Source organism: Notechis scutatus, chromosome Z (genome assembly GCF_049901735.1).
Source record: "Notechis scutatus isolate UNSWTSFEM ecotype Mainland chromosome Z, rNotScu1.2, whole genome shotgun sequence".
In the NCBI taxonomy this organism is placed as follows: Eukaryota; Metazoa; Chordata; class Lepidosauria; order Squamata; family Elapidae; genus Notechis; species Notechis scutatus.
This window is the reverse complement of record NC_142025.1, coordinates 30,783,144-31,066,014: the sequence shown is the minus strand read 5'-3', so window position 1 is coordinate 31,066,014 and position 282,871 is coordinate 30,783,144. Positions and strand designations below refer to the sequence as shown.

General features: G+C 37.2%; 7 protein-coding genes across 14 annotated transcripts; 3 read left to right on the top strand and 4 right to left on the bottom strand.

The window, feature by feature from the left end:
* Positions 1–66,463: 66,463 nt before the first annotated feature.
* WIPF3 (WAS/WASL interacting protein family member 3) lies at positions 66,464–78,922 on the top strand. 2 transcript variants are annotated; one of them, XM_026673591.2, is made up of 7 exons: positions 66,464–66,615; positions 71,251–71,383; positions 72,418–72,549; positions 73,838–74,599; positions 75,286–75,396; positions 76,379–76,480; positions 78,488–78,922. In XM_026673591.2, the coding sequence occupies exons 1-7, from the start codon at positions 66,595–66,597 to the stop codon at positions 78,526–78,528; spliced, it is 1,302 nt and encodes a 433-aa protein (XP_026529376.1). In that variant the 5' UTR covers positions 66,464–66,594; the 3' UTR covers positions 78,529–78,922. The 2 variants fall into 2 exon arrangements, with proteins under 2 accessions (XP_026529376.1, XP_087802164.1); XM_087946038.1 differs by having other exon boundaries at positions 66,470–66,615; positions 73,838–74,593.
* A 2,583-nt stretch (positions 78,923–81,505) lies between these two features.
* SCRN1 (secernin 1) lies at positions 81,506–108,452 on the bottom strand. 3 transcript variants are annotated; one of them, XM_026673592.2, is made up of 9 exons: positions 108,215–108,434; positions 99,677–99,836; positions 97,745–97,926; positions 95,774–95,976; positions 88,895–89,089; positions 88,202–88,367; positions 86,701–86,881; positions 83,918–84,077; positions 81,506–83,642 (listed from the first exon to the last, which is right to left on the bottom strand). In XM_026673592.2, the coding sequence occupies exons 2-8, from the start codon at positions 99,833–99,835 to the stop codon at positions 83,919–83,921; spliced, it is 1,245 nt and encodes a 414-aa protein (XP_026529377.1). In that variant the 5' UTR covers position 99,836; positions 108,215–108,434; the 3' UTR covers positions 81,506–83,642; position 83,918. The 3 variants fall into 3 exon arrangements, with proteins under 3 accessions (XP_026529377.1, XP_087802163.1, XP_087802161.1); XM_087946037.1 differs by lacking the exon at positions 88,895–89,089 and having other exon boundaries at positions 108,215–108,452; XM_087946035.1 differs by lacking the exon at positions 83,918–84,077 and having other exon boundaries at positions 108,215–108,435.
* Positions 108,453–110,700: 2,248 nt separating this feature from the next.
* FKBP14 (FKBP prolyl isomerase 14) lies at positions 110,701–117,525 on the bottom strand. Of its 2 annotated transcripts, XM_087947964.1 has the most exons (5): positions 117,317–117,525; positions 116,814–116,940; positions 114,113–114,264; positions 112,050–112,177; positions 110,701–111,318 (listed from the first exon to the last, which is right to left on the bottom strand). In XM_087947964.1, exons 1-5 carry the CDS (start codon positions 117,330–117,332, stop codon positions 111,160–111,162), a joined length of 582 nt encoding a protein of 193 aa, XP_087804090.1. In that variant the 5' UTR covers positions 117,333–117,525; the 3' UTR covers positions 110,701–111,159. The 2 variants fall into 2 exon arrangements, with proteins under 2 accessions (XP_087804090.1, XP_026529372.1); XM_026673587.2 differs by lacking the exon at positions 117,317–117,525 and having other exon boundaries at positions 116,814–117,133.
* A 343-nt stretch (positions 117,526–117,868) lies between these two features.
* Positions 117,869–181,237, top strand: PLEKHA8 (pleckstrin homology domain containing A8). 2 transcript variants are annotated; one of them, XM_087944903.1, is made up of 15 exons: positions 117,895–118,090; positions 129,505–129,621; positions 130,335–130,490; positions 131,209–131,327; positions 132,907–133,065; positions 134,934–134,974; positions 143,023–143,138; positions 144,116–144,257; positions 144,888–144,973; positions 147,995–148,053; positions 149,883–150,013; positions 151,240–151,310; positions 151,569–151,630; positions 175,053–175,113; positions 180,427–181,237. In XM_087944903.1, the coding sequence occupies exons 1-14, from the start codon at positions 118,051–118,053 to the stop codon at positions 175,077–175,079; spliced, it is 1,326 nt and encodes a 441-aa protein (XP_087801029.1). In that variant the 5' UTR covers positions 117,895–118,050; the 3' UTR covers positions 175,080–175,113; positions 180,427–181,237. The 2 variants fall into 2 exon arrangements, with proteins under 2 accessions (XP_026529371.1, XP_087801029.1); XM_026673586.2 differs by lacking the exons at positions 175,053–175,113; positions 180,427–181,237 and adding an exon at positions 152,424–153,712 and having other exon boundaries at positions 117,869–118,090.
* COLQ (collagen like tail subunit of asymmetric acetylcholinesterase) lies at positions 172,202–226,853 on the bottom strand. Of its 3 annotated transcripts, XM_087944904.1 has the most exons (17): positions 226,622–226,853; positions 219,418–219,560; positions 209,554–209,655; positions 208,271–208,315; positions 207,294–207,320; positions 206,448–206,519; positions 203,586–203,648; positions 200,847–200,873; positions 199,338–199,382; positions 197,911–197,946; positions 195,694–195,774; positions 190,068–190,128; positions 185,463–185,599; positions 184,362–184,481; positions 182,752–182,872; positions 177,825–177,927; positions 172,202–174,135 (listed from the first exon to the last, which is right to left on the bottom strand). In XM_087944904.1, exons 1-17 carry the CDS (start codon positions 226,725–226,727, stop codon positions 174,066–174,068), a joined length of 1,359 nt encoding a protein of 452 aa, XP_087801030.1. In that variant the 5' UTR covers positions 226,728–226,853; the 3' UTR covers positions 172,202–174,065. The 3 variants fall into 3 exon arrangements, with proteins under 3 accessions (XP_087801030.1, XP_087801032.1, XP_087801031.1); XM_087944906.1 differs by lacking the exon at positions 190,068–190,128 and having other exon boundaries at positions 199,346–199,382; XM_087944905.1 differs by lacking the exon at positions 199,338–199,382.
* Positions 226,854–235,917: 9,064 nt separating this feature from the next.
* HACL1 (2-hydroxyacyl-CoA lyase 1) lies at positions 235,918–264,210 on the bottom strand. The gene is made up of 17 exons (XM_026673580.2): positions 264,062–264,210; positions 262,603–262,707; positions 257,323–257,363; positions 256,732–256,812; positions 256,278–256,350; positions 254,775–254,852; positions 252,466–252,560; positions 245,177–245,289; positions 244,023–244,158; positions 243,586–243,691; positions 242,779–242,862; positions 242,424–242,525; positions 241,310–241,464; positions 238,013–238,171; positions 237,751–237,858; positions 236,709–236,895; positions 235,918–236,461 (listed from the first exon to the last, which is right to left on the bottom strand). Exons 1-17 carry the CDS (start codon positions 264,143–264,145, stop codon positions 236,429–236,431), a joined length of 1,740 nt encoding a protein of 579 aa, XP_026529365.1. The 5' UTR covers positions 264,146–264,210; the 3' UTR covers positions 235,918–236,428.
* Positions 264,055–280,692, top strand: BTD (biotinidase). The gene is made up of 4 exons (XM_026673584.2): positions 264,055–264,193; positions 278,305–278,515; positions 279,122–279,271; positions 279,456–280,692. The coding sequence occupies exons 1-4, from the start codon at positions 264,156–264,158 to the stop codon at positions 280,629–280,631; spliced, it is 1,575 nt and encodes a 524-aa protein (XP_026529369.1). The 5' UTR covers positions 264,055–264,155; the 3' UTR covers positions 280,632–280,692.
* The last annotated feature ends 2,179 nt before the right edge of the window (positions 280,693–282,871 follow it).

Genomic DNA, 282,871 nt, shown 5'->3' with positions numbered 1-282,871 from the left:
AACTAAATGTGGTGCTAATGGAGAGGATGGTGGACAATGAGTGAGGTGGAAACAGACCAATGATTAGAATGGGAGCCTGCTCGACATTCCTAGAGCACAACTGTGATCACACCCATTATTTGTCACATGACTTGATCTGCAAAGTTAAGAGTGGCAAAAAGTTACAAAAATTTACTGTCTTTGAATCACTGGTTTAAACCACCATTTAGAAATGACACTTTAAATCTATCTCATTCAAGCCTGACAATAATAAACAATAATAAAGGCAGGGGGTGAGGATATATAGATACAGATAGATAAACATCTGAATTAGAAAAAATCTCATGTTATCAGGGCACAAATAATGCTTATTTATTGGTCTCATGTTAGATCTCATATTTGCTCCAGAAGCTCAAGAGGCATGGCATAGCTGTCCTAGTCCATTTCCCACACAACATTTAATCTGATGAAGTAGATTAAACAGAAAAATACTAATTACATCAAAATGACTCTATAATTCTTTCATGCCAGAAGGTGATCAGGAACCTGAATTCTCAGCCCTTGTCCAATACTTTAACTATTACAAAATATCGGCTCACAATATGTGTTGCGATTAAGGACAATTGGGTAAAGCTAAACAGTTATTTATAAATTAGATTAGCACACTGTGTTTAGCTATGATTTTAAATATAAACATTTATTTATTCAATAATTCAGTAGCAATAGCAATAGCACTTAGACTTGTATATCACTTCACAGTGCTTTAGAATTATCCTGAAATACTGCATTGTAACCACTGCCCCACCATGGCTCAATAATCCATGATGCATGTTAATCCATATAACATATCATAATATTGCACAACAGCTAACTATATTGAGCCACTATATATTATCTGAGCAGTGCACAAACTAGGTACTGCAAATATTTGCAAAATACAATTGAATAAATAATTGCTATATTCTGCCCATTCAAGAGCACAAAATTAAGAATCCTTCCTATAAAAATGCTGTCATGTCCCCATGACATGCTGGAGCCATGACACCAAACGTTCCACTGCGTCTGAATAATCTACCACGTTAGTAAGTACCTGCTAGCCAACCAACACGGGGTTCGGAATTGCCGATGGAGATTGACAATGAGCCCTGATGATGTCAGACACTGAACTATCACAAGTTGTGGGCAGCTATCGGCAGAACGATGAACATGCTGACCGTTAAAATGATGACTTCGGGGGTGGATATTCACTGGGTGGGCACAGGGGGGTTGGTGGGCTATGGAGAGTATAACGTGGAAAGGGTATGGTAAAGGAGGGTGGATAATTTAACGGACGAATGCATGGTATCTGGGGGTTACATAATGACCGAAATTAAGCGGTAGCATTCGCCGGATGGTGGATAAACTCATTACATTATTATCTGGCATATAAATACATCTCTGGCTGTGAGGTGTGCCAGAGCTGACTTTACTATCATCTTGATGCTTGTTGTTACCCGAATCCAGAGCAGTATATGGACAAATAAAGACTCATTTTATAGTTGCCGTGAGAACTTTGTTTCCCTTTCTTTCTGGAATTCGGCTGAACAGCTGAGAGAAACTCAGCTCTCTCTCAAATTCTTTTATGCTCCTGTCATCTCTCCTTTCCTCCGTTGGCTGTTCGGTGTTGCTGCATTGAGGAGTGATGGCGGAAGGCACAAACGTGGATTCGGATTTGCCGTTCGCATCTGAGGTGGATGAGGAGGCTCTAGGGCAGGGGTGTCCAACCTTTCACCTTCCCTGGGCCACATTAGAAGATGAAAATTTGGTTTGGGCTGCACATATAATAAATTATTATAAAATAATTATATTATAAAATTATATAATAAATTATAAATTATTTTTATTATTTATTATTAATTATTTATTAAAAATTATTTATTTTTATTAATTTTCTGGCCAAATTTTGTGGGGTGGGGGGAGGGGGAGGAAAGCTCGCCCGCCTCATGCCTACCTCTCCTCCTGCAAATCGCCCGGCTGGATGCGGCAGGACTGGAAGGTGAGGACCAGGAGGCTCGCTGCAGCAGCAGCAGTGGCAGTGGCAGCAGCAGCGGGGGCAGAAGCGGCGGTGGCGGCAGAAGCGGCGGCGGTGGGGGCAGAAGCAGCAGCGGCGGCGGCAGAAGCAGCGGCGGCGGCAGCGGGGGCAGAAGCGGCGGCGGTGGGGGCAGAGCGGCGGCGGTGAGGGGGCAGAAGCAGCAGTGGTGGCGGGGGCAGAAGCAGCAGCGGCAGCAGCGGCAGCAGGGGCAGAAGCATCGGCGGTGGCGGGGGCAGAAGCAGCAGCGGCGGCAGGGGCAGAAGCAGCAGCGGCGGCGGGGGCAGAAGCGGCGGTGGCGGGGGCAGAAGCAGCGGCGGCGGTGGCGGTGGGGGCAGAAGCAGTAGCGGCAGCGGCGGCAGCGGCAGGGGCAGAAGCGGCGGTGGCAGGGGCAGAAGTGGGGGCGGGGGTGGGGGCAGAAGCAGCAGCGGCGGCGGCAGGGGCAGAAGCAGCAAAGGCGGCGCCCACCTTTCTGTTGCTACTTGCCGTAGCGCTCGCCTCGCCCCGCCTCGCACCTGCCTCTCCTCCTCCTCCTCGCTGGCTCTTGCCAGAAGGTTGGGGTGGGCACTGGGCTGCATTACGAGGCGACCTAGGCCGCATGCGGCCCGTGGGCCGCGGTTTGGACAAGCCTGCTCTAGGGGATGGTGGAGTGCGTGAGTCTACAGATGGGCTTATGAGCGAAGAACTGCCATCTGCTGGTGATACTGAGGATACTGAGGATATTCCCAAGGATGTACAGAGGGTTACTAGACCTAAACTATGCAGAGACATGGAGGGGGAAGCACGGAAGACTGTTCGGCCCAAGACAAGGGACGAAAGGAGGAGTGATGTGGAGGTTCAGGAGGAGTGTGGGGGACGAGGTGTTCGTGGAAAAACCCCTGCCTTTGCACCTCTCAATGCTGGAGTATTTGAGAAGTGGAGGGAAAGGAGGATAGTTGAAGAAGATGCCTGGAGTATCTCCACCTCCAGCTTGGGAGCCAGTACTATAGAACTATTGTGAATGAAGTATGGAGGATCCCAGCCCAAAGAGTAGATGGGAGGGGTCAGGAGCTCGTACTGATGATACAGCATATTTCAGTTCTATCCCTAGAGAAGGAAGACAACGTAATAGTAAAAGGACTGGAAGTGACTTTGCATCTGGGTTTTATGCATCATTAGCTGATGTAGTTGGGCCATCAGAAGCCAGGACGGGAGGTACCAAGCATATGTCATCAAGCTTTGCTTAAGGGGATTCACCACCTCGCCGTATACAGGATGAGGGTTCCTGGGGTCATCAGGGAATGTCTGGCCAGTGACCACAACGCATGGTGTGGGGACCACAACCATTGCAAACTACATTTGACGGTAACCCAGATCGTATTGTACTGTTCCTAAGCCAAGTGGTCAATCACCTAGAATTATATGCCTCTTGCTATCCATCACAATGGTCCATAGTGGTAGCTATCATGGGGGTTTTAACTGGGGATGCAGCAGACTGGGTCACAGAATTACACAGTGAACAGGCCAGAGAGTTGGTAGATTAAGTCTTTTTTTGGACTCACTCCTCAATCATTTTGAGGACAGGTCTCACATCTACCAAACTGAGGAAGCTATCATGGCATTGAAGCAAGATGGGAGACCGGCAACTGAATATGTACGGGAATTCCAATGTTTAGCTGGGAAGTTAAGGTCCTTGCCTGAGTATCTGCTGGTCCAGGAATTCCATGCTGGGTTGGATCGTAGTTTAAAACAGGCTTGTCTATATAGAGGAGTCCCTCAACAATTGACAGAATAGTACAGAACTGTGGTTGAACTGGATGTCGGACTGAAGGAGTTCAGAACCAAGCCCGAACCATTCCGAAAAGTACCTAAAGCAGATCTTGGTGTTATGGGAGGTCGGAGCAGGCAAGGAGATGGTCCGCCGGGTGATAGGGGTTGACCAGCTATTAGGTGTTTCAGATGTAACCTAATAGGACATATGGCGTTGGAATGCCCCGAGCTTGCCAATGAGTATATGAAACAAACAGCAAAGGCACCTGTTGGAACAGTGACAAAATTCGGCTTTAGGAAACAGGGAATTGGTGCCGAAATATCACAAGGACTGACTCAGAAAACGAAGAAGCATCACCATCAAGACTGGAGGAACGGAGTCAACCCAGGGTTGTTTCAGGGTTGTATGATAGTGGTGAGGAAAGCCACAACGATACTATGGTGAGTGCTCCAGTACGCCCTTTTGTGATACCAGTGGTATTGGAAGGTGTGAACACGGCACTGAGGGGTAGATATGGGGCACTGATAGATACGGGCTGTACCAGGTGTCTTATTAGCCAATGAGTGGTGGATGAATTGAAATTATGGGTGGAACAATTGCCTACACCAATAAATTTTGAGCAGGTGGATGGGCCTCTGTTTGGCAGGTCCCCAGCAATGACGATTACTACTCCTATTAAACTAGAAATTGGAGCTAATTTGGAACATCTACGATTTATTGTTGTCCCACATATGCACGAGGCACTGATATTAGGACTTGTATGGTTGGATAAGTGGGAGCCCACTATATGGTGGAAGGTGGTTGCTGTCATTTGCGACTTTTAGTAGGACCAGAACCCCCTCAATCAGGTCCAGGGGAATCCACACAGAATACATGGAAGGAGTTAGCACCACCATAGTTGAACATCCAAACCTCCCCTATCCGATTGAGTATCAGGATCTAACAAAGGTATTCAGTGGAGTGCGAGATCTTACCCCCGCACCGCAAAAAGGACTGTGCTATAGAATTAATCCCAGGAGTGAAATTACCTAAGCCCCATATGTATGCCATGACTCCCAAGGAGATGGAGAAGATGAGGGATTATTTAGATAAAAACCTAGCTCGTGGCTTTATACAACCTGGAAGATCACATATCACTGCCCCGGTGTTATTTAGGGAAAAGAAGGATGGAACTTTGCTCTTGTGTGTAGATTTTAGAGGGCTTAACGCTGTATGTGTGGAAAATGTATATCCTCTGCCATTAATTAGCGAATTATTGGCCACATTGGCCACTGGAAAACTCTTCATGAAGTTAGACCTGCATGAAGCATATTACAGGGTATGTATCAAACAAGGAGATGAATGGAAAACTACCTTCAACTGTCCCCTGGGTAGTTTCCCATTTCAAGGTTGGGTTGCAGGGTGCTCCCGCGATATTCATGCAGCTAATCAATAAGGTGCTGCATGAACATTTATATTGGGGAGTATTTAGACGACATCCTAATTTACATGCAGACTTTGGAAGAACATATACAGTTAGTACGAAGCGTCTTAAAGCCATTAGGGTTGTTACAAATAGTGTCCGAACCACAACATCCATGGCAGAATATTGCCATGGATTTTATTGTGGAGTTACCAAACAGTAATGATTATACAAACAGGCACATTTTGTACCTTGTAAGGGTTTACCATCAGCTAAAACCCTAGCCAATATGTTTATAAGACACGTTTACAGATTACATGGGACCCCTCGATGAGTAATTTCTGATAGAGGAGTACAATTCACTGCACAATTCTGGAGAGCATTCCTCCGCTTGTTAGAGTCATCTCAGGGATTAAGTTCAGCCTATCATCCAAGCATGAATGGCGCAGCAGAAAAAGTGAATGTGATGGTAGAAAGATACTTAAGATCATATGTGTCCTATCAGCAACAGGAATGGGCTGAGTTGTTACCGTTTGCAGAAGTCACGTATAATAACGCAGGACACAGCAGTATAGGATACAGTCCATTCTACGTGGTGAATGGCCTGGTATTTAGTCCATCACCGGATTTTACTTGCCACCCCAACGACCCAATCAGTGTCCAAGATTGGGCACAACAGGCTAGTTGGTTACATGTTAGAAAAGCTCTGGATAAAACAGTGATGGATTATAAAACATAAGCAGACAAGAAGCGGCAGGATCATAAACCTTTTCAGGTTGGGGATAGAGTATACCTTTCAACAAAATATATTAAGTTGAAATTGAACAGTAAGAAATTGGGGCCCAAATACTTGGGCCCATTCTCAATAACAAGAATAATTAACCCTGTCATGGTCAAGTTAAAGTTACCATCATTGTTGGGTCGTATACACCCGGTGTTTCATATCAGTTTATTGAAACCCTTGAATCCCAAAACAAAGTGCCTGAAGTAGAAAAAAGAAACCACCAACCAAATACGGATCAGGTTGAAATAGATAGAATTCTTGACTCCTGCAAAAGAAGGAATAATATCCAATATTTAGTATGCTGGAAAGGATATCCGGTGTCAGAGGCGTCCTGGGTGAAGGCATTGGATATATGTGCAGATCATCTAGTGCATCGTTTCCATAATACATACCCCGACAAACCTGGGCTCACATTGTAGTTAGGTTAACTATGATAGATGTCATTAATAATAATGTTCTTCCTGTGTTTCAGGATTATTCCTGGTAGAGGAGGCCACCTGTCACGTCCCCAGGGCATGCTAGAACCGTGACACTGAATGTTCCACTGCATCTGAATATTCTACCATGTTAGGAAGTACTTGCTAGCCAACTGACATGGGGTTCAGAATTGCCGATAGAGATTGACGATAAGCCCTGGTGACATCAGACACTGAACTATCACAAGTTGTGGGCAGCTATCAGTAGAACGATGAACATGCCGTTAAAATGATGACCTCGGGGGGTGGATATTCATTGGGTGGGCACAGGGAGGTTGGTGGGCTATGGAAAGTATAACATGGCGAGGGTATGGTAAAGGAGGGTGGATAATTAACGGACGAATGCATGGTATCTGGGGGTTACATGACCGGAAATTAAGCGGTAGCATTCGCCGGATGGTGGATAAACTCATTACATTATTATCTGGCATATAAATACAGCTCTGGCTGAGACATAACTATCATCTTGATGCTTGTTGTTACCCGAATCTGGAGCAGTATATGGATGAATAAAGACTCATTTTATAGTTGCTGTGAGAACTTTGTTTCCCTTTCTTTCTGGAATTCGGCTGAACAGCTGAGAATGCATTGCTCTCTTAAGCAATTGTGAATTTTCTACAAATTGTCCTCTAGAATGTCCTTTTTTCTAGATTGATTTCATTTATTTATCTGCTTCCTTTTCTTTTTCCCCTACCAATTTTCCTAAAGGAAGGAAAACTCAGTTCTTAACTCCAGAGCTTGTTAGAGTCATTTTTATTGCATTGGTTTTTACAACTTCTGTTTGCCAAGCAGGATGAGGCACTCCCTCAGCCAACACAATGGAGCACTATTTTTTTTTTAAATCAACAATTTAAATAGGCTCAAAACAGTGTATCTCAGTGATAGAAAGAGTAACATGATGCTTTTTTAAATGCTGCCAACTTAGATGATCAAATGGCAGAAAGATTCTGCTCATGTTTAGGGCAGAAAAAAAAACCAGGCATGTATTGCAAAATAAGCTAATTGAAGGAAGTTAACAGAAAGAAGTTTCCTCTTCATCTATCAAGGCACCAACTGTATTCTTCATAGGCAAAGCTATTTTAGAATCCCAATCATATTTTAAATTTTCTCCTCCCAAAAATCTCTAACTGTACATTTCAAATATAATCAAGTGGGGAAATTATTTCCCTTAATTATAGAATAAGCCAGGAACTTAAACTACCTTCAGAACTTACATGACCATTAAGGTTTAAGGACAATTTAATTGGTATGGAGTAAATATTTGCAGACTCTTGACTTACAGAGTCAAGATTATTGATCTATCTATTTTAGCTTTCTATTTATGGGGACTACTATGTAAATATAAAAAACTGTAGGACTTTGCTAAACATAAACTGTAGATAGCCAGTTTGATGTAGTGGATATTATTTTGCCTTAGAAACCCAAGATTGTGAAGTCTAGGCCTCCTAGACCGAAGCCAGCAGGGTTCTTCTCTCTCAGCCCATCTTTCTTTCTTTCTTTCTTTTTCTTTCTTTCTTTCTTTCTTTCTTTCTTTCTTTCTTTCTTTCTTTCTTTCTTTCTTTCTTTCTTTCTTTCTTTCTTTCTTTCTTTCTTTCTTTCTTTCTTTCTTTCTTTTTCTTTCTTTCTTTCTTTCTTGTTCTGTCTTTCCTTTCTTTCTCTTTTCTTTCTTTCGCTCTGTATGTATGCATGCATGCATGCACTTACATGACTTCAGATAACATTCCAAAGTCTACTTATTTATTTAATTAATTAGTCTTGCATAACAGCTACATCCCATGATTTTGGTATTACCAATCCAAATCTAGATTTTGGGCATGAATGCTGATATCATGTGAAATTTTGTTTTAGATGTTAAATAAATGATGTTGTGCTTTACCCAGTCAAAAAATTACTTTTATTTCTGTTTTCTATCTGCATCAGGATCTATCTGCAGTACTACCATGGGATATGGATGAATGCTAGACTATAAATTGGGAATCATCAATTTTTCTCATTATTGTTCACACAGATCATAACAAAACTTATCTAGGAATTCAGAGACTTTCCTGATGAGAATTTATCCTGGAACAGAATGAAGCAAAACAAACAAACCCGTTACCTAAATATTTATGTGTAAGTGTGTGTGTGTGCCCAATAATTTTATAAAGAATTATATTAAACATATAAATCAATTCAAAAAGTATGCATATGTGACAAGATGAGCAGTGAACAAATTCTATCATGGGGTCAATTTTGGCCTTTATCTTGTCAGATCCTCCTTTAAGCCCTGGTACCTGTCCGTTTCTCATTCTCTTTCCTGCTATTGCCGTCACTTGGTACCACTACATATACCACCATCACTGTATTTTGGTTCTTGTACACTATCAGGATGTCTAGTTGATTGGCTAGCACCTCTTGTCTATCTAGAACTGGCAATCCCTGGGGATCTTAGCTTACTTGATTTCCACAAGCTTTTGTGGTATCTCGCATCTGTGTTTAGGAAGGGCTAATTCACATTCTGTGCAGGTGTTCCTGTACACAGTGTCAGCTACTTATTTATTTATTTATTTATTTATTTAGTCAAGCAATTATAAGATAACAGGTATAAGTATAAACATAGTTATGGATACATATAAGAAAAATAAAAAAGAAACAATAGGACAGGGATGGTAGGCATGTTGGTGCTCTTATGCAACCCCCTACAGACATTTTAGGAAAGGGGTGAGGTCAATAGTTCTGCCATTCAGTATATGCTGTTCCTGTCTGCATCTTACCTTTGCTACTATGTGTTTGACTGTCTCCAAGGCCTCTCTGTATAGTCTGCACCTTGAATTCTGTTGTGTGGTAGACCCCTGTGTGCCTGTTCTTGTTCTACTATGATCAGTGCCTCAGTGCTGTCTTTTAGTCCAGTCCTTTCAGTCACTAACAGAATTTCCTGATGTCTGCCACCTCAGTTATCTGTTGATCATACTTCCCAGGCAGAGTCTTGTCTTGCCATGCATTTCCTCTGCTTGAACATTCTGCCATGTCTGCTGCCATCTCAGACATTGCTCAGCAGTTTTTCTTTGGATACAGTCTTACTGATGTATTCCTAGATTCTCTGGATTTTGTCCTGGACCCTGGCTTTGACATTCAGTGACCTTGGTATATGCCACACTTGATGGACATCCATTTGAACTATCTTCCAGTTGTATCTTCCATAGTCCCCCACTGAATTCTTGAGAAAGGGCCTTATTGTGCTGTTGACTTTGGGTTGCTTCAAGTATTTACAGATTCATGTGTGTGGTACTGAGTCATGGGCTTTCCTGTAATTGACCTAAGCAGTGTTCAGATTGGTTTGTATAATCCTTGAGTCTTGGGCAACTGCTGTATAAGCAACTTGTGTTTTGAGCCTTTGGTGTTGTTCCTAACACCCTTCTGAGCTGTGGTCATGTAGTGGCCCATATGGTTCTGGAACATGGTGGCTATGATGCCTGTTAGGACTTACCATTTTGTGAGAATTACATTATTATTATTAGCCAGTAATTGAAGTGTTCTATTTCCTTGTGGGCACCTTTCATGATCAGTGTTAGGGATAACATTGTTTTACCCTAACTGGTTTGGGTAAAAATAATAAATATGGTATCATGGTTTGTTAGATAAAGTGTATGTGACTTTAAGCTAAAGGGATGTAATTAAGGGTGCAGCTGTAAAAGTACTATATAAGCAGCAAGGCACTCTCTGGCTCTTACTGGCTGGCTTATTGAAGACTGCATTCTTGCTGGATCGGGGAGGAGAAGAAGTGTTGGATTACTTTGAAGATATTTCTCAATGGAGAGAAGATAAGTTTTGGACAGATTTATTATATGTGTACTGACACTGGCTATTCGACACGGACTTTGCAATTAGAGTATCCTCGACAAGACTTGACTGAATTTGATATATGACTAATGGACTGTTTATTTGACTATGCTATAATTCTTAAATAGAATAAACAATATTTTTGATAGCACAAGCGTATCTGTATTTTTACTGCGTGTTAACTAGAAAACTTATCTCACACATTTATCTGTCTTCCTATCTGACTTCGCTGCACATTCTGTTTAGTTTGTTTTCCTTAACACCTGTTGGGGAATCCAGGCTTAACAATCAGCACTGTCCTTTCTTGGTTTAGCCAATCTGAGTAGAACCTTAGTGATGACAGCTGGTTCATTTATGCTGCTAGATGTTCATGCACTACTGTTACTTTCTTTAGCCAATAGGTGTGGATCATATTTGGGTCAAGCGCTGTCCAGCTCTTGATGTTTATAACATACTATTGGATGCCTGCTACTTTGATGGTGACTGGTTCCTGTTTTGGAAGATTGCTGTGGTCTGCTCTCAGCTCTTGCATATAATTTGCTCTGATGTTTTGTCTTCTTCCAATACATTCAGTTTTTACTGTTGGTGGCTCTGCTGTTACTATGTTATTGCACTGCAGCTAGGAATATACCTTGGATGGTTCTTTGGAGAAAATGGCATTTACCTTCTTGGTCTCTCTTTGTCTAGTGTAATCTCCTTAGCCTGGTAGTCAATGCTTTGAGTTTTTCTTTAGCAATCTTGAGGGTTTCAGACAGAGTTGTGCCCTTGTATTTTTCCAGTAATAGAATCTTATCTAAAATCTTCACATCTTTCTGTAATTCCACCAGTTGACTGACCTCTCCCCAATTTTCCTTGATCTTAGCCTCTAATCTCATTTTCAGGGAGGGGAGGGTATATACTGATGTTCTTCTTGATTGTGTAGTCCAGCATATCTAGGATTACAGTGATTTTGGTGTAATGCACCAATGATGTTTAGCAGTTCATTGAATTATCATGTTGTAGGGATTGTTGTATGGGCTCTAATGGCATCTTCTAGCATGCTATCTAATGGTATTTCTCTACGGAACCTTGGTAACAGGTGTCAAGGATTGATTGTAGTTACTTCATCCATGATCCTTACATTAGCAACCATGCTCCTTAATGGAAAAGGAGATAGTGACATTCCAGCTTCTGGGGTTGGCTGCAGATCTAAGGTCTTTTTTTCTAGGTCTTCTTGAGTATGTGATGTAATATTACTTGGTCTATCTCAAGTTGTGAGAACACGTTGAATTCTTGGGATACTAGCTGTTTTTCAGTCAGTGTGGATGCAGGTCTTCAGGTCATTCATAGTTCTTTCGTGTGTTTAATATATCCTTTCCTATTAACCCATTGTTATAGTAGCATTCCATCAATTCCAAGTTTTCTTGTCTTGTCCATGGATGGTTTCTTTCAGCAGCCCACATATCATTAGAGTGTACTGGTTAATCCGGCTGATGTCCAAGATAGCATGACTCTCCTAATTTGTGTCATTCTCATATTCTGAGGTAGGCAAGTTAAGCTTTAGGGCTCTTTGTCAAGGACTCCTAGTAGTAAGGTAGTAGGATCTGAACCCACCTCCCGCATCAAAGGCAGAGTTCTAATCACTATGCTATCCAGCCTCAGAAGCAAGCAATTTCTCTTGGTTTCTGTAGTGTCAGTGTGATCCAGATGAAGGTATGAGCTATAAGTCTCCTCAGTGAAAAGTGTCCCCTCACTTTTCACTGAGGAGATTTATAGCTCATACCTTTTCACAGAGGAGACTCTACAGGGCCCCAAGAAGTGTACCTTCTCTATATTGGTACCTACCATCTGGAATTAAGTTCCTCCCTGAAATCCAGAAGTCTGTCATCTTGATAGACCTTCCCATGTTTCAGATTAATATGCAAATTTAGAAATAGTATTACTAGTGTGAGTGGGAATGCAGTCATGCACATAAAGAGTATAGAGTAAGGGACTCAACACACAACCTGTGGTGTACCAGTGTTAAGAATAAGGGCTGAAGAGGTATGATTATCTAATCTGACCCTCTGTGAGCGGCCAGACAGGAAATCAATAATCCAAAGGCAGATTGAATAAGAAAGTCCAAGGTCCAGAAGTTTAGACACTAGTCTATGTGGAAGAATTGTGTTAAATGCAGAACTAAAATCTACAAAAAGTATCTTCACATAGCCCTCTCCTCCACTGTTCTAGATGAGTCACAGCAGTGTGAAGAATGATGGCTATAGCGTCCTCTGTAGATCTATTTCTTCTGTATGCAAACTGGTGTTTATAAAATGTATGCAGAAGACCAGAAATGATGTGCCGGCAGACCAATTTCTCAAAGCACTTCATGATGATAGGAGTGAGTGCCACTGGTCTGTAATCGTTGAGGTTATTGACAGGGAACTTCTTTGGCAGCAGAACAATGGTGGAAGCCTTCAAACAAGATGGAATAGTGGACTGGGATAAAGACCAATTGAAGATCCTGATAAAAGACTCCAGCCAACTGATCAGCAGTCTTTAAGCACTCGGCCAGAGATACCATCAGGACCATCAGCCTTTCTGGGGTCCACAGCCCTCAGAATGCTCCTCACCTACAGTTCCTCCATAATGAGGTAGGGGCTACAATTGGCTGGTGGTTGTATTTTATCTGTCTCTGATGTCTCCACTTCAAAGCGAGCAAAGAAATGATTCAGTTCCTCTGCCAATGAAGCATCCCCTTCAGCAGGGATGATATTGGTTGGTTGATGGTTGGTAATTTGTTGAATTCCTTGTCACACCTGCCTTGCCACACCTGCCTCATGTTATTGCTATAAAAATTATCCTCCTCTTATAATCAGTCTTGGCCTTCCGAATACCTTTCTTCAGATTAGCTCTGGCAACACTGTATCTTGCCCATCACCAGACCTAAAGGCCTTAGTCCTGTCACTCAAGAGGCGCTGGATTTCCTTGGTCATCCAGGGTTTCTGATTCGGATAGATCCTAATATGTTTATTTACAGTGATAGTATCTGTGCAGTGCTTGATATTGCACAGAACAGTTGCAGTGTGCTCCTCTAGGTCAGGATGGTAAAAGATGTCCCAATTTGTGTTCTCAAAACAATCCTGAAGTTGTTGGGAAGCATCCTCTGGGCAAGATTTCACTGTCTTTATTATAGGCAGAGCCCGTCTCCTAAAAGAGATGTATGCTGGTGCTAAAAGCAGTGACATATGGTCTGATTGTCCCAAATGTGGTAATATATATACTATGAATGATATATAAGTTTAAGTGCTATTGCTATTGCTAATAGTGACGATCTACACACATATAGATATACCAGGATAAATCAATGTGTTTTATCCATGATGTTTCTTTGGATTCAGTGATTCATTCAAAGATGAAGCTGAACAATGTGTTTGGGAGGAAAACAGACTACTGCAATATTCATTCAGAGATAGATGCCTAATGACACCAATTATATTCAACTGTTATCCACCTGACATTTGACAGCAGAGGTCTGAGAGAAGCAAAAATTAATAACCAATAGTTGTTATAAAACTATCAAATGATAGTCTACATCAGGGGTATCCAAACTTGGCAACTTTAAGACTTGTGGGCTTCAACTCCCAGAGTTCCTCAGCCAGCTCTGCTAGCTAAGGAATTCTGGGAGTTGAAGTCCACAAGTCTTAAAGTTGCCAAGTTTGGATACCTCTGATGTAGACTATCATTTGATAGCAAGCATTCACAAATGGTTAAAACAACTGCCTAGGTTCCACACCCTAAGAAATTGATCTGATAATTTCATAGGTTTACACCCTTAGAAGAAACTCACACCCTTAATGTCTTTCCCAGTGTATATAGATTGTTAGCTTTTAGGGATTTTGTTGTTCTTTCTGATAAGATATTCTTAGTTTGCATACACTTTCTTCTGACTCCCAAATACAAGCACTTAAGTTTGAATCAGCATTTATGATCTATGTTATTTATTTGTTTGTTTGTAACATTTGTATGCCACCTTTCTTAAAGAGCAAATCTGCATGGTTCACAATAACAAAACCATAGAACAATTTAACAAATGAACAAAAAACCTACTGCTTAGTCATCCCTCTGGGTTGCCACAACAACTAGCCGCAGACATCCTCACCTTACCCAGGGTTGAATAAAAAGCAAGATTTGGGGAATAAACAATTTGCACACACAACACACATCTCATAATACAACAAACCCCTTATGTGCAGTACATCTTCATGATCTATATAAAATTTAAGAATATTAAGCATAATATAAATTATAATGTGGCATCAAGTCATTTTTAACTCCTGCCAAACACAGATCTTCTCTTTATCTATCCCTAAATTGTTCTTTCAAGCTTCCCAATTGTCTATAGCAGGGGTGTCAAACTCACAGCATCACATTGTCATCACATGACGTATCCCGACTTTTTCCCACTCTACTAAAACAGGGGTGGGCGTCACCCACACATGATGCATCCAGCCTGTGGGCCGCGAGTTTGACACCCCTGGTCTATGGAGATTCTAAATCATCCAGGTCACGGTTTTCCTAAAGGTACTTCTCAAAAGACACCTGGACTTTCTATGTTTTTTTCTCTTGAAAATATTTCACTTCTCATGCAGGATGAGAATTCCAGGTGCCCTTTGAAAAGCACCTACGAGTGTACTCGTTGCCACTGTAACTGAGTCCATTCACATTGCTTGGTAATCTTTTTCTTCTTCTCTGTCCTTTCACTTTTCTTAGAATTAGAGCCTTTTTTAGACTACTGGATCTTTGCACAATGTGTCTGAAGTACGATATTTTGAGCCTGGTCATGTATGCCTCAAATGAAAATTCTGGGTTTATTTGTTCAAGGATCCATCAGTTTGTTTTCTGGAGTGTTGAGAGTATTCTCAGAAATCTTTTTCAACACTAAAGTTCAAAGATATATATTTTTCAATATTGCTTTCTTCCCTTTCTTCATTTTTATTTATTTATTTATTTATTTATTTATTTGATTTGCCAATTGTTTACAAGATAATAAGTATAAATGTATACATAGTTGTGAATACATGAAATGGTTACATATAAGAAAAATAAAAGAATAAGAGAAACAATAGGACAGGGACGGTAGGCACGTTGGTGCGCTTATATGCCCCCTACAGACCTCTTAGGAAAGGGGTGAGGTCAATAGTAGACAGTCTAAGGTTAAAGTTTTTGGGGTTTGGGGAAGAAACTACAGAGTCGGGTAGAGTATTCCAGACATTGACCACTCTATTGCTGAAGTCGTATTTCCTGCAATCAAGTTTGGTGCGGTTTACTTTGAGTTTGTATCTATTGTGTGCTCTTGTGTTGTTATGGTTGAAGCTGAAGTATTCATTGACAGGTAGGACATTGCAATGTATGATTTTGTATACCATGCTTAAGTCAGACCGAAGACGGCGTAATTCAAGGTTTTCTAGTTCTAGAATTTCAAGTCTGGTGGCATAAGGTATTCTACAGCGAGTAGAGGAGTGGAGAACTCTTCTTGTGAAATATTTCTGGACTTTCTCAATTACAAAATTTCTCAATTTTGTAAGTCTCTTTTCACATTCGTTCTTTAACAACTTCTTGAAGTTCATTCCATAATTCCCCTGGATTCCTTTATCAATAACGTTCAGGATTTGAAAGCGATTTCTGACAGTTTATTTGAAAATATTCAGCAGCTCTCCAAAGACTTATGAAGAGTCTTTCTCAGTCCCCAACTGCTATTTTTTTTTCTTATTTTATTTAATTGGAAATGCCAAACACAAAACCTGGAAAACTCTGCACAAAGGACATATTATCTATCCAGGTCCCATAGTTAAATATGCTATAATAAACAGAAATAAACTATTTTCATTACATTGATAGTAAAATGTAATAATGATGATGCATCATCATTGGCTGATAAGGATAGGGATCTTGGAGTGAAAATGTTGCTGAAATACGACTCCCAGCAATCGTAGCCACCCTGATCAACGATAAGGCATAGAAATATGTGAAGGAATATGAATTTCCTGATTATTTTTATATATTTTCTGTGCAGCATCCAGAAAAATATCATAATCTCCATAACAACTATTCTGTTATTTTAAGGACTAGCCAATATCATAGACATAATTATTTCACAAAATATTTGTAAAGTAAAATCAAACTTTAAAAATGACAGAAACAGCCAAATACATCAAATTCTATTAATTTCAGAGAAATCAAATTTTATGACATGATGGTGGTCATTGACTTGCTCACAGCTATTTAGGGTTTTTTGTGGCTGAAAAGGAAAATAAACTTTCCTTTTCAATCATAAAAAATGTCACTGTAGCAGTCACACACTCTGTATATGCTGAAATATATACATGTGTGTGCATATGCACACATTTGTGTGAGATATTATAGGACATATTATCCCTTTCTCTCTCTCTCTCTCTCTCTCTCTCTCTCTCTCTCTCTCTCTCTCTCTCTCACACACACACACACACACACACATACACACACACACACACACGTGAGCCATATATTTGCAGAAACTGATATCAGTAGCATTAATCTTCAATTTTGGTTTTTCCAAGCCTGGAAGTAAAAAAAACAATATTAAATTAGCAACATTTAATGTACAAAAAGAGAAGCATTTTTCTACAGCTATTTTGTTATGTGTTCTGCTGTTTCAGAAAACAGCAAGAGATACAACAAGAATAGCAATGCTTCTGAGACTCAAGTGCTCCATGTTCCCAGTCACATTGACCCATGTTCCAATGTGCTTCGCAAGCCTAAATTGTTTGGCAGACTAGCAGAATGAAATTGAGGTTGATTCACAAGGTAATTTAGATCTCTAGGTAACCTTTATGACAGTTCTATAAAAGGTTTCCAGCCTAGCATATCAGTGTGATGCAAAAATATTGCAAAGCAGGTATCATAAAATAACATGCTTGACTCTTATCTACTTGCCAGTTACAATTAAGGTTCTGTATAGTACTAATGAAGGTCAAACCAAAGTCTAAATTTCTGGTTAACATTTGACCTATCATTTAAAATAAAATTGTATTTTCAGAAAAAGAGATTTCAAAATAATTCACTCTTTAATAAATTAATTCAGTAAGTTCTGTATATCAATCCAATAAGTTCTGTTATATATCTTACAACAATTTTCATGTGTAGCTTTACCAATTAATTTGCATTTCTGAATTCCAGAAGATTCTGAGAAAGTTCTAGAATACTCAGTTTGCTTCTAGGGAAGATTAAATAATTAGCAAATTACTCTATCTTATAAACAAAAAAAATCATGATCAGTTCTACAAGACAAGCAGAAAATTAAGAAAACAAAAATTTAAATATTGTGTGAAATTATCTTGTACATAAAAATATGTTCCAAGAAGTAATAGTTAGATTAAACATTTTACAACCTTGTGAGATAATCCAGAGAAGCATACTCAGGTGAAATAATTTTAATTTATTGTAAAGCTACATCAAATAGAGTGTTGAATAAATTGGATACTGCATTAGAATTACTCAGAAGGAAAAGAGCTGGATGCCAATAAATAGTACATAGTACATCTGCAACAAGTAAGTGGGATGCCTCCTATCAAGTGCCTAATCCAATTGGCATGTCCTTCGAATGTTTTCTAGATTTAAACTATTTGCTGGATGGTATTTAATAAACCCAGATGTATCCCGGGAAACTGTCATTTTAATTTCTCACAGTGATCTTTTGATTATTGGACATTAAAGATGACAATAGTGATGATGCAACATTAGAAGTATTAAGTGAATTTAAAATGCTGGTTCTAGATCAGGAATGCTGTTGTTGCTTCTAGTAAGTTCACTTTCATGCAGCTATGAAAGTTTTTACTCTCCAACCCCTCACAAATTCTCAGCAGGCTGAATTGTATTTGCTATCATTGTTCAGATGCTGATCAGGTCTTCTTCCACCTGGCCAATGGAAGATGTCAGAAAAAGGAGGATAGGGGAAAAAAAGAACTAGAAACACTTCTCTCTCTTCTAAACAGTCAAGTGAAAAAATGCCAGGGTATTTTGCCTTTAGTTAGGAGGAAAGATTAAGAAGCCAGTAGGAAGGACTCACTGGAGAAGAGCCTAATGCTGGGAATGATTGAGGGCAGAAGAAGAAGGGGACGGCAGAGAATGACATGGCTGGATGGAGTCACTGAAGCAGTAGGCATGAGCTTAAATGGATCCCAGGGGATGGAAAGCCTGGAAGAATGTTGCCCATGGGGTTACGAAGGGTCAGACATGATTTCACAATTAACAACAACAACAACAACAACAACAACAAGGTGAAGCAATAATTTGATTGATAGGGAATTGCTCATCTCCATGGTCTATGAAGTCCCAGTGTCTAAAACTGACTGATGGAATATTTGTGATCTTTTTGCATCATAGCTGATCTGAAACAAATTTGGCTGAACTGCTGGTACAAATGACAACATGGCTGCAGAGGCAATCCTGCATTTGGTGCTAAAGACTCCAGTAGTATTCAGGTTTGCTTAAAAAGGAGAAATGACCTATTATCACATCTCCCTTATATATTGAAATGCAGATGTTATCCATGCAATTCCCACTATTTATCATTTATTTTTATCATTATTATTATATACACACCAATGCGAAATCACAGCTATCAGTTCTTTAACTAGTATTCGCTTTCATGCATTGAGTTTTTCCCAAGTACCCAGAATGTCATACTACATCAATGCAATATATGTGCACATCCAAGGAATATATAACTGACAGATGAAAAATTTGTCAATGTGGCAGTTTTTCTAAGTGTCATCCAAGATTTTCTAGTATAGTATCCAGTGCGCCGATAATCATTGGTACCACCACAGCCAATTTATGCCATAATCTTTCAACTTTGATTTTCAGATGTTTAAATACTTTGTGATCTTTCCTAATTCTTTGTCTTTTGTTCTACTATACCTGGTATATTATCCCTGTTAACTCTTACATCAGTTATCCACACTTTCTTCTTTTCAATCACAACAGAATGTGGTATGCTATGAAAAATCAGTTTGAATTCGGATATCCACAATATTTTAATCTTCTGATTTTGGCTATTTTTTTCCAACTATATATTCTCACCAAAGTTTTAGTACTGACACAAGATAATTGTTAAAGATGTTTCACTGAATAATTCTGTTGATTGTATTATGTGGTTGTTTATAATCAGTTTGTGCAATCTTTAGTTTGTGTGATCTACAGTTATTTCTGATTCTTTGTACAAGTTGCACTTTCAATCATTTGATAAGTTTTATACTGGCCTGATTGCAGTACTTCAAATAGCTTGTTTTTGAGCAACCAAAATCAACTCTTCTTCTTTTTTCAATGTTCTGGTTGAAGGTCACTGCCGCCATCATCATCATCATCATCATCATATGATTATGCTGCTCAACATCCAGGGGTAGCTTAAAAGAAAGAAAAGAAATGATATATATTTCATTGCTATGGACCCACATTAGTGTGTCCACAGTATATGGTATAAAAGTCAAGATAGTGTCTGTGATGGTTTGCCCAAAGCAGTTTCCATTTTTATGTATATTGCATGGATTCAAGTTTCCTGATAGAGTTGCCATAAATGAGACATATAAATTATAACATAAATAGTAAGATCAACACAATTAAATCAGCTTAATTCACTACAGGTAATTCTCAACAATTGAAGCCAAAATTTCCATTGCTAAGCAAGACAAGACAATAAGTGTATTTTGCCCTATTATCTTTCTTGTCACAGTTGTTAAATGAATCACTACAGTCATTAAGTGAATTTTCCCCATTGACTTTCTTGCCTAAAAGTTGCAAAAAGGCACAACTTTGGACATTGCAACTGTCATAAATATGAATCAGTTGCCAAGTGTCTGAATTTTGGTCACTTGACTATGAGGATGCTGCAACTGTCATAAATGTGAAATCCAGCCATGTCACTTTTTTCAGTGCTATTTTAACTTTGAACAGTCACTAAACAAATAGTTTAGTGTACATACAAGGATACCTCTATCTCATTTTTGCATAACTTTTTGAAACTCAGTACTTGCACTGAGAACAACCAGCTACAAGTTTTTGCTGAGTCAAGAAACACCCTGGCTGACTTTGTCCTGACTGAACCTACTTCAAAGAGTGTTTTGTAACAATAAATAGATCAAGTGATTAACATGATGAATTTCCCACCTGCAAGGCCAAACTGAATATTTATTTCTTTTCTCAAATAATAAAAACTCAAGTAGCCAATTAAGTCATATTTTACTTAATATATCTGCTTGACTGAATGTATAAAGTGAGTGGTACAGTGATTAGAATGCAGTATTGCCAGCAGTTTGGCAGTTCGAATCTCAACCTTGAGCCATTCTAACCATTGCACCACCACAGCTCTTGAATTATTACTTCATTATCATTCTTTTCTTGACAGTCTAATGTATGCCTATCATTAAATTTAATCTCAAGATAATAAAAAATGAAACATTGAATTGAAGCATACAGGTAGTTCTGGGAAGAAAAGCTAGAACTAAATTAAAAGTTATCATTCAAAGGTTATTAAACATATTTAAACTTTTGTTCTTTCCATAGCAAAATACAAGTACCTGACATGTCTGAGTGGAGTATCTCTAAACATGTTGCTGTTTTTCCTTCATCTGTTATCATTTGGTATAAATTCATAATAAAGGTTTTACAATTGTTCTAAGCCATTTTTTGAGTGAATATGGTTTACTGAATAATCCATAATTGGCTTAGCATGCACACTATCCAAAGCCATACATTATGGCTTCCACACAGTAATGGTTGAGTTAATAAACATGTAAGCCCAGAAATAGACAAGATGCACTATATGACCCATATCCAATTTGGATGGCTGTATTGGCTATGTAAGGGGACGAGGCAGCTCAATAGCTAAGACGCTGAGCTTGTCAATTAGAAAGTTCGAATCCCCTACAGCCAGCACCTGGGAATTGAAGTTCTCACATCTTAAAGTTGTTAAGGTTGAAAGAAATACTGACCTAGTATTGTGCTCCAGGTTATCAAAATACTTTTAATAATCTATTTTAGTATGTCAGATGAAAGCAATCAGTACATGTAAAAAGTTTTAACAGTAGCTTTATTGCTAGTCAAGAATGTTACAAGAATCTCACCAGACTGACTGCATTCCCTTGGGAAGGACAAGATAAGGCTTCAAGGATTCTGGGGAAGGTGTGGCCTGTGTGCCTTTCTGCAACTCTAAACATGGGCCCCTCCTGACCTCTCTCCACAGTTTACCTGGACATTCTATCACATAATAACTATTAATGCAAGGAGGTCCAGTTGTTTCAATACTATTAATATAACATTGGTATTCAGATATAAAAATAGTCAGGGAAATGAAATCATCAAGTTGGAAAAGGTAATGTCTTAGTAATCTGACTAGTTCTGAAGCCAAGTAATGAATTTTGTCATATGGCTTTTATTTTTAAAGCAAGCATTATGAAGCGTTAAGCGGTAGCTGGAATCATTATTGTTACATTGTGCATTATAAATTATACAATTAGTTTTATTTAGGTCAATAAATGGGGTGTTAGAACTGAAACACCACCTAGAGGCTATCAAACATATGCTTTTTGGAAGCAAGGTATTCTGATGTAAAAGCAGTAAGCATGCCCAAATATTATAGTATTCCGTGTTAACTGTTAATTAGTTTAATGTTAATTATATACAAAATTGCACCAACAATTGATGTGCTTGAAGTGATTGGAATTGAAGTTTTCGTTTAGATCTAAAGCTAAGAAAGTATTTCAAATTGCCTTAAGTATCCATTTCATCTCTGATAGTATCAGGATTGCAATTCACAAAATTATCTGGGAATTTGGGAAACATGAGTCCTTAAATACCCACAGAAAAGCAACAGGTTGTAGAAAGCTGGCCTTTATTTCAGTCATTCAAAAGATGTTCTAGGGATGCAGCTATGGAAGCTAAACTGATTTTATAAATTTTCTTGGAGAAAAGAAAAGTGACTGATAAGTTAATATGCTGGGAATCAATACTTGAGATTGCTTCTTAAGATATTTAAGGAAATTTTTTTTTAAGTCTCCAGTGATCCACAACATATGATTACCACCTGTTAAGCTACCTGAATGAGTGGAACAGCTGATTTCTGCAGTGCTTCTTTCGCACTATAATATTTATATTTTTGTTTCTAATAATTATGTATTTTTTATTTTATTTATTTTATTTGTCAAGCAAGTATTAGATAACAGGTATAAGTATAAGCATGGTTATGAATACATGAAATGGATACGAATAAAAACAACAGGACAGGGATGGTAGGCACCCATTGGTGCACTTATGCACGCCCCCTACAGACCTCTTAGGAAAGGGGTGAGGTCAATAGTAGACAGTCTAAGGTTAAAGTTTTTGGGGTTTGGGAATTATATTGAGCATGGTAGCTTATACAGAGAATGTGGAGCATTGAGCAATGTTAAGAAAAAATGACATTTATTTTGTCTTCCAAGCAGGAGCAATTTTGTTTCATTTAGTTTCTTTATTCCCCCAAAAAAAAAAAAAAAAAACCTCTAGGAGAAAATTCTGTACATTTTCCAATTCTATTTTTCTCTTATGTATTTTCAAAAAAATATTAAAATATCTGATTTTTAACAAGTACTGGAGACCAAATACTGTATGCTGAAAAATAAACTAAATTGCCATATTTTGTGCAGCTATTTTCCCTGGATATATATCCATTCAGTTAGTTTGGGCTTATTATTTAGTTAATACAGCTTTCAATTGTTTCTCTGTCTCTTTTTCCTCCATCCAGTGGGATTATGCTGGAAGGGAGCCAACTAAGAGCTAGAAAGCAAAAAATCAGGATAAGCATTTCCGGATTAGAGTACTTTCAATCATATTGGAACTGCCCGAGGCCCATATTAAGGGGTTTCAATTTTAATCCAGTCCCCAAAGTGGTAGTTACCTTATTCTGTCTTTGTAAAATGGCAGTTGCATTGCACACATTCACAGAGATGATTTCAGGAACGTCCAAAAAGCCAAGATGGCACACATGGCCATACAAAGCTCCACTCTTTTTTACTTGCGCATATGATGCTCATACAAAAGGATAGATGGTTTCAACTCCAAATATGTGGTTGCTAATTTAATTTCATCTTATTCCGCTACAGATACTTTGCAATTGACAACCAGTTGCTTTCTTCTTCCCAACCTGTTCACTGTAAAATACAAAATAAGAATTCTACTGTGATCTAGATCAGGGGTCTGCAACCTTAGACACTCAAAAAGCCATTTGGACCCATTTCTCACAGAAAAGAAAACACTAGGAGCCACAAAACCTGGCATGGCCAATTTGATGTCGATCACTCCCACCAGTCACATGATTTCCCTAGCCACACCTACTCAGGTTTTGTGGCTCCTGGTGTTTTCTTTCCTGTGGGAAACCTCTCTCTCTCTCTCCCTCTCTCTCTCTCTCTCTCCCTCTCTCTCTCTCTCTCTCCCTCCCTCCCTCCCTCCCTCCCTCCCTCCCTCCCTCCTTCTTTCTCCCTCTTTTTATCCTGGTGAATCAGCATATAACATTCCTAATTCATTATATATATATATAAAACATTCCTAATTCTCTCTCTGTGTGTGTGTGTGTGTGTGTGTGTGTGTGTGTGTGTGTGTGTGTGTGTGACCCATCATTGCAAACCTGTTCATGGAAGAATTCAAATCCAGAGCCCTAGCCAATGCCACCCACAAACCCAAACTATGGCTAAGATACATCAATGACACATTTTTATTTGGCCCCATGAAAAAGAAAACGTAAACAATTTCCTAACATACCTAAACAGCACACACCCCAAAATCAAATTCACCTTGGAAACGGAAACAAACAAACAACTACCATTCCTAGATGTACTAATCTACAAAAAAACAGATGGCACACTAGGACACACCATATACCAGAAGAAAACACACACCAACCGCTACCTCAACGCCCAATCCCACCACCACCCAGCACAGATAAACTCCGTGGCCAAAACACTAATTGCCAGAACCAAACGTCTGGCAAACAAAACACACATAAAGACTGAACTATGCACCCTGACTAAAGTACTGACAGCCAACAGCTTCCACAAAAGCAAAATCACTGGCTTGATCCACAAAAACACACTGAGACATAATGGAGACCTAGAAGATGGAGACCTATGGAACAGCTGTCCTGCCCTACATAAGAGGTACTACAGACAAAATCAGTAAGATACTACACAGGCATCTCACTTAGCAGCACAAATTTTGGGCTCAATTGTGGTTGTAAATTGAGGACTACCTGTAAGGATGAGGGGTGTGAATAAAAATCTGATAAACTTTAAGAACAAAAATATAACTGACTTTCTAAACAAACGAAGTCTGCTGACAGTGCAAATTATTCTATCTTTGACTTGTCCATAGTTAAAATTAAAATCAAACTCCTTAAAAGATGTCTTTGTAGAACATATTGAGAACCAGTCAGTTCAAAATCCTGCTTAAGTACAGATCTCCTGTACAGAGTGTGTGACAAAAGCAGCCAGCAGGAAAGCCATGGGCAAACTTACTCTTACCCCAAAGAAAAGAAAAAGCAATGATTGGAAAGAGATGGCTATTCCTAGAGGGAGAGAGAAACAAGTCCCCACTGGGCATGCAGCTAAGACAGAGAGACATTTAAATCACAAATGTATCTATAGCCTAAACAAACCACCTTACAAACATGTTTTACTTAGAAGAACTCTGTCTCCTCTTAAACCAATCTGGCTTGACCACTCAACTTTCGATAACCTCAAAGACACTTTATCAGTTCTGCCCCAAGAGATGACTCCTCAGGCGAATAATTTGCTTTACTCACAGCAAGACTGTATAGTCCTCAGGGAGGAAAAATCTGATTAACTCTTTTAGCGCCCTATCAGCTGATATTATTAAAATATGTAAAATTTCAGAGAAACATAAAGTAGCCAGATATCTAAATGATTTGGTTTTACCAAGGCAATTACCATCACTTTGAGAAAAGACCTATTGGCACTTAGATTCCCTCCTCTGACCTATAGAATTTAGATATCAATACTAATACCAATACTGAGGCCCTGGAGCAAATCCAAATTCCTCCATCCTGCTTCTGTTCAAAGAGCACAATATCCAGAAACTTCAAAGAATGAGAAGTTGGGTGCTGCTGATTAACAAAAGGAATGTTTTGACTGCCTAAAACATTGGAAATCACAACCTGAATTAGGTGGTCAACTGCACCAATAACATGACATGGACATTTGCTTAACATATCCAATAATTTCATAAACTCCAGTTTTCAAAACTTTGCTGTAGGAATCACAGGAAATAATGAGAATGACAGCCTCTGAGGTATGGAGGAAATCACCACCAGGATGGAACAACCTCTCTAACCAATTATACTGACATGAAAAAATAATCTCCTTATATTAAGGGCAAACCACCACAAAAGTTACCTGATTTCATATAGCAATATAAGAATGCAAAAGCTGATCAAATTACAACCAGTGTGTCTTCCTAGATACTGAAGAACTTTGGACTTAATTTCATCTCTAGAATGACTGCATGAACCATATCATTCATTCACAGACCTCAGTACACTGCCAGTCACTCCCTCGGTCAACAAACAAGGAAATTCTACACCAGAATTGCTATTCTTGTTCTCTTTTGATATATCGCTTAATGGGAAGCCAGAAATAGACACTATATAAGCTCAGCATCCAAGCATCCAGCTTCCAAGAGACATGATCAACACATTATCACTTTACTGAAGGATATGAATCATTATTCCTCTCAAACATTCCTGGCATAGGACAAGGTAAACAATGTGCTGGTCTGAGCATCCATATTTCAACCATTCTAAACATTGAGATTATGTCAACAGGCCCATTTGAGAACCTCACATAAACAGCTATTCTCAACATTTTTAAAAAGAAATTGCTTCCTAATGATTACTATATCACTCAACCATGTATTGTTGAACTTTGGAGAAAAGCAGAAACTTGGAGAAAAGGAATGCTATTCAATTAACTTGCCTCACAGGGATGTTCTTAGGAAAATAAGAGGAAGAAGTTGTTTTAGATATTTTTATCTCTTTGAATTATTTGCAAAAGTAATAAAGGCAGGATACAAATAAACAAAGATACTCTTTATTATTGTCTGCATCATCATTGCAAGAAACTCCAGTGCCAGACTAGGTTTAAATGATAACCAGCTGTTTGCCAAATTTTTCAAAATTCCACTAATTTACATAGCATCCTTCTTCATTATTAGAGATTCCAAAGACTATACTTGCAATTTCAGGGGCTTGTAGATGCTGCAGACATTTTATAGACTGGATCTGCAAATTATGAATGGCATCACTACTATTGACTATCCAGCAGAGTTCTCAAATTGGACAAGCACAAGACCATCTCTGATTGATTACATTGCTGTATCAAGAAATATATATTAATGTTTCTTAATTCTCCAGTTCCATATTGATAACTCTCCTGAGTGATCACTGTCTCAAAGTGCTGCTTTTGAAGCTTTTTGCTATTCTTTTTGAATACTTTGAATTTCATATCCCTTTTTAAATACATTACAAAGATATCCCCAAGGAACAAATACAAAAAATTGTACAGTTCAGACAAAAGGACAATTCACCCAAATGCTCTCTACTAACGAGGCACTTCAATTACATTCTGGCTGCCAAGTCTCCTGATCAGACTTTGCCAACTTATATTGGAGTAGTTCAGCTTCTTCAGCCAATTCTCTCCACCCATCCAATTGGTGCTACAGGAATCAGAGTTCTTTTAACCAATGAAGAAACAACTGGTTTCCTGCTTTAATGAATATAAAAAGTTTCCTCTCCTGTTCAAAAGGAAATATAAACAGTTATTACAAGCAAAGAAGAGGCGGACTGTGTTTCATTCTTTGGAGCCAACTAATCTCTGCTTTTCATTTTAAGAATTTAGTTCTATTCTATAAATGTGTGACCCACCAATCTGCTTCTCCTAAACTATGAATTTCATCCTTTATGCAGTTTGGAAGACCATTTTAGGTTATTTTACATATGGGAAGATTTGCCTCACCTGAAGAGGAATCAGAACATGAAGCTCACCTGCTCCTTCCCTGACATACTATGCCAGGCTCTGAAAAAAATGATTCAATACCTGAAACAAACAAACAGCAACAAAACACCCTTGTGGAAATGACTTTATTTCTGGCTTCCCTATTCACTACACTGAGAAACATTCTAAGGTTCCTGGTGATTGGGGCCTGGTTTTGGTGATCCAAGTCTATAAGAAAAGGAGGCAGAGATTTACCCACCAATTGCTTCCTCATTAGCCTTCTCAATAGGGTCAGCAAACAATATGCTAGATGCTTGTAGAATGAGTTCCTGAATTGGGTTGTAACTGAAAATGTTTTAGTTAAGAAGTAAACAGGCATCAGAGAAGGCCGCTCAATCACTCAACTCCTTGAGAAATACTGCTCAATCTAACATCTAGTTCAGAATTAGCCCTCTGGAGTATGCTTCATTCATCTTAAATGTGCAGTTGACCTCATTTCCAGATCCAAGCTATGGGAGAAATTGAATTCTTCCTCAAATGATTAAAAAAACTACTTGTAATTATATCCAAATTATATGGATAACTCCTGGATGAAGATGCAATGCAATGTCCAAGAATACTGCATCAAAGAAATTCCTGCTAGGAGGGGAGTGACACAAGTGTTCTCACTCCACTTTTTCAAATAGATACTGTATTTAATTTTCTTATTGAAAAACTGAATATATCGTAGCTAATCCCTTCAATTGCAAAAATTGGGAAATAAACACATTTCTATTCTGAATGCAAATGATGCAGTGCTTCTTTCTGAAAGACAGATTGGCCTAAAATAGGTGCTTCATATACTAGCTGAACATTGCCAAGACAACCTAGAAATTATTTATTCTAAAACCAAGGTCATGATTTTTGTTAAGCATTCTAAGATGCATGTGACCTAATAACTATCTAATATCAAGGCCTTTAGATATCTGGAATTTTAAACTATCAGCTATTGTAAAATCTCATGTTGACTACATTATTTTAAATGCACAAAAACAGTGATAGCTTTTTAGACCTTTCATTTCTCAAAAATGAGCCCATTCTTTTTTGGAACTCAGCTGGAAACTCAGGTCATTTCTTCCTTTGGAAAGAGCTCAGTCCAACTTTTAAGAACCATCATCACAGTACCTTGCTCCATTTGGAACATGGCTCTTTACCATGAAATTGGCTTATTTAAAATTGAAATCTCTGCCTTGATTTTCATCTTTTATAGGCTTATGCACTCCTTTTTTCCAGTCGGCTTGGCCCTTTTAATTATTACTGATACCTTTCAGTGTTCTTGGAGCCATACAATACATGCCAAATTGCAACTTCACTGTATTTAATGGCCAGCCTTCACTTTCCCCCCCCCCCCCCCCCCCCCCCCCCCCCCCCCCCCCCCCCCCCCCCCCCCCCTTTTTTACACGTGCACAGCCCGCAAAATGTAATCACCGAACTGTAGTAATGCCGGTTGAATCCCACCCCTGCTTTTATGGCTATGAATGCACATTAGCTAATTTCAAACAGTGGGCCATTGATTTAAAGGTGCAACCAAACTTTACAGCTCTACCAAGAAACTCTTGAGTCACTCAGCTCATCTTCTCCAACTAGATAGATATCTCAATCCCACAACGATCTCAAAATTCAGAAGTCTTATCTTTAGCCAAATTCAATGCCCTCCTGACAGCCATTACCAAAGATGCCAAAATCTCCCCATCAGAGATTGTATCCTTGCTTTGGGGAAATAATTCATTCATTCAACTGGAACATGCTAGTTTTTTTCTTCATTTTTATTTTTTCGTATTGGAACATGCTATCTTTTGTTGCCCTCTCTATGTAGCTGCTTGCCAGGCATTATTATTTCCACTCTTTACTAAATACTCTTTTTGTTACAACTGTTTTATCTTGAGATGTTATTAATGGATCATCTCCAACTACATAGATATTTTGCTTTTTCTGCAGTAAAATAAAGCAGTGCAGAACACTGCGAAATGGTTCTGCAGCACTGTGCAGACCTTGTTAAAACAACAAAATGAAGCAGTTTGACCCCGGACCATGCAGTGGTGACCCAAATACAATTGTCATTTTGTCCTGCCTGTTTGTAGGCAGAGAGATAAATGGCAGCCTCCAGACAAACCTTTTCATTTTACTTCTACAAATGCTTTTCTACAACACTGTGCAGATCTTGTTAGGGCAGCAAAACAAAGCAGTTTGCTTTTAGGTTGCTTGATGGCAAACCACATGCAGCCACTATTTTGTGGGTGGAACAAATTGCAATTTTCAGAATTGAATCGTGCAGTCGCACAAAGAAGGAAGTCATTCTGGCATTCTGGAAGGCCTCAAAGAGTTCTTCAAAAGGTAAGTAAGGAGGAGGTGTTTGGCTTGATGGGGTGGAAAGCAGGCCTCAGGCCTGGAAGGAGCCAATGGAAGTGGGAAAAGGCCTGTGGGGAACCCAAGGCATGGGAAGTGGAGCATGGAGTGCTTCGGGGATGGGGGAAACCTTGAGAGGGCCAATGCAGGTGGCTCTGGGCCTTTGTTAGGCCTCCAATATCTCCCCCCCCTCCCTCAAGGCACCCCATGCTTCTCTGAATGTCCTGTACATTCATTTAACGTTTCACTGGGGGGATCATTAGGTGAGACATTTCACCTAAAGACTGCTGTGACATGAAGGTTGTGTCATTAAGGTTGTATCTCGAGGACTAACTATAAACACATCAAAAACATTCCTTGAGCATTTGATTTCTTCAGAAAATACGTTTTCTAAATATGGACACAATAAATAATACATATTCTGCTTTGTTTTGTTTTGTTGTTTCTTTTGAGAATTGCATTGCAAAAGTCAGACAAATTTTTAAAAAAATCTCGGGATACCTGTGTTCTCATCTACAAATTAAACTGGATTAGATAAACTTGTTACAAACTGATTAAGCTCCCTATGAATCCACAGTTGCCAGACAAGCTTTGTTTTTAAGGCTATTGTCTCAGTACAGGCTCGCTATGTCTGTATAGATTTCAACTCTCAGAATTCTCAAGGTTAGCAAGCTCAAGAGAACTGTCTCCCTTCAACAAGTTGTCTCGTTCAGAACTTCACAATGATAATGAGTCAGAAATAATCTTCTGCCTTTACATAATCCGTATAGGAGTTTATGCCAGTTCTTGGATGAAGAAACTGTTATGTTGTACTGCAAGTTCTCCCTCTAGTGGAATAAAATGAAATTAAAAATTGTGTTAAGTTTTAAAAATAGCATTTAACCATATAAAAACCAACAGGAATAAATTATTCTAAATAATCAAGCATAATCCTGTGGCCATCTATTAACACAGTCTTCCTGAAGAAGCTTTACCAAACTGACAATCTCAAATATTATGGACTATGAACCCCATCAACCCCTGCAGAAAACATTTGTACCAAGTTGGACAAGGATGGTCTTAATTTAAAGCTTTACTGGGAATATGAGAATACTCCCCCCATCTCCCCCCCACCCCCTTTTGATATAGTAGTATTGCTCAGTTTCTCTAATACTTTTACAATTGCTCGAGTTCAATATACTTTCCTATTATTGTAAAGAACAATCATTTATTTTGCGGCTTTCCTCACTGAACAGCAACACGCATGTCTGTTGGCAGAGAGTCAATCTGCAGATACAAAGCATGTATTCTTAAACTATACTATGTCCCCTGTCTAGTTTAGGGACTTTGTAAGCTGACCCACACTACTCTAATCTTCAATACTGGATCCAGTCAATGAGGTATTGTGCAACTCATGGCCACAATGTTTGGGCCCGGAAACAAAAGATGCTGCTTTCCTTTCAGTATAATATATTTCTTCATTCAAAAGTTCAGTGGGTCCTTTGAATCAAGGATCTCATGGAGATGTCGATGGAGTTTCCTTGGCAATACATGGGAAGTGACTTAACATTCATTTTTTTCTGCAATAATTTTCCAGTTTAGTCCATAGCTCTGAGGTTTTGTTATGGTCACCCAGTCAAACCCTATGACTCTGCTTAACCTTTTGGTATCAACCAAGGTTGTCCAAAGCTGTCCAAAAAACACCACTTTCTAGTAAGTTCTGAAGAAATGAAATGCAAATGAAGGGCAAAGTATTAACATCCATCTACAACCATTTAGATGGCATTTGCTATGATAAAACTCTGATTATCTTTAGATTTCATTCATTCTCCAATAGGTATGGTATTACAAAGTTTCACATAACTTCTGATTTGCCCTTTCACCTTTGCTGTGAAATGGGACACAGTAACTCTTGGTTCAAAAATCCTTAGAATCTTACCTACTGGTTTAAAATGGAAAATTTGTGAACCACAAAGAATCTTCAACAAAGGCTTGCTTAGATATATGCTGACTTATTGTTAACAGTGAACCTTAACTTGCAGAGATGGTATTTAGTCCTACTGCTAAATAATACGGTATGAATGCTTGATACTCCCATACTGTGAAGACTAGCCAAATAAGGTACAATTATACCTTCTTTGATGGGTAATTGTTAGCCTATGAAAGGAATTGAGGGGGAGGGGAAAAAATCCCTATTGCACTGTGACAAGAGGTTTCAAAAGTTTATTGTGGTTTTTCTTTGAAATTTATTCAGGTTACAGTGGAATCATAAAGTCCTGGAGAAGTAAACAGTAGTATGTATTGGGGGGGGGGAGAGTTTGGCTTGCATGTTGAGTCTGAATCAATCAAAAGGATGGCCTGTACTTGGATGGAGCACTTAATAGCATTAAAGAGGGGGCAGGATCTGTGGAAGAGAGCTCTGCAGAATTAAAGTTCATATATCTTCAAGGTTGAGAAACACTGTTCTAGATAATAACATAGCTGCAATTGCTTGTTAGAATGTTTTGCCAAATCTTAAGAATTGCATGCCGCTCATTCACTGTGTTTTAAATAACCACAGTTGCCCTTATTCAGTATAGGCACTTTTATTTTTTTCCCCATTTGCCTTGATTTAATTGTGCTCTCAGTTCCTACATTTAATAAAGAATCGTGATGTTCTCATGTATTTTTGTAAAACGAAGTTCTTTCTTTCTCTCTTCTCCAGGCAGGGCTTCTGCTCAGAATTCCCCAGGCAGCTGCAATAATCATGTTTTTCTGGGGAACTCAAGGGTTCCAATATTGTAACAGAGGGAGTTGCTTTGCTCTTTGATCATTCTGGGTGCTGCTGTTGGTATTTATTTTAGTTCAACAAGATCCTTTTAAGGTCTAGCAATGTCAACCCTTTAAACAGTGGTGGTATTCAGCCAGTTCGCACTGGTTCAGGCAAACCGGTAGGAAGAATTTGGCGTGGGTCGCCAAACTGGTAGTAACTTCTGGCTGGCCACCCCCAACCTGGTCGCCGCTTGCTCCCTTGCCCCGCCTGCTTGATACTCGCTCACCCTGCCCGCCTGACACTCGCCCCGCCTGCCTGATGCTCACCCCACCTAGTTACTCCTCCCCTATGCAGCACACTGGGTCCTTGTGGCTTGCCTTTAACCTGTCTTTCCACGTGGTGCCTGTGCCCCAACTCAGCAGCCCTGATCTGACTGCTCACAGATAAGCCTGCGAGTCATGCCAGGGCCACCCACCTGCCATTCCCAGGACCTTGCCTGGCCTCCCTTGCCCTTGCCTCAGCTCCTCGCTGTTCCCGGGACTTGCCGCCCCCCACCATTCCTAAGACCTTGCCTCGCCTCCTTTGCCATTCCCAGGACCTTGCCTCACCTCCCTCGCTGTTCCTGAGACCTTGCCTCACCCTTGCCTGGCCTCCCTCACTGTTCCCGGGACCTTGCCTTGCCTCCCTTGCCCTTGCTAGGCTTCCCTCGCCGTTCCTGAGATCTTGTCTGGCCTCCCTTGCCATTCCCAGGATGTTTCCTGGCCTCCTTTTCCATTCCTGGGACCTTGCCTGATCTCCCTCGCTGTTCCCGGGACTTTGCCTCACCTCCCTCACCCTTGCCAGGACTCCCTCGCCGTTCCCAGGACCTTGCTTTCCTTCCTCCCCATCCGGATGAGCAGGCTTCTTGCACCTCTGCGGCCGCTCATTGCGCCATGGGTGCCACATGGTAGGGAGACCTGGGAGAATTTACAGGACCGGTCAGTCAGGCGAGGCCATCCAGACAATCCTCCAGTGCCCAGAGGCACGAGGGTCCAGATGGAGAGGAAGTTGCTCCCCATCACTTGGAAGGCCAGGAACAGGACAGGGCTAGGAGACTTGTGGGACCCCGCCACCCTTTGAAGGTCCCTTTTCATCTCCCAAGTAAGAGGGGTGGGTGTCTTCTGGTCATCTCCTTCCAATACCATCATCTGGGGAGATCAAGCTGCCTCCCCTTTTCCAGAGCATCCCATTCCTAAAAGACATACCTCCGAAGGATTGAGCAGCCCCCCCAACCTCCCTCCAGGATTTGAAGACTGGCCTTTGCGGCTGAATGGCATTATGAAAAGAACATGGATTTCTCTGTACGTTAATTGTGGGGAATTGAGAAATTCAGGGGGGCAGATGATTGGCGGCAGAGCACGAGGTCGAAGGGGTGATGTGGACGGAGGCTTTGCCCGTGCTTTTTTTCATGTCTACTTTTTAAAAACTCGTACATTCTCAGCAGACAGACAGACAGTAAGCTGCCGGGCTCTGGACAAAATGCAGATTACTTTTTTTTTTAAACAGTTTGTACTCCAGTTCCTCCCCAATGAGTGGCGAAGGTGTGGGGCAATATGGGGCAAGGACTTCAAGGGAGGCAGAGGAGGCAGCGGTCTGTATCTGGTCATGGCTGGTGCAGCAAGGAGAGCAAGGAGACACAGCTGCAGAATGAGCATTGGGGGCCTGGGGAGCTGCAAGGGCTGCTTGGGGCAGTGCGGTGTTTGTTGCTAAGGGCAGAGTGCTTTGGGTGTGAATGTGGATGGCAGAGAAAGCGGCGACGGCACCTCAAAAGGGAAGGCGGGAACTCCCAGGGCTGCTGCTTCCTGTAGCCCCGCCATCCACCGAAGTACCTCCATGAGCTTTCTTCATTCTCCCGCTGCTCTGGAGCTTGCTGGATCAATTTGTTCCAGACCAGGTGTGTGTGTATCACAAGACAGAGTGGTGTGTGTGTGCGTGTGTGTATATATATGTGTGTGTGTGTGTGTGTGTGTGTGTATATATATATATATATATATATATATATATATATATATATATATATATATATATATATATATATATATATATATATATATATATTATTTATTTTATTTATTTGATTTGCCAATCGTTTACAAGATAATAAGTATAAATGTATACATAGTTGTGAATACATGAAATGGGTACACACAAGAAAAATAAAAGAATAAGAGAAACAATAGGACAGGGACGGTAGGCACGTTGGTGCGCTTATGCACGCCCCCTACAGACCTCTTAGGAAAGGGGTGAGGTCAATAGTAGACAGTCTAAGGTTAAAGTTTTTGGGGTTTGGGGAAGAAACTACAGAGTCGGGTAGAGTATTCCAGACATTGACCACTCTATTGCTGAAGTCGTATTTCCTGCAATCAAGTTTGGTGCGGTTTACTTTGAGTTTGTATCTATTGTGTGCTCTTGTGTTGTTATGGTTGAAGCTGAAGTATTCATTGACAGGTAGGACATTGCAATGTATGATTTTATATACCATGCTTAAGTCAGACCGAAGACGGCGTAATTCAAGGTTTTCAAGTTCTAGAATTTCAAGTCTGGTGGCATAAGGTATTCTACAACGAGTAGAGGAGTGGAGAACTCTTCTTGTGAAATATTTCTGGACTTTCTCAATTGTGCTAATATCAGATAAGTAATGTGGGTTCCACATGATGAGCTGTATTCAAGTATTGGTCTAGCAAATGTTTTGTATGCTCTGGTTAGTAGTGTGATATTACCAGAGAAAAAGCTACGTAGGATTAGGTTAACAACTCTTAATGCCTTTTTGGCTATGTAGTTGCAGTGGGCTCTAGCACTTAGATCATTAGAGGTGAGTATTCCAAGGTCCTTTACAGAGCTTGAGTCATCAACAAGATCTTGACTATTCAGCTTGTATTTTATTTTCTGATTTTTTTGCCAATATGTAAGACAGAGCATTTATTTGTTGAGATTTGAAGTTGCCATTTGTTTGACCACTCTGATACATAGTCAAGATCTTTTTGTAGGGTAGCAGTATTGTCTGTGGTATTGAACAGCTTTACATCATCAGCGAAGAGAACGCAATTGCTCTTAATATGATCACAGAGGTCGTTTATGTAGAGTATGAAGAGAGTTGGTCCTAGAACACTGCCTTGGGGAACACCACTATTGACAGGTACTGGATTTGATAGTACGCTCCCGATTTTGACCATTTGTTGTCTGTTTGACAGGAATGCTTCTATCCAGTTATTCAGTTGTCCAGAGATACCATAGGATTTTATTTTTAGGAGTAGTTTGTCGTGTACCATTGAATCAAAGGCTTTACAGAAGTCTATGTAGATTGCATCTATTGCTTTGCCCTGGTCGAGTTGTGTCGTCCATATGTTTTTGCAGTGTAAGAGTTGCAGATTACAGGATAGTTTTTTTCTGAAACCAAATTGTTTATTGGAGAGTAGGTTATTTGTCTCTAAGTGAAGGATGATGGATTGGTTAATAATTGATTCCATGACTTTACAGGTGACGCAGCATAAGGAGATTGGCCTGTAATTTTCAACTAGGCTTGGGTCTCCCTTTTTGAAGATGGGGATGACTGTGGCTTGTGACCATAGGTTAGGCAAGGAGCTGGTTCTGAAAGATTTTTCAAAGATTATGCTTAGAGGTTTGGCTATGGCAGTGGATAGCTTTCTTAAGAAGTAGGCACATATTCCATCCGGTCCAATAGATAGAGATGGTTTTAGGTTGCGTAGTGCTTTTTCAACATTGTCTTCTGTGAAATCGATATGTATTAGATCATTGTTGTTATCTGTGGTACGGCTAGGAAATACTGGGCATGATCCATTGCTGTTTACAAATACTGAGCCGAAGAATGTGTTAAAGATGTTGGCTTTAATGGTGTCGTCGTTGCAGTCTTTACCATCAGGTCCTATCAAGGGAGGGATGGACCTTGATATATATATGAGAGAGAGAGAGAGAGAAGAAAGAAAAAGAAACAAAGAAAAAGAAATAGGAAGAAAGACCAAGAAAGAAAGAAAGAAAGAGGAAGGGAGAGAAAGAAACAAAGAGAGAAAGAGAAAGAAAGAAAAAATAAAAAGAGAAATAGGGAGAGAGAAAAAAAACCCTCTGTGCTATTATTTTTAATTGCTCCATTAGTTATCATATATTAATATTTTACACTGTCCCTATACCTAGAGTGATTTTACTGTCTTTCTTTTGCCCAGGTATTTTTCAGGTTTTACAATACATGCATTCAATGTCTATAGTCCAGAGCTGGGGTCGCCAACTGGTGCAACACGGCCCACTGGTGGGCCATGGAAATTTTTATGGGCTGCAGAGAAATCTCACCCCCAGAGCATCCCCCCCAAAGCAATTAATCCAGGCTTTGCAGAAACACAAGGCTGCGCTGCCCACATGGCCCGTGAGAACCCTCCCCACCCACTCACTCCTTACCCAACAAACTTGCCTGCTAAATTGCTATTTTTCCTTTTTCCGACCATCAGCTGTTCTGCTGGGCCGGGAGATTTAGATTAGCTAGGAAGCAGGAAATGGTTGAATTTCTTGCTTTCTAGCTAGTCTTTAGATCTTCGGCAAGCCTCCTTTAAGACAAGGTTCTATTATTCAGTGCTGACTCACGGCAAGCAAATTTTATGTGACAGACTCAAATAGCCAATGGCAGATAGATAGATCACTGAATAAATCTGTGATTCTGTGAGCAACTCAATCTGCCTGCCTGGTTTGCCTGATTTTGGGTAAAAGTTGCTCTTTTTTTATAAAAAATGTAATATTTACATACATGGTATATTGTGAGTTAATTTTGTGAGTTTGCTTACTAGCAAATTTTATGTTACACTGAGCTAGCCGATGGGAGATAGATAGATCTCTGAATCTCTGAATGTGTGTGATTCTGTGAGCAACTCAATCTGCCTGCCTGCTTTGCCTGATTTTGAGTAAAAGTTGCTCTTAAATAAAAAAATTCAATATTTATATAAATATTTATAATATTTACATACAAGCCATGCCCAGCCAGTCACATAACCACCAAGCCTCACCTACAAATTAGGCCATGCCCACAGAAACGGTTAGTGGTCCCTGGGATTTAAAATTATGAGTTTGGTGGTCTCTGAGGTCCAAAAGGTTGGCAACCCCTGCTCCATAGCATAAATACATGTGTGTTTAACAGAGTTGAAAGGGACTTTGGTGATCTTCTAGTCCAACCTTCTGCTCAGGCAGGAAAACTGAGGATGCCAAACTCTGAGTAGAGGTCCTGGGAAAGGTGTCAGAATAACAGAATAACACTTAGAAGGGACCTTGGGGGGAACCATTTCAGAGAAATGGCTGTCCAGTCTATTTTTAAAAACATCCAGTGTTGGAGCACTCAGAACTTCTGGTGGAAAGCAGTTCCATGATTAATTGTTCTCACTGTCTGGAAGTTTCTCCTTAGTCTTAGTTAGCTCCTCTCTTTGTTCAGTTTCTGTTAGGAATATAAGTCACCTAACAGGTATTTGGGTTAGAAATATATAAACCAGGATAAACATTTTCGTACTATGTCTTTAAGAGATTGCAAAAACTGCAATTGGGTGTGGTTTTTCAAAGGGCCATAAGGGCACATTGATTTCAAAATGCTCAAACAAACTATTGAATTGTCAGAGGGAGTAAAAATGAAACCCTGTAGCAAGTATTTACACTGTAATGCTTGTAGCCAGAAGAGTAAGGTTACTCCAGCAAACAGACTGAATGGGTTTAAGACCAAAGAACCTTTAGAGATTGTTTTTGCTGACATAATTGGTCCTAAGAAACCAAGTTTAGGAGGTGCCTGTTATATTTTGAGTATTATGGACCATTACTCACGATATGGTTTCTGCTATCTTATGAAAAACAAAACAGAAACATTCCAACATTTCTTTAACTGGCTAAGGTTTGCTAAGAGAAAAATGAAAAGTAAAGTAATTACTTTAGTTACTGATAATGGGACTGAATTTGTTAACAAAAGATTCCAAACTATACTAAAAATTGGCTGGTGTTGAGCATAAACGTTCTGCACCTTACAGACTACAACATAACTCCTTTATAGCAGGGGTCCCCAACCACCGGTCCGCGGACCGGTACTGGTCCATGGAACAAGTCCTACCGGGCCGCTGGCTTGCTGGGCGCCGCCATCTTGTTTTGATGAAAAAGTGCTTCCGGTGAGCTTTTCCGGGTAGAAAGCTCACTGAAGCTAATTTTTCATCAAAACAAGATGGCTGCGCCCAGCTGATGTCGGTACCGGGCCGCGCCATAAAAAAGGTTGGGGATACCGGGCCGCGGCGTAAAAAAGGTTGGGGATCACTGCTTTATAGAACGAAGAGGGCAAACATTACAAGCCATGGCTCGCACTATGTTATCTGATTCAGGTTTACCTGAAGCCATAATGTGTAGCAACCATGTTTTGAACAATGTAGTTAATACAACAACTGGAGAATTGCCATTCACTCGTTGGCATGGCAGAAAACCAAATTTAAGTTACCTACACACATTCGGAGCTCCAGCATGGGTGCATATTCCTTCACAAGTAAGACTGAAAGGGCAATATAGAGCTAAGAAGTTATTTTTTGTGGGTTATGAGGCCAACCATAGATTGTTTAGATTTTGGGATCAAGGCACAGCTCATGTTTATTGTAGTGCTAGTGCAAAATTTCTCGAGCACGTTGGGTGGGATAAACTGGAACAGGAATCCAGCAATGACATTATTATTGACACCCAAATAGTCCCTAAAGATGATATCAGTAAACAACAAATAGCCAGGAAAGAGGAAGAACAGGAGGAAGTAGGAGGACAGGCACAGGAAGAAATAGAAGAACAGGAGCAGGTGGCACAGGAAAGTCCACCAGTAAGCCCTGTATTACCAAGACGCTCAACCCGAGTAACACGACCACCTGATAGATATCAGGCTAGTGTTGTATGCCAAGTGAATACAGTTCCAAGTAATTATAATGAATTAAAACTGTTTCCTGCTAAGGATCAGGCTTGGCAGAAAGCAATGGATAAGGAACTGGAATCATTAAAAAGACTGGAAGTATACGAAAATGTTAAGTTACCACCAGGTAAACATGCCATAGGATGTAAATGGATATATAAACTGAAGACAGGTGTAGATGGGACTGTTACCCATAAAGCCAGGTTAGTAGCACAAGGGTTCAATCAGACAGCAAATGACTATGTTGAGGTGCTTGCACCTAGTCTGAAGGCTACTACATTAAGGGCAGCATTAGTGTGGGCAGCTAAGGAGAAATATATTGTAAATCATTTGGATGTAGAGACAGCATATCATGCACCATTGCAACACACTATATATTTAAAGAAACCTTTAGGTATCAAAGATGATAATAATGATTGCTGGAAATTGAAAAAGAGTCTTTATGGTTTGAAGCAATCAGGATACGAGTGGAACCAATGTATAGTTAAAGATAGGTTTTATAGCTGGCATGGCTGATCTATGTTTGTTTAAAAAGGAAACTAATGGTGTAGTGTCATTATTGTTATTATTTACTGATGACATAACATTAATCACCAAAACTGAACAAGAAGCTACTGAAATAATTTCACTATTGGAAAAGAAATGTAAGATAAAACGATTAGGAGAAATCAAACAATATCTTGGTTTAAAGATAGATAGAACTAGGGGAGGATACAAGATCTCACAGGCAGATAAAATTAACCAATTACTAAAAAGTTTTAAAATGTCAGAAAACAATATAGCAGATCATTTTACAAAGGCCCAAGGCTCTATAAAGCATAAGGCGTGCTGTGAAGATTATGGACTTAAAATGTAAGGTTGTATATATTATATATTGTATATATTATCTTACCCAAAAGGGGAGAATGTTAGGAATATAAGTCACCTAACAGGTATTTGGGTTAGAAATATATAAACCAGGATAAACATTTTCGTACTGTCTTTAAGAGATTGCAAAAACTGCAATTGGGTGTGGTTTTTCAAAGGGCCATAAGATGGAGCCAGAAACCTGGATTGTTTTAGTCTTAGTCTCAGAAGAGAGTGTGTCTGGGTGAGTATCTCTGTTTCCTTCTGTTGGAAAATATTGCCGTTCCTCCATTTCTTCTAATTGACTGATATTACTGGATTTAATGTAAGTCTGTTAGTGAACTGTTTTTTGACACTGGACTTTGATATTTGGATTATCCCTGGATTGAAAAACTGACTAATTTACCTGTGAATGACTTTTGGACTGCTTATCTTGAACTTTGCTTAAACTGTCTGGAAGTAAAAACCTACATTTACTGTACAGTGTATCTGTGTAGTGTGTGTGTATTATTCAAACACTTCTCTCAAATACGTCTCCCTGTATGTGCTCATTCTCCTAATGGCAAATTACCTCAACAGTTTCCATCCATTGCTTCTTGTTTGCCTTCTGGCGCTTTGGAAAATACATTGCCTCTCCCTTCTTTCTGGCAGCCCCTTAAAAGCCTTTTGCCTATCACACTCTTGGATAAAGCATGTGAGCCATTTCCTCCTTTCAGTGATCAATGAAAGTACATCTGTAGTATGTAGATAATTAAAGTCAAAAAAAAGGTGAACAATATTTTTACAGAACTATAGATACCTTGAGGCTGGGTGTGACAAGGAATGTCTGGGAGGGAAGGGGCCAGGCGAGGCACTCCCTTGACATGAGTGACATTGAATTGGTCATGCCACAGTCACATGACCACCAAGCCATGCCCACCAATATAAGCCACACCCACAGAACCGGTAGCAAAAATATTTGAATCCCACCACTGCCTTTAAAGTATACTGGACTAAGAAACAGGCACCCAGAGATTCCAGGGATTATTGTGGCAAGGTAGAATAACAGAATCTTGTCTGTCCCAACTTATATTAAACATAATCAAGACAGTACTATTTTCAGTTTCTTTCTCTTGTTTTCCTTTCTCAAGACTGTGGATTACAAACCATAATTGTGGCAAATCATCACTGGTAAATTAGTATTACTGGAATGGCTGGACAACTTGATAAATCCCTAGGACAGAAATGCCCATTATGGAAGTTTTGTTTTCTGTTATTAAATTGGTGGTATAGATTTTCCCTATAATCACATACTTGATCAACATTTTCCTAGAGCAGTTCACTGCAAAATTTCTTTTGTGCTTAGCAATCAATTCTAACAGTTAAACCATGCTGGCAGTATACCAAGAGAGCAATGTCAATTTTATGATAGTTTATTTTTAATATTATTTGTTTTTGCTGCCTCAGAATTAGTCTTATTTTTTTGAATTTGGTAAACAAGCATAATAAAGTTAATTTGACTCACTGATTGATGGACCCTACCGTAATATGTATGAAGCTGTGAAGGTAGGGTTTCTTTAAAAAAGATCTTGATATCCTCTTTAGTCTCAACAGCTAGAAGGCTTTCCCCTTCACTGCATCAAAGCATATTTGCAATCAGAAACCTAGTTTTGTGTATTGATTAAGATCAAGCCCAGCCTCAGCCAATAAACTTACCAGGTGATTTTGGACCAGCATCTCAGCCTAATCAGCCTATACAAAGTTATTCTGGTGGGGGAAAATGGAAGATGTTGCCATGACTTCTGAGGAAAGGCAGGATGTACATCTAAGGGTAAAAAAAATAGACAATCAATTTAAACAGGTATCTTTGCAGTTTCTTTGTGAACTTTACACATGTAATGGTTTTCTGCTATTTTCTATAAATATTGCAGAGAATATACAATGTTCAGTTTTGTGTGTAGAAAATATTGAAAATTTCTAAACTCTCTGCATACTGGACTGAACTGGCCTCTCCAACACTGATACCAAAAAATCAGTTGAGTTTTATTAGCTCATCAATCTCTGCCTATCAGAGCTTTTTTTAAATGATAAAGCTTTGTACATTGTTTCAGCTCTCAATTATCTCTCAGATGTACAACCATTTCACTGAATCTTATGCTAGTGTAATATTACACTCGTATACTAGTTCTATCAACCCAAACTGGAGTGTGGCTCAGCTTTCAGCTCAAGATTAGACCCCTTTGGATCCAATCTTACTTTTAAATTCTGCATAATTGTGGCAGTGTTAAGCCTATGGACAATCTCTGAAGGGATGTCAGGATAAAAGTAGAATTGGCTCAAACATTTACTGTAGGGGTCCAAGGCACCAAACATTACTTTTTTCTTTACCAATCTCTGTCATGTAGAATTTCATCTCACTCATGCCAGCCTTCTTCTATTGCCTTTGCTATAACTGAAGTAGAATACTGCTAGCAATCTACAAGCTTGTTCGAGTCAAGATACTTGGCCTTTCCAGTAGAGGTCAAGCTGACCAATAAGCAATACCAACTCCTTTGGCACTCTTGAAAATTCTATCAGTACATGCAGCAAAGCTAAATCACCCCAGAAGAACAAGCCAAAGAACATTCTTCTGACTTCCCCCCCCCAAAAAAAAGATGTTTGATCAATGTGCCTTGCTCAGAACACCCTAATACTGGTGATAAATGGATCCACACGACATCCCAGAAGATAATAGCTGTAAAGCACAATACTACACAAAGCACCTGTTTAGTATCATGCCAAGTCTGGTGCTCAGAAAAACAAATGGAAAAGACGATTTTACTTTTTAAAGTACTTTGGAAAGTGTGTGCTGTTATTTTTGTAAAAATGCTGCTCTGGTTCAGTACAATTCAGATTTTTCACTGGAAAATTTAGCAATTATTGTGCTGTTTGTCTTGAAAGGGAGAATTGCAAAGAACACACACACACACACACACACGAATAAACACACACACACACACACACACACACACACACACACACACACACATATATATATATATATATATATATATATATATATATATATATATATATATATATATATATATATATATATATATATATATATACATACATAGAGCAAGGAAATTCTTAACAATATGCACCTTAGAAACATTGATAATCTATTGCAGGGGTGTTAAACTCAAGGTCCACAAGCCAGATCCGGCCCATGAGATGCTTAGATCTGGCCCGCAAGGCCAGCCTGGAAATAGCAAAGGATTGGTCTGTGGTACCTTTGCTAGCGAAAACCGGCAGCGGGGGATCACCCACAGCCCATTTTGGCTAGCAGGATGCTACAGAAGGTCACCCTGGCCAAAAATGGACTGTGGGAGGACCACTTGCGCCCCCCCCCAGCAGCCCATTTTTTCCAGCAGAGTGCTGCAGGAGGCCTCTGTCCCATCTCCTCCCCCCACCAGCCGGCCTGTGGAGGACAACTACAATGCTGATCTGGCCTTCCAAGAAATTCAGTTTGACACTTCCGGTTTATTGTCTCTGCTTTTTACCTATCACTCCACCAAAAAAAAGTTAAACAGCTAAAAAAAAGAAAAGCTTAGTGCTTCTCCATTAAGACCTATAGTATTTTTTCATATTCAAAGAGACTCCAATATTTTGAATCTCAAATGCAGGCTCAAAGATAATCCAAAACCATCACTTTAAGAAGGATCACATCTGATTCATATAGACATACTAGGAGATGCCCTGGACTGACAGTTATCTTTAAGAAATTCAGGAAAAACGAAAGAGTGCTAATTGATGAGAGAGGAAATTTTGTCTCGTCTTTCAAAAAGGAGGACATTCAAGGAATGATAGACTAGTTAAGTAACACTTGAATTCGCTGAAAGTTTCTAATTGGAATCCATTTGTAAGAATCTGCAAATGCTGAAGAATAACATGTACATAGTCAAATATTATCAAACTAATTTGATTTTGCTTCCCAAGAAAGTAAGTTCCTTAATAGATTGGGGAAATACTGTAAATATCCAGACAACAGGACACAGAATACAAGTATTTCAGCTTTAATCACAACAACCTAAGAGCACACAACAGACATAAACTTAATGTAAACCACTCCAAACTTGATTGCAGGAAGTACGATTTCAGCAACAGAGTGGTCAATGTCTGGAACTCACTACCTGATTCTGTTGTCACCTGCTCAAACCCCCACTCCTTTACCCTCAAACTAACCTCTATTGACTTCACCCCATTCCTAAGAGGTCTGTAAGGGGCGTGCATAAGCGCACAATTGTGCCTACCATCCCTGTCCTATTGTCCCCAATTATTAGTTCCTGTTTCTTACACAGGTGAAACTCGAAAAATGAGAATATCATGCAAAAGTTCATTTAATTCAGTAATGCAACTTAAAAGGTAAACCTAATATATGAGATAGACTCATTACATTCAAAGCAAGATTGTTCAAGCCGTGATTTGTCATAATTGAGATGATTATGGCTTATAGCTCATGAAAACCCCAGATCCACAATCTCAGAAAATTAGAATATTGTGAAAAGGTTCAATATTCTAGGCGCAAAGTGTCCCACTCTAATCAGCTAATGAAGCCGTAACACCTGCAAAGGGTTCCTGAGCCTTAATGGTCTCTCAGTCTGGTTCAGTAGAAAGCACAATCATGGGAAAGACTGCTGACCTGACAGTTGTGCAGAAAACCATAATTGATAGCTTCCATAAGGAGGGAAAGCCTCAAAAGGTAATTGCAAAAGAAGTTGGATGTTCCCAAAGTGCTGTATCAAAGCACATTAATAGAAAGTTATGTGGAAGGGAAAAGTGTGGAAGAAAGAGGTGCACAAGCAGCAGGGATGACCGCAGCCTGGAGAGCATTGTCAGGAAAAGGCCATTCAAAAGTGTTGGGGAATTTCACAAGGAGTGGACTGAGGCTGGAGTCAGTGCATCAAGAGCCACTACACACAAGACGGATCCTGGACATGGGCTTCAAATGTCATATTCCTCTTGTTAAGCTGCTCCTGAACAACAAACCATGTCAGAAGCGTCTTACCTGGGCTAAAGAAAAACAGAACTGGTCAGTTGCTCAGTGGTCCAAAATCCTCTTTTCTGATGAGAGCAACTTTTGCATCTCATTTGGAAACCAAGGACTCATAGTCTGGAGGAAGAATGGAGAGGCACACACTGCAAGATGCTTGAAGTCCAGTGTGAAGTTTCTACAGTCTGTGTTGATTTGGGGAGCCATGTCATCTGCTGGTGTTGGTCCACTGTGCTTCATTAAGTCCAGGATCAACGTAACCATCTACCAGGAGATTTTGGAGCACTTCATGCTTCCTTCCGCAGACAAGCTTTATGGGGATGCTGACTTCATTTTCCAGCAGGACTTGGCACCTGCCTGCACTGCCAAAAGCACTAAAACCTGGTTAAATGACATGGGATTACTGTGCCTGATTGGCCAGCAAACTCGCCTAACTTGAACCCCATAGAGAATCTATGGGGCATTGCCAAGAGAAAGATAAGAGACATGAGACTGAACAATGCAGAAGAGCTGAAGGCCGCTATTGAAGCATCCTGGTCTTCCATAACACCTCAGCAGTGCCACAGGCTGATAGCTTCCATGCCACGCTGCATTGAGGCAATAATTGCTGCAAAGGGGCCCAAACCAAGTACTGAGTACATATGCATGCTTATACTTTTCAGAGGTCCAATATTGTTCTATGTACAATCCTTGTTTTATTGATTGCATGTAATATTCTAATTTTCTGAGATTGTGGATTTGGGGTTTTCATGAGCTGTAAGCCATAATCATTATAATCATGAGAAATCACGGCTTGAACTATCTTGCTTTGCCTGTAATGAGTCTTTCTCATATATTAGGTTCACCTTTTAAGTTGCATTACTGAAATAAATGAACTTTTGCACGATATTCTGATTTTTCAAGTTTCACCTGTATTTAAACTTATTCTTATTTCTATTGTACTGTAAGTTTTTAACAAAATAAATAAAATAAATAAAAAAATAAAATAAGTAGTCCTAGACTTACAATCATTGGTTTAGTAACTGCTCAGAGTTACAATAGCATTGACTTAGGATCGTTTTCCTCACACTACTGTAGCATCCCTGTTGTTATCAAAATTTGGATGCTTAGTAGTGACTCACATTTATGACGGTTGCAAAATGAAGCCAGATTCACTTTCTGTATTACTAACCTAACTGCAGCAATTCACTTAACTGTGGGCAAGGTTATAAAATGTGGCAAAACTCACTTAACAACTGTTTTGCTTAGCAACATAAATTTTGGTCATAAGTTCAATTGTGGTCATAAGTTGAGGACTGCCTGTAGTGGATTTAATTTCAGGAAAGCAGCTTCTCTACCAATGTTAAAAGAAAAACACTGTTGGTCAGCTCCCCTGTAGAGAATGGACACTTAGGATTCCTGCTTGGCCTAAACCAGCATTTTTCAACTTTAGCAGTGTGTGCACACTTCAACTCCCAAATTCCCCAGAGGTACAAACAGTCCCTTGCAGCTGTAGGATTCTATGAACCTTAGCACACAGTACATTTGGAGGCCCTCAAGTAAGTTATCTCTCCTAGGCGCACTCACACCTCACGTTTTGAAGCTGGAATTCAAAACTACCTGCAGACCCCTCTCGTTTTATTCTGCTTGGCCCTCTGCCAGGCTCAGAAGCCGAATTTAAGCTCCACAATCGGAATTCTACAAATGCTGAACAAGAATCAAGATTCCAGCGTCTGAAACCGGTAAAATATTCTCCATTGGCAACGGAGAGAGCCCCTGCTGGCTCTAGCGCTGTTAAAGAAAACCAAAGTTAAAGGAAACCAAGTTAAAAATTTAACCGAACTTCAGGCAATAAAAGAAGGCAATAAAAGGCCTTCTTCTAATTCGGACCTCTCGCGGACTCCCCAAGCCCCTTGTCAGGGGTCGCCTCTTTCCTTAGCTTGGTCTTCCAAGTTCGCTCCCCATTCCGCCCCCCTCCACCGCCTCCCCCCCGCAACTTGGAAGCGGCTGCATCAGAACTCCTGGATAAATGAGAGCGTGCGGACGAAGCTGCATCTACGCCCCGCCTACCTTCCCACGCTGCTGCCGGAGTCGAGGGAAACCGGATTCGATAGCTTTGGAGTAGCTGCGCTGGTGCTGGCGGATAACGAAGAACGGTCAGTTGGGCTTTCTTCCTATCCTGTTCCAGGTCAGTGAAAATCAACCCATTCGCTCGCCAATTCCTTTATTTTTGTCTTGATACAGGGGCGGTGGGAGAGCGGTGTGGCCTTTTGCCTTTCCAGCCAAGGGGTTTTATCTCCCTTCTTCGTCCCCTTCCCCCCCACCCCATTTTTCTCAACCCCATCCTAAGTAGAATAAAGTCCGCCTTGTGCTGCCTGGATAGTAGCACAGTAGTAGTTGTTTTTCTCTCAGCTGGCGTTTACCCATCACCATATGTGGCTTAGCGTACCGTTTAAACCCCAATGTTGAGAATCCTACACCCGGAGCTATTCAACAAGCCATAGTTTAGAGCGCGACGGGGAAGCGTTTCAGATAAAAACGTTATCCGTCCAGGGATTTTTGCGGGTTTAAATTAGCACAATCCCGAACATATATCTACAAAGACCTAAGTTCCATTTAGTTGCTGGGATGGGACTAAGTAATGAGTTATATAATATCTGTTCTTCATACCCATCTCCCAAGAGCAGGATACATGGTAGCCAGAAACTATGGGTATTGTAGTCTGGGATTTTTGGAAGACATAGAGTAGGATTGCATTCATGACTTTCACAGAAGAAAGCAGGTATTGTACATTAAGTTTGTGCTCTCGGAGAAAAGGTTAGGTAGTAAAAGTGCTGGAGAATTATGTTAATAAGGCACATGATTGTGAAGTGAAGACCTTATCTGGGAACAGATATGAAGAAAGAAAAGGTGGAATAATTGTACAACTCCTTTTCATTGCTAATGTTGAGAATCTCCTGTCTCCAAGCATCTCCAGTTTTAATGCACCACACTTCAACAGTATCCAAACCCTCTTGATTTTTTAACTGGGTTAAAAAAAAAAAACGTGACCTTGAAAACATACCCTTGAAGATGATGGTGGCTGTAGGTGCCAAGGGAACAGCTGGAACTGTGGAGCTCTGAAAATACAGTGGCTACTTGGTAGGTTGTCAAACCTTACAGATGCTTGAAATAGATCATTGAATTGTATAATTTATAAAAGACTGCTTAAAAAGAGCAAGGTTGGTTTATAAACTGCCTAGATTTGGCTTTTGAAAATACCTTGAATGCTCTTGGCAAAAAATATATTTTGGAGCTTCTGTAGGTGGATCCATATATGGAAGTTGCTATATTGGCCAATGCATTTAATTATTATTTGCTTATTGTAGCCATAACAATGTGATTTCTATTTTTCAGTTGCACTTACTTAAAAATAAGCTTTGTGGAAATTCACCAGGTCTAGATCTAAATGACAGGATTTAGAAGAGTTAAAAAGGTTTATTGAGCCACAGTCAAATGATTTAAATTAGTGTATAGCACCTGGAAGTGCCCAAATAGATTGGATTCTGCTGAGACTTATTGGCTCAAAATTTTAAGAACTACCGAGAGGAAGCCTATCTTAAATCAAGATGTTTTTATTCCCAATTTATTCACAGAAAATAAAGTTGTAAAATTGAAAGGAAGATTTCCCTGCAGCTGGATTCACATCAGCTGCTGAACTCCCAGTTTTCATTCCCTTGTGTACTTAATAACATTTGATTGTACAATTTGTGCTTTCCAGTCTTAGACCAGAATTAGATCTCCTTTAACCCATCACCTCTCTAGGTAATTACTTCTAGTTTGAACTGCTCTTCACATAGGAAGTGTTTTTTCCCCCCTAACATTTAGTCAGAGTCTACTTTCTTAAAACTTAAAACCCTTATTCTATATTCTACAACTAAATATTGATCATCTTCAGTGAGAGATCCTTTTAAATACAGGTATTCCTCAATTTATAACCACAATTAAGCCCAAAATTTATGTTGCTAAATAAGACAGTTAAGCGAATCACTGCAGTTAGTAAGAGGGTTGTTAAGTGGATCTGGCTTCCACATTGGCTTTGCTTGTCAGGTAGCCGTAAAAGGTGATCACATGACCCTGGGACACTGCAACTGTACATGCCAGTTGCCAAGCATCTAAATTTTGATCACATAACCACAGAGATGCTGGAACAGTTATAAGTGAAAAACGGTCGTAAGTCACTTTTTTCAGTGCTGTTGCAACTTTGGATGGTCGCTACATAAATAGTTGTAAGTTGAGGACTACCTGTATTTGATAAACTATCAGATCTCTTCTCTGTCCTGTTTTTTCATGGTTAAGCATTATCAGGCCTTTCATCATGTTATAAATTTTAGCCTTTGCTGCTCTTTTGTTTCTCTGAATCCTCTTCAGTTTAATGTTCAGAATCAGGCAGGATACTTGGAGTAGGGTCTGATCCCACTGCAAAATGAAATGGAACTACGATTTGGAAGCTATACTTCACATGTCCTATTGCATTTGATATTTTTTTTGTAGCATTATCACCCAGCAGGGTCATTCTCACTTTGTAATCAATAATCCAAAATCTTTTATGAAAGTACTTGTCATCAAGCCAAGTATCCCCACCCTATATGCATTTGTTTTCTGTTTCCTAAGCAAAAGAGAAAAGTAAAAATTAACAATTTGTCCTCTATTAAATGTCATTCTGCTACTTTCAGCTTATTTTTCTTAACTTATGAAGACTGTTTTAACTGTTATTTCTGTCTACTGGCTATCCTACCTAAGATGGTATCATCTGCAAATTGGTAAGCATTCCTTCTTCCTCTTTCACCAGAATAAAGTATTGAAGAACAAGATAAACATATAGTACCTGACCCAGTATTTTTCTATAATATTTGAGATAACTATACTTAAGTGACATAGCATTTAATCATCACAACTAGCTTGCTAATCAGAATCTCACATTTTTTGTAATATATTTTGCTATAGTACATAGCACTCCCACTATCTGCTAAATAAACACTTAGATTAAAAATGGTTCTAATTTGAAAAGTCTGGTGCTTGAGAAATTTATGCTGGTATCTTGACTCTGGAGGTTTGAAACAATCTTTTTATGATATGCTTTTCAGGTCAATGATTAATGTCAGGTTGATTGGCTTACAAATTTCTGGATCCCCTTCCAGGTGTTCATTTGCTTGGATTTCTGAATAAAGGTGGATAGTTTTAATACTTCAAATATTCCAATTGTTTCTGCTTATTTTGAACCCTTTTATCTTGCTATACTCAAATCATAGTAGTCATCCCATCAGGTTTTGCTTGTCACACAACATGTGCACATCATGCACATTAAATATTGTCCTTTCTGGGCTGCATTCTAGTTTTTTATTTTTTCATTTTGCACACATGTGCATTGTTATATATAAATCCCATTATCTTCATTAGCTAATTTTCTGATTTTGTATTGAGTGAATTAATATATTCCATGAAAGCTGCTCTCTTCCTCTTTTTTATAGCATGTAAGTCTACTGTGTATCTGAGAAGCAGTCAACCTCATATTAGCAGTCCATCAATCTCAATAATTAAGATGATAGTCTCAGAATCCAAATATCTCCCATAAATATTGGCGTAAACAGTAATTAACTTCTTATATGCCTCTTTCCTTTCCTAGTCATGCCCCAAGACCATGTGAGCCCCTAGATTAGCATATGTCATCTTGGCAACTTTAAACTGTGTAGACTTCCAAACACTGCCCTAAATTTTGAACTTCTGCTCTGGACCTTTCAATTCCATATAAAGCGATTGTGGCTGGTTTTTTTCAGTATCATTTGATCCACATAGAATAGCAGGAAATGATAATTGGACTCCATTATTATATGACTTCAATATGCTTTTGAAAACATTTTTTTTCCTGTGCTCCGGGCAGAGAGCATACTTTGTAGCCCAGAACCCAATTATTCGTGCTGGCATGCTTTTGTTTGCTGCTCATGCTAAGGTGGTACCAAGTATCAGGACACTTTGTCTTAAATGCAATCACTTCTCCGCGCTCTAAGATCCCCTCATCTTGCTTCCTGTTCCCCTTTTTTTGCTTCCTTGGTAGCTCAAAGTTGGTATTCCTAATAAATCAACCATTACTGTGACACTATATCACTATCAAAGACACGCTTTATAATACTGGCTTGAGATCACCATAAATCACTAGTGAGGAAATGGCTTTAGCTCTCAGGTTAGCCAAGCACAAACTTGACGTAGAGGGAAAATTCGTTAAGAACTTCCATAAATTCTTCTGTTGAACTCTACTGCCAAGCTCCTATTTCCTCTTCCTGTTCAGTAGTTCTTGAGCAAATGTAAACATAATCAGGCCTGATGCAGAGCATTTAACATGATGTACCTGTAACTAATAGTTTTGGCATGCTTTAATAACTAAATTTAAATTGAGCGAAGAAAGAAATCTTTGCCAAAATTACATTGGTTTTTCCAATGTAATTTTGGAAGAGTGGGAATCTTGCAAGCATCCAGATCAGTGGTGGTATTCTACTGGTTCGGCCCGGTTCTGCTGAGCCGGTAGTGGCGATGAGCAGCAGAGACAGAACCAGTTCTCGCCGCTCTTCTGTTGGGCCCGCCCACCCGGGCTCCCATACTCCCTTTAGCCTCTGAATTAGAAGTGCAGCTGCTTTGAGCGGCACAGCAGCGTGCTGCGCGGCAGGTGCTTAAGCGACCAGGAGAGTGCAGGCTTGCAAGAGGTGAGTTAGTAGAACACCTCTGCGCCTACACAAATACTTCTGTGCCTGCGCAAAGTGCACGTTTGGCACGTGTGCACACACAAAGTGTGTACACATGTGCAAAGTGTGCCCACCAAGCTACACCCACCGAACCGGTGGTAAAAGTATTTGAATACCACCACTGCTTCAGATGCTGCTGAACTGTAGTTTCCAGAATTTTTAAACAGTGTTCATACTAATTGGGACTACTGAGACTTGATATTCGGAAACATCTGGGTGATCATGTGTTCCCTAATCCTGTAGTGTGTAGCCTTTGCCAATCTTATATGTTGTAGAGATAAGTCAAGCCCTGAAGTCCTTGGAGGAAAATGGATGGATACTAAATAATTTATTTAGAGTGAAATGAATAAACAAATAATTCAGTAGGTACTTCTATGCTATCTCTCTGTTTATTGCAAGTCTGATCTTTTAAAAATAATTAAATAACTTTTAAAAATGTATTCAGTTGAGTATACAGTAGCCTTTAGAAATGTGGTCTGGAGGAATGATTGCTATAGACGCGAACAAGCTTTTAAGAGTGGTATGTGTGGTGAAATACGATTTTCTGGTGGCCTTTGGCTGCAAACAACAATGTTATGGTACGTTCCCCTGAAAGAAGAACACATATTAGAAGCATCCATTTGGAGAAAACTCCTATAAGCATTTCTAGTGCTGGAGAATATTATTACAGTGTTTATTTGAGGTGTTGTTTTACCTGTTGCCTCTTTATTTCTCTTATTCCCTCATCCCTGACTTCTGAGAAATTCAGAGTTTAAAGGGTCATTTGGGGTATGGAATCCATATCTTGCTCAAATGCAAAAATCTAAATTAAAGCAACCCTCACCAAGAGTTTAGCCTCTGTCCATGACATGAATAATAAAGAAAAGCCATCTTCTTAAATTGTTGATTAAACTGTTCTTATTGTTAGGAAGTTATTTTGTAATGTTCAAATAGATTTTGACTTTTTGATAACTTTATTCTGTGTACCTGCGTTGTGGGATAATGCAGAGTAGTCTTGACCTCCTTCTAACAACCTTTCAAGCACTTGAAAACTTTTTTCTCCTTAGTTATCTTTGTTGTTAATCGTGGTCACTTCACACCATTTCTTCTCATGAAGCATAGATTCCAGTTCCCTGATTCTCTTTGTCTTCATTGAACTGATTGGTCTAAATTTGTAAAGTGTGGTACATATAACAGAATGTAGTACTCAATATACCAAATTGATTGGAACAGGTATTATCTGTGACTGTAATGAGAATAACAAAGACCATTGTCAGATAGGAGAAATCTGAGTCCAAAGCAGGAATGTAATTTGAGAAAATGTCTCAGACTTGACCCTCACTAGTTCTCTTAAACATAAAGGCAAGGAAGGAAGACTTGCAAGATTCTGCTACTGTAACGTTATAATAAAAATAGTATTAACATTCATAACTTTGATCTTCTGGTTGAACTATTCCGAAGGGCTGACAGTGATTTAGAAAATGTACTTTTTTTTTTATGCAACCTAAAACAGCAGTTCAAGTTCCTCAGTTTAGATCTGAAGAATAATATCAGAGATGATGATGATCAGATTAGGTTTTGGCTGTTGCTAAAAGAGATACAGTGAATATTCATGTGGAAAACTTTAGTGGAAGTTTGAAGAATTTAAATGAATTTCAAGGTGAATAAAGGAACAATTTATATTTATATATGCAAAGGTATCTATATTGTATAATATCAGTGTTGTAAGTATTAGTCAAAAACCATGGCAAAAAACAAATTGTGACTAATCATGGCTAGCCAATCTTTTGATGAACAACAGCTGCAGATAATATGGGGAGTTAAAGGTCACAAAATGGATACGTTTACTTCAGATAACTGGGCAGGTATGCCTGCTTTTGTGGAAGGGGGAAGATAACCTTTTATTTGGGACAATTGTTTTAATTTTGATTTGAGGCAGTTTTAATCATTCCCTCATTTCAAAATAGTAGGAACTTGTGCTTTTTATTTTCAAGAGTTGTAATGGCAGAGTATTCCAGGGGCTTTAGAAAAGGAGTTGAGGGAATACACGTTGCCAATCCAGGTATAGCATGGTCTGTGAATCAGCCCTTGCATTTGATGTATGTTTCCCAGCATTTTTTTTCCAAAGGAGCAAATGCTGTCTTTTAGGGTGGCCATATCAAAATTTAAGTGCTTCTGACAAATCCAAGTGAAGGCAATGTGTAGTCAAAGCTAAATTTCTTGGTAGTCCCATGTTCTAAGGAGTTCCAACACCTGGGAGAAAATTTCATTTTAATCTAGTGCTTGAAAATCTAATTGTTTTGAATATACAGTTGAACAGAAGCAAAAGAGCAATTTATTTAATTACAAAAGGTGCAGCTGTGCTGCACAGCTTTCATAATAATTCAAGGCTAATTCAAGGCTAATGTCAGAAGTATTTGGTTATTATCCTTTCCTTGGATTTCTTTTATTTGCTAATATAACCAATGGATTTAGGACTTCCTGGAAGTCTTTATTCCAGAATAACTTTGATCCAGCCTTTAGTAACTTTCAAGCCCAGAAAAAGTCATGCAGGTACCATATGGAAATAAGATGAATACATGTATGCAAAGTTATTTTTGTATTGTAGTTCAAAGTGAAATTCAAAATAAATATTAAACAGTTAAAATTTTGCTTCCTTAGTGTTAAAATCTTGTTTCCTAGTTTAAGCTCCCTTTGCTAACTTTATTGATCACTACCTTATCTTATTAAGGTTCCTCTAACAATGTTTATGAACCAGGTTGATATAGTGGTTAAAGCATCAGGTTAAAACTGTGAGACTGTGAATTCTACTTTAGGCACAAAACCAGCTGGATAATTTTGTGCCAGTGAATTTCTTTCAGCTCTAGGAAAAAGGCAATGACAAGCCACTTTTGAAAAACCTTGCCAAAAAAACTGCAAGAACAATTGGACATGACTGAATGGGGAGGTGGCGGGACATATGCTTTTCTGATAAAATAAGTGTCTCACTCCTCCTAAATATTGTTGGTTGACTCTTGTTCTGAGAAATAACATTTACATTTTCTACCATCTATATCCTATCTATTTCTGTTTAAAAGCAACCATCTAAAAAAGATGGAACCAGCCAGCAAGTAGTTGATTTAAATTAATTCATTTCAAAATGCAATATTGGATTTAGGACTATTTTTACCTTGCGAATGCATTTTCACGGTTTATAAAAATACCTTTTAATAAAACTAACAAAGTAAAATATTGGACAGTTCATTAAAATGTCTGGTGTGTTCTGTTATATCAATCTATGTTTGGTATGGTTAAATCAAAAAAGTACATGCCTGATAACATGGGGGGAGTTTAAGGTTACAAAATGGATTCCTTTATTTCAGAAAACTGGGCAGGTATTTTGTTTTTGTGGAAGAGGAAAGATCAATAACTTTTTATTTGGGATAATTTTCCTGATAAAATTTAGCCATTTAGCTAAACAGAAATAATATATTCTAGCTATTATTTACAGGAGCAAACTTGTCTTGACATAGGAACTCAAAGAATGAAATAACATGCCTTTATGTAAGACTATATACATGAGTGTCAATGCATGTATACTCTCTACCAACAGCTCAAAATTGGAGCCACTGCCATATTCTTTAATTGTCCCCTGCACTTACCTAGATTTCCTATTTCTAGTATCTTCAACCTTCCTGTCTAAATTTCTTGAAGTTTCAGTTAAAGTAAAAAGCTAATTTCATCCAGGAGTGGGTGCATGCCTCAAAAAATATTTTTCCTAGAAGATGTTGATTAGTAATAGCAATAGTTTTTCTTTGCAGAACAAGCCCCAGACACAGATGACTCAGTCTGGAGGCCATTAATAAGGTAAAGAAGAAGCTGCTTAAAATAGTTGTTGAGCATCATGGAAAAATATAAAGAGCCCTTCTGGATTATATCAAAAGGCTTTTTAAATGATGCTCCTGTTTCTCAAACTATCTAACCAGGTGTCCTCAAAAGGTTAATATTTATGATGTGTGAGCAATAAGCATTAGCAACCAGACTAGTTGCTTTGAGGTCCTTGAGACCCATAGTCCAGAGACACTTTCTCTGGCAAAAAGTTAGCTGATGCCTCACACTGTCTATATATCATTTGAAATTTTAAAGAAATGAACCTGTTGGATGTGACTGCAGGATCCTCTTGTTTCTAACAGAACCATTGGCAACTTCTTTGCTGCCAGTTGCATATAATGATGTTGTGCACCATGTCACTTACTGTTTCCTGGCCATAGACAGCATAACATTTGTGATTTTTCACATTAGGCAATCAGATCTTCAATTGGTTTGCATGGCATAGAGACCACTGTTTAAGAATGATGCAGAAATGCTCTTTTGTTAAATATATGCTTTCTCCAAGAGAAGAAGGTATTGTCCAGCTGTTATTCAAGAACAAATTCATAATAGTGATAGAAGCCAGGTGGGAAGAGTTTTACTCTGGAATATATATTTATTTATTACTTAAATTGATACTTTAAGGGTGTGCAAGCCTTAAATCCTGTAATCCCCTGAAAATGCAAAATGAACCTGCTGGAAAAGTTGAGCCTAGCAAATCTAAAGGCCTCAGATACTATGAAAGATTGCATGGCTTGCCCATTCTAATCTATACTAAATATCCCCTCCCCATAATACATCTCTAGGCCTTCTGAATAAATAAAGATAACTAACTAATCACTACTTTGTTTGAGAATATGTCTGCTTTCCCTGAAAAACACCAAGTTAAAAATTGGATGTTAACTGTTTCCGTTTGCCTTAATGGTTGTACTTTCCAAATCCCTGATTCTTTTTTTTTTTTTTTCACTTTTGTATTAGAGGATTCTGGAAGTTGAAATCCACATGTCTTAAAGATGCCCAGGCTGAAAGCATTGCTCTATATATGATAATGCATAGATGTGCTAGTATATATTAGTGCTAATAGAATAGGGTGGAATTTCTATGTTTTACAAAATACATCCAATTAATGTTACATTGGTAAGCTTGCTTATAGAGGTTGTTTTTAAGTATACTTTTTCCTCTGAATAATAGACTGTACAGCTATGTGTAGTTGCCATGGTACAAATATGACACAAATAGAAAGGGGGGAAGTTAAATATTTCAAGGTTTTAAGGTTAAGTATAACGGGATCCAATTGTTCAAGACTAAATATCATGGGAGTCTACAGCTTCTGCTGCCTATCCTACTTCCCTTGACTCACAGCAAGGGGGGGGGGAGTGAACATGTCCTCCATATGTCTTGAAGAAGAATAAGCTGCAGAGATGGGTGACATTAGCATGTGTGAAAGGAAGTGAGGGGGAGGAGGGTAGATGAAATAACAGAAGTACTCTGAAAATACAGTTCAGGCGACAGGTTTATGATGAACTGTAGAAATTCTATTCTAATAAATTCTAGACCAGATGAAAGTGGCAAAATAGTGAACTTCATTTTGTGTTTGAGGAATTCAGAAGATCAGAAATTGCATGCAGGTTTTGAAGAGGTCCAAGCACATGAGATGGTAATACAGTATATGAAGAATTTTAATCTTCAAAAGCTTTAGTGACAAACAGGAATAACATGGGATTGTTAGTATGGGTTAGTGGGCTTGGGACCACTGGTGGTCTGTGGGAAAATTTTGGTGGTCCACAGAGAAATGTTCCCCCCAAGCACTCCCCCCAAAGCAATTAATCCAGGCTGCACAGGAACAGAAGGCTGCACCACCCACATGCCCCGCCCACCTGCTGGCCCCTACCCTTCAGCCGAGCGCAAATCTTACCTTGAGTAGAGCCATGCAAGCTCGAACTGGAAAGTAAACCAATGGCGGGGAGGGATATCTGCCCTGGGGTGGCTTGCTGACATTGGTGGGAAAGTCCAGTACCATATTTCAGAGCTGCAATAGTCACAAGACTGGCCCTTTGGTCATCCCAGAGCAGCTACTCCAGTCCGTGGCAGGCCAGTGCACCCGGATGGAGGAGCAGCTGCTGCGGGATGACCAAAGGGCTAGTCCTGTGACTACTGCAGCTCTGGAATATGGGACCGACTTTCCCACCAATGTCAGCAAGGCATTGTCAGTCAAAATTCATATTAGTGGTCCACGAGGTTTAAAATTATGAGTTTGGTGGTCCCTGAGGTCCAAAAGGTTGGCGACCCCTGTCATATTTTATGGGACTAATATGAAACCTAGCCTCAAAATTAAGTACTTAACAGAATAATAGAGTTGGAAGAGACCTTGGAGGGCTTCTAGTCCAACCCACTGTTCAAGCAGGAAACCTATACCATTTCAGATAAATGGTTTTCCCATCTCTTCTTAAAAACCTTCTGTGTTGGAACACCCAGTTTTTGGAGGCAAGTCATTCCACTGATTAATTGTTATAACTATCAGGAAATTTCTTTTTAGTTCTAGGTTCAATCATTCCTTGACTAGTTTCCATCCCTTAGTTCTTATTCTGCATTCAGGTGCAGAGGTGACAATACCTAAGGAGTGGCAGCCCCTTAGCTATGAAACACTGTTATCATGTCACCTCTAATCCTTCTCTTCATTAAACTAGACATGCTCAATTCCTACAATCATTTTTCATATGTTTTAATCTCCAATTGCCTAATCATCATTGTTGCTCTTCTCTGCACTCTTTCTAGAGTGTCAGCAAAACTGGATACCATATCCCAAGTTTTGTCTTTCCAAGGCATTATGCTATGGCATTAACACTTCATGTAATCTTAATTCTATCCCTTTGTTAATGCAACTTAGAAATGGATTGACTTTTTGGCAACTGCACCAAAAAATGCCGGCTCATATTTAAGTGTCCACTAGGACTCCAAGATCCCTCTTGCAGTTTCCACTATTGAGACCTATTCTATACCTGTGCATTTGTTTTTCCTTGCCTAAATGTAGAATCTTACTTTTCTCACCATTGAATTTCCTTTTTTTAGAAAGGGTCCAGTATTCAATTCTGTCAGGATCCTTCTGTATCTTGATCCTGGAGTGTTGGCTATTCCTTGGTGTCATCTGATGTGTTCCCTTTTTATCCCCTTGTCTTGGAAATCAAATTACTTGTAATCAGCTCAGATGCTGAGAAGATGGGGTAATTTATAATAAAAAATTTCAAAGACTGCTTTTACCCATAAAAATTCATGGATACAGTCATCATGCGCAACTGGACCTGACCGCATATTTATGTCATTAATAGTGATACTTGGGCTTGGAACTAAATAAGGATTGACAAAAAACTGTAATGGAATATTAAAGATCATGGAGAGGTTGAGAAATTGAAAAATCATCCCAGAAAAAGGCAGTGGTAAATCTATATTGCTGTCAGGAAAACTGCATGTATACATCATCATCAGGAATCATTCCATTTAAATGGTTTTTTTTTTTTCTAATAGCAGATATGGAAGAACTTTAATCAAAACTATGATGGAGTACCATAATGGCCACAAATAAAGTTGCCTCGCTTTCTTTGAATTGTTTTATAAAATAATGGGTTTTTTAGTGGTGCATTACACACCACACCACATTTGGTTGTTGTTTCATAGTGATCATTTTTATTTTCATTTTGAGATGTGTGTTCAACAGATCGATGAGGAATGAATGACTTGATAGCAGAATCATGAAAGCTACTGAAGCTATGGGCTGAGATTGTTTTTTGCAGACTTTATTTGTGTCACTATATTATTTGTTTTGATCAGTATCTTCCATTTAAATAAATACTTGCTAATTTTCCCAAATTACTTGATTGAATGGAATAATTACATTTAGTAAAGGAAGTTGTTGGAAGTCTGAAAAAGGGGATCAGACAATGGGGAGAATATATTGAATCTTTATTCCCACATCTTGGGAGAAGTTTCTTTCCAAAACTTCTAATTAGAAATGTCATTACCTTAACATTACTCCACATGCCACTTTTTTTTGGGGGGACTTTTTGAATGTCTGGATAGAAATCTGTAATTCATTCTATTTTGTGTTAATTATTGGAAAAAGTATGTATAAAAGTAAAATTCTTTCTGGGAAGAAGATGGTTCACAGACTGCTTCATGAGGAATCTAGCATATATTGACTTGACTTTCAGAAAGAAATTTCTTATAATGTAAGAAAAATAGATTGATAAATATATGTTGAATGTGAACATGTTCTGGCAGCAAAATTGGCATTGAAGATCAGTAAATTCACTCTATAGAACAACCACAATGTTGATAAAGGATTGGTCAGTCAATGTAACAGAGTAGGTAATGCATCATTGCTATTCTGTTATACATGAACATATAGTATTCGGCCAATGATCCCTATCTGATGGCCTCTAAAGTATGAGATTATAATTCCTGCAATTTCCAAACAAGATAATCAAAACATCCTCTCTTAAAGCCTTCTTGAGTTAATCAGTGTTACAGCTACAATTGTTAAATGCATATTTTACTTAAAAACTAACTGGGATTTCTTTTGTGTATGCAATTTGTATGTGGAATGAAGTAAAGGATAGCTTATCTGCTTACTTATTTCGAGATCTAAGGTTTGTAAAAAGCAAGACAAAGCAACCACCTTATAACCTAAGTGAAAGATGGCCCTGGGCATGTAGTTATGTATACTGATTTTCCCCATAGAGCATTCGATCTCTGATTGTGGACAAGAGATGCCTGTGTCACCGCCACCACCACCACCACCACCACCACTTCCTCCTCCTCCTCCTCCTCTCCCACCCTCTTCCTCTGGAGGACCACCACCTCCCCCTCCTCCTCCACCACCTCTTCCATCCCCTTCTGGAGGTCCTCCATCGTTAACTTCCCCTACTTCTTTTTCATCGTCATCTGGAGATCATCCTCCACCACCACCACTACCTTCATTTCCTCTGGTAAGTTTTTTTCCTCCTCCTGGTTTGATTAGACTTTAAAGAGTGCTACTCCTATTTGCCCTCTATAGGTGGCAGCACCTAACTAGGTTTAGCTGATCTTGGGGGGGAGGCCAGTTAGTATCAGATCTGTTTTAGTATTTAGAACACTGTGAAATCAGAGGTTCTAAGATCCAAAGTTGAAAAAACTTCTTTGGACGTTAATAGGAGTTGAGCTTGATTTCTGGAAAATTTTAATGGTAATACTACTGTACATTTAAACATACTTTAAAGCTGCATAAAGGAAACTAATGCTAGTTACAAAATCTAAAATGCTGGAGCTTTCTCAATAGCTGCATTTTAAATGCATTTTTTTAAAAAAGAAAAATAGAAATAGTTTATTCTTGAAAATAGATATATGTATTCATTAAGTAAATGTTTATATTATTTTCTTTTTTTAGTTAAAGTACCATGCAATTCTTTTTATTTGCTTAGTTGATTTTAGTTGCTTGGATTTTACTTTTATAATATTTTGCTTATACAGTGTATGTATTATGATTGCTGCATTCTATAATATAGTTTATAGTTCACCTTCTGATCTTGAATGTGTTATATTCATCAGGTATACTATTAATCCAGTATACTTTCATCTCATTCCTTTTCTAAATACAAAAATTATTGTGATACTCCAAAGCCAGACAAACTCTGTCACTTAAGAAAACCTCCATATATTTACACTTGATGCATACAATCTGGTCTTTCTAATACAGATATAAGAATAAAAATGTTTTTTTGTTTTGTTTTTCACTTTTCACGAATTACAGAAATATTTTTTGTTAATCTATTTAGGTTCGCTAGCTTTAGAAATAGTTTATCTTTAAAAAAAACTTTTTCTCTTGGATGGATTTCAGGTCAATAAATGGATAGATATCAATTAAGCTCTGAGATTAAGCAATCAGGTGATGCTTACCAAGCCAGAGGCAGGAATCTGGTCTACAGTGGACAGAACTTAAATATTAAGGCAGAAATCAAAGGAAAGAAAGCCAATAAGAGCAAAGCAAGGATTCAAGTTAGCATTGTAAAGTCATGCGCAGATAATTTTAAATCATCTATTTGGACTGGAGCTGGACTTTAAATATACCTAAACATTTAAAAAAGTGATTAGAAAGGAGGTCAAGGTATGGAAAAATTGCCCTTGGACCAAAGACTGAATGGATATTTGGGTTATCTCATCTGATCAAAATCTTCCTCGGTTCCTTAGATTAATTGATTGACTTCTGTGGCTACCTACTTTTCTTTAGCTTATGCTTGGAGATCATCAAACATAATCTCTGGGGACCCACTTGGAAATATCCCAGACTTTTTACAATACATATTAATGCAAGAATTTTCTAGATAGGATTTTCTACACATCCGGAACTTAACAGGACTGAATTAAAAGGACTAACTCAGTATGTTAATTAACTAAAAAGCTATTCAGATCAAACAGTCAGCGTGAGCTTAAATGGACTCCAGGGGATGGTAGAGGACAGGAAGGCCTGGAGAAATGTCCATGGGGTCGTGATGGGTCGGACATGACTTCGCAGCTAACAACAACACTCAGATCAATGTTTGCACTCCATTAATCTGTGACAATGAGAGACATGTTTCCATGTCTTATTCATTTACAGTATCTATGTATTCACAAAGAATATCTTTCTCTTTCATGTTTTATTACCTTTCAAAAATAAGAATGTAAAAAGCCATGTGCAGCCAAATCTACAGTTTAATTTCTGAATAATTGTACAGATCATAAAGATTCAGATGAAAAATCCAGGGAGAAAAATTGTGTGTGTTTGTGTGTGTGCACATGTGTGCACATATGATTTAAAAAAATACCCCTCTGGAAATGAATTGTTTGGCATAGTCATATATTGCTCTGATTTTCAGAGATGTCTAGAGTTAACTTTGCATTTTGTCAGGTCAAATTAGACAGTAGGCAAAAATGCGAAAGTAGGAACTGCGTAGGTGAAGAACAGACACAAGTTCAACTATTGACATAGTTGGTCTGCCTACACTATTCAGTACAATACACGACCTTTAAAAAAACTAAAGTGAATTAGTTCACAGGGCTGCATCTACAAAGCCTCCAGTAGATCAACTATTATTATCCTTCTCTGACTTTCCATCAAAATGGATGATAAGCATAATTTCCTCATGATACTTAGTTTTTCATACACATTTTCATGATATCTTATTTCTGTATATTTACACAATGTAATCTTTTAAAAATTTAAAGAAATTTACTTCACTAATATAAATTATAAAAAAGGACCAAAAAATTCATTTCTGCTCCATCCAAAGGTGACGTTATATCACTAGGTGGCCTTCTCTAGCCATGCAGAAGTTTGCAAGGCCCAACTATTATTCAGTTCCATAAGTACTGCCTAATTTTCCCTAATATCTATACGGAATTTTTGGAGAGGGATAAATGTAGTGGCAATTATTTGATCTTGGTAAGTCTAGATATTAAGAACAGGACTTTGTAGAAGTGTATGGATTGAATCTGGCTGCATCTCATACCTCTAGAACATGCATGAATTGGCAACAAAAACATGCAAACCAAATCAAGCCAAGCTAACATCTGTTAACTCTGGTTTGGACACTTTATTTGCCATTTCAGTGAGATTTTATATTTCTCCACTTAGGCATATTGGGAAGATTTTTTGAGTTTGATAAAGAAAAAAGATTTACTGAGTCCTTTCTCCTGACAATCTAGCCTGTTAAATGCATGAGTCATTCCATCCTTTTTAAAAAGAAAAACTGTACTTGTTATTTAACGCGACATTCCTTATATAAGAAATAATAGAATATCCCCTAACGGCTGCCAAAGAAAATGACTACCAACTGTTTATGTTCTGATTTCATAAAGGAAGGTCATGGGGATTAATTTTATTCTTATTTGCAGAGGCATATGTGGGTTTTAATAAAAGAAGTAACCTTTTCTTTCTTGTTGCTTTTGATCTCTAGGGGAGAAATTGAGAAAGTGGGTTTTTTTTTATAGTTCTTTATTTGTAACTTTTTATATTCCACTTCTCTCCAAGAAGGACCTAAAAATGAAGAATGTACTCTGTCAACATATTTTAAAACATTAGCCTCTAATACTTTGTTCATAAAAGTCTGTTAAAGTGGGATCAATAAGTAACAATAATATACAGTAATCACAAGGGCTTAAAAAAGACCTCCAAGGATTCCAACAATGTATGTTAGGGAGTTAAAATTTTTACCCATTACCAAGCAAACAAACATCAGGACTTGGTAAGTCACTGTTATGCTTGGAGTATGTTGGAATAAGTAAAAGGTGATCTGTTAATGTGTCCATCTCCCAATCTTTTTTTAGATCATAACGCAGGGGTGGGCAAACTACGGCCCGCGGGCCACATCCGGCCCGTTGGTCTGTCCAATGCGGCCCGCCCCTGAAAAAAAATCGCTGCCATTGGTCTGTCCAATCCGGCCCGCCCCTGAAAAAAAATCACTGGGCGTGGCGTAATTGCCCTGTGCCGCGTGGCCCCAAAGCTGCAAAACAGTGCGGAGCGATCTAGGGGTAGGAAAGAAAAGAAATTTGCAAAGGCCTTGGCTGGGAGTTCGAAATCACCTTCGAGTGCGACCTCTCCGAAGGTGAGTCCCTGCCGATCCCCTTTTTTCCCGGGGCTTCCAGGTTTAAACTTTGCAAAGGCAAAGCTTGCAGGCTGGAGCGTCTTCCAGCTGAGGAGCGGGAAAGGTTCCACCCGGTGGGCGGGGCGGGCTGCTTGGAGCCACCTAAAGCTAGGCCGCTGCTGGTGGAGCTTTGCCCTGCCTTGGTGCCCCATTTCCCGGCTCGGCGGTCCTGCTCGGGCGGCACTTTAAAAGCCTGCTCCCAGCACCCGAGCAACTTCCCAGCAACTTTCGGCTTCCTTTTAACTCACGGGCACTCGTGCCTGGCCCCGAGCCACGTGGCGGAAGGGAAGCCCGGCGGGCGGGCGGGCAGGCTGCTTGGAGGAGGCTCCGGGCTTCCCTCCACCAGGCGCAAGCGCCTGCGAGTTAAAACAAGCCGAAAGTTGCTGGGAAGTTGCTCCGTTTTCCAGGGCTTTGCAAAGGCAAAGTTTGCAGGCTGGAGCGTCTTCCCGCCGAGGAGCAGGAAGGTTCCGCCCGGCGGGCGGGCGGGCTGCTTAAACTTTGCTCAGGTGGCACTTTAAAAGCCTGCTCCCAGCACCCGAGCAACTTCCCAGCAACTTTCGGCTTTCTTTTAACTCGTGGGCGCGCGCCTGGCCCCGAGCGCGCGGAGAGGGAAGCCCGGCGGGCGGGCGGGCTGCTTGGAGGAGGCGACCCGGCGGTGCTCCGGCAACAGCAACAGGCAGTTTCGCCCGGGCTCCGCTCAGGTGTCCAGCTGGGGCTGTCAGGAGTTGCTACCGCCGGCGCAGCTCCGTGTGGCTCCAGTCCCGCGTTGCCTTGGGAAGGAAAAGGCAAAACCAGGAGCCGCTGAGCCTGAGCCTCCGGTGCCGTGCTCCCATTGCAAAGCACCGCCGTGGCTCTTCCTTTTTGCCTTTCCCTTCCCGAGGCAACGCGGGACTGGAGCCGCGCGGAGCCGCGCCGGCGGTAGCAACTCCTGACTCAGGGGGCCTCCGAGGGAGGGGAAGGAGGAGAAGAGGGGGGGGAAGGGTGGGGGGGCGATTCCCAAAAAATCTTGTGCTGACCTGGCCCGTCTGTCAAATTTTAAAAGTCAATGCGGCCCCCGAGCCAAAAAGTTTGCCCACCCCTGTCATAACGGTTAACATCACAATTGTGTGTATCATCTACAGCAGTTTTGCTTTATTCCAGTCTGTTGATGTTATAATGGTTTTATTCTGTCTTATATTGTTGTAAGAGTCTATGAATCAATTATGATTTAGCAGGATATAGATATATAATCAAAGTTGGGGGAAAGCACAAGGTTCAAGGACACAAATGACTGACCAGATTTGGCCAAACATTGAACAAGCTAATCTACCCGGAGATGTGGCATTCACTCTTGTTACCTGAAACTAGCAATGGGTGAAAGCATGTTAGGATAATATCTAAGCAGGAAATTCTTGGCAGTGAGAATTATTAAGCAATGGAATATTTTTGCCTCCCAGTATTGTGAGTGTTCCATTGCTGGAATTTTCAGGAAAAAAATGGGCAGCCATTTGTCCAAGATGGTATGAGGACTCTTGCTTTGGACAAGGGGGTTGGACTAGAACAGGGGTTTCCAACCTTGGCAACTTTAAGCCTGGAGGACTTCAACTCCCAGAATTCCCCAGCCAGCCAGCTGGCTGGGGAATTCTGGGAGTTGAAGTCCTCCAGGCTTAAAGTTGCCAAGGTTGGAAACCCCTAGACTAGGAGACTGCCAAGGTCCCTTCTAGTCCTATGAACCTATGTTTGGTCATCAGAACTGTCTGGTATAAGAAAATCAGGAGGGAAATAATATAAATAGAAATACAGTAAATATATTTCAATGGGGTGTGTGTGTGTGTACTAATTCTGATTTAAAAATAAAATGATACATTAAGATACATCTACTCCTATTTTCCCCCTTGTTGCATTCCAACAAATGGTATTCTTATGAGGAGAAAAAATAACTACTGTGTAGTACGTCCATATGACACAACTTGTGGGCATATGAATGAAAAACAAACCCCACAGCTGTTGGTTCTAAATTTAAACCAAGAGTTTGCCCAGGAGTGGCCCTAGTCTAATAGCAGAGTTACAGCAGAACTACCAGGAAAGCTGCTGGAATCAGAATTTAAAGGGATGATTTAAAAATAAGGACCTTTTTAAGTTATGTTTCTTCAGTTCTTCACAGTAAGTATTGCTTGATGTTCTCCAAAAGAAAAGGCTATACATTTCACTGTAATGTGTGCTGTAACAGCATTTGAACATGGAACATTCAGCTTTTGAAAATAGTATATATCTATGTGTGTGAAACAGAAATGTATCAAGGAATTTGAAGGTGAGTTATGTAGGTTAATTTGTCAGACAGCATTTCAAAATGACCCTCTTTTTGGCAACAAATGTAGTCATAAGAATAGAAGCTATTAATAAGATTTTACATCATCCCCCAGGAAATCTTCTGGTGCCAATATTACCCCACCTGAATGTGCCATCTAGAAGAGCTAACACTAAATTTCTGGAAGAGAGAAGGAAAATTTGTGGCTAACCATTTAAAATACTTACAGTATTTATATACTAATAGGGTCTGTGTGTTTTATGCATGAACAGGCAAAAATAGTATGTGACCTTTTCATTATGTTTCAGATTTTTAGTCAACTATAATTTAAAGTTAGGTATATATAAAAATAGGGTGGCATTCAGAGATTATGTTAAAGAGGGAATGGCACAGATACAGTATGATAGTAACATGACAATCTGAATTTTGATTTAATTTTGCATATATTGTATTATGTTTGTGAGTTGCAGAAAAAAGGAACCTGACAATTAGCTACAGCCTGCGGACTCTAAGTTGTTCTCCCTATTATACTCTAACATTAAAGGCACTACTAACCTTATTACCCTTTAAATATGCTTTTGCCCTCTCTCTTGTGATTATCATAGCATGCAAAAGTTGAAAACCAAATTATTTCTTGAATCATGGTTCTCAAATATTTCTGCTTTTATTAGCTATGTTTTTAGGCAGAATAACTGCAAATTGGAAATGTCACAGAACAACCAAAATGAAAGTCCTAGCAAAAGCTAATTGACTGTTGATGAACAGACAATTAAAAATAATTACACTGAAAGGCAAATATGATGTATGACTGTTCAAAAATAAATTCAGTATTTAATGTGAAACTCTTCCAAAATCTTACTTGGCCATTTAGGACAGCATTCACCAGTAATTCTCTATTCTAGTAATATATGGTGCTGCTTAATTTCTAAAACAAGGGTTAAAACAGATAACAGGTAATCAAAGTTGGAAGGGACCTTATAGGTCATGTAGTCCAACCCCCTGCTCAAGCAGGAGACCCTACACAATTTCTGACAAATGGCAGTCCAATCTCTTCTTGAAGGTCTCAAGTAATGATGCTTCCACAACTTCCGAGGGCAAGCTGTTCCATTGGTTGATTGTTCTCTAGCAGATTTAATCTCTAGCAGATTTCCTTCCTTTCCATTGTGCAAGAAGTAAGTTATTGAACCATGAGAGATAACAGCTTTACATATGTTTACAGGAGCATGTCTTGCTTATTTCAGAACTGAAACAACTTGAAAACCTTTCCTCACTTGCATCTAATTATCATGTGAACATGGCCTGACAACCTCTTTATTCTTCCATATCCCCAGGATTTGCCTGTATCATGTTCTCAGCTTGCATCTTTGGTCATTCTAGTTTTAGAGAGTAGCATTTTCTTCTTAACTTTCAAATCAGGTATCTGACATGCTTTGCTGACTCAGTACAGTTAGACTATCTTAAGGGGTGGAGGTAGCCCAATGCTGATTGACTATTTCAGGTTTCTACAGACACATCCCATCCCGAGTTCCATTCCCCTCTGTTGCCATTTTATTTTCCTTTCATCTGGGTAAAAGGAATGGGGCACAGTTACTGACTGAGTACAAGTTTGGTGCTTTTTGAACCATCAAAATAAATCCATTGAACTTGTGTCTATTGGACCAGCAAAGTTACTTGTTAATGCAGGAGATTCACTTCCATTTACTTAATCAACCATATACTTTATTTTAGTCTATTGATTGGTGGGTTGTGGTGGGTGGGTGAATGGGTGGGCTTCCCATGTCTTTCAAGACCTTGTTCACCTGCTTCATCTGTCTGATGGGAGTACTTTCCTGATTTGGCAAAGAAAGTGTACAGTATGATAGGGGGAGAGTTATTTGTTACTACTTATCACTTCCTAAAGCCCATCCCTTCCATTCCCCTCCCCTTATTACTATCTTGACTGATAGATGGTATCCTATTACACAGTGATGTCCAAAAAGTAGAGTGTGTGTGTGTGGGGGGGGGAGCCAAACATTTTCACCAGGAATTTTGCTTAACACACATTGTTCACATGAAATCAGAAAATCCACCATTACATGCAGTCCTTTCTAACTGATTGCTTGTTGTAGAGAAAGAAAACTGTTTTGAGATGCAGATCAAAAGTGGGAAGTAGCACTTGAGCTTTTTTTTCTTTATTGGAAAAGTTGTAAGTTTAACTTTTCATTTTAAATGGGGAAAACCATATTTTATTTGTCTCTTACATATGTTTTAACTGTCACTAGATTTCTGTCTGGGTATAATAATTCTGCTAAGCTAAAACTAAAATAAAATTCCTTGTGTAAATGTTCCTTATATGAGTAGATGTGCCCATCACTTTAATATCAAAGCAAATACCCAATACATTTTTCATGTAATACAAAATGGTCATAGCAGAATTAAGGGAAAAACTTCATCTAGGTTAACTTTAAAATGGATCCTGGTGATGTATGAAGTTTCTATATAGGCAGATCTGCCAGTCTCACTCCAAGTCAAAGGTGCTTCCAGGTCAGATTATTATATTTTGTTATTTTTATATTTTATTATGAGACAACCTTATTTTGAATGGCATTACATTTCATTAAAAATTTAAAGTATAATCCAATTTTTCTCAACTTGGTGCTCTGCAGATTTAATTAGGACTGTAATTACATTACTCTAGAACCTGCAATCCCAACACATTTGCCCTACCATTGAATGCTTGATTCCTCCTTCCTTGTTTCTAATTTACAATCCAAAGATGTCTTTTGGAGATTGTCCATAAAATGCAAATTGACTTTGAGTTATACTATGATATCAAGTCCACCAATTATCTTGATTGCTTTGGAAACAACAGACTTTATTATTTGGGGATGAAGTCCAAACCCAAAAGTTTAACTGTTGTACCATTTTTGTGTAGTAATTAGAGCTTACAGCTAGAAACCAAAAGACCCTGAGTTGTATCAGCATGAAATCAGCTGGGTGACTTTCAGCCATTTCTTCTCTCAGTCTTCGAAAGAAGGCAATGGCAAATCCCTTTTTAAAAAAACTGCCATACCCAATCACAAGAAATAAAAAATGACTAGATGGTATAACAATTATTTTATTTGAAGGCTGCCAAAGGGAGATCTGTAAAATGTAAGTTTGATTATATCTGAATAGAATTCCCTAGTAAAGTGCTTCAGTGTGAGATAAAGGAAACAAATGCAAGTTATCCCTTTGCCTGATCCTAATCATGTTTTGTGGATGTATTTCAGTTGCTTTGACTCCAAACTGATATGATGATGTATTTTCAACTATCTTCTCCATTGATTAAAAAAATAAAAAAACAATTGAGATTCTCAAGAAAAAATAAATTGTTAATTTTGGCTTTACTAGTATGTTCATCAGTACAATTGTCTGTGATTATAAGCTGAAATGGAAAAAGTGCTTTTAAATGAAAATAATTCATACTGCATTTGCAATTTGTAATATCTTCAGTTAAAAGAACTTGTGATCAGCATGTTGTCAATCACTTACCAGAAAGCAATGTTTTTATTGAAAGAACCTGTAAAAATTCAAGTAGGCCAAGGACCCTGATAGTGATGGAGGCGCTATATTATCTTGAAGAAACGCCTAGTAAATTTGGCTAACAGAATTGTAATTCAAAATAGTAGATACCAACATCTCTTAAGTGTTAAAAGATTGGCACTGGTGACCAATTAGGGAAATCCAATATGGTGTAGGGCAGTGGCCCCCAACCTTTTGTGTCACGGCCCGGTACCAGCATCACAAAATGATCCGTGGCCCGGTACCGGCATCAGCACGCATGACAAGGCAAGGCGAGCCGAGCGACCGGCCAGCCAGCTGTCCCCTGCTTCTCCCCGCCACCTTCAACTCCTCCTTTGTACCTTTGTCAATGGGCTTTGCTTCGGGACGGCTTCGGGACGGTCACTCGGCTCGCCTTGCCTTGGGTGCTGAAAGAATCCTCGCGTCTTAGTTTCGTTCGAAGCCCCCCCCTCAATGAAACTAAGGGGCGAGGATTCCTTCAGGACCCAAACGCCACTTTCCAACCGGAAAAGCACACCCAGAAGCACTTTCTCGTCAAACAAGATGGCGGCGCCCAGCAAACCGGCGGCCCGGTAGGAAATGTTCCACGGACCGGTACCGGTCCGCGGCCCGGTGGTTGGGGACCCCTGGTGTAGGGTTTAAGGAGGTGAACTATAACCAGGAAACTTCAGCTTGCAATCTATCCTTAGTCAGAGGAGCTCTGTCTCTCTCAGCTTTGTTATGAAGAAAAGCTGGAGGAGAGAATAGTATACTCTGAATTCCTGGAGGCAAACATACATCTAACAAATACAATTTCTGGCCCATGTTTTAAGATGCTGGTGTTGACTATCAAGCTTCAAATGGAGAGTATGCAGTGTGGTGATCATCAAGCAACCAAATGTTGCTAGATACTTCTCCCTGTCATTGTCCCCGCTGATGTCTGGGATTTTAACCTGTTATTCTGACAGACAAACACAGAACCACCCAAAGTGAAAAGGGAAGAATCCAAAAGTCGAAGTGCTTTATTACATGAGATCCAAAGAGGGACTCGACTGAGAAGAATAACCCAAACCAATGATCGCAGTGCTCCACAGTTTGACAGTAAGTTTTCTGTTGATGGACATGCTCCAATGGCCACTCAGTCATTTTTGCATTAAAAGCCCTTTTTTTGGCAGAAACCTTTTTCTTTGATTGCGAAATTGTTTTAATGACTCACTTTCATTTTTCTGATGAAAGTTTCTTATATTGGCTGATTATTTGAAAACTGTTAATGAATCTTATCAAACTAATATTTTTCTTCAATATGCTGAACTTTTTACCATATTAATTAGAGGAATAATTTTCAAGTCTTCCAATTATCCCATATACAGTATTTTGTATTTTAGATTCATGCTGTATTTTGGATTCATTCTTAAATCCATTCTTAATTCCTCCTCCTCCTTTCTTTTTTCAGCTATTCTGAAGACTTGTCAGTTATTCATTCATACCTTTCACAAGGGAAATAAACTGACAGTTTTCTATGTTAAAAAAAAATCAAATATTTCCCAGTTAATTTAATACCTTCCAGACAAAATAAGTAAGGAAAATTGCAGCAAGGAATGCCCAAGATAAAAACTTTAAAATTAACAAGGTAAAGAGGAAGCAGTGGAATAAAGAAGCAAAAAAGTAATATTTTAATCCCAGCATGTAATGTATTGATTGACCTAAGTGGTAACATCTAAGTTCCTCTTTTAAATAATAATATATATGCACAGTTATATTATCTAGATTGCAGTGAATATTTCTGTCTTAATATATGCAGCAGAAAATACTGCTTTTTTGTTACATTAATAATTGTAAGACATAGAGATTTCACATCAGAACTAAGCCATAATACAGTTTGCTCAGTTATATATTTAGCATTTAGTTATATATTAAAAGCATTTTTTCTGGCTTAGTGTATTGTGTGAATACAGCCACAACATATGCTAATCATGCTTACTAGCTGAATCCTGCCAGTTATAATTTGTTTAACCATCACCGTATTGTATGTACACAGCAGTTAGCCTCTGCTCATTTTATGCCAAAAGAAAAAGAGCAGAAAAACCAAAAGCTGAAATAATACCCCTTCTCTTCCTCCTCCTCCTCCTTCACAGCTGATAGAAGAAGGCCCAGCAAAGATGGAGGAAGCTCTGGAAATTGTAGCAGTGAAATACCGCAGGCATTAGGGAACCTTTTTGCAGAAGGATTCCCTGTTCTGAGACCAGTAGGCCAAAGAGACTTAGCAGGTAAAGAATCCAGTTTGCAATGGAGTCTCAACGGGGGGAAAAAATCAGAATATTTCTTTGTGATGTAAGTTGGGACATGCTAATTTGTACTTTTGTATATAAAATTAATATTCAAAAAAGACTGGAAGATTTGGAGTGCAAATAAGAGCTGATCTTGTAGCATGTTAGCTATATTTATAGAAAGTTTTCTTGGAATCTGTCAATTGCATTAAAATGCAAAATCACTTTGTTATTTATTGTCTGAGTACAAATTGGTTATTGCATAGTATTTATGTTTGCATTAACAAAAAACATGCATATTCTTCCCATTATTTGCAATATTTTTTCTCTTATTTTGTTATATTGGGATTCTTTTGGCCATCATTTTTGCCTTGCACAATAAATTAACTCAAAAACCTCAAGGCCTTTAAACAATGTGCTGTTTCATAATCTAGTCAGTATAATCATGCTAGCTATCATTTTATTTATTTTATTTATTTATTTGATTTGCCAATTGTTTACAAGATAATAAGTATAAGTGTATACATAGTTGTGAATACATGAAATGGGTACATATAAGAAAAATAAAAGAATAAGAGAAACAATAGGACAGGGACGGTAGGCACGATGGTGCGCTTATGCACGCCCCCTACATAGCCAGCTGCTATGATTCATGCTAGCTATTATTTCTGAATGGTTTTCTAGTATAGCCAAGGATAATGCAACTTAAAGTAATAAAAGTGACCAAGACCTTCTCTTGGTCTTATAAACATTGTTTGTCAGCAAGACAGGGAAATCAGAGTTAAACTATCAAATAAAGCAAGTAAGAGAAAAAAACAGATTTCAGGCATAGTAGATTGTTAAGCTACAATGCTGTGTGGAAAGACAGCGGTTCCTGAATCCATCAGAGTGTAGCTGTTGCCTGGAGACATTAATCTCACCTCTGTAATTGAGATGTGCAGGAACAATTCCTTCTTTCTACAGAACTATTTTAGTTTGTTTTTTTGGCTGGCAACAGAATGTAGCAAAATTTAGATCCTTCTGATTCCTGGAATAATGGAACTGCAGGATCTGTAATCTCTGAAAATGAATTGGCAGGATTGCAATAGCTAATAGTAGGACAACCGATTAAGAAGTTGAGTTATTTTTTAAAAAAATCCTCTTGTTTTCTTCATTTGAATCTAATAATCTGGATGAATTATATAGATTTAGTTACAATGAGAATAATTTAGACTATTCAAAGGATGAATTGTTGAATGCAGTTTTCAAAATGAAGAGTGATTTATTTATTCTTGCTTCGTTTTCTCAGTGAATAGGACTGGAAAGCCACCTATTGCCAAAACAGCCCCAGTCCCACTGAACAATAATGGGAAGTCCGGTGGCAACTTTCAGATCTCCCCAAGTGGCCCTAATCAAGCAGATGAGTCAGAAGCATCTAAGATCCAGAGTGCTATCCCAGCACACCCCGGCATCCCTGCTCCTCCTCCTCCTATTTCAGTACCATCTCCTCCACCTCCTCCACCACCTCCACCACCATTACCATCTCCCTCTGGCAAGCCATCACTTTACTTTCCTCCTCCGCCCCCTGTACCACCTCCTCATTCTGAATATCCTAATAGGTTCTCTTCCCCAGACATGGCTGCTGCTGCTGCATCCTCTCAGATTAGAACTTCTAAAAGTCACACCTCCCCATTGTACATACCACCTGCACCACCATTACCCTTGTCTCCATCATCTCCCTCTGGGCTTCCAGGCAAAAGTAATGAATGTTCCAGCCCAAGTTCCTCCCAGCTGGACCTAAAACATAATTCTCCCCCCATATCGCCGCCACCACCACCACCTCCTCTCCCAGGACCTATGTCTACTTTTTCTTCACCCCGAACCTCAATGTTTTCACCACCATCACCAACCTATAACAGTGCCTCAAACAGCAGCAGCGATTCTGCTCCCCTAATGCCTCCCAAGAGCCAGTTGCAAAAGCTCCCCATTCAATCAGTGTCTCTTCCCCCTACTCCTCCAAGCACACAGCAAGCTCCTGCAATGCAGAAAAGGAGACAAGGAAGAGGTGGAGGTAACTACTTTCAGTGGCATCCCTATTGGATTACGTCCTGTGGAATATAACTTGCATTGGGTATGGATGTCCTTTCTATAAACACTTAAAGCTGAAGCTGATTGGAATCCTTAATGTTGTACATTGTGCAACCCAGAAATTGCTTTAGAATGTAACTACAATCTCTCTCTCGTCCTTGGAGGACTACATGCCTGCTTGGGTTGCAAGGCTGACTAAACATACAGCCTCTAACAGGGCTGTCAAACTCGTAGCCCGCAGCCCAGATGCATTATGCACTGGCCATTCCCACACCTGGTTTAGCGAAGGGGGGGGAAAGTCACGATATGTCATGTGATGTTGCAGTGATGATGCAAGTTTGACACCCTTGCTCCGACAAATTGCTCAAGGTTTTCTCTGCCCATAGGCCAAAATAAGTTTCACATAAGTAATTGTGTTTAAAAGTGCTGATACCTCACTGAATCTGATGATTTGAACAGAATAAATATGGGGAACTACAAAAAAAAAGCATGCTGGACAAGATGGGAGAACTGGCTGCAATCCCACATTGGTTAATTGTGACTAATTACACTGCTAATTCTGAGGATGAATAGAAAATATGCACATTTTGCTTCAACTTTTTGGAACAAGAATGAGGGATAAGAATGCAAATATCACTCTTTTCTTTTTTGCATGTTTATTCTTCTTAGCAAAGTTGATGCCACCACCTGTTCCTCCTGCAAGGTCTCCCACAACTGAGCTCACAAGCAAATGCCAAGTCACCCAAGTATCTCCATGGCCACCGGCTACTCAAGACCCAGGTATTAAAGATAGCACTGTGTCATTTATTGTTGACAAGTATTGTATATACAAAAACATAGAACTTTTCTTATCACAAGGTTACAGACTTATCAATCTATGAAAGCTTTTTAAAATTAGGACCTGTTTAGGAATGGTAATGCAAACTGCTCAAGAAAGTCAGAGTATGCACTCATCCTTTGTTTAGTGACTAAAGTCTGTTCCAACTACCAAGTTATTAAGCAAAATGGTCGCTAAGTGAACCCATAGTGAGACGAGGGAGGGAGACAGACAGGCAGACATTACAAATCATTGGTTGCTGCTCCCTGATTCAGTCAAGGTTCTTCTGTACAGTTACACTAGCATTATTCTTATTCTGATATGCGTTATCAGGCACACAACCTTTAGTTATAATGCAAACGTTGGTTAGAAAATGACGTTTTTAATTACCATCATATTTGTGAATGGTCATGAGCTGCTGGGGGGCATTTTGAACTTTTGAATATCAATTTGAACTTTTTTAGAGACAAATGGACATTTATATAGGAATTTTAAAGGCAGAGGCATTAGTAGTTAGCGACATACATAGGGAAAAACTCCAGGATCAACTATTATCATTATTTATAAGAAAATACTGCCAAATCATTTCAGTATTTTTGCTAAGAAATCTACTTGAATATTTTACTAAACTGATCTATCATAGGATTTAATCTTTTTAAGTGAAACAGTAAGATACAAAAGAGAAGTTGGTGAGTACTGCAGTTCTAATATCTTCAGAATTGGTGGAAGTGAATGAGGCTAAACAAGGAACTTTAAGCGAAGTGTATGGAATTTAAAAATATATGATAAAACAGTGCAACTGAATTGAGAATATACTGGATGGATTATTTTATTGTGCTTCTGTTTTATATTCCATAATGGGTATATATGTACCGGTAGTACATACTTGTTACTTTGCTTATTATAATTCAACATGATTTTTTTTAAAAATTAAACTCTTTCCAGATGATTTTGAATCGAAATTTACTTTCCATTCCATGGAAGACTTTCCTCCACCAGAGGAGTTCAAGCCTTTTAAGAAAATTTATCCTAGCCAAGAAGCGAGAAGTAAGTCAACATTTCTACCTCAATATGATCTGAAATGCTTTCCAAACAGGGACTATCATTCATCTCTATCCCTCTAGTTATGAGAGTTCTAGGCTTTCTCAGTGTTATGCATGCGACAGTGCTGCCACTGTAGAGAAATGTCTGCTGATTTTCAAAAACATCACAGGTACCCATAATTTGTGTTTTATACATAGTGCCCGTGTGCCCCTGTGGCATGACTTTTGTCAGCCTCATCTAAAACATTAAGATTATACCATGGACCCCTTTGTCCTCTCTCATCTTGAGAACAATCTCAAAGTCATTAAAACTTGTTTTTGCTGTTTTTGACAATTTAATTGCCTTTGAATGTAGCACATCTCTAAAAAGAATGATAGTTCTCCATGCCTATTATCTATAAACCTTGCCCAGTGCTATTTATGCTTCATTGTCTCATCTACACGAGACATCAGTTGGCTGGGGAATTCTGGGAGTTGAAGTCCATATAGCTTAAAGTTGCTCAGGCTGAGAAACATCATCATAAAGTGATTTGTTTACTTTGATTCAAAACTGGTTTCAGTATATGGCATGGAGTAACTAAAGGATAGAAATTTGATGACATATGATACATGCACTGAGATTATGACTTTCATAGTAAACACAGCCGATCACAAATAATCATTTACCAGAAGGAAATTATTATTAGAACAATTATATACATGTGGTTTTATTTTATTTTACATATGTATATGTACATAATTACTCAGCCAGTTTGATGCAATGGTTAAGTATAATTAAGTAAAAGCTAGCTGGGTGACCTTGGGCCAGTCATTTTCTCTCAACCCTAGGAACAAGGCAATAGCAAACTACTTCTGAAAAACCTTGCCAAAAAGACTTGGAGTTATCCAAGCAATCACCAGCAGACAACCTGACTAAAAAGAAAATATACATATATGTAATTGTTCTAATTAAAACTATAATTGTTTCACATATTCATTTAAAAGGAGAAAAGTTAAACAAATGTAAATGAACCTTTTGTGTACTGAACTAATCTCAATAGGATTCTGCCATGATCCAAAGGCAAGTAAATATCATGCTAGAAGCTGGTAGCTTTTGAAACATGCTAGCTTTCACTTCTTAAAAATAGACAAACATTTTTAAAATAGTTTTTTTAAAAATAAATCTTTTAAGAAATGACAGAGGAGGTAAAAAAAAACTTGGGGATTTTGAGGGAATCATCAGTGTAAGCACAGTAGAGTCCATGGTACACTGTTGACTACCAACTACTAAGTTAGATGTTCTGAATAAGCCATGTCCTTTGTGTAGATTGCTAATTTTGGTTGGATAAGAAACACATTACAGGTGATCCTTGACATACAACCATTGATTTAGCAACTTTGTTTAAAAGTTGCAATGGCTCTGAAAAAAGTTTATGACTTTTTTTAACATGACCATTGCAGCATCCACATTGTCATGTGATCAAAATTCAGGCTGTTAGCAACTGGCATGTATTTATGACAGCTGCACTGTCCCAGGGTCATGTGATCACTATTTGTAACTTCCCAGCCCTCTTTCAACAGGCAAAGTCAATGGGGAAAATTGGATGACCACTCTCACTATATAATTGGAGTGATTTGCTTAAAAAGGCAGAGGCAAAACCACTTGTAAAATGGGACAAAATTCACTTAACTGCCTTGCTTAGCAATGGAAAATTGCGCTCAGTTGTTATTGTAGGTCAAAGACTACCTGTATATATTGGGAAACTGCTATCTTAAGTCCTATGTATTTCTTAATCCTCTATATAGATTAAATTGCTGATTTGAGAATTGTGTGTGCAAACTACACATATATGCCTACACATGCATCTTAGTTGAATTCAGAGGTATTATGAAGGTTTTCAACTGACATGAGTAGTCTATACATTTGTCTTCATGGTTCTTTCAGATTTATGGCTCAAACTCTAGATTATTGGAGAAAGATATTGATAAGTGTCATAGATAGTGTCATGGAACATACCCTTTCCTTTTACAGATAAAGCAAGCAACCCCCCTTTACGAACGCAAGCAAGATGAGGTCAACAATTGAAGGGTATTCAAAAAAATATTCAACAGTATAAAATGTAGGGCATATTTTTGTTAGTCATGTGATATGTACAGGCAAATATGGCTCTTAAAAGACTGCTGGATGCAGATGGGCCAGAATGAGAGTGCATGTTCATTTATTTAAAAAAGTTGCAACATAATGTATTTTGATTTAAATTGCTTTAAACTGGCCTGAATTTTATTTTTAAATGCTATGGAGTATTGTAATTTACATAGCTGTTCATTCTTATATGGCATATTTTGGTAAAGTAAAATTGATTGCCTGTACTGTATGCAGTTCAATTTCCCATGGAGTTTCTGTTGTAATTAATTCATGATTTCCAAATTTGATTTACTGATTTACATTATATCATATATAAATTCCTGGCAAGTCTTCTCTTTTGTTTTCTTGGATATATCGTAGCTTTTCAGTGGTGCAGATGTATACATTTTCAAAAGAATGTCACATATAGACACAAATATACTCCGAGCAAGAAGAATGCAAACAAAACATTTTCGATTAACTTCTTCTAAAGCCCATCAGCCTAAGAACATAAAATATTGTTACATGTAACCCTGAACTTGCAGGCACAATAGGGATTGGAAAAGGTGTCATTTAGCAGTATGGTTGTTAAGTGAGCCATCACGTGACTGTACCCAATTTTATAACCTTTTCTGTCACATCATTAAGGAGGATATCATGTGACTATGACTTGCAACCTTCTGCTGGCTTCCCCATTGACTTTGGTGTCAAAAGCCTCTTGGGATTGTAGCAAACAACCATGACATGACCACAAGTACTTGCAACAGTTGTAAATGTGACACTATGGCCAACTGCCTGAATCACAATCACATGACCATAATCAGTGATCATAAGTGCAAGGACTAGTGGGTTTTTTTCAGTGCCATCATAACATTCAAAGGTCACTAAATGTTAAGTGAGGACTTGTATTAGCAAGCCCTCTGTGATCCTGTGAAAGCTGGCCCATTTGATGCCTCTATCTGTCAGAAGGATTAAAAATGCACAAAAACAGAAAAAGATCTAAAATACAAGATCTACTTTGAATATAAAAAGCAAGTTCCTATATCTCAGGCTATCTTATTTTTGAGTACAAGGCCAAAACATGCCTGCACCACCACTTGCCTCTACAGAGCAGAGTAGAAAGATATTTTCCCGTCTCTCACTCTCCAATAAGTGGATTCAATGACAAAATTCTTCTGAATTAGGTGTCAACACACAGCCTACCAGTAGAAAGAATACTTGAACTGGAGGATGGAGTAAAGGAATATATCTTATTTAGGAAGCATCTGAAGTCTTCAACTAGCTGCTATACAGTTGGGCTCTAAATAACATGCTGTATATACGAGGGCTATCCACAAAATAGATTACGTTTTCGTCTGTAGCAAGAAGGGGCGGAGCTAGCGTGGCCATCTTTGGTCTGTGCGCCGCCGCTCAGTCTGCATCTAGTCGTGCTAGTGGGAGGTTCATATCGTTGCCTGTTATTTCACAGCAAACGTTTGAAATGTGTGCTGCAATTGAAAATCCCGCGAGTTCTGAGGTGCGATCAGTGATAAGGTTTTTGTTGGCAAAAAACTATAAACCGATTGAAATTTTAATTGAAAACTTGAAAAACTAAGAAAAGCAATTCAGAACAAGCGTAGAGGAAAATTAAGCTCAAAAATTTTGTTTTTGCATGACAATGCCCGACCACACACAGCAAACCGCACTCGAGAAGTCCTGAATGCTTTCAAGTGGGAGATTTTTCCTCATCCGCCCTACAGCCCCGATCTTGCACCAAGCGACTACCATTTGTTTCTGAGGATGAAGACCTGGCTTGGAACAAAATTTTTGAGCTTAACTTTCCTCTACGCTTGTTCTGAATTGCTTTTCTTAGTTTTTCAATTTTTCAATTAAAATTTCAATCGGTTTATGGTTTTTTGCCAACAAAAACCTTATCACTGATCGCACCTCACAACTCGCGGGATTTTCAATTGCAGCACACATTTCAAACGTTTGCTGTGAAATAACGGGCAACGATAAGAACCTCCCACTAGCACGACTAGATGCAGACTGAGCGGCGGACACACAGACCAAAGATGGCCACGCTAGCTCCGCCCCTTCTTGCTACAGACGAAAACATAATCTATTTTGTGGATAGCCCTCGTACTTAAATGCAACTTGAAAAGGAATGAGAAGGAAAGTTTAAGAACCAAACTAATGGGAATAAGGAAAACATAGCTTCCTATCTCACACAATTTTGTTTTCCACAAAAAGCAACAGGAAGAACAACAGTGGGGGTAGGCGAGCATTTCTGAACAGAAGAGACAATGTTTGTTTGTTTTTTAACTGAATTATGGCTTAACATGCTTGCAAAGCTAGCTATCATAGACTGTTTCATTCTTGCAGTATCGGCAGCCTTTGGTCATGCATACGTTGCAGTGTAATACAGTGTACAGATTTGTTTGAGGATAACTTGCTTAGAGAAGTTGTTTGAGGAGGAAAGGGAAATCCAGACTGTATTTGCATTTCTACCTTACTCTTACTGGTGGAACCATAGGACTGCAGTAGCTGTTTCAGCTAGTTTTGTATGTCTATTTTCAGCAATGGCTCTTTGGCTGCTTAATGTGAAAGCAACTAGAAACTATATGCACAAAATGTTAGAGCTAAGCAAGTCTCTCCTGGATGAGAGCTGTTGCTTTTCCTTTTGCACAACTTTTTTTCTGGAATAAAGAAGGGGAAGAAATGAGACTTTCTTGCAGCAAAGAAAATGAAAAGACACTATTTACTCATTCAGACCTTATATCTAAAAATAAGACGCGGAATGGTGGTGTCTAATCAATATAACTATGATGTAATATAATATGATTTAGTAACTTCCAAAAAATAACTAATTTTACATTAATTTGTTTTCACAATTTTATTTCTTACTGGAAAAAAGAAAAAACACCTCTAATGCATTTCAGGAAATAATATTAAAATATTTAATACTCAGACATTATTTCGGTGCAGAAACAATTTATTAATTTGGTCAATCATAAATGTCTAATACATATATACCAAATGACACCAAACTCCTGATAGCAACTTCCTACAAGAAATACCTAAAATGTACTAATTCTGCTTCAATCAAGTATTATACATTCCAACATATCCTCAGGAAGAGAGCATGGTCAAATCTTGTAGGATAGCTGGAACATTTGGAATTTTACAGAAAATGTCCACAAATCGATGCATTTACATTATAGATTTTTTCCCTTTTTCAGCTGCCTTTTGATACCATTATTTTTTGAATTTTTAAGCCATAAAAGAATAGCTGTTTGCTGTGTAAACTGTCCAAATAAGAGAAATTGCTTGACTAAGGAAAGTCTGTAGATCTCCATAGTGACAAGATATATTGAAAGAACTAGAAAAAAGTCTGGCCCTTTGGAATCAATTCCTTGTACAGTGGAAAAATACTTTCCTTAGCTTCCTGCATGATTTTTAAAACTATTATTTACCTTATGAATCTGTGTGATTAATGACATTCTTGACATTTGTTTTATGAGTGTCCCAAGTTAAGAACAATATGAACAACATTTGTGATCTGATCACAATAGTTTAGCTGGAAGTTGATAGTTGGAAATTAGAATCCAGGTGTTTTGAATTATAGGATTAGCACCATAGTTTTGAGACTAGAATCACCTGTCACTGCCTGATGGCTTCACCTGCACAATCACTTTCTTCTATACCTTTCATTAAGAAATCAACAGTAGGAGAAATAACTTGCTTATGGCCAAGATGAACTTGGTAAGTATTTAATAATGCCCAATGTTATTTGGATGCATGGACAATAAGCAAGTTACATAAAGAGAATGGATTCAGGGTACAAAAACCTGGAGGACACTTTCACTTTCAATTGCTTTAAGAAAGTAGCTCTAATTTCATGGCATCAGTGAACATAGGCATTTGGGGATATGGAGGAAAATATGCATCTTAACACAAAAAGGCATGTATAAGCGCACAATTGTGCCTACCGTCCCTGTCCTATTGGCCCCAATTATTCGTATTCATTTCCTGTATTTATACTTATGTTTATTATCTTGTAAGCTATTGGCAAATAAAGATAAAAAACTGTTACTTATCTGTGTCAGACAATGAGATGCAAGCACATGAGTATGGAGTTATGTCATTACCACACATGCCATTTTAACTCAATCTTGGTTGCTGCAAATGCAAATATTTTGAGCTTATTAACTATCTGTCAATCAAAGTGTGCAAATTCAATCTTAGTCTATCTTTGTATTCATAATTATATAACAATGATAATTGTTTACTGGATTAGATCCTGTTCTATTTAAGTAGCTATAAATGACTGCTGCTATTTGGCAAAGTAGTAATAGACATTAGTTGCCTAAAGAAAAGATGATAGATGGTATCCTCAACATTCTACCTCACTTGAAACCTTCCCAACACATTTCCAATAATATTGGGAACATTCTAAAACAAACTTTTGGAAAAATGTTTTGAATGCAGCACAAAGAAATATGAAATAATGTGTAATAGAGAACTAGGTGGGCTATTTCTCTAAGGTTTGTGTAAATTGATTTCATTCTCATTCAAACTAGCATTAGTGAGAAGGCATTCCATTGCTGAAAGTTATCTCCTTTATTAATGGAATTTCCTTTTTTTAACATTTCCATGTTTTCTATTCAAAAATATCATTTAGGAGTTATAAAATGGACCATCTTTCCTTTGAAAGTGAATCAATATTTTCAAGGGAAGTTCTCAAAAGATCCTGTTTAATTTGAAAACAACATTGAGATCTCTATGGTCTTTTCTAAAATTATTCATTTCTAAAGTTTTGTCGCCCAAATAAAACAAAATTCCCAGCATTACACTGACCAGCATGCGTCTACTAACTTGAACCTATCAGTGAATCTTCTCTTTTAACAACATACACAGGACAACACATAATGAAAAAGGATGTTAACTGGATACAGCTACTGAGGAAAGTTTCTCTAGAAAGACAAATACTTCCTCCCAAATTCGGCAATATGGTGAGATTATCTTTCAAGGCTTGATGAGTTCTGTGTTCTTGTGCAAAGGCTAACAGTGTCTATGGGCACTGAAATGGAAAAAATAAAATAAAGCCTTAGTTTACAAATTACAAATGCCAATCTAAAATGCAGCAGAAATATATACACATAGCAAAATAACCACAATGTACTGAAGGCTGGCTTCTTATTCTTATATGTGCCAAAAATTGCTTTGAAGTAAACACAAATTCAGGAGATAGAAAAGAATGTGAACATCTACTGGTAAGTTGACTTTTTTACTTTTAGAAGAACATTTGCTGAAATACAAATATAAATGTATGGAAAAAACATGAAGAAGACTCACTTCATTTGAAGAATTTAATTTCTGTATCTACGCAGTCATAAAAAAGGTCTTCTATTTCTGAAGAATCAAGAATTTCAGACTTAGAGAGAATGCCTTCCATTGCTTCCAAGCCCTGTTTTTCAAGGTTTAACATTATTCTTCTTAATGCCTGACCTTTTTCCTAAGGAATGCAAAGGCCAATAGGAAATATTGATTAAAAGGATTTAAGCTGTCATCTTGTACAAATGCTTACGAATGCACCCATGTAAAAATTCTCAGAAAACGAAAAAGGACTGAACTGTGCCATACATATAATAAAACTTAATGACAAATTATAATCCAGACTTTCCTAACTTGGTTACTTCCAGATTCTGCAACATTCAGAATTATTGAAAAGTGTGTAACAACTTCAATTCCTAGAATTCCGCAGAGAAATGTCATCCCCAGAGCACACTGCAAAGCAATTAATCCAGGCTGTGTGGGAACACAAGGCTATGCCACCCACATGGCCTCTAGGAACCCTCCCCGCCCACTCACTTCTTACCTGGCAAACTTGCCTGCTAAGTTGCTATTTTTCTTTTTTCTGACCATCAGCTGTTCTGCTGTGCTGGGAGATTTAGATTAGCTAGGAAGCAGGAAATTGTTGGATTTCTTGCTTTCTAGCTAATCTTTAGATCTTTGGTTCTGCTTTTAACTTTCCTTAGGACTGAAGCAGTGCAGACTCAGCTAGCCGATGGCAGAAAGATAGATCTCTGAATGAATCTGTGATTCTGTGAGCAACTCAATCTGCTTGCCTGCTTTGCCTGATTTTGGGTAAAAGTTGCTCTTTTTTAAATAAAAAAATCAATATTTACATACATGGTGTGTTGTGAGTTAATTTTGTGAGTTTGCTTGCAAGCAAATTTTATGTGACAGACTCAGCTAGCTGATGGCAAAGATCTCTGAATGAATCTGTGATTCTGTGAGCAACTCAATCTGCCTGCCTGCTTTGCCTGATTTTGGGTAAAGTTGCTCTTTTTTTATAAAACAAAATCAATATTTATATAAATATGTATAATATTTACATACAAGCCATGCCAAGCCAGTCACATGACCACCAAGCCACACCCACAAATTAGGCCACACCCACAGAACTGGTTGTTAAGAAATTTGAATCCCACCCCTGCCTCTGTGTGTGTGTGTGTGTGTGTGTGCGTGAGAGAGAGAGAGAGAGAGAGAGGTTAGATCAGATCTATGTCTCTATCACCAACGCCAGCAAACCACCATCAATCAAAATTCATATTAGTGGTACCCGGGATTTAAAATTATGAGTTTGGTTGTCCCTGAGGTACAAAAGGTTGGTGACCCCTGCTCTAGACTATCCATACCCAATTCCTGCAACAGTTCTTCATATGTTTTAATGTTCAGGCCTTTAATCATCTTGGTTGCTGTTCTCCTCACTTTTTCCAAAATCTCAACATCTTTTTTTTGTTATGTGGTAACCAAACTGGATGCAGGTGTGCTCTCACTAAGGATTTATAAAGCAGTATAATATGTAACATGATTTTGATTCTATGCCTCTGTTTATACAACCAAGAATTGTATCAGCTTCTTTGGCTGCTGCTGCATACCGCTGACTCATATTTAAATGATTACAAAACACTTTTCCATGAAAGAGATTAGGACAAATGGGAGCTCCCCTAGAAAAGTTCTTTTTTTCCCACTTATTTCTCTATTTTTTCAGCTACAATTAAGGAGCAGGGGGGTGGGGGAGAGGGAGGAGGAAGCAAGCATCTTGCTTTGAAAAACTTCCAAATTCCTCCTACCATTGGAATGAATTATCCTTTAATTGACAATACTTAAAATTATAAAAGGAAAAAAATTCGTGGCATCTTAGGAAGAACAATTATAGTATTAATTTTTTTTTTACAATACTGCTATTCATTCATTCATCCAGTTTCTATGGCTGTCCATGTCCTATAGTGCATATGTTCACTTGAAAAAAAGTAGCTGAAGATACTATTGTAAGTATTTCAGATATAAATACAGATATAAATATTTGCTTACTGCTGGTAATTGGGACTGGGATATCTGTAAGAATATAATACTATATCACCTATGACAACTTGCAATAGCAGTTCCAGCAGCCTCAGTTGCCATAATTAAGTAATGTGCAAACTCAGCATCCTATGATCACAGGAATGCCATGTGAGATGTCCTGCCCACTTCCTCATTGGCTTTACTTGTCAGAAGTTGGCTGTGAAAGTTGCAAATATGATTTCACGTGATTGCAGGTCACTGCAACATTGTAATAGTGAGGCAGGTGCCCAGCATTTGAATTGTGATCATGTGATTGTGGAGAGGCTGCAACAGCCACAACTCCAAGGACCTATTGCAAGTATCCTTGTTCAGCACTATTGTACTGTCACTGAACAAGTAAATATAAATGAGTGCAGTGCTATATCGGACATGCACATTGGAAAAATGCAATTGAAGGTGATATTGTTAAGTATTTCACCTCTCAGTATAAAAAAACAGCAATTATAGCAGATAACATTCAGTTTCTAACTACGTGTGGAAAGTTACTTTTCTCCCATTACACTGTATGCCTCCTGATTACAAAAACATCAACATGTATAATATAGAATTAAGCTGTCCTATAATTATGCAAAGAAGCAATCAGCAATAAAGGGGACACAACCTTAATATATTTTATACAAGTATAAGAGAACTGTTTTTAAAATACAAACCTGGAGTACTGAACAATACAATAAATCAGTTTAATAATAATGATTAATATTCTAAAATCCAATTGAAAGCCTTACCTCATCACTGTCTAAGACTAATCGAGCCTGCTGTTGCACCTTGTATAGTTCATGTCTGCGATCAGGTTTCTCTTGAAACCGAGGAATTTTTTTCACGGGATCTTCACTACCAAAAATGGGTGATTGAACTTTAGGTACTATTTTCATACCATCCACAAAGATAAAAGGTTTAAATATGGACCTGAAAAAGGTTACATGAATGACCAATTAAGTAATTATAGCTACAGATTACATTGTCACCTAGCAGTTTATTTTCCTACAAACATAAACAACCTACCCAAAATAAATCTGAACATACCAATTGCATTAAAGAATAGGGTAAATATATGCAACACATTCAACAAACTGTATTTACTTATGCTAATAATTATATTAAAACGTAAATAATCATTAGGACATTTTTTATTGCCACTGATCACTCTTTTAATTGGTTTGTGTTATCACACCATTCTGCTCAAATTAACAGCCACTTTATGCCATATAAAATATCCCTTCAAGTTATATAGGCTTTCATATTGCAATTTTCTGTATGGTGTTGTTCATATCAACTGGAATAGACACTACTGCTTCTAGGAATTGTCTGCAGCACCCTTTTGTGGCATCTGAATCCTTCTTCCCTTGAAACATCCTGTGATTAGAACTAATATCTGGAATTCACAAAGCTTTTTGTTCGAATTTCTATTACATCTAAACATAAATTTTAATATCATGTCCAGTTAAAATAATTTTTAAAATGTCTTAAATACAAAAGGTTTTCAGGTAATGGACAAACTACAATGCTGGATATTCCTTGATTAATTATAAAGGTTAAAGGTTTTCCTTGTCCAATCATGACTGATTCAAGGAGGGGGTGAACCATCTCTGATTCTCAGCCAAAGGAACCTGCGTTATCTGAGAGATCTTTCCATTATCATGCGGCCAGCACGAAGTATGAAATGCAGTAACCTTCCCACTGAAACAGTTCCCATTTATCTACTTGCATGGAGCCTTGGTGGCGCAGTGGTTAGAGTGCAGTACTGCAAACTACTCCCCTGCAATTTGGCAAATCGAATCCCACCAGGCTCAAGGTTGACTCAGCCGTCCATCCTTCCGAGATGAATAAAATGAGGACCCAAATTGTTGGGGGCAATAGCTGACTCTGTAAACCATTTGAGAGGGCTGTAAAGCACTATAAAGTGGCATATAAGTCTAAGTGCTATTGCTCTTTGCCTGCTTTCCAACTGCTAGCTGGGCAGGAATTGGGGCAAGTTTATGGGAGTGCTTGGAACTCTTTTAAAAAGAAAGCAACATACATCTTAAAGTTGCCAGGACTGATTAACACTTAACTAATCTATCTTTTTTTTCATCTTTACAAAGCTGCCTTTACTCAACTAGATTTAAGGTAGCAGCTGCAAAAATAAGGCTAGTGATTTGGAAAAAAAAAATATTTTACTCATCCAAGATGTAAAATTAGTAATTAATTCTTGAGACTATTAAAACAATCCTGGTACATCTAACATACTTGGATGGATCTGGTGTGCCAGTGAAAAAATGAATGCATGGGGAAGTTGGATTCTGAGGTAAAATAGACACCATGCTTGCTGTTGTAAGAAAAAAGTCTGAATCCACAGAGATGCCCTCAGTCTTGTTACGTAATAGGCTAATCATTGTTTCCACAGTGATGTTGCCTGAAAGAAAAAAATGGAAATTGGGAAGTTAACAGGGCATGATCATTTCAGGAGGAAAAAACTACTTCCTTCTTTGCCAATGCATCTGGGAGGTAACAGGCTGTATGAGGCTTTTTGAGTAAAATAGGGGGAAAATGAATGTATGATGATTAAATAAGACAGATCAATGAAAGAATAATTGCAAACATAGAATAACAGGTAATATGACCACAGAATACTTGAATACAGAATCATTTTCTATTTAATCAACTGGTCAACACAATAATGATTATTTCTAAATTTTCGGAGGAATTGTTCAAGTTTCTCCTATGCAAAGGCAGTTTAGGGGTAAGTTCCTTGCATAAGATCATTACCTGGATAGGACCTTGAATTTTCTGTTCCAAGTTTCTCTTGTGCCCTTTTATGCATACATTATCTAATTTATTCTTTCTAAAAAAATTGCCACTAGTAGTAATAAATTGTCAAATTGCACTCCTGCTCTAAACTTGTACTGTTTGAATCAGACTTTGGGCAACAAAGTTACTTGCCTTCTTGCTTTTTTATGGTCTCCTTCCCCAAACAACAATTTGAACAATCATCAACTTGGGAAAATACTTCAGCAAAATTGAACTCCTTATCTGTGCTCCACCATCCTTTACTTTCTGCATAACTTCTAAGCTCAGGGTGCTCTGCATCAATTTTTGTAGTTAAGGTTAGACAGTTGCAAATGCACTTCACTCCGTCTATAGAAACAAGAATAAATAATCTAAATAAAATATGACATTAAAAAAACTAAAGTGAGATCCATTTTGCATTCAATAAAATCCTATTAGCTAAGTGCTAATGTTATAACAGATTTAGAAGGGCTGCTCCACTGAATTTTGCAAAGCAGTGACAAACTGATCCTTTCTCACCTTTGCTGCTTTTATAATAAATGGCAAAGTTCACTCAAGTGTCTGTCACATTTAAGGAAAGTCGCAAAAATATCAGATGCACAGAGTAGCTAGATTGATTTACAAGTATGTAGATATACCAAATATATACATCCCATTCAGAAAAATAATCAACACACTTGCTTCTATAATAAAACATGCTTGACAGCTTGTAAAGATAGGAAACTGGCCTCAAACCTCCCTTGTTTGGTTAGAAAGAACGAAAGTTTAATCCTAGCTTCAAGATGGAAGAAAAGAAGCTTGTCTAGTTAAGGCTAAATGAAGTTTATTTTGCCTCACCCTTTCTGGTTAAAAAGATTTAATCTTAAGACAGAAAACAGGGAAACTAATTTATGGATGAGGGAAAGAGATGCTGTCTAGCAAGATAAGAGAATAAAGGGAAAAGAAGATAGCCACTTAAGGGTCAGAGAAAGAACTTAGGAAGGGCCCACCCTAATTGATCAACTGGTTAAAATGGTGGTGGGAAGTTTATACTGTCAGATTCTGTTAATGCAACGTAGTCTTATAATAAAGTAGCTTTAGCTCATCTAGTTGTATTTTTTGTCTGGTTTACCTAAGAAGGAAACAAAAAGGGTGAATGAGAATAAGAGAGAGAGAAAATGAACAGAAGAAGCCAGAAGAAGAACTGGTAAGAACTTCAAGAACAGTTCCTACTGCAAATGGCAAAACTCTGAAAAATGGAAAGCAGTAACATTGGGGGATGAGAGAAGTAAACTGCCTAAGGCTGTGGTCAAAAAAATACATTAGGGTGAGGTAGGGGAAAACATTTGGGCTGGCAGGGAAACACCAGACAGTTAGGATGATAGGTGTGTGGTATATGGTGTGTGAAGAAAACAGTGATTTGCCTCATTATACGCTGCTCAAAAAAATAAAGGGAACACTTAAACAACACAATGTAACTCTAAGTCAATCACACTTTTGTGAAATCAAACTGTCCACTGATTGACAATCATTTTCACATACTGTTGTGCAAATGGAATAGACAACAGGTGGAAAGCATAGGCAGTTAGTAAGACATCCCCAATAAAGGAGTGGTTCTGCAGGTGGTGACCACAGACCACTTCTTAGTTCCTGTGCTTTCTGGCTGATGGTTTGGTCACTTTTGAATGCTGGTGGTGCTTTCACTCTAGTGGTAGCATGAGACGGAGTCTACAACCCACACAAGTGACTCAGGTAGTGCAGCTCATCCAGGATGACACATCAGTGCGAGCTGTGGCAAGAAGGTTTGCTGTGTCAGTGTAGTGTCCAGAGCATGGAGGCGCTACCAGGAGACAGTCCAGTATCAGGAGACGTAGAGGAGGCCATAAGAGGGCAACAAGCCAGCATCAGGACCGCTACCTCCACCTTTGTGCAAGGAGGGACAGGAGGAGCACTGCCAGAGCCCTGCAAAATGACCTGCAGCAGGCCACAAATGTGCATGTGGCTGCTCAAACGGTCAGAAACAGACTCCACGAGAGTGGTATGAGGGCCCGATGTCCACAGGTGGGGGTTGTGCTTACAGCCCAACACCGTGCAGGACGTTTGGCATTTGCCAGAGAACACCAAGATTGGCAAATTCGCCACTGGCGCCCTGTGCTCTTCACAGATGAAAGTAGGTTCACACTGAGAACATGTGACGTGCATGACAGGGTCTGGAGACGCCATGGAGAACGTTCTGCTGCCTGCAACTTCATTCAGCATGACCGGTTTGGCAGTGGGTCAGTAATGGTGTGGGGTGGCATTTCTTTAGGGGGCCGCACAGCCCTCCTTGCCAGAGGTAGCCTGACTGCCATTAGATACCTAGATGAGATCCTCAGACCCCTTGTGAGACCATGTGCTGGTGTGGTTGGTCCTGGGTTCCTCCTAATGCAAGACAATGCTAGACCTCATGTGGCTGGAGTGCGTCAGCAGTTCCTGCAAAATGAAGGCATTGATGCTATGGACTGGCCTGCCCGTTCCCCAGACCTGAATCCAATTGAGCACATCTGGGACATCATGCCTCGCTCCATCCACCAATGCCACGTTGCACCACAAACTGTCCAGGAGTTGGGGGATGCTTTAGCTCAGGTGTGGGAGGAGATCCCTCAAGAGACCATCCGCCACCTCATCAGGAGCATGCCCAGGCATTGTAGGGAAGTCATACAGGCACGTGGAGGCCACACACACTACTGAGCCTCATTTTGACTTGTTTTAAGGACATTACATCAAAGTTGGATCAGCCTGTAGTGTTTTTTTCCGCTTTAATTTTGAATGTAACGCCAAATCCAGACCTCCATGGGTTGCTAAATTTGATTTCCATGGATAATTTTTGTGTGATTTTGTTGTCAGCACATTCAACTATGTAATGAACAAAGTATTTAATAAGAATATTTCATTCATTCAGATCTATGGTGTCTTATTTTTGTGTTCCCTTTATTTTTTTTGAGCAGTGTATATTGGTTATCCATTATTTAAATCCAGGAGTGTCTTATGGGAAGAGGTGGTTTAAAATAATCAAGACGGAAGCAATGACTACATGATTGAAGTGCTCTCATTTTTAAACATGCACAATGATCTGATTAAAAAGGAAAATCTTTGATCATAGGATTTTGGCTTCTTAGCTTTTTCTGCATTTTGGCCATCCCTCCCCTTATTCCAGAATCCTCTGATTAAATCTCTTAATACCTATTCTGCTTAAAATACACTTTGGGGTACAATTGCCCTTGAAGTTCAGAATTCTCTATTCCAACTGGAAACAGTTCTCTATGGTCTTGAGCAGACATGACTTGCCCATTCAACAAGTTCAATTAATACCAGAAAAAGTTGGGAAGAGTCTGTTAATTAAAAGATATCCCAGGCTGGGTTATTCTAGGATACTTGTGTGATAGAGAGATTCCACTGATCACTAGAAGTAATCAGACTGGAGCCCCTGTTTGCATTCCTGGAGAGGTGAGCTAGTCATGCTGATTACTTTTTTCCTTGAGCATCAATTTGCCAGGAGCATTGGCCAGAAGATGACAGACAGAATGTGAGTGAGTCTCTTCCGAGCATGTTTATATCTGGATCTATGAAATTCTGAACAGCTCATTAAAATAAATATAAATTAAATTAGTTACTATAACAAAGCTCCTAGTGGTATCAATGTTCAAAGTGTGGCAGAATCTGGATACAGTCATTAACATTTTATTAAAGAAGCTCCTTTAGAATAAGGAGCTTTGGTTACTGGATATAAAGGAGGTGGAAGTGAGAGGTTTAACAGCTGGCCTGGGCTTTGGCCATTTCTGCCTGTTGTCTGGCCTGGGCTTTGGCTATTTCTGCCTGTTGTCTGGCCTGGGCTTTGGCCATTTCTGCCTGTTGTCTGGATGCTATTTCTGCCTGTTGAGCCGCTATTTCTGCCTGTTGAGCTGCTACTACCACCTTCCACTGTGTTACCTCCTGTGGCGCGTAGATCTGTGTCTGCTACAGCAGCTTCTACTTCAGCTTCTGCAGCTCGGTCAGCATAACTTGCTGCTTTGGAGGCCTTAGATGCGCCACTGCGATGGGAGAATGTTCTGGAGGGATGGTGAGGCCTAGCAGCAGAGAATTGGCATGAGACACTGGAACCTGCTTGCAATCTAGCCAGTTTGGAATGAAGGGAGGAGGCTTTCTTAGAATGGTGGGAGGAGGCTGCTTGTGATTGAAGACCTATTTTGGATGTGGCCCTCTCCCTTGCTCCTTGTTCCTTTTGAAGCGCATCGAGAAGCGCTGCCTGGAGGGCTTTTTTGCTTTCCTCAATGCAGTCTTTGCGTCCTTTGTGAAACTCCTCGAAGCGTTGGACGTGTGCTTGGAGTTTTGGGTCACCCAGTCTTGACTGGATGGACTTGAGTTTAGCTTCGCTGTTTCCACTGTGTGAGAAGGGCATCTAGGTCATCTAGCAATGTGCAGATTCTCTCGAGGGGGCAGCTTGTGTTTTGGGGCATCACAGATCTCCTCTAGCTCCAACCATGAGTCTCTGTAGCGGTGATATTGCCTCTCCCAATCGTCCCTCAAGTGTTCTTCCATGGGTTCGGTAAGCTTCTTATTCTTTCTGAGGTCGTAGGCTTCGTGAGGTCCAGCTGCCTCTGGGTTTAGGGAACCGGGCTCTACGTTTACATCTAGGGTGGGTGGAGGATTCAAGTCCTCTGGTACTTCAGGGACATCTATCATGGCTGAAGAAGTTGCCATGCTTCAAATTGGCAAAGATGAATTTTGGAAAATTTAGTAGTTTTCCTTTATTTTGCTAAGGGCGCTATGCGCAGGTAGCAGAAAGTAGGAGTGTCTGCTAGATTTAGTACTTGAGCACGTAGGTGGCGCTGCACAATATGGCTGCTTTTAGGGTGCGGTGCATGTTTGCAACACAAGTGGGCGCTATAGGAGGCGTTGTTGCTGAGTCTGAAGATGTGAGAGCAAAATGCAGCATTGCCTGTTAGTGTTGCTTGCTACACAAATGGGCACAATAGGAGGCATTGTTGCTGAGTCTGAAGGCGTGAGAGCAAAACGCAGGTTTGCCTGTTAGTGTTGCTTGCTAGGTCTGGAAGACACTATTGCTAAGCACAGAGTAGTCTGCAGGTAGTACTGGAACCTTGCATTAAGTTGCTTAATGTTGCCACAATAATTTTAAAAAAGGAATTTGCATTGGTTAAACACTGGTTAAATTTGGGAAACTCCCTATAGATTTTATAAAAATTTGTAAACAAGTTCTTATAAAAATGGGCAGACAAGTCTTTGAATTATCTGGGAAATTTCTCCTAGACCACCAGATGGTGCTGTGGACTGCTTTGCTTAAGTCTGGGTGTGGGGTGAGCCCCAAAGGAATTTATTCCTTACTCGCTGGAAGAGAAATTCATCAAACAAAAACAGCACTCCAAAGGTTTCATGCAGTGTTATACAGTTGAATTTTTTTTTAGTAAAGATGGAGAAACTCTAGGTTTTTTAAGCAAAAAAGAAATTTCTCCTTTGTTCATATAGCTGCTTGAATTAGCTTTGTGTCTTGGGAGGGGGGGAATGAGCTTCTTTGCTTTGAAGACGGTCCTTCAACTAATGAATTATGACCCCAGTAAAATGGCCAGAGTGGTTGTAAAAATAGCTGGAGAGGCTTCTCTTATTGCCTCTGAGCTGGAGCATAAAACTTAAGAAATGCTAAGCTTTTCAGTTAGAATGAGCAGAGCAGATTTAGCTTTCCTTGTAAAACACAAGAGATTACTTTTTGACTCTTTATCTGCATTTGAAAGGAGTAGGTAGTAACTGAGGGAAGTCATGGGTACATGGGTCATACCTGGCTCCTCCCTTTGTTTTGCAAATTGGTTCTTTCTGAGTTAGGAGCTGTAACTTGAGACACAGCACTTCTCTCGCTGAAGAGAAAAGGGGGGAGAATTTGCCCCTTCCTGGCCACAATGAGAGGTTTGAGGGAGAGAGAACCAAAGTACAAAGGGATAGCATGCACATTTACTCCTGGCTCCAATATTGCAGATCTCAGGGCTTCAGGATTCCAGATTTTTTAAATCCATCTTTTAACTTTTTCCAGGAATCAAGAATAACTATCTTTCTACTGTTCTGCTTATTAATGTCTGGATGGCATAAAGCAGACAGGGTAACTCCACAAACCATCCATACAAAGTCTTTTTTATTGGTTCATCAGGCATCCTATCAACTCACATTTATGATGAGGTTCTTCTTAATGTCCAATCCTTTGCATATCTGAATTGTGGTGTAGAAAGATAATAAAAGTCTCAACCCCATGATGATTGTCGCGACTGCATGGTATGGTGGATTCAGGCAAAAGTGAGGGAGCCTCCCCCAACCCAACAAGAGTCAATTTAGTGACCAATCCAGATTACAGATGTGACCACGTGACATGGACTACATTTCCCAGGATGCCTTAACTACATTTACCATGATTCATTCCCTTAAGGGGACAGCTCACAATTCCTAATTAACTATCCCAAATCCCATTAACTCTAAACTGTCTGGACAGCACAGGGATAATTCAATTACCCTAGAATGTTATCAAAGAATTTTGGTCAATAAGTACAAAGCAAACAGTCTTCTAGTCCATCCACCTCCTCTGTATCCATGCTTCAAGGCTTCCAACGCTGTGCATTGATACAGGATTGCCTACTGCAGGCAGCTAAAGTAATCTTTCTGAAGGCTTAGCCACTCTCTTATTTCAGTAAGTGCCACAGAATTGCCCACAGAGTGAGTATCAAAGTCACCACCCTGGAGTATGTTTTCATGAGATGAAGATCTTGAACTTCTGTCATTTTACTCTAAAGTTCTTCTGGAACTCAGGTCCATCTTGTTTTGTTTTTTGACTTTCAAATTTGAAGGTTTCTAACTTCTTTTTTGTAAACTGTCTGGAGAACTTCAGTTGGCTGGCGATACAAAAATATAAGTACATACAAGAAATAAAATCTGAATGTATACAGTGTCACATTGGAAAGGCACATTTTATAATATTTTCTTATAAATAATGGATAGGGATAAAAATTAAAAGCAGACCTGTAATTCTCTCTGCTGCCCAATATTTTCCAATAGTATCCAATACCCAAGCTTCTCTTCTGTCTACTATCAGATAAGCAGATAGGAAAGTATGGCACATATTTCCATCTTCATAGTAATTTCCACCTTGACCATATTCTTCCAGCAGCGAGACAATGACATCCAAGGCTTCTTTAGCAGTTGAACTTCTTTCAAGCCCAAGTCTGGGAAGGGAATAAAAAAAGCTATCTAGTTACAGAAGCACTTAGAATTTCTCTTTAATTTACATACAGAAAAGAAGAAAACGATGTAGCTATCTGGGGTGTGCATAAGCGCACCAACGTGCCTACCGTCCCTGTCCTATTGTTTCTTTTATATATATATATTTTCTTATATGTATCCATGTATTCATAACTATGTTTTTACTTATACCTATTATCTTGTAAGCAATTGACAAATAAAAAATAAAAAAATAAAGTCTAAGCTGTTTTTTTCAAATTTGGCAACTTGAAGATGTCTGGACTTTAATTTCCAGAATTCCTCAGCTACCATGCTAGTTGCCAGCTTTCAAAAAGCATTGGTTTAAATAAACAATGATTCCACATGTTTTCTGGGGAATTATTGGTACTGTATAACAGCACAAAGTCAACTGTATGACAACAATGCAACAGTTAACCTCACATCTTGAAAAGAGATGTCCTTAGCAAATAAGAATGGTGGAATAAAAAAAAACATTTTCTGTCTTTTTGCAAATATTCTTCAAGTACCAGACTCTCCATGCTGATGCTGTTCAGCTATATTGGTATTGTTTCTAAGCTCTCAGAAAGCACAACCAGTGTCTGGCTCAACAGACATGGAGGGTGCTAGGTTGGGGAAATTGGCTATTTCCTGGAGCCCTAAACTGTATCAGCCGTAGATCATCTGTATGAAAAAGAGAAAAGGGAAGAAGAGGAGGATAATAATTTGCAATGGAAAATTGGCAGTCAGAGGAAAAGAGTAAATTCCTAAAATTGTTTACTTTTTAAAAAATGCATCTGGACAATTTCAAATCTATTTCAGATAGCTTTACAAATTGTTGTCTACTAGATGGACTTGGTGTTGGATAAACATTAAGAACCTGTGTTTCATTGAAGTGCTTGAACAAATAAAATAATTTACTGAACAATTAACAGGAGAAGGAGGCAGAAATACAAGCCATTGACTTTTTAAAAATGTCGAGAACATTCTGGTTAGTAATATGGGATTATAATGAATTTGGACTCAAGACAATACGTTAAATATAATTACTTTTAATCTAGAACAAAATAATGGAGGGAACGAATTTCTGTGTGTGAGAGGGGGAGAGGAAGGAAAGAAGGATGGATGGAAGGAAGGAAGGAAGGAAGGAAGGAAGGAAGGAAGGAAGGAAAGAAAGAAAGAAGAAAGAAAGAAAGAAAGAAAGAAAGAAAGAAAGAAAGAAAGAAAGAAAGAAAGAAAGAAAGAAAGAAAGAAAGAAAGAAAGAAAGAAAGAAAGAAAGAAAGAAAGAAAGAAAGAAAGAATATTCAGGGTCCATAAGCAGACTGGAGAATATGTAGCTTCAGCTGCTAGATCTTCCCCATGAATTAAAATATACATGTACAATTAATATACTATAATGCACTGATAGAACAGAACATTGCTAGTTCGAGGTTGAATTGTGGGGTTCCACTTCGCAAAATCTGAAGAATTACATTTTGCATATAACCTGATATGTACACTTTATGTGAATGTATTTTGTTTTTGAAACAGAGTGACCAATGCAATATTACCAAAAGCCCTCCTTCCCTGCCTCTCTCCCTCTCTCTCTCTCTCTCTCTCTCTCTCTCACACACACACACACACACACACACTCTCCTGTCTGTCTGTCTGTCTGTCTGTCTGTCTGTCTGTCTGTTTCTGGTGTCTTAGGTGATTTTCAAAATCACCCCCCCCCCCAAATGATAAATTCCTTGTTCATAAGATGAGCTTCTCACCTTACAAGATCCATTCCTAGGAGAGCTTCAGTTTCAGAGGCTGCTTCTCTGGCTAGCACAGCCTCATTAGCAATGAAGACTCCATGTTCATTGGCTCCCATTTCAGCCCCCCAGAGCCAGGAAGGTCTGCTCAGTGCAACAGCATTTGTCTTAGGTACTTGGTCTATTTCAATGTATGTGCACTGTACAGAAAAAAGGAGATGATTTTTTTATCTGACCTGTATTACTTTATAAGTGATTCAAAGGCAGCAAATTCTCATTATGCTTCGTCTTCCTCCTCTTTTTCCCTGCAACAGCAAGCCTATGAAGTGTGTTTCCTTGAAAGGTGACTGGTCCAAAGTCAGCCAGATGGGTTTTCATGCCTAAACAGGACTAAATTTCCAAATTTCTCCAAATTTCCAGGCCAGTAGTTTACTAGATCAAATTGGCATTCAATTGAATCAGATTAGATTTAACTGCACAAAAACTATTATTATCCTCTAGGGATATACAGAGTTTTAGATTCTGAATTAAAAAATGAGACTTTTGAACATATATTGTGAGTTTTTAATTGTGGACTTCTAATGTAAAGTGTCACTGTGTATGAGTTGGGTGGTTGTATAAATGTAAAGTGCCTATTTTCAAATTCTTACATAAAACAGGCCTTGGCTTAAGACATCACAGTTTAAAGGGTATCTGTGTATACTCCAAAGCACCTTTTTGTCTTACAATCTGAAGCACAGTACAGATCTATTGAGTCACTGCACAACCTAAATATTTGAGATACTTTCTCAGGCAGGCTATTCAAAGTACTACCCACAGAGGTAAGAAGCAGTCACTTTATATATGGTTTATAAATATATAAATGGTTTAACATAATATTCAAACCCAAATTAAAAAGAATGTACAATGTTTTCATACAGACAGAAAAAGACAGTTTTTTAAATATTTTAAAAACAAATGTATTACAAAACGTATCACAAAATATTAGTATTAGCACCACTGATGGAAGAGTAATAAGTTGTCGAAAATGATTTGATGGAACATAATCAATCTAGATGAAGTAAATTGGTTTGTCATGGCATCCTTTTTATTACTTCTCAGTCTTCATTTTAAAATGTTTATGTTCATTTAAGATTTTGGACTAGACTATATATAATTTTTATCTTAATAACATTCCTAATAAATTATAAATTATACAATAATTTATAACCCTCAACCTACAATGTTCAAAATTGCCAGCTACAATGACTAAATTCTAGAAGTTGTTGTCTGAACATCATGTGTGAAACCAGATTAGAGAAGGCCATTGTACTGTAATTTATTATCTTATTACAATTCAACATGAACTATATAAGCAGCCTTAAAGAGTTATATATGAGAAGCTAGGTGACTTATGCCTACAATCTTTTTTAAAGATTTCAGATGCATTCATGGCCTCAACACATCCAGAATTATAAATGTAATAATTTCTGATGTGTGGATGTATTATAATAATGAATGCATTATTATAATATTTATAATAAAATCTGGATAGCTGAGTCTATAATCTCAATGCTAAAGAACCAAACATCTTTATGAATACCCTTTTTAAAAAGGTACTAAAATTGACCATCTGGGACAAATGAATTTGTCTAATCACATTACTCAGGATCCAACAGCCATATAAATTCATGCTACTGAAATACTTATGGCGTTTTTCTGCAGATTTAAATAGAAGATTTAAATATATCACAATCTGTCTTTGGAAAATAGGAATATCGCTGTTGTGATGAAAATATTGATCTTTGATAAAGAAGATCTGTTAACCTCTGTTAACTGTATAAGCAGAACCAATTGTGGACAGACAATTCGAAGGAAGGAAGCAAAAGAAAAAAATATTTTAAGATGTTCTATAAGTGTTTCAACAATTTTCAAAAATATTTTGCCAGAACCTCAAATATGTATATTTACCTCAACTTTACATCCTGGATCATAAGTAGCAGCAGCAAAATAAACTACCTCCTGAACTTCATCACGAGGACGTGCAGAATTTTTTCCAACTATTGCATGGCCATCTTTAGTAGTTGGTGGAAATGCAACAAAACAGTAGCTAGGAGGTGCCACATCCATCCTAAAACATAAAAGTTAGAAGTATATATTGAAAATATGAACTTGCCTTATTTCAGGATTAGAACCTATAGCTAGAACTAGTTGCACAAATTCAGGTACAGAATTTTTTTGTTATTTAAAATAATTTATTTTTAACAACTGCATATAACCTTACACTAACCGTAATTGCTTGGATGGATATGAGACTAATTACCATTTTCTAGCTTTAAAAAGAGTTAGCATTTGAAAACTGAAGGCACAATTCAGTTTTATTGATTATTGTTTTGAGTCATTATGCATGCCTTGGTAATTTATTCCAAGATAAAATACTGTATCACTTTTGATGCATGTCATATGAAACAAGACAATGGCCAAAAAACAAACTCTCGTTCCTTTAAAACTAATGAAGTGACAACACAAGAATTTTTTTCATTGTCCACAGCAAGATGCTCTTGTATGTATGATGTATATTAATTTCAAGGGCAATTGACTGTATACAGTAATGCTATTTTTTCCACTATGGAAACAAATTGTTCAGCAAATGCCTTTGTTATTACTATGACAAAATGCTTAATATATCCAGTATGCTGAAATATAATTTTGATTAATATGAAAGTGTATTACTCTTGATCAACTCACTCTCACAAGATAAACCCCCAATGGAGTTTGTATTTAAGGTTGTTTTCAAGAATGGAATGGATGGGGATTGGTGCTAAACTCAATCTGAATTAAGGACCTGCTACTGCAAGAAATGAACAAAATTTGTTTTCATTTTTCCTTCTCTAAATTCTACCTGTAAATCCAAGGCTGATTTTCACAGTCTTTCAAGAAATCCAGGGACATGTAAAAGGTATGTTACATGAAACTGGGATAGCTGGCAAATCTCCAACTCCTGGTTAATTCTTGGGGTACAGCTGTTATCATAGGTTTTAAATATCTTATTAAGACTGATTTTCAAGCAGAATTTCTTGGTAGTTGAGTTTTATTTTAAGATAAGGAAGTGCCAGACTTATAAACTTTTTGCATATATTTATAGCACTAGAAATAGGCCACCACACTGTGTAATGGTTCACACTGAAACAAACAAGTAAAAGAAGGGGGAGGAGTTGTCTGCCAATTAGCCTTTGTTTCAAATGGGTCAGCCATCAACTTTGGGTGCGAATACTGTCACTAGGAAACAGCCTCTAGAAAGCCTCAAGGAGTGTGGGAAAATCAGGGTGGCTTTGCAATTTCACTGAACTGAAAAAAATAGAGGTTGCTAGTTTTTTCTGACTTATTACCTTTGGTTCCATGAAAAATGCTCAGGATGCTTCCATTTGTCTGTCACAGGTTGGGGAATTCAGCTTAATTGAATTGGTGGCCTGCTTTCCTTCAGTGCTGATCACGAACCTTTTTTTAGCATTTCTTCAAAAGTTCAAATCTAACAGCCTATGTTTTTCAGGCAACCATTTCTAGGGGATCCCACTCCTCCCACTCCCCATTTTTTTCTTGCTTTTAAATCAACAAAAGCAGACAGGTAGGAGCATGTATTGAACAGTGTAAATAAGCTCAATGAAAAAAATAAATAGCATCCTCCTCCGTTATGTATTATCTTTCAGGAAAAATACCAATATAAAACTATGATAGGGACAGTGTTTCTTTGTTAAATATATTTTTAAAAGATGGCTATAGGTTTCTGGCTTCTTTACATAGTACTCCAAAACAGGTTTCCCAATTAATTTATAAGGTACGTGCAGTATGATTGTCAAATTGTCCAATCCTACTTCATCATAAGAATACCAGTCTTCTAGAATTTCTATACCCATAGCTGCAGTACTCTTAGTAGTTGCACAGAAGCAATTCTGACTGGCTGAAAAAAAAGACTACATTATCTAATACCCTCCCTCTCTCACCTATGCATCAATGTCACACCTTAGCTGTGAAACTCCTGATTAAAGGCCAACATCCTGCCCTCTGGTAGCTTTTTATCACCTACATATTTTCCTAAGTTATAAAGCATTAATTTACAAAGTGTAGATTTTATTAGAATATATTAACTGTCTGCTTTTATTTGATTGATTGATTGATTGATTGAAAGGTATTAAATGCATCTTCATGCCGATTGTGAGTAAATTGGGAAAAACTGAATAGGTTTAGCAGCATGAACAGTGACATGTAAAGACAACCTTTCATTTCTATAACTCTAGACTGTGAAAGCCACTAAGGATCTCAGGATGATATCTTTATCAATAAATGTACAGTATATTCTTAACTATCATACAAGAAAGTTACCAGCTACTAGCTATCTTAAATTATCTTAAATGGTATACTAGTTATCTCTAACTGTCATAAATATGGGTCAGTTGCCAAATGTCTGAATTTAGATCACATATCTATCAGGATGCTGCAACAGTTGTATGAACAAGAGTGATAAGTCACTTTTTTCAGTGGAATTGTAATTTTGAATGGTCACTAAATGAATTGTGGTAAGTCAAGGACTACCTGTATTGAAGCATTATGCATTTCAGTTGACAAATTGTTCCTTTTAGCAGATGTTCAAAACTGGTTTTCCTCCATTGGACTGCAGAAGGATAGATCCTGCTGGCAATATCATTGTCTCTCCCCAATACAGCTCCTCCCTTGCTTCCATCCATTCTTTTGTACCCTTGGGTGGGTAGAGATCCCAACCAGCCACATGCAAAACCATTTTGAAGGAATATTCCCTACATCTTTCCTGCAACACTTATTGATTTGGGATATTCCAGAGAAGTGGGGGATAGACAGGGAATTTTAACAGCTTCCCCTTGTATCCACGTGATTGGAAGGATTCAGAGGTGGTATTCGGCAGGTTCTGACCAGTTCTGGAGAACCGGTAGCAGAAATTTTGTGTAGTTTGGAGAACTGACAAATACACCTCTGACTGTCCCCACCCCCATCTATGTGCTGCCTCTCGAGTCCCAGCTGATTGGCTGGGTCTTGTTTTGTTGCCCTGCACAGGAGAACGGAGCTGGAAAGCAGGTTAGTGGGGTGGGAAGGGAATGGAGATTTTGCAATAACCTTCCCCCAGAGTGGAGAGGGAATGGGGATTCTGAAGTATCCTTCCCCTGCCACACCCACCAAGCCACACCATGCCCACCAAGTCCACAGAACCGATAATAAACAATTTTGAATCCCACCACTGGAAGGATTGTCTTATTAATGAAATGAAGAAATGATGGGTGGCTTATTTTAATCAATCCTCTGATGAAACTTTTCCTTTTTTGCCTACTTTACATAAATGAAATGATGTAGTTCCATGTTCCATACTCCAGTGCCCTTCTTTGTATTCATAGGTTATTTCCAGTGATGTCCCACTTGCTATCATCATTCCCTTAAAGCACCTATTGATTTGGAATATTTGGGACCAGGAGTGAAATTGTTAAGAGTTATGACAATTTCTCCTTCTAGCCAGGTGACAAGAGGAAAAGGGAAATAATAAAGTGCTTTCTCCCTGAATTTGACTATAGTATGCCAATTTTCTCTTCTAGTTTAAGTGACAGTAGAACATGAAATGGGTTTTCTCAACTGGTCCACCATTAAAATGTTCCTCTGAGCAAGCAGCTCCTGCACTGAACAGGGGATTTGTATCAAGGACCCCTAAAGTCCTTTAAGATTTTAGAAGTTTATATGTTGGACTTGTTTGATCATGCAAATTAAAACCATATTCCCTCAAAGACCTGCTCACAGAAAAGGAAGTGATTTGTTTCCAGGCATGGATGGGAAAACTAAAGAAGCAGGAAATTTCACCATTCAAAAGTTGAAGTAACTGCCATCCAGACAGACCACCTTGCCAACGCTGTTGGTATAGTTTTAAATTTAGAACAACAAATTCTTAACCTGGATTCATTCCAAGTATCAGCATAAGAAGTAACAGCTTGAGGCTGTCAGGCCTTTATACACATCAAATATAGTATTTCCTAAGACATAGTGTTATGTCACTCAGAAGCTGAACACGAAAGGAAATATCCCAATGTCATGATCCTGTCAGAATCTGATTCAGAGGGGGAGGCCGAGCAGCTGACAGGGAGTGGGAGTGTGGCTCCGTTGGCTGTGGAAGAAACTGGGGAAGGGCAAAGGCTGGCTGGGCAGAGCAGGAGAGAGGTAGACCAAGGGAGATGGAATTCAGAGGAAGATCCAGGCCCACCCTCTCTTCATCCTAGGGCACCCAGGGAGGAATGGAGAAGGGAGCAACATCTGTTGCGTGGCTTACAAGGGAGGAAAGGGCCCTGATTCCCTTCATTAGCTGCAGCTGGGAAGAAAGTGTTTAAAAAGGGAAGCTGGGCAAAACAAGGTTGTTGGGAACAAATTGTGACTTATCTGGTATCGTCAAGGCTTATCTGGGTTCCTGGCATCTTCCCAATTGTGTGTGTTTTGTTGGGCTTTCAAGTCTACAATTCCTTCTCCTGCCCTGTCAGGTTAATTACTGCAGCGTGGTTTATGTGGATTTTTATTTACAGTTTGTATGTACTTTGTTTTTGGACTGAATTTCCTCCACTTAAAGACTGTTCTTGGGAGAGTTTTTTCTCCAGCCGAAGGTAATCTGGATATTGGGGGCAAAGTTGGAGGTATTAAAGGGACATTCCTTGCTTATTTGACTGTATTGCCTTTGTGCCATGCCCCGGGTCAGCACACCCACATTGTCCAGAAATTTTGGAACTGTATATTTGATACATTTTCAAGAGAACACTTTGTATCCTTAAAAAGCTGCAGCTGGTTGTAAAAGAATTGTTGCTGAATATAACTGAATAGTTATATATTTTCCAATGGTTTGAAAAGCACTGGACATTTGCTTTAAAGGTCTTTATCTTACGGGTATCTATTACATTTCAGTGTTCCAAAAAACAGAAAATAATCAAGTGATATATGTAATCATTAGGGCAACAATTCCAAAGTTATTCGGAATTAATAATCTAATAATAATAATAATAATAATAATAATAATAATAATAATAATAATAATAATAATAATAATAATAATAATTTAAAATAAGAAATTTCAGCTTCCTGCAATAACACAAACAGAACTGCAAAAAACTGTGCTACTTTGAAAATTGTACATTTTAAGAAGATACTTGGTTGAGCTCTAGGATCAGGAGTGGGATTCTACCAGTTCGCACCTATTTGCTAGAACCAGTTGTTAACATTCTAAGCAGTTCGGAGAACCGGTTGTTAGAAGAATTTACTGGCCTAATCCTGTAAGGAAGGCAGGAAGAAAACATTCTGGTGTTGCTTACAGAAACTGTCTCTCCGTTAATCCTTATTACATTCTTGGCAGGACTAGAATTCCTGTCTCAGGAACCTCTCTGGAGTTTTTTCCCCCTCCTTTGCTGGTACTTTGCTTGTGTGGAGTGACCATTCAAAGTTACAATGGCACTGAAAAAAGTTTTTCACACTTACAACTTATGACCACCAAGCCATGTCCACCCAGTCACATGACTACCTAAGCCACGCCCACCACCTAAGCCACACCCACAGAACCGGTTGTTAAAAAAATTGAATCCTGCCCCTGCCTAGAATGTATCAACCATCAGCGTCAGTAAATAATATTTGTGATACATTTTTAATGTTCCATTGACTGAGTTGCATGTTTAATGAATAAAAGAGATAATAATATCAAAATATTATGTAAAAAATAAAGAGGTCCTTGTCTATAATGACATAGTTTGGGATTTGTACTTCTATATTTCAAAATTTCTATGTATTATTTATGCAGTAACCTCTTCCATCCTTTACCCCATCATTTTTATGACGTTTCAAAAAAAGGCATACCCATCTTCATTAACTATTATACACAAGGATCCAGATTAATAAGGGATAGAGAATGGGATGGGGAGGATGGGATGGGGTGGAGTGGGATGGAATGGAATAGAATAGCATAGAATCACATAGAATCGAAATCTGAAAGTTTTGTAGACGCTTGGCCAATCTTAGCTTTCTTAGCATCACTATCAAAATATCACATCCAAGTGACTTTTTACTGATTTCTTTTTTCAAAATAGGACAGAGATGAGCATCATGCAAAAATAATGCAACATATGGCACTCTTTTTCCTCTCAAAATATTTATTATTTTAATAAATATTTGGTTATTTATTATAATTTATTATCATCTGCAATCCAGCAGATTTAGAAGAGAATCGGGAACCAAGATTATTAATCTGTCACAATATGATTACACATTGTTATTGGACATCTGTGAATGCTATTATTCGACTATTTAGAAAAGCAATATTTCTCTTTCCATACTCCCAATGCTTCATTAAGAATTTTCCATATTGGATTAGATCAATGACTCAAGCAAAGGCCAGAAACTGTACCTGCAGATCAGGAATTGATCCAGGGATTATACTTGGGTTTATGTGTGCTTTGTTACTAACCTATGACCCCTCCCAAGAATGGCCAGAGATCTTGCATAAATAGAAGAAATAGGAAAACACAGTTAAAATCTTAGATCTCATGGTGATCTATGACTGTAACAATCATTTATTTGATCAAATGTTATCTATAATAAAAATAAAAAGCATGGCTACGAATATATTACAAAAGAAAAAAGCTTTGCAGATATTTGCCTACAAATATCATTGGGACATCCTTCAGTCAGGGATATACAAGACTTGCACAACAGAATAAATTATTTTAAATAAACATTGATATAGATAAGCAATATTCTGGACACATAACCCAATTCAAGTGCAAAAACCTTGAGGAAAAAATGCTTTTAGCAGGGCTAATCAGTTATTAAATAACATATTCAAGATTGAAATCTTTAATCTACATTTGCATTCATTATATATACCAGCAGCAAAAGCAAAGATTGCATCTTAAAATACAAAAGCTTGGCTTTGAAGAATTACTGAATTAATGTCATAATGGTAATTTAACAATTGTGTTTTCTGAGACTGTTTAACACATTGTTTTTCAGGTCATGAGCCAGCACTTTATTGCTCATAATTTTAGACTGCATCTAGCAGTTTGCAAATTGCAGCAAAGATTCTTGTTTCAATCTGTCTCTCACTATTATTACTATTATTTAAAGGCAGCCAACTGAAACAGTCCTGTAAAAATTGTCCAGATGATATACATATCCATATCCTTCAGATTAGACACACATACACACAAAGCAGTAGTCATATTACACAAATTTAGTCTCCTTAAAGCTACATCATACTTGTAAATGAAAAAGAGAGATAGAACTCATTTAACATTATGTATGATGAATGAACTGATTCTGGTTCCATCAGCTGTCAAAATCAGCTAGATATCTAACATCATAATTAAATGGGGATACTGTCATAAGCAGCTACAGTATCTCTTATTTCAATATATCCACTGTTCCTGTGAATTATACACAATATATAATTTATTCTAGTTACAAGTCATCCCTAAAGAACATGATGGATTGGTTTGTGGGTTTTTTTGGGGGGCTATTATTCTTTTTATCAAATTAGTGCATTCTAGATGTGTAAAAACTACAATAATTAGAAGCTCAGCCAAATGGAACCAAAACTGGAGGATAATAATGGGAGTTGTCATTCCAACATATCTAGGCTGGACCAGGCTGAAAAAGGCCTGTAAAGCTTCAGTGAATCAAATTTTATATTCCTCACACTATACTGTGGGACATAATGTGATCTGATATTTGGGTGACAGGAAAAGATTTCCATGCATAGTCATACAGATCACATTAAACCATGATTTGTTTGACCCTGGTTTCGTACCTTAAGAAAAACTGTGGGGGTTGGTCCATTAAAGTTTAATCTGATTAAACCATACAGCACAGTATTCAGACCCAAATCAGTGAGTTCTGACAACATGCCAAACCAAATTAAAACTGTTTAGCCCAATGCCTGAACCCAACCTAATACTTGCTCTGATCGGTGATGAACTACAACATCACCTCAAATGGGTCAATGCACTGAAATAGCCACTGTGGATCACAGACCATTGGCCAAAAGCTTTTAAAATCACTTTTTGCTGGTGACCATCCTCTTGCAAAAATAATCACCCCCTGTGGAGGCATCACTCTCCTAAAAGCTCTGAAGCTCTTTCTGATCCTCCTGATTTCTTTCTAGTAAAAACATCCACAAGGAAGAGAAGAGCGGAAAGGCAAATGTGGTATCACAGCCTTCTTGTTCTCCCCACGGATCCGGATGCAAAGGAGAGGAGAGGAGGAGAGAAGGCTTGCGAGACTCCCTGAGGCGATTTAGACTGGCGCTGACTGCACATCATCCTAAGGCGCTCCGCCGCTCAGAGCCTGAAGGGCTGAAAGACAGGCCGGGCTAAAAGCGTTCACAGGCGATGCGCAGCAGCGGACGTGCCCTTGATGCCCAGCTGGCATCGTAGAGCATCCTCCCCTTTCGGCAAGGAAGGAGGCGAGACTCACCTCTCGGGCCACCTTCGAGACGCTTCCCAGTGGATCTTCCTCCGCCGGCGGCTGCTTCTCTTTTTGCGGACGCCAGGGGGAAAGAGGCTGGCTCCAGGTAACAGCCGCACAGGAGAGAGAAGGAGGGACAGCGGACGTCAGCGACTGCTCCGCCACCTCATCGCTCGGCGGCGCCGCCTTTGTCGCAGCAGCTGACGCTCGTCTTCCCTGCGCTGGGCTCAGACGGCGGGGCTGCGGCGGCGAGACTAGGGCGGGCGACAGAGGGAGGAGGGGATTAAAGCTCTCTCTGCCACGCAGCGGTGGAGGGGGCACCTAGGAAACATCGGGCTCGCCCAGGGTGCAGAAGCACCGCCCTTCTGAGCATGAAAAAAGTGACATCTCAAATCAAGTTGCTAAGTAGGAGGGAAAGGTAGAGATGGAATAAACATCTTAGAAAAGAGTGTAACTAGCTGAAAAGAGAGCAGCACATGAAATTCACTGTAACAGAAAGATTTCATATTTCTAAATAATACAGCATTTGACCAACCAATCAAGTATTTTCCATCATATCCTGCTGATCATTCTAATGTCTGGCCTTTTTTTTCTCTAAGTAATCTTGCAACATAGCAATAAGGGTTTAAATTTTGTGATGGGGACAAAGATCTGTCTCAACCACATTTCCTTACTCAGCGTGGTGTAAGCCTAATATGGAACTATGAAATAGCCCACTCCAGAACCTCCAACTTAACATATTTGCTTCTTCCAATATATTTGTTTCACCTCTCCCATTAAAAAGAGGCATAGCACTATATGGGAACCCAGTCAGAATCCTATAGTTATCATAGTGCTTTAAGGCAGACTTTGTGAGGCTGAATTCCCCATCTAGTCAAAGATGTAGATTATAATTATTCTTATTAATTTGGGTGTAAGTTTCTTGAACGTAGACACAGGAATGTGATGTTTCTATGATTTAAGCTGTTGAAAATTTTATGCAATTACCAGTATTCCACACATACATCACAATTTTTAAGCCATGACTTATTTAAGCTATGCTGGTTGAAAACACACCACAACTCTTCTGGTAGGCATACCATATTGACCACAGGAAGGTTTATAATATTAAAGAATCAACTTACTCAAGAATAAAAATAGCTTTGTATTTCCAAAACTAAGCCACAGAGATATATTGTCTAGGTCAGGGATATCAAACTGGCAACCTACAGTGGATACGTCACATGCAGGCCACATCCACTCCAACTCCGCAAAAGGGGAAAAGGTCATGATATATCATATGGCAACATGAGGTGGCAAGTTTGACATCCATGGTCTAAGTCATTCTCATTTAGCAACAGTTGTGTTATGACAATGATGAAAGAGTAATTTTACAGCCAATTCTTGTATTCACAACCTTTACAGTTTTGTGAAGCAAAAGAAAGCCAAAGTAAGATCATAAGCAGTTAGGATTTCACTTAGCAACTACTTAACTATGTTGCTAGTAAAGAAGACCATCTGTAAAACCCAATCATCTTGCCAGAGCTGTTTAATTCCAATCTACAACAGAGCTACACTTACAGCCAAAGATCACAGAAGTAAAAGTCCCATTTGGGAAATCTAAACTCCTTATATAATGTAAGGAAAGAACTCAGTAATCAAAATCCATATCAACATGATGGACCTAGTTCCCATAAGGGAGGCCTGCTCTTTTGTTATACAAGCCTGATTGTTTGGATCTTAACTCACAGACAACAGACACTAAGCAGATTGCCTATTGTTAAAAGTAATACCCTAACCCTGTGATGTCGAACCTATGGCACGCATTGTACAGGTGGCACGCAGAGCCATTTGTGCAGGCATGCGAGTCCCAGCCAAACTTACCTGCACTGCACTGCACATGAGTGCATCTCCCAGCTGATTTTCGGCTTGCTTGAGGCCTTTTTTGGCCTCCCAGAGGCTCGAGGGCAGTTTCTGCAGGCTTTGGAGGCCGAAAACCAGTCCTGTTTCATCACTTCCTGTATTTCCGGAAATACCGGAAATGATGAAACAAGCCCATTTTTCGGCCTCCAAAGGTGCAGAGGCTTCCCTTGAGCCTCTGGGAGGCCGAAAAATGCCTCAAAGGGGCCGAAAATCAGTTGGGAGGCACGTGCGTGTGCAGTGCAGGTAAGGGGGCGGAAGAATTGTACGCGCATGCGCAGGGGGCTTGGGAGGCCGTGCACATTGCCTTCTAGGTGCTGGCAGCGCAATTTTTGGCACAGGACTCCAAAAAGGTTAGCCACCACTGCCCTAACCCTAACCCTATAATTCAAAAGAACTATATGTACTGTACTTGATTTATATAGAAGAGAAAAAAATCTTGCTAAGCTACAATTTTGAGATCTACTGGGTTTTAAGTAGATTTTGGGCAGAGCACTAGGACCCAAGAACCAACCTTAATCGCTTTCATTCTGTTGAATTGGGGAAAAGAAGGTGGTGGTTTCTTTAATAAAAACTACCATACAGTTTTAAGTTACTTTCAGCAAAAAGCAATGTTTTATTTTTTTTACAAAAAAAATTGCTGATAAAGCATCTTTGGTCCTGTATAAATTATATAATGAGATCTACTAGCAACATTGCGACAACTATCATTTAAAATATTAAGAGTTCTAAGAGCACAGAAATGAAATACTTGAACAACAGGTGTATTCTCAATAAATACTTCAAATCAAATAACTATTTTCTGTAATATTTATTTTTGGAAATGTTTTAATTCCATGTTCTTAAGCACATAATAATGCTTCTATCTAAATAAAAACCTTAAAATGTTTCAGTCCTATATTTAAACAACTGTATCATTTGGTATCAGAAGTATGTCTTGTAGAAAAATAGGTTAAAATTTATGCACACACTGATGAGTAACAGCTCCAAAACTTAAAAAAAACCATTCATTTTGCAAACTATTGTTTTGTTCAAGTCATCTTTTTCAGTATGTTTCATAGCTCATCATGCTTATAAACGAATTCTCTTGCAGATATAAAGCCATCGTTGTCCTCATCTTCTTTATTAAATATGTCTTTAACCAAAGTATCATGGTGGCTTGCATTAACTGGAGCACCGTGTCTTTCAAATTCCATCTTCAAATACATTTTTACCTTTGAGACAAAGAAAAAACATCAAAATTCAAAATCACAGATATGCATTTAAGAGCAGATAAGCACAGACTTCTAGAGAGAAGCAACTGTTATTGAGAGACTTTTTAAAGTACATTTTGTAGCTTCACATAAATATTATCCCCTTTGTTAGCTGGCCAAAAGAGTAGGATGAGCATAATATAAAAATAGATCCATATATATAAAATATAATCCAGGCCTATATATTTATTTATTTAAATTCTATGCTGCCCATCTTACCAGAAGGAACTCTGGGCAACTTACAATTAAAATGTACTATAAACATTAAAACAATAAATAATCAAAAATTTAAAATTCAATTAAAACAAAATAAACTGGGATGGAAAGGGAAAGGGCAACATGCATACAGAAACTTTGGGGGTGGGATATTATCTATTCCACTAACCACTTCCAAACTGCCACATCCCAAATGGGACCACAAACTAGTTGGCATAACATGTCTTCAAAGACTTTTGGAAAGCAGAAACGGTGACTGCATAGCCAGTTCTTGATTCATTTAAACTGTCCCTCAAATAATATGTTGAATAACTGTGCAACATAATTCTGAAGGCAGGAGTAATTGTTCAATTCTAATCTAGCTCATCTTGGAATGAAAAATTTATTTATAGACACCATATTTGCATAGAACTTCAAGAGAAATGATAGCTTAGTTATCTTTTTCTATACACTGCAGAATACATTAACATATTCACCTCTTCCTCAGATAGCTTCCAATCATCATTAAGATCCATCTCTTGAAAGGACTCATGAGATCTTGGTCCATTTCTAATTTCTAAAAGGTCAATGTGGAAGATCAGTGTGCTTTCAGGTGGAATTTTTCCTATTAAAGAAATATAAACAGATATATAAAATGGATATCACATTAAGCCTAATACTGAGAACATAACACCTATTTTGTTACCTAAAGTTAACCAAAGTATTGAAAATTTACATAATGTCTAATTTAGAATGCAAATCCATGCACGCTCAATTAGAAGTTAGTCTCATTGAACCTTTCAATGTATCAGAATTACAGCTCTTACTGTTTAGCACACCTGAAGGCACCAGAATGGTGGACAAATCTCCTAATTATATTATCTTATGGTAAGTACAGAAAGATATCTAGTGTTCTATAGTTTACAGTTCATCAAATGTACACATTTTCTGTTTGTAGCTCCACCCCATTTGGATTATATAAAGATAATTATTTTATGTGTTGTTTCTGCAATGTCAATTTTTTTAACATTGAGAATGGCCATACTCAGAAAAATGTACAGAAATACACCAAGGTTAATATGAGGAGAAAGACTTGTAGTATTTCTGTTTGTCCTATAAAAGGTAAGTGTAAGAAAAGTAAAAGTGGGGACACAGAACTGGCTTCAGTTCAAATTTATATTCTCTTGCCTACATTACTTCACACTTCTTATTTATAGCCTACGGGAATGAAGCCTAAATTAAGGAGAAAGCCACTTTGTTGCTCGTAACATTCTATAATAGCCTGATAGTAACATACTATATAGTCTGATTCTTCTTTAGAAGTTTTAAACTGATGGTGACAAATTAAGGGGCAGAATGATTAGTAGTAGCAAGGCATGCTAAGAGAACTTGTAGCAGTTAAGATATATGGGTGCACATGTTGTTGTAGTTGTTTCTGTAGTGGAGAAGCTGGAAAAATACCAGGACTGAAGGAGGAAGAGAGGAGGTGGAAAGTAAAGGCCAAAGTACAGGCCAATAATGGTAGAAGCACTTGAGGCTGTGACTCTTAAGTTGGGAGAGTGGCTCCAACAGATTCCAACATCAGAACAATCTGTCCTGAAGGGTAGTGTTTGGAAAAGCCAAGATACTGAGTAAAACCCACAAACTCCCAGGGGTTCTGTGGAGAACCAAAAATTGAGGAAGACACCTACTACCCAAAGGATGACAAGAGAGTGTCTGTGTGTCTGTGTAATGTTGTTTTATTATAATGCATTGCATATGAACTAACAGTGTAGTCATACATAAGAAAATAACTCTCTTAATATCAATGGAAATAATCAAGTTAAAAAGATATCAAACTAATTTAAATTAGCCAAGAGATATCTTTGAATATATCATAGCATATATGTATGCAAAAATTAGCCCATAACCCTGATTAACCCTGATCAAATGTTTCACTGAATCCATAAGTGAATAGAAATTGATACAACTTTTTTTATAATCCAAAGTTAAATACAGTATCTCTCTATAACTCTTAATGCATAGGTTTTTTATATGGAATTATTTACAGGCTCAAAATGTAAAAAAACATTAACTAGCAGAAGCAAAGGTTTGGAAGGTCTATTGGTCAGTACTTTATAGCATCTCCTTTGACAGAAATAACTGCTTCCAAAAGTCTCCTGTAGCCAATTAAGATTTTTTTTGGTCTTGCATTTGGATTCCCACACCACCACCACCACTTTCTTACAGAACACTTCTATCTCAAATGTCTAAGATTTCCCCAAGATATTCAGTATTACTCAAACTTTGGGCTATGTCAAAGTTTGTTGCTTTTTTTTAAAGCATCTCATGATTGATTTGGAGATATGTTTCAAATGGTTGTTTTCCCAAAATATTTTGAATCTATAAACATAGACTAAGTATGTATTAAAAGATACAGAAAGATGCTGTGCTTTCCATGCAATTGTATTATGTAACCTGGGTAAAGAAATAAATATTGGTAGCATATATATTATATTATAATAACAATAATAAAATTATATTATAAATTATATTATTTTAATGAACCTGAAAGTATTACCTTTGCCTTCTTTTCCATAAGCTAGGGATGGTGGAATTGTTAATTTGCGTTTCTCTCCTACACACATCTGTTTCAAACCTTTATCCCAGCCTTGGATAACTTCCTTTATACCAAGAGTAAACCATGTCGGTTGGCCATTATTATGCTTCTGACTGAAACAAATAAAACATTCACTTAGGACACCCAGTGGAAAAACAAATTGTCTTCTTGGATCAGACCAAATATTTAGTATTTCAGTATCCCATTCATAAAGGCTAATGACAGGCTAATCAAATAGTCATCCTATTCTACTTCTTTCTATAATTCACATGGCAAATAGAATTATAGGATCTCATGAGTTATTTCCTGGGACAAGTTTTGAAAACTGAAGCTGAGGAATGTGAAGCCTTCCAGATTTTACTATCTACACTCACAGCAGTTCTCATTCTTGGTTGTGCTAGGTGTGGCTGCAGGAGTTGTAATTCATCAATTTCTAGGCCCATTTTAAAGCATACACATAAGAGACACTGGAGGGGAAAGGGGACAGATTTTTAGATCTTTTCTCCTCGTTTAGCAACTGAAGTTATTAATAACACAATACAAACAAAAATAAGTAGATTATGTTTGCACTAATTAAAATCTAAGGTCTTCGTGATCATCATTAGCTTAAAAGTATCATCAGGAATTTTAGAACTTTGCAATATTGCAATGTCCTTGTGTGATAAATTGGGAGGAGAGAATGTCACAAAAATGCTTTTAATTTAATAATTAGCATTTGTTTTATATATCAAATGAAACAATGATAGAAAAATCTTTATAAAGAATTTCATTGAAGATTTAACAAAAATGCCATCCAAATCCCCAATAAGGAATGAATTTGGATATCCTCACTGAATAACTATAACTTCTGAAATCTGGCTTTTATTCTTGAAACTACCACTCTCATTTTTCATTTATTTTCTAATCCATAATTTTTCTTTATAGCAGCATTTAAAAAAAAAGACCTGACTCAATAGCATCCTTACAGCCTTCTTATTCATTCTGTGAATTCTTTTTGTACAGTAATATCCAAGGAAATATATTGCTGGGAATTCAGAGCATCAGAACTTCATACATTATTTCACTTAGTAACACGGAATACTTACCAGTTAGTGTTTCTGTTACCTATCTCTTACATTAATGCATTAAAAAACTGAATGTCACTAATATATATAGACATTCTAAAAACTATAAGCATGCTACCAGCAGAGATGGCAGAGACAAGCAATATATTTGACAGAAGCTGAACCCAATTACTGGAGTCAATGTCAATAAATTGCAAATAGATGCAACAGCTTGCCACATAATTAACAGATGTCAAAATGCAAATATGCTTTTTGTCAATTTCATTTGTAGTAAACACCAAATCTTCAAAATATACCATGTTCTAATAATAGAAAATTAAAAATGTAATTGATTTACAATTGATAGATTGTAAAGATGTTTAACATTTAATGTTTAAACATCTAATTCACATGCAAAAAGTAATTTCAGAATAAAGTTTTATAATGTAATTAGACAACCCATGAACCATTGGGTCATTGTTTCACAAAATATTTACATTAACAGCGAAACAGAATGACCAAGGGCAAAAAAAAGCGGTGGGAATGGGAGCCACATCCAACTTCCTGCAGCTAACTCTTTCAGCAACTGATGATGTAACCAATCTACCTAGCCTCCAGAGGACTAGCATGGGGTTAGTCTACTTGATTTCCAGAAATCAAAGGAGGGCCTGGTCTACCCCTGGAGGGCTAGGATAGGACTGGTTCACAGAAACTCTGGATGACAGCACAGAAGCGTGGAAGTAGTCACAAATCTCCCAAATTTTTGTCCCACAGGAGTCACTGATCTCAGTTTTTGGATAACTTTTATAATGCATCCAAGGTACTTTGAGATACTTGATTAAAAATTGTTGCCCTATGATGCACCCAATTGCTGCTTCACCCAGTTAAAAGTTACAGACAGAAGAATTTAGTAGTAGATAATTTAAACTTCTAAAGAATACAATATACCTGGTAGTCCATGGAATTCTAGTGCCTCTTCCAAGGAAAAGCAGCAGATAGAAACCTGATTTGTAAGCCAAATATTATTCAAGATGAGATCATTCCTGAAGTAAATTTTAAAACAAATGACTCTCTCTGTTTCTCATACACTTCCAGAGGTCATGATCCATAAACTAAGAATGCTTGTATTATACTCATTTATATTTATAAAAATATGATGGTACAAAAAGAAAGACGGTTCTTACTGAAGTTAACCAGAACTTTGCTGTAAGAATGGTTTGCTGTGCTTTGCTGTACTTCTGTATTTACAAATAAAAGTTAAAAGTGCTCTTATCCAAAGGAAAATCTCACCATTCAGAAGAAAAAGTGTATGTAATAATAATAGTTATGACCCAACTGAGAATAAATCCACAATATCCTAAAGGCCCAATACCCTTATAATAAGGCCACCAATATTTCCAATCAAGATTACATCATATATTTTGATTTTTGCATCATAAGATGTGCCACTTTTTCTGGTCCAGGACTACAGTTGACTTGGTGGTAAGTTAAGGGCCATATTTCAAAGTATAATGAGAAAAGCCGAAGTATTTTCTACTGTGGTAAATACTGTTCCCATTCATACATCGCAATGTGATTTGTTCAGTTAGTGTGTCTGAATTTGGAGAACAAATACTTACGTGGAATGAAAAAGTGACCCATCTTTCTCTAGATATGCATCATAGTGCACCAACATGAGGTCTCCAAACTTGGTCTTCCTTTTGCAGATGAAAGGTTTATGGAGAACTTCGATTTTGACTTCTGGTTCTGGAATGAGAGCACCAGTCACCAAAGCCACTGTCCCAAAAAGAATCCAAAAGGTACCTTCCATTCTGGTTACTTGAAGATGCGTTTTTCAGAGGCTGAAAAAGCAACTGACATGACCTTACATGCACCTGGCCATTAAAAAAAATCCAACAATGCTCAAATAGAACCTCACATTACTAAGGAATGATCTAAGGTCGCTTTATTTAAAAAAAACAAAAAAAAAACTCTAAAATATACTTTCTTTACTTTCTAGTGTACTTAAATTGTATCTTCTGGAAATTCAACTTCATGGGACTTTAAAACATCGGCCGTTGCAATAATGGTAGAGATGGAAAAGGCTAACCCCGGAGCCGAGCTTCCTCCTTTTGTATCTCACCGCTTTTCACTCTCATTCACTAGATCCGCAGACGTGGCAAACATGGTCTTAAAACCCGCAGAAAAAGCAGGCAAATCTCCTCCAAGCATTTGTATCTATTTAATAGCCACTTCTCCTCTTTCTTTTTTCTGGTTGGCTGAACGCGAGGGCTGGATTTTTCTCCAGCCACTCCATTGGGCAGCTGACCCGTTCATCTGCAAGGGTGGGGGGGAACCGTGAAGAAACCTCTCACATCGCTGAGTGGCGATTGGTCTCCCAAAAATTCTAGCGAGAGAACGCCGCGCATACATTTTGGAATCTCTCAACACAATACCGCCGGCTTCGGAATGCCATCATAGGCTGACGCCACGCATGGATCCGGGTTCTCATTGGTTCCCAAGAACTCATCTGGTCTCTTGGTGTTCTAGCCACGCCCTTTTTCTAATCACATGTAAACTTTGCATTCAGGAACGTATTTACGTAAATCTGCGGAGTGGATAAAGCCCGTAGCTGTAATTAAACCTGCATCTCTACTCTAGTAGCGTAAGGCTAACAAGTTGGCTGGTAGGGTGGGGAGGGGGGAAATAGGGCGGGGAAGGAGGCAGGAGGGCGGGCCGGACTTCTGCCAGCCTCAGGATGGCCTTGGCTGTCCGTGCTGCAGCTGTGAGGCTGAGAGCATAAAAGTTTCCCGGGGGAAGGCCAGGGGCAAGGTTTCCCCTGTCCCAAGCAGATCTGGATGGGGGGACCTTGTCATTATGGAGGGGGTACTATACAAATGGACCAACTATCTAAGCGGTGAGTATTCGGTCTTATCTTGTCTTTCTTTGTTAACCCGCTTAAATTGCGCCATCTCGCCAAATCCTGAACTGGAAGCTGGAAGCTGGTGAAGAGTGAGGTGATGACTTTGAAAACTAGGAAGAAAAGGAAACTGTTCTGGGTGCCTAATTTAGGTGCTGCTGGTTGTTGGAGGTCCTAAGTTTTACAAAGGCCTGGGGGAGTATGAGTCTGGGCTCTGCTGCTTTTCCTTGAAGGGATCCTGGGTTGGGAGGACAGTACTGTCCTGGAAAATAACTCGCTTGCTAAAGTTTTAAATTCAGGCACAGGATGATTTGTAGGAAACTATGCAGATGCTGCCCCTAAAGGAGAAAGAATTGGACAAAAAAGGGACACAGCACCTCATTCGATTTAAGCAAAATGGATTATGCACCATCTGAAAAAAGTTTTTCTGCCTAGTCCATCAACTGTCTAAAAGGTTGGAAGCCAATGATACATAGTGCTCGCAGTATAATGAACTATAAATGATTAACATTTACAGTTTTTTTTCTAACCTGCTTTTTAAAAAAAGACAAATTGGACATACTGGTAGTCATTATAATGTATGCACATGTCTTCTCTAGGTTATTTTTTTCAAGCTGTTTTCATAAGACAAATTATGTGAGGCTAGCTTTTAATCTCCTGATCATCCTCACTGCTCATTTCTGAATAGATTTCTTTGTGATTTTCTTATAAAGTAGTCCAGGACCTACATCAATTGAGTTCAAAATTTATGTTGCTAAACAAGGCTGTTAAGTGGGTTGTGCCTCATTTTTGCTACACTTATTAATCAGAGCACTGTAGTTAAGCACATCTGACTTCCTGCTTTGACTTGCTTCTTGGAAACTGACTGAAAAGATTACCAGTAGTGATCACATGACCCAGGACAGCATAATTGTCATAAATACATACCAGTTTCTATGTGCCTGCATTTTGATCATGTGACCATAGAGATGCTGCAACGATCATAAGTGTGAAAACTGGTCATAAGTCACTTTTTATGTGCCGCTGCAACTTTAGTCACTAAACAAATGGTTGTAAATCAGGGACTACCTGCATTACAATCAGCCAGAATCTGCTTAATCTCTCTAGTTTCATTAGAAACTTAATGCATAATGTAAATACTATTTTGAGTAGGCTATATATCCACTTGTTCTATTTAGCCCACATTTAATTTGCTTGCTAATCAGAATGCCTGTGGCAATTGCTTTCTGAAATCCAGACAGTTAAATCCATTTATTTTTATCAAAGATTAGATTAAGAAAAATTGAATTATAAGAATAGTAAATTTAAATAATCAAATACAGAAGAATACACCGTGCATTCAGAAAGTATTTAATTTTAGAAATATCTGTAAATTTATTAAAAAGAAAAAACTGAAATATTACATTGGCATAAATATTCAGACCCTTTGCAACAATACTTGAAATGTAGCTCAGGTGCTTTTCATTTCTCTTGATAGTTGCTGACATGTTTCTGCACTTTAATTGGAGTCCATCTGTGGTAAATTAAATTTATTGCACATGATTTGGAAAGATATACAACCCCTTTATAGAAGGCCTCACAGCTGACAATTCATACTGGAGCAGAGCAAAAGCCATGAAGTCAAAGAAACTGTCTGCAGAGCTCAGACACAAGAATAGGGCAAGGCACAGATCTAGGGAAGGCTACAATAAAATTTCTGCTGTGTTGTGAAGGTTCCTAAGAGCATGGTGGCCTCCATAATTCTCAAATGGAAACTGTTTGGCACAACCAGGACTCTGCTAAGAGCTGGTCTTCTGGTCAAACTGAGTAATCGAGGGATAAGGCCATAGTAAGAGAAGTGACCAAGACCAATGGTCACTCTGACGGAATTCCAGAGATCCTGTGTGGAGATGGGACAGAGTTCCAGAAGGACAACCATCACTGCTACCCTCCACTGATCTGAGGGTAGCAGATCAGATTATGGCTAAGTGGCTGGACAGAAACCTCTATTCAGTGCAAAATACATGAAAGCCCACTTGGAGTTTGCAAAAAAGCACCTGAAAGACTCTCAGACTATAAGGAACAAGAGACTCTTGTCTGATGAAATGTTTTGGGCTCAATTCTAAATGTTATGTCTGGAGGAAACCAGGTACCGCTCATCACCTGCCCAATATCATCCCAACAGTGAAGCATGGAGGCGGCAGCATCATGCTGTGGAGGTGTTTTTCGGCCACATGGGCTGGGAGACTGGTCAGTTGAAGGAAAACTGAAGGAGCAAAGTACAGGGAGATCCTCAATGAAAAGCTGTTCCACAGTGCTTGGGACCTCAGACTGGGCCGAAGGTTCACTTTCCAACATGACAGTAATTTCAAGGTTGTTGCAAAGAGTCTGAATACTCATGCCAATGTGCTATTTCAGTTTTTTTTCTTTTTAATAAATTTACAGACATTTCTAAAATTCTGTTTTCAGTTTGTCATTATGGGGTACGGAATATAGATTAATGAGAAAAAATAAATTTCAACAACTACAGAATCTTTTTTGCGGTATAACAAAATTGATAAAAGTGAAGGGGTCTGAATACTTTCTGAATGCACTGTAAGTAAACAGTGGCACATATAAGGCTTGATCTGTTTACACAATCACAGCTGATCTGGTGTTGTCAGGAAAGCTAACTATGTTGTATTTACAGTATCCATGCAATCTACTAAGGAAGTTGCCTAATCAAAAATGAGATAATTTGCCTGATATGATTGATTTTTTCCATATTATCTATGATAGAGCTTTCAGAGTGTTCATAAATTGGCCATTTTCTTTAGAATCTTCTTGCTGAGACTATTTTTAGTACCCAAGTGTTTTTTTGTTTTTGTTTTTTTGAAGATAGAAACACTTGCCTTCTTCCAAATATTTGTCTTTTCACCAGTTCTTCAGTTTCTTAGGATTAGATTAATACATGTAATTTCCTCCCCAACCTTCAGTGGTTTATGAGCAATGGGCCTTAGAGATTTAAACTCATTTAAAGACCTTGAGCTCAAGTCCCAACTTAAGAACTTTGTGCCAGCCAGGTAACTTTGGGCCAGTCGCTCTAAATAGGAAAAAGTTTGCCACTTTGAGATAGAAATAAAGTTTAAAAAACAAAGATGATAGATATTCCTTGAACATCACCTTAAAGTTTTAGCCCTGCCCCTTAATCCAGATTTGTACAATTGGTTCAGGGAAAAAATAGTGTCTTATTGGGGGATGTTTGAGCCAACCTATAAATTAAGAAATTTTGACTTTTCTTTGCTACTAGTTAGCATTTTGACTTTCTTTATGAGCAGGTAGTATATTGTTCCTTTGTTCTTAGCATCTTTTACTAATTTCGGTTCATTCCCAATTTTAACTTTCCCAGTACCATCCCTGGAGGGTAGGTCTACTGTTGAGCAGTCTTCTTTTACAGGTAATCCCTGGATTACAAGTGTTCCCTTAGTGAACGTTCGAAATTGCAGGATAAGTGCCCCGTAGCGTTTACGAACGAATCCCAAAATTATGAATTTTGCAGTAGCACAGCAGTTGTTCACTCTTATGAATGACTGTAGAGGCTCTGCAACATTTGCCCCACCTATTTCCACTCTCCTTCCAGATCTTCACAGGCACTTTGCCTGTGGATACTCCCTTACTTTGTGAAGATCTCTCTGTCACACTTTCCTTCCTTCATTGCTTTGGGATTTTGATGCATTACCACGAAGAACAGAGATTCTAACATGCTGTTGGAGAACAGAGGTCTAACATACTGTGAGATCAGTAGCACAAGATCTTGTGCTACTGATCTCATGTGATCTCATACTTTAGGCCTCTATTCTCTGTGAATGGAGGGAAGGTTTTGGTCCTCCAAGCGTTCCCTCCATTTGCCATTTCCTTGCCAAAGTCTGTAGGAAGATTGCCCTTCTCAAAAAGCTTTTGCTGGCACCAGCAGAGCTTGGGAGGAGCAGGCACATCCCTCAGAATCTCTGTTCCTACCATCAAAGGCTTTTTGAAAAGGGCTGTTGAAGCCTAAAGGGATGCAATTTGCCATTGAGAAAGGAGCAATGACAGGAAGCCTTTTTTCATCGCCGAAGGCCTCATCAAGTAGATTGCCGGTGAGAAAGGAGTCCTGGAAGACTGCACTCAGCACTCCTTTTTTGTCTCCAGAGGCCTCATTAAACAGATTGCCAGTGAGAAAGTTAGGCCCAGAAGGCCATGCATGGCCCTCCAGGCTTCCTTTTTTGTCACCAGAGGTCTGACCAAGTGGATCTCCATCGAGAAAGGAGGCCCCAGCCTCCAGCCCCCTTTTTTCATCACCTGAGACCTCATCAAGCCCTTCGCTGATGAGAAAGGAAGAAGCAGGCAAAGAAATAGGTTGGATAGGAAACAGATCTTCATAAGGTAAGTCACCTGGCACAGTAGGATGGGATAGAAGCAATTGTGGGGAGAAGAATGAGGTATCTGTGGGTTGGGGAAGCCCTTGGGTGTTCTGAAGTAGGTGGCCTGTTCCATCACTAGCCCCTTCCCATGGCCTTCCCTATCCCAAGATACCTCATGTGCATTTAACAAGCTGCACATTCGATTAGCAAATGTGTGGGTAAAAGCAGAGAGTGATCACAGTCAAGTTACGTGATTCACTCCTATGAACCTTCATGTTACAAATGGAATAGACGAGATCCATTACATTCGTAACTCAAGGACTACCTGTATTATTTTCAGAACTTTGTGAAATTTTTATATCTTCTGCTACCCTTTAGGTTTTCACTGAAAGGAATTCCCAGCTAGCTTTTTGCACAATGGAAGCCTCTTTGTTTTATTTGGCTAGATTTTTTTTTAGTCCAAGATACATACTTTGACTGCACTCAGCTTTTCACAGTGTGATCATTCTAGCTTGGCTTGTGGGCGAGGCAGGGTACACTGCCTATTTTTGTAACAGAATGATCTTACAATCTTGAACAAATACATTTTGCTTTAAAAAGATTTATTTATATTATAAGTACAGTCTAAAGTACAAGGAGGATGAATTAGGAAAGTGTGATATCTTCATACAGTATAAAAAAGGAGTGTGTTTTTTTTCCTCCTGAGTTATAAAAGAAGAATCAGGAGTGGTTTAAAAATAAACCCAAGGTAACATTAGAAGTTCATTAAATGAATAAAGTTAGGGTGATAAATATGTTTTTTTTAAGTTGTTATATATTTTAAGTTTATATATATATATATATATATATATATATATATATATATATATATATATATATATATATATATATATATATATATATATATATATATATGTATATATATATTATTATTATTATTATTATTATTATTATTAAGTTTTCTCGGTACTTACATGTATGGCATTCAGCTTTGTTGGGGTATTTTCCCACGTCATAGTAGTGGTGCTTTTAAAGTTGTAGCACGTTTCAGCAGAATCTCATCTGCCATCATCAGGCTTTTGTATAGTGTTCGGCCGAACACTATACGAAAGCCTGATGATGGCAGATGAGATTCTGCTGAAACGCGCTACAACTTTAAAAGCACCACTACTATGACGTGGGAAAATATCCGAACAAAGCTGAATGCCATATATATATATATATTTATTTATTTACTTACAAAAAACCCAATGGCTCCCTAGGACACATCATCCACTGGAAGAAAACACACACCAACTGCTACTTAAACACACAATCCTATCACTACCCTGCACAGATCAACTCCGTAGCCAAGACCCTCATCTCCAGAACCAAACGCCTAGCTGACAAAGACCACCTGAGAACAGAATTACACATCCTCACTAACATATTAATTTCCAATGGAAATCCTAAGGGAGACCAAAACCAAAAACCAAGACACAGAACAGGACAACGATATCGCCCTCCTCCCCTACATCAAAGGCACCACAGATAAAATCAGCAAAATTCTCCACAAACACAATATCAGGACAGTCTTCAGCACTGACCAAAAAATAGCCAACATCCTAAGAAACCCCAAGGACAAGATCCAGCTAGAAAACCAAGGAGTTTATGAAATATTATGCAACAATTGCCCAGTCACATATATTGGACAAACTAACAGGAGAATAAATGCATGCATCGCAGAACACAAGAACGCAGTCAGAAAAGAAGAAAATACTTCTTCCCTTTTCCAGCACCTTAAAGCCACAGGACATGAAATTTTGAGGGAACCAAATTAATCTCCAATACTGAACACTTCAACAAGAGAATAATCAGGGAAGCCATCGAAATAGAGAAACAACCCCATAACATGAATAAACGGGACGATACCTCCCACCTATCAGACATCTGGAAACTAGTCCTTATCAACAAACGTGTCCCAGCCACGAAAACCAACATGGACCCAAAACAACACACGATGCCACCAACAATCTCCCTCACCAGACTCAAACCCAAACCCATCCCATAGACGAAAGGCGACCACCATCCAAAAACCAGATCACGGCTGCATCACCAGCTGCCACACACCCCGATCCCCAAACTAAGCAAACTGACACATGCCATGAACACACAGCCAGACCTCAAACTTGGAGCCAAACCAAAACCCAGAATGTCACATCACAGCCATCCGCTCAGGATATCACATCACAGAACTCAGGAGGTTATACCACAAAACCTCAGGATGTTGCAACACAGCCAGTGACCCAGATTACAGTACAAGACCCAGGATGTCACAACAATAGAACTCAGAAGGTCATCACACAGCCCATGACCCTGGTCATTATGACCCAGGATATTACAGCACAAGACCCAGGATGTCAAAACAATAGAACTCAGAAGGTCATCACACAGCCCATGACCCAGGTCGTTACAACACAGGAGGCGGATAGACACCCAGCCATTACCTCAGCCACACATGTTCTTACGAAAAAGCCAGCCAATCTGCAAACATCAACTCCATCAACCAATCAAGAAATGACAACACAGCCAACCTCCCCACCAGTATATATAGGGAGATGGCAGCTCCGATCACACTTTGCTCGCATAAGCAAGAAGCCGAAAGCACCAGCCTGAAGATGGTGAGTGGGACCTCGTCAAAACGTTGCCAAGATAATCTCAATCTTACACGGGAAAAGACCCGAACACACTAAGACCTGTGTGTGTGTGTGTGTGTGTATGTGTGTATGTACTGTATATGTATAAACTTAACTTTTCAGTATGTCAACATAAATACTTAAGAACATAGTTATCAAGCTATCTAACAAAGATCCAAACCAATTCAATAGTTGAAGTTTGAAATATAGATAAGATACACATCTGAATCATGGTTTCATATTTGATTGTTTTTCTTTTCTGTGCTTGATTTTTCATTAAGTTCATTACAGTTCACTAGCTATCCTTTAAAATGGTTCTAAATTAGAAACAGAACTTAAACATTTATTAATATTTAAGTTATTATTTCTGCAAGAGATTTCTAAAAATGTATATGCATTATTATATAATCCCCAATTATTGATGAACTATAGTGACCATCAGCCTTGGCCATCCTAGCTTATGGGGATGACAGTTAAGGGTTATAATTTAGTAATATTTTGAGGAACAACAGTTTAAATAAATTTAAATAGCTTTAGTAGCAATTATATGATTGTAAGGTTCTTTTCTCCAAGAGAGATAAGAACAGAACCATTTCCAAGGCAGGTTAAAGGAGCCAAATGCCAAAAACAACTTGCATAATATAAATTCCTTTTCTACATGTGTCTTCACATTGTATGCATGGAGGAAAGAGTGACACTGACACTGGTCATGACTGCTTTCAATATTTTTTATTGAAGTACTGAATCTTGTGGGTGCCTCTACTATGTGTGCTTCCAGTGGTGGGATTCAAAATTTTTAACAACCGAGTCTGTGTGCGTGGCTTAGTTGGTGTGCATGGCTTGGTGGTCATGTTATTGGCTGGGTGTGGCCAACTAAATATCACTCACATTGAGGCACGCATCTCCTCGCCTGGCCTCTCATGACTGTAGGGATGCTGCAACAGTTTTAAGTGTGAAAAATGGTCATAAGTCACTTTTTTCAGTGCCATTGTAACTTTGAATGGTCACTCCACACAAGCAAAGTATCAGCAAAGGAGAGGAAAAAAAACTCCAGAGAGGTTCCTGAGACAGGAAGTCTAGTCCTGCCAAGAATGTAATAAGGGTTAAGGGAGAGGCAGTTTCTGTAAGCAACGCCAGAATGTTTCCTTCCTGCCTTCCTTACAGGATGAGGCCAGTAATTTCTTCTAACAACCAGTTCTCTGAACTGCTTAGAATGTTAACAACCGGTTCTAGAGAATAGGTGTGAACTGGTAGAATCCCACCCCTGTGTGTGCTTGTATGTTTGTGTATGTATATGTGTATGTATATTAGACATGCATGCATTCATTAGAAATAGTATAGTTGAGATTATTTTCTTTTGTATTCAGAATATAAACTGCATTCTTATTATGCTAGTTCTCTTCTTTTATGATTGCTTGTTATAAAGCTGTTCAATCCTGCAACATTAGCCCTTGATGGAACATTTTTTCTCATGTTTTGATTTATTATCTTAAGATTGTTCATAAAATGGTCTGAAATGGTCTCTTTCTCTTCTTATGTCAAGTGTGCGTGTATGTGTGTTTGTATTTCTAATTGATAGGATATTGAAGTAGTGTCTAGCTTCTGCTTATTAGGATATCCATCAATAGTAAAGGAACCAACAGTCCAGATATGCACTGTGGACTAGCATTTGATAGAACAACCATGAAGGCCTTGGAAAAGATATTCAAATGCCATGATACCTACAAAGATCAGAAAGATTCAGGAGCCAGTGTTCCCAGTGACACTCTATGGAAGTGAAATTTGGACTTTGAAGAAGAGGAATAAGACTTTTGAAATTTAATGCTGGAGAGGGCTCTTGAGAACACTATGTTTAAGCCAAGTAAACAAACAAATGGATCATCAAACAAATCAATCCAGAATTCCAGCACAAATGACCAAGCTCAAATTATTCAATTTGAATATGTTATGTGAAGTCCTAGCTCTCTGAAGAAGGCTCTAATGACGAGGGATGGAAGGAAAGAGAAGAATAGAACAACAAGCAAAAAGTGGATAGATTCAATTACAATGGCAATGAGCACACCATTGGAAGACAAAGACCAAGCTAGGGATGGATCATAATGGAGAAAATCTCTTTCATATGGAATAAGTCTTAGTTAAGTCTTTATTAAAATTCAGTTACCTTGGAAAAATCTAGAAAAGTTTTCTCTAAAAATATACTTTTTAGAATTTTCTAGCAAAAATAACAAAATAATTCAGGGGTTATTTTAAAAATGAATAAACTTCATTCTTTGCCATTAAAATTTTATATTTTATATAAAAATTAATATTAAATATTCGATATTTTATATTAAAATTAAATGCTTTAAAAAGTCACTGGTAAGTTTTAAATACTCTCTTTGTATGCTTGCATTTATAAATTATGCTTTCTGTTACATTAACATTTGTAACACTTAAACTTGTGATTTTGTTTTATTCAAGACCCCATAGCTGAAATATGAAGAAATGCTTCATTTCTTCTTCCTTCTGTCTTTATGCCATGGTGCAGGATATGATAATAGCATCACAGAATGATCACCCAGATGGTCTCACACATAAACATGCCACCTAAACTATAAATGCAGTTCATCTAGAAAGAACAGTTCTTGTGTTAGAATTAGAGCACGATTTGTGATCACATTAGCATAATTAGCATATAATCATAACAGCATTATTTATGATAATCAGCAACCCAATGATTACATATTATATCTACTGAATTCCATGCATTATTTACATGATAATTTCTGCTCTCTTGAGATCTAAAGTTGCCCTTTTGCATATAGGTTAAATATCAGCTGCCTTAATACAAAGAAGAAAAATTACAATATTGGTTAATTATTTCTGTCTGGGCTCTAGTATTATCTCATTTTGTTTTCTAATTATTTCTTATGATTCCTCTTTTTCTATGATTCCTCTTTTTCTTTTTCGCTCTCACATTCATAACATTCCCAGTAAACAACTTGTCTTGAGTAAGTAAATTCTTTCTCTTCCCACTCAACCCTCCATCAGAAGTTCATGATATCTATCTACTTCCATTGAGTAATAGAACACAGTTTATGTTTTTAGTATTAGATGGAACATCAAGTCATTAATCTGGGAGCGTGTGGGGGTGTATGTATCTATGGTTTTAATGGATGTATATTGGTACATTGCTCCAAGCAAGAGTAAGTTAGATTGCTAGACTCTAGGTTTATTTAATTCTGAGCTATCTAGTTGAGCAGGATTTCAATTCTTAGAATTCCCTTTACTGAGTAATACTGATTAATTTGAAAGACAGCTTCAATGAAACCAGTGCAAACTGAATTTTTGAGCAGATACGTACAAGGTATCTGTTTCTCACAGATGATTCTTGTATAATAGCTTTGCAGATCTGATGGTATGCAAATCCATGTGTAGAGTGGACTTGGCAGGAGTTGTTATAAAGGAGATGCATTTACCTGTGGGTGTCATAGAGCAGTGATCCCCAACCTTTTTGACGCTGCGGCCCGGTACCGGCATCAGCTGGGCGCCGCGGCCCGGTACCGGCATCAACTGGGCGCCGCCATCTTTTTGTGAAAAAGATGGCGCGTAGCGCTCGGTGAGCCTTTTCGGGTAGAAATGGCTTTCTACCGGAAAAGCTCACCGGAAGCGCTAGCGCCGCCATCTTTTTGATGAAAAGTGCTTCGGTGAGCTTTCTACCGGAAAAGCTCACCGGAAGCACTTTTACCAAAAAGATGGCGGCGCCAGCAACCAGCGGCCCGGTAAGACTTGTTCCATGGACCGGCGGTTGGGGACCCCTGTCATAGAGTACAACATAATTAACATAAAAGTAGGATAAAAGCTAATTTGGTATGGAATTTTAATAAGAGTAAAGTTCCCTTCAGTAGTTAAGTACACAGATTCCCCTTTCATGTTAATCTTTTCTCACCTACAAACCATTTCATTTAATTTTATATTTTAAATAAAAATTAATGACAGCTAAGAAAGGGACTGGTTGATTCACAAAAATCTTGAAAAGTTGCAATCTCTCTTAGCCTATAGATTGGATATCTAAGCTGCAAGAACATAAAAACAATATTGTTCTATTAATTCCTTTGTAGTCTTTTGAGCAAAATGGCCTTTGAACCAACTGCTTCTAAATCACTGTTTTTCAATCTTGGCAACTTCAAGATGCGAGGACTTCAACTCCTAGAATTCCTTAGTCAGCTTGCTTAAATGAAGTTAACTGCTGATTTGATGTATACATTGTGTAGAACGTACAGTATTTGCTAGGGCAAACTCATTAACCATGGAGCAAGTTTGGGATTATTCTTTGACCTGCAATAAAATATACATTTTTTCAGTTATGATTTTAAAACACTGCTTTATTTCTTTCCAGGCTGGCAACCCCGGTGGTTCCTTCTTGCAGGAGGTGTGTTATCCTATTATGACTCACGGGAAGATGCTTGGAAAGGCTGTAAGGGGAGCATTCAGATGGCAGTTTGTGAAATTCAAGGTAAAGAGACAAGATCCGCAAAGTATATCTTCTTGCTTATTATATTCAATGACTTTGTTTAGAAACTCATCTGTAGCTTCAAAAGCCAAGTATAGGAATCTGTGATTAAGTGCCATAGACCCATGCTTTTCCAGATATGTTCCGGGTTTTTTTCTCTTCCTCTTTGGCATGAAAAATCATAATATTTGCTTTATTTCCTGTTATATGTGAAAAAGAAGACCTTTACATTAATATCAGTTAACCAACAGCCCCAATAATTTATTAACTTAGTTTTTAAACTGAGATGAAACCCAAAATTAACTTCACTGAAGAAATTAAATTAAAAGAAAACTGTAATATCAGGTAAACGAGAATTTTTGTGACAAAGTAGAAATCATTAATATGATATACATATTTTGATTTATTAATGCAAAATATGTTTTACAAGTCTTAAGATAGTGTGCAACACCTCACTTATTCATTCCTGGTGCATTGTGATTCGGATCTATGATTCTGATTTTTTTTCTGTTTTTCCCATCCATAAATTTGGTTGTAAAAAAGAACTGCGATTAGTAATTCCAGGAGTTTTCATTTGGTTTATTTAGAAGAAAGGAAGAAAAAGGCTGCATATAATCAGACAGATTGTGTCTGAATCAAGTTAGTCAATTTACATGTTAGACTGTAGAAAATGTTGATTGAGAGTTTCATCTCCCACCTGACTCTGTTGATATTAGTTCATTCTACAGATAATACACGCATGGATTTGATGATTCCTGGAGAACAGTGTTTTTATCTCAAAGCTAAAGATACAGCTGAAAGACAAAAATGGTTGGTTGCCCTGGGAACTGCCAAGGCTTGTTTGACAGATATTCGGACATTAAAAGAAAAAGGCAAGCAATTCTCATATGGGGATCAACTTAATGTAGTATTTCTCAGCTTCCCTCAAGGGAACATTTTCTATTTATATACATTTCCAATCTTTGAATTACTTGCTGCACAAAAGCTTTCTTGAACAGGCTTTGTTTTGTTTCTTTCAAAATTGTCTCTCTGATTTTCTATTCCTGGGAATCTTTATGATGAATAGGGATTTAAGTATGGATGTCTCCTGAACACTTGACAATCTAACAACTGCACAACAATGAATTCCTTCTTTTATAAGTCCTATCAGCTAATTAAAAGTATTGTAGTAATATATAATGTAAGAAAAGGGTGTTTTAATAAAAAATTGCATTTACTCAAGTATTACTTCTAATTTCCACCAAGTGAAAATTATAACCTATTAAAATCTATCATTAAAACAAGATCTAAAAAACTATCCTTGTTTTGTTATACAAGAATATATTATACAGTATATTCTTAAAGACGTTTTCTAATTTGAAACTTTGCATATTATTTTAGTGTCAAAAATTAATATACTGCATTAGTTTATATCAAATTTTCATTTCATGGTTTTCTTTTATACTGCCTTCCACAATTTAAGGAATAATTATATGGTCACTTTTCTAAATACAATATTCTTTGGAATAATGTTTATTTGTTGAGAAGCCATTGGAGATGCCTTTGATTAAATAAAATGTTAACAAGACTGATTTTTCTAATTTAATTTAGAATTTACAGAAAACACTGAAATGTTGAAAACAAAAATGGCAGAACTTAGATTATATTGTGACCTCCTGGTTCAGCAAGTGGAAAAAATTAAAGCAACTACTACAACTTCACATGTTCAGGTAATATGTTTCAAAAAAGAACTCCCTTTTGTCAGAAGTATTAGAATTGAGATGTTTGTAAAGGACTTCAGTGACAAGTATCTTATAGAGACAGTTTGCAAGAAGAATTGTTTTATTCTGATTATGTCATTGTAAACTTTGCTCTAGTATCAGGCCTTTCTTCTGCTCTTACAAAGTTATTTGATAGAAATTTCATTGTGGCTTCCATACAGCAATCAATATTTGGCTTTGAAATAGAATTCAGGCCTTCTGAAAGTAGATTTGATCTGGCTCTTTTGATGATCTGAGTCACAGTGTTCAGATCACCATGAACTCTGTCTACAGGTGAATTAGTTGATTTTCACATGCACGTAATATGGAAGTAATAAGAAATTTAAACCTGGGTATATTTTAAACAATTTGGTATTTGGTAAGTGCTTGATACATATCTCTAAAACAGGGCTGTCAAACTCGTGGGCCAGATGCATCACGCGCTGGCCACGCCAAAGCCCAGTTTAGCGAAGGGGGAAAAAGTCATGATACGTCATGTGATGCCGTAGGTTTGACACCTCTGCTCTAAAGTGTATCGAAAACTTGCTCCTTTTGTTACATTGCAAAGAAGTAACAAGGACACTGAGAAATCTCATCTCGTGTTTGATTAGAAATAATGCTACAGAGAAAATACTCTTGGAAGAGAGAAGCTATGTATATTCTTCTTATTCACATAATTCATGCAAGATATCATTACACATAATTTTGATATGAGTTGTCTTGCCCTATCACTCCTTTTAAATGGAAAGGCAAATAGGCAAAAGACATGCCAACAACTCAGACTGGCTGCATTTTTAAAGATACAGAATCTTCTGAGTTTTCCAGGAAGCCTCACTTCTACCTGGATAATAAGGTCTTGGTAAATATATATATGTGTGTTTTAGCAGTCAGCAATGCAATATGAATAATTCTTCTTGCTTTTAATGAACCTTTAGTGCCAAGTTTAGTATCAGAAATAGCCTGGGTACTTTTGTGTCAGGAAAGCTGGCAAACATGAGAGTTAGAATCCTTTTGGTGGAACATGAAAATGTTTAAGATCTTCCTCTTTATAAACCCTCATGAGAGATATATGTTGAAAAAAATAACTTCTTGGCTATGACAAGTTCCAATATGGAATATATTCCCTAAGAATATCTGCTTGGCATTAATTGTTGGCTGGAAGAGAAAACTTTTTTCCTCAGACATCTTTAAAATTAAAATCAATAATGGATTTTATTATTGCTCTATTTTGAAATTTCATATCTTTCAGATCAGTTAAACTTATTTCAGTTGAACAGTTATTTCTAGATAGCATATACGTTCCCAGTTGTTAGAAACTAACACTAAAAAAAATCTACTCTAGCTTTTAAAAAATTGCAGCTTCCATTGCTGTACCTCTATTTAAGTGCAAACTATTCTGGAATTTACCAATGAAGAACAGTTAATTAATGTGCTATATAAATAAATATTTAATGCAGATATGTCATCTGAGCTGGAAAAAATGAAACCTGATATTGAACATTGGCAGTTGGGATAATGATGTAATCCTTGAAAATTTTGAATTTTGCAGCATGGAATTAATATGGGAGCACTATTGAACTCCAGTTGTGCCACATTCCTGAAGACTCTTGAAGAATGTATGCAGATTGCAAATGCTGCCTTTTCTTCTGAATTGCTTCAACATACTCCAGGAGAAACTTCATATTCAGTTATTCGCAAATTAAACAAGGTAAGTTTAATACAATCTCAGATACTACAAAATACTTTATGAACTGGCAATTTATGTTTGCATATGGCACAAATTAGTGACATTGCTCAGCATAACTGAACAATAAGGCAATACTTTTTGGCAATCTACAGTCAGAATCAAAGCAAAATGCTGAGCAGGTCATTGGATAGACCTAAAAGAGATAAGAGATTTCTTCCAAAACACAGTTAGATAACTTCCTCCAAATTTTTAATTTTGCACCATTATCTACTGATATGTTCTGAAACAGTAGCTTTCTGTCAAAGAAAATAATCATAGAAAACAAGCACGGTAGGTCTTACCTGCCAAAAGGGTGACTTTTTATTATAATAACCATTCATTAGATATTCGTAGAATGAGCAATTCCAAGTGCATATATAATTGAACAGGCAGTTTTTTGGCTTTAGATGTGAAAATTACTCTGGAAAAGAACAAAACAGCTTATGAACTGATTATCTTTTTGTCAAGAAAGCCTGTAAAATGTCTACTTTTTTGTAGAAAAAAATTAAATATGAGCGAGAAATTTATTAACAGACAATGCATTTTTAACATGTTACAAATATGGTTTGTTCATAAGTTCATTTAAAGGTCTGCATTTCAAGTCACGGTTAAAAAAACCAATTACCAAGCAGGTTTGTCAAGTGCTGCTTTGGGTGTGGTCTGCAATATTTCAGAAGTTTTAAATGTATTTCTTGCTCATTGTTGCTCATGGATTGTATATAGGTAGTCCACAACTTATAGCAATTCATTTAATGACCGTTTGAAGTTACCATGGCACTGAAAAAAGTGACATGACAATTTTTTACGATTATAATCATTGCAGCATCCCCATGGTCATGTGATTTACATTCAGATGTTTGACAACTGGTTCATATTTGTTACAGTTGCAATGTCCCAGAGTCATGTGATCACCTTTTGTCAACTTCTGACAAGCGAAGTCAATGGGAAAGCCAGGTTCACTAAACAGTAGTGTTACTAATTTAACCACCGTACTGATTCACTTAACAAATGTGGCAAAAAAGGTCATAAAATGGGGCAAAACTCACTTAACAAATTTCTCAGCAACAAATTTTGGGCTCAATTGTGGTCGTAAGTCAAGGACAACCTGTAACTGGGATGAAATGTGCAGTACAGGATTTGTTTCCTTCTGCAATATATCATGTGATTTTTGCTTTTATTTTACCAATATGCTAGTCTGCTATACTAAGATATGATGACTTCCACCTGCCCAACCGGCATGGCGAAAGGTGGCTGGGAAAAGATAGTGACAGACCTCAGAGTCAGCTGCCAAATTTGGATCTCAAATAGTTTGAACATTTTTTCATAGATCTTTCAGCCTTTAACGCTGAAATTAAATTGATTATATTTATAAAATGAATGTCATATCATTTTCAGATGCTAAAAATATAATCCAAACATAGGGAACAGTATTAATATTTCAAACTGAAAAACAAAATTATTGAGATAAAAATGATACAAATAAACTTGTCTGTACTCTCAACAAAAGTTTTGTGTTGTAAGATCAACCTGGATTGTTAAATGTTGATATTCCAGGACTAATATTTTATATGAGATCCCTTTTTTCTTTTCTTCTTTATTTTTCATAGCTGAAGATTGCTATTTATGTGTGGTATTAGCATGAATTTTAGGTTTGCTTAGCTGAGTTATTTCCCGTTTACTCATTAGACTAAATGAATTGGTGTACTCATTCATACATTATATATGTATTCACATATAATGTTTTAATTTTTTAATTTTTTCCATATTTTGATGAACTTAAGGTAGAGTATCGAACCCAGAAGAATGTTGCCAGTGCTTGAACTCATAGCAATCATTTTTTTCCCTTGCAGCTGAAACTTCCTGCCATACTTAGCCGCAGTGTAACAGAAAGGTACTTTTCTTATTTTTTCTTCATTCAGTTGAAGATTTTCTCAATGTCTAATATTTATGTAGTGATCCCAGCCCTCTATTAGTGTTAGCAATAACAGGGAGAAGCTATTGCAAATAATGGTGCTTTAATGAGGTGATTTTACTAAAAGTTCTCAAGGTGCCAGACAACATCTAGAAAGCCACAAGTATCTTCCAACTTCCTTTCTTTTTTTTAATGATCAGAGATCTCTATTCCTTTTGAACTCTGTCCATACAAAATTTCTGTATTTAAAGTCCATCCAAATAATTTGTCTTACATTTCTGTATATTCTTAAGTCACTGCCATTAGATAATTTTAAATGGATACCTTATTTATAAATAAATAAGTGCATATCAACAAACTGCAAAATCCATATAACACCCATAGAACCATCTGCTTCTTTTTTGTAAAAAAAATATTGGTTTTTAAGACAAACATTGACAAACAAAACATAAAAACATCAAGCCATCTTCCATCTTCCATACATACAGTGTGTCGGTTGGTTTACAAATTTTTTTCATTTCGTAGTCTTCAATTACAATTACATTGCATATATTCCCATATTTTCAATCAAATATTAAATACATTAATATCATTGTTAATCATTTGACTATACTTTTATTCATGTTTTACAAAATAATCCATATTTTACTTAATTTGTTTTATGACAATTCATATTATCATCTCAAATCTATCCTACAATCATTTTGTAGATATAATAAGAAAAAAATACATCTTTATATATTTATTATTTTCTAAGAATCTACATATTTCATTACCATGTCTAACCATTGATAGAATAGATCCCAAATTTTATAAAATTGTTTATCGTCTTGTTCTCTGATTTCAAATGTCAATCTACTCATTTCAGCACATTCCAATATTTTCTTAATGATTTCCTCCTGTAATGGTATTTTCTCATTTTTCCAGTTTTTGGCAAATACAATCCTAGCCGCTGTTAATACATTTACAATCAGGTATTTCAATTCTTTACTATATATTTCAGGTAAAATTCCCAATAAAAATATCTCTGGTTTCAAGTCTATATGCTTTTTTGTCATTTTTTCCAACCACGTGTGGATTTTAGTCCAATATTTTTTAGCATCCGCACAAGTCCACCACATATGGTAATATGAGCCAGGTATCTGATGACATTTCCAACATTTTTCAGATTTGTTCTTCGACATTCTTGCTATTCTTGTCGGGGGGAAATGCCACCTGTAAAACATCTTATACAAATTTTCTTTATATGCTGTTGACATTGTCATTTTATAATTTTGAGACCACAATTTTTGCCATTTCTCTAGATCAATCCCATATCCAAAATTCTTCCCCCAAGCAATCATTGTTTTTTTAACATGTTCTTCTTCTAATTTAATTTCTAATAAATATCCATACAATTTTTAAATCACCTTTTCATCAGTACCTGTCAAAATCTTATCTAAATCAGTCAGTTTATCATAAAAACCTTCTGTTTTAGAATCTTTATCATACCTTGAATGTATTTGCGCATATGAAAACCAATTCATCTTTATACCTTGTTCCTCTAATTTTTGCATAGATTTAAGTTCACCCTTTTCATTCAATATTTCACCATATCTGTTTGTTCCTTTTTGTATATTATCGGATAAGAAAATGCTTCAATAGTCGATAGCCAGACTGGAATTGTCAAATAACATTGTCTTTTAGTCTTCTCCCAGTTTAACCACAGAGACTCCCATATATAATGTCTTCTAAAATACCCCTGTGTTTTAGTTCCTTTATACCATAAAAAAGCATGCCACCCCAACAACAGATCATGTCCTTCTAATGTCAACAATCTAGTATTTCTTAATGTTATCCATTCCTTAACCCAGGGGTCCCCAACCACCGGTCCGTGGAACAAGTCCTACCGGGCCGCTGGTTTGGGCGCCGCCATCTTTGATGAAAAAGTGCTTCTGGTGAGCTTTTTCGGGTAGAAAGCTCACCGGAAGCACTTTTCATCAAAAAGATGGCGGCGCCCAGCTAATGCCGGTACCGGGCGCGCCATAAAAAGGTTGGGGATACCGGGCCGCGGCATAAGAAAGGTTGGGGATCACTGCCTTAACCCACATCAAATTTGTAGCTTGGTAATACAACTCTCAATTAGGCAAACCAAATCCTCCTCTTATTCTGGCATCTTGCAAAAGTTTTAACTTTATTCTCGCTTTCTTACCTTGCCATATATATTTCAACACGATTTTATTTAAATCCTCAAAATAATCTTTTCCAAGCCTAACTGGAATTGTTTGGAACAAATATAAAATTCTGGGTAATATATTCATCTTGATTGTTGATATTCTCCCTATTAATGACAGTTGTAAATTTTCCCATTTCGCCAAATATAGTGCTATCTGCTGCTTAAGTTTGATATAATTATTCTCTTTTAGTGTACTACATCTTGGTGTCAAATGTATCCCCAAGTACTTGATCTTATTCATGACCTGAATTTTCAATAGATCCGCCAATTCTTCCTTCTGTCTTGATAGCATATTCTTTGTCAAGATCTTTGTCTTATCTCTATTTATTTTCAAACCAGCCACCTTTCCATATGCCTCTATCTTTTCTATCAATTTTGATGCTGTTTCTTTTTTTTTATGAAAAACTTTATTAATTTTACCATTAAAAACAACACATCTACAAATTATATACAGAAGAGAAAGCTAACAGGCCTTGGCAGAGACCAAGAAGGAAAGAAAGAAGGGCAAATGGGGGAGGAGAGGGAGGGTAAGGGAAAGGGGGGGATAGAATGGGGAAAACAGTTAAAATAAAACCATATTTTTGTGACTGTCTGTAAGATCCTGTCTTCTTCAAGTATATCGTCAGCGGTACTTTTCATTAACTCTGCTTAGGTAGCCTTTGGCTACAATTTTTCTCAAAGTAGTCTATCTTTGATTTAGCCAATTGTACCACGGACAAACTAACCCAATCATTAAAAATAAAGAATCCTCAACCTATTATAACAATTTTGATGCTGTTTCTAGTGGGTCTTCTAAAATGAAAACCAGATCATCTGCGAATGCTTGCAACTTAAATATTTCCTTTTTAATTTTCATCCCTTTTATAGCCTTTTCTTCTCTAATATTTCTGTTTAGCACTTCCAAGGTTAACACAAACAACAGAGGTGATAGTGGGCACCCTTGTCTTGTTCCTTTTCTTATATCAGTAGATTCTGTCAATTCTCCCTCTATCATTACCTTTGCCATTTGCTTATGATATATAGCTTCTATTGCTTGAATAAATTTTTTAGCAAAGCCCATCTGTTCCAGCTGTAATAACATGAATCGCCAATTCACATTATCAAATGCCTTCTGTGCATCTAGAAATATCAAAGCCATTTGTTTTTCAGGATGTGCCTTGTAGTATTCCAAAGTGTCCAAGATTACTCTCATATTGTCTTTAATTTGTCTCTTTGGCAGAAATCCACTTTCATCAGAATGGATAAAATTGTTTAAGTATTTTTTAAGTCTTTCTGACAATATTGAAGCAAAAATTTTATAATCTGCGTTTAGTAAGGAAATAGGTCTATAGTTCTTGCTTTGTAATGGATCGGCCTCCTTTTTTGGGACAAGTGTAATATAAGCTTCTGACCATGATTTGGGAATCTTCTTCTTTAACATAACTTCATTCATAACTTCTAGCAATGGAAGGTTCAACGATTCTTGTAGTGTTTTATAAAATTCTGCCGGAAGTCCATCTGGGCCTGGTGCCTTTCCATTGTTTTGCTTCTTGAGTGCTTCAGTTAACTCCATCATCGTTATATTGCTTTCTAACATTGTTTAAAGAGATTTCTTTAGGTATCTGGGGTAGATTAGCATTCTTTAAGTACTGTTTAACTCTTTCCTCATCAATATTATCTTGTGTGTATAGTTTCCCATAATAGTCTCGTATAATTTCCTTCTTCTCTTTACTACCATAGCAAACTTGGCCTTGGTCATCTATTAATTGCAATATTTTCCTTGATTCTTTCTCCTTTCTCAATTTATATGCTAACCATCTACTTGGTTTATTTGCATCTTCAAAGTCGTTCTGTTTTGCACCTCTGATTTTCTGTGCTAGTTCTTTTTCTATTAGACCCAGTTTATGTTTAATTATATCCATTTTTAACTTAATGTCCTTTTTCTGTGGCATTTTCTGTAACTCTTTTTCAAGTCCTTTATACTCATCCTCTAATTCCTTAGAGGCCAGTCTTTTCATGGTATTTCTTTTCCTTGTATAGTCTATTATCAAGCCTCTGGCATATGCCTTCATTGTATCCTATATGTTCTGCATTGATGTATCTTCTTTTTTGTTTTCTCTAAAGAAGAAAGCCAGTTCTTTCTCCATCCACTGTGTGAAGTCTTTTTCCTTTAATATAGTATTATTTAACGTCCATCTAGATCTTCTTCTTTGTCCTTTCCATTTAATTGTCATTGGGTTGTGATCTGCCCAAGTACTTGTTTCAATATTTATTTCTTGAATAACAATTCTGTTGACATCCATATCATATCTATTCTGGACCATGATAAATGTCTATTTGAATAGAAGGTGTATTGTTTAGTCTTAGCATTTCTTATTCTCCATGTATCTTTTAAATTTATTTCATCTATCATTTTAAAAAAAGATTTAGGGAGAGTCTTTCTGTTTTGCTTTGTTGTTTTCTGTGCTGTGTAGTCCAGTTTATTATCTACAATTCCATTAAAATCTCCCATCATAACTATATTAGCATAGTCCAGTTCAATTATTTTCACATGTAATTTTTTATAAAATTCTTCTTGATTGTCATTCAGGGCATAGATTGCAATCAGGAGTGTTTTCATATTATTGTCCATTATTTCCACCATTAGTATTCTTCCATCATCATCGGTATAGATCAATTTCACTGGGATAATATCTTTAATGCATAAAACCACTCCTCTTTTCTTGCATTGTGTCAAAGAAGTAAATATTTTCCCTAGTTTTGGCTGTATCAACAATTGTTCATGTTGCTTTTTGATATGTACTTCTTGTAGGCAGATTATATCAAATTTTAATTTCTCTAATTTATGGAAAGTATTCCTTCTTTTAACAACTGAGTTAAGTCCATTTATGTTAATTGTAATAGTTTTTTCTCTTCCATGGTTATATTTTGTAGTTAGGTTTAGCAGCTTTCGTAGATCTCGGTTCACGTTGTTCTTTGACTTCCACCTTTCCACCTACTGCACCTTCTTTTTTTTTGGTCGCCATTTGGCAGTCCTCTTGGAATTCAATTAGTGAAATTTCTTTTTCTGCCGCCTCCTCTTTCCCTCCAAAAAATTATGTGTAAAACAATTCAGTTTTCTCAATTGAGTCAATTCTATGTCTCTGTTCTTGCAATGTGAACATTAAACCTTCTGGAATCAGCCATCTATAATTCACCTCTTTTTAAAGTAGCATTTTGGTCAAAAATCGGTATTCTCTTCTCATCTCTCTCACTCTTCTGGGTACTTGTTTCAGGACCTCAATCTCCTTGTCTTTATATTTCAATGTTTTCTCTCTTGCCACTTGCAGTATTTGCGTTTTAATGGCTTTCTTTGTAAATCTGATGTGAACTTCTCTTGGTAAGCTATTTCTCATTGCATATCTTGTGAAGACTCGATAAACCTCATCTATTCCATCCATCATCTTCTCTTGAGTTATTTCCAAAGCTTCAAGCCAAAATTTCTATCATTGTCTCAGCTAGGTTTTGTCCCTTTTCTTCCTCTATGTTTTGGAATCTGAGATAAAATTCTGATCTGTCCATCTCCCATCTCAACATCCCACTTTTATCTTGTTCAACCACAGTTAATCTGCTATCAATATCTCCAATCTTCTTATCTCTTTGTTTATCTTTTTCTTCAATTTTTTGGAATCTCTCATCATACTTCATCATCATTTGTTGAATGTTCAACACCTTTTCATCAGTTTTTCCTGTTCTTTGTTCAATGTTCTCTGTTCTCTTTTCAATATTCTCTGTTCTTATTTGAATATTTTGAATTCCTTGCTTAATCATCTGCAGGGTCACTTTTTCCTGTTCTTTTTCTTGCTGTAACATCGTCTGTATTGAACATTGTCCTCCAGATGGTGAAGAGGAAGAAGTAGAAGTTGAGGAACCAGGGACTGTTAGTTTCCTACTTATTTCGGACAATTCAAAATCTTCAGGTTCTTCTAGACCTTAATCCACTTGTGAAATAACCAATTGTAATTCCAAGTAAAAATAGTAGGAAAAAAGAAACCAAATAGTAGTAGTAGTAGTAGTAGTAATAATAATAATAATAATAATAATAATAATAATAATAATAATAATAATAATAATAATAATAATTTATTCAGGTTCTTGTATATCTTAATCCAATCGACTGGTTAGATATCAGTAAAACTCAAAAATGGAAGAAAAGACCATAAACACACACAAAAAAGGAAAAATTGTTAACTCCTGAAAAAGGCGGAAAAGTAAAAAAGAAAAAAGAAAAGAAAAGTTCTTCAGGTTCTTCAACACCTTAATCCAATTAAAAAGTCTCAGATATAAAAGGATGCATAAGAAAAAAAAAAGAAAGCCACAAAAATAAAAAAAAACCAATATGGAAGGTAAATAGAAAAAAAATACAAGGAAGGGAGAGAGAAAAAAGAAAAGAGACTACTCCCTTAAAAAGAGGGCGGGGAAAGGAAAGAAATCATTAATACTAAAGCTTTTCCTTTAAAATAAAATGCAAACATAAAAATTAGACTTCAAAAGACAAAAAGAAAGACAAAAACAAGTTCCAAAAGGCCAAGAATCCAAATAGCTATTATAAAAAGTAAGCTAGTAAGGAGGGGGTTTGTTAAAGTAAGAAATAGCCCAGCTTAAAAAAAATAAAAGGAGCACACTGCACCTTGTTTGGTTATCCAAGGCTTTTGTTAAAATTTATAACTCTCTTCTCCAGAGTCTTATCACCTTTTTTTTCTATAAACTTCAACACCAGACTCCAGTTATTGATAGAAAACCAGAAGAGCACCTGCAATAATACTCTCCCATGCTCTTCCCTCTATCTTATCAAACAGGCAATGTCCTTGAAAAGAAGGCTCAGTTCTTTCTTGGCTTTGTCTGGTCAGGAAGAAAAAGAGATAGAATATTTGCAAGCCTATAGTTGGCAGTGTTACAAAGTTTCTTCTGCTTTCACTTTCCCCCTCCTTTTCCAAACAAGATATAATAAAACTTAATTAAAAAGGGGAAAAGATATTTAAAAAGATGACTAAAAGGGAGTCTCTAGCCTAGAATATTATAAAGTCAAAAAGAAGAGAAAGAATAGGTGGAAGAAGAAAAAAAACCAGTCCAGTTTCAAAATATAAAATCATGTGTAGAAAATCCAGCAATGAGTTGGGAAAAATTACTTTGACTTCCTGTTTAAAATTGTCGCTTAGTCACTTCTGTGAAAACTTTTACAGATTCTTTCTTTTCCTTAGGGTGTCCTTTCAAATCTTAAAGTAAAGAAAAAATTCTCACCAAACCGGCACACTTTCTCTTTCCGTTCTCTTTCGTTTCGGAGCTGTCCCAACTTCAGCAGCTTTAATGGCTGCCTCTTTACCGCTGGCAAAAAGAGCTTCTTCTGGAACTACCAGGGACTTTGCGGTATCCCTTGGATCGAAAGGATGCACTCTTTACATTCACCATCTCTTCGGGACGGTTTAGATTCGATTGGACCGTCCAGGAGCAAAGATATCGGCAGCGATCTCAGACCTCCAAGATTGAATGCCTTATCATCTAGACACCAGCTCCGCCTCCCAGAACCACCTGCTTCTGATGCCAATGCTGCATTTATGTTTTAAAAATAAATATCATTCTTCATTTATTAGCATGAAAAAGTCCAACTGGACAGTCAATAGTGAGAGTTTTACTTTCTAAAGATGTAACTGCAGCTACTGGATCAGAAAAGTAAACTCTTAAAAAATGTAGTATAACACATAAAAATGGAAAGAGAGATGAGAACATTATGTAAGACAAGCATTAATATTTAGCATTAATTTGGCTTTCCCTTTTTTAATTTCTTTCTTCCCAGGAAGATGGAACTAAAGCAATATGAAAATGGGTCTATTTATAAAAATACTACCCTTCATGAAAAAACTTTTATTGAAAAATCATCCCCTGTACCCCTAAAGAGAAGCGAAAGGAAAGGTAAGAAAAGAGCCTTATTTGTTCTCCGGAGAATCTGTGGAGAAATTATTTCATATCTACCCATAACAAAATCCTGAGTTGGTACAGAATACACAATTGTGAGCTTGAAGAGGACCAATTAGAACACAATATCATTTGCAATGTGCTTTTCATTTTGTGTCTGTCCTGCTAGTTTCAGATCATGAAAGACCCATATCTGAAAGGGAAAAGGAGGGAAGAAAGACAGAAGAATGAAGACATAGAAAGAAAGATGAGTGAGCGGATATGTGTTTGTGAAGACATGTGTCCCCTTTCTCTATAATACCCAAACATTTGAATAAAGGGTTGTGAGGAATTTGACATTCTCCTGTTGTAATATTAAGGGTTTGTCTTCAAGACAGAGAGGTACTAGAGAATTGAATTAGAGCAGAGGTGTCAAACTCAATTTCATTGAGGGCCTCGTCAGGATTGTGTTTGATCTTGGGGGGGCGGGGCATGGCCAGCTGGATGTCATTCACCAAGGCTTTGTTTTGGGCTGTGACGTGTGCAGCCTCGAGTTCCATTTTTGCCGGCAGAGGGTTGCAGGGGGCCATCGCAGCCCAAAACAGAGCCCGGGAGGGAAGCACACAACCCTCCCAAGCTCCTTTTTCACTGCCAGAGACGCCACGGGCTGGTCCTTCACTGTTTCCAGGGCGGGCCCACGGGCCAAATCTAAGCACCCTATGGGCTGGACTGGATATGGCTCCAGGGTTTGACACCCCTGAATTAGAGTAATAAGGATTTAGAGTCTGCTGAAATTTGATTTGTTGTTTATTTTCCTATTGTTTGGAAAATATTTATGGATTTGCTAACTAAATTATAATGCATCTACAGCTTTGCCACCTGGATACTGCACATACACATCCATTCTGGTCTTTCTAATATTAATTATTAATTATATTAATTTTCCACAATTAGCCTCCACACCATTTAAAGATTTTTGTTTCTTTAAATCTAAGGTAGCCCCAGTAAAGATGGAGAAAACAAGCTGCTACCACAAGGGAACATTCAAGATGACAAACCTTTAGAGCCTTTAGAAGAACCTGTAAACAGATCAGCAGACACAGATCTTCCTACTTTCTTCAGTGCTATGAAATATAGGTAGTATGCCACCTGGATGGAGCATCCTCCCAAAATCTTAATGGAATTTGATCCAAAGCAGTATAACTCTCCACAGAATTTATCATCTGCATGCTTACCTAATATGGTTTATAACAGAAGAAAAACTAGTAAACATTTATAAATATTATAAACTACAGGTAGTCCTTGACTCTTATCCAGTTATTTTATCATCATTCAGAGTTATGACAGAAACAAAGCAGCCCCCCCCCCCCAATCATCACAAATGGTCACACCACCTCCCTTCTGTGGTCATGTGAACTGCATATTGGGCAGGGCAGCTCTTTGACCAATTGTGGCACACCACCTTTATAAGACCGTAATTTGTAGTATTTTTGTGTGGGATTTTTTGGGGGGTGGGGTGGGGTGGATGAGAAAATGCTGGTTCATTTAATGATTGCAGTATTTGTTTAATACTGGCTTGAAAAAGACCATAAAATTGCATAAATGCCTCAGCCTACAGCCATTGCACAACTGTAACCAATCATAGTTTACATTTGTAAATCAAAGACTACCTGTAGAAGATTTTGAAATAGGATTCAGGGTGGAGTTATTTTTTATTATTATCGCAGGATTGGGTTTTTAATGTTTTGTTTGCATTCTTTTCCAAAGATTTAATGATATCAAGCTTTTTGACGATGGGGGAATACCAACAGAAGAATTTCTGAATTCCTGTTATGAAATAGTTCCAGTCTTGGGTAGGTATGATTGCTGGTTTTCTCCATAACATTTATTGTATATGGATGCTGTTGGCTGCTTTGGGTATTCCATGCTGGGTCATAGAATAGATTCTGTAGATTGTAAATAGGTTATCCTTAGTTATCCTCAGTATTTGCCTTAGACTTTTCCAAAATAATTCAGTAAAGTAAGTCTTTCTTTTTTATGATAGTTAGGAAGATAGAGAATGATCTAAGAAGTTGTTATGGACTATTAGTGGCAATAACCCATAATAACCATAGTTGTTAACCGTTATTGGTGGCAGGAAGATAAAATAAACTTGATTACAGGTTTTAGGCAGATTTTTTTTGAGGCAGTTGCAACATATCTTTTTCCTTTTTAAAAATAATAACTTTATATAACTTTATAAAAAGCTTTAATTACAATAATATTTTTCCTGCAGAATTTTTTCTTGAAGGATCTCTTGGCATGTATTTTAATTTAATTTTAATTTATTTTTATTCTGTGTTTTTTTTAATAATTTAAGCCAGCGAACAGACCTAATATTCCTTCCTTCTCCTGACTTTCCCACAACAACCTTTTGAAGTGAGCTGCACTAAGAGAGAGTGACTGGTCCAAAGTCACCCATCTGGCTTTCATGCCAAAATGGGTTTAGAACTCACAACCTGTTATTTTCTAGCCCAGTGTCTAAATCAAATTAGCTTGCAATGTGTAAGTTGAGACATTCAATATGTCTGAAATAAGCCTCAAATAAAACTTCACTGTAGAGTGCGGATCTACTTGGATAAACTTCAGTAGGGAAAGCTTTTTATTTGTTTCCTTGGTACCAACCAATAATCAATGAAACTTACTTCTAAATAGACTTACAGACCTCTTTATAAATGTTTCATTGTTTATTTTTTTGTCTGGCTCTTGCTATATTTTCATGGAACTCCATTGATTTCCATAGTGTTGCCTTTGGATGTTGTCTTCTTTCTAAGCATGAAACAGATCAAGATCTATATAGCAGCATGATCTTGATTAGTCTGAAAGACTGATTTCAACAGTTCATTCATGCATTCATTCATTTAGTTTTTATTCATTAAATTTATATACCACACATCTCCCTAATCAAAATAACATTATTTCAGAGTGTAATTTAGAAGCTGCTAAATATTTAGCTCATTTTGTTCAGGTTCAATCTCTTATGCATCTCCATTGCATATGTAACCAATTTAGCTTGAGTTTTTCAGATAGTCCCCAACTTATGGCCTTAATGGAGACTGGGGTTTCTGTTGTAAGACATGGATTATAAATTGAAGAACCCAGGTGACTGGGCCTGGTTTTATTACCTTTTTTGTGGCAGTTGTTAAATGAACACGATGGGGGTTAAGTAATGTAGTGATAATAAGTAAATCAACATTCCTATAGGCATTTTCAGCTGGAAATGACCTGGAAAGGCCAGAAATGGGCAAAATGGCCATCATAAATTACAGTCACATGACCTCAAAACACTGTCCAGTCAAAAAGGTGAGCGGATTGTCCAGCATGTGAAATGAAGTCATGTGACTCTGGTGGTCAGAGAATGCAACCATTGGAACTACAGTACTAAGTCATGTAGTTTTAGGGGGTCCATCCTAACTTTGAACAGTTGCTAAGTAATCGGTCATCAAATGAGGACTACCTGTATATGTACCAATTTTACAAAGAGGTGTTCATCAGGCTTGAGCTGACCTCCCAAAATAGTTCTAAATGTGTGTTGTGGCCATGAAATTTCTAAAGCCATTGCTCTAGGAAGTCTGCAAAGCCTGAACATGTTAAATGCTCTTATGAGGATGTATCCCTTTAGGTGGGGAAGGAAGGCTAATGAGATGTTCCAGATGTTTATTACGAAAGATTTAAAAATATCTTGTAAAGATTATAAGCTAATTCAAGCTATCATTGCAGATGGCCCCCACTTAATGGCATCCTGTTCAGTAACTACTTAAACTTATGATGGTACTGAGTGAATGGAATTTACAACCATTTTTCACAGTTACAGTGGTTGCAGCATCTCAGCAGATTTACTGTATAATCTGTGGAGTGGACCCTTGGCACCCAGCTTGCAACTAAGACATCTTTCCATCCTAAGACTACCATTTGCAATCTTCTTTACCAGTTTCTGACAAACAAACTCAGTGGGGAAGCCAGGAGGAAGTCACAAATGGTGATCACATGACATCATGCTTAACAGCAACCAGAAGTACTAGAATACATCACTAAGGACGTGATCGTGTGATGTTGCATTTTATTATTTAAATTTCTGTTCCAATTATTGTCATTAAGTGAAGGCTAGCTATACTTTTCTCAAAAATTATGTCTCAACCTGGGACCAACACTTTGCATCCAACACAGATTGTTTGAAAATAGTTTGCAGCTTTAGCAACATTTGGGGTGAAAGGAATTTTTTTTTAATAATTATAATTTTGGACTGTTCTTTAAAAGAATGAGAGAAATGAATTAAGAACAATGATGTCATGTAGGCATTTGGAAGAAGAAGCATGCCAAATTTATGTTAACAGAAAATTGAGATATATTCCACAATCTCTTTCTGTTTGGGGAGAATTTTTTTTTTTTTTACAATCCTCTAATCTCTTTTATTGGGCTGGAGTTGGGGTGACTGAATGAAGTTGAGTGTTTACTGGCTGGATGCCTTCCTGACGCCTACACAGAGTTTGCAGCAGACATTTTCTCTTTGTACCCTGATAGAAAAACATCTGTTTCTGCTTAGGACTGAACTCTCAGCCTTCCAAGTGGGAGGCAAGTATCTTCACCTCTAGGCTGCTCATGAGGAGACAATAATCTGATAGCAAAAATAATTCTTCCTCCACTGTTTCCATAGAGTAAGAGAGAGAAGAGAAATTCTGATACACAGGCAGAATTCTCCCCGTATAATATCAGATATAGCCCAAGGGTGACATCCTTCCTGCTCTTTTGTGCTAAATCAGAATTTTGTAGATGCCAGTTAAAGAGGGCCTTGAGGGAACCAAACTTGAAAAAGACAATGTTTTCTTTTTTTCTAGACAAACTTGGACCCACAGTCTTTGCCCCTGTTAAAATGGATTTTGAAGGAAATATAAAGGTAATAGATTCAGTTTAACATTCAGTGGCCATTAATATATAACTTTCATAGCATTGTAGAACTGAAAGGAACCATTTAGACCAGTGGTAGTTAACCTGGTCCCTACCGCCCACCAGTGGGCATTCCAGCTTTCATGGTGGGCGGTAGGGGTTTTGTCCCCTGCTTTATAAAATCACCATTACTGTGGAACCGGTGGACGGTTAGAGAAAATTTTACTACTAACAGAGATACAAAAGTGGGCAGTAGGTATAAAAAGGTTGACTACCCCTGATTTAGACTATCATGTATTCAAGTTCAAAACAACGAAAGCCTGGCCAAGATACAGTATGTCAATATATATCTCTATATAAGAACCTACCACCTCCCAGGTGTTGTTCAGAGGTCAAACTATTCTTAGAATTAGGCAGGATTTTGTAATTTTCACCGGCATTTGCCTTTCTGTAACTTCAGCTTATTCTCCCATGTTTCATTTTTATTTTTTTTTCTCTTCTATTCAATTGTGTCTTCATGTACTTAAAGAGAGCTATATTAAAGAGAGCTGTTGTATCACCTCACAGGGCCCATCTATGTTTACTTTCTGGGCTGCTGTCTTTGCCACTCTGTGGCAAAATAGCTTTCTCACACTGTCATAGGAGGTCTGTAAAACTGTTTGTTTCAGCTGGCTAGTGGGGGAGAACCCAAATCAAGACAGCAGATGGTCTAGTCCAGGGGTGTCAAACTCAAGACCTATGGCCCAGATCCAGCCCGTGGGTTGCGTAGATATGGCCCATGGGGCCACTCTGGAAACAGTGAAGGACTGGCCTGTGGTGCCTCTGCCAGTGCCCTTCCGAGCTCCATTTTTGGCTGTGATGACCTCCTGCAACCCTCTGCCAGTGAAAACAGAGCTCAGGAGGGCCATGTGCGGCCTTCCCGAGCTCCGTTTTCACTGGCAGAGTACTTGGGCCACCAGGCGTCCCCAACATGAGTGACATCGAGAAGCCCACCCTGGTCACAATTATCCAGCCTCCGAGGTCAAACACAAACCTGATGCAGCCTGCAATGAAATCGAGTTTGACCCCCCCCCCCAGTCTAGTCCTACCCCAGTTCTTTTCCATGCACATTAACTTTTTGTGGCAACAAAAGTTAGAAAAGAAAAGAAATTCAGATGCTATAGGATAGGGAACAAGTGATGATACTAGCACCTTAGTTTCTAAAAAGCTATGGAAACCTTGATAAAAATGGTGTTCATGCCAATGAAAATCCATTTGCCGTTGTTCCAGAGAAAATGCTGCCTAAATGTTATATCTGAATGGAAAGCTGGATAGTTAATTCTAAAAGTTTTCAAAGTCCAAAAATGGAGAGTTGCAAAGAAAATTGTTACCTGCAGAAAGATGTTCTCTTACCTTTCCTTTAGGTTGAAATACAGTATATTCTGTTATCTCTTTCTCTCTTTTTAGGACTTAATTTCTAATCGTCTCATTGTTACTCAGCTTTTTTCAAAGAAAACTAGATGCAGAAATAGCCTAAGGCTTTTCAGAGAAGGAGAAAAACCACTCTTGGAAAAAACCACCAGCAGAATTATATATTTAGAGTTTTAAAGACTAGTTTCGTCATCATTGCTCTAGAGGCATGCAGTATTTGGACTGGAACTTGGCAAAATTTCTTCCTATTTTACATGGCACAACACCAGTGTCTGTTTTCACACTTAATTCAATGCACCTTTGCCTACTTTAGGTCCAAATACTATGACTCTCAATCCTACCATTATATTATTACCAGCAGGTTTATATCTTTAAGCGTTTTTCTTTGATTGCTAAAAAGTCTGAAATGTATGTTTGACATCCTTTTAGAAAATAAATCAGAAATATATAACCAACAAAGAGGATTTCTGTACCCTTCAAAAAATTGTCCTTCATGATTTGAGCACTGAAGTGGCGCAAATTCGACACTCTGCTACACAGGCCCTCCTCTGGCTAAAAAGGTCAGTGTTCTGTTCTGAGGGTAATTTGAGATGACTCAGTAGAAGGGACTTGCCTTTGCTCTAAAATCTGTAAATAATGTTTACTTTTTAAGAAAGCAATTGCATTTCTGTCACAATACATGCAAAACATGTAAACCCAAGTTATCATTTGTATTTAAAAACACTAAAAATATATGGACTTGTGCATCATGATCAGTCTTTGGGTGCAGATTACAGACTAGCCAGTTACTGGGAATGTTACAAGTTTAGAAAAACATTCTCCATATTACAGAGGAGAAATGGCGAGCAGCTATGAAATCTCAGCTTTCTGAGATAGTCATTTTCTAATTAAAAGCAGATTACAAATTTTCAGATCAAGTTATAAACGTAAGCCTTGATGTCCTCTCATATTTTATATCTTTATTTCTCACTGCTATATCAAAATATTCAAGAGGATGATTTGATTTGTAAAGTTTCAATGCAACTGCACTTGTGAGCAGAATTGTGAAGAAATTCTATAGGACAATGTGTTTAGCCTTACCTTATTAAATGTACGAGTTGTCAAATGGGTTTTTATTGCTATTTGATAACAACGTACATGAAACAATATATAGACAATGAATATGCATATTGGACTTGTTAGCAACTTTTCACCATAATAGTGGCCTTTATGCTTAACATTTTCAAAATCAATGCCTGCAATCTAGGAAGTGCTTTGCTCTGTTGTTGATATTCAAGATATTTTCAGAAACATAATAAAAATAAGAAAACATCTTCAGCCAACTTAATGTGATGAATTAAAACAAAAACAAAAATTGTCACTGCTCCCTAATAACTTGTCATGGTTTTCTTACATCCTGGAAATAGCTGGAAAAATGTCCTTGCTTTTACAAGAACTGATTCATGCAATTGGAATAAAAAAAAATTTCTTTAGGATTTGTTTCCAGAAAGGTGTGTTTTCATTTGTTTGAGATTATATTTGATTTTAAATATTTGTAATTTAAAAATCAGTTCTTATTTTCAGAAATAGCAGTAATAGATATATACAGAATTCGTAGATATGGATTCACAAAGCTGAGAGTTATGTTGGGCAGCTTCCCATTGTTATACAAAAAGCTTTCAAACAAAAAGCTTTCAAAACTAAATCACAGAGATGCAAAGGGCCTCGCTATTCCTGTCTTTGTCTTCCTTGGTAAAATGAATGGAATGTTTTCAGAGATGTAATATATCTTGTTTGTCATAAACAGAGGTTTAAAATTTTTGAAGGAGTTCTTGACAGAACTAAAGAACGGAGAGAAAAACATCCAAACAGCACTGAGTAAGTACAGAATATTTTGTGAAATTTTATAAATGCAAGAACTTTAGGAAAGAAAAACAAATAAATCTTTCCAGTCATTGCCTTTATTTGGATTACATATACTAAATAAAAATTAAAGCTTAAAGTGAAAAAGAAACCTATTTTTTGTGTAAGAAAAAATATGGTTAGAAAGATTTTGCATGAATAAGAAACCTGTTCCTTTTTGGCTACTTCTGATCTGAATTCAGCATCTTGCAATGATTTCCTTTCTCTTTGCAGACAAATCTTATAGCAAAACATTACGACAGTATCATGGCTGGGTTGTTCGAGGAGTTTTTGCGGTAAGTCCTCACTGCTTTCCCAAACAAAGCGTAAAGATGAAGATGATGACTGTTTTGAGATATTTGATTTTGCCCTACTGGACAAGCAGGAAATATTTCTGTTAACACATCAGTAGTCCTTTTTTCTCCTATATTGGTTCTAGTCAGGAAACTATTAACTACACCAAATATAGGTCAACCTAATTTGAGAGGTCTGATGTTGAACGCAAGATTTAATGGGAAGAACACCTAAGCCTGTGTCTTGTCCCATCCTCAGTTCTAGAGGATCCCATGGTGTTTTTTTCTTTGAGCCAGAGATGTTGCTTCTCAACCTTACCAACTTTAAGATGTGTGGACTTCAATTCCCACATACCTTAAAATTGACAAAATTGATGAATGCTGCTTTGGAGCTTGAAGCTTTGATCCAAATAATGATGTGTCAGAATAAACTGAATGGATCCATTAAAAAGAAAGAAAGCAATGTTGGAGGAAAGAGATAGCCTCAATCTTTTCTCCTTACAAAAGAATTGTTTAGCTTTGATGGGTAATAGATTGCTTTATACACACTCTTTCCTGTGTATTTAATAATTGCATCCACCTGTTACTTTAAATAGCATTTGGGTCTACTGTACATATGGCCCGGGGGCTTCAGATGGTTGATTTCTGTGTAGAGCTGATACCAGTCTTAAATACCTTAGTTATGTAGACCTAAAATAATTTATCCCTCTATTTATCATTATCATCCAATGCAAATGATGAAGTAGAAATTAGAACACACCGTGCTTGACTTTCTTTTTACCCCTTTTCCTTTCAGCTAGCTCTAAGAGCATCTCCCACCTATGCAGGCTTTGTGGCTGCATTGTCGCTTGCAGAATGTGAAAATCAAGAAGAAGCTTTTTATCATGGAATTCAGCGGGACCTTAATATTTACCTACCAGCCATGGAAAAGCAGCTCAACATCTTGGATGCATTGTATGAAGAACATGGACTAGAGTCAGATGAAGTGGTCTGACCTCAGCTCAACTTTGTTTTCAATATTCAGGGATTCTGTCCATCAGTGTACTATGTTGCTCTTTTCCTCAGAAAGCTGTATCTGTTTGTTTGTTTTTCCATACAGGGAAAGAATTCCATGCTGCTTCTTTTTTTTAATATACAGTTTTAAAAAAAAATACTTGTTTTGTGTTTAAATGCAAAGTTGCTGTATAATCTAGCTGGGTTCCGCCTATCTTTATGGCAAGATCCTTAGAATAGAGATATATTGTTTATTTAATGAATAACAGGCTAAATATGGCAGTGGTTCCAGTCTGAGGAGTTTAGTACCATTTGGTTGGACATTTAAAACTTGCTGAAGCATTTATTCCAACACAGTGATATATACCTGCAACTGTAAAACTCAGCCAATTCACATTAGAGTCTGTCTTGCAAAGGATTTATATCACAACTACATCTTTGCTCTCCCTTCTTTTGCCAAGTTCATCATTGAATTTTGAAACTATTCGCTGTATCTATTAAGGGAGCTATAGCAATGAACCAACTCTATTCTACTTAACAGGTATGATACACTCTTAATAGAATTTATTTCTTCTGACCTGGAGTTGTGGTTTCATGATAGCCCAGAAATACCAGGAAAAAAGAGGGTTAATTCTGCTCTGTGCCATAATTGGATTTAGTCCTTTCTAGTGCTAATAACCAAATGCCCTTGGATTCTAGGACTGGAAGTATATACCTAATATCATATAGTGCAAAAGTGTCTCAAACTGATATGCTCTGGATTGGGCAGAATTTTGAAAACCTTATCATTGCTATTCCTACACTATTCATATTAAAAGCCTACATTTTATGGTTGGTCTAGCACTATCAGATCTGGCTAAATTTAGAACAAAATGAGATAAATAGTCCATAATAATGGGAAACCTTTAACATTCTGTATAGTATTTTTAGAGTATTTTTTAGGTTTTAAATTATTAGGAACTATTAATTAGAAATTTCAAAGAAAACTTGAAGTTCTAGGATTAGAAAACTAAGTTGATATCTGGATATAGCTACCTGATGATCTACCTGGGTAATAAATTGCTAGTCTATAAAATTTGAAACATTCTATAATTAACTAAGCACAAATGCTGTCATTTATACATGCCTGCATTTATGTCAATAGAATGATTGTAGAAAATTGTATTTTGCCATCTTAATCAAATGCAATGATTGGATAACTCAGGAAATCCAGAAACTTTATGTATTGTTTCTCTTTTTTTAAGCATTTATATTTTGCTTTTATATTCAATATACAAACAATGAGTTTGGAATTCATTATAGAAACACTTAGCCAATGGTCTTATCATGTTATTTTGTGAGCAATTGGTACATGAAATATGTTTTTTCCATCACACATTTATATGCCCATGCTTTTTTTAGAAATAGTTTCTTTTTGAAGTCATAAGGCCATATTAAAAAAGAAAAAAGGAAGTAGATTTTTCTGTATTGAATATACATTACTGAATTTTGAGGCACTTTATAAATACTTTTGTTAATATTCTAACTTGGAGAAATTTCCTGCTCATAAATATTCCTTCAAAAATAATACTTTTGTTTCAGGAGAAAAACAAAACAAAAAATGAAATTATTTTCCAACTTTTGTAATATAGACGATTAGCAGTATTTCAAGCTGAGGCTTGGGAATATCTTTTAATTTTCTTTTCTTTTTCTCACCAAGTGAAATCCAAAGAGAAGAACTGACTGGTTACTTTGTTTACGTCACTACTTGCAACCAAACTAAGTAAGGAAATTAATAATATAACTTGGGTGGAGCTTCAAGATGGAGAAAAAGGACTAATGTCAAGTCCTTAACTTTCAGTGGCCAGAATAGGTATCTGAAAATAGGTTTCTTTATTCCCCTTCCAGCTTGTTTCCCCCAGCCCTCAGACTTTGGGGCATGAAAATAAATTAGTTTAGGGATTGTCTTACATAAGACTTTTGGGGTGGGGGGATTCATCGGATTTTCAACACACATCCAGAGTTGTCCCATATTTGCTTCTTCTGTAAGACCACCACTAATGGGAGATCTACAAATTTGGAGCAAAACTGGTTTGTAGAAATCCATCAGCATAAGTGCCATCATACCAGAGGGGGTTCTCTCTCTTCTATTAGAATGGCTTCTGGACACTTTTGAGGCTTTCTCATTTAGGACAACACCAGAGCATATTTGTGCAGAATTAATAATAATAATAATAATAATAATAATAATAATAATAATAATAATAATAATAATAATAATTAATAATAATAATAAACCTGATCAGGCAATATGTTGTCCTCTACATGCTTAATTCTTTTGTTAGCTTACCCATCATGGCAGCCTTGTTTGACAGGTTGGTAGTGATGACAGTGAATGTAATTTGAGTTGCAAGCTATGCACATGTTTACTTGTTGACTAAGGTCAGCCTGCAGTTGTAGTTTTGTATCGTGTTTTGCCGTTGTTTTGCATAATACATTTTTTCTTTTTTTTACCGTAGTCATTCTTTTACTGTCACATTCTCTTAATTAGATGATTTTCTTACTTGATGAAAGGTTGTGTAATTTATGATAGAAACCGTGTTTTTCCAGGGAATATGAAATGTTGGCATTTACTCCCACAATGATATGTATGATATGAAGTTATATTTTTTTATATTACGGTATGTTGCCATTTCTAAGACATCATGCTTTTGTCAAACCAAATTAAGCGACAGTAATGTCCAGTTGATATGTTACATAGTATATTATTTGGATTGCAATGAAAAATGCCTTTGTTACTGAAAAAAAAAACTATTCAGAATTGGAAAAAGTAAGACACAGTTTTCCACCAAATAGCAGAGGAGTTTTGTATAGAAAAATAAGTGAATTTGTAATACCTCTAAACATGGGTGTGATTTGCTTTACTTGGATGAAATGAATGTTAGCCCTGGTTGGTTTAAATCAGTTAATTCTTTGTTAATTGTGTATTCTCAGGGAAATGAGCAGCAAGGCAAAAATAGTCTGTATTTTACAGTGAAGCTTTTTTCATGTAAATACACTATACATAAGTTTCATATCTCTTATTATTATAAATTGTTTGGGACTTGGGTAACATATGAGAAAGCAATTGGGAAAGTACTTCATGAACTGCAGTTGACCTGTATGATTTGCATACTCTAAACCTCTATCAAGCAACATATAGGAAAACTGTTAGAATTTCTTCACCTCACACTCAGTAGTTGAATGTATCATACTTTGATAATTTGTAATATTCCTTTTAAAATATACTCTGAAAGCAAAATTGCCACATTCTGATCCTATTTCAGATTCAAGATAACAGTGTATCATAGATAATTTTCCTGTAAAAAAAAAAGCAAATAGAGGATCATCATAAAAAATATTACAAGTAATGCTTAGTATTCTACCATGCTACATATTTGTTTTATTTTTTTCCTTTCTTTTGTTTTATCATAATCCATGCCTTGAAAATGGACAATATTTCTTTTAGTTACTGGACTTTGAAGTGCAATCCAAAGATGATCTCTCCTCTTCATTAGAAATGACGGTACATAGAATGCAATCTCATTTACCTGAATAATAAACTTTGGATCTTATTGTCTCTAGTTTCCTGTAATCCAGTGGTGATTTTTAGCTGCTATAAAGCAGGTGGAGAACTTCTAGCTTCATTAAAGTGAAACCTGTTTTTAGGAGTATTCTGTGTGTTTAAAATTCTGGGTTATTTGTTGGAATCAATTTACATTATTTGCACATTGTTCCTGCAGTCTAACTTTTATTGCTGTAGTAGGCAATATAAAAGCTGAAAGTGGCCAGCCTCAGTCTTTACTTGGGACGTAATTGCTTTTAGAATTGAAGTCCTGTAAGTGCCACTCTACTGAACATAGATTTAATTCTGAATGAACACAAATAGGATTGTCTTGTAATATAGATTGAATTCATGTCTAAAACATAAGAATTTCCACAATTCATTCTTACTTTGATAGTACCCATTGTAGATTTGGCTCTCAAAGCATGGTATAATGGTACACGAGAAAGACCTAGGGAAATTGGACAAAGAGATACCATTAAGGGAACAATAAGGTAAGAGACACTATTGGATAGTGGACAAAGCAATGGGCGGGGGGGGAACTCTTGGTTTCTTAGGCTGTAAAGAGACACCGGGGAATATTGTACTTTAAGATCTGCAAGATAGATGTTGGCCTTGTGGGACAAACCAGATCAGGAGTTAATTCTACTTTTTGCAAGGCTACATTGAAAGAACCTTGAAAGCAATTCCTCCCTTCTCCCTCCTTTTCTTTGCAAGAAGCTTGGGAGGATCTTGAGCTTCTTGCCTCACCAAATGTGACCTTTGCCATCTTCTAATCTGACCATTCTCTTGGCCGTGTTTCTCTCCTCCATGTCCCAAAGTCTAACCATTAAACATAGATGGAAAGAGTTAGGGATTATTTTAGATTCTATTATACCAAGTTGGTGCTAACGAGCAGTTAATGGCGTAGATTGCTAGCAGCCTGGGCTCCTTTACAGTAGTTTTGCCAGTTGAGAGAAAAAGATGTTTTGAGTGGGGAAAAAAAAGATAAAGGTAGGCTGGATGAGTGAACAATATGGTCAACAATGAGCTTGTGAGATCTTGGAAAAATAGCTGTATACTGGACAGGTGCTGCTTCCAAACAACCAAACTAATCAGCAGGATAATAAAATGGACAGCCAGACTGCAAGTGTCGAGTGGCAGCAAAATCTGGCTTGACTCCAGTTTTATGGATTCTGGCTGAATTTCAACATCATAGAGTCTGGCTAGGCTCCAACTTCTCACAATCTCACAGGGATTCTTCCCTCCAAATTCGGTTGCAACCACCCAGGGGCTAATGACCCCAGTATAAGAACACCCGGGATAAGGATATAAGCTCAGAGATACTTGCAGTGTTAAAATGTGGGACTGAAAGAACTTTGGTTCACTAATACTGAATACTGTTAATAGGAATGAATATAGAAAGAATGAAGTGTTATTCCAAATAAAAAGAGTTGCACAATTATTATAGCAATTCTCCAAATTTCTAGTGGATGTACAATGAAGATGATGTGCAACAGAAAAAGAAAGCTTAAGCACGAAGTGGTCTCAATAATTGGTTCTAAATGTTCAATCAGATGAGAATGAGTTGACTTTTACCCACATTCTTAATATTTTTTATTCCATGTATTGTAATTAACTTAGATTTATATGAAAGAACTGCATTGGCTATAGCATAGGAGGAATGGATGCTTGGGTATCAGCATATTAATCATATGATGCCTCTCTGCACTGTATTCTACTAAATTGCTAGGAAAGAGATGTGCAAAATTAATTGATTAATTGATAAAATATTCCAAAGAACTGGAGAGCATTCCTTTTGTCTATAGACCAAGCTGTATTTCCTTCTGGACCATTTCATTTATGGAACCAAATGGGGGATTTCCATGCTGGAAGTAGCTGCTGGACTGAAGGGAAACTCCACTTCCCCCCACCATTTGTTCTCCACCCACCTACCCATATTCTCATCACTTTCTTTTGCATTGTTTTATTTTTCTAATATTTTACTTCTGTTTTGTTAACACTCTTTGTTTCTTCTTATTGTTTTAAGCCACCTGGGGTAGGCCCTCAGCATGATAGGTGCCAAATAAAATTATCAATAAATAAAAATAAAATTTAGGGGACAGTTTTTTCAAAAGTAAATCCTCCAGATGTGAACAAATTCAAGATTTTTTATGCATATTGTTCCAAATAATGTGGTCTGGAAGGATGTTTGCCATTGTTCAGAATAAAATATCAATTCCTTCTCCTCCTCTCTCCCCACTTTCAGATTACAGTCCATCTATTCAACTGAGAAAAAGGGAGTCTATTGTGTCATGCAGTTTAGGCTAATCACATAATGTTAAGCCTCCTAGGTAATCCAGGCCAGTAAATTAAAATCAAAGATACTAATACTGCTACCTTTATTGTAAGGTTACAGGTTTGAAAGTATGTTCCACTTCCAGTTTCATCAGCTCAGATAGGGAAGCTGCTTGGCAGGGATGCATAATTCAATAGCAGAATATTTGATTTATCCCAAGGGCCCAAAAAAGATTATAATTCATGGACTTTCTTCTGGCCACTACCTATGCAAGCATGTGCTTTTTGTGGCAACAAAATCGGAGTAAAATTGTGGTGCAATCTTCCTCCTACTGGTGATGCCTGAAGGGGCTTTTGTTTTGTTTTATTTTAATCAACATACTCATTTATTTATTTACTAAAGTTCTCGGCTGTTTAGAATTGCAATATGTCCTAATGCTATAGTTACACTAAATTGGTAAGTAGGTGTACATTTCTATGTAATTAAAATAGTCTAGATATTTTCCCACAAAGAATATTCATAAAAGTGCCACTGGGTGGCATGAATGAGCATTGCTTAGAAAATAGTTCAGTAGCAAAGAGATTTTGAGACAACAAATTATTTGTATATATATTTTCTATCCAAACTGTTTGAAAATAACATAAATTGTTTCTGTAAGGGCAGTCTTTATTGACTGAATATGCAGTCTGTCCACAAACAAAGCCAATCCATTTCCACCCCCTAAATACAGCTGATAGCAGGACAGTTATTCCTTATAATTTTCACTATGGGGCAGCCTTCACTGACCTCTAGAAACAGAAAGTGATTGATAAAAACAATCTCTGTCCTCAAATAATATTTTATCTGTATGTATCTTACTCATACATTGTTTTTTTTAAAAAAAACAAGTTTTATTAATTTTCAAAACACACAAATCATCATTATCCATTACATGTTTAAACCTTTTTCCATTATAAATTTAACAAGTCAGATAAACTATAATTCTGTTTTAAACCATTTCCATATAAACATACAAAAACCTCTTATCCAATTTCTCTTTATTTCTCTTTACTCTTATTCAATTTTATTATTATTATTTCATCTATTTCTTTCTGACTTAGTTACCATTATTCTCATTCTATATTTCTGCAAGGTTTTATTAATTCTCCACCCCCCCAAAAAAAAAAAAAACATATACACACAACACACAAAACATAAAAAAAATCTTTTTGGAAAGTAACTTGGATCCAGGTATCTCTCTCTTCATGGACTTCAATTATATTCATGCTCATCTTACATATCATTACTTATTTTATTTACCATTCTAAGTCTTCTATATTAACTTCTCCACATATTTCACTCTTCTTAATTCTATCTTAATTAATCATCTTAATTTGAGTCATTATATTTGTATCTTTTGTCCATTCTTTATTGTCCCTTTGTCTCGTTCCTTATAAAAAAAAAGAAATTTCTCCTGAAATCACTAATCAGAGTATGATGCCTTTCTATCTCCCCACTAAATTAATCAAATTAACCTTTAAAATAACGCCCAATACCCAATCCGATTTTGCTTGGTACATTACATCCAGAATAATTAAATACATAGTTAAACAATAGATCTAAATATTAAAAACAAATACTATAATAGAAATTTTATAATAACATCAATACCATAATCTTATTAAACTCTTTAATTAAAACTCAATATTCTAAACCTCCCCTCATATTATTAAATTTTAAAACCAATCATTATTAAACATTTCAACATTTTAATCTCTTATCAACTCTTAAACCATTTAAGTTTTCTATTTCTAATACAATACTACAATATCATCTTATGTACCTTGCAAAATCTCTTTGAAAAAATTATACTTTATCCTTTATCCCTAAAAAGATTCCTTTTTTCCCATTTAATTTCAAAACTTTGTAGCTTTTCTCCACCTTTTCCCTTTCTTTCTTCTCCCAACAAACCTTTCTACCCCCCCTTCTTCTAGCCTCTGCCTTACTGGCTTCCCTTCTCTGTCGTATTCCTTTTCCCTTTTGTTTACTATCATTATATTGATTTTGCACCTTATTTTTCCCTTTCTTAAGTGTTTTTTAAATCTTAAGTCCTTTATTTCTCTTCCTTTCCCTCTTCCTTCTTTCTTGGTCGAGTTCTGAAATTTATTAAAAATGGCTTCCTCTCCTTCTTCTCCTTCTGCTGTTTTCATCTGTTGTAATGTTTGTTGATAGTTAATAAGCGCCATTTCTTTAAAAAGGAAGGCTTCTTTCAAACCAGCTTTACCATTTTTTTTTGCTTGTTCATAATCTTTTCTCAGTTCCTCAATAGAAAGAGCCATTATAAATCTTTTCTTTTCTTTTCCCTTCTTTCTTCTTACAACAACCAGAATATTCCAAAGAAAAAATGAAACAGTCCCAAAGTTATCAATCAGTCCAAACCAAGGCAGAGTTCTCACTTTCTCCTCCTGGAGTAGTATCAATCAGCGAAAAAGAAAGTCCAAATCTGTTTCTTAAAATCTTATTGCAATATATTTTAGTCTTCAAATCCTTAAGGCATCTCCTCCAACAAAGTCTTAGCATACAAATATTTTTTTAGTCCTCTCTCTTCCCACTCATCGCTTAAAGCCAGTTTTCACCTAAAAAAAAAATAGGTTTCTTAATATTCACTTATTTATTCCGTAGGAAAAGAGGGTAAGCTTTCCTTTCAGCACCATCAAACTGCCGCTTTTTTCCTCTTCTAGAAGGTATCATTCAGAAAGTCATACTTTTCAGGAATTTTGTTAAATATGTCTTAGAGTCCTAGGAACCAAGAAAAACTTTCTCCTTTCAATAACTTTCTCCACTTCCTCCTGCGCATTCTTACCCGGCTGCCAGCTTCTTTGTGGCGGCCATTACGGACCGCCGCTGCACCGTCTTGGGAAAAGGGGTTCTGCCAGCCGGGAGGGGGTCTGCAACACCCCAAACCCCTCTCGGATCCCCTACCTTCAGCTGCCCCTGCAGGGCAGCCTAGCTCGCACCCATCCGGATCGGAGCCCCAAAAGCGCTAGCGCAGCAGGGATCGCGCAGCTTCGCGAATCCCTGCCGCTCGCGAAGCCGACAAACCGGAAGTCCTCCTTACTCATACATTGTTGAAGGCAGCTGAATGTCTGCAAACATATTACGGGTTTCAGTTCTGCATTTAACTATTAGTGCCTGAGATTATCTATTTTTATATTTCTCAATCTAACCAACTTGACTTCCCACTTCCAAAATTCTCCAGCAAGATTCCCATAATATATCTGTAAACGTAATAAAAATATCAGGTCTGCAGATGCGTCTCTTTTAATATTTCTGCTCTACAACTGAAGATAAGTATGCTACTTAGTGTTTAGCATTCTCAACTGTACTCTTGTTATAGAGTAGGGAATCTTTTTTATTTTCTACCAAGGCAGAATTGAAAAACAGGGCACCCAATTCACCCACTAAACACCTTCAGTTTTTAACACTCTGCCATATGTGTTTCCTAAAAGTCATAGGTATTGTTCCCAAAGACTGCTGCCTCCAAATTGCAATTTTAATGGGACAGTATAAGAAATAGATCGAATATATTGCTGATGGGTTATTTTAACTTTAGTAACTTTAGTGCTATTTGTTGCTTCTTTCTGTCCTTCACGCACTATTTTTTAAAGTATACTTCCCCTTCCCCTCATGTACTACTCAAAAGACTACACTGCTCAAAAAAATAAAGGGAACACAAAAATAAGACATCATAGATCTGAATGAATGAAATATTCTTATGAAATACTTTGTTCATTACATAGTTGAATGTGCTGACAACAAAATCACACAAAAATTATCAATGGAAAACAAATTTAGCAACCCATGGAGGTCTGGATTTGGAGTTACACTCAAAATTAAAGTGGAAAAAAACACTACAGGCTGATTCAACTTTGATGTAATGTCCTTAAAACAAGTCAAAATGAGGCTCAGAAGTGTGTGTGGCCTCCATGTGCCTATATGACCTCCCTACAATGCCTGGGCATGCTCCTGATGAGGTGGCAGATGGTCTCCTGAGGGATCTCCTCCCACACCTGGACTAAAGCATCCCCCAACTCCTGGATAGTCTGTGGTGCAAGGTGGCGTTGGTGGATGGAGCGAGGCATGATGTCCCAGATGTGCTCAATTGGATTCAGGTCTGGGGAACGGGCGGGCCAGTCCATAGAATCAATGCCTTCGTTTTGCAGGAACTGCTGACACACTCCAGCCACATGAGATCTAGAATTGTCCTGCATTAGGAGGAACCCAGGGCCAACTGCACCAGCATTTGGTCTCACCAGGGGTCTGAGAATCTCATCTTGGTACCTAATGGCAGTCAGGCTACCTCTGGCAAGCACATGGAGGGCTGTGTGGACCCCTAAAGAAATGCCACCCCACACCATTACTGACCCACTGCCAAACCGGTCATGCTGGAGGATGTTGCAGGCAGCAGAACATTCTCCAGACCCTGTCACGCATGTCACATGTGCTCAGTGTGAACCTGCTTTCATCTGTGAAGAGCACAGGGCACCAGTGGCAAATTTGCCAATCTTGGTGTTCTCTGGCAAATGCCAAACATCCTGCACGGTGTTGGGCTGTAAGCACAACCCCCACCTGTGGACGTCGGGCCCTCATACCACCCTCATGGAGTCTGTTTCTGACCATTGAGCAGCCACATGCACATTTGTGGCATTTTGCAGGGCACTGGCAGTGCTCCTCCTGTCCCTCCTTGCACAAAGGCAGAGGTAGCGGTCCTGATGCTGGGTTGTTGTCCTCCTACGGCCTCCTCCACATTTGATGTACTGGCCTGTCTCCTGATAGTGCCTCCATGCTCTGGACACTCCGCTGACAGACACCGCAAACCTTCTTGCCACAGCTCGCATTGATGTGCCATCCTGGATGAGCTGCACTACCTGAGCCACTTGCGTGGGTTGTAGACTCCGTCTCATGCTACCACTAGAGTGAAAGCACCGTCAACATTCTAAAGTGACCAAACCATCAGCCAGAAAGAATAGGAACTGAGAAGTGGTCTGTGGTCACCACCTGCAGAACCACTCCTTTATTGGGGATGTCTTGCTAACTGCCTATGTTTTCCACCTGTTGTCTATTGCATTTGCACAACAGCATATGAAATTGATTGTCAATCAATGTTGCTACCTAAGTGGACAGTTTGATTTCACATAAGTGTGATTGACATTGTGTTGTTTAAGTGTTCCCTTTATTTTTTTGTGCAGTGTATAATGACTCTGGTTCCAGTTTTGAGCCTCCCCAAAGATGGACTGTGGACCGTGATCATGCGTGGCTTTGGTCCGTGCTTCGGCATTGGAGAGCTACAATCTTTTAGATTTGGGGCAGAAGCTGCCTCGTAGGGGTGGCAGAGGAAGGGGAGACCATCAGCCAGGTAGAGGAGAGCCACAAATCCCCCCCCCAGTTTGGCAAAGCTCCCTCCTGAAGACGCCTGAAGCGGTGGTCTAAAATGGCCACCCTGAAGGGGAAGATTAGACTGGAATAAGTATTGGGCAGTAGAGAGTGGAAGAAGAGAACAGCAGGAGGAACGGGACAATATAATTAAATGGAAATTACCCTCTGGATTAACATTACAAAGTATCTTTAAGAAAGGACTCAGTGGCGAATTGAAAGAAGCTTTAAAAAGGTGTGAATTGCCTTTGACAGCAACGAGCTTCGCGCCGAGAGAGGTAGAAGCTGCAGAAGGAATTACACAACTAACTTGGATGAGTATATCTTGATTTTATATAAGCACTAATTCAAACTGAACTATAGATCACTAAAGAGGAAATTCATATTAATTGGATTTGATCTTTTTGGAAGATTGTGATTTGAAAAGCTCCGAATAATTGGGAAGGAAAAGAAAAGAGGAGGTGTGGATTTGTTAGAACAAAGAGTGCCATCTGAGTTAAATTCAATTTGACTATTTTTTAAAGACTCTGTTTCTTAAAAATATAAGGAAAATTGATACAATAAAATAAGAGTTTTGGAAAATTGAAATATTGAAGTAAAGAAAGAAACAGGGAAACAGGAAGATTCTGCCCTTGGATTAATTGTTGATTCTGTTATGGACTTGGTATTGGACTAGCTGAGGACTAAAAGTTTATTTATTTATTTATTTATTTATTTATTTATTTGATTTGTCAATTGTTTACAAGATAATAAGTACAAGTGTATACATAGTTGTGAATATATGAAATGGGTACATATAAGAAAAATAAAAGAATAAGAGAAACAATAGGACAGGGACGGTAGGCACGTTGGTGCGCTTATGCACGCCCCCTACAGACCTCTTAGGAAAGGGGTGAGGTCAATAGTAGACAGTTGAGAGGAAGGAAACAAAAGCGGACTGTTGGAAATTAACTTTAAAGACACTAACTGGATTAAATAGAAAATTGTAAAATGGCAATATCTCTTCAGGCACTAAAATGGAACTTGGAAACATTAAGGAAACTCTACTAGAAAGAGGTGAAACTTTGGGCTTCATTTTTAAATTTTTTGAAGAGGCGATTGCAGAGTATGAACAACAAAGACAAAGTACAGAAGAAGAGGTGGAGCAAATTTCAGAAGGGGCCATCTTTAATCATAGAGAACAAAGGAATGAAATGAAATTGGCATTAGGGTTTAGGATTAAATGAGTAGATAAATATGTCCTTTTCTTCTCTGAAATTGTAGATAAATTTTATGGAATTAAGAAGGGGAAACCATGCAGAATCTGATTTATATATGTTATGTAGTTTTAAAGGGGATTAGTAATTTTAAAGTTGTAGGAAATAAAATGCTAAATATTTGATTTAAAAGGGGAAATAATTAATGAATATGTAACTTTGAGGTGGCGCACTTAAATTGATATTAAAGGGGGGGGAACAATTTATAGAAGAAGTGTTACTAATTAGAACTTAAGAGGATTATACAAATGTGACAATTAAAAGTATTACAATACAATAACTATGAAGTTAATATTTGTGAATTAAATTATGAGATAAGCACTTGGAATAATATAACAAAATAGAAAATGCATAAAAATATTGTTAAGACTAGAAATTGAATATAAAAATTGAATATGTAACTATGGTCATATTTATATGTATATGTGGAACCTGTAATCATTCTGTTTACTAAAAAGAGATGCTAAAATGTAGAAAACTGAAAAAAACTTGTTTTAAAAAACAGATTATAATGACTCGCAGCTCAGGAAAAAAAATGTGTGTCCTGGTTTTCAATGCTCATGTAATTTTCTAGCCCATTCTTTTATCATATGTGCATGTATGTATGTATACATCAGTGATTATTTATTAGTTATCCAACTAGCAACATAATAGAATGTAAAACAAATATATAAATCAGACAAAGCATAGAAAAATATTGGACTAGAGTAGAAAAGTTTAACCCATATATTATACAAAGCAGCCATTAGCTATTAAAACACTTTTAATAGTATATATGAAGTTAGAATGCTATATGTGAACAGGTCAGAGCCCACTTCCCAAATAAGTTGACTTATGATTCCTATCCTCTTCCCAACTGCAGCTGTAGTTCTAACTTCATCGTCTATGTAGAATGCCAACTTACCACAAACTAACCATAAGGTTAAACAGCTGTTTACATAGTGCTGTTGGTGACATGTTACAGATTCAGTCACGTCTAGATCCATGAAGTCTGTTGTGAGCACAGGCCAGGATTTTATGGACAAAAAAGAGGCAATTGGATTGTGAGAATTCAGAGGCTGCAAACATGGGTCTTTGACTGGGTCCTTGAATCCAACTAAATCAGGAACGTTCTATACATACAAAGGCTAATTAGAAATGCAAATTGGGTAATTTATGGCACAGATTTTTATTGCTAGTCATTATCTGCAAAATCAACTAGATCTAATATGCATATAGTTCTAGATAGCTTTTCTCCTTCTCTCCCTAAGATTATGTTTTCTCTGTCACTCTGATTATGGCTTTTTTCCAAATCTATTCTAATTAATTTTGCATCTGTTTGCAGGGTTGATGTAGTCTGCCCATATCTCTTCTTCAGAGACAAGGCATGTCTCACATATTTTCCAATAGATCATATAGCTTCCCACTTGGTTTTTTTCTTAACAGCTGGCATACAATCTTCATGCAACTGAGAAGTAATTCATTACAGATGGATCCTGTGGGTTCCTCCCCAAGTCACAAGTCACAATTCAATATTCAATTCTTTCCTGTAATTTGAAACCAAGATAGTAAACTCAGGTATATAACACGGAACCTGATACTCTTTTTTTTTTTGCCCATGATATTAAGTAAATATCAAGGCACAAAGCTTAATGTAAAACTAGTAGGGATAAAATTAGAATCCATAATTTTTCTTTTACACAAGTGTAATTATTGTTATTGTTATTATTGTTGTTGTTGTTTTCCAAGGCTGCAAAGCAGATTTCCATTTTACTAAGTATCTGAATTGCCTACATTATCAAGCATGGAAAACTTTGGGACACTGCCACAATTTATGTCTCTCTAAATAAAGTGTGGAAACTTCTGATCATCTGCCTAAGTCAGGATTGTTAAATATGTGTCCTTCAAGCCCACATTTAGCATGTGATGGAGTGAGTGCTGGGAAGATATACACTTTCAGAGAAGAAATCCTTCCATTCAAGAGTGCTGACAATATGGAAAATTGTAGGCTATTCCACACTAGTTCTCTCAAGTTATCTGAAAGTAAAATGTGGCGAGAGACTTGAAATATGAGCCTTCTTTCAGTTTGAAGGAGGTGTTCTGGAGGATGTTTACAACCTATTCCCATTTCCTTAGCAGAAATCTTATTGCTCATTAAACAAAAGCATCTGTGTCTCTTATATTTTTGATCATGTACTATTTCTTACATATTCTTGTATCCTCTGATACCCAAATGGGTTATAAATAAAATAAAAAGAATCTGAAGACCACAAACAGCAATAAAATTTGGGCTTTGTATACAACAGATACACAAATAAATAAGTTTAACTTTTAAAGTTCCCGAACAAATGGTTTTTGATCAAATAATACAATGTGGCTCCAGATTCTGTTCCATAGCAATTTGGTTGGCATCTTTGAAAGGATAATATTTGTGTACACTTCCTTTTCTTTTAGAAATTGCTTATTAACTGTTTTTCAGTTATTCAGTTAAAATCTGGTAGAAAGGAAATTTTCTATGATTTTACATCATTGTGTGTTAACCTTCAATCCCTAGCAAAAGAAGTTTTAGTTACAAGTTTAAGACTTTAAAAAACTGTCTTTTATAATTGACAGATAGTGATTTTGTCAATGCCATAGTGTTCAAGTTTTGGGATTGCATGCAAGTTACCTATTTTTGGTACTATTTTTGCTTTTTTTTTGCAACAGCTGTTTTATTTCTATTTGCAGGTATTTGTATTTTGTTATCTTCTCCAGTTTTTTTTTCTATTCTATTCTGTACTGCAATATCTACTATCCAAACTTTCAAATCTTTCTTATCAACAATTGATAAGCCTAGAGTGTTAAATGGCAAGTGCCTGTTGGTTTGAATTCTAAATTCCCAGAGGACTTTAGCTTCTTTATTTTCTATTACTTTCTCTATTTTACGGTGCCATCAAGTTCTTGCTTGGTATTTTTTTGCAGATCTTCCAAGGCACCATTGCTGCTACTTTATTGTGTAGCTGTTTGTAGTCAGTCTGTGCAATATTTTTGCAGCTGCTGACCAAGTGGCCCACTGTTTCTTCAGCTTCTTTGCAGAGGCAGGTGTCAACCCTGAAGCAAACCTTCCTGAGGCCATCTTTGAGGCTTCATGGTTGCCACAAAACAAAGGGGAGAAAGGGAGGGGGGAATTTAGATAGCTCGCCTTTGCCATCAAAATAAAAAAGTTTTCTTGTGGGATTATTCCAAAACATGACTGAGAAGAGGAGGAGTGAAGTAACCAGGCAACCTGCTGGCACCACTACCTGAGGGGAAAGGGAGAACGTTTACTTTTTAATTAGATGAAAACATCGGTTTTCACCAGTTGTGCCAATATGGTGTATCCAATACCTTGTTCTTTGAGGAATCTACCTGCCTTGGAGTTCTGCTTCAATGGGTACATTGCTTGGAGCGCTGACAGCAGCACTTGCTGATTATTGCTGCCTTCTCAATTCTGGCTGTTTAATTATTATTTTTAATATTTCTTTATTTTTCTCTTATTGTTTTTCTTTTTCCTTTTAGTTTGTATTAGTTTTTACTGTTATAATTGTAATCATTAATAAAATTGCTATTAAAAGGGAAAGAGAATTATGCTTTCCAGATTGGAAACTCTTCCAAAAAAGACTCACTTCCATCCATCCTTCCTTCCTTCTTCCCTCCCCCCCCCTTCTATTTTTTTGTGGAGTGATAATAATACTTTCAAGTCCCTGCAGTTCCTTTGGCAATATTTGTTTGGAAGTGGTTTGCCATTGGCTACTTCTTAGGACTTCTTAGGAGAGAGAGAGAGAGAGTCCACAGTCAAACATCTGGCTGAATTGGCATGATGCATTTTGCTCTAGTTAACTGAACTGTATTTTATTCAACCCCATATTCTTATACAGAGTACTGAGCTTTATATAAACTAAAGGTAGTATTTGCTGGTTCTCCGAACTACTCAAAATTTCCGCTACCAGTTCTCCAGAACTGGATCACAGCCATTTTTCAGTTAATGGGGAAAATAAAGTAGTTATCCCATAAACATCCCCCAAGTAAGATCTGAGGAATTTCACATCTTTTTTCTGACTGATAGATACAGATATAGATTAACAGAGTTGGAAGGGACTTGTAGGTCATCTAGTACAACCCCTGCCCAAGCAGGAAACCCTACACCATTCTGACAAATGGCAGTCCAATCTCTTCTTGAAAGTCTCAAGTGATGAAGCTCCCATAATTGCCAAAGGCAAGCTGTTCCATTGATTCATTGTTCTGTCACAAAATGTCTTCTTACTTCCAGGTTAAATCTCTCCTTGTTCAGTATTTCGTCTTTGGTTTCATGCATTTCTGTAGCAATATTTACATACAGTGCAACTCCACTTCCTCTTTTATGGGATCTGTTTGTGTTTTTTTTTTAACAGTTTGTATCCTTCTATCAGTTCCAGTCATGGATTTCATCCCACCAGGGTTCTGTTATTCCAACTAATATCATATCTGCCTTCATGTATTAGTAGTTTTGAGTTCACACTATTTGTTTCCCAGACTTTATTTGTATATAGGCACTTGAGATCTTTATGTTTGATACTGGGTATGCTTCCTATGTCTCTTATTTGGTGTTTGAATTTGTCTTCCTTTCCATCCCTATTTACTTCATTATTTGACTTGCTTTCTAGAGGTTTTTGCTTGGAATTAGGTCCTGGAGATCCTAAAGATTGCTCATCCTCCCACCTCAATTTTAGTTTAAAGCCCTGCTGATAAGTTGAGCCAGTCGTTTTCCAAAAACACTGAGGTGCAACCCATCCCTTGCCAGAAGCCCATCACAGAAATAGTACAGACCATGGTCTGCTATGAACATTTTCCTTCATTGTAGTTCTAGCTTTTCTGGAATGTAGGATAAGCAAAACTGTTTCCCAGGGAGCTTTGGGGTGTTCAAGATAGGTTTTGAATTGTCCAGCTGTCCCCTCTTTCAACTCTATATGGTTTTATTTCATTTGTTTTCTCATAGTAAATTGGTGCTATAAAAACTGCAATTGCTGTTAACCTTTTTAGTAGACACAAAAAGCCATATTTCTTTAATAGAGCAAATAGCATGGGACAGATGCACAGATCAAATGTAGCTGATAGCTGCTTGAAGTAGCCATCTAAAAACATTCACTGCAAGTGGAATCTGAAGGGAAGGAAAGCATCTCACCATTTCTTCAAAAATGCAGCATTATACTAAAACATAGCATGAGAACAGTGTGGGTTGATAGGTGTTTGGATGTTAGTGCTTTTTTGTATGTTTTGTAATTTAGAAAAAGCATACACATACTGTCAAATATTTTACAGGACTTGGAAAGTTCACCATGGTTTATTGTTTGCATTTATTGTTCTTGATCTGCTTCTTTTCAAGGGCATTAGAGTTATAAATACATATTTCTTAAGTTTTTTTTTAATTAATAGAGAGCAAAATTAAATTGCATACTTTTGCTTCTGAAAAGTCTCAAACCAGCAAAGATGTCAAAAATTGCAGTCACGTGACCGCAAAATTCTGCAGTTGATTGTAAACAGATTTGGTTGTCAATGCCCAAAATACAGTTACATGTCTGGGAATAGAGTAGTAAGCATTAATGGTAATATACACTTCATTAGTTCCTATTCTACTTACACCTCTTAAAAATCAAGCCAAAATAAATACTTAAAATATTAAAATATAAGAAGAAGAGTAAGATGCTTGTGCATAAAATAATCCTTAAAAAAAAAATCTTGGTTCTTTAAAAAAAACAACCTAATTTTAAAAATCTATAATGTAATTTCCAGTAGGAGTGCATTCTCTTAATACAATCCCGGTTAGCTGACCCTATCAGAGATAGCATCTTGTTTGTTGAATAAATTGACATCAGTCTTAACTGGCTCAGAGATCATAAATGCAATCAAAACATACCACAAGACTTTTTGCTGCAGCCTCTTAGAACTTGAAGTTTTGCCAAACAGCAATAGAGAAATGAGAAATGGGGGAACAGAAGACTGCTGGAGTTCACTAATGATAATATGTAGATAAATGCAATAATAAATGAAACTTTGAAATGAAAAAAGGCTGGATGGTGAGGGGAAGAAACCCAATTTAAAAGTTTAAATCTGTAATCTTTTTTCCAGAGTGACTTTCTGTGCCAAATAAATAATGGGATTTCTTAGTAGATTTTAGGTACATATCCACAATTCACAACTAATGACTAAAGAGAGATTTTACACTGAACATTATTATTTCGTCTTCTGGCCAGTAGCAGCATAAAATGAGAGTTTCATAGACTTTTGTTCTAAATGAAATGTCTTCCTGGAATATTCTTACATTGCAGCAAGAGGTTTCAAGACAGCGTGAAATTCTTAACATATGATTAATTATGATTTCCCCCAAATTTACATCATCTTAACAAGAACACATGGTCTAGAATTGGAGCTGATCCTTGAGTGAAGATGAATCAATCCTACTCAAATGGAGATTGTTTGCAGTGATAATTTCCAAATCAGGAGAAGAAAGAGTTTCTTTGTATTCTGCACTAATCAGACCTCTTCTTGAATAGCCTGATTCTGGACACCACAATCTTAAAAAGGATTCAAATAAATTGGAACAGGTTCAGAGAATGCAGTCATAGACTTGAAATACAGTATGGACATGTGATTAAACCCTGAAGAAAGAGAAGTTATAGTACAAATATAGTCTTCTGAGCACCCCACCCTGAGCATATGATAGTCACTAGGAACAATCCACAACCATGGAGTATTGTAGCTGTTGGGCAAATTCATAGTAAATTTGACACCATGAATCCTGCTTGTTTGCAACTTGAGCACACAATTAAAAAGGATCTGAAAAGTTATACCACAGAACTTAAGTGACCTTGGCACAACTTTCATTCATGCGATTATGCCCAGAAATTTTATTATAATGTAAGCAAGACTTCTTCCATGTAAAATCCTCCAGAGGTGTTGCAGTATAGCCTGTATAGCCAGAAAGTGATTCTACGTGACTAAAGCTGTAATTGAGCACATCTGGTAAAATTTCAAATTGGGGGAAATCAATACAAGAAATTCAGATAAAGGAGCACCAATTTGAATAATGGAATGGTTTTTATTTAAAAAAATATTTTCACAATACTTTACACATGCAGACTTAACATCTACATATCTATGGTAAAAAGGATGAATAATTGTTAGCTTAATTTTATTATAATTGTGTGCTGTCCTCTGTATTTAATATCTACAGAAAAAGCAGGATATAACAGTAACCAATGTTTTACAAGTTTCATGCATTTCAACCATATATTTTGGATCAATAATAGCAGGAAAAGAGTGGCCTGTCTTAACTCTTTTAATTTGAACTGGTATTTCACTAAATGAAAATTAATCTACCTGCATTTAAAGTTTCGATTTGTATCTTAGCATATTTCCAATGTAAAATTTCCTTTTTAATGTCTGTTATAAAGTAAATAACATTCTGAATGATATTTTTTTTCTAGAAAATAGGAAAAGAAAAGCCATTTATATACATACAAAATCTATACAGCATTTAAACTAAGCTGTACAAATACAATATATACACAATCATATATAATGTTATACAAAGCTGAGACTGGAAAACAATTATCAGACCAGAAATCAATAAAAGTGAGCAACTAATTAATACTTCCTGGCAAATAAGCCAGAATTAAAGTTTGATTGAAAGTTTTTCAACAATTATCATTAATGCAACTCAGTGTTTCAAATGCAACCTTCCATGCAGTGGTAAATGTAACAGTGTATATTTTAGATGAATTCGCTTAGGATTATTTCCAAATATTTTCATGAATATAATGTATGGAAGAGTATATTCACTAGCTTGCTCCATATGAACTACTGTCCTGGAATTACAGGAAATCTGACTACAATCCTAACCACAGTTTCCTGAATGTTTAGACCCACTGGACATGAAACTGGCACCTGTATAAACTTGCATAGGAGTCCTTAGTTTTAAATACAATGTGCTGCAATCTTCCAGAAGTCGCTGAACTGTATCATTACTCATCTATTGGCCATGTTGGCTCTAGCTGCCTGGAATATGAATATGCTCAAGGCATTATTTCTTTCAACATTAGAAGCTGATCCTATTCCTAGGATTCTGAACTGTGTCTATTTCATTGGTGTTATTAGCCAGCAAATGTGGTTCCTTCCTAATTGTCCCATTTAAACTGTCAGCAAGTATGATTTAATCTCATTGCATCTTTCTTTTTTAATGTAGGTTTGTTGGTTTGTTTTAAAAAAAACTAAAACTAAATAGTCTTTATTTCCCTTTAGTTCTTGGGCAGGTCTGCACGGAAGTTAAGTTAGAATGAATTCAGTGATATTTAATACAACATTAGAGGGCATTGGACTGCAACTTAAATTGCCCAAATCAACAAACATAAAGTGTTTCCATGTAATTCATGCAGTTAAAGCATGTACAAATTTCACATTGTAATAATAATTAAAAAACAAAAACAAAAGACTCCTTATAAATACTTCCAACAGATTATGATTTGTTTTTATTCTTGAAAAGTCTTGTTAAGAAAACCTGAAGAGCTTAGGTGAAGAACTAACAGTGCTAAATTGAGGTATTATTGTATTTTAATAACCTAACAGTATGAAGTCAAATATTGTGTTCCTTTGGTTTGGTTTTGTTCTTGATACACAGGAAAATTCATTCAGCCAGTCATGGAAAAGGCAAATCTTGAATGTTACGGTCATTGGATGTTTTCTACTGAGACAGGAAAGAATGGTCTATTTTTCTTCCACTGTGATCAGGCAATTAACACTTATCTCCAATCATCATGGCAACATGACAATGGTTGTTTCAGCATTGATTATTTCTCCATCGTCCAGTCTTGGTTTGATGATACTAATGTAGCACCTGATGCATGCATGTCATATATAGGTTATTCTTTTCTTACCACTCACTTTTCATGTAAAATAGCGACAATCTGTAGAGTCAATATAACAGTAAGAAGTGCAGCGTAATTTTCCATAAGACCTAAGAGAAAAGATAAGGCAGACATGACATATAAATTATTTATTATAATTTAAATGCTATTATTTATTATAGTTCACTGCACTAACAGCCACATGTTTATGGTGTGCCCTTTTTATCCACTTATTGAGTCCTTCCCAAAGACCTGGAATAGGCAGAAGTTCTTGTCTGAAGGTGTTAACAATATTGTCACGAGATGTAAACTGCTCCAAGTAAAGCTGCCTTTTGTAATTGACATATTGCGTGTATTGGTTGTTTCCATTTGTACCTATTTTTTTTACTCATAGCACATTTAAGGAGGCTTAATTTTACTTAAAATGAACCCTTAAAAAGAAAAGAAACTGAAGGTTATATATAGCAAATTTTCAACCAAACTGGAAGAAAATGGTACTCAATTAAACAGATAGTCTTAATCCTTTAGACAAAATTGAATTTAAAGATATTAAGAATAGGTTTTGAATTCTGTTTTCTGTAGAAAGAAACATAAAATTGTCACATGAAGATAATGCAAAATATGTCCCCTTTCTAGAATAAAATAAGCTGCCATTGGCAATAGTTATAACCATCATTCCATTATTTTGGAGAAGTTCCTAATCAAGCTTTGTCAATACATACTACTAAACTGTCAATCTGGTACAGTGGTTAAGATCATGATTTAGAAATCAGGAGACTGAGAGTTCTAGTCCTATGTTAGCTATGAAAGTCAGTGGAGCTAAGTTGGGTCAATGATTCCTTCTTAGCCCAACCCATCTCAAAGGGTTGTTGCTATGAGGAAAATGAGGGGATGAATGTAGGTAAATCATGCTATTATGACTTACTTACAAAGTTATAAAAGTGTGATTAAAAAAAGGAAATAAAAGTACAAAGGAGTGAAGTTCTGTGTAGGTATTATGCCTTTTATACTTTCACTTCTCTTCCAGGTTTTTCTGACAAAGTGGATTCCATAGAAGGAAACAAGAAACAATCAAAGGCTGCTAAAATGTAAGTTGCTAAGGATTACAAAATATAGCTGAAGGATTACAAAATCATCTAGAAGTTCTGTGAGCTCTTGTAATAAACCAGAGCAGCCTGCCAATGAAAATCTCACCTGGAACCTGCCCAAGAGGTTCTCCTGGAATTGAAGCCCTGTTTTTAATTTTCACTATCGGTAGATAATCTTTTTCAGGGTTTGCATCAATTATGTCCATACAATCATTTGCCTTTCAAAACAGATCTACAGCAGGACACGGTTCTATGGCAAGTTACAATTAGATACAGGCCATCAACTCAGCCGAGTTTTGGCAGAGCTATCTTTCTTGTTCCTGCCAATTAAAATGTCCCAAGAGGGCTCTGCAGATAATTTCATTTACAAATTAAATGCTTCCCGTAAAATAGCAAGAGCATCTGACAGCATGCAGAACAACAGCCACTGCAGGTAAAAAGATTGCTAACCAAAGAAAACTGGTTGTTTCAATACATACAAGTCAGATTGCAAGCAAGCAAAGATCCAAGTTAAGTAACCTGCTGGGAACAACCACAGCAATATTTTTGGAGACAGTTCCAGTATGTGAATGAAGAACTAAAGAAATGAAAATAACCTTGTGAAAGAGGAGGAGGAGAATTTTATTCAGATTTTATCTTCCCTAATTTTTTGGAAGATAAAGGGCAAGAAGGAGGATACATTCAAACTCGCAGATTCTGGTACTGGAATCTATAATAGTAGTTTTAATCAAATTTTAGTAATTTGATACTCAATAGTTAACATGTTCTGTGAAGAGAAAAGGGGGGGCAAATTATGTTCTCCACTCAAATAGTTCTCACAATGTCAATAATTGGGACAAGAATTTCTCTTCCTAAGTGGTGCAGTCATAAAGCAGGATGTCATGTGATCCTGGCATTCCTTTCTGCCATCATTAAGAGAGGATCATAGGTGTTAAGTGAGGATGTCATGTGACCATGACCATGACTTAAGATTTCCTGTTGGCTTCCAAAAAGCAAAGTTAATGGAGAAACCAGCAGGAAGTTGCAAGTAACGATCATCTTAGGCAACTTGCAAGTAGGATGGTGGTGGATAGTGCTGTGGAGTGAAAATACGCAGGGGGTGGATGTTGTGGCCTGGGCAAACACAGCTGGAGGTTGGATGTGACTGTGCAATGCAGGCAGGGATCTCACACTCCTTAGTGGGTTCCTCAAGAGAAAAAGCAAGGGAAGCCAAAGCAACTCACCACCTTCCCTGCTGTTTCCCCATTTACTTTGCTTGTGGCAAGCTGGCAGGGAAGGCCCTAAATGGCAATCATGTGACCATAGGATGCTACAACCATTGTAAATGCTAGTCAGTTGCCAGGTGGTCAAAACACAACCATGTGATGGTGGAGGCACATCAGGCATAACAACAGGCATAACACTGAGGAACTGTTGTAAGTAAAACTTGTTCAGCACTATTGTAATATTAGCCAAGAACTACTTGTATGTGGTTTTTGTTTCTTAGAAATGTTCCAAGCAGCATGGAACATTCAAAAGTAGTTGGGGAATGAGAAGATGGTTTATAAAAATCCTCATTGCCTTGATAGCTATTCATATTTAGGAAGCCACACAAAAGTAAATATGTAACCACATGGCCTTTTCTACTCCAAAACTGTAGTCTATTTTCTGGAGCTCACTCAAATGCTACCAAACAATAAAGGAACTGAAATGCATTTACTGAAATCATTAATTGGATTTAATTAACTATACATTTAATGTTAGTTTAAACTAGATTTAATTAACTAAACAAATATAATCAAATGTCATTTTTAATTTTTAATTTGGACTCATCTATATTTTGAATATCACTCACTGTTTGGCCTTCAGTCTTTTACAATATTTATCTATTTGTTATTATAAAAAATTATGTAGCTACCCATCTTTCAATCAACTTTGGGCAGCAACCAAAAAAATTTAAAGAAGCACAAAATCACTTAAAAGTATAAAATTCAACTAATTTAAAATCTGGCACAATTTAGTTCTAATGTGCATCTAATCTTCCCCCAATGCTTGATGTAAAAGCATTTAAAGCCTTATGGGAAGCTAAAAGGTGGAGACCTGCTGAACGAGCCAATAAAATTTCAGTTCAAATTTAAACCTAATATCGCTTTTTTCAGATTAGTTCCCTCCAATCCCAGAGTGTGGTAAATTTGAAGAGACTGTCACCCTTCTCCACAATTATTTTGTCCTTCAGGTTCACCCCTTGATTTTACTTGCCTTCCACAGTTGTCTGAGAACTAAGTAAAGCAGAACTGATTTGTGCCTATGCACATATCTTTGTGTGTGTCTACAAAATACATAACGAAAATCAAATATTCCTGATAATGTGCAACTATCTCTAGAACACAATTGCTCATCCAATCTTTTCACTTCAGAATTTAATTCCTCTTTATTTTTCAAGTAATCAGAGGTGAATGAATAGTTTTGCAGATCACTTCACTATTGCTCTGCAACTATTGATTTGGAATAAAATTAATCTTTCTTATCACCTCTAAGCCAATACAGAAGATTTGTATCTTCAAATTTGTAGTCTTCAGGAAGCTTTTCTTTAAATCAACTATATCTCCCTTATTAATTATCCCTCCCTTCCCTGGAAATAATTATACTGCCTCCTTCTTCCTCCTTCCCTTGTGTTCACATTTGTTTAATCAAAACACGTCTTCTGTCATTCAGTTTTAAAATGATCATACCCAGGGAGATATGTTTTGCACGTTAAGTATCCAAAGTCATTCCCATCACATTCTTCTGCACCTTCAAGCCGATAGCCATCCCCACAATAAGCATGGTGGCATCCTATTGTTTAAAAATAGAAAACAAAAATATGTTATTTTGTAGATACATAGTTATATTTATATTAATATAGCTTAGATTATATCTATTATCTTTATATCAATTGATGATTAAGTTATCAATTCAAATTATCTTTACATCAATACAGTTTATTGATACGGGCTTAGAAGTATTTATAAGTGTTTTATATTATATACCACCTCTACCCACAAAAGAAAGGACCCAAACATATGTAAAACTTTGAAGTCTTTCTTTCAACTGATTGAATGTTGAGAGGCACATTGCTTCTCTCACCCAGGAGCAATATTCCTGCACACCCAAATTTGCTGTGTAGCAGCAAAGGTCAGCAGAGACTTAAGATAGTTTCCTGTTAGCGCAGCTCAGCCATCTTGAGACAAAAAAAGCCTGACGTTGATACTGTTACAGTGATATAAAAGTGACTGGCTCTCCTAGAAGAAGCTGTTTGGTCAGTAGTCAGAAAATGGTCTTATGAGGGTTGAATTGCCCTGCTTAGCTATTGGCAAGTTGAATTGCTTAGCTATTGGCATAGATTTTTTTCTCTTTGTTCTTTACTCACTATATTTAAACAAGATAGTTAGTTGAAGATCTTGGCCTTGCAAAAGAACTGCTTGGCTAATTTTAAATGTGGTGGTTTTTTTTTTTTTTTTTTGTAGCTTTCCATATTGTATGGACACAGCCCATACCTGGGATGAATAGTATATGAATTAGGATGTTGTATGAAGTCAGAAAATAAGTTAACGAATAACCAGATTAAACATTTTGCATGAAGGCATGCAGCAATCAGCAGATGATCACAAACTAACTAACCACGTTATCTTCTATAGCATATTTTTGAATTCAACAAGGACATTAGTCTGTGGTTCTGTGTGTTGTCTAGTTCCAGAAAATTGGCTTGAATTAGCTGTGGTGCAGAAGATAATTATTATAAACTCAAACAACAGATTGCAACAGACTTGAAAAAATGGGAAAATCTACAATTATCTCTAATAGGGAGAATATCGACAATTAAGATGAATATATTACCAAGGATTTTATATTTGTTCCAGACAATTCCAATTAAACTAGGGAAAGAATATTTTGAGGATTTAAGTAAAATAATACTGAAGTATATATGGCAGGGAAAGAAGGCAAGAATTAAATTACAATTGTTACAAGATGCCAGAAAAAGAGGAGGTTTTGATTTACCCAATTGTGAATTATATTACCAAGTGGCAACACTGATGTGGGTGAAAGAATGGATAGTCTTAAGGAATACTAGATTGTTAACATTAGAAGGTCATGACCTATTACTGGGATGGCACACTTTTTTATGGTATAAGGAAAGTGAAACACATGGGTATTTTAGGAGACACTATATTCGTGATGTTTTATTATTAATATGGGAGAAAATAAGGAAACAACATTACATGAAAATACCAGTCTGGTTGTCAACTATAGAGGCATTTTCATATCCAATTGTCCATAAAACGGAGCATACAGTAAAATATGGTGAAATATTAACTAAAGAGGGTGAACTCAAATCTAAGCAAGAACTAGAGGAACAAGAAATAGAGATGAATTGTTATTCATATATGCAAATACATTTTAGATATGATAAAGATCATAAGATAGAAAGATTTTATAATGAACTTACTGAATTAGATGGAATTTTGACAGGTACTGATGAGATACTTACATTATATTATATGAATACTTACTTAGAGTAAAATTAGAAGAAGAACAAGTAAAAGAAACAATGCAGTGGTGGTAGTCAGCCGGTTCGCACTGAATCGGGCGAACCGGTAGCAAGAATTTGGTATGGGTCGCCGAACCACTAGTAAGTTCTAGCTGGCCATGCCCCCCACCCGGTCGCCCTCCCGCCTGATGCTCACTCACCCCGCCTGCCTGCCGGACATTCACCTAAGGTATTTATTTCTTTTTTTCCCTCCCGACAAGTCAGCTGTAGATAAGATCAGCTGTGTTGGGATTCCCCTTGCTGAGGCCCAGGAAGACAAAAAATGGAGGGAGGAGCTCAGCCCCCCGCTCCATTTTTTGCCTTCCAGAGCCCCAGAGGAGCCTTAGGGGAGCAAAAACGCCTCTCCACAGGCTCTTCTGAGGCTAGGAAGCTCCCAAAATGGAGTTTGGAGGGGTGCTGCGTGCCCCTCCCATGCTCTGTTCCTTTTCTTCCAGAGCCCCAGAGAAGCCTTAGGGGAGCAACCCCCCCCCCCCCCGAGGCTCCTCTGTGCCTAGGAAGCTTCCAAAAATAGGTGGGGGCTGCAAAAAAAGCCATGCCCACCCAGTCACATGGCCACGCCCACTAAGCCACACCCACAGAACCGGTAGTAAAAGTTTTTGAATCCCATCACTGAAACAATGATTGCTTGGGGCGGGGAATTTTGGATATGGGATAGATTTAGAAAGATGGCAGAAATTATGGTCTTGAAACTATAAAATAACAATGTCAACAGCATATAAAGAGAATTTATATAAGATGTTTTACAGGTGGCATCTATCCCCGGCAAGAATAGCAAGGATGTTTAAGAACAAATCAGAGAAATGTTGGAAGTGTTATCAGATACCTTGATCATACTATCACATGTGGTGGACAGGTGTGGAAGCCAAAAGATACTGGACTAAAATTCATACAAGGCTGGAAAAAATGACAAAACAGCATATAGACTTGAAATCAGAGATATTTTTATTGGGTATCTTACCTGAAGGTTACAGTAGAGAATTGATATATCTGATTATAAATGTTTTAACAACAGCTAGAATTATATTTGCCAAAAATTGGAAAAGTGAAAAAATTCCGATAGAAGAGGAGGTGACTAAGAAAATAATGGAATGTGCAGAAATTAGTAAATTGACATTTGCCATTAGAGAGCAAATTTGGGATTTATTTTATCAATGACTAGATAAGAAAATAGGGAAATATACTATAATATAAATATAATATAATAGTAAAGATATGACAATGTAATGATATGTTATAACTGATTACAATTAAATGAATGATATGAACTAGGTTTTGTAAAAGTTGAGATTTGCTCGAAAAGGATGATGTGAATTTATAATTAAAGTCTAATAAGGAGTTAATAATATAATATAATGCAATATAATATAATATGCATAGTTGATCTATAAAATATGAATTTTAATTTAAATTTAGAAGGGAAAGACTGTTGATATTATGCACATAAGATATGTACCAACTGACACACTGTACAATGGAAAGATGGTTTTATTTGATGTTTTATATTTGTATTTGTTAATATTTGTTGTCAAAATAAATAAAAAACTTTTATTAAAAAAATTACCTGTGGTTCAATTAAAAATAAGAAGCATTTCTTTGTATCCCTGCCATAAATAATCCATCTGGCATTGGCTGGCTTTCATACAACTACATTTATCCTAAGTTCAATATCAATTTCTTAAAATTTGGTGAAAGAGACATAAAGATTAGTTCTATTTGTTGTTTTGGACCACACCAATACCAGCTAATTATTTCAAATGATCTGCTTTCAATCTTCTTCAAAACAATTAAAGCTGTGAAAAAAGAAGCATTTGATTGTTTGTTTTAAGATAACCTGCAAATCTATAAGATCTACTTCCAAATTTTTTATACTAAAATATAAATATTTATATAAAAACTATTTTTATTAGAATTACATATGATATATATATATATATATATATATATCCATATGTAATCCTAGGTATATATTTTTGTTTCAAAAAAGCTTTCCAGTTTGTTATTTCTTCAGAGATATTTCAAAATAAATTCAAAATAAAAATTTAGAAATCATACAAAAACAAGTATGTCATATTCACTGTTTTTTAAAAAAGCACATACAAAAACAGTGTAAAATTATATATTAAAATAATTTTAGGAGAAAACAGCTAATATTTGATAATATAAAATATATAAAAAAACAAACGAATGTACAATTAAATAAATAAATAAAAAACTAATGTACAATTAACTGAAAAGTTATTTTGCATAATCTTAGCAGAGACTTCTGAACCAAAAAAATATCTTAGATTATAATTCTCAACCCATGACCATCCTTTTGGGGTTTATTTTTAACAAAAGTTCAGTCCAATTGTAGAAATCATAGTCTAATAAATCTAGAAGATATCAGATTGTTCTTTCATACACTATTTACTAAAAAAAGAAAAAAGAATGAAAGGCAGGAATAAAAACTGGCCTAACATAATCCAAGGAATGTAATAGCTACATAAAGGATTGTTGATAATATATTCTGTTTTCAGTATTCAAATTACTATACAAATATGGATGCTGCTAACCAAAAATTAGAATTAGTCTGAAATGTATTCAAAGAAAACAGTTTCCCCAGATTTAATAGGAAGGTTTTAAATTAATAATTCCAATAATTGGCCTTGCCTAGTCCAGGGGTCCCCAACCACCGGGCCGCGGACCGTACCGGGAACGCTGAACAACTCCTACCGGGCGCGGCTTGCTGGGCGCCGCCATCTTTTTCATGAAAAAGTGCTTCCGGTGAGCTTTTCCGGGTAGAAAGCTCACCGGAAGCACGTTTCATCAAAAAGATGGCGGCGCCAAGCTGATGCGGTACCGGGCAGCGCGTCAAAAAGGTTGGGGATCACTGGCCTAGTCCACATAAACCTCTGTATTTCTACCAGCAATGCTGTAAGATAAATCCTGTCATTAGTTAGCAAGTATCATATTTTAAAAAGAACTGCATGCACTAGTGTCCAAATGCAACTGTATGTATGAATTATGATGTGTTTTACCAGTTTGTATATAAACTAGAATAAGAAACTGAGAAATGAATGGACTAAACATACTTATACAATCATCAGTCACAATGGTATTGCCATCATCACATTCTTCTCCATCCTGAATGATGCCATCTCCACAGACGTTACTATCTCCTAGCAGATGATCCAGTGGATAGGAAGGTCTTAGCTGCTGACACAGAAGAAGATTATATAAATGGAGCTCAATGTAGGAAGAGGACTTCTTTAGTCTATGGCAGCCAAAAATAAAGAAGAGTTTGGTAATTGTTTTCACAAGATTGTATCTCATAAAAACTGACACCTTTTAATAAATGTGTTGGTTTGAAAAGGTAGGTACTAAATTCTTTTTGGTAAAATGCAACCAATACCATCCTTACTGATTTGAAAAAATAGATATTGGTGACATATTGTGGCTACAAAGCAGATAGTCGTATTACCTTTTATTGAATTCTTTTTTAATCAGTATTCTGCAAGTATTTGACTAAATTTATTCTTGGAAATCCTGTATCAGTTATTTTGGGGGGAACTATGATAAAAATGTATATCCAAAGTAGAATGTAAGCCATACTCTACATATGAAGGGGTATATTGTCAAAACTTTTTTTTCATGAATCCAATTACTTAAAGCATAACATCTAAGAACAAAAATAGACATGACATTATTAATTATATGGTGGCCATTCAAATTTATAAAACTATCCATTTCACAAACAACTGACTCTAGACAACATACAGCAAGACTAAACAAACATTAATATATACAAAATACAGATGCTTGTCATGCAATATTACGTTGCTGGATCCAGGCTTAATCAATCAATTAATCAATAAGACCAACTGAATTCCATTCAATGTTTTAGTTAAGAATAAGTAAAGTCCATCAATTCCTTTTTAGGAACAAAAGGCAATGTGTGAAATTAGGCAACAAAATGATGAAAGCAAAGATGATTTTCAAGGATACACAACTATAGGGAGATATAGTGAATACAGTAGCAATAAATTAGATGCAGTTCTTATTTCTTTTCTTCCTCCCTCCTTTTTCATTGTTCCTCCAATGTCTTTTGCTTACTATTTCTTACTCTGTTCTGCATTTTGCATTTCACTGTTTTTACCTCAAGAGAACACATATGTACTTTTTTTGTAGACAGGAATAAAATCAGAACCAAATACAATGGCATTTATTCATAAGTAAGACTAAAGTCTAAATTCCAGTATGCCCTAGACATTGATATTATCTGTGTATATTTTATCACTGTGCTAATCTTCTCTTGGGATAGCCCCAAATAATTTATGAAAGAATAAAACAAAATAAATAGATAAGCAAACTAATAGGCAGTAATCCAAAGTAACAAATACAAATACAAGGATAATTTTAAAAAGAAATATTACAAATAATCTAAAAGATAATTTGATGCCCTCTTTAAAATGCCTGAATTGTGACCTTATAGAAGACAATATAGGGATCAGCCATATTTCCCCATGGAGAGAGCGCCATCCCAAAATTTACTGAAATGTATTTAACAAAAAATAATTTGTATCTATCACTTCTTAAAAAACAACCAAGAAGACATCAGATACAAAAACCACATAAAAATATGCCTTTTACTGATCAAGAAATCAAATTCTTTCAAAATTACACTGTTTTTTCCCCTTTTTACCTGGATTGGAAACCATCCAGAAGTATCTTTAAAATATAAAGATCGCTGATCTCTTCGAAATGCTAGGGCATTTTCTGTGTTTAATCTTTCCAGGTCTTCCTGATTATTCACTACAAAAATCTGAAAATTACAAATAGAAAAAGGAGGGAGATTAGATCACTATAATATTTATGTAAGACAATAAGTCATAGTACAAATATATGAGATGATTCCAAATCCGAATAGCTTGGGGTCAATATTTTGGATCTTGCCAACTGACTCTCCAATTCAGAAAAAATATTATGAATTTGAAAGTGTTCTGTGGTTGAATCATTAAACAATATCTCAAATGCTTGCTTCTATGTAATTAAAGGCAGAAAAAGTAAACTTATTATGGATATACTGTAATATTTTATAAGAAAAATGGATTGGAAAAAAATACGAAGAGTATATACATGCATACATTTATATTTGCTTATTCCTTATAAGGAAAATAGGATTATACTCCTTCAGTGCTATTCCGTCATAGACAAAGATATAAGGAATTTATTGGTACTTGAAATGTATCATTTAATTATATCATTAAATGTATTTTCATTCAGAAGCAAAGCATGACATTGTTAACCCAATAATTGCTAGCACTAAGTAGAGGTAGTCCTAGCTTAGCAATCACAATTGGTACCAGCAGCTCCATCACTAAGCACCATAGTTGCTAAGCAGAAAATCATAATGAAGTTACAACATCACTTTCCATTCAGTCAATAAGGAAGTCACCATAATTGTTAAATGAGGCATCATGGGACTGCAACTTATTATTTTTCATCTGTGTTCTTCATTACTCTGCTTATTGCAAGACAGCTGGGAAGTGCACAAATGTGAATACATGACTGCATAAAATTGTAGTAGTTGTACATTCAAAGATTGGTTGCAAAGCTTTTTTTTACACTGTCACAACTTGCTAAATGAGGCAGTCAGAAAGTGAAGATTATCTGCATGACTCAAGAGTGACACTTCAAAAGCATTTAGCTTAGTTATTATAATTATCTCAGTTCTTCAACAAAGCAATCGAGTCATGCTTCAATTACATAATATGCCATCTTAATTCCTGTCAAACTCACTTACTGCAGGTACTTTGGAATAGGCCTCTCCAAACAGTGGTTCCTCATATGGTGGGCCATTCACGTTTGGCTGAGAGTTGCAGAGACATTTCCCTGGAGGTCCTGGAAATCCTCTTTCCCCTTTTGGCCCCATTAGTTGTCCTAGAAAATATCAGATTGCCAAATTAGAAAGTTCTGAAATAGACACAGACATATGAGAAAAAAACAAACCGGGACTTAGCTGCCATCTAAACCATTAATATTTATAATGTACAAGTGTTATAAATAGTTTTTTTCCCTGTTAATACTAATAAACTGGAGAATACATATATTCCTTTCATATTTGGTTCTCGATGAGGATGGCACTGCTGGTGCCCAGTCAGGGGATCTTACTGAACTTGCAGCTCCTACCTGAAGAGTAGGTGGCACTCATAGCTAGGAGGGCCTTCATGCAACTTTGGTTATGTATTGTATGTACCCATTCCTGAACTAAAGAGCCTTTCTCATAGTCACTCATGCTCTTGTGATCTTCAGACTGGAATATTGCAATATGTTTTACCCTGGGCTATGTTTTAAAAGGATTTGAAAGCTCCAAATGGTGCAGAATGCAAGAGCATGGGAAGTTATTAGTGCAGTTACTCAACAGAGATGATACACCTACTCTATTAAATGCATTGTTTCAGTGTGCTTTCAGGTGCAAGTTAAGGTCCTGATTGTCATCTTTAAAGTTCTTCAAGATTGGGATACATATGGGATATCTCTTCCTTATCTGATTTTATCTGATTTTATCTGATTTTATCTTCCTTATCTGATTTAGCAGGAAGGTTCTGTCATCGAGGGAATGTCTGATGGGGCCCTTGGAGTTAGATTGGTCCCATCCCTGCCAGCATTTTGTAACTGAACCTGAGGTCCTGGATGTGAGACAGAGCCTGTCTCCTGACTGTGTGGATGATTGGTATTTAATGCCTGACTGTTATATGTTTTATTTTTTATGTTGTTATATTGTGAGTTTTATGTATTTTATTATAAGCCACCTAGAATCATTAAAACATGAGATAGTCAGCTATATAAATTGAATAAATAAACAAACAATGCTCTTTTATATATACTGCCCATCTTCCAGTTCTAAGCTGCAGTTGAATTGTTTTTAGCCATGGTTTCATTCATCCTACATTTTTCATGGGCTGCAGCTGCAAAGTGACTTTTTCACTTCCTGATACTAACACAAGTATTTCAGGCAAAGCAAAAAAAAATGTTTATTAAGATGGGTCAAGTTTTTACATAGGGTACAGTACATACTTTTATTATACAATAAGTATATCAGAAAGCAACATATGAAACAATAAAGGTAGTTTACGTGTTATAAAGCTCTGCTTTCTTTCTTTAGACATGACAAAAGACACATGTCTTTAGATAAGAATATGTTGCATCTCCTTGCCTACCCTGTATGTTTCTCTCTTAACACTTGTAGCTTGTTCTCATTAGTGTCCCTAAAAAGCCTAGTTTTGGCACATCAAAAGAAATGGTTTTAGCTCAAAGAAAAACATGGTTTCCCAAACTTCAAAAGGAGGCATGACACCATGTTAAAATGCTGGTATCATCTATATTTATATGTTAATAATAAGCCTTAGAATTCTACACAATGCTGCATTAATATTAATGTTAGCTACAAAAAAAATTGATGAATGAGGCTTCCGGTGATGTCATCCTCGTGGACAGACCGAAGACTGCGATAGTCCATGGCTCCGGTCTGTGCTCTCCTGTTGAAGGGCCCAATCATCCTGATTTGGGGCCAGATCCACCCTGTAGGAACGTGAAGAAAGGGGAGGCCACCAGCTAGGTCAAGGGGATCTGCATCTCCTCTCCTTGGCTTGGCAAACACTCCCTTCTGAAGATGGCTGAGTGGCCATCCTGAAGAGGAAGAGCTAGCTGGGATAAGATTGTGCAGGAGTGGTGAAGAAGAGCACTGCTTGAACATCTGGGCTAATCTGTTGCAATAACTGAATACAAGGTACCCCAAAATTAAACTCTAAATAATTTGTAAGAGAATTATTTAAAGTGCCAGATATAGACAGTGAGAGAAAAGGGGGAAAAAACTTTTGACAACTGAAAGTGGCTTTGGATTTTACAAGAGAAGCCTGAAGAAGATACTTGTTTAAATTGAAGAAAATAATATTTTGACACTAAATAGGCACATTTAAAGCTGAACTTGAATGTGTCAAAGGAAAAATAAAAACATAATAATTGATATTTGGATTTATTGGAATCTTGGATTTGGAAGCCCTAAATAAAGAAAACAGAGAAAAAAGGTGGAATTTGGACATAACAGAGAGTGCCATCTGTAAAAGGAATGATTTAACCTGGATTTCTTAAAGATTGGATTAGATATAAATAAGTGAAATTTTGCTACAATAAAACAGAGCCCCTGCATAGTAAAAGTGGAATATTGAACTTTGGGGGGGAAAAGAAAGAAGTAGGAAGAAATTGATTTGGGATTGTTTGGCAATCTTGGTGTAAATATAAACTTTTGGCTATTGGTTTATTTGATGGAACTGAAAATCTAAAGAAGAATCAATAAAAGCTAATTGTTAGAAATAAATCTTTTAGACATTGGCTGAATTAAATTACTGGATAGAAGTCATCAAAGATGGCAGAACTTTTTTTGGAATTAAAAATGGAACTGAGAAATATGAAAGAAAAGTTACAAGAAAGAGGCAAATTGGCTTTGCACTACAATTTTTAGAAATGGCGATTTTAAAGTATGAAGAACAACAAGGATTGTCAAAAAAAGAGGAGGAGTTCATTAAAGAATAGACCATTTTCAATCAGCATTTGGAGCAATGAGATTTAAAGCAGAAAGGGAAAAGAAAGGGGAAAAATTTGAGATTTGAGGAGGCAACTAAAAAGGGGAATATTTTGAGAACCAAACAAAGTAAAAGGAAACAGCAGAAAAGGGATTTGCAGAAGAAAGTTTTAAAAAGGGAGGGAGATAAGAATTGGAATAAGAAGAAAAGGGGGAAATGAAGGGGGAAAGAAGTCTTAAAAACAGAACCAAGAAAGAAAGAAATATGGGAATTGTACAAAAATGAAAAGAAATTATTTATTTAAAAGACATAGAGATAATGGTTAACTAAGAATTGAGAAAGAGGATACTGCAAGGTGTTAAGGTGTAGCATAAATATATTAGAAGTATTAAACTATTTAGCAAGTAGAGAAATATAGATTATTAAATGCAAGATTGGAACTGATATTTTCTTGTTATTGGAATATTGGTTTATTGGAAAACTAAACATAGAGATAAATGGAACTACTGTGATAAAAGAAAAAATATGATAACTTATTATTTAAGTCTGATAAAGTTATGGAATATAATTGAAATTAATTATAAAGATTGTCATAATGAGATTATAAGCGGGGAGAAAAAATGGAAGAATATGAATAAAGAGAAATTATAATAAGTTTGATAACTATGATTAATGATTTTACAGAATATAGTTAAAATGAAATATGAGAATTGTTGTAATGAAGTTAATATCAGTTATGATGATTTGAATAGATTAATTCTTTTTTTTTTTTTGTTATATTATAAATGTCTTTGATGTATTTGAAAGGGAAAACACCATGCAGAATCTGCTATAAAAGGTTTATTTGTTAGGTAGTTGTTAGAAGATTATTGTTATAAATGTTTAAAGGGATAATTAAGTTAAATGATTATTGGGATTTAAAAGGGAACTCATTAGATGATATATAAGATATAGGGGTGGCACACTTTAATTGGTGTTTGTAGGAGAAATTTTTGTATTAAAGTGTTTGAATTAAGATGGAATTACCTGAAATGATGAAATTAGAATATGCGATGAAATTGTAATTATGACAGATAAAAGTATAAGTATAATAAATATGATATGAGAATTAGTTAAAGCTAAAAGGAATAGGTTAAGGAATGATTGGAAAATTTATAAATAAGCTTGAAGAAAATATTTGTGAAAAATAATCAGAAATATATAAAGTAGAGGTTGATATGAACTAAATGTGAAAGATGAATATGTAAACCAAATTATGTCTGTATGGAGATGTGATAACCTGGAGTCATGCTGTTCACTAAAAAGAGATGTTTCTTTAAAAATGTCAAAAATTGAAATAAAACTTTTACCAAAAAAAAGAAAGAAAATTGATGAATGTATCAATAATTTTGAATTTAAGAAAGATTGCAGCGATTGAAATCTCTGTACATCTCTCTTACCTAGTTCAGACAGAAAGGGAAATAATCTGTTCCTTGCTTGATTTATCTCTCATATGATATTTCACATCAACTATAAATTTCACTCTTATCATAACTTCAAAGAGACAGAGGATAATACCATTCTCTTTTTCCTTGCCACTGAATGCCTCCAGCATATAGTATGATTATCAAGGGGATGATATGCCATGTGATTTTAGCCATGGCTGTTTGCTTACCGAATTCCACATATATCTTCCTCAAAGCCTAGTGACCCCTAAAATGTTATCTTAAAAATATGAAATTCCTTCAGCTAGTGGTTGAACAAGCATGAAATGTATATTCTGTTTAGCATAATTGTATTATTAAAATTAAAGCAGAAAAACAGCTATTAAGAAAGCCCAGTCTTACTTGCTATTAACTGTCCTGGTGGGCCTATACTTCCAGGGGGTCCTATGTCTCCTTTTTGTCCCTAAAAAAAGAACCATATAACTATTTCATTACATATATACTATAAGCTGTAACATAAAGGAACTTACAAAGTCTTATATCAATATTTTTCAAACCTGGCAACTTGAAGATTAATTCGAACTCCTAGAATTCCCCAGACAGCATGCCCCAAACATCTACATTTGTTAAATTTAAAAAACAATGTCTTAAGCCATAAATTTAACATGCCTGTTAATCCAAACAATAAAACTCTTCAGTTTGGTAATTCAAAGTAAAAATTTATTTGAAATAAAGTCAGTGAAATCAACCCACAGCTCCTCATGTCCCCTATATGTGTCCATGTACCTATGTGAACAAAATATGCATTTATTTAGTGTGAAAAAGATCTTATTTATTTTCCTATACTGTGTTTTCCCTAAATGGGCAATTTCTCCAGGACAAAAATAATGTTTGCTTGGGTATAGGGCAATTGTTTTGCCAAACCTGTTCATTCCCAGGAAAAATTAATTTACAAAGACATATTTTATTGGTGGCAAGCTGATTTTGGCTGATTTTGAGAAGCTACACGGGCTAGGCTGGACTATTACTTGGACAGGTTGGTATCCGAAACTCCCAGGAATATAAATAAGACAAACAGGTAGGTGACAATAAAAACCATGAAGTCATCAGAAGTCAGATTTGACTCGAAGTGTTTACCTTTTACTTGTAACAATGCATTACTGTCGATAGATACAATTATACAGTCACAAGATCTGCTATAACAAAAGACCTAGGCAGATTTTTGAAAGACCACCTGGAGATAAATGATGTTTCTGGCATGCAAACGGAAGAGGGAATATACACTGCTTAATGCCATTAGTTCCAGCCAGTGGCTAAGAGTTATAGTACTTGGCATTTCTTGCTTTATTTCATTGACTTCCATAGCATAGTACATCATTACGATAATCACTTGTTTTTGCTAATTGTGTTTTGATTTGTGTGTGTGTGCTTTTGACTCAGTTTTGACTCCTGTCAATAACCTAATCTAGTTCTTGCAATTTTCTCAGCAATGTTTTTCAGAAGTGGTTTTCATTGTCTCCTTCCTAAGGCTGAGAGAGAGCGACTATCCCAAGGTTACCCAGCTGATTGTGTTAAAGTGGAACTAGAACTCACAATCTCCTGGTGCCTTTAACCTGGTGCATTATGGACAACCATATTAAGTCCCATAAGCTATTAGTATACAAAGCTGATTTGTAGGTTAACAGCATAGAATGTACCATGAATATATAGAACATAAATTTGAGAGAGACCTTGGAGATCTTCTAATGATCTAATCCAATACTCTGTTTAAGCAGAATATTCTATACCACTTTAGACAAATAGCTGTCCAGTCTCTTCTTGAAAACCTCCAATGATGATGCATCCACAGCTTCCAGGAGTATGCTGTCCCATTTATTGTTCTCACTGCCAGGAAATTTCTCCTTAATTTCTTCCACCTGTCATTTCTTGTCTTGCCCTCAAGTGCTTTGAGAATAGGTTGACTCCATCTCTGTGGCAGCTGCTCAAGTAATAGAAGACTTCTATCATATCACCCCCAGTTCTCTTCATTAGATTAGACATACCTAGTTTCCTCAATTGTTCATTGTATAGTTTAGCCTCCAGTCTCCTAATCATCTTTGCTGCTCTTCTCTGCACTCATTCTGTAGGGCAGGAGTGTCAAACTCGCATTGTCATGTTGTAGTCTTTTTCCCCTTTTGCTAAAATGGGCATCATGCATGCAGCCCTCGGGCTGCAAGTTTAACACCCCTGTTTTAAGGTCTCAACATCTTTTTGTATTATGGTGACCAAAATTGGATGCAATATTCCAAGCATAGGCTGACCAGTGCAGTATAAAACAGTACTATCACTATGTGATCTTGAAACTATACCTCTGTTAATGCAACCTAGGACTGCATTAACTTTTTTGGCAGCTGGAGCCCACTGTTGGCTCATATTTAAGAGATGGTCTACCAGGACACCTCAATACCTTTCATACTTGCTACTGTTGAGCCAGGTATCACATTTTCTATACCTGTGCATTTGGCTTTACTTGCCAATATATTTGCTTTGATCTTTTTCAAGGAAAACAATCATGTAGGACAATGGTTCTTAACCTGGGCGATATCACCCCCAGGGGGTGATTTTGTTTTTCAGGGGGGTGATGGAACAAAAAGGGGTGATGCAGAGGTGAAGGAACGGAAGGGGGGCGATATGGGGGCAATGGAGCGAGAAGTTTTGGGGACACTTTTGAGACTTTTTTCATACAGTGAACTGCTGTATATCTGTCATACAAAAACATCAGATCGCTCGCTATTAGTGGATTGAACTGTGTTTAAAAATGATCCTCCAGCTAGCTTCAGTACAGACCGCTGTACATATGTGAATACACATTGCTTATCTTCATGCATGTTGCGCAGCAGCTTCTATCACTCTACCCATTAAATTTGTTGCTCTGATTTTTGTTGCTTTCCTTCTGTAAAAAAAAAAATTGTGTCTTTTTAACCCTTTTTACAGTGTGCATGAATATATATTTTCCTCGAATCTTAATTTAGTTTCAGAGTTTTCATTTTGAAATTCTTAGTTCCTGCATTGCGGTTTGTTCTTATGCCCTTTTTATATTTCTTTTTGCGTCTTAAAATTCACTTGTAATTAAATCATTAAATGTTACTGGTTTTTTTCAGGCATTTCATTTTCTTGCAATTGAATTTTGTTTTCAGTGGTCATTGCATTTAAGTGTCTTGAATAAATAATAATGAAATACATGTATCACGAAGTTTGGGAGTAAAGTGATGGGTGGCATCAGAATTTTTCACACAGTTGATATGGGAAAAAGACTGGAAATAAATTATTTGCATCAATATGTCCTAATGACAATTTTAAAGAAAACAAAAAACATATTTGCATAAATTGAAAAATTATTTCCCTGTGTTGTGATTGAGAGGTTATGTTGGGGGAGGGGGGCGATGATAACTTCCTCAATGGCTCAAGGGGGTGATTCTTTCAAAAAGGTTAAGAACCACTGATGTAGGAGTTTACAAAGGAACTAATTTGTTTAAAAACATTTATAGTGAATTGTCTTCTGTCTTTCATTAAGGAGGCTTAAAGCCTCTACCAACAGAGACTAGCAAGATTCAAAAGCAATTAATAAACAGAGAATGAGGGGGAGAAGAAATTGGAAAAGCCGGGAGACAAAAGCAGAAAAAAGTTGATGACTACAGATCTGAAAACAGGGGCATTTTTTCTGAAAATATTATACATTCTCAAGATATTTTCCACCAGAAATAATAGAATTCCTAAAACTGGCAACTGGAACAGTATATATATATATGACATTCGACTTTGTTCGGGTATTTTCCTACGTCATTATAGTTGTGTTTTTAAAGTTGTAGCAACATTTCGGCAGAATCTCATCTGCCATCATCAGGCTTCTGTTTTGTATTGTGTGGTATAGCATCGACTTCAATGGCACCAAAACCCTAGCCACTATAGAAAACCCCAGCTACAGAATTATCAGAGAAGCCATAGAGATTTTAAAAAGACTTGAAAGCATGAATAGAAGAGATGACTCCACCAGACTGTCAATTATCTGGAAGCCTGCACTCTCAAACAAAAAAATTTCCACACCACAAGCCAGGCAAACACCTGGGCACAAACAGACTCCCCCTGATACCTCCAGCTCAAACACACCCCAACCAGCACCCAGATGAAACCTAGCTTCCTAATAAATGATAGCCTTCCGTTTACTTGGAGCCAAGCCGCACTAAAAGCCTCCAGTACAGGAAACACAATGTTGCCAGCCAATCAAGACAAAAAAAAGCTACAAAACAGACAGAAGATATTAAATACACCAATCAAGCAGAACACAGCAAACTCCAAGACCAATGAACACAGACCAAGACTCCCAACCAATCAGGATGAAGAAAAAACCATTCTGGCACAGCGTAGGCTAGCACCAAATTTAAAACAGAAACGGCTGTGAAAGTCTGACTCACAGACGAACACTACACAGAAGCCTGATGATGGCAGATGAGATTCTGCCTGCGTTGCTATAACTTTAAAAACACAACTATAATGACATGGGAACATACCGAACAAAGCTGAATACTATATTCAGCTTTGTTGGTATGTTCCCATGTCATTTTAGTTGTGTTTTTAAAGTTAAGCAACGCTTTGGCAGAATCTCATCTGCCATCATCAGGCTTCTGTGTAGTGTTCGTTCGTATATATACACACACATACACACACACACACACACACACATACATACACACACACACACACACACACACACATATATATTCTGTCATAGTACATTTAACCTGAGAAGACTCCAAGCATGAACTTAAAGGAGTCAATGAGATGAGCAAGATGCATCTCAGAATGGAAGTGGAAGTAACACCTTCTTAATTTAGCTGCCACCACAGGCATTTAATATGGGGATGTTAGCTGGCTTCGGAGACAGGAAATGGCTCAGTATGTGAGAAGTGTCTTTCTTATTTAACAAATAGTTGTTAAAGTACACATCTCAGCTTCTTCCTAGTGATGTTTCAAAACAATATTTAACCTAAAGAAGGGTTAAATCTATGATGACTATGAACATGAGATAACATAAATAAGATCAGTAGCCATTGTAATAGACTTGAGTTATCTAAATTTTATTAGGCTTTGTCACCCATTATCTTGAAGAGATTGACAAGAGGTGTAGATCAGTTTTGGAAACAACAAATTTAATGCCAGCATAGCTTTTTGGGGACAACAGGGTATGGAGAACACATCAATTTAACAAAATCTTTAAGAAAAATATTTAAGTAATATGCTAGAAGCCATATTTCCCCCTCCCCCCCAAAAAGCCAGCATTGTGATCAGGGCTAGAAGTATGAGGGGACAAAATCAATCAATCAAATGAGATTTAGGTTACCATAAACAAGGCCTTTATCAGGGCAGGATTCTATAGGTTCACACCTATTCTCTAGAACCAGTTGTTACCATTCTAAGCAGTTTGGAGAACCGGTTGTTAGAAGAAATTACTGGCCTAATCCTGTAAGGAAGGCAGGAAGGAAACATTCTGGTGTTGCTTACAGAAACTGCCTCTCCGTTAACCCTTATTACATTCTTGGCAGGACTAGACTTCCTGTCTCAGGAACTTCTCTGGAGTTTTTTTTTCCTCCTTTGCTGGTACTTTCCTTGTGTGGAGTGACCATTCAAAGTTACAGTGGCACTGAAAAAAGTGACTTATGACCATTTTTCACGCTTACGACTGTTGTAGCATCCCCATAGTCATGAGAGGCCAGGCGAGGAGATGCATGCCTCGATGTAAGTGATATTGAGTTGGCCACACCCAGCCAATAACATGACCACCAAGCCATGTCCACCCAGTCACATGACCACCAAGCCATGCCCACCACCTAAGCCACACCCACAGAACTGGTTGTTAAAAATTTGAATCCCACCCCTGGCCTTTATAGAAACAAAAGTATTGTATCTAGATTTACATAAGAAAATTATACATATAGTAAGGAAGTTAGGATTAAACAAAATAAACAAAACAAATATAGTACAGGATTCCTACTTGTTTGCCTCGTTTCCCTGGCCGTCCAGTTGGTCCTCTGTGTCCTGATGCACCAGGTTCCCCCTTTGGACCCATTTCTCCCTTGTTGGGGATGGAAAGAATAAAATCCAAATCTTCAGCGCAAAGATACACACTTGGTGATAAAACCATCTTACCCAAAACTCAGCAGATACTCACACACATGCCAAAAAGATATCCTTCTAAATTGTTTGTGTAAATAATATCAACTAAAGTACATTTTCCTCAAAGAACATTTCCCTGAAAGACAAATTAGTAAGCTGCAACTTAAAATGATGGGGAGAGAATTAGAGAACCCAGAAGAAATACATAATGACCATCACATACGTTGAGACTGACTATTAAGTCTACATGCTTTGCAGGCTCCTCTTATGAATCAGTTCTGCTAATGAACTCTGTGAGTTTCATTTAATAAGTTTACGAATATACAGTAACTCCATTCACTTGAGGAAAAAAGATTAATAATGGTACCATAAGTACACTAAATAATAAAAAGCTTCATTCACTTTCATTTCTCCTCGGTCAATGAAGCCACAATCCAGCATCTTATTTGGAAACCATATATATTTGTCTCGCTGCACTCATTTTTAGAAATGGAAAAGTCACACTTGGGTGTTAACCATCAGCCCAAATAAATGTAAACTAAGGCTGTTCCCAAGAAAATTTCTACTCTATTTAGAAAGGGTTCTAAGCAGTGGTGGGTTTCATAAAATTTTCCTACTGGTTCGGTGTGAGTGCATGCTTTGCATGTGCATTTGTGCTTTGTGCGCGCGCAATGTTTGCAACTCACCTTCTATTGCAAGCCCTGTGTGTAAAACAGCTGATGCGCAGCAATCGGCTGTGCCGCGTGAAGCAGCTGAGGTTGAAAAGCAGGAAATAAAGGTCAGTATAGAGCCAGGGCAGGTGGGAGGGCCCAGCAGCTGATCATTGGAGTGAACGGTTTGCTCACAGATGATCCCTGAAGCTACCGGTTTGGCTGAACCGGGCTGAACCGGTAGAATACCACCACTGGTTCTAAGTTAACTAAGGAAAAAAGGGGAAGCTAAAACCTTTAAGTCACAGAAAACTTTAAGGACTTTTTAAGTCCTTTCCTTCTTTCAGATGGCTTTAAACCCAAGATCAAATGTATGAACATGGGAAAGGAGAGTGAGAAGACACATGAAATGCATGAAAGGTCCTAATGTCCCATTCCCCAATTGCTTCAGGCCTGCCTACTAGTAGCATATGGATTCTAAGTGGGGTTACAATTTTTCTCTTAGGACAGAGAATGCAGTTTTCCTTGAGCATTACTTGAATACCAAAATTAAAAATGAAACAGTGAGCAACGACATTCAGCAGCATCAAATACTTTCATTTTTCTACAACCATTCAAATGAAAATACTTTTTCTCCCTCAAATGATTAACTAGTGTGAAACCACCTTGAAGAATATTAATGGATTTTCTTGATAAAAGAAAATTTGGTCCTTACATTTATGATCAGATGGTTATTTTAACCAGACATGTAAACAATCTAAAAACTCAGATATGATAGTCATGGCAAAAATCCTCTTAGTCCAAATGAAATTAACAAAAGCTGCATTACAGTTCATGTTATTTAATTACACAAATTGTGAAATTTCCAATAGTTTATATTCTCAGCTTTTTAAATAATCATTCAAACTTCACTTTTTTACCTGGAACTGAAGCTGAGACCTGTACTAATCCCATTCTTTTGGATCATTAATACAGTGTTTCTCACTCTCAGTAATTTTAAGATGTATAGATACAACCTCCAAAATGGCTGGGGAATTTAAGAAGCCCAGACATCTTAAAATTACTGAGATTCAGTAAAAATGCATTGACCTACTCAGAAGCCGCCTAATGTATTCCATAGATTTTGCTTCTAAAACTTCCTTAAACTTTCAACATACCTAAAATAGGTACAAAGTAGAGGTCAACAGGTATCCTACACTGATTACACTTTACTTATCTTTTTGGGGGAGGGGGAAGTAAAGGGAATCTATACTCTTATCTGAGTTTCAATAGTGGCAAGACAGATTTGAGTTGGGAATGAACAAATATAATCCATATTTATCTAATGTTGTCCCACTAAAGACAATGAATCTTAGGAGAAAATTGTCTCCCAAAATCCCTTTGTAATATTAACTCTAACACATGTCCATCCTGTGCACAGATTGAGCATCCTGGATGTATCTTACCTTTTGCCCCAACATTCCAGGGAAACCCATGTATCCCTGCAAAGAAAAAGTTGAATAAAAAAAATGAACTATCCTTTCATTAAAAATTTTGGGGAGTTGATCTTGGGTTTGTCTCAAAGGTGCTTTTTCAAAAGGTGCTTCTCATTCAAGAAGCTTCTTCAAGTAGTGACTGCAGCTTCTTGGACGAAAAATGAAATGCCTTCAAGGAAATACAAAGAAAGTCCAGTTGGCTTTTGAAAAAACACTTTGGGAAATCATGACTTGAATGACTGAGAATCTCCATAGACAATTGTTTATTTCTTTATAAATCATTGTGCCCAACTCAGACCATGTGACTTTGGGCACAACACAAAAAGAAAAGAAAATATACCAATAATCAACTAAAACAAATGGCATACTGTATTATACTAAAACTTTCTAAAACAATAAAATGGCAATGAGATACAAGCAAATATGTCAACTTTTGATTTAGTGTAAAGCAGGTTGAAAAATCTGTTTTTCTAATATTTGTAGAACAGTTTTCTACTGTTAATATACAACATACCACATAATCTGTTTGACTGATATAAGGATAGAGATAATTATAGTTATACAATATTTAACCAGTCCTGGGTGAAGCAATTATAATTTGCATGAATTTAAATAAATCAATTGTTCTATTTTAACAATAAATAAGGATGAATGTGACTTTTAAACATAAGTATATCTTAATTCATTGCATTTTGGTTTTATAATTTTGCCATTTTTCACCTATTTTGCTAATCCTCTCCCTGATTTTGTTTTTATAACCATCCATCTTGAAAACATTCCTGAGATCATATAATTTTACATTGAATGTGCATTTCTTCAATTATCTATCACCCATTTATCTTCCCTATTCTTACCTCAGCCCCTGGCTTTGTCCTAGAATGACATCTTAGAATGACATCTTTAATACACTGGAGCAAAGATTGAAAAGGCTAGTGCAGTTTTAAATGCTAACATTATAAAATCTATAATAACTATAATAATGTATTTCTTCAGCTAGAAACCAATATTACAAATCTAGGACTATATAAAGTTCCTTGTACAGAAGTTTCCAGTATCCCAAGAAACACAGTTCTTCCATAAAAAGGCAATTCATCTGGCCCACTATTCTTTATGTTTTTTATATTATCTTTATTATTTTTTATAAATAAAGGCAGCAAAAATTTCTAATTCTCTCTCCTGTTTTCTTGACAATAGTCCTATTAGATGAATTGGGCTGAGAGAAAGTGACCAGACCAAAGTAATCCAGCTGGCTTTCATGATTAAAGAGGGGCTAGAACTTACACTCTCCTAGTTTTTAGCCTGATGCTAGATGCAAACCTGGCATGAACAACTCAACAAGAAAAAAAATATTCCTGGTCTGTATAAGATTGTTTGATACTATAGTAAGAAAATATTACCTTATCACCTTTGCTGCCTTTGATTCCTTTCTGTCCTTGAGCTCCCTGTGGAAAACCATATCAGAGGTATATAACACAGCAGTTAAAAGTATGATTCTGCTCCCTCCAATATCCAATGTTAAATTAAATACAGTCATGAAGATAGGTAAATTTTTGACCTTCCATACAATGGCAGTGGCTATTTATTAGGGTTGGGGTATTCTGGGAGTAGAAGTTCACACATCTTCAACTGGTGAGAAATGCTGTTTTTAAGTTTCTGTTCTTCCTGTTTTGGAAATGATTTGGACTAAGAGCTCTAGGTTTGAGCAAACCTAAGACCATAATCTGTCTGCTACTTGTTAACACACATCCATTTCTCAGGTTTTCACATCCGCTTGATGAAAAGTACAGCTTTTTTAAGAGTCTCATTAGCTTTAACAAGCTGAGCCCTTAAAGCAATTCTACTTTTCTGAAGGGTCACACAGAAATCTGAAAAATGAAATGTTTCTGGTTTAATGAATAGTAGAGATGTGGTAGGGTTGGGTCCACACAGGGGTTAGGATTCCATAAGCATGAACAGTCTGATGTAATCACTCCTTCCTTACTGATTTCCTCTGGACATCTGGTTGATCACTGGGCTGTGAAATTTCTCAGGAGAAGCAGGACTCAGCGATATGAAGAATCATTTTAAAATGAAATACTGAATCCAAGCTGTGCTTCCCTTTCAAGTGCCAGACTGAAGCAAACATCTCTACTCTTCAAATTCCCTGCACAGAAGTCCCCTTCTACTAGATCATAGCAGTGATGCACTGTCATTGAAATGATTCAAACTGAGAAAATGTTTTCTTCCTGAATTTAATTCTTTCATGGTAGATGTCATTCAATATTACTTCAATTAATGGCCTTGCTTGAACAGCACGTGCCACGTATTTTCACTTTATAAGAAAAGAAAAGTTATTAATAATAATAATAGTAATAATTGCTTTTATTTCAGCACTAAATATATAAAGATGTGGAATAGGAGTAGTTTCTGTCAGTCCAGGACAATGGACTCATTTATTCTCTGCTGTGTTATATTGTTACAATTTTTCCTATTTAGATAAAGGTAAAAGTATCAAATCTTTTATCTGGAGAAGTAGATCTTGGAACTACTTGCTAAGATCTATCTAAGAAACTATAGTCCAACTGTTATTTTTCCTTAGTTGCTTATGTAGTAAGAACAACCACCCAGAATATAAACTGTTCTGCTTAGACCCCATTCAGTGGGTGAATAAAAAGAAATAAACACTGCCACCATATGATCAAAGTCATGCCCCCTTTGCATAAGGAAGGCGTGTGAAAAGGGGCAGGTCAGTCATGCAGTTGCTGTCACCATCATGGGATGTATTTTTTTTTGACTCATCTCTTTAATCTCTTCAACCTACTTTACTCCTGAATCAAGTAAAAGTGGCAATTTTAATATCAATTGGATGCAACATACTTATTTATACAGACTAGTACAGAGTGCTTATTAGTAATTTTATCACTCACCTTTTCTCCGGAACCACCTGTATTACCCTAGAACAAAATTTTGAAATACAAAAGGAAAATATAAGAAGCAATAGCATCATACCTCAACCTAAAAGCCAACACAAGAAATCGTGTATAGGAGACACACTTGATATTGCTTTGAACATTTAATAAGAAGCAACAATCAATGCAAGAACTAGCATAATTATAATTACAGGAATCTCTAATCATTATCTTTACCTCTTTCCCCTATCTACATAGATACATCTCTGACGTTGTCTTTTACTGGGCTTTCAGTTAAATTCTAATCTTTGTCGCAACATCTACAAGCATTTTAGTGACACCTTTAATCTTAAATTTTAAAATTAATCTTTAATCTGTCACTGAATTCACATACTGTAAAACTGTGAGTGTTAAATATTAAAAAAATATAAAATCAATATGTACCTCTCTCATATAAATGCAGATGAATATTAAATATAATTTTTGAAAGATGGCATTTTGCCAGCTGGATCAAACAATCCTCATATAATAAATATGCTTGTTTTTCTGAAGTATTGTTTTTAAAATGTACATGTAATTTTTTGATCTATAGGCCATTAAAGATTATTTCTAAAAATTAAGGAACTATACAAGAGTTATCTCTCACATATGAATGTGGCACACTACTTTCTATTCTTGTTTCTCTATATATCATTAGAAAAGCAGATCATGATGTCTACACATTATGTATTTCCAGCATCTCTATATAAATGGACTTAAGGGCAGTCAAGTCAATTATGTATCGAGACATGTTAGTCTAACAGATGTTAAATAAATATATAAGTAAGCGAATAGCCCACTGGGTCAGGAAAAGGCAAACGGTAACCAAACAATGCAAAAAAAAAAAAATCAGTTTAGGAAAAACTTCCTAAAAACTGTAAAGGATATAATTCTGAAGATTTAAGTCCTAAGTAACATTTAGTCTAGCTATTTCAAAGTAAACAGGTAGCATGCAAGCCTCCTTTACATGCCCTATTTTTCTGGAGACAAAGTCCTTACATCACAGATGTAAGAGATCCAACTCCTTGCTTTGTAAAATTCTTTTCCATTCTACATGTAGGGTTTTTTTAAAAAAAATTTTAACTGTGGCCATAGAGGGACTTTTAAAATGTAATAAAAAAGTGCATCTTTGTTTTGAGTAAGGAAAAACTTTGTAAAGGAAATAATGAGAACAGGAAAATTTAAGACTTCTACCCACAGTGCCTAGTGAGCAAGTCCAAAGTCAAACTCAGACATTTATTTTAATGTAAACTCAAAAACAAAACAACAATTGTATGTTGAATACATTGAATGAATGAATGTGCAAATGAGTGAATAAATATGGTCATAGCCAGACTACTTCATTCATTTGCCCATTTTTGTACTTAAAACACATTTAATATATTGTGTAACTCAGCCTTAGGAATATTTATTTTATTTTATTTATTTATTTTTGTCAATTGCTTACAAGATAATAGGTATAAGTAAAAACATAGTTATGAATACATGGATACATATAAGAAAAATAAAAAAGAAATATAAAAGAAACAATAGGACAGGGACGGTAGGCACGTTGGTGCGCTTTGCACGCCCCCTATAGACCTCTTAGGAAAGGGGTGAGGTCAATAGTAGACAGTCTTAGGTTAAAGCTTTTGGGGGTTTGGGGAAGAAACCACAGAGTCAGGTAGAGTATTCCAGACATTGACCACTCTGTTGCTGAAGTTGTATTTCCTGCAATCAAGTTTGGTGTGATTAACCTTGAGTTTGTATCTATTGTTTGCTCTTGTGTTGTTATGCTTGAAGCTGAAGTATTCATTGACAGGTAGGACATTGCAATGTATGATTTTATATACTATACTTAGATTGGACCAAAGGCGGCGTAGTTCTAGGTCTAGAATTTCAAGTCTGGTGGCATAAGGTATTCTGCAACGAGTAGAGAAGTGGAGAACTCTTCTTGTGAAATATTTCTGGACTTTCTCAACTGTGTTAATATCAGATATGTAATGTGGGTTCCAGACTGATGAGCTGTATTCGAGTATTGGTCTAGCAAATGTTTTGTATGCTCTAGTTATTAGTGTAATATTACCAGAGAAAAAGCTACGTAAGATTAGCTTAACAACTCTTAACGCCTTTTTGGCTATGTAGTTACAGTGGGCTCTAGCACTTAGATCATTAGAGATGAGTACTCCAAGATCCTTGACAGAGTTTGGATCATCAACAAGGTCTTGACTATTCAGCCTGTATTTTATTTTCTGATGTTTTTTGCCAATATGTAGGACAGAGCATTTATTTGTTGAGATTTGAAGTTGCCATTTGTTTGACCAATCTGATATATAGTCAAGGTCTTTTTGGAGGGTAGCATATCTGCCCAAGTGGATGCAAAAAAGTCAAGATGACAGCCATCACATTTACTAAAGCCTCACACCTTTTCCATGTGCTTTAAACATGTGATTGCAACCATCATCTTTAATTTTTGAAGACCACCCCTTTTTCCCTTGCAAATGCTTCTGTTCAACTCACATACACTATTACATTGCCATAAGAATCTGGTAAAGAAGAGAAGAAAAACCAGTATTTCCACACTTTATTACAATACTCATTCTATCTATGGAAAAACATTATTCATCCTTCACTCCCAAACATCATAAATGCTATCTGTTTACAATGTACAAGTATTAGCTTCTAATCCAATAATTATTAGACCCCGAGAAAGAGAACATAGAGCTTAGAGTAACAAACCTTGAAGCCCATTGGTCCTCTTGTACCTGGCAATCCCATCAAACCTAAATCTCCCTTTTCACCCTAAAAGAAACAATAGAGAAAATTACTCATAATGGGCAGGTTTTATTGTAATGATTGCATTGGTTGACAGCTGAAGAAAAATTTGCACCATTTCTATATTTCTATATCATGGGAAATTACAATACATAAAATGAGTTCAACACGTTATTTGTATAGAACAATAAACAAATGAGCATAGACTTCTCAGATTGCTCCCTTGCTTTTTTTTAACCATTGGATATAATTAACCTGGATTACACTGAGCCAATCTGATGATTTGTATCACAGCATAAGGCAGGGCTGGGCAGATTCTGATGGCCATTTATTTTTGAAAGGGGAGGCAACAGGATTCAGTGGCCCTGAAACATTTAGGAAGATATTCTATCCCATTTTTTAAAGGGTGTTAAGCTAATTTTTGTTTATGCTCCAAAATTTCTTTATTTCTGACATTAGGAAACTATCCCATCAGTTGTCAGCAATTGCTGATAGATGGAAAAGATTGCAACAAAGAGGATCTCTTTTTATACTTTAAAGGAACAGTTTGCCAGTGATTGCTTCTAAGATGTTTTATAGTAAATTAGTTCAGTTTATAGTCCTAGTATTCGTTGGTAATCTCCCATTCAAGTATTAACCAGATACATCGATTATGTGATTAGCTTCCTACTGACCATCTGTAGCCAACACTCCCACTGTCTTCTCACAGATGCTCTGAGGAAGAAAACATGTTCTGATTGATATAATAATGTCAACCCATAATTTCACTACTTTTATAAAGACAACTATAGATAGAAATTTATACCTGTAAAGGATAATGTTTGTAGCTCAGTGTTGAAATGAGGGATCCTTGGTGTTCTCTGAGCTTGTTTGTTTTCTTGCAGATGTTTTGTGGTCCAAATTAAGTAAGGAGTTGTGTTTTCTCTCAATTTGTATTCTAGTGGCTTGCCCAGTTGGTGTTGGTGGGAGTGATTTTGGTGATTTGTTGATTTTGTTTTTGTTGGAGTGTTTACTGTGGTTTCTTTGGCAGTTCTTTGACCGGGGTATTGTTCACATCTTAGTTGTTGGTCTAACGTTAATCTTGATGTTAAATTCTGCTCATATGGGTGTTGAATGCTGGTGGGAAGATGTTTTGATCTTCCTTTTTGGCTTATTGATTGTCTCTTTGGAATACTTTATCTGTTTATCTCTATGTGCCTGTTGATCACCAATATGTCTGAGTGCCAATCTTCCAGAAATTCTCTAGCATTTTGGATTTTGCTTGGTCAAAGATGGTCAGAGTTTTTCAGTTGAAACTATAGTTAAATTTGTCCCTACATTGAGAAATTAAAGAGTTTTCATCATGTCTTCTGACTACTAGTTAGTGTTCATGGATGAATTCAGCTAGCCTTCTGTCTGTTTCTCCTATATAGTGGCCGTTAGATTCTTCAGACTGTACGCTGCAGATGACTCCTGTTTTTCTTCTGGGACTGCTGAGTATTTTGGTTTACTTAGGATATTTTGGAAAGGTTTGGTTGTTTGTGTGCTATGCTGATGTCATGTAGTTGCAATAGTCTGTTGGTGGTTTCTTACATGTTTTTGATGTATGACAGGATTATCCTTATTACAGCTTGGGTGGGTTGTGCTATATTGGGTTGAGCGGTCAGGCACTTTTTTGAAGAAGTTGCATAGACATCCATTTTGTTAAAAGATGACCTGTTTCTTTTTTCTGCTGTTCAGGATTGCTGCAGGGTGTTTGTTTTCATCTAAATAGAGTTCTTACATAGCTTCTCTTGCTGGATGTTGTATTATTACTGTGGTAGTGGAGCACTTGGTTGGTATGGATGGTTTTTCAGTACACCTGTGTTTCTGTCATGCCCCTGGTGGAGATTGACTCTGAGGGAGAGGAGGAACAGCCAAAAGGGAGTGGAAGTGTGGCTCCGGAGGTTGTGGAGGAGGCTGGGGAAGGGCAGAGGCCAGCTGGGCAGTCAGAGGAGGACCCAGGCCCATCCCCTCTCTATCCTAGGGCATGCAGGGAGGAGAGGATAAGGGAGAGATGTGTTCTACAGGGGAGGATTCTCTTCATGGGCTGCAGCTGTGACAACTGGATAAGAGGACGGATATGTGTATGGGCCAGTGCTGGAAACAAAGTGTGGAAATATCTCTAGTTTATTGTTCCTCTCTGAGTTTGGCGTCCTTCCCAGTATGTGTTCTGATATCTGTGGATGTCTTCAAGTCCTTATCTTGCTTGGTTTGTGTTGTTTTTTACTTGTTATAATTTATAGGCATTTCCTTCTTCTTGTAACTGCTCGTGTAGGAGTTTTTTGTCTCCAGTCAAGGATATTTGGAACTTGGAAGGGAAGGGAAGGAATAAAAGGGGCTTTACCTGTTTTTTGTGGCTGTGTTTATTTTGTATCCCACCCTAGGTCATCACGGTTTCTAATTTGCCATTGTACTCTCTACTGATAAGAATATCCATGAAAAGTAGCATGTTGTTATTTTCTTCTTCCCTTCTGAATTAGTTTCCTTTGAAGATGTTGCTGATGGTTTGCTAATTGGTCCTTTTTATTATGGTAAAAGTGTTGTTTAAACATCTGATCTATATTTTGGGTTGTATGTGTGGGAGTGCTATCAATTCCAGAGAATTCCAGAAATATATACCTATTAACTCTAGGTGAATAATTAATTTGGTTGGATATCATCTGCCCAAAGCACACAACAGATTTTTCAAACTCATCATTTATTAGCAAACTTCCCTTACAGGAAATATCTTGAGTTTCAATAAGATTATAATTTACATTATAAATAACCTGCTTGAGAAATCACTCATCAATCGTTTAATCTTACCTTTAGTCCCATTGGACCAGGCCATCCAATAGATCCTGGCATTCCAGGGACACCTGGAGGACCTCGGCTGCCCTTCAAAAAACAGAAGATGGAGTAAATGAAATTAAAAAAGAAAAGACAAAGAAAAATCAAGTATAATAGCATGGATGTTCACATAATTTCAAAATTCAAAATGACTGTAATAGAGTAACTTCAACTAGCAAAACCTACTTTACACAAACCATCGGAAATTCTTCATGACCATGGGGCACCCAGAAATCCAATACTCATCTGTCACTTCACTGAAGCCATTCCACCAGATTTCAGGAAAGGAAGAATTAGATCTGGCAAGCAAATGGCTGTTGGAATAGGAAGGTCTTGGCCAGGAAGTGAAAGAGAAGGGGAGTCTAACAGATTTTTTGGGACAGGAAGAACTTCTATTTTAACTATAGAGCATAGATATGTTATATCTATATATCTCAGATTGATGCATGTTTTTCAGAGTTTAATGTCATATAGAACTTTTATAACATTCCTATATGCCTTAGCACAAAAGCATATGCACAAAAGCAGCTTCCCCAACCTGAACCCACTTCAGATGTATGGACTTCAATTTTCAGTATTCTCAGCAATTGCCAATATTGGTTGGAGGACTCTGGCTACTGAAGTCCACACCTGGAATTAAATTAAGTTGGGAAAAACTTATAGAAATCAGCCTTCCCAAATGTGTTGTACCGCAACTTCCATCACCCACATCTAGCATGAGCCTGCCGAGTGGAAGTCAGGAGTTGCAGTCCAATACACCAGGTTGAAGATAGTTGCCGCAAGCCTTATAATGTAAGAGATCTTATGCATTTTTTATTATACCTTTCTTCCTGGTCTTCCAAACTCACCCTGTCAGAGAAAATAATACATCAGTAGGAGGCACAAACAATTTTAATGTAGCTGGACATTTTTAATTTGGTTAATTATCGAGAACAGAGGAAAAAAGCAGCATGTGACAGATCTCTATATTCTTTTTTTATAATCAGGACTTCTGTTAATCAGACAGATCACACTTCTTGGAACCAAGATAGAAACTGGTAAAATGAATACTGGGGGGGGGGGGGAGGGATGACCCCAAACACTGGGGCTTTTCCAGGTTTTGGGGGAGACAAGTTTTGGGGGAGACCAAATGACTTCCCTAACTTGGCTGAGAAAAATATTTAAATGTGTTTAAAAGACATAGTTAGATTGTTCTTTGTCTAAGCAGGAATCTTGCACAATCGAGATTCTGACCTTTCTGAAGACAGAAAGGATCTGTAGTAAGTCAAAACTGAAGTTTTTCTTCAGCTTTTCCAATTCAACCTATAATGGTCAAGAGAAAAAGTCAGAACCAGAAGGTGCATTCTAAACTTCCACCGTTGAGATATAAAGATAATCAAATCAGGACTACAAAAATTTAGATGGTAGCAAATATTTAATTTCTGAACCTCTTTGCTGCCATGTATATGGATTTTTGAAGCCAGATCTGCTAGCCTTAAGATATGACTTAGTACTCTTATATGTTTTGTTTAAAGTAACAATTTCTGCTGCAAAAATCCAGATTGCTTAAAGTAGTCATTTCTGCTGCAAAAGAAGGTACTTAGAAGGTAGCAAAGGATTTATTTTTAAAAAAACCCTCTTTGCTGCCATTTGAGTTTTAAAGGTCAGATATTGTAATCTTCCTTACAGGTGATCTGCATTTCTACAACAATCAGCGCAATCAGTTTGCATTCCATATTTACATATTTGTATGAACAAATTTCCCCAAGTTTTTTTTTTTTTTTTTTTTTTTACATTAACAAAACATCTTTGGAGCTTACTTTTACTCCCTTTGGTCCTTTCACACCAGGAATACCTTGTGGGCCCTAAAAATAGAAGTATGGTGTTTAAATATCTTCATCATGCACTTTGTTCACTGACTTGCCAGTGATAACGTGTGACTCAACAGAGCTTTTCTTGTTTCTTCTTGAAATAATCTGTACCAAGTTTAGTCACTTCAATTTGTCTTTAATTTGGACAGGAAACTTCACATGCAAATGGTTCGTGTCTGTTTAGAGCAGTCTCTACTATTTTGGTCTCATTAAATGTTCAGTTTTTAGGGCTTTTTATGCCTAATGACAGATGAAAGATGCTTCCAAAAAGGCTCCTGGTAAATTCTGGAATTTTGTTAGCGACTCAGAATGACATTTTCTTACCCTCGTAACTCTGTCCTTTGCCTTCACATCTGCCTGCATATTTGTTTCTAGAAATACTCCTTAAGAAACAGTTAGACCATGCTTTAATTTGGTAGAATTCGGAGCCTTTCATATGGAAAATATAGTGGAGAGATTGGATGGAAGCATGACATCTGGAATTTGGGGGAAAAGTGATTCTGTTTTAGCAAAGCCAATGAAAAAAAGTAGAAAAACCATCTTGGTTACATTTAGATTAGGCTCCCAGAATTGGCCCAGATGGAAATGAAGCTGGCAAGCACATCTGCCTGAACCTTATGCTATATACAGTGGGAAAAAGAAAGATTGTGGCAGCAATAGCCATGTTAGCTTTCCAGACCCCTGGATGTTCTGAGAGTCACCAGTTGAGCCCTAAGTGTGCCAGTGCCTCCACTAGGCCCTTTTCAAAATTAGGTATTTCAGTAGAAAATCAAAGCTTACCTAAGTCTCAAAATCAAAAAGAGGTGGTATGTTCAAAGAGTAGCAAATAATTATAAAGTAAATATCTCTGAAACTTTTAATGTTTCCCCTTAAGACAATCTGGACCCATCAAACAAGAGCTAAGATTTAAGAATCATAGAATTTTCATGGACCGATAGAAACATGGGATTCCTTACTTATTTATGTCATTTATTTAATGTTTAATTACTTGCACAAACAATTATTTCAGCAGTCTATTTAAAAAAATAGTTAAAGCAACTTTTGCCTTGATGGCCCAACAAGTATATTTAACCAAATAAATATAATAAAAATAAGGAGGCTGCTTTCTTTGCATCATTTCCTCTCTTCCTCTCATTGTGCCATTCTATCTTTCTATGCCATCTGACAAAGTAACTTATCAGAATACCTGTCCCCAGTGACCCCATTTTGTCCTTCCAAAATAAAGTACTAACCTGGGGGCCAGGAGGTCCTGGGGGGCACACAGATTCTGCACAGGGAGATTGTGTTATCTGAAGCTCTTGACACAAGTTTTTCAGATCCAGAGAAAACAACATCTAAGAAATTAAAAGGAGGAGAGGAGGCACAAAAGGACATAAAAGGTAAAATCTGCTTTGAGTTGAATTTGACCCTTGACAATTTTATGGATATATCCATGCAATTTTCTTGGTAAGAGCATGGAAGGGATTTGCCATTGTCTTTTTCTAGATGCTTAGCTAAAGCTTTGACAATTCTATTTTGGCTTCCCATTCAAGTATCAACAATGCCTGACTTTACTTAGCTTCTGAGTGCCAGTAGGATGAGGTACAGCTATCTGTTGAATAAATTCCCTTAGATTTGAGCTTGATGACTAGGAACTTCCTGATATATCCATGTATATTTTTTTTAGTAATATTACAAAAATGTTTTCATGGTCTGTTCCTGGAATGTCTTTTCAGCTTCCTGATTCTTCCCATAGTTTCCTGGAGATCTTACATCCAAGAACTAACTGGGTCCAGTCTTGTTTAACTTCCAGGCACAAATGCCCAATACACATGAGCAGTAGTCCAATGTCAGAGCAGGAGAATAAAGTTGTATATTCAGCACCCACATGCCTCTTTCACCCATTCATGGGTCATCTAGATATTTTCTGATTTCCCCAAGTTCTATCCAACATTTTTGGAAAAAGAGTTCTAGCTCAACAACTGGGTTCCCATTGCACTAAGCAATGATTTGATACATAATCTAGAAATAGCTGGATTCACCTATGACACTAAACTCTACATCATGGTTTACATGCCCTAAAGGTCATCATGCTAAGTCATAGCAAGGCTTATCCTTTGTGGGAAATAAGGCTACTAGTGGTTATAAGCCATTTCTGTTACTAATGGAATAGATTTTTCTGGAGCAAATGAGCTGCTACTGAGCTCACCTATGTGTATGTCTGTTTGGCCTCTGTGGAAATAGAATATTGGACTATACTAGATTTCAATCTCGCTCTTCTCACTTTCATTCTACAACACAACTTCCTCAACCAAAATAGACCTTCCTGCTTGTAGCCCAAATTTCAAGTAGCAGATGGTCCCAGAAATAGCATCTCCCAATAAAGCACCCACCATATGACCCGAACACAGGTAGTTCTCTATTTATGACTGTAATTGAGCCTGGGATTAGAGTCATAAATTGTGCTGAATACTAAGTGAGTCCTTGCATGATTTTACAAGCACTTTTGTGGCACTTGTTAAGTGAATCACCATTGTTGTTAACTGAATCTAATCTATTGTCCACTAGAGGTGTTTCCTGGAAAAAAGTCATAAATCACAGTCACATTACTATGGTATGCTGCAAACTGCTGTAAATGTGGACCAGTTTCTGAGCAGCCAAAATGTGACCATGTGACCATGGAGGGCTGTCAGAACTTTGCATCGAAGTCATAAGCAAGACATAAGCAGCCCTGGGGAGGTATCATACAGGGCACAAAGAAACTGGTTTTAAGTTGAGGACTCTCTGTATGGATTATGAAATTTCCACTGAGAGCAAGAAAAGAAGTTCCACTTTTTGCAAAGTATTCATAAAAAATGTGAAGTAACAGTGAGAGGCCGTACATCATTTTCTCTCACCTATTAAACAGAAATTATATAATACAGAAAGGATAGAACTGGCAAGAGACTAGGCTGTCCCTTGCGATATTATGCAATATATCACATTTATACAATTTATGCAATATGGGAATCAGTCCAGTAAATATGCACACAAATAAAGTAGCAAACAATGAAAAGTCTTGCCCTCCTGGCAGTTTTTCATATTAAGAAAGCATAAAATTATAGTAGTTACTGTAGCTTAATTGTATACATATTCTCTCACACATTCCAATAATGTTATTTAAGGTCATTACCCTCTGCTCTGAGTTTAGAAGGCTTTGCACCTTCTCTATGTCAAGTATTTTGATGATTTTTCGAGGCTGTGAAATGTTTTTTTAATTTTAGGTTCTGGCTGGAGATGAGCTCATCCTTTCCCTTCTGAAACAGTGAAAACTGCAGGGAAAGATTCAACACTTTAAAATAGATAATAGATGAACTTTCCAGAGAAGAATGGACGATAATAGGAACCCTGATGGTACAGTGCACAATATTGCAGGCAAACTCTGCCCAAGCCCAGTTCAATCTTGATTCAGCCTTCCATCCTTCTGAGGTCGGTAAAAGAAGGATCCAGATTGTTGGGGGAAATATGTAAATAATGCTTCTACATTGCAAACCTCCGAGAGAATGCTTTAAAGCACTACAGGGTGGTATATAAGTCTAAATGCTATTGCTATAGGGGGAACAACCAGTGGCCAATAGAGCCCACAGGCCAGAAATTACCTATACAGTTTATATTTTCCTGTTGTGTTTATTTTTATTTATTAAATTTATATGACACTCATCTTATTGCTGAGGGAGATATTGAAAGATCATGAGTCAATCCAGAACATGTACTGAAAAAAGGAAAAGGGTACATTATTACCATCTTCAGTGCAAACTCAGTTGCATGAAAATGAATCTTAGGGCATGTCAAATTTTTCACCTTTCAAATTCCAAACATTGTAACTCAAAAGTTGTGACATGCCTTGGGGATTGTAAAGATATTTTGGTTATTTTAATATAATTTAGATGTGCTTGGTAACTAACTACATAAATCTGATAACTTTTTAACATTTTTTGTTTCAGCATATATTCTTAGCACAAGGTTCTTCTGGTGCAGCCTCACCAGAATTATTGACCTCTTGATGCTGCTTTTTATGGCAATCCATTATTTATTTATTTATTTATTTATTTATTTATTTATTTGATTTGCCAATTGTTTACAAGATAATAAGTATAAGCGTATACATAGTTGTGAATACATGAAATGGGTACATATAAGAAAAATAAAAGAATAAGAGAAACAATAGGACAGGGACGGTAGGCACGTTGGTGCGCTTATGCACGCCCCCTACAGACCTCTTAGGAAGGGGGTGAGGTCAATAGTAGACAGTCTAAGGTTAAAGTTTTTGGGGTTTGGGGAAGAGACTACAGAGTCGGGTAGAGTATTCCAGACGTTGACCACTCTGTTGCTGAAGTCGTATTTCCTGCAATCAAGTTTGGTGCGGTTTACTTTGAGTTTGTATCTATTGTGTGCTCTTGTGTTGTTATGGTTGAAGCTGAAGTATTCATTGACAGGTAGGACATTGCAATGTATGATTTTATAAACCATGCTTAAGTCAGACCGAAGACGGCGTAATTCAAGGTTTTCTAGTTCTAGAATTTCAAGTCTGGTGGCATAAGGTATTCTACAACGAGTAGAAGAGTGGAGAACTCTCCTTGTGAAATATTTCTGGACTTTCTCAATTGTGCTAATATCAGATACGTAATGAGGGTTCCAGACTGATGAACTGTATTCGAGTATTGGTCTAGCAAATGTTTTGTATGCTCTGGTTAGTAGTGTGATATTACCAGAGAAAAAGCTACGTAGGATTAGGTTAACAACTCTTAATGCCTTTTTGGCTATGTAGTTGCAGTGGGCTCTAGCACTTAGATCATTAGAGATGAGTATTCCAAGGTCCTTTACAGAGCTTGGTTTTGTTATATTCTTGGTTTTGTTGCTAGAATTTTTCCTATACTTTTGCATGTTCTATACATCCACCCACAGTTCTAGGGTAGCTTGTGGGATGTTAGGAAGAATTCAAGGAAGACTTCCAGTTTGTTTCTCGTTGGTGTCAGTGCGGAATCCGCAATCATGTGCGGTTTCGCCCAAGCTCTCTTGCTGGAGGGTCCCGATCAGGACTGGAAACATGCTGGTGGGGTGGTGAAGAAGGGGGAAATCACCTGGAGGGTTGAGGGGAGCCGCAACTCCCCTCCCTGACAGGAAAATCCTTCCTGAAGGCAAGTTGCAGCAGTGGTCTTAAAATGGCCACCACAAGACAAAGAACATTCTGGGAAACTAAGTTTTGTGCTGGAGAGAGAAGTAGCGAGCAGAACCAAGCAAAGGACATCGCTTTTGAGGTACCCTGGTATCAAATTAAAGGGCTATTTTGGAGGAAAGTGTGTGGAAGCGGCGACCAGAGAAAGTGAGAAAGAAAATGTTTTTTTTTTAATTTGGATTTGATTATTTTACTGGATTAATCTGGAGGAGAAATTTAAAGGAAAATACATTAACACAACAAAGGTTTAAAAATTAAACTGGACAGATATTGAATTGTGGGCAATTAAAGGGCATAACAAAATGCTGGAATTGAGTCTGTTGAAAAGAATAGCTAATGATTGAGCTTAATGAACTTAATAAAAACATCATATTCAACAAAGAAAGTTAAAAAGAAAAAGACTCAAGAGTGCCACCTGATGGTACAGGAAAACTTTAATATGTTTTAAAACAAGCATCTGGTCTTTTTGAGACTTTGGATCTTGGAACTTGAAAGAAAATGAAAGGAGCTTTATTATTCTCATAGAACCCCCCAGTAATTTGGGAAACAGTTGGGAGGCCAATTAGAAGATTTGGAATAAAGATTCAAGATTATGAATTGTTGAAAATAAACTCAAAAGATATTGGCTGAAATAAGATACTGGACTCTGAGATTGAATATATCTATCAAAGAAGAGGATTTCAACTATTAAGGAAGAGGAAAGAAAAAAGAAAAAAGGAGAAGATATAATGGAGGAGCTACTTGTTGATATAAGACTGGACTTACAAATAAGATCGGGTATGCAAGATACAAGGGACATGATAAAAATTAAACTTGAAATGTGTAATTATGTATTACAGAAATTAGAAATGGTGACTCAGCATACACAAGAACACAATAAACCAGAGGTGGAGGAGTTTTATAAAGAAGAAGCCAACTTAGAACGACAAAATGAACAACAATTATTTAAGCAGGGACGAAAAGGAATTAGAATTAAAATATTGTGGTCTGATGGGATGATAAAAGAGAGAATGGTTCAGAAAATGGTTAAAGAGAGAAGGGAAAAGCAGAAAAAGGAACTGCAAAGGAAAAATCAAAAGGGGGAGAGAGAAAAGTTTAATAACTGGAATGAGAAAAGGAGGGGAATAAGAATGGGGGGAAAGGGAATTAAGCGAAAAGACCAGAAAATAAAGAGGTACAGGAAACAAACAAGGATGAAAAGAAGGTACATTGTTCAAAGAGTGAAAGATGGGTAAAAAAAAAGGGATAAGGAAGGGGATTCTGCAAGGTAATATGTTGGGAATATATTGAAAACAGCATTTTGTAATGTATAGATGATTCATAGAGAAAATATAATGAGGAATCTGAGAAAAATATATATATTTGTGTTTTATATTATATAGGGAGATTGATATTAAGGAAGAATGAAGGTGGTTGGCTCGAATTATTAATTAGAGGGGACAACTGTATTTACCTGATAAGGATTGATAAAATGACAAATGTGACAGGAATAATAATAATAATATGAGAAATGATAATAGAAAGTAGATGAGAATTTAAATAATATCGTAAAATAAGATATGAGAATATACCAAGAAAAATGGAAGGAGATATATTAGATTTGGAATTGAATAAATGAATATAGAATTGAGATAAGAATTTTAGATAATATCGTAAAATAAGATATGAGAACATAAGCTGGGATTGGATAAGATAAGCTTGATAACAAGAATGATGCAATATGAAATTAAACAAATAAAATGAATATGTAACTATGGTCATGTTTGTATTGAGAGGTGAAACCTGGAACCACACTGCTTGCCAAATGAGAATGTTTTATTTTAAAAAAAATGAAAACAGGGAGAAAATTAAATAATGGAATTATTAGGTATGTTTAATTGATATGGTGGTAGGCATTTGGAGAGAGTAAAGTTGAAAATAAATATTGAAGAAGTATGAATTAATATGAATATGATACAATGAGAGATGTATGATATACTGATGCCATACTGTTAATGTATTGTTGTTATATGTAGATTGAAATAAAAAAATATGGAAAAAAGGAAGAATTCAACGAAGAGAGTAGATTAAATCTGTTTAAGTCTCATTCATGTTTCTTCAGTGAAATAATGGTAGTCAATTAGAAAGGATGTTGTGGTGAAGAAACATTAAAACTAATATCATAAAAAGTTGGGAAATCCTCCAATAAATGTGACATGACATAATGGATTTATGCAACTATTAAGAAGCTAGATAGGACTGTATGACATTTTGTCCAAAAAGGAACATCTTGATATTCCAATAAAGATACATACTCCAATTCAATTTCATGGGATCCTTATTTGCTTCTGATTTGTTATTTATTTATTTATTTTTACATGTAGATCCCTGATGCCTATGTAGTGTTGAGGTACAGATATTAAATTACATTTTTATGAATGGCAAATTGAATCTAATCAACTTATTCTATCTGAAATGAAGATGACCCTGTCTTTAAGATGACATCACCTCTGACAAAGTAAGATGTAAGATGAGATATATAGATGGATGGATGGATGGATGGATGGATGGATGGATGGATAAATATAGATAGATAGATAGATAGATAGATAGATAGATAGATAGATAGATAGATAGATAGATAGATAGATAGAGATAGATAGACAGACAGACGCAGACAGACCAACCAATAGATGATAGATAGATAGATAGATAGATAGATAGATAGATAGATAGATATAGATAGAAACATATACATATATACATGTGCGAACCCTAGCTTCTCTACCTGTCAATTAAGCTTTGCCAACTCAACTAAATATAACCTTTCAAGTTTTTTCCATAATAAATGTTTCTGTATGACTCATTGATACTGTGTGTATGTATTCATATCTGTGTGTATGCAAATATATTTATCTTCCAGAAGTTATACTGTGGTACAAAACAACAGGATAAAAACACTACTATTGAAAATATATATATATATATATATATATATATATATATATATATATATGGATCTTTGGTTATTCGGGTTTCTCCAGCGTGGATTGGAAGTCATCTCAGCAGCGTTTCAGCCTGAAGCATTCTCATACATTCTGAGAAGCACAGAGCTGAAGACAGAAGCCTGAAGATGATGAATGAGACTTCATCGAAACGTTGCCCAGATACTTCCAATCTTACGCGGAGAAAACCCGAATAACCAAAGATCCACATACAAATACCAGCGAGAACCTCAGAATATATATATATATATATATATATATATATATATATATATATATATATATATATGTATGTATGTATGTATGTATGTATGTATGTATGTATGTATGTATATGTGTGTGTGTGTATATATATATATATATATATATATATATATATATATATATATATATATATATATATATATATATATATATATATATATATATATATCTTTGGCCAAAATACTTCCAATTTTACGCGGGAGAAAACCCGAATAACCAAAGATCCACATACAAATACCCACGAAAACCTCAGAAAACAAATATATATATATATGGCATTCAGCTTTGTTCGGGTATTTTCCCACGTCATAGTAGTTGTGCTTTTAAAGTTGTAGCAACGTTTCGGCAGAATCTCATCTGCCATCATCAGGCTTCTTTTAAGAAAACAAATATCAAACCTCTAAGGGGAGGAAATAAACAGCCAGATCAAAACCTACGAGAAACTGGAAATTAAAAGAGCAGGAATACTATGTGACCTCCAGAAGCCTGATGATGGCAGATGAGATTCTGCCGAAACGTTGCTACAACTTTAAAAGCACAACTACTATGATGTGGGAAAATACCGAACAAAGCTGAATGCCATACATGTAAGTACCTGAAAACTTAAGAATATATATATATATATATATATATATATATATATATATATATATATATATATATATATATATATATATATATATATATATATATATATATATATATATATGTTTTCTTAAGTTTTCAGTGGTACTTACATGTATGGCATTCAGCTTTGTTCGGGTATTTTATATATATATATTGTTTTCCAAAATAAGGTATCCTATTTAGAAATTCATTTCTATTTCTGTACTAACCACTATTTCTCATATGCAAGCCAGTTACAAAAATGTCCTCACACCCACCCACCCACTCATTTGTTTTCAACAGCTCTTCTCAAGGATTATAATGGAGCCCTCCTCCATTCACAATTACAAGAGGAAAAAACCTGTCTCAGCAGCCTTTCAGATTCTCCTTAAAGTTCTCTGTTAAATTACAAAGAGCAGAGGTACAAGGAACTAGGGAGAAACTTTGATAATTCAGGCATTATAGTAGCATAGTTAAACTATTTTCTTAAGTCTTCAACTTCAAGAAAAGTGTCCATAGGGAGAAAGTAAAAAATAAGATAGCAAAACACATTTAAAAGGTAGGGCTTTGATGACATGATTATGTCCACCAGCTTGACTGTTTTTATCTCCTCCACTCCATATACACACCTGGTGCAACATTAAAAGAAAAAGCCCATTGTCAAATAAATAATAAAACACAGCAACACTTATTTTAAATAATGAATAAAAACAGAGTGGAATGGAGCATGGTGGGAAAAGGGCAAAAAATATCTGAAATCCTATGGCCATTGACAAGTCAATCCTGCTAATCTCACTATTTTCACATGCAAAACAGGAGATGTGAGTTAAAACACTCTTCAAAATGATGTCCATTAGAAGAGATGGTACTTTCCATTTCCTCATCTCTTTCAATCCCATTGTTTTTAGTATACGGGCTGCTGAAATGAGTACTCAATCCAATCATTTTTGACATAGGATTGTGCGCCACTTAATTTGGCAGGCAATTATAGCACGCCTGCAGTATTATGTGAGACCTGTTTGGAAACATTTTAAGCATCAGATTGTATGACACAGAATCACATTCTTCAACTTGGGAGTTTATAGCAGCAATCCCCAATCTTTCCAGTTTGGTGGCCTGACACAGAGGTGGGGGAGGAGAGAGGATGGTTCTGTGTGAATGGCAGCCCACTTGCACAGTTCTGCAGCCGTGGTCCACAGGTCAGGGACCCATGGTTTATAGGACTTGAAGATAAGTGAACATTTGTTGTGTAAACAGTTTGGCTTACAATGAGATGGAAATGGTTGATTGATAACAATTGTCCAGATACTTTGCAAATTAAGGGAAACAGCAGGTTGTCTCTCATTATGAATGTTGTCTTCTCGTGTTCTTTAATTTGTGGAAGACATATATCGCTTTCCACTATTCCACAAGACATGCAGGTTATCCTAAATATGGTACAATGGATAAGTAGGCAGTTTGCAAAAATAAATAAATCCTTGGCTTGAAATCCCAAGATGCAGAGGCTGAAGCCATATTGATTGATCTCCAAATACAAATGAAATCAAGGGGAAACATGGGCCAGGATGGCATGAATTTCATATAGGATCAGAGCCAGAGCACATGGTACAAAATTAATGACAGGATCCATTGCAACGCTTGCAAATGCTTACACTGGACAGCTGACATAACTTTATCAATTACAACTTTATTAAAGAAACTTTTGCCAAATCATCACTTCATTTAAAGTGATGCATGTATTTATTCTACTAAATCTTCTAATATAAAAATTATTCATTTCAATTGTATTATATTATTGCTCTGAAATGTACTTAAAATATATAATGCTTTTTCAAAAAGAATCATAATGCAATCTTTTTGCATGCTTGCTCAGAAGTAAATCTGGTTAAATTCCATCAATCGTCTCTCAGATAAGTACAGTAGCTACTAGATTATGGTCTTAATCTACTTTAGTTATTAGAATTGCATAGTGCCCTATGCTATATGATCTGGTGATTTCTAACAAAAGGTAAGAATATATATATATATATGCTTAAATCTATACTTACAGAATCCCACACATGTGTGAAGTGTGGTGGAGGAAATAATGGTGGTGGTGGCGGTGGAGGAGGGGGAGGAGGAAGCGCAAGAGCAATAAAAGAGCATCCTCGGTTAGTATTGATCCGTTTCTTCTGGTCCAGACAAGGGAGGGCTGTTGGAAATATTAATTGTGGTCTTTGATGAGGTCCATTTATACTCTCAAAAAACTGCATCATGAAACACTAATGTAATATAATTCATTGTATTTGGAGAAAGATACACTTGCACACATTATTAAAATAATTAAAGCTGTGTCAAAATTATATAGAGATAAAGATGACAGAGATAATAGAGATATAGGAATGAGGCAATAATGGTCCCAATGTCTTTGTGTCTTTAAGTAGAGACCAGTTTGTCATTCTCCTCACCCAAGATCACCACCTAAAATATTTTTGCTGCACCATTCAAATCTCTCTCTCTTTTTTGTCTATGTCCAGACACTTCCACTCAGTTATCATTTTTGGTCTTCAAAGCCTTGGGGCCAATCGAAAACAGAACACAGCTGTTTTCCTCGGAGGTACCCACAAGATGCAAAGTTGTTCTGGATGATGCAATCAACAGCTGATTAATATGGGAGGGCAAAAATCACCACAAGTAACCAGGTTCTTGCTATTTTGCTCCACCTCCCCCAATTCTCTGTCTGATTCCTTTCTGTCACTGATTTCAAAACAGCAAGGCCAATTATTGTGAAAATGACTGACAAAGTCTACCTTTACTCTGTTTAACAAGATTAGTGTGCAAATAGCAGCTAGTCAGCTATGAAGAGAAGAACAAATAGCCAGAAGCAGAGTGAAAGAAACAACCATTAACTCTATTTTGTCATTTCAAAATGTTGGTGATCCAAATCTAACAGCAAGGATTCTTTAGCACCTCATGACTTACTGATCTAAGATGCAGAAGTATGTAGACAGACTGTTGAAGATTTACTCTTGAGTTTCTTTTGCTTGCTCTTTGTCTAAGAGATTTAGACTAATCTGAAGTCACTTTCTTCTGCCTGTCTTTAGAGGCACACATACATGGAATACATGCTGCTGGATTTAAGATGTAATTAGCTTTGCTTGTCCCAGTCATATATTTCCCGTAAACATATAATTTTTTCCACTGTAATTATAAAACTCATTTCATTAATCATTGCTCTGGCTAGACTCACATCCTTAGGAATGTTCACATTCCCAGAGACAACACTTTAATTTCAAAATTGGTTTTTAATGATTGTTCCTGAGGCACATCTGACTTCAAAATTAATCAGTTCCACTGCTTCACAAGGGTGTGGTGTGAAAGCACAGGGAACACAATCTGTCAACCTGGAAGTGAAGCCGTTTGGAAGAACCTTCCAATGATATTGTCAGAAAGAGATCAGTGTAACAGAGCCCATCCTGTGAGAAATGTCCTAACTCTTCTAGATATTGTATATTATTATAATTAGGAAAAACAGTAAAATAAGGCAATGTATCTATAGACATTTAGCAAAAGCCTACGATACTGGTTCTTCTGCTAATTTAAAACTAATGGTTATTTTTTTTGAAAAGTAAAGTACGGGTTAAGCTACACATACTTCTCTGATTTGGCTAATTCCTTCTGTTCTCTGCTCCACTTCCATTAATTTATTCTTTTGATTTAAGCCCAGCTGTAACCATTTGTAACCATTGCTTTTACATTAAGGTAGAGATTTATTATAATTCTGAAGATAGTCTGCCCTTCTAGAGTTATAATTTGTGGCCTTTGGAATGAATGTATTTAGTGCACCTCCATCACACTTCACATTCATCAATAAATGCAGATATGACGTGCTCATATAAGCATAGAGCTGTTTTCTGCAATCTGGATGTTTTCCAGGTGTGTGGATCTCATAATTCCCATGCTAGACTGACTTAGGATTTGGGATTAATGACCACCTGTTTGCAGGGCTTCCACATTGGGAAAAGTTGTACCGTTGCCATACAGTCTTGCAATCTGTCCATCCTTTTTTCAGTTTTCAGAAATTGTCCTGGTGTCTACTTGCCTATAAGGATTGTACTTCCTCTGAGCACTCTGAATAATATAGCCATGAAAAATCATACGCAGTCATTCCATCTGAAACACTCATGCAATAAGTGAGTCAGCTTAGGAGATTCTGGATTCTCACAGGAGAATGTGAGTGAGCACATTGTACTTCAGTAGGTCACAAGACAAACAAGAGGGTTTCTATTAAAAACCCATTGAATAATAGGTCCATGATTCATTCTGTGGGGCATACTCATTCTTTTGGCACTATCTCTGTGTTTCCTAGCTTCATTATGGCTCAGTATCAAACCCGAAGTTCCCTGACTCTAAGAAGTCTCTCCCTTGGAATGTCCCCAGCATTGTTTTACCAGCTATTATACTGCAGTCATAATCTCTGTTGCAGCTTTTATGTTTTCAATATTTTGTGTTCGTCAAATTGCCTTTGAATGAACAGTTTCTACTTCTGAAACTAAACAGACAAGCAAAGATTTCATTTGGCATCAGTTAGGAAGAAGGCTTATTCTGTTCTTCTGTTCATTTTCTACAATGACAATAAAGTATTATTATTATCATCATCATTGTTGTTGTTGTTGTTGTTGTTGTTGTTGTTATTTTGTATTGTCATCAGGAAAACCCCTCAGGAATTAAGTTTATGGGAAGAATTTGATTTTACAACTGTACAAGTCCTTTTTTCTTCCTCTTTTTTTACTGCTGTGGCTTACAATATGGATTGACATTTTGTACTTTTTATATGATCTTCAAAGTATTTAAGTCCTGCTTGCTGATTTAAAAGTTTGATAAAAATAATTAACGCCTATTGTGATGAAATGAAATCTGCAGTGGAACCCATGCAGAGCATAGCAGGATAATAGGATGCTTCCTAAATTTTGTTTTTTGTTTTAAAAAAAAGATAGAGCAAGAGAATGTGAACAAGAAATGAATGAATCCCTCTCTAATAATTGTAACAGGCCAACCAAATTTTCTATGGATCAGTGGATGAAATAAAGGGACCATGTGCCCTATTTTACAGAAGATTTTTCTTAGTTTTAAATAGTTTTGTAATTATGTCTGACTGAAAAATTAAATTGGCTGGTTGAGTGATCAATCAAAATATAAAAGATGGCAAGTATGATGAAGTGAGAGATCTGCCTCTCCCTCACAAAAGACCTAAGCCTTAGACTGAGGCCAGGGCTGTCAAACTCACAGCCTGCGGGCTGGATGCATCCTGTGTTGGCCATGCCCAAGCCCGGTTTAGTGAAGGCGAAAAAGTCTCGATACATACGTGACACCACCATGACGATGTGAGTTTGGCACCCCTGACTTAAGTGAACAGCCAGGTCTTCACTGCTTTCTGAACAACAGCAGAGGGAGGGGGCATCCAGAACTCAATGGTGCAAATAGATGGCATTGTTTAATCGAAGGAACCTGGAGCTTCAATCCTGGAATATCAAATCAGCTGAAGACACTATGGGAAACTGGTAGGTCCTATGCCATTCAGAGCATTATAGAAAACAACCAACATCTTGAATCACATCTGGAAGCAAACTGGCAACTGGCACAGCTCATGAAGTAGCACAGTTTAATGGGCATACTGAGGCATATCCATCGTTGCTCACATTGCTACAATGCAGGATTAGGTAGTCTTCAAGTACAGCCCCATGTAGCCTGTTTTCAAAAAATTTTATTTTCTTTGGGTTTTTTTCCTACTGGTTCAATAAGAGAAAAGCTCTTAATTTCAGTATGTGCTAAACAATCAGATTTGCTGTGGCTATTTACTTACAAGCAGCAAGTAAAAAAGCTGGCCTTAACTGCAGAATTAACTAAACTGATTATTTTGCTAAACTGTAAATGTAATGCACATTATACTGGAAACTTTGAAACATAAAATTGCTGCAGTGAAATGTTCCAGACTTTAAAGAGCAGAGGTGGGAGAAATATAATGACTATTGCAGTGTCTTGAACTCTGTTTAGTATTAATGCATCTACCTATATTGAAAGCGAAGCAAATTATTTTGAGATCAAAAATCTCACAAAAATCTTTCATGACATCTAATATCAAAACAACAAAATTAAATAAGTAACATTGTGTTGCCTTTCTATGGCACCCAGAATTTATTCCCAAATAATGTCTGTCTCATTCTGTCTTACTGTAGAAATGACTCGGCTGATTTCAAAAAACAAGCCAACAAATCATCCTGCTTACAAAGGATGCTAGGTCTTGATACACTGATGGAAAGAACATTGCATTATATGAATATTCCTCAGCAACAGAGAATTCATGGTGTTTTTGCAAGACCTGAACCCCTATAACTTACATAGCAGGCAGGTGTTGCAGCACAATATGGATATGTTATGAAAGACTAAAACAAAGTACAGGTTTCTTTCACTCACAATTGCCTCCTCCATTCTCCAGAAACACTTCTCAAGTTTCAAGGCAACCATCTATACCACCACCAATTTCAAAGGGCAGAGAAGATACTTCATGCAATCAAAGCCCTCTCCAGCTGACTAGGAGAACAGAACTGCCACATCCAGCCTCTGTTTTGTTTGACAGTTCACTTATCAAAACTTTTTCATTGGAAGAAGGGACTGCAGAGCTGACAAGCCTTTTTTTTTTTTTTTTAAAGCAATTTTATTTGGGTTTTCACAAAACAAAAGAAAAATAAAACATCTTTTTTAAGTGAACAGCATGGTTCCAGGTTTTCACAACAGTAGTGGGATTCAAAAAAATTTACTACTGGTTTTGTGGGTGTGACTTGGTGGGCATGGCAGGAGAAGGATACTGTAAAATCTCCAGTCAGAGGTGGGATTTTCTCCGAACTACTCAAAATTTCCACTACCGGTTCTCCAGAACTGGTCAGAACCTGCTGAATACCACCTCTGCTTCACAAATCCCCTCCTTCCTTAAAACAACAGAAACACTATGGGGATATAACCTTTGCAGAATGGGAAGATGAGGAGCTAAGAGCAAATTTATATAACAATTCCCACCAATGGGAAAATAGTTAGCCTCCAAGCTCTATGACAGGGATATCAAACTTGCATTGTCACGTCATCATGTGATGTATCATTTTTTCCCCTTCACTAAACGGGGCCTGGGTGTGGACAGCACGTGATGCATCCGGCCCACAGGCCACGAGTTTGACAGCCCTGCTCTATGAGAAAGCAGATTTCCTTTAAAACTGCAGCAAAGCCTGTAAAAAATCAGCTCAATTGCCAAAACTAAGAAATGCACTGAAGAAAATGCATTTTAAAAGATCCATCCATAAATATTTTCACCCCTGCAGATTTGTTGTTAGTAACTCAACTGCTATAGCAGTCAAACAGAAATGAAGAATCATGGCCACATTACCTTATGTAACCTAAAACCTTGAAGCAATTCCTTTAGAAGTGATGTTTCAGCATCAAGAAATCAGAGCCAAGAGGATCCACTACTATTTCTGGAAACAAGATGGCACCTAGTTTTGGAGATGTTGGGTTGGGGGAACGAACCCATGGTAAAACCACATGTCTCTTTATCACAACATGATATCATGGTGATAATCAATTATTTTGCTCCCAAGCTGCATTTGTTTGATACTCTGCTTAGTAACCCTGTTAAGCTGCTTCAGCTAGTTTGTTTGTTTGTTTGTTCATTTTAAATTAGCATCTCCTGAGAGAACACCTTTACTTGTACTAGATAGAAATAAGAGAGTGGGATTCCCCCTGCTGCTGTGCAACATCTTTATTAGATATTTGCTATGTGTATTCTACATAGATGCTTTGAAGCATCAAGTCCACAAAAAAGATGAAAGAACTTTTGCAAGAATTCAGCAGACGATGGTTATCCAAATTGTAGGTCATTTTTATGTTTGTTTTAATGTATTTTTTAAAAAAAGACTTTTAAAAGAGAGAAAAGAAAAAGCAGACATGCAAAAATAACAAGAATAAGATTTTATTGCCCTTCCAGTCCTTCCTTTGACCTCTGCAAATTGCCATTTGATCCCTACACAAAATTAATTTGTGAACTTTAAAAGAGAGTCTCAGTAAGCACAGTTCTAGACACTATATTAATTTGTGTTAGTTCAGTTTATGGGTATATTTTTAATAACTATTTCATAACTCTAATATGCCTAATATATATAATGATTCTTGGCACAAATGTGTAGTTGAGCCATGAAGTTAAAGTTTCATCAATTACAAAAAAAATAAATCTAATGTCAATATTTTAAAGAAATTTTACACAATAATTATATCCAGAGTAATTCTTAAAAGAATTTCTTCAGATTGCTTCCCTCTGATGTCTTTAATAATTTTAAGAAGTTAACATTCCTTTTTAGAAAGCTGCGAAGTTCACCTTTAAAATTACACATTGTAGTAACTAATGTCATTCAGACAAATGGTCATTCCAGGTAGAATGAATTCAAAATTAGATTTAAATGTTTAAATTGTTGCTTTCTGTCCAAGTGGTTGGGATCTCCATTATGCGTACTGATAAAGAAACCTTTTCACTCTGAGAATAAAGCTGAAATTGATTGGGGGAAAAAAAAAAGCATCGCCTATATTCCCTGTCTTCTTTCCACTGCATACAGCTGAAGGAAAGCCAAGGATTAGAGTGGTAAATAAGACTCCCGCCTCAGACAATTCACACTGGGTGATGGTCAGGTTTTTCCATGCAGTGTTTTTTTTTTACAGCAATTGGCTATCAAAGTTATCTGAGTTTTTGATAGTTTGAGTATTAATTTTCATAAGATGTTTATCCTGATTATGTCCAATAATGCAGGATAAAGTCAGGAATATATTAACAAAATGGATAATACAATATAATTAATTTCTCTTCCCTGATGTCCAAGTTAAATAACATGTTCAAGGCAACATCAACTGTCAAAATAAAGCACCAGACCTATATGACAGAACAGAGCATATTTCCTAGGAATGTGATCGGTTTACTGTTAAATAAGAGATGTTCATGCTTAGATGAGCTGTATATATATATATATATATATATATATATATATATATATATATATATATATATATATATATATATATATATATATATATGAGCTACAGCTTCATTTACATTTGCAATCAAGTTTCTCAAAGCTTTAATGATTAGAAGAGATTAGAAACAAAAAAAACATGTTTCAGAAAAATCACCTAAGAGAAGATATGTAACTCACCAAGAGGCAAAGCAAGGTTGTCATTTACCTGCTGAAATGGAGAAGACACTGTCGACAAAAGAGGTTTGAGACAAAGCCCAGCAGAAAAAGACCTGAAGATAAAATCCCAGAGCAATCCAGCTGAGGATAACCATTCTGGCTGCAAGCTGTATGATTTCTTGACCACTGTCTTTTCTGCTTGCCTTTCCTCCTTCAGCCTCTCACTGGTTCGAGATGTTTATGTGTGCATGTCTCTCTCGTCTCTCTCTCCCTCTCCCTCTGTTCTTTAGGGAGAAAGAATGCTAACCATTTCCCATTAAATCTTCTCCTTACACTAGACAGGGCTATATTTAACTCAAGCATTGGATCAGATGCCCCCATCACAAATACCAGCTATTAAAACATAGCCAGAGCACTAATGAAGAGAGGGAGGGTGTGGTATGAAGCTGAGTGGGAAAGCCATGCCTCTGATTGATAACTAGATGATCACTGAGCTAAATCCATTCATGAATGAAGATAACTCCATTAACTATTTCAACATCCGGGACATGCAGTTACTAACCTCGTGTTTTTTTCACAATGTTTCCATAATTCATTTCAAAACTTCATGTGATTTAACACATTTAATTGAGGTAGTAGAGGACTATTCAATATCAAGTGCCAAGGCCTTCAGCCTGGTGCCCACAAGCACCAATGTGGGAGCTTGGAAGGGCTAATTAACATTTTGGTAAATTGCTGCTTTGTACATGTAATGGGTTTTCTCTCCAGAACCTTTGTCAATGCATGCTTTAATTTATTTATTTTGTGTCCAGATCAAATCATAAACCAACAAAATGAAGCCACCTTTTTGGCTTTAACATTGGCCAGAAATTTATCTCTTAGCATATTCTTTTGATAGTAATTAGTAGACCAACAAATGAGCTGAACTCTGCATCTCTCCACATTTGCACATGGTGTTGTTATTCACCCACAATCCCCATTTGGTCTTACACTTCGGTACTCCTAAGAATGCTGAGACTATGTTTTTAAAATTTCAAATCTAATAGCACAAAAAGGTTGGAGATCACTTTTCTAGTAAATATCATTAAGTCTGAATTATACTTATTGTAATGATGCAGCAATAACCCTCTTCAACAAAGGTATTTTGAATTTTCAGTAACTAAAATAAAAAAGTTTCTCAATCTGTTTAAAACTTTCCATCTTATAACAAATTTTGTATGTTACAAATGCACTTCATGTTCTATATGAATTGTGAATCAGAATTTGCCCTGGCCCTCATCCAAATCTTTTTTCTGCAACCATTTAGTAAGAAAACAACTATATTATTACTGAAGGGCAAAATGTTTTTCAGGGAAACCAATCTGCAGTTATGGGGAAGACCTAGTAAGCTTCTAAGGAATGTCAGGGTCTCTAAATAGAACAGTTTGGAAAGTACTGCTCTAAGGGATTAATTCTTTGGCCAAGTTGCAATGATGCAGATATGCTGGGGTCTAGATTATTGCTGTTATACCTGAAATATGGATAAGAAAGGACATTTTATTTCTACTTACTAGTATGGCATTTTCTATATGGCTCTCAAGTTCAAACAGAAGCTATTAAATTTTAACTCCCATCTTCAAACTTATTTTTGTGCTATTGATTTCGAAAGATCTCATAACTAATCATTATTTGGTCCAAATCCTTATCTTAGATTTTTAGATTTTCCTTTTCAAAGAGCAGAAACAGTTCAAGCAAAAGATATTGAAGTTTCATTCTCCCTCATTCTATTATAAAAGAACTACTGGTATAACCAAGCCACCTCTTGGTTACCAGTGAATTCTGCTATGAAGGATCAGTAACTGCATGCCAATTATAGGTATAGTTGAAGGGCACCATTCTTTATGCCTAACTCACTGATAGACTGCAGCTTACAAGGATAAAAACCCAATATAAAAAAACAATAAAAAGCAATAAACCCCTAGTCCACCCCACCCCGGCAACAACGGTCAAAGGAGTCATTTGATGTGTTCCATCCTACTCTGAGGACCTCAAGTCCATTGAGAAAACTAGATCTTTAGGGCCTTGTGAAAATGTGTCAAACTGGGGGCAATCTTATCTCTGCAGGGAAGATGTTCCACAGGGACCAAGCAACCACAAAGGAGGCCTTTCTTGTTGGTTCCACTAGGTAAACCTCCTTAGAGAATGAACTAGTAGCATTTCCAGCCTCCCTATTCTTGTGGATCAAGTAAATGTGATCGAGAAAAGACGGTCCATCAAGAAACCCGATCTAAAGCCATATAAGACTTTGAAGGTAAATATCTTTCTTATCCTGACTTTTACTTCAAGGAATGAGACATAGGTGCAACAAACTTTTACAAAAAAATTTCAAAATAAAACCAGGCCAAATAGTAAATCAAGAAATACAAGTGATTCTAATATGTTGTTGTTCTTTCCATGCTATACTTTACAATACTTCTTTGTAAAAGAGTCCCCAGTTTTCCAAGAAAACTATCTGAATCCTTAAATTCTGTATCATTATCATTTCAATTTTTGGGATCACGTAGAAACCATAAAATGTCATAGATTAGAGTTCAATAAAATACTATCCGCTGATCATTTAAGGCAAGGGTCCTCAAACTTGGCGACTTTAAGACTTGTGGACTTCAAGACCCAGAATTCCCCAGCCAGCTGGTTGGGGAATTCTGGGAGTTGAAGTCCACAAGTCTTAAAGTCGCCAGGTTTGCAGATATCTGACTTAAGGAGTTCTTACTAAAATAAAATTGAAATCTCAAGTGAGATCATGAAATCCTGGAGTTTCATCATTTAAATAACTATTTATATAGCAGAAGTACTATCAATCACTTTTCAAAATATATTTAAATTTAATGTATTATTGTGACTTCTTTTTAAGTTGGCAGTGTTTCAATAAAGGATTATTTGCTGTCTCCTCAATTTTAACTTGACAGCTTTTTCATCTATGGTTAAGAATGGAAGATAATGCATGGGCAGCAACCTTAGTTTTTTCTGAAAGTAAACAACTTTCATTTATTAGTAAGCTCATCAAACAATTTTTCAAAGTGGGCTGCAAACACTGAGATGAAGCTGCTACTTCAATTTACTTAAATGTGCAACAGAGACAAAATAAGTTGGTGGTCCAGGCAATAGCCTATAAAATAAAACTTATATATTTTTATTCTATTTATAAAGTTTATAGATTTTAAATATCATCATCATCATCTTATTATTATTATTATTCCTGCAGGTGCAAAATCCACTTTTTAGATTGACAAATAATATGAATGAACAAATGCAGTTTCTGGATCCAACTTGGGTTTTTTTTTTATTATTGTATCTTGCCATCTTTGCTTTGGCCTTCTACCTGGACACTTGCCATCTGTGTTGGACAATGCAGGCAAAAGTGGAAGGTAATGCAGGCAACAGTGGGAGTGTTATTCATAGGACATGGTCATACTACTGTAGGCATTTCTCCTGCATTTTCTTAGGTAGTGGTGCAATGCTCATTTGATGCTGTACTGTCTCACGGCTGACATGGTCAAAAGAAACACCTAATGACCAACAAAACATGTACATGCTCTATAAAGAGTGCTCAATGAATTTGGTAGTGGCCAGCACTCAGTACCATATAAAGCTACTACGCATACCATTGTTTTATATGCCTTCAATTTTAAATAGATTGGAATGTGATAATATTACCCCTTAATCTTATTTCTTACTTCTGTTCTAGCTTTCAATAATACCAATCTTATATTAAACAACTTTCCTTTTCTAACCATCATCTTTTGTCCACATTAGTATTTCAGTTTTTATTTGTTTTTTTGGCTTGCCTCCCAACCTCCTCACTTGGGTCTTTGTCTCTGTCTACATCTTTCCTATTTAACCCGAATATTTCTTCCATTTCTACTATCTTTTGCTGCCATCTCCATCCCATATTTTGGTATCTTAATCTATATTGTCCCTGGTTTGGTTCATACGTCTTTATTGTCTTCTCTTTCTTTTCTTGTTCTTATTGCTTTATCTGGTCTGTTTTTTCTTCTGGTCATTCTGTTATTTCCTCTGTTTCCTGATCTTTATTCGTTGTCCCTTGATGAACATTTTCTGATTTCGGCAGAATGTCCTGCATTAAGTCTTTTATCTCCCTGTAATTCTTTGTCAACATATCATAAATACTTTAAAACATCCATTTTCCAAATGTCTCCTTAAATCCATTCCGTAAATTCAGTCATAGATCCTAGTATTTGGAAATCACTTGCTTTAAATGTCTTTCATGCTCTCACAGTTAACCTCCAGTAGCCATAAAGTAAAAATATAGCACAGTAAATAACACAACAGACCTCCATGTATTATGTAGATCCACTGCTGTATCCTTGTCTTATCAGTACTTCCCAAGGTTGTAGCTTAGTAAATATTAATAAATATTCCATTCACCAGTAGATGGTGCCATCAGCTTAGATTTCAACATTGTTACAAATGACCAATCTTTATTTCCGTTTCTAAAAAACAGTCAGTATTTCAAAGAAGTGGTTCCAGCATTTTAAAATGCCTTACCAAAATAATGCCAATAAAATTTAGAGATCCAGTCTTTCTGTATTTTAAGGATTTTGCATTCTTCTTTTTTATTTCCCCCCTCCCCCCGGTCTATAATTTTTGTCTCTGTAATTAATCACCACTTTGATAAGTATTTCAAAGAGTCTCTTTTCCAGAGTTTATTTTCTTTGGGGTTAAGTTCCAGGTTAAAAAAAAAAAGAATCGGCTCACCCAGTTCCAATCAGCGTTCTTCTACACTGTTCCAGTACTTTCTTTATTTCTTCGGCTGCCCCAGCTTAATGGCAGCCCTAATGGTTGCCTCTCCTCTTCGTCATTGGATGGGAGGAAATCCCTGGGTCCAGCTGGAGAGCTGCCACACTCCGTGACCTGCAGGGTACCCCTCCTTTGTCACCCCTACAGGGTGACTTATCTCCTAGGGGGGCTCTCCAACAAAAAGGGTTTGGCATGGGATCGCAGAGATCCACTCCTCGCATCAGATACCACTGCAACGTCAAACCGGAAGCCATCTTGAATGAACAAAATTGTATCTTGCCATCTTTGCTTTGGCCTTCTACCTGGACACTTGCCATCTGTGTTAAAGTGGAAGGCAATGCAAGCAACAGTGGGAGTGTTGCCCATAGGACATGGTCATACTATTGTAGGATTTCTCCTGCATTTTCTTAGGTATTGGCGCAATGCCCATTTGGTGCTGAACTGTCTCACTGCTGACATGGTCAAGAGAAACACCTAATGACCAACAAAACATGTACATGCTCTATAAAGAGTGCTTAATTAATTTGGTAGTGGCCAGCACTCAGCACCATATAAAGCTACTGGACATAGCATTGTTTTATATGCCTTCAATTTTAAATAGATTGGAATATGTCACTCGTAGAATACTTCAGTGATCTTCCATTGTAGCCATATTTTGTTCACTCTTGCACTCACTTAGTCATTACTGCTGCTGTCAATTTGTAGATTAGATCTTAAGTAACAGAAGATGTTGGTCTTCACTAATCTTTACCACTGACTTGTCTGGTTTGGTCTCTATGTATTCAGTCTTCTTGAGGTTGAGACACAGGCCAAATTGGCTAAGGTGATTGTTTCTTGTCTGGTGGCAGCTGCGAGGATGACCTCATTGTTATAAAGCAATGCTCTGGAGAGTTGCAGGTCTTTCATAATAGTATCCATGATGAGAATGAACAGCAATGGTGATAATGCTGAGTCTTGGTGAATACCAACTTTCACAGAAAAGCTATCAGAAAGGCCTGCAGTGCATCTGATATGACTGCTTGTATTTGTAGAAAACATTTGGACCCATTTTAACAGTTGCTTGAGTACACCACAATCATGTAGAGCATGCCAGATTAGCTGATGCTAAGGCTTTTTCAAAGTCAAGGAAAACCAAGTACAACAGTGTCTCCTTTTCTCAATGTTTCTCCATTACCATGCGGACCATGAAGATGGCAACAGTCGAGCTAAGAACTTTTGACGAAGCTGCATTGATTAGTACTAGTTTTCACAATGTCACATAGGTGCTGGTTGAGAATCTGCTCAAAGATTTTCATTATGTGTGACAGGAGGTGAATTGATCGATAGAGCAATCTGCTGGGTCACCTTTGTTCTTGAAGAGGGAATTATGACATTTGTAACCCAATCAGCATTTATGTGTCCAGAATCCACAATGGATTCAAGAAATTTGTTAGCCAATTGGTTGCTTTGCCACTAAATTTCTCCAGCTTCCAAATGTCTGCTTGTAAGTCATCAGGGCCTGGCACTTTTGAATTCTTCGGGTCACAAGTTCCTTTGTAACCTCTTCCAGCAAGATATGTGGTACTAGACCAACATTGGACAAGCCATTATGAATTAGGGCGTATTAGAGATTTTACTGAAGTGCTGTTGCCAGCGTTCCAGAATTTCATGTTTGTCCTGGAGTCACCGCCTATCTTTCTTTTACACATATATAGTGCTCATTTGCTAACCTTCATGTCCAGTTGTTTGTATAAGTCCCAATAAGTCCCAGTATTTTTTTTAAGTGTACAAACATAAAAAAAAGGATTTAAAAAATTCCTATAATGAACGTGCACGCACCAAACTGAACAGAAACTCCCTAAAAGTGCTTCTCATTTTTCAATAGTTTGTTTATAAAGCAGAGCAGTATCCCTGCCAAGCTATGTCACACACCTGAGAGCTGCATTTGTTCTTTTTCTTTCTGTGTAGCCTCAAGCAGAAATAAGCCTTAACTTCTGAATTTTCATCACACACTTTTAATATTTGTGCATCTTTTATATCAGTATATTATGTTCTGATTATTTTACTTTTACTAGAAATTTCAATTATCTTTGTTGGAGAGAGAGGCACACATATATCAACATACCTATCATGCTAGTTCCTTTCAGGAAAATCAGTATGATACAAAACACAAAATCAGCAAGATAAATAGTGGGCAAAATAAATGGGAAACCCAAGATAAAAAGAAATGAAAAGGAAATCTAATTCCAGCTTAGATCAACACAATTCACTATACCTTTTCATTGTGCTACCATGTTGATACACTGCTTCCTACGATACCCTTTATTCTTTAAAGTTCTTATCTCTCTTTTTTTTGAGGATTAATAAATTTATTTCTTATCGCTGAAGAAGTTTTAACAGAGGTTGTCAGGGTTGCTGTAGTAGTGACTGCCTGGGGCTAAAAAAATCTTCAAATTTCTTTTACATTACTTAAAAAGTCTTTTTCATCAGCCTCAACCATTAATAATGTTCTTGGTCCATTTCTCTGCCTTTCAATCTATTTATTCTCCTTTCATATGCTGTATTTGTATCAATATGCTGTATTTGCTGTATTGATCAGAATCAATATAAGTCTTATACTAGTCACTGTGGTTTTTATTCAATCCACATTTATTTATCATCTGCTTATTCTTGGCATAATAATTTATGAATGGTATAGAAAAGTGAATACATGTGTTTTCTCCATTGTGGATAATTATACTTGGAATTATGAATTAATTCAGGACAGATTAATTCTAAATCAGATCACATGAGAGCAGTGATATCACTTCTCATACTGTACCTCCCTGTTGCCCAGAGGCAGCATAAAACCAGCTGGTACTCCTGTAAATTAATATACTATGCCTTTCCACAAAGGTCACCAAGGGGTAAGAGTACATACATAAAGTTCCACTCTCAGAATAAAACAATACTAAAACAATTTAGAAGAGTCTTGAATCCTCTTTTCTCCATCCTAGTGTTGGAGAAAAATGTTTTCAGTTTGGAAAGATACAAGAAGCTCTTCTTTAAAAAGAATACACAAATAACTTTGGGAATCTCTTTTCTTTCTGTCTGATAAAAATATTCCAATGATAAGGAGGCATAATGGAATAAAATGTGCTAATGATTACTAAGGATATGACAAATCCTTGAATCATGTGCATCACTATACTCCATAAGGCCATTTTCGATCTATTGCCTGGTGATTACTTAACACAGCAACATCCTTTTTCAGTATTTTCCACTTTAATCTCTATTCAGTGACTATTTCACTTGATGTACGAAATGTAGTTCATTTATTAGGTAAAGTAGGGATCTGATGTACAGACATCAAATTAAACATACTAACTTATACAAATTTATAAATTTGTAAAAAATGTACAAATTTGATGTACTAACATCAAACATTAGAACCACTTTATAATCCCTTAGTAAGACCACACTTGGAATACTGCATCCAGTTTGGGTTGCTACAATATAAAGAAGATGTTGAGAATCTAGAAAGAATACAAGGAGGAGCAACAAAGATGATTAGGGGACTGGAAGTTAAAACATATGAAGAACAATTTCAGGAATTGCTATGTCTAGTCTAATGAAAAGAAGGACTAAGGGTGACATGATAGCAGTGTTCCAATATCTAACAGGCTGCAACAAAGCATCTGAAGGCAGGACAAGAAGCAATGGATGGATATTAATCAAGGAGAGCAACAACCTAGAACTGAATAATTTCCTGACAGTTAGAACAATTAATTAGTGGAATGACTTGCCTCTAGTAGTTGTGGATGCTCCAACACTCAAAGTTTTTAAGAAGAGATTGGAGACCCATTGGTCTGAAATGATATAGGGCAGGGATGTCAAACTGATGGCCTGTGGGCTAGATGTGTCACACACAGGCCACACCTACCCTCAGTTCCGTGAATGGGGAAAATGTCACAAAACATCATGTGACAGCAATGTGATGCAATGAGTTTTGACACCTGTCATAAAGGATTTCCTGCTTGAACAGGAGTTGGCAGTAAAGGATCTCCAAGGTCCTTTCCAGCTCAATTCTGATTCTGATTCAAACAAATAAACAATTCCTTTAAAAACAACAGATTAGTGCCTCTTCTTTTTTTTTTTTTTACTTTTAAAAGAATCCTGAATAAATGGCGCCCTCTGGTGATTTTATCTAGGCTTTGAAGAAAGATTTATTCCCAAAAGAATTGTACAAAATAGATGTTATAAATTGCAGATCAGAATTAAAACATATCCAACGTATTTCCAGATTAATATACATAAATATATGATATACATAAACTTAGTACTAAAGTATAAATTAATCAAATGCTTTCATATAATAATTTATTTGGTTTTGGGTTTTTGCCAACTTCTGCATGGTACCTATGAAAAAATTCCTAACAATATGACTTTTTTAAAAAATGTGTATGGCCGCCCAATTTACACAAACTCTGTGATATGCAATAAAAATTTGTAAAGCATACTACAAAACCAATTAAAACAGTAAACATAGATAAGAATGCAAGAATACAAGTCACAGAGAGAACAAGGCAATTTAATTTGAAAAAAATATTTATTCAGTGTTCTATAAATGCAACAATTAGAATCAGCATGCAAAATGTATACTCCAGCTGTTTTAAGCAACTGTGGATTTCAACAGGAGTTAAATCATACATCTAGAATGGTACATAGTTTGGCAAGATTCCTCTAATAAAAGACACAAAGAAAGCTCTGGTGCATTCCCATACTGCAAAATTATATCAAAACAAAAGCAAATCAGTACATTATGTACTTCATTTTTAAGATCAATGGGCAGGCATTAAAGTAAATGCTTTCAAAAGTTGATATGAGCAGTGGAAAAAGAAATAAGCTAGAAGCTAGGTGTCTTTTATCTCCCAAAATGACAAAATGTAGATCTGTATGTAATTAGCAATACTTCCTTACACATGGCAGTCAACATGATCATTCAATTTGTAAGAACAGCTAGCAACTGTAATTATGTTGTGGAATCTGGACATCTGTTGAGTTTACATAGGGATCTTGCTTCTAGTCTTTTCATCTTCTGTTACATGTTAGAACGAGTCAGCCATTGAAAATCCTGAGAATAGAAAGGAGTAGCAATACTCAACATTTCAGGATAAGAAGCTACAAGAAATGTTATAGAGACACAAGGTATAGCAGACTGTAGTGTTCAAGGATATACTGAAAAACTTTCTAAACATCAATCACTTTGTAAATGTTTAATAAAAGCAATATCCTGATCTATTCTTCAGGACTGGTCAAATAGTAGAAATAATGTTAATGTTAAAAAGTCAAGAATAATGACAAATTCCACAAACACTTACTTGCTTTTTTCTGTCTGATTGTGGGTTGATCATGACATTAAGGAGAGAAGGGACAAGCTTTTCCGATAAGCTTATTTTCAGGGCAGCTTGTAATTCTTCTGGTGTTTGCACAAAGTATCCTTTGCCACCAAAGGCAGACATAATCTGTTCATAGCGAGCATCTGGCAACAAAGCTACTGGAGGTGCACTGAAATTAAGTAAAAGGGTTTGGTTTAGGGTAGTGGGTTAAGAGTCTTAAACATGAAATCAAACATCATCAAAGGTCATTGTTAATTTGCTAACAAGTAAATTGGGCATTTTCCCAATGCCACAGGGAAATTGCTCAGGACCCAATTAATTACTATGAGCATATTAAAACATGATATTATTGAAGAAGAAATGCCAGTGGTGGAGAAACAGCTTTTTGATCTCTTCTATTCAGTTTCAAAGCATTCTGGATAATTTCAACAATGCAAAGTATACCTCATTCTGGGGTTCTCCTTTCTTAATGATAGCATCGTTTTATTTTCAATTTTCCAGTAGGAGCTCTCCCTCTCCCAATTAAAAACAAAAACCATGACCATCTTCCTTTCCAGAAGATAGGAGTATTTTGGGATACTCTAGAGGTTTTGAATGTTCAACTGCTCAAGCTAGTATGGCCAGTGCAGAAAGGGAAGGTGAAATTGCTACTCTAAAGCACCTAGGACACTGTTTCTCAAAATTGGCAAATTTAGAATGTGAGGACTTTAACTTTCAGAATTTCCCAGCTAAAGCTGCTAAATTTGAGAAACATTGACCTAGGAGGATGACCACAACAGAGCAGGTTTGGGGGTTGGGGAGAGGGTGCTACTGCTATATGTAGCACAGGTAATCTCAGTTAGTGTGAGAAGTAGTAAAACCTGGCACCCTTATTTCATTTAACTCATTAGAGTTGGATGATCTTGAAACAATTATGGTATTTTATTATATATAACTTTTAATGCTTTAAGTACAACATCTGATTTGTAAAAGCGAGAAGTTAAATATTCTAAAGACTAATCAAAGTCAATGCCAAAGTACTTACTATGTAGAAGGTTCTCCAAGTTTCAGCATATCCTTCCAAGTGTTTGAGTCCAAGCCAGTGTATATTCCATTGTTGTTAATTATGATTATAATGATTGGCAAGTTTTGCCTGTAGTGATTAATAAAAAGGAACCCATCTGAAGGACAACTTTCCATTTAAAGTATTTTTTTCTAACTATAATATGGTAGGAACTCTCACTTTGTATAGCAAAAGGTTATAGTTTTTGTTTTAAAATTAAAATTTGGCAGTACAAAAGTTTTACCTGCAAATAGTCTCCACTTCCATACCAGAAAAACCAAATGCACTATCGCCTTCTATACAGATCACTCGTTGCTCAGGATTACAGGTTTTAGCAACTATAGCAGCTGCAATTGCAAAACCAAGTCCAACTCCCATTGTCCCAAAGGTACCAGCATCCAGCCTACAAAGAAAAAAGTTGCCGTATTTTTTTTAATCATAGCATGTTTTCTGTTGGAGGTTTCTTAATTCATATCCACCATTCCAACAAATCAGCATTTCAAAGATTTTCTATGGTCTGTTAATTACAATACAACTTCTTTAGCTGCTTGCTTTCTCGAATTATGAAATTTCAGAACTTATGCTGATTAAAATGAAGTAGTGGACACGGCTATAATTCTCCCTTCCTCAGGTCCCTTTTTTCTAATCAAACCAGTATCATAGATCAGCGGTCACCAACTGATGGGCCGTGGCCCACTGGTGGGCCATGAGAAAATTTTGGTGGGCCGCAGAGAAATCTCACTCCCAGAGCACTCCCCAAAGCAATTAATCCAGGCTATGCAGAAACACAAGGGCACGCTGCCCACATGGCTCGCGGGAACCCTCCCTGCCCACTCACTCCTTACCCGGCAAACTTGCCTGCTAAATTGTTATTTTTCCTTTTTCCGACCATCATCTGTTCTGCTGTGCCGGGAGATTTAGATTAGCAAGGAAGCAGGAAATGGTTGGATTTCTTGCTTTCTAGCTAGTCTTTAGATCTTCGGCTCTGCTTTTAAGCACAGCCGAACCTCCCTTAGGATTGAAGGTTCTATTATTCAGTGCAGACTCATGGCAAGCAAATTTGAAAGACTGAGCTAGCCGATGGCAGATAGATAGATCACTTGAATGATTCTGTGAGCAACTCAATCTGCCTATCTGCTTTGCCTGATTTGGGGTAAAAGTTGCTCTTTTTTAAATAAAAAAATCAATATTTACATACATGGTGTGTTGTGAGTTAATTTTGTGAGTTTGCTTGCTAGCAAATTTTATGTGACAGACTGAGCTAGCTAATGGCAGATAGATTTCTGAATGAATCTGTGATTCTGTGAGCAACTTAATCTACCTGCCTGCTTTGCCTGATTTTGGGTAAAAGTTGCTCTTTTTTATTAAAAAAATATATCAATATTTATATAAATATTTATAATATTTACATAGAAGCCATGCCCAGCCAGTCACATGACCACCAAGCCACACCCACAAATTAGGCCATGCCCACAGAACCTGTTAGTGGTCCCTGGGATTTAAAATTATGAATTTGGTGGTCCCTGAGGTCCAAAAGGTTGGCAATCCCTGTCATAGATCACTCACTTCTGCTTTAAAAATTCCACTGTCCAATGCTTACATATATACTTATTACAGGTTGTCTTTGGTTACAACCAGTTGCTCAGTAACTATTCAAAACTGCACTAATCAAAGGAGAGTTGCAACCAGTCTGTGAATCTGCCACTGTCACAGCCATGTCATGTGATAACAAACTAGGCATCTTGTGAATATGATGTTGCAACTTGCTACAATCACATGATTGCCATTTGCAACTTTTCCTGCCAGCTGTGCATAAGCAAAGGAACAAGGAAGCTGATAGGGGAGACTATAAGTTGCTCTTGCACCACTTTTTCTCTCAAGAACTCTGCTATGTAGCACCTCCACCCACCTATACTTCCTAACATGTGCCTGCCTGCAACATTCCCCACCAATGATCCCCACAGCCCTTCTAGCTATCCTATGCTCCCTATCATCTGCTGTGATTAGAGTATATCAGAAATATAACAAAAACCAAAATGTAAATAAAAGTCCTTTAATGCCTTCAACTTGGTTTCACTGTTTAATTGTTCGCAGTGGAGGAGCGAACTATTTTCAAAATAACATTTCAAAGGAAAGAAACACAGTTCAAATTCAAAGAGCCAATACGAAGCAAAAACCAAAACCAAACTGCACTGAATAAAGTTCCACGACAGACCAGGATAGATAATTGCCAACTTCAGGAAGACAACCAGGTACAGTCCGTGGAAGAACGCCAACCAAGATAAACCTTCTTTAGGAATAAAACACTAATTTGTCTCCAGCGTCTGTTAGCATGCAGGTCCAAACTTATACAAATCTCATGGGCCTAGGTCCTCATCTGACTGCTCAGCCGGCCTCTGCCCTTCCCCAGCCTCCTCCACCACCTCTGGAGCCACACTTTCACTCCCTGTTGGCTGTTCCTCCTCTTCCTCAGAGTCAGTCTCCACCAGGGGCATGACATCTTCCCACAGCACCCATGCACCACCAACAGCATGAACCATAGCACCTGTTTGTGGTACCCTTACTCACCCTCACACTCCTTATCTGGAACTCCCTCTTCCTGCTTAACAACCTGTGGAATACTTGAGTTATATTGGCAACCAGGACTGCCATTGCTAAACAACATATTAGCTTTACAAACACGTGGCTTAGCAAGGAAATTTCCAATCCCACTTACCAAAATAACCTGAAGAATAACAGAACTGATTGATTACCAAAGCAAAATATTACTCATATACTTCATCTAATGAAAAGACTATGTGCTTTATAATTTGAGACTAAATACAGAAATTGTTTCAATTTATGTCATACTGGTATGTTTGAGGAATTTGTTTTGCAGAAGGTCACCAGATTCATTATAAACAAGATTGGCATTTCTTCATTTTATACACATATAAAACATATTGGTGAATGTCTGCTCTAATTGAACTAAGATTAAATTATCAAATTAAAAGTTACTGTTTCTGTTAGTTTTTTGCTGAAGTTTCAATTCAAAGAATAAATAGATTTGATTTAAAGTAATTTTTATTGATTCTGGTATCCAGAAATTCTTGGGAAAAATTCTTAGGGGCATACAAAACTGGTTCTTCCAATCTTTTAGATTGGAAAAAAATGGGTGGAAACAGTTCTTCCTATGTTCTAGAAATGTTGAATTAAAAGTCTGATAGAACAAATATTTTCATTTGCAGAAGGCTAGTTCTATTTAACTACTTTTATAAATCATATTATTTTGTAGGAAATTTTTAATTGTGTAACCTGATGGTGTGGAAAAATCTATTCCTCACAACAAACAGTACTTTTCTCCAACTCCCTGTTGGCAAAGTAAGAATGATATACATAGTATTTTCCTTTTGTTTATATTTATCTAAGAACTTTATCTGGATGGTAAAGTATGGAGGAAAAATATAAATTGAAGTGAATGTGTGTTCATCAATATGTGCTAATATCAGGAATGTACAAATTGCCAAAATATTTACTAAGAAGGAAACTAATATATATTTACCTGTGCCGAGGAAGATAATTTGGGAGCATGGTGCGCCCAATATCCATTGTATTTGCTCCCTCACTGATCAGAATACAATCCTTTGGCAAAATTTCCCTCACATGATGGAATACTGTATAGTAATTCATTGGCAACTGTTTTTCTAGTGATAGTGCCTTAAATTAATGAGAAAATGAATGATGTTAAAAATCTGCTGGCTCAACTGTTCCTGAAAGTATAAAGACTATAAAATCAGAATTTTGTATTTTATGAATGTTTATGTTTTTCCCACTGGAATCTTTGATCACCAAGGGAATCTGAGTGGGGAAAAAAACAGAGTTTAAGGCTGACTTAATTTTGTTCATAGAAGTCATCCAGTGTCTAATAAGCCAATGTGAAGAAATAATCAACCTACTGGATTCAGTAACTGATTCCACCAATTTCAACTGCAATAACTGCAGTCAAACAATTCCTCTAATTAGTGATCAGTTTCTAATATCCAATGTGGGAATTCTTGTCCATTCTCCTTTAAGAAGTCATGAAGTGATGTTCATTATAGTGAAGTTAAGACAGGCACAAATTCCAGAATATTGTTCTGGGATTCATGTTGGGAACATTAATGATTTTAGGTCACACCCTTGGAATCATTTTGGTTTAATGATAAACCTAGGGTACAACTGTTTAATGATGTCTAGGGTACAACTGACCCTAGACATTCTTTTAATTGAACTGATAAAACTTTGTGTGTGTGTAATAACTTTTTCATCCTGGCACATTGCAGATTGCTTTAGTTAAGAAATTTTTTAAAAACCAACCCAAAGTGCTATTTATTCAATCTGAGTCCTATATATTAGTAAGATAAACATGAGAGTTGGACAACATATACAAAAAAAATATCCAGAAAATCTGAAGGGGAAATGCTTTTTCAGCAAACCATGTATGTATGTATAAATGACCTCAATCTTAATTTCCTTTTCTTCTGACCTCACAATTATATCTCTTCCAGCCATGGATGTATTTATGCTTCTGAATAATGAAATATGCTATGCCATAATAAAGTTAGGAACATGTGATGCCACAGGACTTTGATTTTTTTAAAGCCAAACTCCTTCTTGATATATATCATTAATGATACCTTAGATATTGCCACATTGCTCTGCATTTTGGCTCGAAGATCTTTCCACCAATCTGTATCCGAAGGGTATCTCCAAAGCTTCTTGTTAAATTCATGTAAAAGCTAAGAATATAGCAATATGCTTACTAGTAATATCATATGAATACGAACACACACACACACACACACACACACACACACACACAGAGTACAAAAATCATTAGCTTTAGAAATGTACTGTTACATTTTCTAGCATACTGGTGCACGTTTGGCCAGATTACTGACAATTTATCAACCAAAATGATTTTCCATCAAATTCTTCAACCCAGCTCCTATATCTAACAAAAGATGGCACTTACATAAGACAGCATGTTACCTGATCAGTCACTGCTTTTACATCTCCCAACAAGCCTGCAGCAGGTTTCACATTGTTTCCCAGCTCTTCAGCAAAAATGTCTACCTTTGAAAAAACACCAAGAAAGCAGAAAAGAAACAAATTATCTGCTTGAAGAAAGAAAGAAAAATCAAATGGTGACTTAGGCAATAACAGTTTTCCTTAAACAGCAGGGCTTCAATTTTTAGTTCAAAACAAAGAAAAAAAATGAACTACTTGTTTCCCTCTAGTTGTTAACTTTCTCTTTTTGCCTAAGATTTACAACACATCTTATACAAAAACTTTAGCCTTGATGAGATAAATTGCCTCTAAAAGCAAGCAAAAGCAAAAGATGAAACTCAACCAAGGAGCAGAAAAAGGCAGAAAGGCAAATAAAATTAGTCTCTAAAGCACTTTGGGGAAACTCTTTTTCAAGAAAAATTTAAATTAAAGAGACCTTTGATCACATCAGGAACTAGGGTTTTTTTCCTAAAAAAAAATTCCTTGGTTTAACATCCTGTCTTTTGACAATAACTATGCAGATATGCTTGGAGGATTAAAAAGTTCTTAAACTGATGTTACATTATTTTCCACTTATCCTGTCTCCAGTAAATCTTGCACTGGTTGCATTTGGGCTATACCAGCCTTCCTTGCCCAACAGCTGCTTTCCAAATATGTTATAAGTTCCAGATCCCCAGCAAAAATGGAAAGTTGCATTGAACATTTGGGGCATTGTACTTCAACTGTCTTTGAAGACCACCTATTAAAAATAGCTCTGGAATGTATCTAAAAAGAAATTTGTCCGAATACCTGAATAACTTTTACATCTGGCTGAAACCTTGGTGGAAGTCCAAAATGCAGAATCCAGTTGAGCCTGGCTCCAAGTAATACTATCACATCAGCATATTGCAGTGCCCTAGTCATTAAAAAGAAGTCAATTAAATTATTTTCATATATATTTAAAAGAATATAGAACAGCAATTAAAATTTTGTGTTTTTAATCATTATAATTGAATGTTGCTCTTTATCACTCCAAAATATTATCAGTTTGGAGATTTTGAATCCCTTAAACTGCTAAGATGGACTGTTTAATTGTGGCTTATTGAATACGTTATCTCTCAATAAGTTCCTAATGTGACCTTAATACCTTTACCATTGTTATTTTGGCTGTTGTAATAATAATAAATAGTATGTTCTTTACCTATAATTTCAAAGGTTGGAAGGAAAGGCTCAATTTGTGTATTTACCTAGATCTGGCTGCAGCCACACAATACGGATGGTTGTCAGGAACAACTCCCTTTCCCATTGGCGTAGGCAAAAATGGAAGCCCACACTGGTCCACCAATCTCCTGATGCTGTTTTCAGCACGTGAATAAGCAGCCCCTAAGAGATATACCCATCACCATAAAAACTTCACGACACCGTTTCAGTATCCTATCAACCTTTTCTATGACAGCATCACTTTTCACTGATGATGATTTTGTTAAGAGCCACTTATACCTTCATTTGAATGTTAGAAAAAATTAATATGCAGCTTGGTCGTAATAGAGTAAAGCCTCACATACAAAAGGATAATCTTTTAACATAGAATACTGTTAATTTGCAGTAGTATTAAACTTTAAAAATTTATAATATTTTACTGGGATTGCAAAAATGATTTATTTTCCAATAATGACTAGTCTTGTGTTTCAAACTAAAACTGATGTATAAAAAGAAAATGACAGCTGCTACAATCAAAATTTCTGATTTGACAACATGCAAAAATTCAAAATAATAATTGCATATTTTGAGCAAGTCCTTTAATTAAAATAATAATTAAACATTTTAATTATAAATTAATCTGGCATCATTTTATAGCAAAGCAGCTTGCAGAGGTATGGTAACTGTCAGCTCTATGTGGCTATCAAGACCCCTTTTTGCTGCTTTCCTCAATTATACTGCCATAATTGGATGATATGGTAACTATTTACAATATTTTCCCTCCCTCTAAATTAAATTTTAAAATAGGTATATTGCTCCCTAGAGCAATTTTGAGGCAATCCTGCTTTTAAAAAAATAATTTTACTTCCCCTCCACTCTGGTGATATCCCTGTATTATCATCATATTCAGAGTTAAAATAATTTTAAAAGTACAACTTTTTTTTAAAAAAAATCTTCCTTTTACTTTATATAAAACACCAGCAACCAAACATTTTCAGGGAAAGTTATTATATTTTGTTCAATAGGCAAAATCAAAGCGAATTCCTGGGACATTTTAATTTCAACAGGCAAAAGAATTTATTTATTTATTTTGTAAATAAAGTAAACAATATGACAAGGAAAGAAACATTTCAATTATTATATTTGAACTTTCTAGGGAATAGGGTGTTAGCTTGTTTTGTTAGGACTGAAATAGGACTACCTTTGCCGATAATTAAAAGTGGTTTCTTGGAATGTAAAATTAATGAAACTGCTTTAGAAATGCTCATCTCTTCAGCCATACTGATAGGAGGTGCTGGACAGCAGTCAATGTACCTGTAAGACAGAATAAAAAACTAATCCTCAAAAAAGATCTGGAATAAACAACAGAATAAATAAGCAATTATTTAATTTGTGTATTATCATTTCAGGCTATTATCAACTAATGTGAACATATTGCATTCCCACCAAAATGACACACTAGTTTAATATGAAGCATATTTTTATAGTGAATGGAAGTATCCTGAAAATTAGACTCCTTCTCCTACTCATTTTGACAGGCAGGACTAAAATCATTCCTAGGAGTCAGAGAGCAACACTCCCTTACAGCTACAAAATTAAAAATCAATAAGAGCTCAAAAAATCCCAAGAGAAAAACCAGACTAGATATAACAAATTCTTTTCTGCAGCAAAATTATTATCTCCCTAGGGATAAACAGACACCCACTGTAGAACAGAAACCATCATAGCAAGTTCAGTGATCCATTTTTCTACAGTGCAGAAAAGTATTCTGAGATTGAAAAGATAGTTGGGGAAACACTACATTTCAATATGACCTTCTGAGAAAAAATAACTTGTACTAGAAAGAAAGTAGTTACCGTATTTATCGGCGTATAACACGCACAGGCGTATAACACGCATCTTCATTTTAAGAGGGAAATTTCAGGAAAAAAAATTAAATTTTCCGAAGCGCCCGTTTCACCCCCACTCCCAACCCGCGCGCGCGCTTCAATGCACAGTGTCCCATTCTGCCTGCCTGCCTGCCTGCCTTAGTTTCTGGTTGTTTGGGAGCAGCTTCGCTGAGAATAATAACTATTCGCCTCTTTTACTCAGCCGAAGCTGTTCCGATTCAACCATTAACGAAGGCAGGCAGGCAGGCAGAACGGAGCACTGCGGGCGGGCGGGCGGGCGGACGGGTGGGGGTGGGGAGAAACGGGCGCTTCAGGGAAGCTGTGGCGACAGGAAAAGCCCCCCGCTTCTTTGAAGCAGTTTCTTCCTGCACTGGTGGAGGAGCGAGAGAGCGACTGAGAGAGCTGACCCAGAGAGCAGGACAGGCTTCGGTTGCTTCCTCCCTCCCCTTCTTTCATTTGTGTCCTTGATCCCGATCCCAGCAGCATTCACCGAAGGCTTCTTAACATTATATCGGCGTATAACACGCATACATCATTTGCCCCCTATTTTCAGGGGGGAAAAAGTGCGTGTTATACGCCGATAAATACGGTATGTATGTCTTACAAGCTTATCTGCTGGATTTAATGGCAAATCAATGCTTGAAATGGCTTAAACGTAAGCAGATAACAGATAATCAGAGTTGGAAGGGACCTTGTAGGTCATCTAGTCCAACCCCCCGCCCAAGCGGGAGACCCTACACCATTTCTGACAAATGGAAGTCCAATCTCTTCTTGAAAGTCGCAAGTGATGGCGCTCCCACAACTTCTGAGGGCAAGCTGTTCCATTGGTTGATTGTTTTCACTGTCAAAAAGTTTCTCCTTATTTCCAGGTTAAATCTCTCCTTGTTCAGTTTCCATCCATTATTCCTTGTCTGGCCTACTGGCGGTCTAGAAAATAGCTTGACTCCTTCCTGCCTGTGGAAGCTCCTCAAATATTGGAAGACTGCTATCATGTCTCCCCTGGTCCTTCCCTTTACTAGACTAGCCAAGCCTGGGTTCCTGCAACCGTTCATTGTATGTTTTAGCCTCCAGTCCCCTAATCATCCTGGTTGCTCTTCTCTGTACTTTTTCTAGTGTCTCAACATCTTTTTTTATGTGGTGAACAAAACTGGATGCATTACTCTAGGTGTAGTCTCATAATTAGCTGGTTGTCCACTAAGACTCCAAGATCCCTCTCATAGTTACTGCTATTGAGTCTGGTTTCACCCAATCTATATGTGTGCTTTTGGTTTTTCTTGCCTAAGTGTAGGACTTTACACGTAGGACTTGAGCCTATCTTCTTGGGTGTTAGCTATTCCTGCCAACTTAGTATCATCTGCAAATTTGGTAAGTTCCCCTTCTATTGCCTCATCTAAGTTGTTAATGAAGATATTGAAGAGTACTGGGCCTAAGACAGAATCTTGTGGCACCCCACTGCTTACTTCCCTCCATGTAGACTTAGACCCATTAAGGACTACTCGTTGAGTACGGTTTGCCAGCCAGTTGTGAGTCCATCTAGTGGTGGTGCTATCTATTCCACTTTTTTCTAGCTTACTAAGAAGTATGTTGTGGTCTACTTTGTCGAATGCCTTGCTGAAATCTAAATATATTATGTCCATAGTATTTTGCTGGTCTACTAATTTAGTTACTGTGTTGAAGAATGAAATAAGATTGGTTTGGCATGATCTGTTTTTAATAAACCTGTGCTGACTGCTAGTTATTACTTTACTTTTTTCTAGATGTTGGCAGATCTGTTTTTTATTATCTTTTCCAGTATCTTCCTGGGTATTGATGTTAGGCTGATTGGTCTATAGTTTCCTGGGTATGTTTTTTTTTTTTTCCTATTTTGAAGATGCTCTTTTCCAGTCTTCTGGTAGTTCCCCGGTGCTCCAGGATTTTTGAAAGATATGGTGCAGTGGTTCTGAGATGACCTCTGCCAGCTCCTTTAAAACTCTGGGATGTAATCCATCAGGCCCCAGTTATTTGTTTTCATCAAGATCAGATAGGTGTTCTCTTACTAATTTTTTGCTTATTTTAACTTCTATTTCTGGTCTGTCTTTTACGGTTATGTTTTTGCTGGGTTGAGCTATAGTTTCTTTTTGCGTATAGACGGATGCAAAGAATGAATTAAGCAGTTCTGCTTTCTCTCTGTTGCCTGTTACTTCCTTGCCATCTTCTCTCTTTAGTGGATCTACTGTTTCCTTGATTTTTTTCTTGTTATTTATATGTTGGAAGAAACTTTCTTTATTATCTTTGACTTTTGTTGCAAGTCTTTGTTCGTTCTGAGCCTTTGCTATCCTGACTTCGTCTTTGCAGATTCTGGCTATCTGCTGATATTCTGCCTTAGTTGTATGTCCTTCTTTCCATTTTTTGTACTTGCTCTTTTTTCTTTCAATTTGCCAGAGAGATCTTTGTGCAGCCATGCTGGTTTCTTCTTGGATTTCTTGTTTTTCTTTCTCAGTGGTATTGTGCTGGTCTGGGCTTCTATGATCATACTTTTTAGAGTTTCCCAAGATTCTTGAGTTGTTTTCCCCTTTAGGATTTTCATCCATGGAATCTTTCCCAAGTTCTCTCTGAGTTTATTGAAATCAGCTCTTTTAAAATCCAAGACTCTGGTGTTATTATGTTCTGTTGTTTGTGTTTGTATTATGTTGAATTCTAGTATGACATGGTCACTCTCACCCAAGATTCCTGCAGTTTCAACTCCCTCTATCACTTCTTCTCTGTTTGTAAGAATTAAGTCCAGTATGGCTGTCCCTCTAGTTTCACCCTCTACCTTTTGGACAACAAAGTTGTCGGCTAGGTTGGTTAGGAACTTATTTGATTTCTCACTTGGTGCAGAATTAGTTTTCCAATTGATATCAGGATAATTGAAGTCTGCCATTACTAGTGTTGTGTGTTTCCTGCATATGTTTGTTAGTTGGCTGGCAAAAAGGACATCTATATTTCTGCTTGATTGGATGGCCTATAATATATATCTATGGCCATGTCATTATTTTTTTCTTTTATATTGACCCATATGCATTCTAGGAGGTTTTCATCTTTGGTTTCATGCATTGCTGTAGCAATATAGTGGTCCTTTACATACAGTGCAACTCCACCTCCTCTTTTATTGGGTCTGTTTTTTTTTAATAGTTTGTATCCTTCTACCAGTATGTTCCAGTCATGGGTTTCATCCCACCAAGTTTCTGTTATTCCAACTATATCATATTTATTTTCATGTATTCGTAGTTCGAGTTCACCCTGCTTGTTCCCCAGACTTTGTGCGTTTGTATATAGGCACTTGAGATCTTTATGTCTGACACTGTGTTTACTGTCTACATAACCTGTGTTGTGCCTGCCTGCCCCTACTTTCTTGCCACCTGTTTGATTAGTGCACATTGTATGGCGCTCACTATTAAATGCTTTGTTTTGGTTGGCATCAAGGTTGATAATCTTACCTGCACAAACATCTATTTTGCATGCACTGATATCCTTATTAGTTTTAGGTTGCTGGGGACAGAAATGTTCTGATTCCATTAATTCTCTGTCCCCGCTGTTCAGTTTAAATGTTTTTCCAGGAAATCTGTGAATTTAATGCCAAGTAACTTAGTCCCTTTCTTTGATGGCTGCAAACCATCTCTTTTGTACAGTTTTTCATTAGACCAGCTGCAGACATTATGACTAATAAAACCAAAGCCTTCCCCTTTACACCACTCCTTTAGCCACACATTAAACTCTGCTACACGCTGCCCTTTCCCTTTTTGTTCCTTGTATACTGGTAGAACCTCTGAAAAGATAAGCCTACAGCCCATATTGCTAAGTTCATACCCCAAGCTCTGGAAGTCTTTCTGAACAGAAAGTACATCCTTCTGGGACAGATCATTTGTACTAAGATGTATAATAGCATCAATATCACAGTCCTTGCTGGCATTCTTGACTATCTTAAGAATATGCTTGTCTCTGCTGGCAGTAGCACCTGGTAGACACTTGACCTCTTTCAAAACCTCAGTATCCTTTCCTAAATTTACATCCCTTACAACTGAGTCCCCAAACAGAAGGTGGCTTCTCTTTTTGGATGCCTTGCTCTTCTTGTGTGACTGGTGCGTGATACCTGATTCACACTTTCTCCTTTCCAAAGTAAGTTCTTGTTCTAGGACCATGATCCCCAGCTTACTTGAGTTATCATTATCACAACTACCTTGACCTGTCACTTTAGTGTTCCTATTAAAGTCAGCAAGGGCACTGTATCTGTTATGCTGGGAAACAGCAAAAGCTTTGCGTTTATGGTCCACAGCTCTCACCCTGCCAGATCCCACAGTTGTCCATACTGCCCTTTTCCTGTAGGATCTTTGTGGTAGTGGGGGCTGGTAGCACGGCAGCTCAATAGATGGCTGGATTGGGCACCTAATTTCTGCTTGGAGAGATTGTTGATAGGTAATCTATCCATGTAGACTGGTAATTTTTTTACAAAGAGGACAATGTCCAAGTTTGAAAGGAGTACTGCGAAAGAGAGCTGTAAAATAAGTATTATACTGAACTAAGCTGGTCATTTTGAAAAAAAATAAAATCACAATCTCAAGCGCATTTACCCTAAATGTATTATTGGTATTCTTGGTTTATAGTTATATGACTCTGCTATCTTTCACCTTTTTACTCACTCTCTGCTTCCTTCACAAACAGCCAGCAGCTCCTCCCATAACCTCTGGGAATTTGAAATGCAATGGAAGCAATTCAAACTGCCTCTCTCCTTTTTACTCACCCTCTGCTTCCTTCACAAACAGCCAGCAGCTCCCCCCACAACCTCTGGGAATTTGAAATGCAATGGAAGCAATTCAAACTGCCTCTCTCCTTTTTACTCACCCTCTGCTTCCTTCACAAACAGCCAGCAGCTCCCCCCACAACCTCTGGGAATTTGAAATGCAATGGAAGCAAACTATTACAAAGCAAAGTTAGAAAAGTTTATATGCAATTAAAGATTAAAAATTAAAGGACATTAAAGAAGTATATGAACTCTGAAAATAAAAGAAGCACACATTTTTTTCTGCTGGATAGGGATCATTGTAAGTGAAGGCCTATCTGTATTGTTAAGAAGTACAATCATGTCACCCAGCATATACTAATGGAAATCACTTTCAGATAAATTTAGAATGTGTTGCTTCAGAAATGAAATGGAGACTAAGCTGGGATTTATCCCAAAAGGTGGCAATGGCAAAACACTTTATATTGTTGCCAAACCCACAATATGGATATCTGCTGGTATTCATCACAAGTTGAATTCAGCTTGAAAGTGTCTAACTTTTACTAGAGCAAGTGAGAGAAGCAACCCAATATACAGGGTAGGATCTTCCATTGCAGCAAAGTATACAGATAGTTGTGGAAAGAAAAAAATAACATCAGCTTTCAAAAGTAAAACTAGCATTTTATGTGATTACAAATACTTACTCTGCAATAAGGTCTTTCCAATACATAGGAAAAAATCTTATAACAAACTGTATTCAAAGGCAAATTGTGCATTTTGCTTCATAGCATATGGGCAGATGTGGGCAGAATGGAACTGTGAATACTAATTTCTATAGAACTAAATTTCTTGTATATAGTTTTATATGGCGATTTCACTCTTGTTTTTTTTAATAGTTAAAATTATATTCCTTTAATTTCTGGCTAGTTTCCCCCCCAAATGCTTCTTTACATGGATTCTTTACATTCTCTCACACTTATTCTCAAGGAACCAAATCAAAAGCAAAAGATACCTTACAGACTCTTAGGCAATATCCCCCATTTAAAAAAATATTGATGTAAATCTTTCAAGGGAATATAAGACATAGCAATTGAAAGGCAAAAATGGAGTATATAAGTGGTATCTCTCAAACTAATAATGATTCAAGTGACAATTGACTATGTATTTGAAAGGAGATCAGCTTCTTTTTCTTAATTATATCTTAAAGTTATGAGAAACAGACCCTGAAAGTCTTTGTCCTAATGTAGAGGTACATTTTGAGTCTAAAGGAAAAAATATCTCATTTGCTGGCATTTTTGTAGGATACTTGTTTTCATTTTAAGAAAGATTATTTTTTAAAAAATTAGTGAGATTCATGCTTGGGAAGAAATCACTTTTGATTAAGACACCTGCCAATGCTCTGGCAATTTCCTTGTAAAACCCTGGATATGGCATAGGATTTGGAGATTCTGAGATCTCTTCCAAAATCTGAAGTGTCTTATTTAAGCAATAGGTTAACATTAAATCCCATTTAATTGTTCTTAAGGATACATCTCTATATTTGAGTCACTCATGGAATTTAAAAAATCTTGATGTCAATTCTTTTATCTTCCATTCTAAATAATTTCTTTATAAAAGTTTGTTGAAGAATAAATTTAAAAAGTTAGAGTTCATTGGTTGGGACCAGTTGATTATAGTCTTGTGATGAGTCTGACTTATATTTCTTTAAAGTTTCTTATGCCAGAAAATATTTTGTGTTATGGGTAATTTTTAGAGTCAATATTTACCTTTATTAAAAGTACATTCCATGAGAAAGCACAAATATAGTAAAAGTACAACATTATCTGTAGAAACGACTTGCTATTTATAGTGATAACAACTCACTTGACAGAGCTTTTCTTCACTGTCAGATTTACAAAGTCTCCAGGTATGTCAATATAGCAGGCACCTGGGCGTCCATAAATACTGGTTCTGACAACCTAGATTGATTAAATACGTTGGAAGATAAATTACATGGCAGTAATCATAACTAAAGGTTTTATTCTATTTTTAATTACACCAACCCTTATTGATAAACATGCATTAAATAAACAATGGACAAATGTTGTCCCACCTGTATCCACAGGTGAGGATCTCAAGTTCCAGAGTTCAAATACTTTACGCAAACAAAACCAGAGACAGAAGATTCAATTGCTCTGTTTTCACAGTCCTTTGGCAATCCTCCTAGAATCTGTCTGGCAATTTGGATAGTTCATAAATCACAACGCTGTAGTCAAACGCACTTCTTTCCAAAGCAATATCCACTTTGTTTCCAGCAAAGATTACGAACTCGTACGCTCCCTTATATCCTCTGAGAGGGGGCGTGTCAGTCTCATTAATTAATCCTTTGCTGGACGTCTCTTTTCTAATTGAGATTGACGTCTCAATCTTCTCCTAGTCCTGGCATCCAGCCAGCATCCGGCAGTTTCATCACCGCTTGAAGCCTCTGACACACTTTCCTGATTAACAGTTAACACCTGAGGTGCAATCAGGGAAGTAGATTCAGGGAGGGGTGGACTCTGAAACCTCCAATAAATCAGGCTCATATCTCAGATCCAACTCCTCTCCCTCTACTTGACTCCCCTCTAAGTCACTTAATAATGCAGGCTCGAATCTCAGTGCCAGATCTTCTTCATCGCTCGAACCCACATCTGCTGACTGACCAGGTTCAAATCTTGGAGTCACAACAGACAAAATAAATATCCATCTACTAAAGAATGAATAAATGTTAGATTCAGCCTGTAAATAAGCATATCTACAGTCAGGGTTGTCAAACTCCTGGCCCACGGGCCAGATGCCTCACATGCTGGCCATGCCCACATCAAGTTTAGCAAAGGGGAAAAAAGTCCTGATAAGTCATATGTCACTGCCATGATGATGTGAGTTTGACAGCCCTGATTTAGCTCTACAAACAAATAGATTTGGAGTCATCAAATCAAAATCCCTGGCTGAATTCTACAACGAACATGATTCCTAGATAGATACTCCTTGAAAATCTTGTTTTTCCTATAGCAAGTCTCTGTCTTTTGTTGGGCATAGCAACACAGCCATGCTACAACAGTGACTTTCTCCTCAAAATGTAAATGGAACTACTTGTTCATTTAAAGATTCCTGTAGCAAAGGCTCTATAGTAGTGTAAAGATTCTTATAAATCATTTTTATGCAAAATGCAGCTTTAATAGAAACTAACAGTAATAGACTTGTATGCTTCAGAAATGTTTGTGCAGCATTATTTGCACTTTTAACCTTCAACCTTAACAGCTTCAAAAACGTTGTCTACTTCCTTAGGGGGAAGGTTCAAGCTATTCCTAGTTAATAAAATAAGCATCTCCAGGCCTCACTAATGAGCTGCTCCACAGTTGGTTTCCATCTGAACGGATCAAGCAATTTAATCTGTCAGATGTTCCACAAATTCCTTCCCATGGGTCCTAAGAGACTGGTAATTTTAAATAGTCACAGGCAATATGCTGCAGATGCAGTTAGCATGGAGAAATAGTGGTATTTTGTTGGTCTTGTGACCAAAAGATAGTTTATTAAAGTATGTATCTGCAGATCCAAAAATATACTCTTTTGTAATTGACAGTTAATTTTTTTGTCAATGTGCAGCTTTTTTAAGCTGCTGATAACCATTGGAATCAGCACTGCTGGTTTATGCCATTATTATTATCATGATTGGTTGAAGTCAACCAGATGTTTAGACTGGATTTTGCATTTTTATCGACCTCTTGAGCCCTTCCTAAGGACCTGAGATAGGCAGGTATTGTTTGGTGATATTAAAAGCAATGTTGCAGAATGTAAGCTGTTCCAGTAAAGCTGGCTTTAGCAATTGACTGATGGTCAATCAATTATATATTATAAGCTAAGAGTATGTGTGTATGAATTATCATCATTATACTGTATACAATCATCCATATAACATTACAAAGCTAGTATTTTTATGAAATAATATTAACATGTAATATTAATATCTTAAAAGGTACTGGGCATTTTTTAAAGTTAGATGCTGTTCTGATGATCTATTACTCTGAAATATAAATAACTGAACCCATTCATTTATTCAGGCATCATCAGCCATATGACAATTTTCCAGTCCTATTTGTTTCTCACAGAGCTACATGAGAAAGAATTAAGTATTACTAATTTTTATCTTTTACCTTCTCGATAACTGCAGGAATAGCTTCTAGACTGCTTGGTCGGACAGAAAATTTGCTAAAAAGTCTACATGCTTCAACCTGAAAATAAACACATATATTATTATTATTTTTTAAATAACAAGATGATTTTACAACAGGATTTGATCAGTCCAACAATCCATCCAATTCACATCCCACTTCCAAAAATAATAATAATGAAAAGCAGGGGATTACCGCAATTGCTTTGCAGAGATACCCTAGAAATGAACATGGAGGTTCTATTTATAAATACCACAACTATTAGTTCATTCCAGATAATGCAAGGATTACTCACAATTACTCTATCATAACCATCTTCAGAAAAGCTTCTTTATAAAAACTTCCAACCAAACATTGCATAATATCTGCTCTTAACACAAAAGGTTATGATTTGTAAAACATACAGCATTGTCATTTCAAAAGTTTTGATTATTTGAAAAATTAGAAATATAGTTGTTTTTTAGTTAAAAACTCAAATAATCCAAAAAGGTGGAACAAGCATCCATGTAAACTGAACAAATAAAATTAATAGCATTTGCTCATATGCTCAAAGGACACCGGATATAATTATATATATTTTTAATTAACGGAATAAAGATTTAATATCACTAATGCACCAATATTCCAAAACCATTTCAGGGGAAACTTAAGGAATGCACAAGAGCAACTAGGGAGGGGAGTGATGAAAAGCTAGGAGTATATCTGCTTAATGTTGATTTTTTGGAAGGGAAGGTAGATTGATTATTGAGCGCTGGTGACTACAAGAATAAATCCTTGCAGTTTTCTTGCCCAAAGTTACTCAGCTGCCTTGTGCTAACACAGACCTAGAACTCAGTATCCCAGTTTCTAGCCCAGTGCCTTTAATCATTATATCAGTACTGAATATAGTCTGTTAATATTAATTAAGTTCAATTTGAGCCCTTATGAATGAAGAAATGAGGTGACAGAAGATCAGAAAGCACTATAATATACCAGAATGCAGCAGGAAAGAATAGGCAAAAGGACTGTCCTTTATATTTACATTACAATAGAAACAGAATAGTTTAAAAGCAAAGTTTTAAAAGAGCCAAGTAGTTGCAGATGACAAAGATTTGCTGGTGATGGTGAACATTGTTTTTTATGTAAAATATTCAGTAAAGAGGCTCAGAGAGTATATTCTCATAGGTAAAAAGAGGAGAAAGGAAGGCTTATTCAATTCAATCTGGATTTTTTTTAGTTTTATGCCTACCAATAATATTTGAGATATGAAAATCTCTGCGAGGAGTATGTGGTATAAGAACAATCTAAAGAGCATCAGTTACAGTAATATTTCTCAACCTTGGCAAATTTAAGATGTGTGGACTTTCAACACTAGAATTCCCTGGAAGTTGAAGTTCACTCATCTTAAAATAGTCAAGGTTAAAAAACACCGAGTTGGAAGTTGGGTTTCTAAAGTATTCAGGCATTCTTTTATTTAAAAAAAAAAATAACAGCAGAGATGTGCACCTGTGGAAATTCTTGAAAAGCTCCCATAGTCTCTTGATTTCTGTCACAGGAGCCACCAATGACAATCAATGGCCTTAAAAAAATTAACAAAAGTTTAATTCCTTAAAAACAAAAGCCAGATTCACTTAATTCTTGAATAAGCAATTTCCCCCAATCTTCCAGAGTTTCAGATAAACATATTATTTATAAGTCCCATCATCGCTAGACCATAGAGACTACTCACTAAAATAGGCAAGGCAATGAATTAAACACAATTAAGACAATCCTTAATTCTTGGGATAAAATATGTCATATTTGTGTTCTCTCCTATATAGATGTAATCTGCTTAAAACTCAATAAAATGGGAGAGGGAAATGGGGTGAGATGATAAGTATATGTTATGGTTATCTGCTTTCCTGATAAATGGCATTTGAATGTATATTTGGAAATAAAAGAGAAAACACAGATTTATTACCAGCAATTTATGTTTGCATTTGCCATTCCAGCCAGAGCATTTACAAGGCCAGGACCAGAAACAACAAGGCATACTCCAGGCCTAGAAACAAAAAGAAAAGCTATGGAGGTTTTGAATTAACAAAAAATAACTTCAGAGGCATCATACACAAACATTTCTGAAGGATTAGTTTGGAGGCAAATTTTTCATTTTTATTTAACTGGAGGATTTTAAACCTACTTTCTGCTCTCAGTAAAAAAGGGAAGGTCAAAACATTGTAATATATAAACTAAATAGGAACGAAATAAGAAAACTGGATTGAAGAGCAATTATCCCTCACATGTTCATCTACAAGGCTGTTTACAACTATTAAATCTAAAACAGATTTAAATGTAAATGAAATCAGTTACAGTTCAGAGGAGTACAAATGTTAAGCAAGTTCAGCATATTTTTGTTTTTAATTTATAGAAAACTGAGGTTGTGGTAGTGGGACTAAGAGAAACACTGCTGCATAAATTACAAAAAGCTTAGATTCTCAAAATTCAAAATTCTGAAAGACTATTATATCCAAGTCTTAGAATCCAATCAGAATAATTTGTATAGTCACCTTACCGGGCTGTCAGATACCCCACAGCAGAAGCTGCAAAAGAGGCCTATTGAAAATGAAATATTAATTAAAATCTGAATGGAAAGACAGTAGTACACCAAAACAATAGCTTTATATACTACCAGCTCAACACCCGTACTTCGCTACAAAATTATGTGGTCGGGCTTAGTTTTTGGGAAGGAAAATAAGGGAAAAAATTCTGCCTACCAGCATCCATCGATATTCATCTGGCTAGCATCCTGTCAGTGTATGAAAAAGTTGAGGGCTGTTTGAAAACTGAAACAGGCTTAGCTCAACTGTTCTGTACTAAAGCTGCTTGGTGCTGTGAAACTAAAGCTGAAACTCCTTTCCTCTGTTTGTGTTTTGCACTTGGAACAGATTCCTTTTCAGGTGGGGAGAACTCCTTAGAATCAGAGCATGTTAATAATAATATACGAAATACTAATGCTCTGATAGTCATTTCAAAAATCCTTTCTTAGTGAGCACCTAGAAGCCAAGAGGAACATATATGCTGTCAACTCATAAAACATTCTTATGCCTGTTTTAGTAGTTGCCATAAAAAAGGGGAGGGGAGGAAGGAAATCTGGAAGAGCAGTTGAAAGTGAAAGTACATTCTAACTTGTATCTTTAAAAGATTCTAACTATACCAGAGTTTTTGCCTGCAAATATATTTAATTGGAGAATGTGAATGATGATATCCAGCCTGAGAACTTACTGAATTGGAGAATCTGGTTAATGAGACACCCAGGGGGGAGGGGGGGGGGAAACAGGGTTATAGGTGACTAAATTACATATGCCACAGTTGGCTTCATACAGGGCAGTACCAGTATGTTGCCTCTAATGAATCCTTTGAAGTTTTTTGAAGTTTGGCTTGGGAATCATGATTTAATTAGAGCGATTGCTGGAATCCTGACACGTGCCAAATTTCAAGTTTGTAGGCTTTATAGTTCTGGAAATTTTGTGATGATGCGTGAGTGGTATTTCCCTTTTATACATATAGATTTTGTAATGCTCGGCAAAGCATTTGAAAACCTGGCACAAATGAAGCATCATTCCTTCAAAAGATTTGATGCAACTGTTTCAAGGGTCTTTCTAAATTTAAATTGTCTCTGTGTCCTGCAAAGATAACAATTCTACAGTGTCTATTTAGTGAAGTGGCTATTTATGTAGAGATAACCTGGTTAATTCTAATACCTAGCCATACCAATCCTTTCAAAGACTGCAGTTGACTCAAAACTTCAAACAAGGTGCATGATAATGTCCTTTACAACAGGGGACGCCAACCTTTTGGACCTCAGGGACCACCAAACTCATAATTTTAAATCCCAGGGACCACTAACCGGTTCTGTGGGTGTGGCCTAATTTGTGGGTGTGGTTTGGTGATCATGTGACTGGCTGGGCATGGCTTGTATGTAAATATTATAAATATTTATATAAATATTGATTTTTTTTATTAAAAAAGAGCAACTTTTACCCCAAAGCAGGCAAAGCAGGCAGGCAGATTGAGTTGCTCACAGAATCACAGATTCATTCAGAGATCTACCTTTCTGCCATCGGCTAGCTCAGTCTGTCACATAAAATTTACTAGCAAGCAAACTCACAAAATTAACTCACAACACACCATGTATGAAAATATTGAATTTTTTATTTAAAAAAGAGCAACTTTTACCCAAAACCAGGCAAAGCAGGCAGGCAGATTGAATTGCTTGCAGAATCACAGATTCACTCAGAGATCTACCTTTCTGCCATCGGCTACTTGAGTCTGCACTGAATAATAGAAGCTTCAGTCCTAAGGGAGGTTTGGCTGTGCTTAAAAATAGAGCCGAAGATCTAAAGACTAGCTAGAAAGCAAGAAATCCAAACATTTCCTGCTTCCCAGCTAATCTAAATCTCCCGGCACAGCAGAACAGCTGATGATCAGGGGGGAAAAAAAGGAAAAATAGCAATTTAGCAGGCAAGTTTGTCTGGTAAGGAGTTAGTGGGCAGGGAGGGTTCCTGCGGGCCATGTGGGCAGCACAGCCTTCTGTTTCTGCTCAGCCTGGATTAATTGCTTTGGTGGGGGTGCTCTGAGGGTGAGATTTCTCTGCAGCCCACCAAAATTTTCTCGCAGCTCACCAGTGGGCCACGGCCCACCAGTTGGCGACCGCTGCTTTAAAAAGAAACCTTTCAGGTGTTTTGCATAATCTATAAACCAAAAGTTTGCCTATTGATGAGGCTGCTATTTTGTTTACATAGCTGTGCCTATTTGAGAATGGACACTAAAATCTGATTTCAGATCTGAGTTGCCTCTTTCTCATTACTGTCATTTTCAATCATTAGTTCTCCCACTGCAGCTATTCATTTATCCTATTTTATCTAATTGCAAGATCTGCTTCTCTTCTCTGCAGGACTATTTGAGATTGGTATCTTCCTATTTCTTTCTTTAAACTTTTTTTTTATTCTATTCAATGTTGTTCTAGTTCCTGCAGTTTTTGCCATTTCCTCTTCTTTTGGGCTGAAAGAAGGTGACTGGCCTAAAGTCATCCAACTGGCATCATGCCCAAGGCAAACTCAAGAGTCTCTCAGTTTGTAGCCTAATATCTTAATTACAGTCAGATTAGCTATTTTCTTGTATAATGCAATTATTGGCAGATATTTTCCATGCTGACTTGTGATTTGCTGAATAACACCAATGGAGAAAACTAATCTCCTTATTTGTAATAATGGAACTTGTAAAAATCAGATCTTGCAAATCATTTTCTGGCAGTAATTTGAAATGGAAAAAAGACAGACTGACCATTGGATTCAAAGAAATTATGTTGACATAATTATGTGCCAATTCAAAGATTGTGACATCTTTTTAATTTGGCAGGAGGAACAAAAAAAAATTAACAAATTACCTCATTTTGAGGTTCATGTTGATAACTTTAACTGACAGTTATTGAATGGGATATTATACAATTTAGATACAAAACCTGGTTCACAGGCTCCACATTGAAAATATTGTAATTATTACAATTATTTAATTGTAATTAAAGAGCTGTAATTATAATTACATATAGAAATACATATAAAATATGGAATACAGCTTCTGCCAAAAGGATTTGACCTTCTATCTGTCCAGATTAAAGCAGCCTTTTCTAATCTGGTGCTCTCCAAGTGCAATAACTAAATAAGATGGAGTTAAAATCTCATATAACTGCACGGTATCAGGTTGGGGAAGCCCAGCCTACACATTAATCTAACAGGGAAAAAACTGCTATTCTTCATGCTGAGAGTTGAGGGTGGTTGGATTAAAATACTTCTGGGTTTTGGCCTACCTTAATAAGCTACAATTATTTTATTATAAATTTTAATAAGCTTTGCCATTTTGGAGGCTTAGAGTTACTTTTGATCAGTCTAAAAATGAATATAGTCTTTTACAGTATTTATGGTATCTTGATTTAAGCAGCATACCTTTTAGAGAGAAGAAATTATCCCATCCCACTCCCAGGGACGTCTAGCCATAATATACAAAAAGCTTGTGAAAAAAATTATACTTGAAAGGGCAAGAGACAGAATAGTAACATTTCTAGGATTGATGATTTCAGAAAGCATCATGTAGAAGACAATACGGAACACAGTACAAAAGTTAAATTATTAAAAGTGCTAATCAGATTTAACATCATGGCTGTGAGTGGCATGATGGGTGCAGATACAATTTTTATATAAAATCTTTGAAAAATCAAAAGTTAAACACAAGAAGGTAATTTATGCATTTCCCTTCTATTTCTGAAAAAAAAAAAAACCATGCCAAGTAATGCAGATACATTTAAAGATATCCAGAGTGGGTGTTTCTTTGGCAAAACTGTTTGTATTTAACATGCCATGATGCCATGACAACACATTGCCAAACGAAGTGAGCACTTAAAATGCAACATAAAACTTTGCAGATACCTAGAATGGTTATTCTTATAATTATGTAATCCTTTTTTGCTTATTGTGAAAGGAAAATGTGACATTATTTGTATATCTTTTGTTACTGATAAATTTCAGATATGTTAATGTATACAGGTAATAGATGGAAATAACAGCCAATGCCTACCCAAACTTCTTGTGCCAGATTTTCTCCAACCAATAATTTTAAGCCCTTGGTGCAAAGAACACTGGTTCATCACAATTATTTTTTCTTTATAAAAAAATTATGAAAGTTTAATTCTTGATAATAAATTTCAGTAATATAAAATGTCACTGGAAATTTGAAAAGGTTTAAATATGGTTTAAGTATCAAGAATAGTCAATATTAAGAAATGCTCTTAATAGTTTCTACAACTAGTAGTTAATCAAGCAAACAAAATATAAGAGAAAAACTGCATGAGAGAGAATTCTATATCATTTATTTTATATGAGCGTGTAACATATTAGATCAAATTTTGATTGTTCAAGCTTGATCAAGTGAGTGTGTTGGACTCTGCTTTTTTAAGATGACATCCATCTGCAGCAATCATGACATATAAGCAATCTTTATGCAAATCCTGCCCTTATACACTTGCATCCTGAAGTCTGACACGTACATAGATTGCAGCATTTGTATAGTAATATCATACAAATATAATTACCCGTAACCCTCTCTCCTCCCACACAGTTGTTTGATATTTCCTGGGATCTTAGAAAAAGGGAAAATATAACTTGTGATGCTGCAAATAATTCACATTAATTCATAATTCTGCATACTAAAGTACTATGTAATTAAATGGTTTCCTAGTTTTGAGATATCATTCAATTATATTTCATAAAGCAATTCAAAAGCTCTGATAGTTTGTTGCACACTTCCTTTGCCATCATTTATATAAAGCACATTTTATACTTTTAATTGATCATGAAGTTTTTCTTCTTCTTGCATCTTTATGTTTTATTTCTTTCCTCAACAGTATGGATATGTTGAATCTAATCCCTACTTATTTTTGCCTTGTCCTATCCAGACGATTTTCATTCTACTTTATTTTTTGTTTGAGTCAAGGTGAATAAAGTACGTACATAATGCTTCTGTGTTCCTTACAACAACAACCCTGTGAGGTGCACTACACTGACTACCATTCCGGTAATTCCAGAGAATACTTTGGGGAATACTGGCAAAAAAAACATTTTTATTAAAGACAAAGACATGCAGAAATTACCATTTTTCTGTTGCAATTCAGCAATAAAAAGTGTTTGCATCTGTGCTGTCAGTATCTGTCAGATTATGTAACTGTAAAATGAGCTTTTATTATTGAAGTTATTTAGCAAGCAATATCACCCAGATATTAATTAACCCAAGAAATACTTACAGCTTGTTCATTGCGCATTCCTATATATTTAATTCCACTTGCTTGTGCAGCAATTGCTACTTCCGTTATAGGAATACCAACAATGCCAAACATATACTCAATTTTCTGAAAGAAAAAAATATTTTATATTAATGCATGTGTTTAATTTAACAAACTATCTCTAATGTCTCATCCCCTCTCCCCATTTGGGATTTTATATAATCTGATTGTATCAAGGACAAAGTGAGGTTGCACAAAATTAGAATGAGTATAAGCTTTTCCAAATGAAACTGCCTTTTGCAATTGACTGATTGTGTCATTTTGCCAACAAGCATGATGTTAAAATGGTGCTCGTCATTTTAGTGTTGCACTCAAGAGGCCTATATACTATATCTTCGCATTTTTTTCTAGTTGTTCTATTTTTGCAGGTCTCTCTATTTTATTATCTTCTCCAGTTCTTTTTCTTCTATTCTATTGTTTCCATGTAGTGCCATGTCCACTATCCAGACTTTTATTCTTATTAACATATTAAAATTCTTGGCTTTTTATAAGGTTAACTACATTATATGAGATATATGCTATTAATCACAAAAGGAGTCTGTAATTCAAAAGAACCCATTTTCCCACAATGCTCTTTTCTTGCATCTACTTTTCTAAATACTATTTATTTTCAATTGACCATAAAATCTAAATTTATCGATTATGTTCGGTGTTAGGCTCAACATCCTAGAGTTAAAATAGAAATAAATAAATCAGTATAGAACTGAGTTCTATAGTGAAACAACAGTGATTAGTTTAATTTAAAATAAACCTAATTTTGTTTACAAATCACGTCACCTCTGCAGAATTAGGGAAAAAAACCCACCAGCACCTAGACTGAAAATGTAAGGTTTTGTTTTATCACAACAGAATTTGCTTCTAAGCAAATTCATCGGTTCCCACTGTGAGTAACTTATTTATAACAATCATAGGGGGAACATCCCATAAATATTCACACTGAAAATAATAAACATTTAGAGCTTTTTAGAATAGGTTCAGGTGAATACCATGTAGTTTTCTTGCAAATTCATATAATCATCAAATATATGATTCCTGCCTTGGCAGATGTATCACAAAAATTTATATGGATGTTTTAAAGCGAATCTTGTATGTCTATTTCGTGTCACTTCATTAAGATTAACAGCATTATGTCCGGATTCACACAAAAAAGCTATCATGCTTTCTCAGGATTGATCCTGTATAGTGTGCAAATATACTCGATTGTGGCTTATTCAACAAACCGTAAACAAAACGCGTCAGAGGCAATCTCTTTTTAAATTTCACGACCCCGAAGTTTTGCCCGTGCAGGGGAGGAGTCTAGCAGGGGACCAGCGATCTTCCGATCGCTTTGCCCGCCTCTTATAATTTATTTCACAGCTCGGCATTCCTTGGCACTTCGAAATAGTCTTTCCCAGACTCCGGAATCACCCAGCGCTCTTACTTGTGTCTTTAGGGACTCCGCGATGAGCTGAGCCCCGCTGACAACTTCATCTTCTTCCACCCCTGCCAAATTTCCCGAAGCCATCTTCCGGACAATGGAGACAAAGACGATAATGCCGCCATTTATGCTGAGGTACGTTTCTCTCGACCAATGGGAAAAACTTAGTGTAGCAATTGAAAAACTTGTGGGCGTGGTTTTATACGGATTCTTGTGAAACTGCGCAGCCCAAGGAATTTCAAGCAGCTCCCTCTGAATTTGACGGCTGGTCACGTGACAAGAGGACGTGTCAGATACAAGGGACGTGCCAGACAAAACTTTCTGATTGGCCGGCTTATGCCAACCCGCTTCCCTCCATTATTTACCAATCTGTTGGGAAGAGGAGGAGGGGGAAATTGTCCAAGGTTCTTTAGTTTAGGGATCTATGAAAGAAGTCAATAACAGCGATTGTGTAATTCAGTGTGCTTGAAATATGTGGCAATAAAGAAGGTGTATATCCCGATGAAAACAGTTTTCGTGACTTTCTTAGGTACCAATGAACCAAAACTATTAATTTTTCTGACTGCACAATCCTATATGATAAATTGACTCAACCCATTGGCTGCTAAAATGTGGTGCCAGTCAGTGTGGTGTATGAGAACAGTCCAAATTTGTAAATTTTGTAAATTCATAAACTATCCTGAAGTGCTGAACTTGAAGAATATTTCAAGAAACAGGTGAATGTAAAATTAGGGGTTAAAATCTGGATAACAGGTATTGCATACTCTCTTTGTATCATATATAACAAATTCAGAATAACATTAACCTGAAGATTGGAAGGCTACTATCCCTTTGTCAATCCACAGGAAGGTTTTTTACAATACAAAGCTGTTACTGATATAACACCATAGGTTTAATTCAGATTTAAATCCACATACTTAATTTTTATTGAAGTTCTCTAGAATTCCCATTCTTCTTTTATTAGGAACAGATCCATCTACATATATTGTAGCTTAGCATTTAAAAAAAACAAAGGGATAATCTAGCCTTCTGATTTTCAGGTTAATAAGATACAAAATGTTATGGAAATTGTTACATTTATTGTTCAAGTTAACTAATTATTGATAACTTACAACCCCAGGATTTTTCTCTGGCAATTATTTTCCTTCTGTTTGTTTTATTTGTTTTTGTTGGCTTTAGATACCTCACAAGTATTCTGACTGGGGATTATAAATCTCTGGAACAGAAGTGTGAGATAGCTAATTTCTAATAAACTCTTAAGCTCACCATATGGATCAAACCTCCCCCAATCTGTATTGGCTTCCGCCCTTTTGACTCTGTAAAATGCTAAAACCTGCTTGTTCTTCAGGTCTTGTAAATTTGTCTTTTTTTCTTGATATATTTTGTCTTTTAAAAAAATACGTAAACTGTACAAAGTTGCTATGGAGATGGATGTCCTTAAAAATGAAATAATAAATCAAGTATCTGTTCCTCTGAAAGAAATATGTGTTTTGGGAGAATATCTATTATTCAGAATTTGTTAGTTATGATACAAGGAGAGTATGCAATACCTGTTATCCAGATTTTAACCCCTAATTTTACATTCAACTGTTTCTTAAAATATTCTTCAAGTTCAGCACTTCAGGATAGTTTATGAATTAATTTACTAAATTTACAAATTTAGGCTGTTCTCATACACCACACTGACTGGCACCACCATTTTAGCAGCCAATGGGTTGAGTTAATTTATCATCTAGGATTGTGCAAAGTCAGAAAAATAAGTCATTAATAGATTTGGTTCAGTGCTGTATTACTTAAGAAAGTCACGGTTTTCAAGATAGCTGCGCACATGGATGCTGTGGCTGGCCGCTCCTTCTTTCAGTGTATAGTGTGTATGATTCTGTGTGTGTTTTGGATCCTTTCCTTGATTGAATCCTGTGGGGCAAGGAGCATCTATAGTTGGCAAGCCTTGTTACAAATTGGACTGATAAGTGAAAAGGCTATCACGGATGATTTTATACATTCTCATAACATACCGAAGGAAGCAGCTAGGACCCTGGGGGAGCCATGGATCACTATCCCTGTAGGAAGGAGGAAGAGGCGGAGAAAGAGGAACAGGAAGAGGAAGAGAGGATGCCGTGCTTTAAGCTCAGTAAGTTTCCACAGAAGCCTTCAATTCCAAGTATATTTCTTACCAATGCAAGATCTCTGACTAACAAAATGGATGAATTAAAGTTACAGATTGCAAAGACTAAATTTATCAAGAACTGCTGTGTTTTGCTGATCACAGAAACTTGGCTTCATTCACTCATTCCAGATGAAGCTGTTGAGCTGGAAGACTACTTAGCTCACTGGCAGGACAGGAGTAGAGATTCTGGCAAGATCAAAGGGGTTTAAGCCTTTATGTGACCAAAAGTTGGTGTATCAGTACAAAGACTGTAGACAGCCACTGCTCCATGGATTTGGAGTATATTACTCTTAAATGTAGAACCATATATCTTCCACAGGAATTCAGCGTGGTTTTTTCCCCAATTTTTTTTATTTCAACTCTACATATAACAACTATACATTAACAGTGTGGCATCACTCATTGCATATATTCATATTAATTCATATTTCTTCAATATTTATTTTCAACCTTATTCTCTCCATTGCCTACCACCATATCAGTTAAACATACCTAGTAATTCCATTATTCAATTTTCTTCCTGTTTTCATTTTATTTTTTTAAATAAAAAATTCTCATTTGGCAAGCAGTAGGGTTCCAGGTTTCACATCTCAATACAAACATGACCATAATTACCTATTCATTTTATTTGTTTAATTTCATATTACATCATCCTTATCATTATTAAATATTAAGCTTATCTTATCCAATCCCAATTTATGTTCTCTTATCTTATTTTACAATATTATCTTATCTTATTTTTCAATGTTATCTAAAATTCTCATCTCCTTTCTATTGTCATTTCTCATATTATTTTTTCTGTCACATTTGTCATTTTATCAATCCTTATCTATAAATATAATTGTCCCTTCTAGTTAATAATTCGAGCTAACCACCTTCATTCTTCCTTAATATCAATCTCCCTATCTAGTGTAAAAACACAAATATATATATTTTTCTCAGATTCTGCATTATATTTTCTCTATAAATAATCTATACATTACAAAATGCTATTTTCAATATATATTTTATACATCCCAACACATTGCCTTGCGGAATCCCCTTCCTTATCCCTTTTTTTCCCACCCATTATCTCTCACTCTTTGAACAGTGTACCTTCTTTTCATCCTTGTTTGTTTCTTGTTTCTCTTTATTTTCTGGTCCTTTCTCTTAATTCCCTTTTACCCCATTCTTATTCCCCTCCTTTTCTCATTCCAGTTATTAAACTTTTCTCTCTCCCCCTTTTGATTTTTCCTTTGCAGTTCCTTTTTCTGCTTTTTCCTTCTCTTCAGCCATTTTCCTAACCGTTCTCCCTTTTACCGTCCCATCAAACCACAATTTTTTAATTCTAATTCCTTTTCCCCCCTGCTTAAATAATTGTTGTTCATTTTGTCCAAGTTGGCTTCTTCTTTATAAAACTCCTCCCCCTCTGGTTTATTATGTTCTTGTGTATGCTGAGTCACCATTTCTAATTTCTCTAATACATAATTACACATTTCAAGTTTGATTTTTATCATATCCCTTGTATCTTGCATATCCAATCTTACATCTTGTGAATCAACACGTCAACAAGTAGCTCCTCCATTGTATCTTCTCCTTTTTTCTTTTTCTTTCCTCTTCCTTGATAGCTGAAATCCTCTTCTTTCGTATATATATTCAATCTCAGAGTCCAGTATTTTGTTTCAGCCAATATCTTTTGAGATTATTTTCAACAATTCATAATCTTGAGTCTTTATTCCAAATCCTCTAATTAGCCTCTCAACTGTTTCTAAATTACTGGCAATAGTAAAGTTCCTTTTATTTTCTTTCAAGTTCTAAAATCCAAAGACTCAAAAAGACCAGACACTCATTTTAAAACATACTAAAATTTTCCTGTACCATCAGATAGTGCTCTTGAGGTTTTTTTTAAAAGTTTCTTTGTTGAATATAATATTTTTATTAAGTTTGCTAATTCCAATCATTAGCTATTCTTTTCAACACACTCAATTCCAGCATTTAGTTATGCCCTTTAAGTGTCTACAGGTCAATATCTGCCCAATTTAATTTTTAAACTTTTGTTGTGTTAATGTATTTTCCTTTTAATTTCTCCTCCAGATTAGTCCAATAGAATAGTCAAATCCAAATTTAAAGACCCATTTTCTTTCTCACGTTCTCTGGTCCCCGCTTCCACACACTTTCCTCCAAAATAGCTCTTTAATTTGATACCGGGGTACCTCAAAATCAATGTCCTTTGCCTGGTTCACACTCTGCTCGCTACTTCTCTCTCCCCCACAAAACTTTGTTTCCCGGAATGTTCTTCGTCTTCGTGGTGGCCATTTTAAGACCACCGCTGCAGCTTGCCTTTGGGAGGGATTTTCCTGTCAGGGAGGGGAGTTGCGGCTCCCCTCAACCCTCCAGGCAATTTCCCCCTTCTTCACCACCCCACCAGGGTGGCTCCAGTTCTGACTGGGACCCTCCAGCAGTGAGCTTGGGCGAAACTGCGCACGATTACGGATTCCCCACCGACACCAATGAGGAACAAACCGGAAGTCCAGAATTCAGCGTGGTTTTGATTACTGCAGTCTATATCCCACCTGATGCCAATACTACCATAGCTTTGGGATTCTTGTATAACTTTGTTAGTAATCAGCAGATTAAGTATCCTGATGCTGTGCGTATCATAGCAGGGGACTTTAATCAAGCTGATTTAAAAGCAGTGCTCTCTAAATTCTATCAGTATGTTAAGTGTGCTACTAGAGGAACAAACATATTGGACAAAATATATACCAACATCAAACATAGCTATAAGGTTATACAATTACTACATTTGGGACAATCAGACCATATGTCGCTGCTTTTAGCACCAGCGTACATATCTCTTAGGAGATGGGCTCTGCCTATAATGAAGACAGTTAAATCTTGGCCAGAAGATGCTTCCCAACAACTTCAGGATTGTTTGGAGAACACAAATTGGGATATCCTTTACCACCCTGACCTGGAGGAGCACACTGCAACTGTTTTGTGCTGTTCAAACTGTTCAAACACTGCACAGATACTATCACTGTAAATAAACATATTAGGATCCATCTCAATCAGAAACCCTAGATGACCAAGGAAGTCCAGCACCTCTTGCATGACAGGACCAAGGCCTTTAGGTCCGGTGATAGGGCAAGATACAGTGTTGCCAGAGCTAATCTGAAGAAAGGTATTCAGAAGGCCAAGACTGATTATAAGAGGAAGATTGAGGAAAATGTTTATAGCATTAACATGAGGCAAGTGTGGCAAGGGATTCAACAAATTACCAACCATCAACTGACCAATATCATCCCTGCTGAAAGGAATGCTTCATTGGCAGAGGAACTGAATCATTTCTTTGCTCGCTTTGAAGTGGAGGCATCAGAGACAGCTAAAAAACAACCACCAGCCAAATGTAGCCCCCACTTCATTGTGGAGGAACAGGAGGTGAGGAGCATTCTGAGGGCTATGGATCCTAGAAAGACTGCCAGTCCTGACAGTATCTCTGGCTGGAGTCTTTACCAGAATCTTCAATGGGTCTTTATCCCAGTCCACTATTCCATCTTGTTTGAAGGCTTCCACCATTGTTCCCCTGCCAAAGAAGTTCGCTATCAATAACCTCAACGATTACAGACCAGCGGTACTCACTCCTATCATCATGAAGTGCTTTGAGAAATTGGTCTGCCGGTATATCATTTCTGGTTTTCCACATACATTTGATAAACACCAATTTGCATACAGAAGAAATAGATCTACGGAGAATGCTAGCGCTATCACTCTTCACATTGCTCTGACTCATCTAGAATAGCGGGGGGGGGGCTATGTGAGGATGCTTTTTGTAGATTTTAGTTCTGCATTTAACATAATTCTTCCACATAGACTAGTGTCTAAACTTCTGGACCTTAGCCTTTCTTATTCAATCTGCCTTTGGATTATGGATTTCCTGTCTGGCCACTCATAGAGGTCAGATTAGGTAATCCTACCTCTTCAGTTCTTATTCTTAACATTGGTACACCACAAGGTTGCGTGTTGAGTCCCTTACTCTATACTCTTTATGTGCATGACTGAATTCCCACTCACGCTTGTAATACTGATTGCTAAATTTGCAGATGATACAACAGTGGTGGGACTCATCTCCAGGGGGGATGAGTCTGCCTATTGAGATGAGGTGGACTGGTTGCTTTCGTGGTGTGGAGACAATAACTTGGTCCTCAACACCAATAAGACCAAGGAGCTTATAGTGTATTATAAAAGGAGCAGATCAGACATCCAGCCATTGCTTATCAATGGAGACTGAGTGGAGCAAGTGGCCAGTTTTAAGTTTCTGGGTGTTACCATAAAAGAGGACCTGACCTGGGGTGCTCACATTGCAGCACTGGTCAAAAGGGCCCAGCAGAGATTATACTACCTGAGACTTCTCAGAAAACAACTGAATGAAAAACTGCTGGTGACCTTCTACCACTGACCATAGAGTGTATCTTAACTTACTGCACCTTGTATGGTTTGCCAATTGCACACTGGCAGATGGGAAAGCACTTCAGATGGTTAATGTCATAGCCCAGAAGATCATTGGTTGCCCTCTCCCCTCTTTGGAAGAGCTTTATAGCTCCTGCTGCCTTAAGAAAGTTCAAAACATACTCAAACATCCATCTCATCCTGGGAACAGGGGTGGGATTCTACCAGTTCGGTCCAGTTCTATAGAACCGATTGTTACCATTCCTGGTAGTTTGGAGAACCGGTAAATTGGGCCTCTGGCTGGCCCTGCCCCTCTCCATCCACTTCTCTGCTGCCTGCACATCAGTCCTTAACATGCATGTGCAACATTGCATACATGTGCGACACTGCTGCCTGCAGCTTGTTCTTGCGTGCCAGCCATTTCTGCCTGCCTTCCGCTGCGCCCCTGCCTTTACTGATCTTCCCTGGGTGAGTGAGGCTCTGCAAGCCCCAGTCGTCTTCCCACCCCCCTTGCCTTTTGCTGCTGCCATTGGTCGCCTTCCCCCTCCCCTTGCCTTTTGCCGCCGCTGGTCACTTTCCCCCCCACTTGCCTTTTGCTGCTGCTGCTGGTTGCCTTCCCCCCACTTGCCTTCTGCTGAGGAACACCTGGAGAGACTAGTATAGGATCCAGCCAGGTCAGCGGCTGCTTTTCTCGCCTGCTGCTGCACAGCAGAAAGCTTGTCTCCCTCCCATTAGAAATGAGCTCCCGGGCAAGCAGAGAAGCAAACCAGGTTGAATCCTGCTACTCTCTGCTTGCCTGGGAGCCATTTCCAATGGGGAGGGGAGTTCAGAAGCTTTCCTCTGTTTTGGGAAACTCTTGCTTTCCCAAAAACAGCAGCAGGTGATAGAATAGAAGCAGCCGCTAACCTGGCTTGAGCCTCCATGTGTTCCTTCCTGTGTTGATAGGAGACAAGAGTTTCCCAGTACAGCTGAAAGCTTGCAGGCCCCCTCCCATTAGAAACTGATCCTGGGCAAGCAGAGAAGCAAGTCAGGTTGAATCTTGCTTTTCTCTGCTTGCCCAGGAACCATTTCCGATGGGGGGTGGAATTCGGAAGCTTTCCGCTGTTTTAGGAAACTTTTGCTCTCCCAAAAACAGCAGCAGGAAAGAACACGTAGAGAGGCTCGTGTCAGCAAGGTGTCCCTTGATTGAGTCTGGGACAGCTGATGGCAGCTGTGGGGAGCAGAGCCTGGAAGCCCTGATGCACCACGTGTGTGGCCTGAATTGTGGGGGGGACTGACATGGACTGGTCCCAGAAGCCCCGATGCTGCCGGAATCGCTATTGCCACCTCGCTGCTGCTGCATCTCCCACCCACTGCAGGTATGGTGAGCATGAGCCCCAGGATGGGTGACCGACCACCTCAATTTCTGCTCCCACTGACTTTTTTCTGTGCCAAGAGTGGAGGCGAGAGAGAAAGAGAGCAGCCCTCTTGGTACAGAGAAAAGTCGCACGTCTCCCCATATTTCTCTCTCCGCAAGGAGCACCTTTAAACTTAGCGCACTTCACAAATGAGGAGGAGGGGACGAGGCTGTTCAAGGAGAAAGCAATATGGGGAGATGCACAACTTTTCTCCATGCTGAGCTGCTCCGTTCGCCATGGCACCCACTCCCTGTCCTACGGACCCGCTGCTGGCTTTAGGAGTGGTGCTGAGCCAAGCCCTCACTCTGGGAGAAGTGCCCGCAAACCGGTGCTGCACTCTTAGCCTCTGAATGGGGCGAGCCAGTCCTCTCCATGGGGGAAACTGCAGCAACATGTGGGCAGAGGCAGCCTGGTGCGAAACGGCAGCCCTGAGGCCGGACTCGAAGCTTACCGGCCTTTGGGGGAAAGCAGAGCTCCACAGCAGCTCCCTGTCTCAGTGAGGTGGGACAGAGTGAGCGCAAACCAGCATTGTGCTCTTGGCCTCCATATGGGGTGAGCCAGCCCTCTCCATGGGGAAACCTGCAGCAACACATGAGCAGAGGCAGCACGGTGCGAGGCGGCGGCCTCGAGGCCAGACTCAAAGATTGCCAGCCTTTGGGGGGAAAGCAGAGCTCCGGTTCCCGCCTGTGGCTGCTCCTTGAAGGGATTGGGCCCCGAGCGACGGCTGCTCCCTGTCTCAGTAACGCGGGGCAGAATGAGCGCATGGGGGGTTGTTTGTACAGGAAGGGCCTTTGGGGAGATTTCAGCATGTCAGCCAGAGAAAGGATGGGAAAATCTGCTAATAAAATGAGCCACTGGCCTGCTACGGACATTCGGGGCCTGGGATGCCTGCATCTGTTGAAAGTCTTTCTAATTCAGGTTTCTACAGCTGCAGTTTTGGTTTCATTTTATCTTCATGTCAATAAGCAAATACCTCAAAGAGTCACTGAAGGGAAAACAGGTCACTATTATGAACCTTATCCTTCTACTATGTGGTAGCTGGTGGTGGAAAGAAACATGCCTCTTTCAATGCTGTTAAAGCCCTACTCACTTCAGAAAGCGTATTAATGCAATTTAACTATGCCCTTCCTTTGGTGCTTTATTGTGATGCCTCTCCTTTTGGCATTGGGGCAATTTTAGGCCACAGACTGCCTAATGGCCAAGAAGCCCCTATTGCTTATTTTTCCAGAATGCTTTCAAAAACAGAACACAATTATGCACAAATTGATAAAGAGGCCCTTTCTGCTATAGCCTCAGTCAAGCAATTTCACGAGTACTTATAGGCCACCATTTCGAACTCATTACTGATCACCAGCTTCTCCTAGCATACTGGCTGGTGACAAACCCACCCCTCAAATTATGTCATCAAGAATGACAAGATGGACTATTTTTTTTGTCTGCTTATAACTACAAATTGCTTTACAGACCCGGAAAGCAAGTAGCCCATGCTGATGCTTTAAGCAGGTGCCCTTTTTGTTGATGACCCTGCACCTACGACAACCACCTTTCTCATTGAAGATCTGCAATTACCTTTAAATGCAAATGACATTTCCCATTTTACCTCCAAAGACCCACAATTGAATAAAATTTTAGACAGGGTTAGGAGGGGTGGCCCTGTTCCAGTGGATCTCCGTCCTTTCAAAGCACTCCAATGGAATTGAGTGTACTCAAAGGCTGCTTGCTGTGGGGAAATAGGGTGGTCATCCTTTGAGAACTGAGGCCCCATATTATGTCTGTATTACATGAAGGGCACCCTGGCATCACAAGGATGAAGGCTCTAGCAAGAAGTTACATATGGTGGCTAGGTCTCGATGAGGCAGTCACAAGGAAGATGCAGGGGTGTCAGGCATGTCAGTTATCTAGGCCTGCACCCCCAGCTGCTGCCACTAGCGAATGGGAGGACACAAAGACTTCCTGGTCCAGGGTCCATATTGACATAGCAAGCCCGTTTCAGGAGAAAACCTTTCTAGTGATGGTGGACCCTTATTCAAAATGGATTGAGCTGGCTCTCCTTAAATCCACCACCACTGAGGGGAGTGTCTGGCATTCTTGATGCTCTTTTTGGGACCCATGGTTACCCTGATACCCTGGTATCAGACAATGGGGCACAGTTTACCTACTCTCCTTTCGAACTCTTCCTGGCCCAAAGGGGCATCAGGCACGCCCTAATTTCCCCTTTTCACCCTGCAACAAATGGGATGGCTGAGAGAGCTGTGAGATCAGCCAAGGAAGCCCTGGGGAAGATGACTGGGGGAGACTGGCCTTCTAAGATTGCCCTATACCACCTAACGTGGCACACCACCCCTAATGCCCAGACCAACCTATCCCCAGCTGAACTACTGATGAGCAGGAAGTTGAGAACGACCCTGGACCAGCTCCACCCAGCCTATGCCTCTAGCACACCCCTGGATTCCAATAGCAAAGTACAGGAATTCAGGCTAAGGGACCCAATTTACACCCGCAACTATGCAGGGAACCCCCTATGGTTGCCCGGGTAGGTAGAGAAAATAACTGGCCCCAAGTCCTATAGGGTACAGATGGCCGATGGGAGATTATGGCGCCAACACGTGGACCAACTGAGGAGCTGTTGGAGTACTCCCGCAGGTCCATCCCGAGATGACGCTGAGGCCGTGGAGGTCGAAGAGAACGAAGACCCAACCAAATACCACAGGCTGACACCCGAGCAGCAGTCTCTCGTGAGGGACTTACCTGAGCCAGACGCACTGCTGAGGCCATGACCGAGGCCTTCCCACTGCCCGTCAAAGCCATCCCACCACCTGCTGAGGCCGCCGAGGGGAGAGAGCTGACACCGCCCCCGGTGGAGAACTCCAGCACTGTAGCCGATCCTCCTCCATTGGTGACTCCAGCCAGACTGAGGAGATCCGAGAGAATGAGGCATCACCCCACCTACCTGGAGCACTATGCATGTGCAATGCCAGGGGGAAGGAGTGTTACATCCAGTAACAGTCTTCACTCCGGTCTGCTGCTAAAGCAGGAGCCAGAGCCATCACTGATTGGCTGAGCCGTTTGACAGCTCACTATAAAAGGGAACTGTCAGACAGGCTCAGCTGTTCTCTGTCAGCTGGCTGCTGAGTTAGCTTGTGGCACGCACAGCTGGGTTACTTTGTGGCAAATAAAGCCTGTTAACCTTACTCTAGCCTGTGCATCTCATTCCTTGCGTGCCAAACTTAAAACTTTTTTTTGAACTATTACCATCTGGGAGACAGTACAGAATATTAAAAACAAGGACAAATAGGCTGAAAAACAGCTTCTATCCCAGGGCAGTAGCTCTTTTGAATTCTGCTGTATAGTGCAGTATTGGTGCCATGTCAGGGTTTTCGGTTCAATGTGTGGAGGGTGAAGGATGTGTGCTTGTGTTTATTTTCATGGTCACGGTCATGATGTGCACTGAAGATGGTGTTTGATTTCGTTGTACGTGGTGCAATGACAATAAAGTAAGCTAAACTAAATGAAACCTGTTTTCATCAGGATATACACCTTCTTTACTGCTACATATTTCAAGCACACTTGCATTAGACAAGCGCTGCTTTTGACTTCTTTCACAGATGCCTGAACTAAAGAACTTGGACCTCCTCCTCCTCTTCCCAACAGATTGGTAAATAATGGACAGAAGTGGGTTGGCACAAGCTGGCCAATCAGAAAGTTGTCTGGTACATCCTCTGTATCTGTCACATCCTCTTGTCACGTGACCAGCCATCCACATGGGGATCTGACTACAGCCAATAGAATACATGCTCTTGCCACAGGAACAGGAAGCTCAAGGGCAAGGCCCAAGAGTGGGTATAAATAACACTCACTCTCCATTCCACATGGTCAGGTGCCCAGGATCTAAAACTCATGTGGTCCTGTCCATCAATAAACCATATTTCCAAACAGCCCCCATGTTTTCAGTGTCTTTCTACCCACTCCCCACTGAACCATATGGATATTTCTTCCAACTGTGGGGTTAGATTTCCATTTCGTCAAACAATTTTAAAAACAATTTTCTTTTTTTAAAAACTTAGCTAAGTGTTGCTAAATCTACAATAATTAAAACAACTTGTTTTATAAATTTCATTACAAATCACAACCATCTGTGCTAAGAAATTATTTTTTTTCCAACTATACAGGTTTTTTTCAACAGTATAAACACAGTTTTTCTTCCATTGTGTGGCCTAACAAATAAAGCCAATGTCAGCAGACTTTTGGCTAGAATCCTGGGAGTTTTTTTTGTTTTTTTTAACAGAGTTCACCTTTATTTTCTTACAGAAGTCCTTGATGCTGGAGATCTTCATGACATGCATTATATAAGTATGGATAGCTATTAGTAATAATGTACTGCCATACTTTCTGTTCGGCAACTCTATGCTGATAAAAGATTTTGCCCAAATGACGTCCTAAGTACGATATATCTTTCTTTCTTTCTTTCTTTCTTTCTTTCTTTCTTTCTTTCTTTCTTTCTTTCTTTCTTTCTTTCTTTCTTTTATATTTTTTAACTTTTCCCCCTTTATTACACCTTGTTTTTAAATTTCTTTTTGTTTTTTCTTCTTTACTTTTTATTAGTATATTGTATTCATTTAACTTTTAATAAAAACATTATTTTTATTTTTATTTGAATAAACATCATATATAAAAGTAGTATATATTTCTTTCTTAGCATTGCAACAAGTCATTAAAAGCATGTCCTTTTCCTGGGTAGAATAACATCATATATCACTCTTCTGTATAGTCGTATATTACATTTTAGACACACTAACTGCATCTGTATTTTAACAGGTTCTGCACAAAGGAACATTTCTTGTTTTTATGCTATACAGACTCTTCTATGTGTTCCCTAAAACAGCAGCTGAATTGTTCTCTTAGAACAAGTAAATCAATTACCGGAAGGGGACATTCTTACAGGAGGCCATCTGTTTCCAGAAAGTGTAGCCAGAATTTGCTTAAAAATAGCTTATGCTAATAATCACATTTGTTACAGTAACATTTCCCGATCTAATACCTTCCTGATGTGTTGGACGTATAACTATCAAGTTTCTCAGCTCACATTGTCTTGAAATTCTGGGTGCTGTAATCCCAATCCTTCTGGAGATTATAAGGTTGAAAATGTATATTAAGTGACATATATTTTTTGCCCAAAACAACCATTCTGCTTTTTTGTCCCCTTATTATTATGTTATTATACAACTTATGTATTAATAAAACTGTTTTAAATATTGAATTGATCTGTCCATTATAAAATGGACAAATAAATTTCCATGCTGAAATTTCATTTGGTGGTGGTGTTTTTGTATGTTGTTGGTTGCAACTTTAGGTTATCTTTGGCGTTCTAATCATTAATGATTTCTCAAGGTTAATTTTTTTAAAAAATTAAAGGTTAATAACTAGCTACATTTTAATGCACATAATTTAATTGACATGAAATCCCCAGATTTATGGAAGTGGAGAAAGATTACAGAAATAAGGACATTGATGGCAATCTACGACACATATGTCACAATTGACATACCATGTCTTTTTTTTTTTTTTTGTGGCACACCTAAAGGCCAATGAGAATGTGGTATATTTTTGTGCAGCCTTCCGACCTTCTGGAAGCCATACAAATGGGCCCTGATATCATGTAGTTTCTGCAACATCCAAAAAGTTCAGGAGGTTCTTGTACAATTTTCAAAGTCTCCAAATACTGTGCAAGAGCAGGCCCACTCATATGACTTAAAGAGGGTATGGAAGCCATGCAAGAGCATATCATATTTTTGTGTGGCCTCTGTAGCCTCCAAAAATGTTATGTGAATTATGTGAATTTTTGGAGCCTCCAAAGCCCACACAAAAATAAGGTATGTTGTCACATGTGCCCCAAACTCTCTGGAGCATCCAGAAGAAAGGGGCATCTTGTTCTGTTATTTTGGGAGGTTGCGAGGCCACGCAACAGCATTTTCTGAAGTTTCCAAGCTTCATGTGATCTGGAGCTGCTTTGGATAGGCATTATTTTTTCTGAGAGACAAAGATTAATTTAAAAAAATACATTAATTTTTTTAGACACAACCCATCTCATTATCCAAAGTCACTCTTTGTTATGTATTGTTTTTCTTTTGACCTGGGAGGAGAGAGGTTGACACTCCAGCAGAATAGGTGATTTCTGAATGTTTGACACCACAGGTTCAACATTATTGATTTAGAATGTTATTGATCATGGTCATATTCATCTGTTTTCATTTTAGGTTCATGGCAAGTATCATCTTTTTTGGTCTTAGTCATCAAGCTCTTTCCATAGATATTCAAAGAGGAAAATATTATGTTGCTGCTGTATATGAACATCATGCCATCTTGAATCCCAATCCAACAGCCATAATTAATCGACAAACTGCATTACAATTAATGAAGAGGAATCTAGACATTTATGAAGAACAAGTAATTAATGCAGCAAAAGAGGTAGAATATTAGTCTTTGCTATTTTTAATATAAAATTTGACTACTATTGAAAGTCAGTTGCAAATAGTTTATTGCAACACCCTAAATTGGCACAGATGTAAATAAAAGTGAATGGATTAGCTTCAATTATATATCATAATGCAGTAGTATTATGTAGCAATATAGTAGTATTATAGTCATTAAATCATTAAAATGTAGACTTCAGATATTTGGCTGTAAGAGACTGTCATCTTGGCTTCTATTATGAGTTCCCAGAATTTTAAACACCCCTTTTTTTAGATTAATTAAAAATGTGATAGTTAAATAAGATGCCTTATACTTTACTGTAAGAGTTTGTTATATGTATCCTATAAAGTGCTTGAGGAAGAAATGGTTGCAATCTGTATTTGCATAAAATAAATTTGTTCATTTCCAAAATTAGTGTGTTTTAAGTCATAATTTCCATTTAATTTCCATAAAACACAAATACAATCTATTAATTTGTCCATAATTATGAAATTATTTTAATGAAAGCAACGATATGCCTTAAACCATAGCTATTCAATAAAGAAGTCATTTTGTTTCACCATTAATCTTTGGCTGATAAATATTTTTTATTACTATTAGGGAGCCCAAATAATTATCTTTCCTGAAGATGGAATTCAGGGTTTCAACTTCACAAGGGCATCCATTTATCCTTACCTAGATTTCATTCCAAACCTGGACTCTCTGACATGGAATCCATGCAAAGAATTTTACTTATTCAATGACACTGAGGTAATTTCTTTAATTAATTTCTTTCCTCTATTTTCTTGGCACTTTTCCAAATAAAAATCATTTAAAAGCTAAAATTGTACCTAATTCAATAGTCAGTTAACACAATATTGTAGCTTAGTGTTTTTCTTTTTTATATAAGATAGCATTCCAATTTAATATTTAAAAATCCTTTTTGATTTTATAGGTTCTCCATCAACTCAGCTGTATGGCATTGAAAAATCAAATGTTTTTAGTTGTAAATCTGGGAACTAAAGAGCCCTGCATGCAAAGTGATCCACACTGTCCACCAGATGGAAGATATCAGTTTAATACCAATGTAGTATTTAATAACAATGGCACACTCATAGCCAGATACAGAAAACAAAACCTATACTTTGAGTATGCCTTTAATACTCCACCAGAGATTGATTATACAGTTTTTGATACACCTTTCGCAGGCAGATTTGGAATCTTTACTTGCTTTGATATTCTATTTTATGAGCCAGCTATAACCCTTATAAAGAAATACAACATAACCCAGGTTGCATATCCTACTGCATGGATGAATCAACTTCCACTTTTGTCTGCGATAGAATTTCAACAAGCTTTTGTAACTGCTTTTAACATAAATCTTTTGGCAGCAAATATCCATCATCCTGACTTGGGCATGACAGGCAGTGGTATATATACACCATCAAAATCTTTCACTTATTATGATATGGAAAGCATTAATGGGAAACTTATAGTTGTAGAAATCCCAGTTATTACATCAGATCATGAAACTAATATGAAAAACATTGCAATGTCCCACAATGGTCAAAAGAGTTCTTTGGATTTTTATACAGAGAAACAGGTTTGCCTTAAAAATCAAGAAACTGACTGCAAAAAAGAAGAAAAGACATCCCAAGAATTTTTACCTGTATTTTATGGAATAATGATGTATGATAATTTTACCTTAATGCCTATACTAAATGCAGAAGGAAATATAGAAGTTTGTTCCAATACACTTTGTTGTAATTTAATCTATAAGCAATTAGAAAAAACAAATGAACTTTATGTTTTAGGAGTTTTTGATGATTTGCATATAGTGCATGGAACATACTATGTTCAAGCCTGTGTATTAGTGAAATGTGGTGGACTTAACTATTCTACTTGTGGGCAAGAAATCACAGAGGCGTCTGGATTGATAGATTTTCAGCTGCAAGGAAATTTCAGTACTACTTTTATCTTTCCTCTCTTGCTAAGATCTGGGGTCACTCTAGACTTTCCTGACTATTTGGGCTGGGTGGGGAAATCCTATGTCATGTACAAAATGGGAGGATCTTCTGGTTTAATAACAGCTGGCCTATATGGACGTTGGTATGAGAGGGACAAAAAATAGTATTTGATACCAATAATGTCTCAAAATTATTACTGTAAGAACCCAATAAATATTCCTTGATGTGATTATTCAAAGCCTTTGGATTTTCATTATACATATACAGTACATGAAATATGCTATGATTTAATCAAAATGCCTTGTCCAGTAGAGCATTTCACAGGTGTGGTTTCAGTATAGCAGAATGTGCTGTCTTTGACATCATATATTTGGAAACAAGTATATATTTGGTACAAATCCAAGCATAACTCCAAACTACTCTTTTCTTAAGCCTTCAAGTTTAATAATGGGAGTTGATCAACCATTATATTGCAATTAGGAATATTGTGCCTTTGGAGTAATCAGCTATCTTTTCCAAATCAAATCAAATCAAACCTTTATTGTCAATGCACAAAATGTGTACAATAAAATTGAATGAGCCTCTCTTGGTGCAGGCCCCTCCCCAAAATACAAAATACATCTCAATAACTCAATAAATGAAAGAAATAGAGATCCCTAATCCCAAATAAGTAATACTAACACACGTTCCCATATATCTATATGTATGTAACATATTATATTACACTGGTATGAACATGTAGCATGTTGCATTGGCCCTGCAAGTCTATCATAGTAAGCCTAATTGTGATGTTATGTTGCATTCAGAAGTCTGACAGCCCATGGATAAGAGCTATTTTTCAGCATATTCATTCGGCTGGCTATGCTTCCTATATCTCCTGCCCGATGATAGGGGAGTAAAGAAGTTCTCACCAGGGTGTGAATCATCCCTGAGGATTTTCCTCGCTCTGCTGAGGCAGTGGGTCCTGGCGATTTCGTCCAGTGGTGTTAGGGGACAGCCCATAATTTTTTGTGCTGTACTCATCACCCTCTGTAATGCCTTTCTGTCTATGGCTGTCAAGCCAACATGCCATACTGTAACACAATATGTAAGGACGCTTTCTATGGTAGACTGGTAAACCACCTGGATCATGTTATTTTTCCAGGTGAGATCTTGGCTAAGATGGACTCCTTAGAAATTTGAAAGAGACCCTCTCCACACAGTCCCCCCTTGATGTAGAATGGTCAGGTTCCTCTCTCTGTTTCCAGAAATGTAACACCACCTCCTTTGTCTTGCTGGTGTTTAGATGCAAGTTGTTTTCTGAGCACCATGTGGATAACTTCTTGACTTCTTCCCTGTATGCTAATTCATCTCCTCCGGTAATAAGTATGTGGTATCATCTGCAAACTTTATTATCATGTTAGATGAATCAGAAGATATGCAGTGGTATGTGTACAACAAGTACAGGTAGGGACTAAGCACACAGCCCTGAGGAGAGCCAGTGCTAAGCTCCAGGGAGGATATGAAAGACCCTGCAAAATTCCCTCATAGTCAATGCTTTTCTTCCCAACACTTTTCTTTGTTTGATGTCTATCCCTTGTTACCTTGCTTTCTTGGACTAGTCTATTTTGTTATCAGCAACTGTACTGATTTTTGTACTTATAAACACAAAGACTTTTATTGCTACTGTACCAAGTATTCAGATTCTGTGATTTATCTACAAGTACAGCAGTGGTGTCTACAACTTCCGGTGGTGATGTTGGGACACAGAGAGGAGAAGAAGAACAGGCTCTGTTCTTCAAACCCTTTTCTTGTTCCTGGAGTGACCCTGCAGGGGTATATGAATCCTGGAGAGAATTGTGATGGTGTGGGGAAACCTGAGGAGCTGAGTGGTGGAGGGTGACCACCCCCATGATGAAGAGGAGCCCTTCGAGCCCAGTGAGCAAGAGGCTGTCATCTTTGAATGGCGGCCCCGAAGTCCTGACAGCCCAGCTGTAAGAAGAAAGCAAGATTGGAAGACAGACTGTGGCAGAGATTAAAGAGTGGGACAGTGCAGAGAAAAATCACGGGAAACAGAGACAGCGTGGAAGAAAGTTCATAAGCTGTGGAGAGTGAAAGATACAATAGGAGACTGATCGGAGCTTCGGAAGAGCGGTGAATAGGTGGAGGTGAGATAGATCAGAGAGTGACTGGGGAGCTGTAGATTGCCCGAAAGAGGAGTTAGGAGATTGAGATGAACAAGAAACGAAAAAGAGCGGAGATCCGGGAAAAGCTTAAAATTTAAGATTAAAAGACACGATCGTGATAGACGCCAGTTACTAGGCTACAATTATTGAACTGTGTTAAGGAAGTGACGGATACAAGAGAACAGCTGGAGTAACAGAGGCAACAGGCATCCATTGAAGAGAATAGACATTATTCAGCA

What these genes read in the sequence shown, in the direction of transcription:
- WIPF3 (XM_026673591.2), top strand. Translation starts at nt 66,595, where the DNA reads ATGTTTCTTCAGTTCTTCACA. An exon ending in TGTTTCTTCAGTTCTTCACA is followed by an intron (nt 66,616 to 71,250) that starts GTAAGTATTGCT and finishes TTATTCTGACAG; the next exon opens with ACAAACACAGAACCACCCAA. An exon ending in AGGCCAAAGAGACTTAGCAG is followed by an intron (nt 72,550 to 73,837) that starts GTAAAGAATCCA and finishes TCGTTTTCTCAG; the next exon opens with TGAATAGGACTGGAAAGCCA.
- SCRN1 (XM_026673592.2), bottom strand. Translation starts at nt 99,835, where the DNA reads ATGGATGTGGCACCTCCTAGCTACTGTTTTGTTGCATTTCCACCAACT. An exon ending in ATCCAGGATGTAAAGTTGAG is followed by an intron (nt 97,927 to 99,676) that starts GTAAATATACAT and finishes TTTTCTGTACAG; the next exon opens with TGCACATACATTGAAATAGA. An exon ending in CTAGGAATGGATCTTGTAAG is followed by an intron (nt 95,977 to 97,744) that starts GTGAGAAGCTCA and finishes TTCCCTTCCCAG; the next exon opens with ACTTGGGCTTGAAAGAAGTT.
- FKBP14 (XM_026673587.2), bottom strand. Translation starts at nt 117,004, where the DNA reads ATGGAAGGTACCTTTTGGATTCTTTTTGGGACAGTGGCTTTGGTGACT. An exon ending in GGGTCACTTTTTCATTCCAC is followed by an intron (nt 114,265 to 116,813) that starts GTAAGTATTTGT and finishes TATTTGTTTCAG; the next exon opens with TCAGAAGCATAATAATGGCC. An exon ending in GGAAGCTATCTGAGGAAGAG is followed by an intron (nt 111,319 to 112,049) that starts GTGAATATGTTA and finishes TTTGTCTCAAAG; the next exon opens with GTAAAAATGTATTTGAAGAT.
- PLEKHA8 (XM_026673586.2), top strand. Translation starts at nt 118,051, where the DNA reads ATGGAGGGGGTACTATACAAATGGACCAACTATCTAAGCG. An exon ending in GGCAGTTTGTGAAATTCAAG is followed by an intron (nt 129,622 to 130,334) that starts GTAAAGAGACAA and finishes TGTTGATATTAG; the next exon opens with TTCATTCTACAGATAATACA. An exon ending in AAACATCCAAACAGCACTGA is followed by an intron (nt 151,311 to 151,568) that starts GTAAGTACAGAA and finishes TTCTCTTTGCAG; the next exon opens with ACAAATCTTATAGCAAAACA.
- COLQ (XM_087944904.1), bottom strand. Translation starts at nt 226,727, where the DNA reads ATGGTTATCCTCAGCTGGATTGCTCTGGGATTTTATCTTCAGGTCTTT. An exon ending in CAGGTGGTTCCGGAGAAAAG is followed by an intron (nt 199,383 to 200,846) that starts GTGAGTGATAAA and finishes GGTTTTCCACAG; the next exon opens with GGAGCTCAAGGACAGAAAGG. An exon ending in CTGGAATGTTGGGGCAAAAG is followed by an intron (nt 195,775 to 197,910) that starts GTAAGATACATC and finishes ATCCCCAACAAG; the next exon opens with GGAGAAATGGGTCCAAAGGG.
- HACL1 (XM_026673580.2), bottom strand. Translation starts at nt 264,145, where the DNA reads ATGGCTTCGGGAAATTTGGCAGGGGTGGAAGAAGATGAAGTTGTCAGC. An exon ending in ACTTTTAATTATCGGCAAAG is followed by an intron (nt 244,159 to 245,176) that starts GTAGTCCTATTT and finishes TATATCTCTTAG; the next exon opens with GGGCTGCTTATTCACGTGCT. An exon ending in GCAATGTGGCAATATCTAAG is followed by an intron (nt 241,465 to 242,423) that starts GTATCATTAATG and finishes CATTAATTTAAG; the next exon opens with GCACTATCACTAGAAAAACA.
- BTD (XM_026673584.2), top strand. Translation starts at nt 264,156, where the DNA reads ATGGAGACAAAGACGATAATGCCGCCATTTATGCTGAG. An exon ending in ATGCCGCCATTTATGCTGAG is followed by an intron (nt 264,194 to 278,304) that starts GTACGTTTCTCT and finishes TTTTCATTTTAG; the next exon opens with GTTCATGGCAAGTATCATCT. An exon ending in TAATTAATGCAGCAAAAGAG is followed by an intron (nt 278,516 to 279,121) that starts GTAGAATATTAG and finishes TATTACTATTAG; the next exon opens with GGAGCCCAAATAATTATCTT.